Raw genomic sequence first — 261,237 nt, 5'->3', positions numbered from 1 at the left:
AGATGAATCTGTATAATAGTCAGAGAAGAATCTGTAAACTATAAAGAATCTTATAAAATAAGAAACTGAGTAATAGACTCTTTTCTCTTTATAATAACAAGGAATTTTTCCTTACTGAGATTTTTTATAGATGTGAAGAGTTTTTAGTGAGTATTACTACAGTACTGAGCTGATTCTATGAAGTCACTCAGTGAAAGACTTCACAGATGAAGTCTTAGAGAGAAGAGAATATGTAAGAAATCTCACTTCTCACAGATTCTTTACTTCTATTTCTATCTCTTATATAATCAATAGAGCTAGTGACTCTTGACTACACACAACTATATAGACTGAAGTTCACAAATACTATTTATAACTCAGCTTGAATACTATTATATATCTGATGTCTATATTTTATCTTTCTACTGTGAATACTTCTAGTAGTTAAGAGTACATATCACGCCAAGCTGCAAACACCCGAATAATCGCCTGTGAGCACTTATTCTTACACACTGCTGAGATATTACTTCAGCTATTCTCACTCATAGAATAAAAGAAGAGTATCTTCTTATTATCTATATAGATTAACTATATACTGACTCTCAATTAAAGAAGTCAGTGATAATAGTCAAATGAATCTTGAACTGATCTTAAACTCTGTTTTAAAAATTCAAAAGAGAAGAACATCAAAGCTGAGAATTCATCTGCACTGAGTTCCTGCTCATATGAATATTCATGACAATGAATTGGCTGATTCAGCTGTTAAAAAGGGTGCAGAATTAAGCAGATCTATTTAAAAAATTGTGTCCTGATCTTTTATAAAGAGAAAAATAAAAGAATCTTGTTTAGATAAGTGAAATGAAAGCTGGCAGAAACAAAAGAAGAGTATACATTATTCAAGATTTGAAACAAAACCCAAGTGGAAATCTTGTTCAATTAAATGTAAAAAGAAAATATTCTCATCTATAATACAGCTGAAACTAGGACATGGCTATTTCAAATCTTATATACAAAGATTTGATGATAGATTTGACTCAATAGAATGCTCATTCTGCAATACAAATGAGAATCCTGAGCATATTATAATGCACTGTGCATTATACAATAGTCTCAGAGCCAGATTGAAAGAGAAGTATAATCTAAATCAATTAAATATGAGATTCTTATTCTCAACTGAGACAGGAATTAAATACTTAATAGACTTTCTATCAGAAACTCAAGCAGCTACAAGAAAATGGCTAAATTCAGAATTATCTGAATATGAAGAGGAGGAAATCAATCAGATATAGTCTGTTAAAACAGCTATACACTCTCTTTTAATAATTTGTTTTGTTATAGTCTCTCTTTACTTTATCTTTTTCTGTATCTTTTTCTTTCAATTTCTTTCTATCTATCTATTTAATGTGTCTATCTTTGAGACTGTGTTCTTTCTCCCTTTTCTTTTGTCATGATATTGTCAAATGATTTCAAAGTATCAAAAGATGTTAAAACACTGCAATTTGTAAACAGTTTTTGTATTCTGAGCTGGAATTTTCTGATTTTGCATATCTGAAATTGATGAATGTACAATAGTTAACTTTACAGACATAGAAAAAACCCTGAGAACTAAAGTTCTCAGGTAGATGTCATAGTCTCTGACTGCATACATCTATAATTGAAGAATAATAATAATAATAATAATAAAGAAGTCAGTGATTTATTTTCTTCTACTGATAATATATACAAGAGTTACTGCATTTCTCATACAATCTTCTTAGTATACTAAGTACTATATCTGTGATATTCTCACAATAACTCTGTAGCTCATGAGCTTGCTATTCAAGCAAGATAGTCAAGTTCACTCATACAGCTTCTCAAACAACTACCTCTACGTGATGCTGTCAACTAGTCACCGCTTCGGTTCCGCCACGTTACATAATCACAGATTATAAGAATCTTAAACACTTCACTATCACTTACAAGCTTACTGAACAACAGATGCAATGATCTGAGCTATTAAGCTGTTTTCATTTCATAATACACTACTGCTCTGACAGTTAAAACTTAATAATAGATACTCTTTCATAATAAGAGTAAGATATATCATTCAATGTGATAGATACTCACTGAATAAATTAAGAGTATCAGCTCTTGAATCTGAAGATATTAATTAATTAAGATGAACTAACTTATAACACTATACACACTTCTCTAATTAGAACACTTTCTCTCTAAACTGTTACTGATATCTCAACTTCTTCTGAACCTACACTCAATGAATTGTGATATATAACAGCTCAAACTGATAAACTTCTTTAAGCACTTATTAAAGCAGTATATCAAGAAGAACTCTGATTTCTCTCAGAACTACATATAAGAACTGACATCTTAGAATACTTAATTAATGATAATAACACTCTATAATTCTGTGAATGATACTGAGTCTCTCACTTTAAACTCTTATATATCTGAATAATACAAGAGATGCATGATTTGTATATAACTGATTATTCAAATTGTGAATAACTGTATTAAATAATCTCTTCAGAGTTCTACTGATCTGAGATATTAAATAGCATGAGATATTTTATCTGAAACTGTAATTATTATTCTTTCATTATCTTATGAAAGAACTGTAGAAAAGGTCTACTAAAATCACTTAATATCTCTAATAGAATCTGATGAGATATAATAATTAACTTTGCTGTTAATCTTTCTAAGAGTAAGAATTGCAAGAATATTCTGATTATTATTGACTGATTGAGTAAAGATGTTATATTAGATTCTTATAAGAAGATGAATACTGAACAAGTTACTGAAGTCTTTCTATAAAGTCTGTTCTATCAGATGCATGAAATACTGAGATCTATAGTATCAGATTAAGACTGTCAATTTATAAGCACTGTCTGAATAAGAATCTGATAAGTTCTTAAGATTATATACTATTTATGAACTGTCTATCACTCTGAGACTGATGATGTATCAGAATAAATAATTCAAATTATAAAGAATTATCTTTATAAGTTCTGTAATTATTTATAAGATAATTGATATAATCTTCTTCTATATGCAGAGATTGCTATCAATGATCAAGATATTATTTCAACAGATACAAGTCTGTTCTTTCTTATACACAGTTATTATATGAAGATGTTAAATCTTCTAGAGATTATACATTTCACACTAAATCTCTACAGTCTGATTCAGATTACTTATAATATAGTAATGAAGCTCTGAGATGCTCATAACTAAGTAGAAGTCTTTATAACAAGTGCTAAACAAGATTAAGAGAATTAAACTAATGTTCACTGAGATCTTACTGAGTAATATAAGATAGAAGATCTGATATAATTGAATCTTAAGAATATACAGATCACACACTCATCTTGTAAATTGAATTACTACTATATTAAGTATAAAGTGATAGAAGTTCTAGACAGTTATAACTACTATCTTAATACATTATCAGAGATTCATGATATCTTTCATACAAGCTTGTTTTATCACACTGTCACTGATTCATTCTCTTCTTAACTGACTTCTGACTGACAGCTGTCAGAGATCATAGAAGAAGATAATGAACTTGAGTGAGAGATTGAAGATATTCTTAATAAGAGATCTCACAGCTGTAACTGATAATATTTTATAAAATGAGTTAATCATAATTATCTGATCTGAACTCTGAGCTCTGTGTTATTTAAAACAGCAGCTCTTGACTGATAAGAACTATGTATAATCTCACTTCTGAAAAGAGAGAACTAGACTGACCGTGTAACCGTGTCTGAGATCAGAATCAGAATATTTGATGATTTTATTATTAATTCAACTGATCTTATTACACTGTTTTAATATTAAATAGTAGTCTCATACTATCTCAGTGAAACTTACTGTCTACTCTTATCATATTTTTCAAATGAGATCATGATTTTCACTTCTCAATTTAAATTATTTTTATTGCTTTAAATGACTTTAAATCTCATTTGAGTGTTATCAAAAAGCATTACTTTTTAAAAAATTAAAAATAGTCTAAAAAAAACCTTAAAATGTCTAAAAATAGTAACTTTATGCTAAGAATGAGACTAAATGAGATCAAATGAGATCACTTTCTTATTTTTTCTAAGTCATAGTTTCATTTTAAGATCTGATATATAGTCACTTTACATGTTTTTTCAATGATTAGTCCCAGCGGGATTCACATCAAGAAATGTATGAGATCAGATTAAATAAGATTAAATGTGAAATTCATAATCTCAGTGATCAGTCTAGAGAGAATTAATATAATAAGCTGTATCTGATCAATTATATAGACTATTTTATTACACTTCATAGATTCTGCTGAAAGCTTTAATTCTCAGTCACTGATTCTCAGCTGAAAAACTTATAAAATTTCTATTCTTTCACTCTGAAGCTTTATTATATATACAGAATCTCTATTCTTTCACTCAGAAGCTTCATTACATATATATATAAATATTCACTTCAATCACTGATTTCCGCACTTTCTCTTTTTTCCTTCTTTAATATTTTTCACTTTTATATTATAAGATCTATAAATATTATACTTATCTATTCAGTGTAGACCTCTTATAATATTCTTTACTGAAAATAGTACTTAATTCTCTATTAAGAACTTTATTAAAAGATGTTTTTAATTATAGTATTCTATCTATTACTTCTAGATATAATGAATACTTTTCATTATCTTCTTATGAATTTTATTCAAAAGTTTTAATCTAGCTTTTACTTTTAATACTGAGAAGTACTCTGTTCTCTGTATCTGTTTAATATTCTAACTGTCTATTTCTCTCTTTGAAATATCATCTACAATGTCACTGAGTAATGAAGAATTATATTTATAATAAGTATAGAAAGAAGATACTTTTAAGATTGTATTCTTTGTATTATTATATATGAATTCAGTGATTAGAAGATGTTTGAGCTAATTATTCTGATAATATAAATAGAATACTTAAAGATACTATTCTAATATCTAGTTCTGATATTCAGTCTAATTATCTATCTGAGAATAAAATACAGTGCTGAGAAGATATCTTATTATAAGATAATAGTAAAAAGCTGATCAGTATTTACTGATAAAGAGGAATTCTTAATCTATTATCAATGATTTTGAAGCACTGTGATTATAAATAATAATATCTTGAAATAGATTAGTCAATTCAGAGGCTTTAATCTTCTTATGAGTAGAAATATATTTTATTATCTTCATGAAGTAGTTAATAATAATTAAAATTAAGTCATATTCTTTGACTCTTATTGACTTCAGTAGATTAACTATGAAATTCATTGATAAATTCTGTTATAAGCTCTTTAAAACAGACAGTGATATTAACTTGTTATATTACTTATACTACAGAATCTTTATTCTTTGACAGATATTATAAGTCTTAATATACTCTTTAACATCTGTCTGAAGCTTGTCTTAAATATATTTATATTTTAAAAGCTCTTCAGTCTTCTCTAATCTGAAGTACTCAGTGTACAAATTATTATCATGAATTCTCAATAACTTTTAACATATCATTCTGCTATAAGAAATGAAGACTGAATTATTTAATAGTAGAAGTTTATATTCTTCTAGTTATCAGTAGACTGACCGGTGAGATTATGAATTTCATATTTGATTTCATTTGATCTGATCTCATACATTTCTTGATGTGAGTCTCATCAGAATCAAGCATTAAAAAAATCTGAAAATGGATTATTTCTGAGAGAAATGACATGAAAAATGATCAGATTTAATACAAGAACAGTGAAGTAAGAGTAATTTCTTAAAATAAACTGTGAAAGATAATTATTCTTTCAAAATCAGAATAAGACTGAGACTGAAGATTAAATTCAGTCTCATTCAGTTTATTCAGTGATTGCTTATATAATAAGAATTTAATAATGATTATTGATAATACTTATGAAATAACTAAATACATTTTTGTATAAGTTTATTCTTTACTTTCTTATGAAAACTACACTTCTCTGATATACTGTGATCAGAGGTATTAAACTGTCTGATAATTTTATGTTTTATAATCATGAGTTTCTTGATTGTTTCTTCTTATAATTATTCTCAGTGACAGTAATAAATATCTTAGTTTGAGTTGAACTTTCACTTCATTCTTATCTCTGTCAATGAAATTGTTAGAATATTATATATCATTAGTATAACAGTTGAATATATACTTTCAACAATTTTTCATAACTCTAGAATTGATTTAGTGTGTAAATTTATTGAATTATCTTGAAGATAGCAGTCAAATTCAGTTTTATAAGTATGTAGTTTTATCTGATTTTTAATTATAATCAATGTATACAAGTTCTGTTTCAAAGTTAGTATTATAGTTCTATATAATATGAAGTATTATCAAAGATTGTTACTTACTAGAGAATTGTATTTCACTGTCTTTACATCTCTAATATCTGCTCATTCAAATCTCTGATAGTTGACATTGTAGTAATCTCAGACTAGTTTAGTATATAAGTCTCATTTCTTCTCTGTTCAATCTTGAGAAGTGTAGATATTAACTTAATAGAAGAAATCTAGTAGAGCTGCTATAGTATAGTACTCTGTAAAAGATTGTTTAGTTTTACTGTAATAATATATCAGTTTATTTCTTACAGCAATAATAGCCTGTGCTATAGTATTATCTCAGACTGAATTTCTTTTTAAGTGATTCAACTACTTCTTAAGATAAGTAAATAAACTGTTATACACTCATCTAGACTGGCCAGTGAGATCATGAATTTCACATTTGATCTCATTTGATCTGATTTCATACATTTCTTGATGTGAGTCTCACCGGGACTAAGTCTCAAAAAAATCTGAAAATGAACCATTTCTGAGAGAAATGATGTGAAAAATGATCAGATTTAATTCAAGAACAGTGAAATGAGAGTAATTTCTCAGAATAAACTATGAAAAATGATCATTCTTTCAAAATCAGAATGAGACTGAAACTGAAGATTAAAATCAGTCTCATTCAGTTCATTCAGTGATTGCTTATATAATCATAATTTGATAACAATTATTAATAATACTTATAAAATAACTAAATATATTCTTATGTAAGTTTATTCTTCACTTTCTTATGAAAACTACACTTCTCTGATATACTATGATCAGAGGTATTAAACTGTCTGATAATTTCATATTTTACAATCATGAGTTTCTTGATTATTTCTTCTTATAATTGTTCTCAGTGATAGTGATAAATATCTTAACTTGAGTTAAACTTTCACTTCATTCTCATCTCTATCAATGAAATTATTAGAATATCATATATCATCAGTACAACAGTTGAATATATACTCTTAACAATTTTTCATAACTCTAGAATTGATTTAATGTATAAATTCATCAGATTTTCTTGAAGATAGCAGTCAAATTCAGTTTTATAAATATATAGTTTTACCTGATTTTCAGTTGCAATCAATGTATGTAAGTTCTGTTTCAAAGTTAGTATTATAGTTCTATGTAATATAAAGTTTTATCAAAGATTATTACTTACTAGAGAATTATATTTCACTGTCTTCATATCTTGAATATTTGCTTATTCAAATCTCTGATAGTTGACATTGTAGTAGTCTCAGACTAATTTAATATATAAGTCTTATTTCTTCTCTGTTCAATCTTGAGAAGTATAGATATTAACTCAATGAGAGAGATCTAGTAGAGCTACTACAGTATAGTACTCTGTAAAAGACTGTTCAGTTTTACTGTAGTAATATGTAGACTGACCGCCGGGATCATGAATTTCACATTTGATTTCATTTGATCTGATCTCATACATTTCTTGGCGTGAATCCCACTCAGACTGGCTATCAAAAAAACATATAAAGTGACTATATATCAGATCTTAAAATGAAACCATGACTTGAAAAAAATTAGAAAGTGGTTTCATTTGGTCTCATTTAGTCTCATTCTTGGCATAAAGTTACTATTTTTAGACATTTTAAGGTTTTTTTTAAACTATTTTTAATTTTTTAAAAAGTAACACTTTTTGATAACACTCAAATGAGATTTAAAGTCATTTAAAGCAAGAACCCGCCGATAGATCCATCGAAAAGCCCTCAATCATACGAGTATTTTGACCCCATCACCGACCGCATACCCGTGTGGTGGTGGAGTTATCCAGCCAAACGTGAACCAGACGTCGTTCGGAACTCCTGCGTGGGATTATCCCCCATTCTCCCCTACCACACCACAACCCCGGGCCAAATTGCCATACAAATTGTAAGGTGAAGAGACCTAGCCGTATGCACCAATCTTCTCGATTTTGGAAGATCCCCGATCTGTAGTTGTGGAGATATCTGAGGAGCGACCTCCGCGAAAACCCTGTCCATCTTTGATGTTCCAAAACATCAACGCCAAGTCTCACCCTCGTACCGCCCTTCCCAATCTGGCCCATCCCCGGCAGAAAAATACAAAAAGATACCTCGGCGATAATATCAAGTACATAATCAACAGACAATGAGTCAACAGCACACCAACAACTATAAAATCAGTATACCCCAAGGTCTGACTGAGCCTTTAATCCCTGCACAGTGAGATATATTAAATCTAGTTTTAATATCTCAATATTCAATAGATTCTGTAAGAGATTGAGAACAGCAATACTAGATTTCTATTGAATTTGAGAATTAACTCTATATTGATATAATCATTGATAAAGTCTTCTATTTTAAGATATAAATAACCAGTTCCTCTACATCCTGCTGATAATATTTACATTATCATATAGAAACAGACTTATATTCTCTATAATATCAAGACTCTGAAGAGGGAAAGTCTTGATAGAGAGTATACAGTAGTGTATATCTTAGCAGTTTCTATCTCATTCTTCTGCAGCAGTTAATGCAAAAAAAAAAAAGATCTTAGAAATAGTTTTTTACTTCTCTTGAAAAAGTAAGGTGTTTTTCTCTGAGTTTTATACAATATTCTTACAAAGAATTAAAAACAGAGTTATTTTCTATCATAATTTCATATTCTTTTAAGTAAGAATTACTTTTTCAGTGACTGAAGAGCTTTCATTAATACTTAATTCTTTTTTATACTCTTTATTAACTGATTTGAGTTGCACACTTGTTGTGTGAGGAGAATTGAATAATTTAGAATAAAATTGAATAGTTTTAATCAATTTCTCTGTAAAAAATTGATTTATTTTTTGTCAGTTTTTCTCTCAAAAACTGTCATATCATCTGATTTACTATCAATTGATATCATACTTTTTCTCACTGTATCTCAAGAAAGAGATTGTAAAGATTTTATTGATTTATCTTAAAAATCAATTTTAGTTTATTAGATTCTCTTCAAAAATCTAACCTAGTTACTGAACTAGTGTGAAAAAAATCAGGTGTTTTATACATAAAAGTCTGCTATTCTTCTTTTGAAATAGTCTGATCAACTTTTCAATTGAAAACAGACTTAGAAACCTCTTAATTGAAACAGTCTGATCAACTTCTCAATTCAAAAGAGTTTAATAAATATCTCAATTGAATTAGTCTGATCAACTTTTCATTGAGTAAGAACAATGAGTTCAAAAGTACACTCAGTTGATGTGAAAAAAGATGCTTTCTCAAATACTATTCCTGAGATTGAAATTCTGAAGAGAAGAAAGAAAGAAGAAATAGAGAAACAACAAGTTCTTGAAATATAGAAACTTGAAAAAGTAAGTAAAATTCTTGAAAAGCAGTGTCTGAGTGAGATAAATGAAGAAGTTCTGTTAATTCTTCATGCTCAGGCTAGACAAGTACAGGAAGTGATCAAGTTCAAACTTAGAATTTTAAACACAGTTCAAAAAACTTTGAAAATTTCTAATACAATCACTGACTCTTCAGTTTGCTCTTCTTTCTTTTCTACTTCTTCTTCTTCTTCTTCTTTAAATCAGAAGAAAACATATACTCAAGCAGCTGAATCTGCTGTCTCTAAATCTGCTGTCTCTAAATCTACTATCTCAAAACCTGCTTAAAATTCTGAGAAAACTGAGAAGAATACTGCTCATACTTCTAGTGATAGAAGAGTAAAGAAAAAAATGCAAAAAGAGAAAAATCTTCAAATCTTCAGAAATAGAAGACTTATTCTCAAAGTCTCAAATCAGAACATATTGCAGAGAAATAAGCTAAACTCAAACCTTATTTTCAGAATTAGAAATGAAATCAATCAGCAGTTCTTTTCTCAGTTAATAACTGATATTGAAGTTCAAAAACCAGTTATAGCTTCAATTGAGTCATTCTTCTTTAAAAACTTCATCATTCTGACTACAATACCTAAATTCAGTGCTGAATTCCTTATTCAGAATGAGAATCTCTGAAAATTAACAGTAGAATCTTTGTTAAACATAATAATTCTATCTGAGAGAGATGAAAAGTGAGACAAATTCATTCTTCATAATATTTCAGTTGAAATTTTTGACTGTGAAGAAGAAATGCTACTTCTCAAAAATGAATTAGAAGAATACAACTCTATTCAACTGAGAAAGAAGCCTGTATGACTAAATTCATTTGAGTTCAGACAAAGTAGAAGAAATGTCTCTGTTCTAGTATATACAAAGATAATGAAACAGTCAAAAATCTCTGAAGTAAGAGTAGCAGATTTGAAAATGAGAGTTCATGAATACAAAGACTCAAGAATGAATCTCAAAGCTCAAACACAGTGTTCAAACTGTCAAAGATATGAACACTTTACAATCTCCTGTTTCAGAGACTCAAAATGTGCATTCTATGTCAGAGATCATAAAACTAGTGAGTATAAATGTGAAACATGCTCAAAAAGAGATGAAATATGTCAACACACTCTGCTTAAATGCTCTAATTATAAAGAAAAACATGCATCTAGTTCAAAAGAATGTATATTTGCTTCAAGAACTAGACTGACCGTGTGACCGTGTCTGGGACCAGGACCAGATTTTTTGATAGTCTCATTACCAATTCAACTGATCTCATTACACGGTTTGAACATTAGATAGTAGTCTCATACTGTCTCAGTGAGACTTACTGTCTACTCTTATCACATTTTTCAAATGAGACCATGATTTCCACTTCTCAATTTAAATTATTTTTATTGCTTTAAATGACTTTAAATCTCATTTGAGTGTTATCAAAAAGTGTTACTTTTTAAAAAATTAAAAATAGTCTAAAAAAACCTTAAAATGTCTAAAAATAGTAACTTTATGCCAAGAATGGGACTAAATGAGACCAAATGAGACCACTTTCTCATTTTTTTCAAGTCATGGTTTCATTTTAAGATCTGATATATAGTCACTTTACCTGTTTTTTTGATAGCCAGTCCCAGCGGGATTCACGCCAAGAAATGTATGGGACCAGACCAAATGGGACCAAACGTGAAATTCATGGTCCCGGCGGCCAGTCTATCAAGAACTCAAAAGAACTGAAGAAAAGATGAAGCTCAGAGTAAATCTAGAACTGAAGAGAATAGTCAAGTCAGTAAACTCACAACTGTAAGCTCAAAAAGAAGAAACTCTCAACTATCTAAGTCTTCAAACTTCAATTCTTCAGCTAAATGTAAACAGAATTTGAATTCTTAAACTTCTGTTAAGATTAGAGAATTGAGAAATGACTCTGATGATAAACTAGATATAATACAAGCAGTTGAGATTCCTACTTTTCAGAACAGTTATAATCTACTATCTGATGATAGTGATTAGATTCTACTCTACTCTCTTTTAGTATGAATATACAACAAAAACAATAAAAAAAGTTTAAAAACTCTTCAAAAATCACATTTATTTCAAATAATGTGAATAGAAACTCAAATTGTATTTATTCTTATCTTCAAATTGTATTTGAATAAAAAGTTGATTTTGTACTGCTTCAGAAGCTGAATTTTGATGCTGAGTAAAAATATATCATTTCTCATTCAAGCTACTACTGCTTTTTACCTCAAAAGTCTGAGATAAAGTCAAGAGTAGTGATCTATGAAAGAAAGAGATCAAGATATCAATTTAATCTAAGATTTGATATCATGTCTGACCCTGATATTCTGGTGAGTGACATTATAGATAAAGAAAATGAGTTTGATACTATACAGCTTATAAATATCTATAATGAAAAGTCATTGAAGAAATATAACAATATCTGAACAATTGATAGAGAATTTCTGAACATAACTTTATCAAGAAACTCTATAATTGTAGAAGACTTCAATGCACATCATCTCTGATGAAATTCAGAATGCAAGAGAGCAGTGAGAGCTGATAATCTGATTGAATAAACCTTTAAGCATTCAATAGATTTGGTTAATAAGTCTGATCAACAAATATTCTTTAGAAAAGGCATGAAACAGAAGTCTATTATAGATCTAATCTTTATATCATAAAATCTAATGAAAAGAAGACTTGTAAACTGCTTTATTGATTTAAATGAGACATCAGGATCAGGTCATGAGATTATTCAATTTGATATTGAACTGAGTGAAAAACAAATGAGTGAAAATCCTCTTCTCTCTAATCAGTATAACTTTGAAAAAGCTGATTGAAAAGCAGTTGAAGAAAGCATAAAACTGTTAAAATCTGAAAGATAGAATGAGCTATATTGAAATTCTGATCAAGATATCTCAAATGAAATGCTTAAGAATAAAGTGAAGCTTATTACATCTATTATTCTAACAAGTGTTAGAGATAATATTTCAAAGAGAAAATCTTCTGAGTATTCAAAACCTTGATGAAATGAGAATATCTCATCTAAAAGGAAAGAATTAGCTTCTGCTAGAAGAGATTGAAAGAATGATGTAATATCTGATGAAGAGTTCAAAGCTGTCAGAAATGAATATTTTTCAGATATTAAAAGAGCTAAAACAGACTGCTGGAATAAATTTCTTGAAGAAGTATAAGAAAAGGAAGTTTTTAAAATCTTTAACTATACTAAAATAAGAAGTGTAGCAAAACTTCCAGTCTTAGAATATGAGTTTCAGAATGAATTATATACAGCAAACTCTTTTGAGAAAAAATGTCAAGCTTTCATGAGAATTCTCTTTCAGAACTCATCAGATTCAGATTCAGATTCAGAGAAAGAGAATATATCACTTCTCAACTACATTGATGAAAATGACTGAGAATGGCCTGATCTTACACAAGATGAATTAGAGTCAGCTATCTTCTCAAGTTCTGTTAAAACTGCTGCAGATTCTGATTCAATTAATCACTTGATTATTCAGAATACATATTCCTACTTAAAGAATGAATATTTTGAGCTCTTTTTCAATCTCTTGAAAAATGAATATCATTCTGAATGCTGGAGAGAAGCCGCTGAAGTGATTCTTGTAAAACTTAATAGAAAAACTTCAATTTCTAAGTCATATAGAGTAATATCTCTATTGAACTGTCTAAGAAAGGTTTTAGAAAAGATAATAGCTACTCAACTATCTTTTATAAGCTCTATAGATGATTCTCTTTTATTCAGTGAATAAATAAGAGATAGAAAACAGTGTTCTGCAATTGACACTGTTCTCTCAGTTGTTCATGATATTCAAATAGCAAAGCATGAGGGTCTGGTCTCAACTGCAGTTTTTATTGATATAAAAGAAGCATTTGATCATGTTTCAAAGTCAAAGTTAATTCAGACATTGAAGATATTAAAACTGTCACTTTCTCTAATAAAATGAGTTAACTGTTTTATATCTAAAAGAAGTATACAACTCTTCTTTAATGAAATGAAATAAGACAAGACTGAGATAAAAATAGGAGTATCACAGAGATCTTCAATCTCACTCATTTTATTTGCAATATACACTGTATATATATTTAAAAATAGAAATATGAGAATAGTGCAATCTCTGAGTTATGTGAATGATATTGATCTAGTCTACAGCTCAAAAACTATCAAAGAGAATTTGAAAGTAATTGAAGAAGCTGTAAAGGAAATCTTTGTTAGAGCAGATATCAATCAAATTTAATTTGATATGAATAAAACTGAGTTAATTCACTTCTTTCTGAGATTCAATGAGAAAGAACTATCTCTAACTCTTTTAAATAGAGAGATTAAACCAAGTGTAAATATCAAATGATTAGAAGTATGATTAAACTCCAAGTTGAATTTTAAATATCACATTCAACAAAGAACTGTCAAGGCAGAAAGACTATTGAACAATATAATCAGACTATCAAATATAGAGAGAGATCTATTCTTTCAGACTATGAGACAGTTATATATAACCTGTATTACATCAGTAGCTGATTATGAAGTTTAAGTTTGATGGAATAATTAAGAGAATTTCACTGAACTCTTTCAAAGTCTGTAAAACAGAGCCTTGAGAAGAATTCTGAGAGCATTCAAATCATCTTCTATTAAAGTAATGGAAATTGAAGCTTCAATTCCTTCTTCTGCTATTAGATTTGAAAAGACCTGTATGAACTATGCTCTGAGAGTTGTAAAGATGAGCTCAAATCATATAATCAGAGAAAGAGTCTCTTCTTCATTTCTAGACTGACCGTGTGACCGTGTCTAGAACCAGGACCAGATTTTTTGATAGTTTCATTACCAATTCGACTGATTCCATTACACGGTTTTAACATTACTATGCTCTCTGATTAAAAATCAATTTTCTTCTTTAAATGTTGAAAAAGTTGATCATGAGAAGTTATTTCTCTGAAGAGAAAAGCTTGAATCTCTTATAGACTTATAAATAAGTGAACTATCTAAAGAGAAAGAATATGAACAGCATTTAAAGAGAATTTCTACAATCAATATAAAAGACTCTATTCTGATTTATTCAGATGACTCAAAAAATGAGAACTTGAATAGATTAGACGCAGGCATTGCTTATACTGAAGATAATATCAATTTTATCTCAGATTTCTGAAATCTAGGCTCTGAATGTGAAGTCTTTGATGCTGAACTATTTGTAATAGTGAAAGCTTTCAAACTCATTGAAATAAAATCTCATAAAAGAGGAAATTGTTTGAAAGAGACATGAATATTCTCTGATAGTCAAGCTGCTTTAAAAAGACTTAGAAATAGTCAGATTCATAATGATCAAATAAATCTTGAACTGATCTTAAACTCTATTTTGAAAATTCAAAAGAGAAGAATATCAAAGCTGATAATTCATCTGCACTGAGTTTCTGCTCATATGAATATTCATGGCAATGAATTGGCTGATTCAGCTGCAAAAAAGAGTGTAGAATTAAGCAGATCTATTCAAAAAATTGTGTTCTAGTCTTTTATAAAGAGAAAAATAAAAGAATCTTGTTTAGACAAGTGAAATGAAAGCTGGCAGAAATAAAAGAAGAATATACATTATTCAAGATTTGAAACAAAACCCAAGTGGAAATCTTGTTCAATTAAATATAAAAAGAAAATATTCTCATCTATAATACAGCTGAAACTAGGACATGGCTATTTCAAATCTTATATACAAAGATTTGATGATAGATTTGACTCAATAGAATGCTTATTCTGCCATACAAATGAGAATTCTGAGCATATTGTAATGCACTGTGCATTATACAATAGTCTCAGAGCCAGATTGAAAGAGAAGTATGATCTAAATCAATTAAATATGAGATTCTTATTCTCAACTGAGACAGGAATTAAATACTTAATAGACTTTCTATCAGAAACTCAAGCAGCTACAAGAAAATGGCTAAATTCAGAATTATCTGAATATGAAGAGAAGAAAATCAACCAGATATAGTCTGTTAAAACAGCTATATACTATCTTTTAATAATTTGTTTTGTTACAGTCTTTCTTTATTTTATCTTTTCCTTTCAATTTCTTTCTGTTTATCTATTTAATGTGTCTATCTTTAAGACTGTGTTCTCTTTTCCTTTGTCATGATATTGTCAAATGATTTCAAAGTATGAGATGATGTTAAAACACTGTAATTTGTAAACAGTTTTTGTATTCTGAGCTGGAATTTTCTGATTTTGCATATCTGAAATTGATGAATGTATAATAGTTAACTTTACAGATATAGGAAAAACCCTGAGAACTAAAAGTTCTCAGGTAGATGTTATAGTCTCTGACTGCATACATCTATAATTGAAGAATAATAATAATAATAATAAAGTCATTTAAAGCAATAAAAATAATTTAAATTGAGAAGTGAAAATCATGGTCTCATTTGAAAAATGTGATAAGAGTAGACAGTAAGTTTCACTGAAACAGTATGAAACTACTATCTAATGTTAAAACTGTGTAATGGGATCAGTCGAATTGATAATGAGACTATCAAAAAATCTGGTCCTGGTCCCAGACACGGTCACACGGTCAGTCTAGTAATATGTCAGTATATTTCTTATAGTAATAATAGCCTGTACTATAGCATCATTTCAGACTGAATTTCTTTTTAAGTGATTCAACTGCTTCTTAAAATGAGTAAATAAACTGTTATACACTCAGCAGACTGACTGCAGCATTGATGTACAAGTGATTGAGACTGTCTTTATTGTCTTATAAAACTGAAACAGTAAATCAATCATATATTTCAACTGAGTTCACTTTATATCAGAAAGTTTCAATATCTGAATCTTTTCTTAATCAGAGTATTGCATTCAATGATTAATTATCTAATACAATTGAAGAGTCTGAATAGTTATCTTATATATTAACCTTCATTATATTCTAATATTCTGTATCATATTCAGTGATGTGACTGATTTGTTTATTTATTGAATATTATGAAATTATTGTTATTATTTAAAGAAGATACAAATCATATTAACAATGTTTTGAATCTGTGATATTTAAATTATTAGTTAATCTATTCAAAATTAACAGTAGTGTTATTAAAAAGTATTATTAAAAAGCAATATTAAAAAGTATTATTAAAAAACATTATCTTTTACAAAGTGAATATAAAAGTTACTTAAGTAATCACTTTCATCTCATTCTCATCTCAAGAATCAGTCATCTTATTATTCTTCATCTCAATGTTAAAATTCTTTATCAGTGTTTACATTACAAGTTGAATTATATAAGTAATACAGAGAATATGATCTTATTTATCATTTTAGAATTGTAAAGTCAATTTTTACTTCAAGCTCTTTATCATAGTGTAGTTATTTACAGCATTATCAGTTATAATTATAAGAAGACTGAAACTAATATCTCAATAGTTATTTTTAATCACAGTTATTAATACCTCTATCATATAATTTCTCAGTATGACTACTGATTAATGATTTAAATTCAATTAATATCTCTTAATGAGTTTAGTTCTCATCAATGTAATAACATGTAACTCTCATAAATGTAAGATTGTTTATACTAGTTTATATATTCACTATAAGAGACACTCTTCAATGATTCTTCAACTCTGATTTTAGATATTATATATTAACTTTGTAGTGTATCTTGAGATTAGACTGAAGACAGAATTAATGTAGAATATGAAGATTTGAATTAAGTATTTGAAAAAGTGTTCAGAATTCAGAGTTTTCAATTGATTAAAGAGAAAGATTCAGAGATATATATATACAAAGTAATTATTCATAGAAGTTATCAGATAAGAGTTATAAAATCAAAGTACTAATATATAATTATTTTCACATAATTTTCTTCAAATTAGAAAGTTAGTGTTATTAAAAATCATTATCTAATAAAGTAACTTATCAGCTTAGTAGTAATTTTCTGATTATTTTTCTTTTCTTATCTGCATTCTGATAACTTCAGATGTCAGAAAAAATTTTCAGAGTTATAATCAGTTTATAATAAATATTTCTGAATGAAGTTGTAGTGATTATAGTAGAGAGATAACTCTTCAGTAATCTATAATATAATCTGTTGATAATTATTTTATAGTTCATCTCAGTATTTGTGTTGAGTTTTTTATAAATTTCATAACCTGAAATCAGATGTGAAGAATGAAGTAGTTATTTATTATAATTAAAAGAGAGCATTCTGTGTTGAATTATAAATAACATAGACTTTATAATTTATAGTGATTTCTTAAAGAGTTTATGAATCTTTAATAGAAGTAAAAGAAGTGAAAGAAGTGAATTCAGAAGATATAATAATAATTTAAGAAAGATAATAATTTATTTTTAATAACTGATAACTGATGTGTGTAAGAAGAATTAATATAAGAGAAAATAATCTTGTTTCTTAGCTTAGTTATAATTTTAGTACTAACTCAGATTGAATATCATCAATGTATAAAAGTAAATAAATAATCTTAATTAATCTCTATTATATTTCTTGAAATATGTTAATATTATGAAAGAGAGTGTTATTAAATTATATTATCAGATATTATTATTAAAAATATATTAATATTGTAAATATCAACATTGAAAAAATGTTAATACTTATACATTATAGTGATTTGTGAATCATGATAGTTAAATATATATATATATATATATTATTTCTGACTTGATTACAACTTATACAATAATTTTTAAAAACTCAAAATTAATTTCAATTATTAATAATTATGAACTTATAACTAACTAATATAAAAAGTAAAAAACTTTTTCTACTTATTATCTTTCTACTCTTTCTTATTCTTCTTATTATTCTTTATAATTCATTTCTTATTCTTCTTCTTCTTCTTCTTCTTCTTATCTGAGATAATAATCATTTTAAAATCTCTCTTCACTATCTTCTCAGAGAAGAGTTCTCACTGCTCTCTCTTAGTCAGATTAATCTGTATTTTAAAATCCTGTATTTTCTGATCTACTGTCTCAGATTTCATCTCAGCAGTAAGCAGATTAACATACTCAGAGAGCAGAGCTATCTTCTCAATATTCTGAATTATGAAGTGTATTCAAGATCTGAACAAGGTCTTAATTTTCTTCTTCTCTATCAGCTTCTACTAATTAATTAGAGAATAGAAGTATTATTAAAAATTATTATCTCTTAATAAATAAAAAACTTATCAGTTTTAACTTCTTTATCTCTTACTTCAATACTCTCTTAATCTTCTTCTACTATTACTTATTTATAGTAATACTTTTCTTCTCTCTCTCTCTCTTTATTTTAATCTTAAATTATTCTCAGAACTTCTTCTGATCTCATTACTACTGTATAAGACTCTTCACTGTCTTCTTCTTCAATCTCTTACAGATAGTGTTATCTGCATTATTTCTATACTTAGTTCAGTCTAAATCTATTAAAAGTGTTACTTAAAATCATTATTATTCTACTTTCTTACAGAGTCTCTTTAAGACATTATAACATGTCTTATAATCTGTCTCTTCTCACTTAAATATCTTCTTCTTCTCTCTCTTCAATCTGTGACAGTGCTTATATGCCTTGATGATTCACAGAACTGCAGAATATTTAAAGAGAAATGATATAATTAATTTCAGTGAGTATTAAAGAGAAATGAAGACAGAAGAGATGATTATAAATAATATAATAATAATAATGATAATAATGATAATAATGATAATAATGATGATAATAATGATGATAATGATAATAATAATAATAATAATAATAATAATAATAATAATAATAATAATAATAATAATAATGAAAGAAGAAGTGTATTAAAATATATTACTGACTTATCAAATATAAAGAGACTTAAAGAAAATATTACCAGCTTTCAGTGATGTATAGAAACAGTTACAGTGTTGTATAGTAATATCATCTTTATTCAATACATGCACTGTTAATATTCTTTGTATACAGTTATTATATAATCTGTATCAGAGATATATGCAGAAAACAGATCTTTATTACTAGAGTAAATAATTACAGCAATTCTCTGTTTTTATATTATAAAGATAAGTTAGTCTTATTTCTTTCTTCTCTCTTTTCTCTTCTTCAATCAATTACTAATTTCAAGCTGATATGAAAACTATTAAAACACTCTCAGAAACTCTCAAATTGAAGAGTATAAACTAATTAAATTTTAAATACAGAAGAAATTAAATTATCTTCTACAGATTCAATTATTTATTTCTTCTTAAATAAAACAGCAGTTACATTCTCTCTTTCTCTTAATTAAATGAAACATGATCTGTGAAAAGTGAGTATCATATCAGATTATAATAATTAACACAGTCTCAGTACACAGAGCTGTATATACACAGTGTGTACTAAACTGAGAGACTGTGTGAGTTGTAAATCAGTGACAGTATTTCAGAGAGAGCTGTGCAGTGTGAGAAAGCTGCAACTCTCAGTCATATACATAGAGAGTGAATTATTATAGTAAGTACATATATATTAAAGTAACACTTTTTAATAACACTCAGTCTCAGATATAATAAAAATAGAGTCTCTCTGTGAGATTCATTTTTATCAGAAGTTAGAGAATCTTATATTTCTCAAGATCATCTTCATATATCTTATCTGTGAAATTGATGAGAAGAATTATCAATTTCAGTGTTCTGCTCTTGATATTATTCAAGTGATAGCAGAGTTCATTCTGACTACACTTTTTAAGTGTATATTTTCTAATTATTCACATTTATATAGATATATACTCATTATTTATTAGATAATATTAAGATAATAACTTATTACAGCTGTGTTACTCTCACTGTGAGAAATACACAGTTGATAATAGATATTATAAAGACTCTAAGAAGTAAGTATTTTAGAGATACTGTAACTCTGTAATCTTGATTTTTTTTTATTTTTAATTTTTAATTTTTTCTTTTTCTTTTCTTTTTTTTTTCTTTCTCTTTCTTTCTCTTTTTTTCTTTCTCTTCTTTTTTTCTTTCTCTTTTTTTTTTATTGTGATTTTTTCTTGTTATTTTATTTTTTATTTTTTTGTTATTTTTTGTATTTTATATTTTTTTTTAATTAAAATAATATTAATTATAATCTGTGTTTAAAAAAGTAATAATATTTAGTAACACTCTCTGTTGAATTTTCAATAAATGAGCACTATGTTATAATATTATGTAAGTGAGAAATGATTTCATAATCTTATTTAATATCATTTTCAATAATGAGATCAGAATGAAAATATAACTAAGAATTTAAATATATTCTTTATCTGAGAGTAGATTTTTATTTGAAAAGTGAATCTAGAATCTTTAATATTTAAAATAACATGATTTGAAATCAATGTGATAAATATAAATCATGATCAGAAGTAATACTTTTAGATAATATAATAATTATAAAGTTTAATTCTGATCTCAGACACAGTTACACAGTTAGTCTATACTTATCAGACTGACTGCAGCATTAATATTCAAGTGATTAAAACTGTCTTTATTATCTTATAAAACTGAAATAATAAATCAATCACATATTTCAACTGAGTTTACTTCATATTAGAAAGTTTTAATATCTGAATCTTTTTCTAATCAGAGTGTTATACTTAATAATTAATTATCTAATACAATTGAAGAGTCTGAATAGTTATCTTATATATTGAACTTTACTGTGTTTTAATATTCTGTATCATATTCAGTGATGTGACTGATTTATTTATTTATTAAATATTATGAAATTGTTATTATTATTTAGAGAAGATATAAATTATATTAACAATGTTTTAAATCTGTGATATTTAAATTATTAGTCAATCTATTCAAAATTAATAGTAGTGTTATTAAAAAATGTTATTAAAAAGTAATATTAAAAAGTGTTATTAAAAAATATTATCTTTTATAAAGTGAATGTAAAAGTTACTTGAGTAATCACTTTTATCTTATTCTCATCTCAAGAATCAGTCATCTTATTATTTATTATCTTGATGTTAAGATTCTTTATCAGTGTTTATATTACAAGTTAAATCACATAAGTAATACAGAGAATATAACTTTATTTATTATTTCAGAAATACAAAGTCAATTTTTACTTCAAGCTCTTCATCATAGTATAGTTATTTACAGCATTATCAGTTGTAATTATAAGAAGACTGAGACTAATATCTTAATAGTTGTTTTTAATTACTGTTATTAATATCTCTGTTATATAATTCTCAGTATGACTACTAATTAATAATTCAAATTCAATTAATATCTCTTGATAAGTTCAGTTCTTATCAATAAAATAACATATAACTCTTATAAATGTAAGATTATTTGTACTAGTTTATACATTCACTGTGAGAGATACTCTTTAATGATTCTTCAACTTCTGATTCTAGATATTGTATATACTTTATAGTATAATCTAGATGAATCAAAGATATATGCTCCGGTGGCTGAATGGTTATGCGGCCACTGGTAGCGACTTGACGTGGGAAACCAGGCGTGTGAGTTCGAAAGCGCAGGTGATACATTAAATCCGGAACTCAAGCACCTCAGGTTTCTAATAAATACAGAGGTGTACAAATCGCTCCAATAAATCGCTCTATGTTCCTGGGCTGAGAAGTTATTATCGCATGTATCTAATTGTCACTCCTTTGTATTTCCTATGTTCTTGTTATCTTGGCATGGTCTCAACACCTGTATTTCCTCCTGTATAATCAACACTTGGCCTGTATTTAACATCATGCAAGGACTCATTATAAGCTCCGCTTGCATATGAGTATAATGAAAGAATAATAATAATAATAATAATCAAAGATATAATCAATGTGAAATATGAAGATTTAAATTAAGTATTTAAAGAAGTGTTTGAAATTCAGACCTCAGTGACTGAATGATTAATGCAGCCACTCAGTAGCATCTTAGCATGGGAAACCAAGGCACGTGAGTTCGAAACCCGCAGAGAAATATATTAAATCTGAAACTCAAGCACCTCAGGTTTCTAATAAGTACAGAGGTGTATAAATTACTTCAATGAATTGCTCTATATTTCTGAGCTGAGAAGTTATTATCACATGTATCTAATTGTCACTTCTTTGTATTTTCCTATGTTCTTGTTATCTTGACATGGTCTCAACACCTGTATTTTCTCCTGTATAATCAACACTTGACCTGTATTTAACATCACGCAAGAACTCATTATAAGCTCTGCTTGCATATAAGTATAATGAAAGAATAATAATAATAATAATAATGTTTGAAATTCAGAGTTTTCAATTAATTGAAGAGAAAGATTCAGAGATATATATATATAAAGTAATTATTCACAGAAGTTATCAGATAAGAGTTATAAAATCAGAGTACTAATATATAATTGTTTTCATATAATTTTCTTCAAATTAGAAAGTTAGTATTATTAAAAATTATTATCTGATAGAGTAACTTATCAGCTTAGTAGTAATTTTCTGATTATTTTTCTTTTATTATCTGTATTCTGATAACTTCAGATTTCAGAAAATTTCATCAGAGATATAATCAGTTTATAATGAATATTTCTGAATAAAGTTACAGTAATTATAGTAGAGAGATAACTCTTCAGTAATCTACAATATAATCTGATAACTTAGTGTTCACTTAACTGATTATTCATTTCTCTATTTCTTATACATTATTATATATTTGAATATCTCAGTGAGTAATTGTTTCTAATAAGAAGATTATGAACATTTTTCAAGTGTAAGAGACCTACACTGAATAGATTGATATAATATATAGGTCTTATAATACAAAGTGAAAAATATTAGAAAAGGAAAAAGAAGAGAAAGTGCAGGAATTGATGATCAGAGTGAATATTTATACATGTATACAGTAAAGCTTCAGAGCAGAAGAATAGAAATTTCATGAGTTTTCAGCTAAGAATCAGTGACTGAGAATTGAAGCTTCAGTAGAGAATCAGCAACTGAGAATCAGAGTTGTAGAAATCTGTAAAGTGTAATAAAATAGTCTATATAATTGATCAGACGCAGCCCGTCACATGCTATTATTTTATATACTCTTAAGCTTAATGAGACAGTTATTCAATATCTGAAGTTGTATACAGAAGCCTTTATAAGTCTGGTCTTTGTCTATACTTATAAGAACTTATAGAAGTTTAAAAGTTAGTATCTTCTTAAGCATACTAATCTTTATTCAATTCTCTCAGAATTGATCATCTGCTTTTAGAATCTTGATAATAAAGTCAGAAATAAATGTTATGAGAGAAGTATTTCTCTATTAAGTACTCTATAATTAATCTAATATCTTCTATTACATAGCAGTGTCTCTGAACTAGACTGGCTGCTGAGATCATAAATTTCATATTTGATCTTATTTAATCTAGTCTCATACATTTCTTGACATGAATTCCGCTGAGACTAATTATTAAAAAAACATGCAAAGTAACTATATATCAAATCTCAAAATGAGATCATGACTTAGAAAAAATAAGAAAGTAATCTCATTTAATCTCATTTAGTCTCATTCTTAGTATAAAGTTACTATTTTTAGATATTTTAAGGTTTTTTTAGCCTATTTTTAATTTTTTAAAAAGTAATGCTTTTTGATAATGCTTAAATAAGATTTAAAGTCATTTAAAGCAATAAAAATAATTTAAATTGAGAAGTGAAAATTATAATCTTATTTGAAAAATGTAATAAGAGTAGACAGTAAGTCTCACTGAGATAGTATGAAATCACTATATAATCTTAAAACTGTGTAATAAGATCAGTTAAATTAATAATAAGATTATTAAATATTCTAATTCTGATTTCAGACAAAGTTACATAATCAGTCTACTTTAAACAGAATACTGAGATGTCTAATAATATTATCAGATGTATATAATACTAGACCGACCGCTGAGATTATGAATTTCATGTTTAATTTCATTTGATCTGGTCTCATACATTTCTTGATGTGAAACTCACTGAGACTAATCATTAAAAAAACATGCAAAGTGACTATATATCAGATCTCAAAATGGGATCATGACTTAGAAAAAATAAGAAAGTGATCTCATTTGATCTCATTTAGTCTCATTCTTAGTATAAAGTTACTATTTTTAGACATTTTAAGGTTTTTTCTAGACTATTTTTAATTTTTTAAAAAGTAACACTTTTTGATAATGCTCAAATGAGATTTAAAGTCATTTAAAGCAATAAAAATAATTTAAATTGAGAAGTGAAAATCATGATCTCATTTGAAAAATGTGATAAGAGTAGACAGTAAGTCTCACTGAGACAGTATGACTGTATGAGACTACTATTTAATGTTAAAACAGTGTAATGAGATCAGTTAAATTGATAATAAAATCATCAAATATTCTGATTCTGATCTCAGACACAGTCACACGGTCAGTCTATATAATACTGATTTACATATTTTTATTTATAAATAAAACTTCTGTTTCATGCGATCTTTTAATTAATTATTGATATACTAACTTTAATTAGTTAATAAATTAATGACATCTTTATCTACACTTAGTTTCATAAGCATGTTCAATCTTTATAATGAATAGAGAGTGAGATTAGAAGTGTTAAAATATACAGAGATATCTAGACATTTCTTCAGCACTTGTATATTTATATCTGATTCAATCAGTATTGAAATTGTCTGTACAGAGATTTCTTATTAAGCTATCTGTTAAATTTTCTTATATTAACATTGTTGATTCACATGTATATTAGCTATCTATTGTTATTATAATTTCAACATTACTTAAAGTTACTGTGATACTGTGTCTATGCTTATATTTGAGAGTTCTCTCATATTATCAGTAGATATAGCTATATCATTTGTTAAATGTGTGATATCTGTGTTTAAGAGTTCTTCAGAATTAGATTCTTTAGTATCAGAAGAAATGTAATTATATAAATATCTTATATATCTAAGATGTCAGAACTCTCAGATCTTTTACTTATATTCTCTTTATAAGATCTTGTTACAGAGTCAGAGTAACTGATAAGTAAGCTTTTATCTATTTAACAGAGACTTAGTGTCTGCTTAACTAGTCTGTGATTATTTATTTTCTTATTTCTTATATATTGTTATGTGTTTGAATATCTCTTTTTAATAAATAATTGTTTCTAATGAGAAGACAATACATGTTTTTCAAGTGTAAGAGGTTTACACTGAATAGATCAGTATTAATATATAGATCTTATATAATAAAAGTGAAAAACATTAGAGAAGAAAAATAAAAGAGAAAGTATGAGAATCAGTGATTAGAGTGAATATTTATACATATATAAGATAAAGCTTTGAAGTGAAAGAATAGAAGCTTCAGAGTGAAAGAATAGAAACTCTGTAAGTTCTTCAGCTGAGAATCAGTGACTGAGAATCAGAGCTTTTAGACGGAAGAATAGAAATCTATGAAGTGTAATGAAATAGTCTTATAATCAGATACAGCTTATTATAATAAGTGATTTCATAAAATAATCAGATCACTCTAGTAAATAAAGAGTGATTATGAATCACAAATCTGAATCTTTCTATATAATTACAAAGAGTGATTGCAGATCACAGACATCTTAATTCTACAATTCTACAGAGTTAATAAAAGAATGAAAAATTCCTTATAACTTTACAGTGTCAAAGAATGATGATTTATAAGAATAAGTGAAAGATTAGCTTATAAATACTTCTTTTTAATGAGAATAATCTTATAGAAAGTAATTCACCTGTGAGATAAATCTGTATAACAGTTATACAAAAATCTTATAGAAAAATAATTAAAGATTAACTGAAATTCTTCAGATTAAAAGATGTGAAATAAATCTGTATAATAATTATATAAGAATATTATGAAAATAATTAAGAGTCAACTGAAACTCTTCTATATAAAAGATATGAGATAAATCTATATAACAGTCAGAGAAAGATTTACAGATTATAAATAATTTTATAGAATAAGAAACAGAGTAACAGACTCTTTTCTCTTTATAATAATAAGGAATTTTTTCCTCACTGAGATTTTTATAGATGTGAAGAGTTTTTAGTGAGTATCACTACAGTACTGAATCTGATTCTATGAAATCTCTCAGTGAAAGGCTTCACAGATGAAGTTTTAGAGAGGAAAAAGTATGTAAGAAATCTTACTTAGACTGACTATGTAATTATGTCTGAGATCAGAATCAGAATATTTAATAATCTTATTATTAATTAAACTGATCTTATTACATAATTTTAAGATTAGATAGTAGTTTCATACTATCTTAGTAAGACTTACTGTCTACTCTTATTATATTTTTTAGATCATAATTTCTACTTCTGAATTTAAATTCTTTTTATTACTTTAAATGACTTTAAATCTTATTTGAGTATTATCAAAAAGTGTTACTTTTTAAAAAATTAAAAATAGTCTAAAAAAAACCTTAAAATGTTTAAAAATAGTAACTTTATATCAAGAATAATACTAAATAAGATCAAATGTGATTACTTTCTTATTTTTTCTAAGTCATAATCTTATTTTGAGATCTGATGAATAGTTACTTTGCATGTTTTTTTAATGATTAGTCTCAGTGAGACTCATGCTAAGAAATGTATAAGACTAGATTAAATGAGACTAAACATGAAATTCATGATTCTAATAGTCAGTCTAATCTCACTTCTTATAAATTCTTTATCTCTATTTCTATCTCTTGTATAATCAATAGAGTTAGTAGATCTTGACTAGACTGACCGTGTGACCGTGTCTGAAACCAGGACCAGATTTTTTGATAGTCTCATTACCAATTTGACTGATCCCATTACACGGTTTTAACATTAGATAGTAGTTTCATACTGTCTCAGTGGAACTTACTGTCTACTCTTGTCACATTTTCCAAATGGAATCATGATTTTCACTTCTCAATTTAAATTATTTTTATTGCTTTAAATGACTTTAAATCTCATTTGAGTGTTATCAAAAAGTGTTACTTTTTAAAAAATTAAAAATAGTCTAAAAAAAACCTTAAAATGTCTAAAAATAGTAACTTTATGCTAAGAATGAGACTAAATGGAATCAAATGGGACCACTTTCTCATTTTTTTCAAGTCATGATTCCATTTTAAAATCTGATATATAGTCACTTTGCATGTTTTTTTGATAGCCAGTCCCAGCGGAATTCATGCCAAGAAATGTATGAGACCAGACCAAATGAGACCAAACGTGAAATTCATGATCCCGGCGGCCAGTCTAATCTTGACTACACATAACTATATAGACTGAAGTTTGTGAATACTATTCATAACTTATCTTGAATACTATTATATATTTAATCTCTATATTTATCTTTCTACTGTGAATACTTCTAGTAGCTATCAGTACATATTATATCAAGCTGCAAATATGTGAATAATCATCTGTAAATATCTATTCTTGTAAAAGCTCTGCAGGTATTCTAATATATGTAAGACTTAATCAGACTAATATCTATACACTAATTTTCTTTAATTCTTTAACTCTTGTTAATCTTTCATGAAATCTTTGATAAAAGACACTACTATTTTATATGTAATATTTCTTCTCTAGTTATAGAACTGCTCTGCTGAGTTGTAAATATTTACTCAGTAAAGTAGTAGTTAAGAGAAGTATTAAATTCTCTTTCTACAGACTAACTACTTTCATATAAGTGAGATGTTCATTAATTACTTAATAAATATCTATTATATATAAAAGACTGTATAATAGATAAATCTTGATAATATAATTAACTACTTTATTATATTATCTTCATTAAAAACTTAATTAATCTGAGTTTTCTTCTCTCTATTTTTCTTTCATTCAGATAACTTTTCTGAAAAATTAAAATAATAATACTGAGTATATTAGTAATAGACTCTGCAGATACAGTTTTAAAATATTATTAATAATAAGAATTACTGAAGTTTTTTATTAAAAATACTTATTTCTCTATATTATTTCTTAAAGTTTTTAACTTTATCAAAGATATAATATTTTTATTATATTAAATATTTTTAACTCAAGCTTGTATATAATCTACATTAATAATTAAATTTATATTTAAAAAGTCTTTTTTCAAATTGAACTATTCAGCTATATTTATCTTTAATATTATTTTTAATAAAAAATTAGTCATTTAATCATTTCTTTATATCTTTATTTTTCAGTATTTTGCAGAGATTGTAATATTAAGTTCTCATATTATTCTAATAATTTATAGTTATAAGAGAGAGTCAATTTTTTAATAAATAAATAGCCTCTTTCATATTATTATTCTTACTGTATATGTGTTATAACTCTGTAACATTCACTGTTTTTTATATAATATCTTATATTTTTATCAAACTTTTATTCATCTTCTTATATTTCATATATTTGATTTTTTATGCAGTGATTTTAATATTATATACTATTTTAATCTCTGTGATAACTTCTTCTAAATACTGTAAGAATAAGTGCTCGCAGGTGATTATTCGGGTGTTTGCAGCTTGGCGTGATATGTACTGTTAACTACTAGAAGTATTTGTGATAGAAAGATAAAATATAGAGATCAAATGTATAATAGTATTCAAGCTGAGTTATGAATAGTATTCACAAACTTCAGTCTATATAGTTATGTGTAGTCAAGGGCCGCTAGCTCTATTAATTATATGAGAGATAGAAATAGAGATAAAGAATTTATAAGAAGTGAGATTTCTTACATATCTCTCTCTCTCTAAGACTTTGTTTACAAAGCCTTTCACTGAGTGACTTCATAGAGTCAGCTCAGCACTGCAGTGATACTCACTAAAAATCCTTTATATCTATAAAAAATCTCAGTGAGGAAAAATCTCTTGTTACTATAAAGAGAAAAGAGTCTGTCACTTAGTTTCTTATTCTGTGAGATTCTTTGTAATCTACAGATTCTTCTCTGACTATCACACAGATTCATCTTGCACCTTTCATATAGAAGAGTTTCAGTTGACTCTCAATTATTTTTACAAGATTCTTATGTGATCATCACACAGATTCATCTCACATCTTTTATACAGAAGAGTTCTGATTGACTCTCAATCATTTTCATGAGATTCTTGTATAATCATTACACAGATTCATCTCACAGATGAATTACTCTCTGTGAGATCACTTCTATTAAAGAGAAGCATTCATGAGTTGATCTTTCACTCATTCTCATGAATTATTATTCTTTAACACTGTAGAATTGTGAGAAATTTTCCATTCTTTCATCAACTCTGTAGAATTGTAGAATCAAGATATTCATGATCTGTAATTACTCTTTATAGTCACATAGAAAGATTCAGGTCTGTGATTCACAATCACTCTTATTTACTAGAGTGATCTGACTGTTTCACAGAATCACTCACAGTGTAAGCAAATCTCTCTAGAGTAGTATAAATATCTCAGATCTGTTCATGAAATCTCATCTTTTTTTCTCTTTTTCTGTAACAGCTTTCATTCTCACAAACTGTGAGTATCTTCATTCATTCATGAAGTGTTTTCACTCAGATGATAGAGAGAGTGTGTTTCTGACAATATTCATGTATTGATTCAAGAACTTCTCAAGAATAAAAATTTTCTAATTTTAATATCTTTGCAAACAATGTCTGACTGCTGCTAAGCTTCTTATAAGTGTTCTCATAACTTCTCTGATCACTTTTTATCAGCTGATGAAGCAGAAGTATCATCACTTATAACTGTGTCTTTACTCTCTTCAGCTCTGTCATCACATCTGATCTTCAGGCCAGCAGTCAACTCTCTGTCTTCTTCAGATCAGTCTCTGACTTCAAGCAGTGCAGTCTTCTTCTTTACTGTAAGTCTTCTTATAAGTAATTTCTTACAGACTCTAGCTGACAGTTCTTGTGAAGCTCTCTGTATTATCAGTGTCTTCTGCAGCTCTGTGAGTCTATAATTACTTTCTCTCTGCTCACACAATCACTGATCAGATATATGTGAATATGTCTAGATTCTCTATTAATAATTCTCACACTGCAGTGCATTTCTGCAGTTTCATTGTCAATGAGAGATGAGTTTCTGAGTATCTGTAAAATTCAGATAATCAAGACAATGTGAATATCATGAATTTGTGATAGAAGTTAATCTGAGTAGATAAGCTCTCTTTTTATATCTTAATTATTTCTGAGCTGAATACTTCAGTATAACTGAGAAAGTGAACACAGCTTTGTAAAAAATATCTAATCATACATGTAGATAATCAGCTCTCAAGACTCTGCTGTAACTATATATACTCTGATATCTGACTTCTCTGAAGTCTGTGCATTTCTGATAATCTTCATATCAAATGTAACAATTATCTGTACTGCAGATATAATACTCTCTACTTCTTTAAAGAGAGAAATTGATAGTTGTGAGAGAATTAAGTGTTATGAGTGTGAAGAGTGTGAATATAAGTGTGAATTTTCTTTATTTTTTCTTTATTAATCTCTAAATTGTATTTACAGTTCTGTTTGTTTTCTTGTTTTTTAGCTTTAATAAGAATATGATTTCTTCTTTTCTTACATACATTGCAGACTGTTCATCTCAGTAGAAACTCATTATCTTATAGACTAGAATTTGTAAATAACAGTGTTAATATCTTTATTATAATCAGATTCTTAGTGAAGACTGTGTCATTCTAACTTATCAGAATTTATAATATAAAAGTCATATCTCAGCTTCTACAGATATCTTATCTATCTGAATAATTCTTAAGTGAACTTATTCATCTTATCAGAATATTCTTATCACTGAATCTTGAATCAGAGCTCATGATCTTGCTTCTCTGAGTTAATAATTTCTTTAATCTGATATTCTCTTTCACTCTCTAGTACTTTATAGATAGAGTGATAAGTCACAGAATTCTCTTCTGAGAATTTCTTATATTTATAGAGTAAAGAGATATGAAAAACATTGTATATCTATAACTCAGATAACAGTTTCAATCTGTAGAACTGTGAGTTAATTTTCTTTATAATCTTACAAGACTCTGTCTGTAAGAGATTCAGCTTCTTACTAGATCTCTATATAATAATATTTTCTAGACTCAGTCAGACTCTATCATCTTTCTTGAAACTTTTTATAATATACTTAAAGTTATAGTATCTCTTCTGATACTCTTGAGTCTTTCTCAAGAATTCACAGACTTTCTCTCAGATATTCTGAATTCTCTCAGCTTATTCATGAGTATTACTACTCTCTATAGTATACTCTCATAGATTTATTAAGATCATTTATGAATAAGTCTCAGTGAGCATCTCAAAAAGAGTTTTATCTGTGCTGATATACTTTGAGTTGTTATATATAAACTTTATAAGTAGTAATTAATACACTCAGTTATTCTGATTATAATTAATAAAGCACTGCAGATACTTTTTTAATATACTCATCAGATATTCTATCTGATTATCTGTCTGTTAATGAAAAGCTATACTTAGATCTCATAAGATCTTCAGTATAGTTATCAGATCAGATCAGAACTCTTCTATGAAGATTAATTCTCTATCTGAGATAATATTCACAGATAATTCATGCAACTGAATCACATCACAGATGAATATATGAGTCAAATTCTTTGATTTCAAGTTCTTACAGATGAGTATAAAGTGTGCTATCTTAGTAAAGTAATTCACTATTACTAGTACACTGTCAAAGCAGATATTATATATGTTCTTGCTTTTAGAGAGACTTATAAGAGCATTTATTTCTAGCTATTCTCAAGATTTCTGCAGAATGAATAGAGAAGTAAGTTCTTTATATAATCTGAATTATACTATCTATGAATTCTGATAAATAGTATAAGAATTCACTATCTTCTTCATAAGTTCTCACATCTTTGATTAGAAGTATTTTCTTATGAGTAACTTATAAGTTCTAGTGTCTGTAAAATAACCTGCTAGAGAAGAGTTATGATGCCTTTTAATGAGTTCTATATATAAAAACTTATTCATAGATACATAAATCTGACTCTCTCTTTGTAAGAGGTTATTTAAGTCTCTTCAATTCTTTATTTCTACAGAATTAATCCCTGCTGTGAGCAGTTTCTGAATATACTGAGCATATTTATTCTTCAGTTGTAGTTCAGACAATCTAGATAGAAGATCTTATAAAGACTTATACTCTGTTTTCTCTTATATCAGATCTTCTGTGATACTTCTCAAAGTCTGTAAACTCTTCAGATTATAGATACTCTCTTCAAGAATTCTCACAGAGATTCTCAGAGTATTAACTCTCAGTGTTATAGAGAGTAGTTATACAGACTTCTTTTCTTTCTTCTTCTTCTTCTCTTATAAGAGATTGAGAGACTCTTCAGTCAATCTCTTTATAACACTCAGTTTAAGTATTCTGTAAAGCTTTTCTGTCTTCTCTAGTCTCTCTGTATCTATCACTCTGATCTTCTTAATATAGTCTGATCTGTAAGAGAGTTCATCTGCTGAGTTCTTAGTTTTCTTAATATATTCTATCTTGAATCAGAACTCACTCAGTCTCTGAGCTCAGTGAATCTACTGCTGTAAGAGTTTCTTGATTAAAGTAAACTATTGTAAGCTGTTATAATCAGTTCTAATAGTAATTACTATTATAAGACTCTCAAAGTAGTGATATCAGTGATAGAAGAATTTCACTATTATAAGAAGCTTCTGATTATAAATGTCATAGTTAATCTCTGTAAGTTGCATCTTTCATAAGAAAAAGATCACTGAAACTCAGTTCTCATTTAACTGTAGTTATAAGACTATTTCTGAAATTATAAAGAAGAAGACATCTGTCTTCAATCTGATTAAGAGTAAGAGATCAAAGTGAAACAGTATTACTATATTCATGAATATCTGTTTCAATCTTATAAAGACTCTGTAAGCTTCTGAGATAAGAAAGTTCTCACAGTTCTCTCTTCTCAATAATCTTTTCATTCTTTATTTATGAGATGACTTCTTCTTATTTTCACTCTTCAGTATGTCTATAAGAGTCAAGAAGATTCTCATGAATGTAAAGATAAACTGTCTATAGAAATTCACAAAGCTCAGAAAGATCTGAATCTTATAAATACTAGTTAACTCTGATCATAATAGAATAGTCTTAATCTATGAAGATTTTATCTGAATATCATCTGCAGTGATTATATATTCTAGAAAATTAATTCAGTGAGTACTGAAGTTGTACTTTGTAAGCTTAATATACAGTTCTGTCTTATCTAAGATCTTCAATATATTTCATATATACTCAGTGTGTTCTTTCTTCTTTGTAAAGTACATCATCACATTATTCAGATATATTATTATGAAGATATTCAGATATGTATGAAGTATTTTATTAATAAAAGACTGAAATACTGCAGAGATATTAGTCAGATCAAAAGACATCACTAGATATTCAAATAACTTCAGTGCAGTTCTAAAGACAGTCTTTTATTTATTCTCAGACTGTATTCACAGTTATATATATATATTAATCATATTCAGTTGTGTGAATATGACAGCTTTTATAAGATAGTTAATCACATTCTCAATCAGAGATAGAAGATAGCAGCTCTTTATTATCTTGAAGTTCAGATTATAATAGTCTATATACAATTTGAAATCTTCATTCTTCTTCTTCATGAACATCACAGAGGCTTTCATGAAGAACTGTAAAGATTGAATAAAGTCATTCTTCAGATTCTTCTTCACATAGATTCATAAGATCTCTGTCTTATAATAAAAGAGCTTATAGATTAGTTCTCAGAAGAGTTTCTATTCTTCTATTAAATCTATTATCAGATTCTTCTTATAGTGAGAGAGAAGCTCAGCTGCCTTTACTGAGCTGAATATCTCTATAAGATCTTGATATTTCTCTGATATCTGAAGCTCAGTTTTCATAACTGTGAGATTCTCAGATACTTATAAAGTCATTACATAGATAAGCTTGTCTTCTTTAACTAACTCTACAGTATCAACTGATTCTATCTCTGTAAGTAAGTCTATCAACACTGATTGAAAGTATAAATCTGACTCATGAACAGTCATATGTGAATTATGTCTTTGAAGTTATATAAGTCTCAAGTACATATCATCTGTGATATCTGTAATAATCACAGTTTCTGCAAATCTTCTTCAGATTTCAGAGAGATCTTGTAATTCAAAGATAACTCTCATAAGTCTCTCAGCTCTCAGATCTGAGTTCTCACATTCTGCTTATTATAAGAGCAGATTCTCAGTCTTCATCTTTCAGCTCATTCACTCTATAAGCTTTAGAGACATTACAGTGATCTGAGATTCTGAGTTCATCAATACTTCTTATACTTATAGAGCAGTAGTACTGTGACATGATCTCTCTCTATAAGTAAGCATTTTTATTGAGAAAGTAACAGATTCAGGTGTCAGCTTCAAGACTCTTAAGAAGACTGTTACTGACTCTGTCTATAACTTCTTAAATTTCTATTTTAATTTGTCTGAACAGTTTGCACAGAGATATTCTAATTTAGAATAGATAAAGCAGAGTTTCTTTTTCTTAATCTTTCTGTTATATACTCTATTCATAGAAGCTTATAAAGCTCTCTCTCTCTACTTAACAGTCAGATATGAATCTCTCTATACTTTGTTATCTTTTTCTAATAAATCTGTTCTCTGTTTTTCTGGCTCTTGTGAGACTGATCAGTGATTCACTCTTCACAGATCTATGACTCTCACAGTGATCTGTAAGCAGTGAATAAGAGTCATCAGTTTCTTCAAAGTCAAGAGCTTAGAGTCTTACTTAATAAGCTTATTCTACATGTCTTTATTCAGTCTCTTTATAAATATCATTATTCAGGTCTTATTTCAGAGCTCTGTTTTCACAGATCTTAATTCATATCATAATTTTATAAAGCACTGTGAGTAGTCTTTATCAGATTTCTTATCTCTTTTTCTAATATTAATGATTGCAGCTCAGATATTCTCTGTTCAGCTTATAAAGTTCTTCAACTTATTCTCTAAATAGATCTTGAGAACAGATTAGTGAGATCTCTCATGATTATTCTCTAGATGATTCAGTCAGTTCTTGACTTCAGTGTAATAGAGGTCTGTCATTATTAGACTGACCGCTGAGATTTTAAATTTCATGTTTGATCTCATTTGATCTGATCTTATACATTTCTTGGTGTGAATTCCGCTGAGACTGACTATCAAAAAAACAGATAAAGTGACTATATATCAGATCTTAAAATGAAATCATGACTTGAAAAAAATGAGAAAGTGATTTCATTTAGTTTCATTTAGTTTCATTCTTGGCATAAAGTTACTATTTTTAGACATTTTAAGATTTTTTTTAGATTATTTTTAATTTTTTAAAAAGTAACACTTTTTAGTAATACTCAAATGAGATTTAAAGTCATTTAAAGCAATAAAAATAATTTAAATTGAGAAGTGAAAATCATGATCTCATTTGAAAAATGTGATAAGAGTAGATAGTAAGTCTCACTGAGACAGTATGAAACTACTATCTAATGTTAAAACTGTGTAATGAGATCAGTTAAATTGATAATGAAACTATTAAAAAATCTGGTTCTGATTTCAGACATGATCACATAGTCAGTCTAGTTATTATATAGATAACAGCTTCTTTATCTTTTATATTACACAGCTGAGCTTGTGAGTCAATTTTAAATACAAACTTGTAAAAGCTTTTATAAATTATGATTTAATAAGTGATCTTAAGTAATCATAGCTTAAGAAAGTTTCTTTTCAGTTTATAAGTATCTCTGAAGATTATGTCTAGAGACTCAGTTCAAGAGTGTTTACAGACAGTAAGTATTTCTTATAGAAAAATAGCTTAATTCTGTGAAAGATACTTAAGAATATTCTTCACTAAGATTGATTCATTTATGAATTTAAAGAGTTTCTCTGTCATAGATATAGAGAATAATATTCTGTAAGTAATTAATAAGTTCTCTGAGACTTCTTTTATAAGAGTTATTTATAATTCAGATAACTGCTTCTGAGTGTCTGCAGTAGAGTTTACAGAGATTAAAGTATATAAGTTTCTAGTTCTTTCAGTTATAATAGACAGTTACTGACTGACTGAGCTTGAAATATAAGAATAAGTGCTCACAGATGATTATTTAGGTGTTTGCAGCTTGACATGATATGTACTGTTAACTACTAGAAGTATTCATAATAAAAAGATAAAATATAGAGATTAAATGTATAATAGTATTCAAGCTGAGTTATGAATAGTATTCATGAACTCCAGTCTATATAGTTGTGTGTAGCCAAGGGCCGCTAGCTCCATTGATTACATGAGAGATAGGAATAGGGGTAAAGAATCCGCGAGGAGCGGGATTTCTTACAAATACTCATATTTCAGAGATTTTTCTAGTTCAGAGAAGATATCAGATTTATCAAGATTGATAAAGTTTAATATCTTCTTATTCTTTACATATTTTAACATATATCTATATCAAAGTTTTCAATCTTTAGAAACACTAAAGTGAATAGTTATACTAGTTATTATCTTATCTATTATATCAGCTTATATTGAATAAATTGAGAAATCAGTTCAAGTATTTTGAATAATAGATATGATTGAAATTCAAGGTACATAACAGTTAAGTATTTCAGAATGTATATGAGTGAGATTTAATCATCTCAGTTCAAATGATAGTTACCTATTTGAATGAGAATTGAGGTCAGTGTCGTGCTTCTATTCAGATACTGCTTGCCAGGATTTGATGTATAATAGTTGAGTAGTTCGGAATGTATACAAGTGAGGATCAATCATCTCAGTTTGAATGATAGTTATCTATTCAAATGAGGATTGAGATCAGTGTATCACGCTTCTATTCAGATGCTGCTTACCGGGCTCATAACTGTCAGAATGATATCTCAGATGAATATGTTAGAAATATATGAATCTTATGTGTATCAAGATCTGCTTCTTATATTATCTGTACACTATCTATTATATCTAATTCCATACAAAAGATAGAGCTATTTATAGTAAAACAAATGTGTGAGCCAAGAGAGCTAGCATTAGCCAGTAACTATTAGACGAGTTTTGTAGTAAGCTGATGATAAGAAAAATAGTAGTAATATGATGTTGGTGGCGTTCATTAGTGTATGACCTCTTATTTCCCGACAGTATGGCACACTCGCACTCACCAACCCTTCAAAAAAAGTTGATGCATAACGGCAGAACCAACTTCCTTTGACCCTTCTCCATCCCCCTTCTTTGAACCCGCATCTAACCCACATACATATATTTCCTTTGTAGTTTTCCCCAGCGGCTAGCAAGGACTAGCACTAAGGTATGCATAATGTTATAGGAGTTTATATGAGGAGAGAAGGACCGAAGAATTTGATCGAATATACATGAGTAAAGGCGGGAGATAAGCTTGTGGATTCGGAATTATGGATATTCTTTGCTCATTGTCAAAATAACAATGCCCAACGCGCGGTGGGTAACTGTCTAGAAAGCAAGGAAAGACACAAAAGGGCAAGGGGGAAGGGGGAAGGGGGAAGGGGGGGGGGGGGGGGGGTGGGGGGAATAGCAACAGATCTACATGGTGTTTTGGGAATTTTGCAACCGGCCGGCTGATGGATAGGAGAAATCGAGCAGCCGAACACGGATAGTAGAAAGAAACGAACACTACAGGGCGCGCAGAAGAAAATCACATATTCCTTACCCAATTTCAGAAGCGTGGGAGTGAGCATTATCCACCATCAATGATCGATGTATTATCAACGCACTTCCAGAGGAAGACACAGTTTGGCGCTTTTCATTGCCCTACTCTCGAATGGATAGCAAGGTCCCCACAGATGAGACGATATTTCATAGATAAGGGCTAGTTGGATGTAGATTGGTAGAAGAAAGTATGGTGCTGTTCGAAACTGCTGTGTCACGGATTTCTATTTTCTGGAGAACATTACTGGACTCCGGAATCGGATACGGGCCGGGGAGGTGGGAGGCGGGAGACGGGGAAGAATTGATCATATTAATCCGGCGAACCAATAAACCCGACAATTAGATTGTCTTATACAATGCACAATGGAAAGAATGAAAGAGGAGTGAGGCGGATTTTCTAGCGCATGGCATTTTGTGTCTGCGTGTTTGGAAATCACCGCCATATCTCTTCAATCAGAAGGTGTGTTAAATGCACCGCTGGCATCCATCCCATCCATCCCTCTGGGCAAACACATTTGATTCAGGTGGAAGGATATTTGATATCCGTCTCACACACGACAATCTTTTCGGAACCAGACGTGGAACGAGAGAGGGGAAACACGCAATTATCCATTTAAAGGGTCCCGCATCAGATATAGATTTGAGATACCACGCTGATAATAGTACAACCGCGTTTCGATTTTCAAAAATGGGAACAAAGAATAAGGGAGAACAGATTTTATCCCCTGCCGCGTTGCAAGTTTTTGAAGAGTCTCATGCCTTTCAATAGCGGCAGGGAAACTATACAACTATACAACTGGTAGTTGCGCAAACAATAAGGCGTCATGCAACGTACGCACATAGTCAATCTTGGAAATGGATAGGCCGGACGGAATGGAAGAAAAGTTTCCGATTAGGAAGCTTAGGAAGACTTGATCGATGAAACATCAAACCTCTCGAGTCGGGTTCGCTGAGAATAGTAATATCTGGAAACGTTTGAAATTAACTGGACGTGTGTGTAATATCCAAGGAACCAACATCCGCGTCATCAGGATGGGGAAATGGAGGAAAGGGGCCACAAAAAGTAGGCCCTAACAAAAACCAGGTTATTCAGTCCGGATCAGGTTGAATCCCTTCAACCTCGAATCACCTCCTGAAACTAAGACTGGGGATGTAAGCCATGAAAGTATCCGCCTAGGGAAAAATAGAAAAGCGTGAGCAAAACTTGCTGTTCGTCGCTCTGGAGAGGGGTCTAAATGTGTTCCCAGTCAGCAATAAACACACATTCTGTACTGAGGAGTTGCTCAGTGGTGAAAAGGAGACAGTCGTCAGTTACTGGCCAATAGACGATTCCACTGCAGTCATAACATCATAACCCTCTGGATGGTTGTGTGTAAAGCGATTGAAGCAAGTTCAGCGTTTGAGGTGTGACATCGGCAGATGACTAAGCCGGCTATCCACTCTTGGCACCCTCCACCGTTAGCCGGCTGCCGGCAGTGATCTCCGCAAGCGCGTCGTAGTTAATTCTGCGTGTTTACAAATTCAACGCGAGAGACGAAGGGGAGCCTAAGTTGGTATTCATTTTCTTTTCTGACGAATGGATTGGTAGTTAGCAGACTATCTTGTGTGGGTTTGTAGTCAATTGAGCCTGCGCAGGAAAAGTGTGAAAAGTCTTGGAAAGTTGCTCATAAAAGTATAAATATCGCCTTTACGTCAGTTACAGAAACTGAAACAGAAAATAATACCTTAATTTATTTACTAACGCAGTAGTCATCCAAATGATGCGAAGCGTGCCGACTGTTGCCCGACTCTCTGCATTAAAAACACAATTGAACCCATCCCGCAATTTTCAAGCCGTCGCGGGTTCCGTACTTGGCCAACAACTCCAACCCCGCACCCGCCCTCCTCAGCAACACACGCCATTGATATCCCAGTATCACATCCGCACCATGGCTACCACAGCACCGTCCATCCCAACAACCCAAAAGGGCGTCCTAGTGTCCAAAATCGGCGGGCCCGAAGTTCTCGAATACAAAACCGACCTCCCCGTCCCCACCCCGAAGGAAGGCGAGGTGCTGATCAAAAACAACCTCTCAGGCCTAAACTTCATCGACACCTACTTCCGCACAGGGCTCTACAAAGCCCCGAAACCAGAGATCCTAGGCCGTGAGGGCGTCGGCACCATTGTCGCCGTCGGCCCGGGCCCTAACCCGAAGGATTTTGCCGTGGGCGAGCGCGTGGTCTGGATGAAAAATTGCGGCTATGCGGAGTACACGGCCGTCCCAACTGAGGCGACCATTGCGCGCGTACCGGAGGGTTTATCGGATGAGGTTATCCTCGCGGGGTTCCTGAGTGGGCTTACCACCCTCACGTTTGTGAAAGAGGCGTATCCGGTCAAGAGGGGGGATTGGATTTTGATCCATGCGGCGGCGGGCGGGGCGGGTTTCCTTATGACGCAATTGGTCAAGTTGGCTGGGGCGAAAGTAATTGCGACGGCTGGGGGTCCGGAGAAGGTGGAGCTGGTGGAGGGGCTTGGAGCAGATGTGGTTATTGATTATAGGAGTGCGCAGGGAGCGAATTGGACGGAGAAGGTGATGGAGGTGACGGGAGGGGAGGGTGTGGATGCCGTGTTCGATTCCGTGGGGAAGGATACGTGGGAGGGAAGTTTGAAGGTTGCGAAGAGAAAAGGGACGGTGGTTTATTTTGGGAATGCCAGCGGGCCCGTACCGCCGTTGCAGATCCAGTGAGTGTTCTCCCGTTTTACTATCGCCTCTTTTTCTTCGTCTGGTTGTGTGCGTGTGTGTATGTTGCATGCTGAAAGACGATATATATTTAGGCTGCTGGCGTCGAAGAATATCAAAGTTCTCCGTCCAACTGTTTTCCCATACATCTACACGCAGGCTGAATTTGACCACTATACGGAAGAACTATTTGGTCTGCTGAAGTCCGGTCAACTGAAAGTTAGGATCCACAAGGTTTATCCACTGGAAGAAGTTGCGCAGGCTCACATTGTAAGTCTCGTAAAGGCCGTTCTTTGCTAACTTGGTTACTTGCTATACTTTTACGAAGATCTTTTTGACTGATAGTTTTGATGATAGGACCTCGAGGGTCGAAAGACTACTGGGAAGCTCCTCCTCAAGCCGTGAAAGCAACACTGGGCTACGGATTACACTGCGCTCTCCGATGGTATGTCTGTGTCTTCTGACGGGAGATGAAATGTTTGCAGATGGAAAACGCTGAATAGTCGTTCTTGTCTTTATGGGCGAACAATGAACACTCTCACTGAGCTACGACTAATTTTATAGTTGGAGAATGATAAAAGATCTATGAAGTACGAATAGTTCGATTGTTCACCAACGCGATATGATTCTCTTTCGTCTTTCCTTTCTAATTTTGTGATTTTGGACATCATTTACCTCTAACCTCCGGCGCCCTTTTGGTTGCATTCCTTAATCATCCCCGTCAACCTCCTCCGAAGCTCCAGCTGCACCATCATCCTCTCCTTTTGCAGCGCCTGGATTATACCATACTTCATCATCACCACGAAGATCCCTCGGTTCCTTCCACCCAATCATACTCTCATTCAGCAAGATGGTGTAAAAGGAGCAGTAAATGGCCATCACATTATCGAAGTAGTGCAAGCCACAATTCAATTCCCATACAGTGGTGTCAACCTTCATCCCCACAAAACAGAACTGCAGCATGCTCTCATCTACGAAGAACTCGTACTCATCCGCCACCGAAGGAGAAGAAGGCTCTGTCCCACAAACTTGGCCGGGGGGTAAATCCTCCTCCGACAAGCCAGGATTGCGCCACGGTTTCGCTCGAAGTTTGCCAATAGGCTGGAGATCCGGAGCATGCTGCTTGTAGAAATCCCGCACATTACCGTCCACAGGCGCGATGGCGGTAACTTCAAACCCATTCTCATCCACACAGGTAGCCTTTAGCTCATTGGAATTAGCCAGGTCACGGAAACGAACAGCCTGCTCGTAGCTTCCCGCACCCGCAAGGGCAAATTTCACTACTTTACGCGCAACACTGTCTTCCATGCCCTCTGCACCAACTTCGTTGCTCCATTCCTGGCCTCCGGTGTAGAAACCGTAGAAGTACCCCCCAAACAAGGTTGAACAGGCCATATTAAAGTGTCCCGGGGCCCAGCAGTTCGTTTGTTGGGCTTTCCAGAGTTCCACCTTTGCAGTGTCGCAGACCGCACGTGCGGCCAGGATATTCTCGGTATACTCCGGGCAGACATCATGTAGTAGAATGTAATTTAGAAAGTTTCTGATTGTCCCGGTGGCCATATCGACGAGTGCTTCGGTTTCTAGTCCAATATATAGAGGGAGGACGGATGACCTGTTGGAGAGAGCACGTCAGGAGGTATTGCATGAAATGGAAGGTTGGAATTGGCAAATCTGGACTTAAACGTACAGGAACCCTTTTGCAACAGCTTCGAAATCCACAGCCCAGCCAACACGGTTTTCCGGGACTGAGGCTTGCGCTGTGGCAGTCAGAATGTCCTCAGCATCTTTGTCCATGAGATCGCGTTGGTCGTTGCCTTCAAACATTTTCGGCCCTACGTCTACGCCTCCGTAAGACATGTACTTTGTGAATACGCTCCTGCGATCTGAATCCATGCTCCTTTTTGCTTGGAACCGCTGTATCGCTGTCTCAAGGCGCCTGTGAGAGAGTTAGCATGAACAAGCAGCGTAACCCAACATCAACATTCAGTAGCTTACTGTTTGGCAGGTAGGGATCTGATAAAAAAAAAACAAGACATTCAAGTCAGCTCATGAGAACGCGTGTCTCCCTGTGATTTAGAAGTCATGCTCACCTATCGTAGCGATTTTTGTTTTCTTCATATTCAGCAACAGTGATAGGGCCGTCGGCAACATATTCTTCGAATCCTGATCCCTAAATCCGCCATAAAAATCAGACGACATGTTATTATTACTCATTGAAGAGTCACATTAAGGACAAGAGGGTGATGCTCGCCTTATTTTTCCCCCTTGACTTCTTGTTCCTCTTCTTCTTTTTCTTTGCAACCGTGACCTCAGCTGTTCCCTCAAGCGTATCGGGTTCCTCTTCACCATTTTTCGTAGCAACACCCACATCTCCCTCTAGAGCGCCATTATTGTCACCGTTGGGACGAGCAGTCTGGGTATTTGTCGGGCCCCTAGCTTCAATATCCTGTTGGCAATCTGAACTCCCTTGAGTTTGTTTGTCCCGGACAGGCAGAGGTGCGATTGGCTTAGTCTCCATTGCACGAGACACGCTTGACGTAGTTTTAACGTAGAGCAAATGATATATAGCTACAAGAATAGCTGCAGATAGAGGAGAATGGTTGAGTTAGACCTGGTAGACCAGGTTGTTGGAGATTGTCAGACGAATGTGACGAGGAAGCTTGGGGGTGGTGAAGAAAGCAACGGGAGAGCTTATCAAGCATGCTGAATGCAAGTAAATGCACTCAAGTGTATGTACATGTACATGTACTTTGTAAAGTATCACTTCCTTAGTGTTAATGAAATATAATTTGAATAGGGTAGATGCAGGGCTGCCTTCAACCAGAAGTTATACAAGGCTGCCATGTAAATGGATAGATCTCCAACCTCGATGCTTCCCCCCCCCATGGTTTCCATAGTTTGGCACAGTAGTGAATATGAAAACGGAATATAGATAGGAAATAAAATAGGCTTCATTTCCAGAAATACTTAAATAGAAAACAACGTATTCATGCGTCTGGGAATTAGCACACCACCAGCAGCAGTTGTAACTAGTTAGTAGCAGCAACTGAAATCATAGTTACAGCAGCAGATACCCGATGCATACCATATTGTCACAAGTGAATTGAGTAACACTTTTCTACCTCAAATAGCCAATAGGACGAAGAAGCTAGACACTTCAGTCCTGGAAACAACATTTGATCTGTCCGGTTGGAAATACAGTAGAAGATAGATAGATGATGAATGGATAGCTATTTTGGCTCTCTGGTCTCTATCAATTCCCACAAGCAGCAGCGCCCATGTAACTAATTAGTTAATACGGTGAAATACCCGGATAAATTACAGCGTGCTTGTTTCCAGGCTCGGCAGTTACGAAACAATACCTGGCAATACCGACCGATGCGTCACAAGCTTGGAGCGACTTCTTACTTCTTTCGGCTTCACCGGTTGATTCCAATTAATGATTGCCATCAGCGATGCATCCATCCGCCCAACTCTCCATCCTCTCCTTTCCTGTCCTCTTCTCTCCTCTGCGTCCACGGCTGAGCCATCTCCTCCTTAAACCTCTTCCGCTCCTTATTTGTTTTTGAAAGCTTGCAATAGTTATCCTTCTCTCCTTTGTCAACTCTCCCCCCGCTATACTCGCTGTTGATTCCCCCTTTGTTGTCCGCTATCATAATGCGTTGATAGCCTTCTCATTCTGTGTCCTGTTTGAGCTCCCAACACCCTTGTTCTGCTAGTGTCAGATTGGTTACTGTGTCTTATCATGCCCTCCGCTTCGGCTCCGGAGAATCGCAAGGCCCAGAAACTCGAGGAGGACACTTTTGTTGCATTTGGTCACGCCGCTGCTGGACAGTAAGTTCCTATCCGTCAATGACTATATATGTATCTATCTATATATGTGTATCAAGAAGCTCAGTAGCTGACTAGAACTGTCTCTCTTTCGCAGTGATGGCGTGCTCTGCAATCCCTCCGGTTCACTAATCGCAAAACCATGTACTCTCCAAGAAATTGAATTCTACGAGTCTAGTCTCCACCACCCTAGCTTCCAGCAATTTATGCCCCAGTTCATTGGCACTCTATCCAACCCTACGCCCGCAAATGTCCTTGAAATCCCAACAAGCGAAAGCAGGACCTCTTTAGTTACTGCCGCTGTGGACCCGTCTGCGACTTCATCCTCCGGCACGGATTCACCTCTGACTCCGGAGCTTGGTAGAAAGCCCGATCTTGTTACCGTGCCAGTTGCCGTCGCCTCGCATAAAGAGCCCGCCGAATGGTTTCCGTCCCAGGGACAGAAGATCACCAGCAGCGTATCGATAGTGCTTGAGAATGTGACGGCAGGTTTTAAGCGACCAAACGTCTTGGACGTAAAGCTTGGCGCCAGACTCTGGGCGGACGATGCTGCTCCTGCTAAAAGGGCTAGGTTGGAGCAGGTATCTTTAGAAACTACGAGTTCTGTGTTAGGATTCCGCATCGCCGGGATGAAGATATGGGTTGGTGAGAATGCGGAAAAAGAGGAAAAGGTTCTCGGAACTACGCAAACGAAATCACATGACACCATTAAATCGAAACAAATCGTTGTCGAGACCGTGGATGGGTACAGGCGGTATGACAAGTGGTATGGTCGCTCATTCAACGTGGACAACGTTAAGGAAGGCTTCGAGACATTCCTCGATGGCGCCAAGGAGGGTAAAATCGATAGGTCGAAATTGATCGCCAAGAGAATAGCGGAAAGGTTACGCGCTATGCAGGCAGTTCTTGAGGCGGAGGAGAGCAGAATGTACTCCTCCAGCGTCCTGATTGTCTACGAAGGGGATCCAGAAGCGTTGGAGGAAGCTCTCGTCAGGGAAGGTAACGCCGAAACTCAAGGAAATAATGGTAATAAATTAGACGACGGATCGGAATCGGAGGCTGAATACGAGATAGAGATTCCTGGGGGCTCCTCAACCTTGCAGATCGTCGATATGAAGGTGGATGGGGAATCAATCACACCAGGCGGCATTAAGCTCGAGATCAACCCTAACAACCTCGGGGAAATTGATTTTGACATCGACGGAGTAGGAGAAGAAGAAGACGACGAAGACGCAGATGAAATACCGCACAAAGTCCAGGATATCCGCTTCATCGATTTTGCCCATGCAACATGGACGCCTGGGCAGGGACCGGATGAAAATGCACTGCTGGGGATTCGAAGCTTAGTGCGTATGATGGATGAGCTTGCGGAAGCCTAAAAAGAAAAAGAAAAAAAGCTGGTCACAGCCGTGGATTTCAATTGTGACTTGTGGCGCACCTAGAAGGAAAATGGAAAAGGAAAGAAAGAAAAAGGAAGAAAGATATGAACGTGCAATTGAATAAAACGAATACGAACTGATATTCCATCCGCTATTTTATGGCATGGCAAGGCGGGCAAATTTCTCACCCTTTTCATTGCTTGAAACCGCGATCCTCAACCTGCAAACAACACTCTCTTATCCCTCTCGATATCCTAATTCCCTAAGCCCAAAACTTGCATAGAGCGTTGATATTTCCTAGTGATTATAATGAGATAATGAAAACGAGCATGCGAACACCTCACCACTCTGAGGGCGGTTAGATGCTGGTTATTCTCACAACTAACGGAAAACAAAATAAAATAAAACCATAGTTACATGAAACAATTTCTTCATCGGCTCAAGGGACACAAGGACCATCCTGCTACAGTGAAGCCATATATTGTGTATTGTAGACCGACTAGTAACTAGACATCTGGGCAAGATGGTACAGCATATACATGTACATGTACGAGTTTACTCTGTACAAGTATTTGTAGGCTACTGGGGCAAAAGAGCTCAGTCACCACCAGCGCACTGCTGGTAGAAGGGCCGATCAACCCAGGACCCTCAACAGTATTATTTATTGAAGATCGGATGTCATGCCGCATTAGGCTAAGCGGCAAAATGCTGAAGCTCGATGATAATGGGATCGGATAAATATTATTTGCGACCCCGGCGGATTCTCCAGTGACAAAAGGCGGAATGAAGCAAGCGGTATACGACATACACGGGCAGGATACCAGGCAGTCAGCAAAGACGAGACTGATTCGAGATGTTCCCTACACGCGCATTATTGAAGCGATCGGTATGGAAGGGTAAGTTCGAGAAGCTCCCCCCCTTTTTTTTAACTACAACCCCATTGATCCTGCGCTTTTCTAACCACCGGCAACCCCCGTGTGACTAGGCCCGAATATTGTCCCGTACGTTTCTTCAATTCTTTTTTATTATATTTCCTTTATTATATAGCTTTGCGATTCGGAGGAGATAGAGGGCTATTTCCCTACAGTCATCGAAAATCCCCCCAATCGATCAATATCTCCTGAAAAGGGGTAAAAGAAAAAGAAAGAAAAAGAAAAGAAAAACAGGAAAAAAGCCCTGAATCAATGCTAAACAAAAGCTCCTACTACAAAACAGTCTCCCGCTACCAAAGACCATGCCTCCACCGCCCGGCACACCCGCGATAAAGACCCAAGCGCGCTCTGCGACGATCCTGCCCAATTTCGTCGGCTTGAAGTTTGCGGTGCATAATGGCAAGGTGTACAATGAGGTGTATATTACCGATGAGATGGTGGGGAGGAAGTTGGGGGAGTTTTCGCAGTATGTTGTTTTTTGCTTTCTTTTCGCTTTTTTTTTTTTTTTTTTTGGTTTGGCTTACTAACTCCTCGTGGTTTGGCGTTAGGACACGGAAGCGGTTCAGATATGAGCATTCCAAGAATTAAGTATATGTATACCTAGGAACGGGGGATGTGTGGCTGGTAGTATGTTCCACATGGGCGCTGAAGTCGTAGCGGTTTGGATATTGCTACTGTTGCTGGTCTCGTCGTGGGATTTTCGTGTTTGGAGCGGAAGGAATGGATGTTGAGCAATTTCTTCGACGAGGGATAGATAACACATCCTTTAATGTTCCCGGTGTGCCGTGTGCTGTTTCCCACGCAATAACAACAGCAACAACAACAATCGACCTATCTACCATGGAAATGGAGCGGCGGAAGGTTGGATAGAGGGGCAGGAATGAGATGTCGCGGCGATATCGAGCCCCGCCTGATCTCTTGTGAGCAGTATTGAATGAGATGTTTGCAAACGGCCCCAGGGAGGTGTAGGGGGGGCTTCAGATCGTGTAGCCCGGTAAAGTTTTTTCTATTTCCTACAAAAATTTAGAGCGGGCGTCCAGGATTGATTTTGGGAGAAAAATCAAAAGGTTCTTCTTTACTTGTTCCTGCTTTGTATATGTATATATATTTTATTGTATATTAGAAGTCCAATAAACTTTTCGTTGCTATCATACTCCTTTACCCTTACCCCCCAATGCGAAACAACAGGTGCCCATGGCCCAGTGCTTTTCTTATACCCTGTCGCTAATATTCAGCATAGTCTATCGACATATATCATTTGAACTTCATAACTAAACTGAAACATGCATGATATGAGGTGACATGGCCATGATATAACATGATAATGTATGATTTAAAAGTAAACCCCGCCATTTTCTCCCCAGCCTGAACCGCATCCCAAACGCCATCCCAGATTTGTGGACTTGATATATAAAGTAATAATATAATATCTGCACCTCCCGAAGCAATCCCCCAGTCAGCAACCTGGGATATTAAAAACAAAAGGGGAAAGGCAAAAACAAGAAAAAATGAGGAATCCCACTAAAAGTAAAACCACCTCCCATCAAAAACCCAAAACCATCACCGATAGAACTCCCCCCTCTTCACACTAACCCCATACTCCGCAACCGCCATTCCCAAATCCTCCATCGTCAACACAGTCCGCCCCTGCTGTCCCCCCTGCCCCCCACCTCCAAACCCAGGCCTCTGAACACCCAGATGCAATCCAGTCGCACTGCTCCCTTTCCCCTTTACCCCTTCATTCCCACCGCCACCGGCTGCAGCCGTCCCTCCACCCGCCCCTACCCCCGCAGCACCGCCGCCTACACCTCCGCCAGCGCCAGCTACCCCGTGCGCCAAGCCTGTCGAGAGGTTTATGGCGCCCATGGGATTATTTGAGGAGGAAGTATTGGAGCTGCGGATGCGGGAGTATTGGTAGGCATCTGCGGCGATGTCGGCGACGAATTTCTGCGTGGCGAGAGCGAGGAGGCGGGCGAGGTGTGGTGGGGTTTGGTTTGGGCCGTTGCCTGGCGGCGGGAGACCGGCGAGGGTGAGGTAGTGTGCTGTTACGGCGTCGGGGATCTATGGGGTTTTGGTTTTGTTAGTTGAAGAGGAATTATAGGCATGATGGGGTGAGATATATGTCTTTCTTTATTATTATTATTTTATTTCGCAGGGCAAGCGAGGGGATATATATTTTATCTTTTTCCATGAGGATAAATGTTCCAAATGGCAACAGGTTTGTAACAAAACAAGTTGGAAGCTGGCAGGAGAAGATGAGAAGGGGAACAGGAAGCAATAGGAATCTCACAATAGGCGCATATTCATCCATCTGTCCCAGAAACTCCCGTAGGCTCGTATCTTTCTTCGACGGCGGCAGCACTGGCGCAGCTGCCACAGGGTTCACTGCAGCATCTATTGGGATTCCCGGTGCAATGATTCCTCCCGGTGCTGCGGTCGTGCTTGTGCCAGTGCCCAGTACTGGTGCTGGTGCTGGTGCTGTCGTCATCGTCGTCGCAGCCGTGGACATAGACTGCTGGCTGGTAGCTGTAGTAGGCGCCGTTGTAGCTTCACTTGTCCCGCTCATCGTGATATCCGGATTCGTTGCCATGGAGGGGCTGCTGTTATTGGTGTTGGTATTGGTATTAGTATTATTCTTATTACTATTGCTCATTTCGGTATCAGGGTTGGTATCCGGGTTGGCAGCGTCATTATTGTTTGCGGGGATAGCCGAAGCCGACGGATTGTTATTGGGATCTGAAGGGTTTGAGGACTCAGGGTTTGCTGCGGTGGTTGGTGTAGGAGTAGCAGAGGCGGCGGTTGATGGTGTTGATTGTGCTGCTACTCGTGGTTGTGGTTGTGGTTGTGGTTGTGGTTGTGGCACAGTGTCTGACGGAGGCAGCTGGGAGTCGGCCATGACTGGCTGCGGCGTTTCTTTGTTTCTTGGTTTGGTGTCACGGATCGAGGTTATTTAGGGCGCGAGGTGTTTGGCGTTGGTTGGCTGTACTACGTAGGCGATCGATTTGGACTGGATGGGATGACGAGGAGGTGCAGATGGTGTGGCTGATAGTTGATTAACTAGTAACTTAGTTAACTTGTTGAAGAAGCGAAGAAGTTGAGGATGTTAACTAGCTACTTGCGCAACTTGCAACTCTACACTACAGAACGAGCTCCTTGCAACTGCTACTTTATTTATAGGGAAAAGATAAAATATTGTGAAATCTCTAGATGAGGAATTGGTATTCTGTTTCCACTTCTCACTTTAGACAAATTTTTTGTTTTCTTTTCGTTTCGGCGCTTCTAACTTACAGCCAGCAAAGCAATAAAAAAAATTAAAAAAATAGTTAAAATAGTTAAAACATCATCCTCAGGTGCAAAACGAATATATCTGTTAGCAGCAAAAACTCTCGTCGCGCCTAGAAAACAAATACCAGCCCTTCGACAACCGTTTAACAATCCTTTTAGTGTTTGACCATCTGGTAACAACCTTCCGTGAATACAAATGCAGAAAGAAAATATAATATTCCGGCCACTCCAACCAAAATAGAAATATCCCACCCAGTGTAACCAGACGAGTAAGAAAAAACCAGACTAGAGTAATACCAGTTTGTTTTTTACCCCATGTACCATGAAAACTAGTTCTTCATTGCTGGTTTTGAAGGGACGGGTCAACCATGCTCTGTGGCATATTTTGTTGCATATTCTGTGGTTGCTGCTCAAGATGCATTCCGTCATGCTTTGCGTCCTGCGCTAGGCTTTGGATCAACGTCTGCTCCATGCTTTGTTCCTGCGCATGTTGCACTTCCAGGTGTTCCTGCTGCTGCTGCTGCTGCTGCTGCTGCTGTTGCTGTTGCTGTTGCTGTTGCTGTTGCTGCTGCTGCTGCTGCTGTTGTTGTGGCTGTGGCTGTGGCTGATTTTGCTGGTGCATCAGCCCAGGGGAGCCAGCCATGCTACTATGAGCAGACTCAGGGGGCATATTTGATCCCGCGTGAGCGCCAGCAAGTGCCATCATCCCTTCAATGCCTTCTACATGCGCTTTATCTTCATCACCCATTCTACGCTGTCGCTCTCGCGCTTCGTGCTTGGCAGCCTGTGCTGGAGCGCGAGTTTTCAGTTCACCAGTAACAAATTTGAGATAGTAAGGTACCTCGATGCCGCTTTTGAGGAAGAATAACTTGAGGTTTCGTGCTTTGTCTTTAAGTTGTACTTGGTTGCGATCCTTGAGGGTTTCGTTAATCGTGCCACCAGGTCCGAACATCGCTAATATCTGGCTCCAGTGGGGCCCCTTGACCCTGTCCAGGCCGGCCATTAATGCATTTTCCTCCTCCGTTGTCCAGGGGCGACGTTGGCTTGGAAGTCCAGCACGACGGTTCGTGGGTGAGGACTTTGCTGTCGTCGCCATCCTGGCTCGTTCGTAGAGGATCTGTGTCGGCTGGGACTGAGAATAATGGGGAACTCCTGGCATGTAACCATAATTGGCGGCAGCTGCATGTGCCCTTGCCGTGACTGACGCATGTGCGGCGGCGGGGTTATATTGTTGAAAATGGAGCGGGGTTTGGTGGAATGTGATCTGGGCCGGTTGCGCTGGTGGCACCTGTGCTGGATGTGTCGGGTGTGCAGGGAATGTCGTTGTCATAGTGGCTTGATGATACATGTGCTGAGAAGCTGGCCGATGGGGACTTTGGGGAAGCCCATGCGCAGGACGGGCAGGCGCCTGCTGTGGAGGTTGGACAAACTGTAATTGTTTGGGCGGTTGTTGTTGGTGACTAGGTACTTGTTGGTGTTGCTGTAACTGCTGTTGCGGTACCTGGGGTGCAAGATACTGTGGCTGTTGTTGAACTCGAGGTACTTGCTGCTGTTGCTGTTGCGGTGGCGGTGGCGGCGGTGGTGGTTGAGATACAGCCTGGGCTGCTGTTGATTGAGCTTGTCGGCCCTGCTGGGCGGCCTTAGCAGCGTTTCGCGCCCCTCTGCCCTGACCTTGAAGGGCGATTTGAGCAGCGCGGGCGGCTCTTGCGACGAGGTCGCTATGGGCGGCACTACGGGAAACCTGGGCGGCTTCAGGTGGGTTGGGGACGACAGAAAATTGCCCTTCGAGGGGGGCGCTGCGAGATTCTTGCACCTCACCATTCGTTGATAACCGGCCTTTACTCGATTTTTTGGTCTGTAGAACAGTATACGTCAGTTAAACCTTCCCATACATAGAATGAGGGATGGAAGTTATATGATGCCATACCTGCTGATGACTAATAGCCTCGAAATTTTTGCTCACGTATGAGCTTAGATCCCTTAAGAAATCCTCCCAGCGATACTTTTCCGGTAATGCCGCAGCAGCCTCTGGGTTGTTCACTTCGTTGAGGAGGATGTCGCGTCGTGAGTAAGCACGTTTTACGAAGTCTGTCTCACTTGGTGCGAGTTGTTTTGTACCTGGCCTTCGGGAAAGTAATCGTTCTTCGAGATCATCGGGGAACAATTCGTACAAAAGTTCGGTTCGTGAGCGTTTCCCAGAGCTCATCGCTGCGATGTACGCCTGAGTTTTGAGCTCCAGGAACAGTGCACCTTGTACTTTCAGCAATCGATTTCCCTCGGGCACAAATATTTCCAGGAAGTATTGGTCGAGTTCAGAAAAGCCAATCTCCTGGCTACCGAAAATGCTTGAGACAAACGATGCCATATTGGCCTTCCTGATGATATCCACCTGGTTTGGTTCGGTGAGATCAAGCTCGCGTGGCGATAGAAAAGATCCTTTGGACGTATATACATTTTTTGTATGGTCGAATAGAGACCTCATAGTTGAGTAGGCTTGTCCGCTCTCGGAGGTGGGTTCGGACACAATTGATGTTAGGTCTTGGTAGGACGATTGGGCAAGCAAAGTAAGAATTTGGGTAGACTGGAAATTTAATTAACATGTAGAACTTCAAAACTGGCAACCCATTAGTAGCGACATACCAAGTTGTCTAATATCGGCAAGCTCTGGATCATCAGCTGCGAGTTGGCCTTGACGAACACTAAAGGCTGCGACCCTCCACCTGAGTTCTTAAGCTGCTGACTGAGGTTGTACTGTTCCTCCACTCGCTCTGAATAACTCATGATATTTGAAATGACCTCAGCAACGTCTGGTCCCAGTTGGTCCTGCGCAAATGCAGAAGTAGCAGCTCCTTGAATTGCAGTGGAATGACCGTTTGCTTTCTTTTCCTCAAGGACGTCGGGGCTCCCGTTGGGTTCAACTTTGGCGGCAGGCGAAATGGGGGGTCCCGCGGACTGCTCTGCAGAATTTTTGACTCCCTGCCCCACATTTTCTTTTGGCAGCGGCTGCTCCGTCATACTAGATGGTTCCGGACCCGTCTCGCCGTCAGAGCCCGTCCGCCGTTTCTTTGCGACATGGGCAGAGGCGTTGTTGGATTCATCGCTCTCTTCCAGTCCGTGTATTACCTTTGAGGATCCTATAAAAGCGAGAAGAATGGTTAGAACACAGATATTCATTCACAGTACTTTATAATAAGCAACCAACAAGCTATAGTAGCTTCATGAGCCTGGAGCTGGCGACCCTGGACAGCAAGACAAAGATGCAGAGAGATAAGAAGGGGGAGAAAAAAAAAGAAAACAGGGGGAGAGTCCAAAGAAGAGATCGAGATCGAATTAGAAACCCACCATTGTTGTCTACAGGAGCAGAGATAGAGGACTGTTGCTGAGCATCCTCTGGGATAGCGTCGGCTGGGTTGTCTGAAGCTGGAGGGTTGACCATGATAGGCGCGGCGGGCGGCGTGGCGTGTATGCACGATCGTCCAGGAGGACTTCCAGGAGAAGAAATGAGGGTTTAGGGATAGGGCGCAAAAGTAGGGCTTGGGGGCTCTTGTGGCAGAAAATTTTCCTTGACGTAGGAGCAGCGAGCAACGGAAACGGCCTCAGAGGAGCATCACAGCACGGATTAATCTTCAACACTGCATGCTGCTAGGACTGGCAACTCCTTTATTATGTTTGAAACAGTTGAATTATCGGAATTCACGCAATTGAAGCTGAAGAGTTCTCCATTGTCCAGCAATCGAGTAGTATGGAGACTTTGCCTGGTTATGTTAGCAAGGCTAGTTCAGAATAGGAATAGTCATTTCGTTCCGCCACTTAGGGCTTTCTAGCACATTGCCCTATATTGCGTCTGAATGCGGAAGTCGTTCAAACCAGCCCTCGAGGCGACATCAACTTCCACTCCCTAACAGCTTACAGTGACAGCGAACTGGCTGTTACCATCTCACCAGCATCATCAATAACATTATAGAGCCAGTGCATTTTGAGATTCAATTCTGGCAATCGAATCCGCCTTGCCAACATCCGCCTAGAAAAACAGAGTATCCCCGAACTACACACGCACTTTAATGTTGGTTGGTGGATTTGACTGGTCTATACGCAGCGTAATATTGAATAGACAAGGCCGAATTAATATTATGGGCTTACTATGTCGGATCTTATTATAGTAACTACCACTTCACCTGACTCCCTGGTCTTCACTGACGGAACTACATAACTAATTTATTATATAACCTTTCACCTGTCAACCTGGAACTCCGGAAACTTTGGAACCTATTTCCAAAGCCAATTCTCTGATGACAACTCCCTGCTACGTGGTAGTTAAATAACATAATACGGCTGAAGAAAAGAAAAATCAAGTTGGAGACTTTGTATACCGACAAATTACAATGCCGTCAGGGCTTGGCGAAATGCAGCCCATCGACGTTGGTTGCATGGCAAGGTTGATGGAGCCACCCCTCAATGCTCAACTTGCATCCAGGTGTGATGATCCCCCAGAGTATATTTGGTACATACAAATATAGCTTCCGTTATCCCGATTCCCTTTTGGTTCGCTCAGCCTCTAAGGTTATATATGACATCGTCGAAACCATAATTGACTGTCGCTCTGGTCCAGACCTTTCGCGCTCACCAAGCAATAATTAGGATCTTTGACCTCTGTCGAATCTTTGTCCTTGTCAAAAGACGCTGCCGGCTTAGTGTGGAATATAGCCTATGTGAAGTGATAGAGAGGACTTTGCAATCATCATGCGGCTCATTTCACCTTACATCGCACTCTCCGTCTATCTCGTTCCCCTTTCCCTAGCTCTCCAGGAGAAAATCTGGAGTTCCGTGGTCTACACATTCTATGGCGAACACAGTCCTCATGCACTGCCTTACCCCATAACATTAACTCCATTGGGCGCCCAGCAATTGGTAGAGGTGGGATCAACCTTCCGAGGTCGTTATCTGGACAACGTCGAGACGAGGATTGGAGGTTTATCACTCCATATGCTGGTGCCGGGTGAAATCACTGTCCTCGCAAGAACAGAGCCGGCCGCGGTTGCTTCAGCTGAGGCGTTCATGCAAGGATTCTATCCGCCGGTGCCAAACTCGTCCGGTAACACCACAAGTCGGGACCTAGCAGACATGGTGAATGGGACCGCCGTGGACTTCCCACTCAATGGATATCAGTATCCGCAAATCCTCACACTAGGCTTTAGGGACCCGAGTAGTGTTTACATTGCTGGCCAGGTCAACTGCGTAGCTTACGGTGCTGTGCTTTTGGAGTGGCTAACCAGCGACGAGGCCCGCTCGATGGATGCACAAAGTTCCGCGTTCTATTCTGATGTCTATTCCCGTGCTCTGCAGGGCGTGTTTGCAAGGGAGGACGTCAGTTTTCTCACTGCATTCCCGATTTATGAATATCTCAACTATCAACATATTCACAACTCGACTGCCCAGAGCGTAATTTCGCTAGACGACGTCAACAATGCACGCTATCTTGCAGATAAATGGGTGTCCGTAGCAAATGGCAACACTGAGGCAGGCGGAAGTGACGGTACTGAGGATCACAAGATCCTTTCTGTGGCCGGTCAAACGCTAGCGAGGTTCGTCGTCAGTGCCTTTGAGACGAATTACCGCACAGGCGGTACTGAGGGCAAGCTGTCGTTACTCTTCGGCAGTTTTGAACCCATGGTGGCCTTTGCGTTCCTGTCCAAATTGGCGTCTGACCGCCAGAGAAACTTTTACGGCCTTCCCAACCCGGGAGCTTCGATCGTCTTTGAGCTTTTCAGCATGGAATCCAACTCCTCCGCCGATGAATACCCTCTTTCAACTGATCTAATGGTCCGCTTCTTTCTCCGCAACGGAACGGATGCATCTGACGCCTCCACACCGTTGGTATCGTACCCTCTCTTCGGCCGTGGTCCCGAGCAACCCGGCATGCCATATCAAGAATTCAAGGATGAAATGGTGAATATCATGATGTCTGTCTCGGAATGGTGCCTTACCTGTGGCGGCGACACTAGCGTATTCTGCCCCGCCTACGCTCCGGACTCTAGAAATAATGGCCGCGCGGGCCCACGGTCTTTGCGACCCGCAGTTGCGGGAGTGATTGGTGCTGTGGTCGGTTTAATCGTGGCAGGGCTTATCGTCGCCTTTTCCTGCTGGGCTTTTGGGCTTCGTATACGTCGGACGGCCACGCGTCGCAGGTTTGACCTTGGCGGGTTCAAAGGCGGAAATAAACTCGCGAGCGACCTTGATCTGGTGGGTGGAAATGTCAAGAAAACGGGCCACCCGACCGCTGGTATTATTGTCCCGCAGGGGGGCGGTGATTGGACTAACTTAGGTCCGGCCGGTTCCCGTGGCGATGAGAGAGTTGGTAGCTGGGAAATGTGGAGCAAAATGACAGCTACTACAGGTTCTGATATTGACTCTAGTAATAGCGATGCGAATCCAAATATTGAAGATTCACGATCGCGGCGGAGTTGGGAAGATGATGATCCCGCAGTCACTGCCATCGCCGAACCTGTCAAAGTTCATGAACATGTTTGAGAGGCACAAGCACCGGCTTCAATGTTTCGCTGGATCGGTAATTAGGAGAAATGTTGTGCCTTTTGGCTTTTGTTCGTTCTTTTCTCACCCCTCTCCCTCTTTCGAAGAGGAGGCATCCTTCATTAATCCATAAAACACGCGCCCCTCAGAATTACAGCAGCATTCCCTCCCAATGTTGATCTCAGCTCACTTTGATACCCATCTCAGTCACTCGTTCCCATTTGGCGTTGGGCTATACAAAATCATTTGCAACAATCTTGAGCACAGAACTGCCATGATTAGGCATCATAATACTGCTTATTATTTTTGTCTTGCAGCTTACATATCCCTTCCAACATTGGCATCTGGCTAGATATACTTTACTCCTGCTGCCAGATTTCCATCAAAATAATGTACATGTATTTGTAAGATGCACAGGTTTTTTTTTTTTTTTTTTTTTTTTTTTTTTTTTTTTTTTTTTTTTTTTTTTTTTTTTTTTTTTGGTGTGTGTGAACTATATGAATGCAAACTGTCTATAAAAAGGTTTTGGGGCAAAAAAATCTCTGTCAATCTCTGTCAATCAATCTCTATGATAAGGAGTGAATCAACAACACAGGACAGTATAGTGAGAGTGTTCATTCTATACTATTATTATTCTCTTGTCTTTCTCTTCTTTGCATTTCAATATGATAACAACACAATAGATGTGTATATAAAAATCATACTGATAATCATGACTACTGCTTCTTTTGCTCATTTTTCATTCATTCATCATCAACATTATTGTCAATATCATCATCATCATCATCATCATCATCATCATCATCATCATCATGATCTTTCTCAACACTTCATCTCATGATGGCATTTGGACCAGGTGTGTGACACACCTGCCACATGGTTGATTGATTACACATCATATACAACTGTTGCTGTTGCTGTTGCAGTTGCAGTTGCAGTTTCAGTTTCCTCCTCCTCCTCCTCCTTCTTTTCTCCCCCTGGACTCTGTTGTTTTCTTTCTTTCTTCTTCTCCATCTCTCATCTCTCTCTTTGCTTGCCATCACAACAACAATCTTCCTCCTACTCTCACATTCTGCGTTTCTTCCCTAGAGAATCGCTTCTTTCTATCCGTTCATCCTCTACTTCATCCTCTTCTTCCATCTCTCTCTCCTTACTCTGCACTGAATCTTCCCTCGAAACCTGTGGCGTCATATCTTTTCTTTGCTCCCTATTCCACGCGTGTTTTTGGTTGATTCGTACATCCAAACCTCTCGCCCAACCAGACAAGGGGACAACAGCTCAGTTTTGGCTCGAAAAGCGACCGGTTCGAGGGGCTTAAAATCAATCGAGATTTTTCTTTTTTGTCCCTTTGTATCTTCTCGTACTCAATTCGACTTTTTTCGTGTATTCTTTGTAATATCCTTTCTATTTTCATTACCTATCTCCCTGTTCCCGCCCACTGCATTCCTTATCTCGTCTCCCAGTCTCGGAAGATCCGTTGGCGGGCACATACCCGCGTTAACTGCCAAGTTTGTTCTTTGTTACCCGAAGCTACTTGTCGTATAAGGAGAAGGCTAAAGTAAACGAAACTTTGTCTTTTTGTGTTTCTGGACATTGGATCGGTAGAGGACTACTCGAATTGGTATGTGTTTGGGTTCTACTTGCTTACCTTCTCATCGGTAGGGTATTTTTTCAGCGCGCCTGGCGTTGGATAAACGATCAATATCTTTTGTTTAGGTCCTTGTCTCACAGTTGGAATTGACCTTGGATAAAGTCGATGTGAATGAGATAATCATTTGTCAAGTCATATCGATCTCGTGTTTATTCCCATTGTCGTGGCATGGATGCCATCCATATTGAGCTTATTCGCTGTCACATACCACCATCGATTTCCTATCCTCAAGCTTTTCGTTATCATTCCTTGCTGAATTCTGGCGTTTACTGGCTGATTTGTAGTCAGGCATTTCAGGCGTTTTGACTAATTTCCGTTTAAGGCTTATACGATTTGTCCACCTTGCGGCGAATAACCTAAAGGGAAACGAAATTTATCCTTGGCCAAGGTAAGATGAGCCTCACGTTTATTTTTCTTCGTGTCGCAGCTACTGATAAAAAATTAGGAATTCTAGTTTATTCGAGGGAACTGCACAGGAGATATTAAACGCAAGTTCAACTCCTGTAGCGAACATGTCAGCCATGGAGGAAGGGCATTCATCTCGAAAAGGGGTTTCGGAGAACGGGCAAGAAAATGCTCAGGCAACGTGTCTTCGTCCATCGTTTAATGAAACCAAATCCAGGAGATATGAGATTCGTACATTGTTAGATATTGGACGTCGGCTTGGTGCAAGGAGCGATTCTTCCGCGTATAGTACCAAGACAATCGATGGTGCGTAATCCTACCTTTTACACCTCAAACACTTATTTCTTCCACGTGAAACTCACAAATATAACAGTCGCCACTTTGAGACACCGCAGAGAAGACTCTGGGAGTCGGGTGTTGACAGAAAAGCCGGTTAACCGCCACCGAATCTCCTCAAGCTTCTCTATGAGCAACGAGGACGGATTGTTGCTCACACAGTCCAACAATGTTCAGTATCCTCGTCGTCAACCATTAAATGCGCCCCAAGGCACCCTCGCCCAAAGTGATGCGGGTTTCGCCCGCTTTCTGAAGGAACACGCATCACCCAAACATCACAGGGTTACTGCAGGAGGTCGAATAGTTCCCATGAACCTCGCATCATCTCCTGCCCCTGAGTTCAAGCTACCGGTCAAAAGTTCCGAACAGGTCGAAATTAGGAAACCTAATAATAACTACTTGCAAAACCAGCCACTGAAGACGTGTGCCGACTTCAATCAGGAGAAAGAGGATATACAACACCCAAGCCTGCGCTGCGAACCAGATTCTAACAAACCTGTCGGCTTCAATTTCTTGGTTCCACGGGCGATATCCGGATCGGATTCAGGGGATACGAGGCAACCTCATCACACGGTTCCGAACTCCTCGACAAGGACAGCCTCAGGTCAACAAACCCAGCGGCAAGTGAATGAACCCCTCAACTCTCATCCCGTGAGAGGAGAAACTGTCCGGCAAATCACATCGGAAAGCACCTCCGTTTCCTCCGCTTATTCTGTCCCTAATGGAGGAGCTGATCAGGCTGGCTGGGTTCCTAACAACCCCCAACCGTATCATGCTTCCTCTTCGTCGGGCCAAATGTTCCCCATGGCATATACAACACAACACGGCGCAGTTTTCGGTATGTACCCTGTCGACCAATCAGGATTAATGATATCTGCTCCTCCGCAGCTATTCCCGGTCTCACCCATCCCGATAAATCAAGCGATGATTCAGAACGCGCAGGTTTCGAACCAGGTAATGTCATCAGCAGGCCTCTCAGAGCCGCTAAACCATAAGTCCCTCGAAAAGGCGACACAGGAGTACGATAAACTTACAGATCAGCTTGCAAATTTGGACAGATACCTTGCAATACACTCTTGGGATATTGACCCAGCTGCGAAGAAAATCCTTATTGATCAACGGGTAGAACTTGTCGTGAAACTTGACGCCGCAAGGTCAACAAAAGAACAGATTGAGGCAGCAATCCAATTCTTGACCTCCCGGCCCATGGGTGAGGAACAGTCTTTGGGCCATCAGCAATTCTCAAATGAGATTTGCGGCCTATCCCCTTGGCCGTCTAACATTGGACAGTACACTAATAATGTATTTCTGGGGGGCATGAATCCAATTGGGTGCTTGATTCCAGGGATGGGGCTACCGATGGCTGATTCATTCGACAATGCTTTTTTAGAACAAGCAAGGCTGCCCTTCACGTTTCCTGGTCCTGTGACCGGCTTTGAAGGCTGTCAGCCTTTAAATGGAGACAATCATGGCAACAGTACGGTATATGAGTGGGCCGGTAACAATGATTTGATGGCTGGCAACAATTATACCATCTCGTCAGATGAGCAGCTGAATATAATTCAACCGAGTGAGACGGGAAGCATGTTCGAGAGCACCAACGAAACCATTACGGAATGCGCTCCACCCGAGATTGCTCGAGTTTATCACGATATCGAAATAGCGGCCAGTCGAGGCGAACCGCTGGGGCCACTCATTGAGGAGCTGGCAATAGTAGCAAGAAAGCTCAATATTTCTGGCATTACGAAGAACCAAGGTCTGGCCATGCAACGTGAAAAGGATCCTCAGTGCACCGCTTCTGCAGGGAAGCAGCTCGCACTAGTTCCGTTCAACGGAGGGACCACAATTGCGAGTTCTAGTGATAAGTCAGACCGTACCCGCTCTGCAACGACTGATTCGCTAGGTACCTCTCAAGACAGCATGTAAGCTCTGTCAGCTAATGAAGAAGCAATCATAAAATGCTGACTTTGACAAAGTAGGAATCAAAACACGACCATCCGAACGCCTGGGAAGATCTGCAACGCCTCATCGCAAATAAATGAGGGAAAAGACAAGAATGGCGTTAAACGCAAAGGTGATGATGATAAGTGAGTATATAAATATGGCGTTCTGCTAGCACGATACAGTGGCTTGTACTAACTGTTCCCAGAAACATTCATTCCGGAGGAAATCTAAACATAACAAAGAACACTAGGTCAAATGAAGAGAAACGACAAACCTACGATGGGGCTAGCGGGGCGGGCAATGCTGACGTCCTTTGTGACAATAACGGTGGTAAGCACCATACCAAGCAGAAAATGAGAGCGCAGGATTCTCCCACGCCCGTTGGCAAAGCTGCTGGTGCAGTCGTTGTAGGCAAGCCAGCTAGCCAGACTGCTGCACGCAGCAATGAGATTCCATTCAGCCCTTGGAAGCAGGTGGGACAGGACACTGGTTCGCCACACAAAACAAATACTTCGACAGCATCTCATAAGGTGAATGCGTACGGCTTCGTACCCCGTTTTGATGGCGCAGGCGACGCGGATGACCGCAATCCCAAGGCAGCAAGTGCCGTTTTGAATTCTACAGTCGGCGGTGCTAGCACTACCAAAACCACGGGCGACAAATGGTACCGCAAGACACCTCGCAAAGCCCCCGACCCGCTAGACGTGCGAGCATTTTTCCAGCACTTGCGTGAAGAGGAGAGAGAATTGATGGATAAGTACCGGAAGGATAGTCGTCCCTTTGGATAGAGAAGTCAAAAAACTCATGCGAAACACCGATACTGGGAGAAAGGGGGTTGTTTGATAGGCGATTGACAGGAATTGGCAGGAATTGGCGCATTGGCGACCACTTGAATATGGCGCGCGGGGAGAGTGAAGGAGAACAAGGACAGGAATTGCGCTTGCATTTGATTGACGTATGATGTTTTGTTTGAGGGATTCGTCTGATTATTGCGTTAGTGATTGCTGACAGGTGGCTAATAATGACTGCATGATTAATGGCTGACATTTGATAACTTGGTTGCTTTTGTTGAAGAAAGAAAACTGGAGCTGAAGAAAAAAAAAAAAAAAAAACCTAAAAAAACTAAAAAAAGAAGTAACGACAGGAAAGTTGGGCAAATAGTTGAGGACCAAGCGATGATGGTTTTTATAGCAACAGACATTTCGAGTCCCAGGATTAGGAATCCATGACAATACAGTTTTGTTCCTGATATGTATGCATTATCGTGGCTCAATTAATAATAAATTTGCCTGTTGGATGAAGCCTCATCTGCACTTTTCGGTAGCGTCCGCCTGCGCATCCAGCACAAGGGCCGAGGCGGGCCCGACAGGAGTGACAAGCGCGGTACCCGAGCGGGCATGCCGATTCGCCGCTGGGCCGTGTTCACTCCCAAGTCACCCCAAATATTTCCCAATGCCTTACTGTGTAGTTAAGGCTGCTTACCCAATCACGCCCAGTTGAGCCTCCTCCAACGTCTTCCTGTCTCACCCATCCATCCAGCACCAACTACCACCACCACAGCCAACAACTCCTAAAGGTTCCCACGGAGACCTGTCAACTATCAAACAGACTTATTACCTCTCTCTTCCTCTCTGTGTGTCTTTATCCATGTTCGTGCTGCCCGTGGAATCTTCTTGTCCGGCTGCCCAGCCCTCATTGGATCCAGCGCTGCTATGAACCTTTGGGTCAGACATACCGTCCATACCTCCTACCCTTGCTAAACGCCCTTTTGAAAAGTAAAAAGAAAATTAAAAAAAATAAAAATAAAAATAAAGAAGGCCACCTTTGCGAAAAGAATCACCTCGTGGGACTGGTATACAAACACATACGCCAAGTTCGTTCAAATTCCAGAGTTTTTTTCGACCCTTCCCCAAGACCGGCTCCCCCCCACCATTCGCTGAATCCAGATTTCCTGCCGATCTCTTGAGACTTCCGGTTTGTCCGCCCCGTCCGCCGCTTTGTCTCGAATACCAGCTACTTTCAATTCAAGGAAAGCTCCCGGCCGTGTCTCACCCCTCCTCCACCCCCAATCCTCTCCCCACCCGACCTTCACAATCTTGTCCACTGGACTCGCCATTCTTGAGATTTAGCCGAACGAACCCAACTTCAGACTTTCGTTGTTTTTAATTGCTTTTTAAATTCAAGATAACAAAAGGAGGATTTGAACTCCTTGCGCTTTTGCTACGAGAAACGTCATTTATTTTATTTTACTTTTATTTATATATCTCCATATAGAAGGAGAGAGAGATAGGAGATGACACAGCTTTTCACCTCCTCCGGGTCGACCGGCGGCGTGAGACATGAGAAACGCAGCAATTTCCCCGGCATATCACTAGCCACCAAGAAACACTCCTCCTCCAACGACTCCTCCCATTTCCCTACGAAGCTGAAGAATTTCTTCCGCATCAACAGTTCGTCCTCCACCAATAGCAACACCAGCACCAGCGGCGGCAATAACAACAGCTCACATGGCGGTGCCGCCCAGAATGACGGCTCCTCCGGTCCGGGCAAATCGGAGACTAAGACCACTTTCCGGCAATCGCGTTTTCTCCCCACTATCACTAGAAATCGATCGACGACGGTTGCCAGCGAAGGAAACCCGTTAGACGAAGGCATGTCACCTACCGCCTATGCGAATCCGTACTTTGCTCACCAAGGATACCCGGCCTTAAGACATCGGAATGACGGTAGTGTGTCCTCGGTTAATGCTGATACCCCGGAGTTGCAGGTGGATGGTGTCGCGGCTAGCGAGCAGGCTACGACGGCGGGCAAGGAGGAGTTGGCGAGAAAGTTGAGAAGGGTGGCTTCCGCACCAAACGCGCAGGGCCTGTTTTCCGGTAATAAGTCGGATGATAGGCCGAGGACGGCGGAGCTGGGGAAAGAACCCCTTGTGGAACATGGTGCTACTACTGGTGGAGTTGGTGCTGGTGACGGTGCCAGGCTGAGTCTAGTTGATGCGACGACCAAGAGTAATTCGCTTACAGTACCTGGTGCTGACGAGTTGTCGAACCTTCCCCCGCCAAACCTGAATCGGAATCCCATTGCGTTTCGGAGGACATATAGCTCGAATTCCATCAAGGTGCGGAATGTTGAGGTTGGGCCGGGGAGCTTTGATAAGATCAAATTGATTGGGAAGGGTGATGTGGGCAAGGTATATTTGGTGAGGGAGAAGAAGTCGAGCCGGTTATATGCGATGAAGGGTGAGTGATTTGACGACATTTTTTAAACACCGGGCTTTGGTTATGACACCGTTTCGTGAGGAGGTCCATGTGCTGACTGAGGGTCGATTTTAACTTTCTTATAGTCCTGAGCAAGAAGGAGATGATCAAGCGGAATAAGATCAAAAGGGCCCTGGCCGAGCAGGAGATTCTCGCCACGAGCAACCATCCCTTTATCGTCACGTTATACCATTCATTCCAATCCGAGGATCACCTCTATCTCTGCATGGAGTATTGCAGTGGCGGCGAATTTTTCAGAGGTAAATTGTTAGCATCACACATGTGAAGGATGGCAATGGCTAAGCTCGAATACAGCTCTTCAAACGCGCCCTGGCAAATGTATTCCAGAAGACGACGCCCGCTTCTATGCTGCAGAAGTTACTGCTGCCTTGGAATACCTCCATCTCATGGGGTTCATTTACCGTGATTTAAAACCCGAGAGTAAGACCGCTCGCGTCCTCCTCATATACTCAAATCTTTTGTGCTGACCTTAATGTGTATTTTAGATATCCTATTACACCAGTCAGGACACATAATGCTCTCAGACTTCGACCTCTCGAAACAATCCGGACCCGGTGGAGCCCCAACTATGATCATAGGCCGCAATGGTGCTTCTCCCACGTCATTACCAACTATAGACACCAAGTCATGTATCGCCGATTTCCGGACAAATTCCTTTGTAGGAACGGAGGAATATATAGCACCAGAGGTTATCAAGGGCGATGGACATACGAGCGCTGTCGATTGGTGGACCCTGGGTATCTTGATATACGAGATGCTTTTTGGAACTACACCGTTCAAAGGCAAGAGTCGGAATAGCACTTTTGCCAACATCTTAAGGGATGAAGTACCGTTCCCGGAGAATTCTGGTTCGCCGCAGATATCGAAGTAAGTTGGATATATTAATGAATGTTGCTACTCCAATGTTTAAAATCAACCACTAACCACCCCTATTTTTTTCAAAAGTATTTGCAAATCTCTTATCCGCAAACTACTCATCAAGGACGAAACCCGCCGACTAGGAGCGCGCGCAGGCGCCTCAGACGTGAAAACCCACCCTTTCTTCCGCACCACACAGTGGGCACTAATCCGCCACATGAAACCGCCCATGATCCCCCACCAAGGCCGTGCCACCGATACGATCAACTTCCGGAACGTCAAGGAAAGTGGTAGTGTCGATATCGGCGGCTCGTCAAAAGCTAAAGGGGTGCCGATGGACTCTGGTCTTGCAACGCCATCTGGAGAAGCTATTGCAGATCCGTTCGAGGACTTCAATAGCGTCACGCTTCACCATGACGGGGAGGAGCATGGGCATCATATGATTGATGATCGTGTGCCGTCGTCGTCGAATGGGCGGTGAAACTGAATCCGAAGAAGTGTTTCTGCGCTGAATTCAGATGTTTGACAATTACATTCCCTGCTGGGCTTTGGTTCAGGATCGAATACCACGATCTAATACATATAGACATACCGGTATATTTTATTCGAACAATTAAACTCCCGAGAAGGACGATATACATCGACGCCGACGAGATGAAGAAGAACAAATATCGATCGCACGACTTCCATTGCTTTTATGAACAAAACTACATCCCGCATTTTTTTTGGTAGGTTGTTTTGTTCGCTTTCTTTTTGGAAGCAGATGAAATTCATAGTGGGGGTGTTTGGAGTGCATATGCTTGCTTTGGACTTGAGACAGTTTTCTTTTTTGCCTGCTCATTTTCACTTTTCGTGTTTCATAATTTACTTCCTGTCTTCTATCCTGTTTTGTTTCCATCTTTCTCTTTTTTGCTTTTTTTTTCTTTTTTTTCTTTTTTTTTCTTGCTTTTTGCCGTATGCATTAAGGATTTAGCTTCCTTACCTCAGCCATTTTCTCTTCGGCTTTTGCTGATGCTTGAGTCGTACATCACTTTTTCCAACATTTCTCCTTCGTTGGGATGCATCCGCTTCGACTGAAGGAAAACCACACGGTATCCCATGTTTATCCTTTTCATTCCCTCAATCTCTTCCCTTGCCTCATATCCCCTCTGTTCCCTGCTTTTCCCTGCTTTTCGCTGAGAAACAAAGGGAAAGGTTAAAACGCGATTGAGTTGAGAAGGAGACATGTAAGCTGACTGCTCCTCCATCTTGAGGGTTTTGCAATTCTCCTTCTACCCTTCTCGCTTCTCTCTCTATCTCCTACTTCCGATACCTATTATCCATCTCCAATCCATCCGGGAACTCCTCAACTGAGGGACCACAGATAACACGACCCCACTCCGCGGAGGCTCTTTATTCACCAGGAGGGCTATATACTTTCATTCCCTGCATGGTATGCTTCACTGCTTTCCTTTGAGGCCCCCGCCCCCTCCTTCCTCCGAATGATTATCTTCCCAGCTTCTATCTTTCGGTCTATCGGTTTTGATTATTCCTTCCGGACCCTCCTCGCCCTCCTTGATCCAATGAAGGCTATGAGAGAAAAAGTCGCGACTATGCTGTCTCTTCCGTCGTCAAAATATTTCCTTCTTATGAATGCCAGACTTATAGCTACACTGCGTGAGATTTCTTTTTCTTGTCCACTGACATTCTTGTTCCCTTTGGGCAGCCCAGCCTATGATATGCTCGGGGATATATGCGAATCGATTGCTCCGGTTCCGCATTATCTTACTTGCGCAAGCGGAAATGACAAAAAAAGAGGGAGAGGGAGAGAGAGAGAGATGACGAGAGATGAAGTGGTTTGAGTGCCGTCGATTTTTCTTTGCGATTCCGAGCATCTTTTATCCATGTCTGTAGATATTAGTTACAGCTGCTTATATATATCATCCTAATTTTAGATAATTCATTATATATTTTAGCTTTACCATAAATTCCATTTATTTCATTATTTACACATTTAATAATTTGCTTCATTTGTACGGAGTAAGGTTGATGAAAATGAATGTTGATGTCATTGGGCAGGGCTTGTGCTTGTGGTAGATTCCAATCATTATGCCCCGCAACAAACACAACCACCACAAACACATATTTAGCTACAAGCAGAGTGATCAAGTAATATTCGATTTGCCTACCGGATACCCTCGAACCATTTTCAGAGTCCTCTCACTCAAGTACTAACCCATTGAACCCATTGCGCGGTCGAAATCCAACGGTGTCAGCAAGGTTTGCACTACGCTGGGGCGTGTGTTCTTTTTTAAAACAACTGTCGAAACACAACGCAAGCCCTCTCACAGGCTTCAGGAGCCAGCATTCTATTCTCCAAATCGAAAATAACACGAGGAAACACCCATTGAGGAGAAGAGGGAAAAAAGAAGTCGAAAAACAAAACAGAAAAAAAAAAATGCCTCGCCCGGCATCCCCCCTCTCATCGCGCCCAATATCCTCCTCCGCCAATGACTACGATACCGATATCGATATCGACCCAACAGCCGCAGATAATAATGACAATGACGCACCCGCAACGATAACGACGGGGGCCACAACTGATCCGACGGCGACTAACCCGCTCCTCCGTGAAAACCCCCTCCTCACCCCGCTAGAACAAGAAGTGCTGGATGAGTATGTGCGGTTATTGGGGAATATGAATAAGGTTAATAATTACATATTTTACGTTTTTCCTTCATCGTGTTTTAAGTTTATATATGTTGAAAAAGAAAGGTCTAACACAGTTATATTAATATATATATATATATATAGCTCTCCGATTCCCTCGCGCACCTCTCCACCCGCCCTGCGGCGGAAACGCTCGATGCCCTGCGCCTACTGGAACGCAAGACGGCGACGGTGTGCACGCTGCTCAAGGCGAGTGTGTATAGTATTGTGTTGCAGCAGCAGATTTATAATGGGGAGGATGGGGATGGGCATAGGCATGATCATCAGCATCAGCATCAGCATCAGCATCATGGAGGTGAGGGGGGTTATGATGGGTATGGGGAGGGTGATTAATTGGAGGGATTGGGGTGATTTAAGTTGTATGTTGTGCGTGCGTGATATGGAGTGGGTGGGTTAATGGGCCATTTTATTTTCTTTCTGTCTTCTTTATACCCTCGTCGCTGGCTGGCTGGATAGATGGCGTTTTCGGTCTCCGATTCTCTTTTTTTATGCATGGATTTCAATGGATGATGAAGGAGACGGTCCGGATCTGTGGTTTTTTATAAAAGAAGATATAGATAATTAAGCAGGTCGTTGAAAACAGACAGAAGACAATATCTTTATTCTAATATAAAAAATAACACATACATACTAATACAAGTATATGCCATCACCGTCACCGTATAATAGCAGGAGTGGGTAGAGTACATGCAAAAAAAACTACGCAAGCAAGCGGTTAGGTAGGCAAGGTATAGCAGACAAAAGCATATCCCGCAACGCTATCTATCATGACACTGCTTCGCTATCCAATGTGTGACAGCAGAATTGCGTAGATAAATGGGAAGGATCTGCTTTAATAGCGGAAATTGTAAGGGACAAAAAGTAAAAAATAGGGGAGGCTAAACGCCAATTTTACTGAGCTCCGGCGTAATATACCCTTCTCACGTCGACCAATTTTCTGCCTCGGGCGCGGGCTATATCTTCTGGATCTTTCTGGCTCATTAGAGCCTCGTAGGTAGCTTTCACTGTGTTCATCTTGTTGCGGGATCGTGTGACTCTGGCGGCCAGATCACGAATACCGGCCGCACGACACATTTCCCAGATGCTTTGTTGGCAACGGAGACCGAAACCTTGGGAAGGGAAGGGATTTTATGTCAGCGTGACAAGATACAATTCAGCGTGGGTTTGGGGGGAGAAATATTTATCCATACCTGGCGGTCGATGCATCAATTGCAATTCTGTAGCGCCCACTTTCCCCCGTACATCTCCATAGATGGTTCGATCCTCATATCTCAGGACTGGTCGCATGTTTCGAATAGCTCGAGCGTGAGCCTGCATCAGCGCCTCTCCAAAGTCACGGGATTTTCCCTCCCCGATACCTAACAGACCCCTGCCGTTTCCTGCAACGGAAAGAATGGAGGTCTGGCGGATTTTGCCCAGACGGGTTTGGTTGGCGACCATTCTCTGGACCAGAGCTTTCACCTGTAAGCCCTTGAGTGTGCGTACAGGCCAACCCGTCGCACGGGAGACTTTCTCGTAATCTAGTTGAATTTCAGGGTCTTCAGCCTCCAAGATATTTGGATCCTGCGCTTGTCGCTTTAGATCTTCTTTTCTGAGCTGGAGGTTCGGGCCTCCGCCAATATTATCGATTGTTTCGTACGGCTGGGTAATATCTGGCACTAGAGAGGAAGATTCGTCGACGGGATCCTTCACAAGGCTCATCTCATCCATGAACTCAAAGATTTTTTCAGGCCTGTTTTCGGCATCCTCCTCAGGCATTTGTTCGAGATAGTTGGCGACCTCCATCATCAATTCCTGCTCAGATTTCATGCGTGGGATCGGGACGCCCTTGGTCATTGGGCGGCGGATATGGTGGTCGACGACAGGCTCAACGGTGGAGAAGTCGTCTAGGTACTTGAATGCCCATGGGTCATCTCTCTGGTGAAACTGGCGAGCCATATCTTCCGGGCTGATGCTCTTTTCACCAGCTTCAATTGCGGCGATCTGATCCGGTGTGTACTCCTCTCCAAGGCGCTTCTTCTCTTCTTCTGAATACGGCTTGAACATTTTTGGCTTAAGCTTCCTAGGGGGCTTAACGGAATGTGGATTTTTCATAGCATTTTTCTCCTCCTTCTCATATTGGGAAAGGGATTGGTGGAACTGTCGCCGGGGGATGGAGGTGAGAGGACCGCGCGATAGGGAGCAGAAGAGACAACGCGCGGGGCGTGCGAGGCTCATGGTGGTGGAAGTAGCTGGTGAGGCCAATACTGGCCTCACTCGCAAAGATCAATGGGGGACAGAGGACGTCGTGATGGATATTGGCGAAGCCTCGCCTTGTTGGGTGGTTTGATGCTGAAGTTGTGGTTTTTGGTTTTTCTATATTTTTGGTTTTCGGCGAGAAATTTGCTGGGCAGATTTTCCCGCAACGCTGATTGGTCCGAATGAAAAGCTTCGAACCAAGCACCAAAAAATTAAAAATTATTAAAAATAATATGTGCGCCGCAAATTTCAAACCTATTATTCCATACTTCATGCACCCCGATTCGCAGTGCATTCCATGATCCCATATCCTCATCGACATATGCTTAATTCAGCCCTTAGGTCGTTCCTATTTTCGGCGCGACATAGTTTTGAACTCTCGGGCTCATGCATATCGCGGGCGCAACACTCTATCTCCTCAAGACCATACCGTACTCACCATCAGTATCAGCCGCTGCTAGGGGTTCATAGCATGCCCCAAAACACACGCAGAACCCCAAATCAGCGAGGGAGTCCGCAGCATAAGAAGAAGAAGGTTGCAAAGGATGTTAAGGAAGGCGATACGGAAGAAGTGCTGCTGTTCGATGTGGAGGCGCTGTTGAAAAAACATGCTGAGAGCGCAGAGAGCGCAGAGCAGAACGACGTTGTAAAAGTGCCAACAGTTGTGCGTGAACACAAGAGCGAGGCCTTCCCAGAGACTGAAGTTACCGTACACGAGATATCCTCCACGGGAGACGGCCTAGCGCTTTCCCCTTCGTTCGATCATGTCTATGTCGTACCATTCACACTTGCGGGAGACAGGGCTCGAGTCAAGGTTGTTAGGACCATGCACAAGGAGTCTTACAGCGTCACAGATCTACTCGAAGTTATCACGCCATCCCCCCAGCGCGATGACTCTCTTATTAAGTGCCAGTACTTCGCCAAATGCGGAGGCTGCCAGCTCCAGATGCTTCCATATGAAGACCAACTGAAACACAAGAAAAGGATTCTAGAGAAGGCATACGCCAATTTTTCGGGGCTGCTACCTGAATTAATTCCCGCGATTCGGGATACGATGGGTTCGCCATTGCAATACGGCTATCGAACCAAATTGACCCCCCATTTCGTCATGTCGAGTCGCATCCGACGCGCCAGCGTGGACGGAGAGAAATCGGAGATTCCGCCCATTGGGTTCATGCTCAAGGGTAGACGAACCGTTATTGATATTGAAGACTGTCCTTTAGGAACGGATATTGTTAGACTTGGGTTGAAAAGTGAGCGCAAGAGAGTTGCTGAGAACCTGCATTCGTATAGCAAAGGCGCGACACTTTTATTGAGAGAAAGTACCACGCGCCGTTACAAGCGTGCGAGTACCAGTCCACAGCCGTCGGAAAACGGGTCGGAACGATCTTTCTCTGAAGAAAGAGAACTCGTGCACGAGCACGGGGAGCAGGTAATTCGAACAGAGTACCCAGACTTCATCGAGGAAAAGCGCTGCATTACAGATCAAAATGAAACCTCGATTGAGTACGTCGACAACTACAAGTTTATGAACAAGGCTGGCCAGTTCTTCCAAAACAACAACTCCATCCTGACCCCATTCACCCAATATATCCGCGACAATGCCCTTCTCCCTCCTTCAAGACTATCTACCGCGCAACCCGCCCCAAAATTAAAGTACCTACTCGATGCATATTCCGGCTCCGGTCTCTTCACCGTAACTCTCTCACCTCTCTTCCTCTCATCCCTCGGCATCGACATCTCTATCCCCTCCATCGCAGCAGCCCGCATGAACGCTCGCGCCAACAAGCTTCACAATACCGGCTTCGCTGCCGCGGACGCCGCCGCCATTTTCAAGGACGTTCCTTATCCGCCAGATCAGACCCTGCTCGTCATTGACCCACCTCGAAAGGGCTGCGACACCAACTTTTTAGAACAACTACTATCGTACGCGCCCGCGAGAGTCGTATACGTAAGCTGCAATGTCCATACCCAGGCGCGCGATGTCGGTGTGCTGGTTCAGGGAGGAAACATCAACGGAAGAGAAGTGAGGTATGAAATCGAGAGTATTAAGGGATTTGATTTCTTCCCACAAACGGGCCATGTCGAGGGAGTTGCGATTCTAAATAAGGTTGTTTCGCAACCTCAGGGTACGACTGTAGCAACGCCGGCGAGGACTCCGGTTCCTGCTGACATCGGCGCTGCGATTCCGCCCAGCTAAGGTTCGGATGAGGGGGCGCCCCGCCCTTGGCAGCCTCACTCCATGGGCATATAGCTGTAATATAATATTGAGGCCTATCCATGATCGTATCTCAAGTCAACCTTGGAAGGATACTGCAATCAAACATTAGAAAAATGGTGCCTTCCTTGACAAAGGGTAGACCGCGGGAAGATGACCGCTAGATCTGGCGGTAAAATTTCACCGGAAGGCAGAAGACTAGAGGATCATTTCAGTCACATTTCTCCCAAAATCCAGTTCGTTGAAGTCAAAAGATATAAGAATATAAATAAGCCATGTTTTAAACACTTGGCCGAGGAGTCGCTTCCACTGTCAAAAGCCAATCAGGAATCCCAATAACTTGTTAATAATGCTGCCACCAATCTCCCAAAGAATAATGGTCACTAATAAGGAGGCGAATATTTATGCCCGGAATAACCGTGCCAAGCGCCTTCACTCCTCCGCACATTATTCAACGACTCCGCGGCGCACCGCGCACTTGCTACTAGTTCATGTCCTCCTTGTTGCGTGCAGCGTGGGGCCAATATTAATAATAATGGCGCCCCCGTTTTCTAGAATGATACAAAGAACAACCAGTTCGTGAGTGAGTGGAGTGGGGAGCAAAATCGCTTAAATATTTACGACCCAAGTCCGAACGAACACTTGCGGCTCTTCGTCGATGGCGCTAGAGCTACAGACTTTTGATCGCGATTCCACCGTGCCAGGCTGTGCAGAACTCCATTCTTCCTCAAATGCTTCACATTCTGGAATTCCTACTTTAGCACCGTGAGGGTGACATGGGTCCTGTCCGAAAGAAATTCGCTTCTAGGGTTCAAACAAGAGGGGAGCCCCTTGATGCCGAGCTACCTACCTCAATGGCCGTGTACTGAAATCACATCCACTTAATTAATTTCATGATACACAAGATTCCCCATATAAAAGTCCTTCTGAACGTAGGAATTTCTGATATCTGAATTCTTGAGTCCAATCTTTCGTTTAAATTCCATTCGTGTCTGATTTTTGTCACAATGGCATCCCCCCCACCAGCGTATGAAAGCCATGACATGCCCCCAGACTACGTCGGGGGCCTTCCCATCTCCGCCCCCGCTGCTCAGTCTCAAACCAATCTCAATCTCAAATTATCTTCAAGAACGGACAAGAAACGAATGGAGGACGAGCCCCCGACTGCGGATGAATGCATAGTGCACCTAAAGCTTCTCGCTGCGATTGCAGATCTCCGCGACGAGGTATCGACGACTGATGGCCTTTTCGGACTCTCCGACGGTCTCATCGATAAATTCAGCTCCGAAGATGACAAGTACAGAGCTGCTGCTATTATAAGGGAAAAGAGATGGCAAATATATGTGACCAGGGCAGTAGATCGATTTGAAACTTGGTTCAACAGTTGCATTACCACCGATAGCGGGAATGGCTTGTTCAATGGCACCGTGACAGTCGACGATATTGAAAATGGTGAAAATTATCATAAGATTACGGATTGGGATACCGCGATCGTGCTCGCTGTTGATACTCTACCACCGCTAGGTTAGTATCGATCTAAAGACCTGTTGTGTACAAATCTATTACCATTGGGTAGACGGTTTCAGCGACTTTTTCTTTCTCTTTTCGGCGGACTAATACTTTTTTCTTGATAGATGTTATCATGGTGTGGCATTCGTATATGCTTAATCCACGAATATATTTGGAGGACTGTATTCGTCTTGGGAGGATGAGCTTTTGGGTGACAGGAATGCCCTGGGCAGCTGTCGATGCAGCTCTGGATAGGGATGACTTCAACTTCTTACCCGGAGATGATGCAAGGGAATACTTTGAACGGATGGCCGGGATTCCCTGGGACAATCTCTTGGACTCTCCAGTCAAGCTGATAAAATGTCCAAGTTGCCTAACAGCTATTGAGGTGGAATGGGAGAGCAGGGAATGGAAGCTGGACGCTCTGGAAACGCCCTTCGAACACAGTGACGGTTACGCAGATAAAGGTTTCCGCAGGATCTGTCCCAGTTGCTCCCTTGTTATCACGCACAGTACCCTTCAGGTCGCTCAGTTTCGGCAAGATATGGCACGGCTTCAATTGTATCAGACACCAATGCCGGGCACCCTTCTTTCTCTCAACGGACTCCCAGAAAACACCAAACATAAAGGCCATGAAAACATGCAACTACCTAACAAAATCATCTCAAAAGTCCTACATAACAATCTTTTAGATCGGACAGACTTCTACCACAATCCCGCTGCTACCATAGAAACAATCCGCGATTACTTCGAATTCGCTTTCAAAAAGGAACGCTACCTCTTTGCCCCAGCAAAAATGCCCTCCCTCCCCCAAACTCGCCAGGAGAAAATTGCCTTCCGCCGCCTCCTCTCCCGATACTGGGGCAACTCGTCAGTCTTCGGTCTCGACCTGGTCGGCGCTGTCGTCCGCCAGGGGACCTTCATTACAAAAATGGACACAATTGACTGGCTCCACTCCCCCACCCTCCAAGCCACCGTGGAGCATCTGTTAAGCAGATACACAGTTTTCATCCACATCATCTCCCAGCACAAGAAACTCGCCGTACCCACCCTCGATATCGATCTGGGCTGGCACACGCACCAACTCGCCCCGCAATCCTACTTCCGTTACTCCCTCCACAAAACGCACGACCGCTTCATCGATCATGATGATAAGGTCACGGAAGATCAGCTCACCATGGCCTTCGAGTGGACATCGAAGAAGTATATGGAGTATACCAACGGCGAACCCTATAGCGAGTGTATATGCTGGTACTGCGAGGCTACCCGTGAGGCGAACTATGGACCAGCTGTGAATATGTATTTGATATCGCGGGCGAAGAAGCTGGCGGAGTCGCTACACGCTGAGCTGGGAAACGGTCAGAATCCAACCGGTACGAATCCAACCGGTGCGAATCCGCACATTTCAACGCATAATGCGGTGCCGGTGGCGAAGATGCAGGAGCCATGGATGGTGGAGAGTAAGCATCATGGCGTGCGGCAGCGGCTCATGGACTATCATCAGAAGGCGATGAGGAGGGAGGAAAAGCGGGAGAGGGCGAGGTCGAAGGAGGAGATGAAGAAGAAAGAGATGCCGGACAAAGGAAAAGGGAGGCACCTGTGGACGGGGATGCAGGACACGGAGCAGAGTAGCGACGATTTAGCCGAAAAACCTACACGGCAGCAACACCTTCTTGCATCTGCATCTGCCTCTGCGTCCACATCTAGTCTGTCCCTATCCGTACACACCCCTGCTAAGGACCGCCGCTACGGCTACTACCCCATCATCTGGGGGTATCCCATCTTCATCCCGTTCTACGCGCCCTACGCTACCGATCTGTCCATCACGTCGGCCATATATCCTACGAACCCGTCGTGCATGAGTACGGACGTCCACGGAGCTGCGAACTGCATACCTGGCACTTGCGTTGCGGAGGTTGCGGCGGGGGTTTGTGGTGGTGATGGGGGTGTTGGGGCTTTTGGGGCTGGAGGTGTAGCTGGTGATGGGGGAGGCAGTGGCGGAGTGGGAAGCTGTGTTGGAGGGGGAGTGGTATAGTGAGTGGTATAGTGATTCAAAAGATTGAATAATGCATTTTTTTTTTTTTTTTTTTTTTTTTTTTTTTTTTTTTGGAGCACATGCCTTGCTTTGGTGAAGATGTGTGTGACTTGATTTCTTTATGTATATTTTTGAGTATGCTATACTTTTGGTAAGCGGAATGGGGCAAGGGGCAGCTGTTAAGTAAGGGTTTCTGTATTTCTGTATGTTGAGTTCATGGGTATACGATTCAATATTGTTCTGTTTTGTTTGGACATAACTAGAGGTCCCGCAGACGTTATCGTGCGACTCAAACAGTGTGAAAAGTTATCCGTGTGCCTCCTGAGATTCGCCTGGTGATGGACGCAAGAATTAGACGGGGAAAGGGCTAGATTCCATGTTCCGTTGGATAAGAATTGAGCTTTTGAACTTTGCTAAACATTCGACTCTAAGCTACAAAACGAGAGGGAAAAAAAAAAAAACGGAAAAAGTAGCGACGCGAAAAAAAGTCGGGAAAATCGCAAATGATATAAATTGAACGAACATGCTTAAGATGTAAGTAGTAGTAGCTTTCTATGTGCTTCCCGGTCCACCCAGCAGAGCAAATCTTCTGACGATGCTAGGTCCAATCTCGTCATATTCGGCCTAAACGAAGACGGAGGGAGGGAAAGGTTAGCTCTATTGAATATTATACTTCGTAATAATTAGAAATCAAAACTAACCTTAGTATGGCAGTAACTGCGGAATTCAGGCGTCTGGCCTAGCAAGCTGCCTCCGAACCACGGGCCATGTCGTTGCCGTTTATGTGTGATCACTTGGACCTCTAGGCCGCCACTACGCGCTCCACCACTCCTGGCTTCCGATGCGCGAATTCGGGCATCGACTAAGTGCTTAATATCACGCTGTAAACGGCGGCCGAAGTCCTTGTATAACGTCGAACCTCCAGAAAGCACGATATTCTTATACAAACCCCGCCGAACATCGATAGGGGAGGATTGGATTACGCCATCCACGACGGTGGGGAGGGGGGTAAGGAAATCTGACGAGTAAATTTCTGGGTTGAAGAAGATCTCGGGTGCAAGGAAACGCTCATATCCAATGTCGATGGTGACGCTTCGGCCGTTGGGCGATGTCACGGTGTGTTTCAGGAACCGGTCAGGTTCTCGATCGTAGCGGGCGAATTCCTTCACGATATCTGGGCATACGTAACAGTACTCCTCCTTGACTCTTTCTGCGGTCTTCATTGAGCTGTCTGCTTCTTGCCGCTCCCTAAGTAGGTTTTGCACAAAGTGTGTAATGTCTCGCCCAGCAATGGGTATACTTTTGATAGAGGACCCGATAACATATCCCTCCGCAACGGGAATTACATGGGTGACACCGTCACCGGAGTCAATTACGGTACCGGTGAGGGAACGGTCAGTCACCTTGGAAGACGTCCACGAGGCTGCGAGGGCTAGGACAGCCTGAACTGCGATATAAAGACCGGCGCAGTTGAACGATTCGAAAAAGATCTCTGCGGTATTTTCCCGGTTTTCTGGCGGATTTAATGGCTAATGTAGATGTGTTAGAATGTGAACCGTCCGCGCATCTGGATGGAGGTGGGGGAAGTAATGGGGATTAAATACAGGTTCGGTGAGAAGGAAATAGTGGTCCTCGGGCTCAACTCTGAGATATTTGAAGATGGAGTTCGACCAGAATCGCTCCATATGGTCCCAGTTCTCGATTTGGCCATGGCGAATTGGATAGTTGATACCATACCCGGGGCCACCCGATGCGTTAATAGCTTCATCTCCAATAAAGAAATCCAAATCTTCCGTCCCCCGTTTGCCTGATAGTTGTGAGCCGGGACCTGCACCACCAGTAAGGAATGAAGGCTTGTTTGCGACAGCAGGTCGACCAGATCCTGTTCCGCCTCCTACACCACCGGCAGACTTTGTAGCGATCGCTGTAGGGAACACGAAAGAAGGAGAATCATTGCCGGCGAACCCTTAGCAAAAACACAATGACGTTAGCCTAAAGTTGGGTATTGGCGGGGGAGAAGGCCGCGCAATTTGAAGAGCACCCACCAAGTTTCGAGAATCCGGTGCCGCTGAAGGAAGCAGAATATCATTAGTCGCAGAAGTAGAATGGAGCTTAATCATTCAATGGTAACATACTTGTCCATGACAACGGCGGGAGTCTGAGCCGCCATTGCGAGTAGGGGTGGGGAAGACGAGAGCGGCGGAGTTGTATGTAGTCAGAATGGAATGGCAATTTGTAGGGGCCTCTGCAGGCTTTTTGATTGCAGTTAATTAATGGTGTAGACACGAGTTACGAGCGTTAGACAGCGGGCAAACCAGCATGGTGCAGAGACGGACAGATCGCAAAAGGCTGTTGGTATAATCTGATGGCAGCTTACTCTGTGGACTCCCTCCCCCTCCGGCGATGTCACTGCAGTTGATGAGATAAGCGCAGTCACGTGGCGGCTGACCAAACCAACGAGAGCCGCATTGAAGCTCTCTCTACTCTACTCCGTATATAAAACTTCGACGAAAGATGAAATGTGCTCCGTACTCAAGACATTAAATTAAACTATTCTCATAGCCATTCTACTGCATCGTGGAGCTACATTGGTTTCTTTTTTGTTCCATTTCTTTGTTCAATTCTCCCAGCCTGCTACGCTTTCTCTTGCTCGCTCCCTTCTTCCATGAGTATAGTATGGGGAAACGGCATTCGGGCGGCTGTACTACTACTAGTTATACACCTCAAGCCGTCCACAATAAACAGTCGATTCCAGGCTGCGGCTTCTTCTAGGACTCTGATGCGTGTGTCTCCTTCTGCAGAAATGCGGCTGTAATGCGCACCTTTTTTGTCTCTGTTCTGTTTGTCTTATTTTTCCCCTTTTTTGTTGTTTCTTTGGAGCCATTTTCTCTCCATTCTCACTCTATACCTTATCCTCCCTCAGCCTACTATTCCTGTTCATTCGTTTATATCCTACTATTATCTTGTCGTCTGAGGGGTATTAGCCTTCTCTATACCTTTTACCTAGAAGCATACCTATATATTTTCCCTATTGCTGCCATTCATTCCTTTACCCGTGAGCCACGGGCTCAGTATCTCCTTAGTAGCCTAGCCCTGCCCGTCTGCATAGCAACGCGACCATACCCGCTCACTTGGATATCTCAATACCACTTTATTATGGTCAGCTAGTGTTTATCAACTTAATCCATTGCGCTGGTTGGCGCATCAAGGTACAAAGGGGGCAGCTCTTGTGTTGAACCTTTTCACAGCAGCTGTTTGACTGGAGGTGTTTGCTTCTAACCACCCAATGTGAATCTCAGGATTTTCACTGCGAAACAGAATATCTCCTCACTTGACTTTACTCCACGGCCTCACTTCGCTCATTAAACCCTGGTATTAGCCTTGAGAGTGTCAATTGTCCCATAGTTGACTTCTGATACCTATTCTAAAGAAACTTGATTCCACCGCAGCCATGGTTTTTTCTCATTCGAAGGAGGTACAGCCTCAGAGGGTCTCTGCCATTTTTATCCATGCCGGCGCGGGATTCCACAGCTACCAGGCTGAATCAACCCATCTTTGGGTATGCAATCAGTAAGCCCTCTTTTTACATTCCCCATGCTGTTGCATTTTTACAGAACTGATTTTGGAATCAGGGCGGCAACACTCGGAATGACTGTTTTGAGAGCTGGAGGACGCGCTGTGGACGCGGTCGAGGTCGCCATCAAATTCTTGGAGGATCATGAAATTACAAATGCAGGATACGGCAGCAATCTCTCTGCTCACGGCACGGTGGAATGCGACGCGACCATTGTGGACCACCTGGGTCGAAGCGGCGCCGTTGGCGCTGTGGAACGTGCGTGTAGAGAGTTCCCTGACTAATATCATTCTAGCTAATGAATCTTGCTTCGTAGATATTAAAAACCCGATTTCACTTGCGCGTCTCGTTCTAGATGTCTCAACGAAGCCACTGTCTTTGAACAGGGTGCCACCCAATCTTCTAGTTGGCTCAGGGGCAACAGATTTTGCATATGAAAACGGCATGCCAATCCTCCATGCTGACTTCCTTGTTTCTGGTGGTTCGCGCGAACGTTGGCTGCGGTGGAAACGGGATTTGGCACAAGTAGAAGCTGAGGAGGCCCAAGTGGAGGAGGCCCAAAAGGATCCTCAATATCAGCACCCTGGACACACTGCTTCAACTAGATCTCGTTTTTCCAGCCCTGGCCGCAATATTACCTCAAGGTCATGGTGGCGTTCGTCAAACCCTACAAATCCTCCGTCAAGTTCTAATAATGGATCTGATGGCGTGGCATCCCCTGATACCAGCATTCGACCTCTTACACATCTGCCCGATGCAAGTGTCCGTGAGTCTGAGGAGGATATGAACGCGGAATTCGTGGACATCTGTCTCAACCGGACAGAGCACGTTACGGAATCCCCAGGTGCAATCGATGGCTCCTTTCAATCAGCCGAAAACCGAAAGCGGAAAAGGGCCAGATTCCCCTTAGAGTTAGGAACTGCGGCATCAACCTCTCTTGGATATGCAGGAAATGCTATACCGCCGGAAATTTTTGGAGATCAGGCCCAAAACGACTCATTTGAGGAACCTCCTCGGAAAGGCTATATAATAGGCTCGGATGACAACATTATTGACACTGTCGGGGCCATCGCTGTTGATTGCCATGGAAATATCGCAGCAGGCTCTTCTTCTGGCGGTATTGGCATGAAACACAGCGGACGTACTGGCCCAGCGGCTCTTGTTGGTGTTGGAACCGCTGTTATTCCAGTGGATCCCGAAGACGAAGCCAAAACATGTGTTGCGGCTGTGACAAGTGGCACCGGTGAGCATATGGCTACAACGATGGCCTCCAATGTGTGCGCGGAGCGGATATATTCAAGTACTCGAAAGGTGGCAGGACAGCCGGGCGTTTTCGAGACCGTGAATGAAGACGAAGCACTAGAGGCTATGATCGATGTAGACTTTATGGGTACGGTGTTTGATTGGCTATTATTCCAACCCCTGAAATTATCCGCAACCGCTCCTACTCCCATGATTATTCTAACTTTACTCTCCTTAGGCCATCCTGGTGTTAGGAGTAGCCACTGCCATGCTGCTATTGGGGTGATGACCGTTAAAGTTACCAAGGAGGGAATTGCCTTTTACTTTGGACACAATACGGATTCATTCGTAAGTGCCAGATCCTATACATTATTTGCCAGGCGAACATTGTAGCTGACATGCATAGGCTCTTGCTTCTATGAACTCCGCCGATACGGAACCGAAATGTCTTATGTCTCGCAACAGAGGTCACGACAAAGTTGCCCAAGGAGGACGATTTATTAGGCTTAATAGGTATTTGACATGCCCGAAACCCTTTTTCATGATGTTGGTCAAATAATAGGGTCTCACTAGACACTTGGTCTGAGAAACGATGAGTAGCTGACTCGGTACTTTCTCTGTTCAGGTATTCGGCCTCCTAGCACCGAGTAAGGGGCATTTTGGAGATATCTACTCACCTACGCTCCTACCGAGTGTTTTCTATCAATACGTGACTCTAGCATTTAGACGAATCGAAGAAAGATACATCCTACTCCGTATCGCGTCCGGAGAGGGAAGTGTCCTTGCTGCCTAAGTCACGATCGATATCCCATTGTCAGGGCCTTTTTTGACTAGTTCTGTGTCGGATGGATTCAGGCGCAGATAGGAAAGCGAACATATACAGGGACAGCAACACATATTACGTTCTTTGCCCATACAGCGAATTTGGATCCTGTAAATTAATTTTCCCTTCTGCTGCTTTAACTTCAGCATTAGCAATCACCCCTGCAAGAGCATATTCAACTCGATGTCCGCATTGTCATCTCACCCTACCAGGTGAGATTTGAATTGTTTCCGCGCTCTCAGAAGAAAACTAACTAGGTAGCTGTACAAAGCAGGGAAGGCAGATAACACGACGAGACCATTTCATTGGATGGGATGCTGACGGTTCTAGATTGATGCGTTTTGATAATCCTGGGATGTCTTTTGAGGATGGCACAATGGCAGACAAGGGGAGACCTATCAACTTCCGGAGCTAGATGAGTCTGATGCTCCTCTATAGCCTTGGCTGTGTGTTCTGTCGGGAAGAACTGATTGGTTGGCATATCCTTTTTAGTAATTTCGTTACCGTTTTTTCTCTGTGCCACACCTTTACTCATCCTCCCTCCTCGCTTCTCACTCCTCCCTCTCACACCACTCCATGCTACTGGCGTTCCCTAATCTGCACTGCCAATCTTGTTTAATGTTTGCCTAGTCTCTGGTAGCGGAGGTGTGACGCTGTCAGACCATATAAAGAACCAAAAGGAAACCCTACTCGGTATATCTTACGCTTTTGATTCCTTGGGGTGAAACTTGCAACGTGTATTTGACTCGGCAGGGTTTGGATTTCGCAGGCCTCAGGGCTGGGCGTGATAAGCATCATCCATTTACTAGTTATAGTTAAAAAATAGAGCATCTGCGCAAGGTAGGTTGGTGGTATTTGGTGGGTTAGGTAGGGAAGGGAGGTACCACAGTCCTTGGCCGGGTTTTGTTACATACGGAGAGCCAAGGGGTTGTTGTGGGAGGGTAAGATTTGCTTTATGATGGTTGGGGGGAATTGTGCGGGTAGAATGAGGGTGGGACAAGTGCTGTGTATCTGATATACGAGAAGTAGATATAGGGCTACGATGCTGGGTGTAAGTTGGATGGATAACTAGGGTACCCGGTAGTAGGACGTGGGATAAATTTGGAAGGTAAATTGCGTCCCTTTTTGTTTTGTTCTCATCCGGATTCGAATTCACCACTGGGATGGATGGAGATATGATTTTAGAACACTTCCGAATTTGAGAAGGTAGATACGCCCCACTCTACATAAGTCGCTAGCTAGACAAGAAGAATGGAGAAAGATATCCTGTAGAAAATCTAAGATGGCTAATTATATTACAACCATGAAATGAGAATATGCCCTAAAATATATATATATATATATATATATATTGCTACCTACAGAGCTCCCGGCGTAGGAGTCGGCGTCGCTGACCCAGGCGATACACCCCCCTTCCCACCAACCCCTTTCTCCTTCTTCCTCTTCCTCTTCCTCCCCGCAACCACAACAGGCTTAACGGCATATTCCCCAACCCCCAACTGTGACCCGCACGTCAAACACTCCGCAACCCCATCAACCCCACCAAGCGGCTCGCAAAAGATACTCAGACAAATACTACACACAAACCCGACGTCGACAACGCGGCGGTGACAGAAGCACGCCGCGCGGAAATCGACGTCGACGCGGCTGGGCAGGACCAGGTGCGCGCGCGCGCGCTGGTCCGGGAGGAAGCCTAGCATCAGATACTGCAGGAAGCCGGCGGGGTGGGAGGTGACGGGGATGTAGATGCCGCGGGTGGCGTCGGAGGCTTGCTGGAGGAATGCGGCGTCGCCGGCTAGCTTGAGGATGTCGATGGGGATGTGCAGGCGCTGGCAGGCGAAGATGCTGTTCATGATGGGGATGTAGTGTTGGGCGGCGTGGGTGGTGCTGCTTAGGGAGATTATGAGGATGCGGGATTGGAGGGCTGTGGGGTTGGAAAGGTGAGGAGGGGTTGGGGAGGAGGTGGCGGGGGTGGTGCCTGGCGGGGGTGGGAGGCCGGATGCTGTGGTGCCTGTGGAGGTGGAGGTGGAGGCGGAGGTGCCGTCTGGTTTTGCGGTGCCGTGGGTTTCGGCGTGGGCGATTGTTTCGCGGTTTATGTGGCTGAGGGCGAGAGTGAGGGCGCCAGCGATCATGGTGGAGGTTGTGGAGGAGATGTCGGCAGAGGTGGTGGTGGAGAGGAGGGCGTGGAGGTTGCGGGTTAGTTGTTCTTCGACGAGGCGGAAGGGGCGGTATTTGTTTATAGGTTCATCATCATCATCATCATCTCTTTCTTCTTCTTTTCCTTTTCCTTGCTGATGATATTCTTCGGGGGAGGGTTGGCCGTTCATGATGACGTCCCGATCTGGCGGTGTGGTCTGCTGGTCTAACGACGAGGACGGGGGGGTGGAAGGGGTAGGGTAGAGCCAGGTAGCATGATGGCAGTGGGAGGCGACGACGGCAACCTTGTTTGCGTAGTTACAGGCCAGATGGGCGTTGATGAAGACGAGAAGGTTTGCGATGGCGGCGGAGAACGGGAGGGAGGGTTCAAGGCGGGCCCAGGCGTGGGGATTTGTATCGAGGATGACGGTGAGGAGGGAGGGGGCGGGGACTGAAGGGATGAATTTTAGTTTAGTTAGTTAGCTAGCTACTCTGAAAATATCTAATCTAAGGCTGGGTGAACAACAAGAGAAGAGAGCTGTTGTATACCGTTATTGGAGGAGGGGTCATAATGGGTTGCGCCGTCGACAGCGTTCATGGTGATGGTGGTGATGGTGGTGGTGATGGTGGTGACGGTGGATGGATGGATGGATGATGGATGGGGGTGGGTGGAGGAGAGAGGTAAAATGACTAGTTATAAAACTAGCTATGGTCGCATGGTGAGGACGCGACAGAGATGCAATGCAATGCTGTCTGTCTCTAGTAGTTACTGGATAGGACGGAGTATGTATGTATGGTTTGGGATATTTGAAGCTGTGTTGTTGTGCTGTTGAGTGTGTCTATATCAGTTGCACTGTACGTACTGTAGTTAGTTACTGTAGCTATGTCCATACCGAAACGGCGTCTTCAAGCTCAAATTTCAACTCCATCTTTCATCTTCATCTTTCATCTTTCATCTTCATCTTCATCTCCGTCTTCATTCATCTTCATCCTCAGCTCATTTTCCACTCAACGCTTGCATCCTTCGCCCAGCAGTCGCACACTGAAGGCAAGCATTGGCAGTACGAGCCAATATCTCAAGCTATTATTAGCGACTTACCTCGATCGCACACACTATAGATAGATATTATATTGACGTTATTTTTTTCTATAGTTATAGCTCTTGGTTCCGGCGTGCGTGCAGAAGCAGAAGAATCCGGTTGGATGGAGATTCATTCCTCCGCCGCGTCTTATCAATCATGATGTCGATGACTCGTTTCATTCGCATAAGCAAGCTGGTGCTACCCGGGCTGCTATCTCAGAAAAAGCAATTATCCCCACTGCAATTGACGCTAATCCTGGGGACGGACTGGGGACGGCGGGACTGCGGACTGGGGAGAAGAGAAGAGGAAGAGGGAGAGGGAGAGGGAGAGGGAGAGGGAGAGCTTGACCTCTCCAGTAGTAACTCACTCATAGTTATCTTATTTATTATTATTATTTTTAATTCCGCTTCCTGCAGGGCTTGTTGTAAATTATTTTTTATTATATTATTATTCTTCTTTTTTCTCTCTTGTGAGACTGTTATTATTATTACTTATTGCTTGTTACTCAACATATAAGTACTCCGCACATACATATATACTCATCATCCTTTTATATATTTCACATATATATATATATATATATCTCTCTCTCATCCTTCCCCGGACAGACAAAGAAAACACACATACATCTCTTTTTCTTTTTTCTTTTTTCTTTTCCGCACTTGTTTAACAGAATAGATAAGGGAAAAAGTATAATTAATTCTACATTTAGAACTCTTTCGCCGCCCAACTCAACTGCCCAAACCCTAAGAACCAACCCCCCAACACGCTTATTTTTATTTTTTTTTATTTTTTATTTATTTTCTCCGACTCCTTATTTATTTATCTATTTCCTCTCCTCTGTCTTTGCTTTGGTTGTTGCATCGTTGTTGCTGGTGTCTCCTTTCTGTTCTTCCTCCCTCCAAAACTGCGCTCTTCTTCTTCTTTGCCGGACTCCGATCGAGCCTCCGCCAACTCCGCCAACAACAATCTCGCCCTGAGTCAATCTGCCAAAACTTCTACCAAAACTTCTCCCAACCCCCAACCCCCAAAACCCTTCTCCCGTCGAGCTGCCTGACTCTCTTTCCCACGTCTTAAGCCCAGCGGTTATTCCTTCTAACAAGTTAGAGCGCTCTTGAGGCGATATCGCCGTCAATCGCGCTTCAGCCGATCCAGCCGATTCGAGAACCAACGTCTCCTCATCCAGAAACGAAACGAGCGGCCTCTTCAACAGATCGCCGCCTCCATGGTGCAGTCGGCCTCCGATGACCGCGCCGTCCAGCTGGCTAGAGAAGCCGTCGAATTAGTTGATGCAGGCCATCGAGAGGTAGTCCCTCTTTTCATTCTCTTTGCGCCGCAATCTTGTACTGGAGAACCGTGGTCTGACTCTTTCCTTTTTTTCAGGCCGCTTCAAGAAACCTCCGCGAGGCGATCTCCCTGGCTCCAGATAACGACGAAGTCAAAGCTGCCTTCAAGAAAATATCGGAGGACGAAGAGACAAACCACGTACTCGTAAACCTCTGCCGCCGGTATGTCACCCACAAAGACGAAAGCGCCGGTCGCGACGCCGCCGTACGCCTCCGCGTTGATGGCCTGCAGCCTCCCCCTGAAGCTGCCCTCGATACCCTTAACCTCATCCTCTCCTGCCCCGCCACGAGCCTCTCGAATATCCAGGACGAGATAATTACCGCCCTGGTGCGGAACAGCCCCCATATTCGCCGCCACTTTGCCGCCCAGCTCCAACTCTCCGTTACCCAATTCTTCGACGAGATCTACGACCGGGGAGATGGTGCTGTCGTATGTTTGGATACTGTGGTGCTGGATACGGCGCTCTGGCAGTCCGAACAAGTCCGCAACCACTGCAAAAGTGAGCTGTTCCAGCTCTTTATTGCCAAGCTCATGGAATCCGGACATGACCTAGACGGCCGCTCCCTTAAGGGGATTGCCCGACTTCTTGCAGTCGATGCGGAGAATCTGCAGCACTTGGTTGACGAGGAGTGCTTTGATGCCATTTTGTCTTCCCTGGACCTGAGGTTGCCCAGTGACGTCCGCAGCCAGGCCACATTGGCAACCGCCAAATACCTTGAAGCTGCGGGGGAGAACGGGCAGACACTTTTCTCCAAAATCCTTACGGCTCGTGTTGCGAGACAGCGGAATGACGACTATATCTTTGCTTTCTCTGCCGCCGCTGCTGTCTTTCCTATTATCCCCTCCATCACTGCAGCTCTCTTCTTGACTAAGGGATTTGTCCAATCTCTTGTTGCCTTGCTCGAACAGAAGCGTAAAGGTATCACCGTGGAACGCGCTGTACTGGAACTGTTTAACGCCTCCTGCATCGACAAGCAGTGCCGCGAAGCCATTGATAAGCATTGCGCAGACTGGCTCTCCCATACGCTCAGCAATGGAGCCGACGAACGCGCAGAGCTCGCTGCTGTTATCTTGGCCAAAATCAGGGCCTCTGAAAATGATGCCAATCCGAAACCCTCGACTGCTGCGTCGAGGATCCGGGCGGAGGAATCGTCAGGTAGTTCCCATGATCTAGTTGAAAGATTTAAAATCCTCCTAGCTAAGCGTCCGCAGAAAGGAGACTTCCATCATTTGGTTGAGGGCTTGGCATTTTCCTCCGTCAAGCCAGAGGTCAAGGAACAGCTGGTTTCCAAAGGGTCGACTTTCCAGTCAGACCTAGAAGCTATACTCAAAAACAATGTTACCGACGCATCTCTCGTTTACGGCGGACTCATGATCATCCATAATCTCACAAAATACCGTCCTAATTTATCTGAAGAACAGAAGAAAATCTCCCAGCTTAGATCGTACGCGAACGCATCTTCCCAACCTGCAGCGTCTAATCCCCTGGACGACGACAGCCATGTGAAGGAGCGCTGTACAACGGTCATCAATGCTGGTATCATGCCTCTACTCATCGACTGCAACAAAGCCAACACAGCCTCCAACTCCATCCAAGATCTGACCAGCAAGATCCTACTCTCCCTCTCCAAAGCCCCACAAACCCGTGGAAAACTCGCCCAACAAGGTGCCATCAAACTACTCCTATCCCTCATCTCCTCCCGCACAGAGAACAGCACCAACTACCGAGCAAACGACGAACCAACCCAAAACGCCGCCCACGCTCTCGCCCGCATCCTCATCTCCGTTAACCCAGCCCACGTCTTCTCCACCTCGGGCTTCCCCCAAATCACCACAGCAATCAGACCCCTTGTTCACCTCCTCCAACCATCCTCCTCCTCCTCCTCACCATCATCCTCCTCCTCCCCCACCCTCTCCACCGAAGCCCCACGCGACCTCCTCCCCACCTTCGAATCCCTCCTCGCGCTCACAAACCTCGCCTCGGCCCCCCCTTCCTCATCCTCCTCATCCTCATCCTCCTCGCCCCCTTCTGCCGCATCCCTAATAACCCGCCTCGCCTTCCCCACAGTCGAAGACCTCCTCCTCTCCTCAAACACCCACCTCCAACGCGCCGCCACAGAACTCACCTGCAACCTGACAACCTGCCCCGACGCCATCGCCAAATTCGCCGATGGAACCCCGCGCGCCGCCCAGCGGCTGCATATCCTCCTGGCCCTAGCTGATGCGCGGGATCTGCCCACGCGGAGGGCGGCGGGAGGTGCATTGGCGGTGCTAACGGAGTTTGAGGGCGTTGTAGAAGCAGTGTTGGCGAGGGAGGGGGGCGTGGAGGTTGTGTTGGGGATGTGTAAAGAGGGTGATGGGGATGGGGGGGTGGAGATGGTTCATCGAGGGCTTGTCTGTGTGAGGAATATGGGATGCTGTGAAGAGGAAGCGGGGAGAAAGGCGCGGAGGGTGTTGAAGGAGAAAGGCGCTGTGGATGTGTTGAGGGGTTGTTTGGTTGGGGGTATCGGTGGTGGAGGTGGGAAGGGAACTGCTGCTGGAGGGGAAGGGATGGGGGAGGAGGTGTTGAGGTGTGGAGTCGAGGGACTAAGGGTTTTGGTTGAAGGTTGAGATAGTTGATGCTCTAATTTGTTTTGTCGGTCTTCCCTCCTCTTTCCTTAATTTTGCGTATGGCTGTTGTCTATGTTTGATTGATTCAATTGCGGTGTATTTTTATTTGTTTGTTTGACCTGATCTGATTTCCTATATTTCTTGTTTTCTTTTTTTCTTTCTTTCTTTCTCTTTTTTTTTCCCCCGGTTTGTATGGGATCTGTTCATCTGTTTTCCCCCTCGTTTATTATTTGCTGGTTTATTCTTCATGGGTCTGTTCATTCTATCCCCCATTTTCTTATACCAGAATATATTGTTGTACTGCTAGTTCTTTCATATTTATTATTGTTTCTCTTTAGTTAAGGGGTTTAGATAGATAGGGCATGGATTTCTGCTGTTCATTTCTGGGATTTTCTCATTTTCTCGTTTTCATTTTCTATCTTTTTATTTTGTGTTTCTCTCTTCTCTGAGTTTTTCTCAAATTGGTTTTGTTCCCGTTTTAATTTCCCCTCTTAATATGTTATGGGATGGATTACTCACTCCACTTAATTCTTTTTTCCCCTTTTTAACGATGGCATTTTTACACCACGGAGCTCCACTTGGTTGACTACTTCAAAGTTCAAAAACTCTTCTTCCTTCATCATGCACGGTCTTGTTCCTTGTTATTTTTTGGTCGTTGCTCAATGTCAACAACCTAACGCGGCAGTCAGGAGTTTGTAGAAATTGAGAATATATATATACATGGCGCTGCAACAATTCACCTCGTTCTTACATTCATATATTCTCGAAATTGAAGTTAGATGAGCTTCTTCTTCCGCCCCCCCTCCTCCTCCTCCGCCCCTCCTCCTCCTTTCTTCTTGGTTGGAAACATTTTCACATATCCTAGTTGCCCGATGACTGGGAATAATAATAATGCATAATGCGTACATTCTGTCCTTGCCTTGGCAGAAGCCGGGGAAGGTGGGACAGTGGCTTAGGACTGGCTTAAATCTGTGCACCGTGACCACGCAGCACAGCATATCTGGGCATTCCAGGATGATATTGCTTAAGTTACAACCTTGTTCCGTAAAGGTCTTGCAAGATGTTGGAAGTTTGCTTGCTCTTTGTTTGCATGTGCTGTGCATATGTATGTAGTATTTCTCATCATGTTTATATATATATACATATATGACTGCCGGTACCCGGTGCATGCGGATGAATTGAGAGATAGATACAGATGCTCCTCTTCTTCTATGATAGGATGGACTAGGTTCCTTTATACCGTTGCACGTGTAGACTTATGTCTTTAGAAATAATGCTGTAATCCGTAACTAGACCTGCAACTGTTCCATGTCTTGATCGAGAAATAATAACCATCCTCGCCATGTCTCGCCCTGTCCCGACAACCAACTGTTCCACCAAACCATCCATGATCCCATCCCATCCCATCCCATCCTGTCCCATCCTGTCCCCAAATACAATACTGGCGTCAATAGATCGATGCCAAATATCAACACACGCCTTCCACCAGCCACTGGCCAATCAGAGCCAACATTCTCCTCACGCGCTGGCCCGCTGAGTCATCCTGGTCCAATAACTACAGTACATACGCTGTAACTGTCTGTACTGTCTGTATGTACTGTTTCTTTGTTTCTTCCAATAGTTAATCCCTTAACAACCTCCTTCCTGTCTTTCTTTCTTTCTTTCTTCCTTATTTCATCCTGCGTTGCCTTCCCTTCTCTTCTCAGCTGCTTGCTTGTTTGCGCTTCGAAACGCCACAGCGAACACACACCCACCTGATCTTTTCCTAGCTGCAGTCGGTAGTTAGCTTATTATAATTTAGTATATAACTAGTTCCGCCGCCCCACGGGAGGGCCCCCAATTTCTTCCCGCCCCAGCTCTCCACCATTCACAGCGCGCAGGGTCGATCCCTCACCGACTCCAGGGCAGAAAAATAGAGAAGAAAAGCTCTGTGGCCGGAACTGAACTAGGGCCAGCTAGCTGTTCGAGTCAGTCAGTCCAGTCTGCCCAATCTCCGGGACGCTCTCATCAGCTCGCTCCGTTGGCTGCTAGTTACTTCTCTTCGCGGTGATCGGAGTCCGTCCTGTGACCAACCACTCACTTGCTGATTTATCCTTCTGTTAGCTGGCGAAGAGGATAGGGGAAAAGAATGCAGTAGACCTAGGTATGTATGTACAGGTACAGGTACAGGGACAGGTACAAGGGACAGGCTCAGGGTACTCGTGCAACTTCTTTTTTGGAACGGCCTCTTTTTCCTTGCTGCAAGCCTTGTTTGCTTCATTTTGTCCAATCAATGTTGTCTAAAGAGTCAATTAAGCTAATTGGTGACGGTAACATTGATTTATTGTACAGAGGATATAGCAGATCAATAAACCTCCCCTCATTTACTCGAAACCCTCGATACGGAAAGGACGAGAGAAGCTGGATTAAAAAGCTGCACCAACGCCTCCATAAACAGATATCCAGGGAGAAACAGTACTCGAAAATATGTTTAAATAGAAGACATCTCCAGGATGGCATCCACGACTCCTATGGCCCACCTTTTCTTCCGTTTCTCTTGCTATTTCCCCTTTCCCTGTTTGTGACCATCTGGGAGGTTTCCCCTGCTGAATCTTCTTCCTCCGTTCATTTTTTTACTGTCTCAATTCTTTTTATTCCCTCTCCGGATAGCCTCTTTAATTCCTTCGATATATCGATATCCGTTTCTCATTTCCCCCGGAAGATTTTTGACACACTTCAATAACACAAATAGATCGGACATCTCCTGCATGCATCATTAACACGGGAGGTTGGGGGTCCGCATCCAGTTTTCGATTTATAGGAGATCAACGGGATACATCACGAAAGAAAGGAAAGAATAGACCATACCATACCATATACATCATGAAATTCGGCCGGAATCTTGCAAGGAATGTTGTGCCCGAGTGGGGTTCGTCATATATCAAGTATAAGAGCTTGAAAAAGCTGATCAAATCGGAAATCAATGCGCAGAGGGAGGGCCATGATCCAGACTTGGCTGGTGGGTTCATCTTGCTAAAATACACACTTGTGTGAGACCCCTTCAAGGTACTAAGATCTTTGTTTTGTTTTTTCGGTTTTATTCTACAGGATTTTTCTACTCCCTCGACCGTAACCTGGAAGATGTCGATCAGTTCTACAACAAAAAGTTCGCAGACTTCTCCCGCCGCCTGAAGCTGTTGGAAGACCGCTATGGACATTCAGTTATTGCCTCGCAGAGCCTTGATTCTGAAGACACTGAGGATCTCCTCGCGGCGCTTCTAGAACTGCGTGGCCAGCTTCGAAAGTTACAATGGTATGGCGAGGTCAATCGGCGCGGTTTCATCAAAATCACAAAGAAGCTTGACAAGAAACTTCCCGGTGCGCAAGCGCAGATGCGATATCTGCCAACCAAAGTCGACCCTGCCCCATTTGCTACGAATGCTGGCTTGCTGGAATCCCTAAAAACCATCAATGATTGGTTATCTGTTTTGGGAGATGAAAAGGGCTTCGATGATGCGAGCTCCACACATTCCTCCCTATCAGTGATGAAACCTAGCTCCCGACCAATTCTCAAGCTCCCACCAAGCCTACTTCTAGCTCTTGACGATGCATTGCGCAAAGACGATACCCACATTATGTTGGAGTTGCTACCCACGTTGAAGATTGCGGCGGAGGAGTTAGACTCAAGTCTCTATTCCAAGGCCGTGAAGGCCCTATTACAACGTTCCATTTTCTACCGTGCAAGGAATTCGGTCGTGTCTCTGCTAGGGAAGATCGACACCTTGGATGAAGATGACGACATCAATAGACGAAATTGCATCCACCGTCTTGTCATTTCCATTGGGCGCTCGCAGTCGACGAGCGACTCGGAGCTCTCTGCTGCTCAAGTGCTCGATTTTCCAACTGAAGCTTCAAATTACATCACGCCGGCTGCTGCACCGACCCTCCAGCACAGTCGCGTTGTCGTAAAGGAGTCCGACCGGACCCCCATGTTATGCAGGACGGACGATTCCGTCTCACTGTTGCAGCACCTCCTGGACAACCTCCGTCCGGAACAACGAGGTGCATTACTTGCCAAAGACATTTCCGGTCGAACCCCACTCCATTATGCTGCTCAGTATGGATTCCGTGTCGTATGCGAGGTTATCATTGAACATTTGCAGGCATGGAATATGTTCGACGTCTCCCAGGGTATTGATGGCCCAAACTGGCAGGATGACGAGGGTTGGGCACCTTTGCACCTAAGTGTCATTGGGGGCCATCTCCTGACCACTCGAGCATTGCTGAATGCGGAGAACTGGAGGGGAGCAAACGAGCACCAGGCTGCAATCCGGAAACATATATGCAAGTCGAGTGCCGTGCTTGCGCTTGCTACTAAATCCAATTTCGTTGATATTGTCCAGCTCCTGGTCGATGCTGGTGTAGATATCAATTATCAGGACGAGCAGGGAGAGACTGCTCTCCATGTTGCGGCACGGTTTGGCCATGATAGGTGCGCCAAGGCCCTTCTGGACGGGTCGCACGATCAAAAAGCCAATACTGAGCTCGCGGAGAATACATATTCTTGGACGCCATTGTTCATCGCCTGCGTCGACGGGAGTTTGGGTGTGGTGGAGTTATTGATCAATGCAGGCGCTGATCTGGAGCGTCCTGACTCCTCCGGCTGGACCGCCAAAGAACATGCTGCTCTTAGGGGTCATATGGATATCGCTCGACTGCTGGCACAGGCTACTCCACCAGTGGAGATCTCGAGCGATTCTGACAGCTCTACTCCGCGAGCCCGTTCTTTGTCTCCTCCCACACCAGCCTCGCTAGCAGATCGAAAATCCACAGGCCGAGCGGCAGAGCCGATCAAGACTTTTGGCCATCGCTATCTAACCGACGCCAGCATGGTTCTGGTCAGCCTTGGAACAATGGACATGCGGAAATCAGTACACGCTGTTAACCTCGATCGTATTCCCATGGCCAGCGCGTATCTGACGCAGCTGGACACCGCATTGTCCATCGTCGTTTCTGCCAGTGAGGCGCGTGGTGAACCCGAGATCATCGACCTACCCATCCAGGACAGCATTGCCACGGAGCCCATCGTCTTCCACGCGGCAGACGCCTCCAAGGTGAAAATTATCTTCGACTTAATACCCACTTACGCTGGCTCCAAGGAGAAAATCGTCGGCCGCGGCGTCGCATTGCTGTCCAGCATTAAACCCACCGTCGGCTCGAAGCGGATAAACCTCCAAGGAGACGTGACCGTGCCGATAATCGCAGCGAATACGCTCGATATCATTGGTACTGTCACGTTCAATTTCCTCATTATTACGCCGTTCAAACATCCAAATATGTCTATTACGGAAGACCAGACGTATTGGAAGAGCATGGCTTCGACAATGGTTATTGGGCATCGAGGTGATTCGATCTCCGACCTTCTTTCCTCTGTTTTCTCCATCCTCTCCTCTACCTCTGTCTTACGTCATCATATATGCGATGGTTCATTCCTAACTTGAACAAAAGGCCTTGGAAAGAACATAGCAGGTCGCAAGTCTTTACAGTTGGGCGAGAATACGATTCAGGTGTGTCGGGTTTGGAGGGTTTTTTCTTCCCTCGTTCTTTGACAAGTGTATCTAACATTCACAGTCCTTTATCGCGGCCGCGAACCTGGGAGCATCTTATGTTGAGGTGAGTTTAATAATTGTCTCATTGGCGAAGAGTGCATTATTATTACTTTGAAAGGTGGCTAACTAACAATTTTCGTGGTGATGCAGTTCGGTATATATATACCTTTCCCCTCCATTCGGCCCATTCGCTGTGTTAATCATTATGGGCTAACGGTTGTTAGATGTGCAACTGACGAAGGATCATGTGCCTGTGATATATCATGATTTCCTCGTTAGTGAAACTGGCATAGATGCACCAGTCCACACACTAACGTTAGAACAAGTGAGTTTCATTTCCATTCTGTCTTCTACTTTCTGCTCTTTTGGGCCTTCGTTTTGAGGATGTGAGCCCTTGTTCCGCGGATGCTGTGAACTGACCTCAATTTCTTTTTTCTTTTCTTTTCAAAAATACAGTTCTTACATCTCAGCGAAGCGCGTGGGCCACGCGAATCCGGCGGGCCAGGAGGATCATCCAAGGCTGTAGATCCTCATCTAGCTGACTTGAGAACGTCTGCTGCGCGACGCCAACGCTCGATGTCCGTTGGCGAAGAGTTTGTGTCGTCGGTTATGAGCGAGAAGATGAAACATACGCGCGACTTTAAGAAAAAGGGTTTCAAAGGGAACACGCGTGGCAGTCATATCCAAGCTCCATTTGCAACGTTGGAGGAATTGTTTAAAAAGCTGCCAAAGGAGGTTGGATTTAATATTGAGCTAAGTATGTTTAATCGAAAATTTACAGGACCCCCTACTTCTTCTCATATCAAAAACATGCATAGGCATAATAAGTAAGAGAAAAAGCTAACCAAGAATAAAACAGAATACCCCATGCTCCACGAATCCGAAGAAGAAGAAATGGACACCTATGCCGTCGAACTAAACTCCTTCGTCGACACGGTCCTCACAAAGGTCTACGACCTCGGGCAAGGTCGCAACATGATATTCTCCTCCTTCAACCCGGACATCTGCCTCCTCCTCTCCTTCAAACAGCCCTCGATCCCTGTCATGTTTCTGACGGACTCCGGCCTCACGGTCGTGGGCGACGTGCGTGCTAGTAGTCTGCAAGAGGCGATTCGATTTGCGTCGCGGTGGAACTTGTTGGGGGTGGTGACCGCGGCGGAGCCGTTGATTATTGCGCCTAGGCTTGTGAGGGTTGTGAAGGAGTCTGGTCTTGTTTGTGTCTCGTATGGAATTGCGAATAACGAGCCGGAGAATGTGAAGGTAATGGTCTTTTTTTTTTTTTTTTTTTCTTTTTTTTCTCGGGACGAGGGAGGAGACGCGGTAGAAGCTGTCCGCTTTGGCTTTGGATACGCTGACAAATCGTTTCGGAAAATATAGTTACAAGTCAAAGAAGGCATTGACGCTGTTATTGTCGATAGCGTACTTGCGATACGGAAGGGGCTTACCGAGGGCGAAAATCAGGACTTGAATGGGAGTGGTGGTGGGAATGGTCATACTAATGGCAATGGGACCGGGACTGGGACTGCGTCGATTACGGCAATGATACCACCGGGCTCTAGCGATGTGGATTGAAGGGGGGAAAAAAAGGAAAAGGAAGGGAAAGGAACTCACCGTGGTGGTGGTGACCTTGACCTTAAATGGTTTCTTGCTTTCCAGCACCGTTGGCCGAGCTTAATTCTTCAAAGTCGTATGGGATTTGTGAAGGTTGGGGGTATAGCAGATAGAGCCTTAAAGTGCGTGAACGTTTGTTAAGAGCATGGGTAGAAACGGGGGTGAGAAAGTTAGTCGTATTTTTAACTGAGCTTGATAGGGTGCTGGTGCTCGCTGGGAAGGGAGAAAGAGGGTAGTACGATAGTAGTTAGAGATTAGATATTTAGATTCATATTATTGCCTCGTCGATTGCTTCTGGCCCATTGTTGATTTTTGAATTTTTGTTCAAGATGACAGATGAGACGTACAGTATGTCGTGAGATGTTAATTCAGGGGTAGCCAGCCATCTGGATCAACTTAAGGCGCATAGATATAAATAGATGTGTTAACCATATATCAAAGAAAAAATATCCTATTTCCCCCTTTTCATATACCAACACAATTTCACATCAAACACCCATCCTTAATACTCGAATGCAACTCACTCATCGCAACACGAACCCTCTTCACCCCTCCGGGAGTTTTGCCCTTGTCGGAATCCACGCCTTTCCCGGCCGTGGATAGCGATGATGATGATGATAGGGAATAATCCTGCGGCGATGGCGATGAGGCACCGCTGCTCGACATGGCAGTGGTTGTTGCTGCGACCGATGATGAAGATGGCGATGACGGTGACGCCGATGTATCCAGCGCAAATACCTCGACGATCCATTCGTACCAGACCTTTCGGTTATCGGTTTGGCGGTACATTGTTACGACGATTTCGGAGTTGGAGGGGACGGTGAGGGGGGTCTGTTTTGTGGGTTTGGTTTTAGTTTGTTTGGCTTCTGAAGTGATGGGGCTTTCTTTTCGGAGTCGGGGAGGCCCGGGGGGGGAGGGGGAGGGGGGGAGGGGAGGGGAGGGGAGGAAACTAATTAAGATAATAAATAATAGTAGAAATATGTTTGACATACCTTGAGCGGAAAGTATATCGGGAACCAACTAATCATGCCAGCGCTCTTCGCGTCCATCGTCACTGGATTCGTCGATAGCTCAACACCCTCATATAGAACTGTCTCGAAGTAGCCGGCTAGGCCATGGCATGTGCCCCGTTCCCGGCAGGGAAATGTCAATCTGGTTCGTCGAACGTTGTGTTCGTTGGAAATTGTCGATGAAAGCGGGGAGTGGGGGGGAATATTGGCGTTGGGATGCGAGAACGACCAGGCTGATTGGATGATTGGCGTTGGTGGTTCAACGAGCGGTGATGGCGATGTGGTTCCACCACCTGGAGTACTCTGACCTCCTCCGGCTCCGCTTGTCGGTTTGCTGGCACCGGTGCTTTTCGTTGGTGCTGCGGGTTGTTGTTGGATAGTGGAGAGGAAATCGAACGCATGTAACATAACGACATAGGGAGTTTCTGGCGCTGCGGGATTGGTGATTGATTGGTTGGTAACGTCTGCATGGAGGCGTGGGGATGAAATGGGTGAAAGGTGTGCAGAGTATGACGCTGGGATCGAAATTCCATTAACAGGGTTGAGTAGATGGGTGACGCCGTCCAAACATTCCGGGGATAACTCATTGTCTCCAAACGACCCAAGTAGCTCTGAAACTAATATATCTATTGGTGTGTGGATAATTTTGGGTGGCTCGTTGGAATCTCCTGGAACCTTTTTTAGTCTCTGATGCATGTTTCCCACAATGGAGCTTGGGATGCTTACCAGACACGGGTGCTAAACGGTGCGGCCCCTTCCAACTGCGCATATCTGATTTCACCAAGTTCACACAGCCACCCCACAAGCTCTCGTTGTGTCTTTGTAATAAAACAAAGGCGTTAGGATTTTTCTCCACAACCCAAATTTCAATGGCAACGCCTGTTTCAACGCTCGCGCGAATAGCTCGGGTTACCAGAGGACCTCGACCAGCGCCAACTACAGCAACGACCACATGTCCCTCTGGGTGGCAAGTTGGTTTCCCCTGTTCCGCCCAATCCTTCAACGCCTTGGCAATTGCACGCTCATACCATTCATATTTAATGGGATCTTTCTCGAACACCTCATAAGTTATGCTTTCCAAGTTAACGGTAAGGGGTTGGAGAGGAGCCTGTAAATAATCTTGATACCCAATTCCAAATCGCTCCATAGGAGTCCGAGCAGGCTGTTTCTGTTGGAGATTCCTCATATAGGACAGGTGAGGGGTTGGGTCAAAATTCTTCTTGTTTGAGCCTGATTTGAAGTGTTGGTGCGCCTCCGCGGGAGTAGGAGCGTCTTTATCCGACTCAACTTTAGAACTGATTGTCCGGGTGGACTCTGTCTCTGAACCTGCTTGGCCAACCTCAAGACCAGCAATTGGGCCAACGTCGCACAAGATAATCCATGGCGGAGTACGGAGTCGCATCATCCGAGAAATCATGGCCTGGTGGGCTTTGGACAAGACTGGGTAGCCTTTCTGGTTCTTGATGAATGACGACCCTGCGATTGTGAGGATGTGGACCTGTTCAGAATGCCATCGTGACTGTACAGACATGGGAGGAAGATGCTTTGGGATTGATAACGCTGTTCCATCCAAATCAGTAAAAATTTCCCGCAAAGCAATTGCCTCATTTCACGGTCACACCACTGGGTTTAAAGTTGTGCTAAGGGACATATGAGAAATAGCAATAATATATATTTTTTTATTCTTACCTACAAAAAGTCTCGAATGATATCTACACAATTTCCTGATGACGTCCCAAGCTTCCCATGTACCGAATAAATCCAACTTAGGAGCCAGATCGTCTCTTGCGCTGAGATATTCCGCCCTAGCAAAGGGGGCGAGGTCACCAACATCGTTTGTTTCCAGGTCTGGATTATCTACCATACTAAACCAGATGTGCACTTGTATGTAGAGCCCAACGTTCAAAACATCCTGAACGGCGCGAGCATAGTACATCAGGCCTTCCCCATGCACGTTTCCATGGTGTAATCTTGGGCCGGGGATAATAACGAAACTGACGCCACAAAACGCTGCATAGGAAATCTCCAGGCTCAATATTTGGCGGGATATATCCGCTATCAACGGATCTGGCGAGCAGAGATCTATCCAAGAACTAGTGACACCAACCAACTGACTTGTGGACTCATTCGGGGTCAAGAAGGTATCTTCGGGCAAAAGTGGTGGTATCGTCACAGGGCTAGTATTATGCGACGTTCCCAAAGTTAAAGTAGCATCGCAAACCGGTGGACGGGAGTCGGATAGATGGGTAGAGAGCAATGTGAGGATACGGGAATGGAAAACCGGAGTTGTGATAGGGGTTGTGAGCAGATCGTACTGAGTAGGTAATTAGCAAATGGGAGTGCAAATGTGAAGTGCAAACACATAGGTTTACCAAAATACGTACATTACCCTCTTGCGCCAACTGGACTAGCTGAGGCGATACCGGCACAGTCCGTCGGGTTTCATGTTGTCCAATGCAAAAAGCCGGGGCCAAATCACCGTGAGGATCCATAGTGCAACAATCGAACGGCAGCAGGCTATCAGCTAGAAAGTTGTAGTAACTGGGCGGGAAGAGCGCATATATAGCTAGCCAGTGCGCAAAACTAGAAAACTTTTAAAAAAGAAATAACAAATACTGAAAATCAAAGCATTAAGGACTTGCAATTCAATTCTATTAGCTAGGAGGGGTTGTATAAAGCAAGGGAAAACATTAAAATAGGTCTGGGAAAAAGGAAGATTAGACAAAAATCAAGCATCCATTATGGTTCAATTGCGCTTCATCCCCTGGGTGAGAGCAGTATATTTCGATGGAAGCGAGGAAAGGAGCGACAACCCACAGGGTTCCGCCGTGGATGAAGATGTTGAAGCAGCCGAAGTTGAAGTTTTTCTCGGTTGTTTGGAAGTTTTTGTGAGGCTGTTTGTTGCGAGGCCAAAAGGGGAAGTTTAGGCGAAGCAGCTCTCGGTTAAACCTGCTCTTGTTGGCGTCTGGGTTTATCTTTTTTTTCCCGGTTGGCTCTCAGCATTCTCAGCATACAACACAACAACCGTCCAATTTCCATCTCGGTGCGTGCGCAATCCCGCAGACCCTCGAGAATCCGCCGCGTTGGAACTGATGACTATGGCCGACAATCGCCCCGACGGCGACAGTGCTGCCCGTGCGAAAAAGAGACAAAAGACGGAGCCCACAGACATGGATCCCCGACAGAATAAGTACCTTGCGCATTGGTATGAGAACGAGGCGGCTGGAAATAGCTATTCTACTGAGGGCTCGATCCTCGACGGATTCGAGCGACACAAAACAACAGCTGCTATGGCCAGGGAAGCGGAGGACTCTTTACTGAACCCTTTTAATGGTAAAGCGCTCTCAAATAAGTATTTCTCGATTTTGCAAACACGAAGGGATCTGCCCGTTCATGCTCAGAGGTACGTTTTGCACTCTATCATACAGGAGTTTCAGGCTGGCTAATGATGATGTCTACTGCAGAGATGAGTTCTTACGACTGTACCAGAAATCCCAGATCCTCGTCTTTGTCGGTGAGACCGGTTCGGGAAAAACCACACAGATCCCTCAGTTCGTACTCTTCGACGATTTACCCCATAAACGAGGGAAGCTTGTGGCGTGTACCCAACCCAGGCGAGTTGCAGCCATGTCCGTTGCAGAGCGAGTCGCAGCGGAGATGGACGTGAAACTTGGCGAGGAAGTCGGTTACAGCATTCGTTTCGAGGATATGACCAGTCAGAAAACCATTTTGAAGTACATGACGGACGGTATGTTGTTGAGGGAAGCGATGCACGATCACGATCTTAAACGCTACAGCACCATCATCTTGGACGAGGCCCACGAGAGAACAATGGCTACCGATGTGCTCATGGGTCTGCTTAAAGAAGTCGTTCAGCGCCGCCCAGATCTCAAATTGATTATCATGTCGGCCACTCTAGATGCCCAAAAATTCCAACGGTACTTTTGTGATGCGCCACTCCTCGCGGTCCCTGGACGGACCCACCCTGTCGAAATCTTTTATACACCGGAGCCAGAACAAGATTACGTCGAGGCTGCAATTCGTACCGTTTTGCAAATTCACGCCAACGAGCCAGAGGGTGATATCCTTCTGTTCCTGACTGGAGAGGAGGAGATCGAAGATTCCGTGCGGAAGATATCGCTTGAGGTAGATGAAATGATCCGAGAAGCCGATGCAGGACCTATGAGAGTATATCCCCTCTATGGAAGCCTCCCCCCCGCGCAACAGCAACGCATTTTTGACCCTGCGCCTCCACCTCGCAAGGAAGGAGGGCGACCCGGACGGAAGTGTATTGTGTCGACCAATATCGCTGAAACCTCCCTGACCATCGACGGTATCGTGTATGTCGTGGATCCTGGATTTTCAAAGCAGAAAGTTTACAACCCCCGCATCCGTGTCGAGTCACTTTTGGTATCGCCAATTTCCAAAGCTTCAGCGCAACAGCGTGCTGGTCGTGCTGGTCGTACACGTCCCGGAAAGTGTTTCAGACTGTATACCGAGAGCGCATTTAAGAAGGAACTTATCGAGCAGACGTACCCTGAAATTCTTCGCTCCAACTTGTCCTCCACAGTGTTGGATCTGAAGAAGCTTGGAATCGACGACCTTGTCCACTTCGATCTCATGGATCCCCCTGCCCCGGAAACCCTCATGCGCGCCCTAGAAGAATTAAACTATCTAGCTTGCTTGGATGACGAGGGAAATCTTACACCTCTAGGCCGTCTTGCATCTGAATTTCCACTAGACCCTGCTCTAGCCGTGATGCTGATCAGCTCCCCGGAATTCTACTGTTCCAACGAGATTCTCTCCATTACGTCTCTCCTTTCCGTCCCACAAATATTCGTCCGTCCCGCCTCCCAAAGGAAGCGCGCCGATGAAATGAAGAACCTCTTCGCACACCCTGACGGTGACCACCTTACGCTTTTGAACGCCTACCACGCGTTCAAGGGTCCCGAAGCCCAATCCAACCCACGACAATGGTGTCATGATCATTTCCTTTCCCTCCGTGCCCTCCAGTCCGCCGATAACGTTCGACAGCAGCTACAGCGTATCATGGAGCGGGAAGAAATCGAACTCGTGTCTACCCCATTCGAAGACAAAAAATATTACGAAAACATCCGTCGTGCCCTCGTGGCCGGTTTCTTCATGCAGGTCGCTAAGAAAGAGAGCCAGGGGAAGAATCTCTACCGGACTGTCAAGGACAACAATGAGCCAGTGCTGTTGCACCCTAGTAGTGTCCTGGGTCACGAAGCGGAGTGGATATTGTATAATGAATTTGTTCTTACGACAAAGAGCTATGTTAGGACGGTGACTGCAGTGAAGGGAGAGTGGCTTTTGGTAAGTTTTCCGGCCTGTTATACGATCCATGCGGACCACTTCCTTCACATATTCCCCACTCATTCTTTATCACCAATACTAATATCTTTCACTCGTAGGATATCGCCCCAATATACTACGATATATCCGGCTTCCCCAAAGGCGAGATTCGCTCCGCCTTGATCCGCGCGGCGGAACGGCTTTCTCGAAAGGAGAAGATGCGCGCCGACAAGGGAAAGAGATACTAACAAAATAAAACACGGATCTCGTTCATTTCTCCTCGCAAATCCTTTACATACTCCATTCCATACCTATTACAAAACATATGTTCGCTGATATGAGCGGCAGCCGCGCGTGGGTTATTTTCCTTATTTACCTGTTAAAATATGGACGAGAAGGAAAGAAAGGGTCTTAGAATTATGGGTATACATACTGCTTGTTTTCAAAAAGGCTTGTGTGTTTTGTTTTTTAAGTATCAGAAATACGGAGTCCATCTTCTTTTTTATTCTTCAATTTTGTGGTTTCCTGCCTTTATGAAGTTTCTCCTGGATCTCTACAAAGCTTTCTCGCTGTGGATTTTATCTTTTTTCTCTCCCGCAGGTCTTCACTCGGCGAATACCATTTCTAGATTACATATATAGAAGCCTTTTCATATTGAAAACGATTCCCTCCTACGTTCCTATACGTTGCGTTATAACATAGAAACGGAAAGCAAGAGAACTACGTCGATCGCCGTCTCTTCATGTAGCTCGCAAACCAGAGAAGGATGATCATTGAACTAGGGCGATTCAAACCTAAGAAGAGAAGAGAAAATATGGATAAAATTGGTTTAGTGAGATATAGATATACTCCTCCACCTATTGTACAGTACATGCATAGACCAACCACACAGAACTCCCTCCCTATATATCCAACAATCAGAGTGGCAGAAGATTACATTACCCTCTCTTCCCTATCATACTCCGTGTGAGATTTGCAACCGGTTCCGAGCTAAATCAAGTCTAGGAATGATAGATTGGTGTCAAAAATAGTGAAACGTAAAGAAAAAAAAGAAAAGAAAAAGGGTACGTCGAGTCAAGAAGTACTAGCACTATTATGCCCTTCAACCAGGTTAAAAAGGGAAGACCTGGTGGGTTAGGGGATGGTAGGGAATGAAATTGAGGATTTGGGAAAAAGCATATGTTCGTAAGGGTGCTTAGTGAGCTACGGAATGACCATGGCATGGCTGTTTTGATGGCGGTTTTTGAAACAAGACATCTCTTATCTTCACTCTTCAATCCAAGGTGATAAACTAGGATGTCGTGAAATCCATATCATGACTTCGAGCTTTTCGATTTCAGTCGTCGTTGCCGGACGTTGTCATCTGAACAAGGCTTTCTTCGTATGTATTTGTATTCGTGGATGTAGGATGATCGCATAAATGCGCAAAGTCTGGTGTTTCACGGATGTAAAAATCCAGTCATCAACTCTCCAGCAATTCAACCCTTCTCTCGATTGGCGCCCCTGAAGTGTGAATGTGAAGGCCAGATTCGTCCACTTCGCGCTGCAAGTCTCCAATAATTTTCTGAGAAAGCGCGAGCGAATAGAATAGTGAACCGCAAGCTTCCTCCGGGAGCAATCCTGTTTTGGATTCTGCAGCTGGTAATTCAGAAGCATGAACCCGAAGCTCGTGCTCATTTAGCTCCCGCTGGAAGTCAAGAATGGTCCTTTTAGAGACTCCCAGCGAATGGAACAATGACCGGTAGTCCTCCTGGAAACGTCTTCTTCTCATCTCTTCGGTAGATTGTGGAGCTTTTACACGTTCTTCTTCCGGTTTCCTCAGAAAGAATCTTACTATGTTCTTTTCAGCTGGTCCCTCATCGGGCTGGCTATTCTGGGCCTGGGGATGTTCGGCCTTACGGCGTGAACTTCGAGCCAAATCCCCTGCTTCTTTCGGCTTGGTCGATCGCAACTCATCGTTCGCAGGATAAGGTCTACTACCAGATGTTGGGTCACGATCCTGCGATTCAGAAATCTGGCCCGCATGCCGCACATCGAAACTCCTTTCGACCCGTTCCCGAGATTGTTGGAGATTATTCGACGGCGTTTGTTCACTGTACTCGATCGTCACTCGTATACTTTGCTCTATTTGTTTTGCGAAATCGTAGCATCGCTGCCCCAAAGGCCTACTGGCGGGAATATCTGTGGAAGCGTGCTCGGCAGCCGTGCTCCACTGTTTTAGAGCCGCTTTAACTGAGCTCCGAAGATCTCTCTTGTTGTAACTTGGTCTCCAATCTATTCCAGTCTCCACAGCAGCTTTGACGATAGCTTCAGAGAGTTCATTCTTTCCGCACGAGTTGCAGAAGGCCACCATGTAGAGGATTAATCGGTTAATGGCGTTTCCAAAATGAGCTTTTGTAGACATAATGAAAGCGACGGATCGTAACAGAATGTAGCCACCCTTTCGCCAGTTCGGTGATACCGTGTAAAATCGAAGGTAAGAACCCAAGACCTGAGCTCCTTCATTGTAGCCAGATTCTCGAAGGATATGGAGGTAGGCGTCAGCGTTTTGGGGCTGGTTGAAACTAAGACTAGCAGAGATGAGAGCACTCATCACAAATGGGTGACGAGGCTTTGGTGGAACGGCAACTTGAACGTCTCCAACACTGACTGTTTCCCATAACACGGGTATATTCACAGGAAAACTGTTCCCCTGGAGTAAGCGTAGGAGGCCGTCGAAACCGAAGAGATCCTTGGTTTTGTTGAAAAAGTTTATAGCGGAAACAATGACAGGAGGAGTCATCCTGATCCTGTTAGGAAATAGGGAGTCGATAACCATCTTTACAAGATCGTTATGTTTAGATCGTGTAAATTGCGTAATCATCAGTTCAACAGTCTGCGCCAAAATCGGTTCCTCCGATGCCAGTAAATTCTCAGAGGCTATTAAAAGTAACCTCTGGAGGGAAATATTTTTTCGATTATATGATTCAAAGGCGGCTTGGAGATTATTGTGTAATTCCTGGCGTTCTTGTTGAAGGGCTGACTGCTCTTGAATCGTTATATTTTTCACCAGATCATCGTATGATTCGTCCCTCCGAAACCTCAGGCGAGTGATCCGCCTTTTTAGCGCGTGCAATTCGATAAGATAGTCTTGGGTTTTAAATTTAGGGTGGTCAAACTCTTCCCCATAATCTGCAACCACTTCGCCGTATGAATGAGCGATGCTGGGTCGAAGGAGCAATTTTATGGCAAGTTGCCGTATTGCAAGGAGTTGAATCGCTCTTTCTCGAAGAACATCTTGCCCAGCTAAATCATACTGTCTCTGAAAACGTTCATTTTCGTCCGTTGGATCTCTCTTCTTGGCTGACCCCTTTTCAAAAACGTCTGTGATCATTTCCGGTCGGTCTTTAAATGCGGGCGGTTCCTGGTATTCAGAGCGCTCAATTGGGAAGGAGCCTACACCTTGATACTTTTCAATTGACGCAGAGCTCTTTGTCGCAGTAGCAGCAACTGTGCCGTATTGCCTTCGTTGCAATGGAAGAGGAAGCTGCCGCACTTTTCTCCGGACAGCAAGCCCATTCAGTATCCGAAGTTCCTCGATGCGCAATTGCTCCACCTCCTCTTTCACAGCTTCAATTTTCTTTTCCAATTCAGTCCGTCGTTTAGTTTTCGCATCTGCGTCGAACATCACGGCTGTTGCAAAGATAGCGGAATAAAGCAGTGTGACGGAGTTGCCGATGTAGAGCCTCCGCCGGCTGGCAGCAGTGCCAGATTGTCCAGCAACAGCATTGGAGCCGCTGCGCAGACAGGAGACACATCGACATGACCCAGTCGACAGGGCAGTTCTAGACCAGAGACTTTGCATTATATCTATATCGGCATCATTGAAGGGCGGGAATGGAGAGGAGGGGTTTTTGCGAGAAATTAGAGGGCAAGGTGGGTCACTCGAGAGTCGTTCTCCGGGTAGAGATTCCGCCGAATTGAATCCAGGAGACCTTTAAAGGTCGTTGCCTTTCGTAGTATCAGAGATAGCTGGCAGGAGCAAGGCGATTGAGCGGCATTGAAAGTCGCGTTGCGCGCTGTAAGGTGAGATAGTTAGACAGAAAGTTGGTATTTACATGCGGTGATGTCGGGATCGTGGGCGGATTGAGTTCCGGTTGACATTAATTGGTTTGGCGCTCGTGGGATAGGTGATGCAAACAATGCAAATACTTTGACATGCTGAGGACAAATACACCGGCAATACCATAGGGACCATACACATACATACAACACTCACCTGGTTATTCTATATGTTAGTTATATACTTGAAAATTTACCTTACTTACATGCAGATTCGCTTATATAGTAATCAACAAATGCTATAGTGAGTTATCTTTTTGATTGAGAGCTAAAATAGAACGCTTCTTACACACGAGGAACATTCCTATCGTGGCAATCGCTGCTTGTACAGTTAAATATGTACGGAGAATACTAGTACGTGGTATCAGCCAACACCTTTGCTGTTAACAACAACATATCATATGGAATAAGGAGACACAACACACCGTGAAATCTACGTCGCTATAACTACGCGGCTTTGGTTTGTGCTCACTACGGGATTCTGACATCTGCAACATGATTCGGTTTCTATTAGCATTCCTAGCAGTGACAAGGTTATGTCTCGCGCATGGATCTCACGACGATGCTGGTGATGTTACAGACTGGGCGACACGACACATGATAGGTAAGCGGGATCATATAACTATCGCTGTGGAATGCAGGGAGCTTAGTTGCTGATTGCGGAATAAATCTAGAGGAACATCACATCTCCAACTTTGACCCTGGTTCGTTTTTCATGCTTCACGACTACGACGACTCAGGAGTTTGGACAGTGGACGAAGTTCGCAGAACTTACGGACTTGACGACAAGTCGAACGCCCACCTGGCAGAAGAGCGCAAACAGCAGATCCTCAAGGAGATATTCAGCATCTTCGACCCCCAGAAAACGGGTGTTATATCGCAGCACGAATGGATGCGCCTGTCTCGCGAGGGAAAGAGGCTGCCAGACTTTGGCACGGGACCGGGACATCATGGCGACTTGGAATACGAATATGAGATACACCATTTTGAGAAATACCACGGCGACGGAGCAACGGAGGAAGACCTAACGCACCCCGAGGACATTGAACACTTTCGGCAACATGACCATGCCGAGGACGCTCAGATTCGACTAGCCAATCTCCAAAAAATGGTCATCGTGGAAACTAACATTCCTGCCAAGTTCCTTAAGAGCCCGTCGGCATAGTCGACATTCAGCGCCTATATTTTCCACTATATTTGTTGTATATTCTGGGTTTTCTTGTCTTTTTTGCTTTAGCGACACCGTTATTTACGGGGCCGCCATACTTGAAACGCATTAATGTCTTGTTTAGAAAGATACGAATGCACACGTTTGTGATATGGGTTTGAGTGAGATTTTCTGTAAACTATATTCCCATGCATTGTATGTTATTTTACGTTATCTCTTTTTTTCTTTCGTTGAATATACTCAGCATCAAAAAGAAGGGAATGGAGGTTTATAGATTTCATAATGTTGAATAGATATACTACGCATCAGGTTAATCTATTGCCCGATTCCAACCAGCCAGGGGAAGGTGGTATATAAACGTCAAAAACGCAATGCATCACGCCTGGGGCATATGTTTTAACTCTTTCCACATGGATACACTTCGCTGCTGGAATAGAAGAATGAGAGAACGATGATAGCTGTCCGCTACCTCGAGATGATCGGAGTAGAGAATTAATCTCTATAACAATATCCTCTTCCATCATCCTGATATCCTTCACATCCACATTTTCGTGAACATGTATCCAACCTCCCGCCTCCATATCCAGAACCCTCACAGCCCCATCCCATGCCGGCTTAGAAGTTGGTAATAGCCCAAGGTTAACATGCCGGATGCGCTTCCACATCTTCCTCTGCTGCAGTGCCTCTTTCAGCGCCCTCAACACATCCGCTGCAAACTTGTTATCGCCATGGAAAACTACCATACGATCTTCCTCTCTCAACTCCCTAACTAACCCGTCAATTCCCCCTTCTATCTCGCCCGTTTGCTTATCGACCTTGACCACCTTCACCCCCCATCCATTATCTTTACATCCCCTACATAACCCTTCAATCGACCACCCATTAATCTCCCAGCCCCATACCCTCCCGACCCCTCGCTTCAGGTACGAAAACACAAAGTAGCCAATGCCAGCATACATATCAACAACCGCAATATCCCCCACTCGCTGACCCAGTAGTCTCTTCCCCTCCACCTCCCCCTGTCCATCATCATCATCATCATCAAGCCCTGCAAACTGGGACTCAATCCCCAAAATCCTCGCCTTCTCCACAACATTCCCCCGACTAAACATGGAATGCAACGGCGCCCAAATCTGCACGATGCCACGATTCTGCACCGCACGAACCCACAACGCAGACTGCAACGCCGCCTCTGTTGGATAAGCTTCTTTTTCTTCAGCGTCTTCGCATTCTCCCCATACATCCTCATCACCATCATTACTCTCCGCCCCAAAATCCCCATACAAAGGCACCAACCCTGACGGGCTCCGAATACGATTCTCAACGCTAGGAGTGGCTGTCGTAGTCATAGTCGGAGCTATGGGCGCGTTCATCGCGATGTGCGTGATGCCCTTGGATGCAAAGGATGCAGCTATGCATGCATAAAGTTCCTGGCGCTGTATGTTGGATAGAGTACTGTAGAGCGCCGCCCACTCGGGTGGCGAGGAGAATGTGTTTGATGGTAGTAAAAGGAGAGGTGGGTAAATTGTGAATCTCTTTGGCAGGGGGATTGATAGTGAAACGAGATTAGGAGATGTATGTATATTGAGTTGGTGCCGGTGGTTCTTGAGATAGGTGAGTATTCCAGTTTGTAGAGGGTTGGAAATATTCTTTGGTTTAGGCGGGCGAGACGAGGATTTAGCAAGCTTGGTTGCTGGGGGGTAAGAGGTGGGAATATCTTCTTTTTGAATGTTCATAGCGTTCTCATTGACGTCGTCATTATCGTTCATAGTGGCATTTATCTGGACTATATCCTCATCTGGAGGTGTTCCGCTGGGGGACACCATTTGGCCAGGTGGGACAGTTGTTTCAACGTTTTTTATACATGTATGATCATGGCAGCCGTTCTGCACCGGAAAATTTTATACTAAGAAACGGGAGATAACGAAAACGAGTAAAATGTTAAATTACACTGGTACGGCGAAATTTGGTTTCCATCGAACTTTATCAAGGAGGAAAAATATATGTTCTGCGCCAAGAATATCTCAATGAAATATTTATCGCCTGTCAGGGGACAAACACATGAGGGCAAGATATATCTATGGTATGTAGGCCCCATTTCAAAACAAAAATCATAAAAACCAAAAGGAGAATAAAAAGATGTGAATAGAGACTCTTAGATTTCATCATCCAAAATTTGTTATGTATCCGTTGCATTTATACGCACAAACCCCAAAATTGTGAAAATCAACAAAAGCCAGCAAAAATAGGAGACGGCCAAATCACAAAGCATTAGTTAGTATATTTTCCATTATTGAGAATCAATTTTCGCAGGTTTCCTTCCGAGTTTCATTATCGTATTCCTGTCATCAATCCCATCACCCATTTTTAAAAAGTGAAAACCAAAAGATAACAGAACAGGTAACATGAGAGAAAAGAGGGAAATTTCGGATGTAAAGCTCAATGGCTTATGTTGAACCCTAACCGTGATTATATGAAAGCTTGCGATCAAAATGAATTCACTGATTTTTCTTTGATAAGCTGGGTAGGCACAGCCAAATTCCAGCATCAACAACAAGCATGGCTAGCACAATCGGCTGCAGGACTTGCACCCCTTTCACCTGAGCAATGGCACCGACCGCGAAGGGCAAGATTGTAGCGCCAGATGCACCGAGAGCGGCAGCGAATCCGATAGCACTGACATGTAAATGTTTCGGGAGCAACTTTGTCGCAGCTATAACCGCTGCCGGGAACAAGGGGCCTAGAAAGAACCCAAGAAAAGCGGCCATGACTGCAGAAACGACGAATTGGGGGATGAGCCAAAAGAGCAGCTCGAGAACCACAGTGGCTCCCAGATATACCGTCACGGCATGCTTTTCACTTGTAAATAGTCTGGGGGTTACGAAGCCTAGAACCACACGGCCAACAGTGATACCAGCCCAGAATCCCGTTGACGCCATGCCGGAAGCAAAATTTGAGGCGTGGCGAACGCGGATCATAAAGGTGACGATCCATCCGCCTAGAGCAACCTCGATTCCAACGTACGCGATCAGGAAGAATGCACATATCCAAGTTATTTTGTTCTTTGCAGCTTCGGCTGTGCGGCTGTTGCCGAAGATCTTGCTGAGGATAATATCTCGTTTGCTGACGTGCTGCTGTTGTTCTTCATCAGAGGGTATCATGGCGCTGTGGCTCACGTTATCGTTACGCTGGTGTGTCTCGCGGTACTGCGCCGCTGTCGCATTCCAGAACGAAGCCCCTAGAAAAACCAGTTCCAAGAAGGCGCTCCCAGCGACAAGGTAATAGAACTCATACCACTGCCAGCCTGCCTTTGTGATAAGAGACGTAGCAATTGTCGGAGCTAGTAGTGCTCCTAGGCCATATGATCCGTGCAACAGTCCTAGAAGTTCGTTGGCATTTGCCATTCCGCCCACCCATGCGTTCCATGCAGCGTCTGCTAGGCCGTTTGCGAAGCCGGCAATGATAAAGGCAATGACCAGGACCGGATATGGAGGGTGAAGGCAGACGATGACATAGGCAATGACGTGGGTGGCAGGCCCCAGGAGAGCAGGGCCGCGCTGCCCAAATCGCATGTGCAACATATTGTTCAGTATGGCCGATGTGATGTATCCCGCCAGAGGGGATAAAAAGACCAGCGATATGACCGTGTAGGAAACGTCGTAATAAGTTTCCAGCTAGAGGAAAAAATAGGGGGTAAGTCTGGTTTCCTTTTACCGGCTGCACTAGTGCATTATGGTTCACAATCTTACATATGGTATAAGGGCCTGTTTTTGGTTTAAAATTTAGCTTCTTTTCTCACGATGTCATATATGGTTTCGTATATAGTCTTATTACTTACACCGTAGGCTGCATCATTGATTCCCAATATGACAAAGCTGTAATTGGTCGCTATGAAACGGAAAAAGTTGCGCTTTGGATAGTTCCAACGCTCGGCGGAGCTGGTCGTTATTGAAGGAGTTGTGCTTTCGAATGTATTATGCGCTGAAATATGTGATGCGCTGTTGCACTTTGTATCCGCAGCCGCGCAAGGTAATTCAACGGTCTCCAGCTCCATCGCCATGGTTGAGCTTCCATTGGAGCGCTCAGCGAACCGTAAGGTCATTCCAGATGCAATCCCGCGACTGTATACCCAGGAAGGAATTCCCTGAAAAGATAGTATAAAAGGGGGAAAGAGCAGAGCAAAAGCCGAAGACTAGTTACCCTTGGCCCAAGCAATTGAGCGTAGAGCAGAACGCGGAGAGATTCCTTATATATAAAAACTCGTTTAACCTCTGTACTGTACTGTACATGACATGACCTCAACGTCAAGCTAGTCATAGCCATTATTAATCATCCTGCCAACCTGTTAGTTAGTTAACCAAGGTCCACCAAACCACACGGTCCACACCGCAGCCAATGTGGGGAGGGAGGTCGTAGCTTTTAGCTCTTCGCCTTCCGGCACAGAAAGCTCCACATTGTGACATCGGGAACCACATTTTTGTTATGTAGCATCTTTTTCCAGCACCAATAAGCCTCCAGGATAAACACCAATTGTCTGGCACATAGCCTGTTGAGCAGAGTTAATGGTATCAATAAGTTCTTTCCAGGCATCAAACTCCATGCGACGGATGCAAATGTCTCGGAAATGCCATGCTGTGTTGAAAGTGCGGTAGAGCACCATATCGTCTGGGGATCCCAACCGGCTCTCGGGCCGGATTCAACCTATCACATTCTACAGACATTGCCCGCCCGAGTCTGAATGCTGTGGGATAATGTGTGATCTAAGTGGCCAAGCAAGGAGTTGCATCAGCGTATTGTATTGGCGTATTTCGTAGTTATAGGCCTGGCCCGTCGACGCTATTTCTGATTTGGACAAACCCTAATTTGCCGCATTGAAAGCGGAATGACTAATCACGCTTGGTCATCAGGGCAAATAACCCCGGCGCAGAGTCCTCCGTCGCTAACTCTACATTATTACCCAATGAGGAAATTTAGACTTCATGGCAATCGTCTAGTTCTAGTTCTAGTCTACTCTGTATATGTAACAATGATATATCCTTATGTACGTGTTGATATCATCTGTACCATCCACTCTGTAGTCAACATTTGATGTGGCTGTTGTTTCATTGCATGCATGCATATTAACATTGTTGCATCTCTTCACTTGGGGGCTGATCCTGAACCATTTGACAAGAACGCCGAAGGGTTATCCAGTTGAATTGCGTTCGGCGGGTACACCGGCTCAAATCTGCCCTGCCTTTGCGCTGGGTTGGGTTGAGGCTGAATAAATGCCAACAGCCGCCGACGCCATTTATGCTTGATTCTTAGCTTGGAGGACGGGTGGTTTTCACCACCGCTGGTTCTTGGCTTCTGAGCTAAACCCAGCCCTGTAACATCCCCTGCCTGTGGCGAAGAGGCGCTCTTGAAGAACTCTACGTTTCTTCAGTATAAATGCCGGAGAGCTTCGTTTCTACCGGCGCAGGGTGGTGCCGTATCAATAATTTCTTATCCACGAAATACGCCTGAAACTAGTTAGTCCCCGCAAGTTACCATGCAGAGAAGAGTATCTCACAACAAGTCGCGCAGAGGGTGCCTGAATTGCAAGAAGAGGCATGTAAAGGTTTGTATGATTATTGCCTTCGCATCGAGACTACTTCCCTGCTATTTATATAGTGCAATCTTACGGAGTTTGTATAAAGAATAGCTAATCACGTATGGTCTGAACAGTGTGATGAGCAAGGGCCTCCTTGCGCGAACTGTGTTGTGCGGAAGAGTGACTGCGTGTATCAGTTGCCCGCGACTAAGCCAAAAGTCACCAGAAAGAAGAGGACAACAATTGCGCTAGCAACGCTCTCCAAAAACGATTCAAGCAATTCCCGGCAACAGTCTCCTGAGGAAAGGTCAGACTTACCGTCAGGACTGTCTTCGAGGACGGCCTCAAACTCCTCACTGGCCATCCACCCGTCTTCCTCCCCTGTGACTTTTTCCAGTACAATTGAATCTAACAGATTGTTGGAACTGGAGCTCTTGCATAGATGGACAACGAGGACCTGGATGGGATTATACAGCATCCCCGCAGATGAACCATACATGCAAATAATACTCCCCCGCGCAGCCTTGAAAGAAGGTTACGTCATGAATAGCCTTCTCGCCGCAGCCGCAGTTGACCTTGCTCTATCCTCCAACGAATCTGAGTCTGCCACCTACCTCTGCGCAGCCCTGGAGTACAGCAACAAAGCCAGCGCAGGCTTCCGCTCCCAGCTCGAAAATATCAACCAGGACAATCTCCACTTGCTCTATCACCTCGCAGCGCTGTCAGCCATCATGCAATTCGTCCTGCCAAACAGGCACCAGACCATCCTAGAGCGTGTAGAGATCTTCTTCAACCTGATGCTTGGCGCCTTCAGCATCGCAATGTTTAACATTAAGTGGTTAACAGACGCCCCATGCTCGTCCCGCGACATACTCAAGTACATGCCATTATCTCTGGATATCCTGGACTCAGACACCATCGCTGCACTGGAGAAACTCTCCACCGTCGCCCGCCAGATCCGCGTTCCCGCCTCAAGCCCCATGGCCATTTACGCCGGGGATGAAACATCGCTGGCTAGCGAGGAATATTTGCTTACCCTCGCCCAGCTTAAATATTCCTTCAGGGAAGACGCCTGCGGGCGCGTCAAGGGGTACTTTTTGTCAATGATCGGCATAGGTGGCCGGGAATTTTTAACGGCAATCAAGAAACGGGAGCCAATGGCTTTATTCATGCTTATGTATCTGGGTGTCCTAATGGATAGAGCTAGCAAGGACTACATGTCATGGTGGGTGGGGCTGGCTGGGAGAGAGCTCATCGAAGAGGTCTCGGGGCTTTTGGAACATTCTTCTATTTCTCAGATTCCAGAAGGGCGTGAGGGGATGTCATGGACCCGACAGCAGGTTGGCTTGGCCCCTTTGACGACGAATGATGCTATTGAGGAGCAAGCATGTTGCTCACTTTCAGAATTGTCGCTTGCATTCCCTGTTGCCATGTGAATTGCCCCCTATTTTCTCTAAAAGTCTTCCCGCCAGGTTTTCCTTTTCATTTTCTCGCTACGATTTGCCATAGCGTCCGGTTCCTCAAAGTGATTATTGGCCTCTCTCTTACCTCCTCTCAACCAAATCCGCGATGCCCGATGCCCTTTCCTGCACATATGGTTGACATTTAGTTCAAAAGCGTGTTTTGATAACACCTCTTTGCGCTTTGATTGGATACATGTGCACGAATAGGACTGCTATGCAATAGAGCATCATACACCCCGTTAATTTATGTCGTATAGAAATAAGCAGCATCCCTGTGAAATGCAATGTCCGTTCCTTGGTTTCTGAATTTAGTGTCTCTTTGGGCTCAGGTGTTCTTTAGAGATGGAGTGAAACATGACCAAACGTTCCAAGCGGTTGGGAGGGCCCTACTGCAACGGATCGCCGGCTAATTTTGGAGATGGGGTAACTGCCGGTCTGCAAGGCACGCCAAGAGATTCCGTAATGTACATTACATACATACATTTTATTCAGGTCGCCGGCAGGCTGCTCATGAGCGGTCAGCTGAAATGAATATTATGGCCCGTGTGGTGTGCAACCGCTTCAAGGACGCCTTGCTGCGCCACTAACTCCGGCAAGATAATCGAGTGGGGGCAACCAGAGAGATTGTAATAGCCCGAGGGGCTGGTCCTGATGATGACGCTGAAAATAATAAAATATTCTAATACGCATAGAAAGAAAAAATCGGGGTAGGGCGGTTTGATTACCATTGCAGATCAAACTGGTCATCACAGAGATCGCAACCACAATCGCCTCCTGAGGAGCAATAAATTCCCCCTTCTTCCGCCGCGTAAATACGCATCGTCATATAAGTTCTCCGCCTGGCACTCTCTGCGTTCTGGGTTGTTGCTGTCAGTGTTCACATAAATGACGTCCTGGCTGATGCGTTTGCGAGCCGGTCACCTAGCTAGGTATTTTCAGTTTAACAGGCTGGTCCTAGCCCGGAAAGAAATTCCATCTCTCCTTCCAATGGAGCTTTCTTCAAGGGTGCAGCTTGGACGTCCGCCGAATTAAACTGTGCTTTATGTATGTCAAAAAGACATGTAGGGTGTGTCACGATTGGTGGAGCTGCGCTGGAGTCGACAGTTTTCGCATAAAAAGGCTGGATATAAACACAGCCTTTCGTTTAAAAAAGAAAAAAAAAGAAGGGTTGCACTAGTAGAGATGTAGAGATTAAGCTCATGAATCGAGTTGTTGATGTGGTATCATCAATGATAGTCTTCCTCTACATTCTGCACTCTCCGAGACCGAAACCCAAGGGCGCTGGTCTAAGACAAGAGCCGACCTTAGCTTACAACGCTGACATACAAACACTATCGGCCCTAGGAGCGGTCTTGAATCGAGTCATGTTTTTCGGCGTTCACCGTCGTCGGTTGCACAATCAATTACTCGGGAGCCAATAAACTTGGCCCTGAGCTTTATATTTAGCAGCCCCCTCCAACTCCTCCCAATCCAGCTCCTACACCGTGCCATATGGCAGCTTCCCGAACATGTGTTTCTGCTCCACATGATTCAAGGATGATAGAGGCAGGAAGAGGGGTCGCATCGGACCTAGTACAGACAACGTGAAGGTGGGGAAACTGTCATATGGTCAGCTACAACTCCCAGTCGGTGTGAAAAGCACTCATGAAGACGCTTAGCATGCATGGACGGTTTGTACTCCGTACATACCTTGAAGAACAGGGAGACCCCTGACGACGCATGGAATCCACAAAGCCAAACTTCCCGCTGCTGGGCGAGGTGCAAAGATGATAGATGATGCGATGTTCCTGCTTGATAAAAAGCCGAATGCCAAGGCCCATTCAAAGTTTTCAAGCAGCACTGCGCCAGTCCTCCTTTGGGCTATGATCGACAATCCTATCCGAGTTGCTCTCTTGTTTCTCTTCTCTCTCGCACGAACGTTGTTTTGTTTTGCGTTTTCAATCCTTACTCCGAACAATTCTACAAATCAGAGTGAAATCAAAAAGGAGGTTACAATCTACGGTGTCATACACAGTGACAACAAAGGTATTGTTTCTCCTATCAAGATCCATGAGAAGCCCATGTCATGCTGACGGAGGGGGAAAGTAAAAAGAGACGACTGATGAACGACAGGGAGAGGCTAATGATATTATATATATTAGGATGGCATACCCGGGCCATTGCTGATATCTTTATGGTACTGTAAATATATGAAGGATATATACAGACGGTAAGAGATGGAGATGTTCTGATAATATATGCTATCTCTTCGCCCAATTTTGATCCTTGGAAAAAAAAAAAAAAAAAAAGAGTAGACCTGACTGGAATAGTGTGTAGAGAAGCAGAAATAGACAAGACAAACGGAGGTGGCGGAGGGATGGGAGCATGATGGCATTGGGAATGGGAGAGGAAAAGACACAAAGCAAAACCCCCGGTATCAAAGATGTAGACAGGGCTAAAGGAAATTAAAAAATGAAGATTAAAAAAATAAATAAAATAAAATAAAATGCAGAGCTTTGGGTAAATAGTTGAAACAGAGCCAAGACAGATACATGAACCAACATTGATAAACTCCAGCTTGTACGCTGCCTGTTCTGAATCCCTAAGCTCCCTCAGTTCAACATTTATATATCTTGTCAGATATGCCCGAACTGCTGATGGATGAAAAGCAAACTCCTCAAGCTCTCACTGGTCACCTGGTGGCGTATCCGGCTGTGAAACTGCAAGGTTAATCGTGCATGGCGAAACCAGTCCACGTATACACGCTAATAATTCATAAGAGTCATATAGATATAGGTAATATGGATTGTTTTGAGCATCATGAAGTCTTTTGCTCTAGCATATTTCACCACTTTCTTCGGACACCTTGTATCACCACGGCGTCTAGGATGGAAAGGTATGGTATGTGTTATGTTTGTCTTGTTTGTCTTGTTTGTCTTAATAAGTCCTTCTCATACTAAGTTGGTGTCAAGGTACACCGTGTTTGAGAAAGTACTCAAATATGCCAGAGCAAAAGACTTCATGTTGTTAAAAATAATCCATTCCAGCGGAACTGAGTTTGTCGCTGGAGTCGAGTACCCTGCACAGCGAAAAGAAGAGCACGCAGTTGTTAGTTGATGCTTAACCCCCCTAACGTCTCTATACTGAACCGAGAAGAAAACTTACGAGTACTGTTTGGTCAGCGTACCCTCTCCACCTTTAGACAAATCAACGTTGTACACATAAAAATTACCATCACTAGTAACAACCATAACCTGGGGCGTATTGCTGCTCATCGCCACTACGCTTCGCACGGGACCAGCGTTCGAACCCGGGGCACCTTGCCCTGCTGTCTTGGGAAGTTTAATCCACGCAAAATCCCGTGCCGGTTCCCACATCTCCGTCACCCCCTTTGGCAAATAACCACCAACAGTCGCCGCGAACGAATTGCCTACGCTTTGTGATGTCCGACGTATCATGCCCATAAATGTACCATTATGCTTTCGAGCGGTGATGTCGCTAGGATCATGATCCGTAGGTGAATCGTCCCCACCTGAAAACGCACTCGAACTCTGGCTGAATCCTCTTTGCCGGCTAGTTGGGCTCCGGGAACCACCGCCGATAGGAGAAGGAGGAAAATCTTCTGAAGTACCCTGGTGGAGTTTGAAAATATGAATAGTTTCGGTTGCTGAAGAAACGCAGAGAAGTGTGGATGTTATATTGAACGACATGCTAAAAATCCGAGAAGGCATCGAGCCCCTTCGGAACTGATATAGCTTTTGCGCGTCAGGAACGGAAAACACCCGGATAATTGTTCCCTTGTCGGAAGCTGTAGCCAACAGAGTGCCTTCCGTATTCATTGCGAGGCACGATAACGGAGACTTATGAGCCTCAACAACATTAATAGCTTCAAGCTTTAGCGTGTCGAAAATAAGAACTTCGCCGCTGGTGGGGGAGATGTGGGTACTACCGGGTGGAGCGTGCGAAGGTGGTGTGAAGGAAGAGGGAGGAGCCTTTTGCGGAAGAGGATAGGCAAGATAGCAGTTTTCCGATGAAGGGGAGAGTGCACAAATTGCTAGGACCAATAGTTAGTGACCAATTCTACTCCGACTCTGGCAAGAAGGATTCGGATGTCATATTCATTACGCACCGCTCGGATTTGGCGATGTCTCAATTGTGTACAAAAGTTTCATTGTTTGGATATCGTATAGGTAGATCTGGTCTTCCAGCACAATAACTAATCGTTTCCGGTTCAAACGGACAGCAAGGACAGTGGTAGGAAAGGTCAACTCGCATATTGTAGATTGCCTCTGATCCATCAGTTAATATCTGAATTTATATGACCTACAATGATATAGATGGAAGGGCAAGGAATACGGCAATTACCGACCTTGGTGTTTGTGATTTGTAACCGTCGCGGGGAAAGGATGAGGGCGACAAGGGAGGTTGAAAAAAGCATTTCTATAATCGCGATATTCCCTTCTTTCGTTTCGTAACTCTTTGCGAAAGGATCCGTGGTAAATATGCGGAAACCTTTCGAGGTACCTGCAGGTATGCAAAACCAGGCACCATCAGAAATGAGTAACTTAGTCAAGTGTAGTGCTTCGATAGAGAATTACACACCGACAGCTAAATAGCTGTAGTCCTGATTGAAGGTGACGAAATTCATCGCCATGTTGAAGAGCAAGGTAGCGTTGCTATCGCGCTAAAGAGAATGTACACGTTATCCCCCAGGCCATACAAAAGCTGACGCCGCGCGATGAAATTTATGTTTCTTCGTAAAATGTCTGTCACTGTCATTGACCTCCGTTGGGTTGACAGTCGGAAGAACTACGGCATCCGCATGCCATAGGCAGACCCAGACCCGGTTCGGAATCGAAAAACCCCACAAGGTGCAATGAAAGGGCAAATAGCAGCGGGAAGCGACGCCAACAAATGCGTAGAGAATGAAGTGAGAGAGAGAGAAGCGGGCGGGGGCTGTCTAGCTCGTTCGTTTGATGGTTGGTTTAGCAGGAGCTGGCGATGGTTAGGTTAGAGCGAGGTGAAGCAAACAAGACAAACACGGCAGTGACACCAACCTCGGCATCGCCGCATCGGGCGCTAGATCTACATTAGTCCTATTTTAGTTTAGTCCAATCGGGTTGGGACCTGATGATAGGCTCGACGCTAAACCTTACAGGGTAATTCCCCATGATAACTTACGGTATAACGGTATATACCTTGGTATCGTATCAGCGGGGGCGTCCCCAAAGGGCTGGCTGTACATATCTAAATGAGAGCAACATTGGAAGGGAGAAGTCGCTGGTACTTCCAGGAGGGCTACTCTTTGACACCATGGCACCAAAAATTACGAAGGCGGAGAGGGATGCGACGCTCGTGATGGAGGTAAGCCGTGCATTTACGTGGTTGGCATATTTTTGCAACTGAATTATCTGGCAAAACCGTGCTTACACTGGATAATTAGACCAATAGTGCCAGCACAGTTTCTAAACGCAGCGTCGAGCGCCTCTACTACCCTGAACCTCATTTTTTCCGCCATTTTGTGAAGAAGCCCTTGAGACGGTCACCATTGGTTAATCGCGGCTACTGGCTGCGCATGCGTGCTGTGGAGACCTCCGTGCGGAGGTTTCTCGAAGAACCTTCAGAACATCAGAAGGCGATAGTGAACCTGGGTTGTGGCTTGTAAGTAAACAAAGGCGATTGCAGAATACTCTCGAAGTTGATACTTATATGCTAATATGAGGTTGGGTTTATATGAAGCGATCCACTGCCCTTCCAGTTCCTGAGCCGAGACGCTGCTCTATGCCAAAATGCGATATTTGTTGATATTGACCACCACAAATTGATGCTTAAAAAACGGGACATCGTAACCCAATGCGCGGCATTAAGGGGCCTTCTTTCGGATGTACAATTGACGGCAGAAACCGGCAGTGTTCTAATGCGAAGCAAAGAGTATGTTGGTATTGGGTGCGATCTCGGGGATCTTCAAAAGCTAGAGGCCGCATTAAAAGATGTGGTAGGCTTAGATAAAGCCTCGATCCTTTGCATAGCCGAAGTGTCAATAACTTATATGGAAGTCAAACTAGCGGACGCCCTCATTCGGTTCATGCCGAAGCTAAGTAAGGGTAAGGACATCTCTAATCGTAGCCATCCAAAGTGCCCGGTGCCACTAACAGCTAGAAAGATGTAAATTTCTGTTTGCTGGAGCAGTACTTCCCAGAGGGGCCAGACCATCCATTTGCAGCTACAATGATGAAAGATTTTATAAAACTCCAATGCCCGTTACATTCAATCCATCAGTATCCCTCTCTCACGCAGCAGGAACAACGTTTTCGTGACTCCGGTTGGGCAAACGCGAAAGCAACGAATTTATGGGAATTCTGGAACGACCCTGCATGCCTCAGCGATGATGACAGGCTATCGCTCGATGCAGTAGAGGCATTTGACGAGTGGGAAGAGTTCGCCCTCTTCGCGTCGCACCATTTTCTGCTCTTTTCTACCACTCGTAGGACGGAGACCAAATCTATTCCCCCACGCGAGGCGGGAGAATCTCAGACAAAGCCAAAACCTTTGGCACTGACTCGTTTGTGTTCTCCAAAGCAGACCAGCAAACGGCGATTCGGCGCGGTAGTCCCTACAACCGCTCATACCTTCGGATTACACGGTGGCCTAGGTAAACATACTCGACTGTCCTCGACTGATGAATACGCGATATCTAAAACTAACACAGCGCCTGGTGAAATGCCACCACTTGACGTGGAGGCTAGGATGTGCCACACTATAACTCAATTTGATGGACAAGACTGCCTGCTTGTAGGAGGCAGAGCTGCTCCGAGCAAGGCTATGGCTGATTGTTGGCTAAGGTCTTCTGCGCAATGGCGTCGAACTGATAGCCTTCCAATTCCGATTTATAGGCACTGTGCAACTACGGTGAATTTTGGAGCGGACGATCCTTATGTACTCATTTGCGGTGGTAAGACCGGCAACGGTGATGTTTTGAGTACCTGGCTTCTATGGAATGTGTCCAAAGGTTGGCAGGAGGTCAACATTGCCAATCAGTCTCCCCCGGCCAGATTTGGGGCATCGACTGCAAATATCGATGGACAGTCGGGTGTGTTGTTTGGAGGCATATCACGATATGGTGTCATATTGGATGATTTCTGGACATGGAAACTGGTGAAATCCAGTGATGGGCAGATACACGTCGAGCTAGATGATATCACGGAGAGCATGCGTGCTTCAAACCATCTATATAAATGGCTAGGGCGGTTTGGAGCATCAATAACTACAACATCAAGGGGTTGCTTTATAATTGGAGGCATAACCAGCCACTGCTGTACCCCCCAGGACTATGAAATAATGTTTCTTGATATAAATTCGCTGAACACCCTGGATCTCAGTCCCAAGACCCCTCTGTTGGCAGCGAGTGGGTCGGGGGTTGAATGCAACGGACCTAGACCACTCTTTGTTGGCCACTCCTCTTGCAAAGTTGGTGATGACGATGTACTTATTGTTGGCGGCGGCGCTCTTTGTTTCTCGTTTGGGATCTATTGGAACGAATACACTTGGCTATTGCAAAGAGCAGGACCTAACGCAACCAACCGGTGGAGTCTCTGCGAACCGTCAACTAATGGAGAGGAAGCTAGCACGCCAGACGAGGTGTCTAAAGCGATGCATAGCCAGCCTAATGGACACGCTTCTGAGTTGGAGATAATTCCCCGCATCAGCATTTCGACGGCTCGAGAGTTTCAGATAATTGTTGAGAATGCGAAGCCCGTCATTCTTAGCGGCCTTGATATTGGCTCATGTACGAAATCTTGGACGAAGGAATACCTTGAGAAGGCTATAGGGCGCGATCGCAAGGTAGAGCTGCCCCTTTTGCTAAATGGATAATGAAGTACTAAAAATTTTGCTTAGGTGGTGGTGCACGAAGCATCGTCTGAAAATATGAATTTCCAGATTAAGAATTTCTCATACGTTACAAAAGAATTTGGGACATTCATAGACGAAATTTACGATGGCTCCCGGCAATACCTCCGCGCAATCTCTTCCATAAACCCGTCAGAGCGGCCTACAAACCTAGCCCAGGATTTTCCTGGCCTTCAAGGTGATTTCCATCTCCCTCCAGAACTTGTTTTAGTTTCCGAGAATGCGCACAGCTCTCCTCTGAGGTTATCCGGGCCAGTTATTTTATGGCTCCATTATGATGTGAGTTCCCCCAGTCCAGCCTGTCGAGGTCTACACACTAAATTCTTTTTGGTCCAGGTCATGGCAAATATTCTCTGCCAAGTACAGGGAGACAAAAGACTTATTCTATATCCACCATCGGACGCGCTACGTCTAGGTTTTGCACCTGGAGCGTCCAGTTCTTCAATCAATCTCTTCCAAAACATATCAGATACTTCCCCTAAGTCTCCACCAGATACCCATCCTCATGAAGCCCGCCTCAAGCCAGGGGATATTCTCTTTATTCCACCGCTTTGGCTCCATACCGCCAATCCAACCAATGGAGTGAGTGTAGCTGTCAATGTATTTTTCCGGAACATTAACAAAGGATACGCGGCGGGTCGAGACGTGTACGGAAATAGAGATCTCCAGGCGTATGAGAGGGGCCGGGTGGAGGTGGACAAAATCGCACGGTCGTTCGATGGTCTTCCTCGTGATATGGCTAGGTTCTATATTGAGCGGCTTGCTGATGAACTCAGACGTAAGGCACATTCATGATCTGCGTGTTCAGGATGGAAGACATCTCGCACTCAAGTCGCAGATAGCCCATACGTGTACATTTTGGCAAACAAGCCACGGAGACATTCAACTGAGTCAGAATCCTCGTCTGCAGCAAGGACCCTAGTGCCCATGATCTTTGCTACTACAGGCTCCGCGCCTTTCTATCTAACCAGACGGTCAATAAATAAAAACCTAATTAATTTAGCAACCTAATACACATCGTCGACATAGCCAGAGTGTCGTCTTCAGATGTGACACGATTATCCTGGGAGGGAGTTACTAACGGCTGGGTTGTTTGGTACGGATATTCATTGGAAGAGAAACGGCATAAAACAATCCATCAGTCCCTCTTCACCCTTTTTCACTGCTTTGACAATATGATCCAGAGGTATAACTAAACATAACCCCATGCTAAGCCTAGCCCACCTCCCACGTCTAAACTTTCAGTTGATTATGATTTGTGATTCTTGTGGTTCAAATGGGCATGATTTGGGCTGGAGATCCCATCTGCGGAGCACAGGAATCACTGTGGTGGTTGACTAGGGAAATCAGAGAGGGAGTCAAGGAGATTCTCGCATACCCCTTTGCTGCATGAAAAGGAGATAGCTATTGATGATATCTATGATGTACTATATATTTATAAATATAGAGATGGAGTTTTACAGATTTAATAACTCGCAAACAGACAGCGTCTATTCCTAATTTCACATGTGTGTCAAACACATGGGTCAATCTCTACGAAGTACTGTACAAAACACTGACTCAATGAAAGAATTTAGTGTTGGGGTAATCTAGAGATAAGGCTGGGTTCTGGATTTAACAGATGATATAAAAACATTGGGAATACTTGAGGATTACTACAGCAGCCTATAACAACATTTGAGCCAAAAGAGATTTGCATGCTAGTGTTACAGTGAGTACGGAGTACACATCAATCATAGCTCTTTTTATTGATAATTAAGCTCTTTCATGGAAGGCTATAGTGTAATAGTCTAGCTATTCAACTTATGTTTTAGAGATATCTAGAGATCTCTATAATGAGCACTCTATGTGTGTAAGAACAATCAATGTAACTAGATCTATCTAATGTGATTAACATTAGACTAATTTGAATTGATGTGTCTATAAATTGAATATTATGTGAAATTAAAACTTCACACTGAGAGAAGCATTTTGACTCAAATGCATTATAGACTGCTACGATGCTCTATTTACCTTTCTTTACACATCATTTCATTGTGCAGTGCAATTACATCTGCTTTGAGTTGATGTTCTGTTTGCCTGTTGCAGAGTGCTGTGTCAAGTTCAGAATTTATGTAAATTTAAAAGAGTTGTAACTAACTACTACACACTTGGTGATGAACAAATACATGCATTTCACTTCTTGTGATAGGAAGGCTTACAATGCTCTCTTCCATAGCAATCTTGTCATCCAGCTTCTGCTCAGCAGGGATTCAAGATTCATCCAATTGTGTTTCAGTTAAAACTTACTCATCCGAAGGTACGCTGGATGTTCCTTAAAAAAGACTGACTGAGTTAATGGCACTAACAGGTACTGATAATAAGTACGTACATACATAGGTTCTTCTGTTCTCATCTTCAGCCAGCACCGCGGTTCGTCAACTTGTTGTCTCAGCACGAGGTCGTCCGTATCGTTTACCTTCATATTGATGGCATTGCCCGCTGGATTCTATATTTATCCCAGCCATCCGACCCCCATCGCCAGGCAGACCCTGGCATCGGCTAACTAACCCTGGCGCTGCAAGGTGAAACTCTTTCATAAATACCAATTTAGGTTAGATGCCAGGCCGTTAGCTCGGCTGGTTGGTGACAAAGACCAACTCCATGCTGCTTGGGTTAGTTACGATGTAACTTATGTATGCTCTGCTCTTGTCCGCCAACACCCGGACACGAGACGTGTGTGTGGGAACACGCGGAGGCGTCAACACTTCTTTCAAGAGTGGTCTCTTGGATAAAATGAAGGCCAAGCACCCCGGTGATAACCAAATGGATACAGACCAACATGCAGACAAGCTCTCTGCGGAATCATGCCTGGGCTGTGCACAGACGGGTATCGTGAGACGAGCTTGCTGTTACGATTTGAGTTCGTCAATTTTGAGACGCCAATGATCAGCCACCCCTAGATCGTTAGTTTAAACTCAACCAAAGAGATGTGAGATTGGCGGCTGTGCTGATTCCCATGTTCCTGCAGGAGCTAGTATCCCGACTAAACGGGCCAGGCTTTTTCGGGGGTGTTTCCTGGGCTTCATCACCCGATTCGGCGCCCATGCTTGGGAAGGAAGCCTCGAACACTTGGGCACCACATCATGGTTATCGCATACAGCAGCTATGTACTACTGTACCTTGGTATCATGGTTTGGCGCATGGCCTCAAATGATCGGAACGCCGAGCAAATCGCGATCTTCGTAGGTTGACCGCCCTTGAACTTATCGTCGACGGAGAAAGTGGGAATGACAAGTCTATTACGATGAACCCGAGGAGGTTTGATACCTTTTTTCAATACTATTGAGGCCTAGCCAAACAGGCTAAACAAGCTCACAACCCATACATACACCGTAAACGAACAACGAGAAAGAATCATGATGATGCACCCACAAGGTCCGAGTTGCGACGGGGACACGAGGCGGGGCGGGCTGCGCTTGTTCAACAGCAAAGGGAGAATGATTTTTTTTCCTCGGAGAAGAACTCTGTCGCAGAAACTGCGACGGTAATGGGTTCTTATAAGTCAAAGGATCGCCGATCTCACCGACTCCTTGCAGACTGAAGGTCAGCGATTTACTGTTCCAGTGACACAGGAGCTCTGGGTTGGGTCTCCGGAAGGGAGATCCCTCATCCTTTTCTTTTCATGATTAAAAAACATTTTTCTCGGTGCCCTCCGTGGTTGAGCATTTTTATTTTCTGCTTTTGCTTCATGGCGTCGCTCGTGCCATTCATATGTCTACTATTATTCCTAAGTAATACTTTCCAATCGGCCCATGCCGTGGAGCCATTGGTTAACTTAGGTTATGTCGAATACAAGGGAGTGGAAAACCCTGGAGGGGTCACTCAATGGCTTGGAATGCGATATGCTGCACCTCCGCTGGGGAATCTTCGATTCTCAGCACCTGAGGATCCAGTGAAAGAAAAAAAGAAACAACGTGCAGATAAAGTAAAGCCTTTGATAACTTCCATCTCTATTCTTTCTCTGGTTGAAGTGGGTGGGAATGAATGAACGAGAAATAACTAACAACCATTTCATAGTTTGGCCATAGCTGCCTAGCAACTAGATCCGTGCCACGGAAACATACTTCAGAAGACTGCCTTTTTATCAATGTTTATGGTCCATCGAACTCTAAATCGGACTCTAAACTCCCTGTTTATTTTTATATTCAGGGTGGTGGCTTCAATGCTAACGCCGGTGCGCGTCTCAACGGTACCGGCCTCGTAGAGGCCTCGGGCATGAATATTATCGTTGTGACTTTCAACTATCGTGTTGGGCTTTATGGATTCCTTGCAAGCAAGGAGATCAGGGAAAAGGCCAGTCTTAACAATGGCCTGAAAGACCAAATGAAGGCTCTTGAATGGGTTAACAAACATATTAAACAGGTTTGGCCCCCCTTTGCCCTTCTATGCTTATATTGGTTTATTTTTTTATTTTTATTTTTATTTTTATTTTTTCTCTGGGCGAGCTTCAAAATTTTTAGACTAATTTTATTTTCAGTTCGGTGGAGATCCTGGCCATGTCACAATCGGCGGGGATAGTGCTGGTGCGGCTTCTGTATACTATTTGCTCAGTGCTTTCGGAGGTAGAGGGGTCAACACTTTCCACGCGGCAGCGGCAGGTTCCCCTTCATTTGGGACACAGCTTAATATCCGAGAAAGCCAGTATATGTATGACAATCTCGTCAAGAATACGAAATGCACAGGCAAAGATTCCCTTGCTTGTCTCCGCAAGGTTGATGTGAAGAGAATGCAAAAACTTGACCAGCGTTATCCGCTCCCTGGCGGCATTAGCCCACCACTGTTCATGTACAGTCCAACCGTCGACGGCTATTTAATTCAGGACTATACCTACAAGCTTTTCGCGAGAGGCCAGTTCAAAAAAGTCCCCATGATATTCGGCGCAGACAATAACGAAGGTACCGTTTTCGTCCCCAGAAACACAAGCAGCTTCAAAGAATCCGACACTTTCCTGAAAAACCAATTCCCAGCCATGAAGAAAAAGCACTTCCGTAAGATCCATGAACTTTACCCAAAGACCAACGACGTGTTTCCCGAAGCCAAAAGAAAATATGGCCCATACTGGCGCCAGGGAAGCAACGCCTACGGCGAAATGCGATACAACTGCCCCGCTATCATCCTCACCGTTGCAGGTAGCATGCACGGCGATCCGAGTAAAGTATGGAATTTTCACTATGACGTTGAGGACCCTCCGGCTATGAAAAACGGCATTGGAGTCCCTCACACGGCTCACATGGCGGCCATATGGGGCCCAAAGTACGCCTACGGACCCGGCTCATATAGGGGCAAAGGAGTTAATGCGCCTATTGTGCCCGTTGTGCAAGGGTACTGGACAAGTTTTATACGCAGCTATGATCCAAATATACATCGAGTCAAGGGCAGCCCTGTGTGGGGAACTGTTACGACGGCGAAGACTGGGAAAGCGCTGCACCAACTGTACGTCAAAACACGCAAGACGAAGACAAGGCTTATCGATAAGAAGCAAATAGAGAGATGCGAGTATCTGCTTCGTGTTGGGGCGGAGGAGCTTAAAATGTGACATATACCTGGAGGGTGACCTCTTCTTGTGTGTTTTATTAGCTTTGGTTTGTTTCATCTACATTTCTTGTTTTAGATTGCGGTGGCGCCGGGAGAATTGTGGTTCTTTTCTGCTTCATCTTATTCCATTGGCTTTTTGCGACATTTAGGGCCCGTTTTAGAGATGTCTGTCGCATCTGATTTGGTGTATAGATACCCAAGATCGACGGAGTTATGGAAAAGAATAACAGATGTTGTTTAGTTCATCACGTTTCAAACATTACAAACCTCGCGCCGTTTCATTTTTATATACGCCCCTTGAACTCTAAAATGGCCGTAGCCGCATCCACAACCGTAGTCCCTAAAACAGTACATTGAAGAAAGAAAATATATAGTTAGGTATATAGATGTAATCAAAAGTAAAAATGAACGAAAAAATTCCCCATCTACTTCCTCGCCGTCCTCGCCTTCTTCTCTCTCTCATACGCCTTCGCCTCTCTTCCCTCCTCACCCTGAATCTCCGCCACAAGCCTACGATACTTGCGCTCATACTCCGCATCCTTCTCGCGCTTCTCACGCAGGCTCTCGCGCGCAATGAAGTTCGCATCCTTGCGCAGCTCGCGCATGGCACCCTTGCGCTCGCGCTTATGCTCTGCTTTCAATTTGTTGAGCTCGGCGCGTTCGCGGTCAGGATCGTAGTGGCGGGACGGGTTGAAGGATTCTTCGAATTTAGGAATGGCCGTCTTGATTGCTAGGGGACGGTGGTTGTGGAGCAGGAGTGGTCGGCGGCCGAGGTCGGATTGCTTTAGGAGCGCTTGCAGCTTGTCGCAGGTCCTTTGCAGCTGGTCATAGAGGGTGCGGGGGGTTTTATTGTTGAGTGACTTGGTGAGGTATTTGAGGACACGGTTTGCTGGAGCGAAAATGTCGTAGAATGCAGATTTGGAGGACCAGAGGTCAGCGGCCTGGTCAAGAAGGGAGATAAATGTGCTGATAAGGGAAAGCTTGAGGGCTTCTTGTTCAGCTCCATCGGCGGGCGAGGTGGCGAGAATGTCCCAGAAGGTAGGTTTTTTGATGGTGGTTAACGGGAATTTCGATGGTGTTAGACACAGGGGTGTAGATTCCTGCCGAATAGGGAAGAAGCCGAGAGTATGCACGGGTTCGCTAGGCGCTAGAATGCAGAGGACGTTGACAACGTAATTCATGAATTCTGGTATATATCGTTTTGCTAATGCCTGATACTGAATGCAAAGGGTTGCGATATAAGCGCCAGTCGCGATATTTCCGAGGTTGGCGATATTGCTCTGGCCGAGATATCTAGCCATAGCAAGCATGGATGGCGTGACAACCGCATGGAAATGATCAGATGTAGGGAATATGGTTGCAACTCCCGTTAGAATAACGAGATCCCCTGGTAACAATTCCAATGGTCGACTCTCAGACATCTCTCGTAGATGATTCCTCATTGCACTGGCTACTGCCTCTGGTTGAGCCTTGGCCATCGAATGGATGTGACGTAGCAGGTTCTCGAGAACAGCGAACGGTGGGTGGTCTGGCTGGTTGGCTAGGTACACAGTATGCTGTACAAGCACTTTCGAAAAAGTCGCGAGCTTCGATTTATTGTCAATGTGGAGCCTGGGATGATGGAGAGCGCGAATTCTCTGGACTACAGTGGGCAGATCTTCAATTTTAGTATTCTCGACGATTTGCAAAAAGTGCTCATGGTTTTCCGGGCAGGGATATGTGAATGCAAGATTGTTGTTTGCCGTCGCCGTTGGAGTCTCCCCATTCGTGGTGGCGGGTCTCTTATCAGCTTCCGCGTCAGGAGGGAGAACCAAACCGCCAATGAATTCATCATCTTCTTCCTCGGACTCCTCTTCATCCGCAGAACTAGCCAGATCGCTCTCATCTAGAGAGAGCTCTGCTTCAGAGTCAGACTCGACAAGGTCGCTGTCGATAATGAAATCATCTTCATCCTCCACACCGAGCTCTGGCATGTTACTTGGTTGAGTCAGTCCAAAAGCCTTCGCATCGTCTGGCTCCGAATCATCATCCATGTCTTTGTCACCGCCGTTATCTTCCTCCTCTGACGAGTCAACCGTCGCCCCTTGCATTCTTCTCAACCGTTCTTTTTCTAGTTGTCTTAATCTCTCTGCTTCCTCTTCTGCTTTTTCCTCTTCCGTCTTGGTACGGTCTAACGGTTTAGCTCGCTTGTCGTAGGTCATTTGTTTCAGCCGTTGATCATACTCCTTATCAGCCTCGTCCCTATCCTTTCCATTCAAGAGAGCTGCACGGTCCGGATTCATCGTAGCAGTAAGATCGGGTTTCGGCAAAGGTTCAGGTTCTGGCTTTTTGACTCCTCTCATCATCTCAAAGATTTCAGGAAGGCCCTTGTCGAGAGACGCTCGCAAATCATCATCATCTTCTTTGGCCTTTTGGCGCTCATATTTGTGAAATTTTGACTTCGCAATAAGCTCCTTCATGACTTCGTTCTTTGATTTCTTCCGCTCCGGCTGCCCCTCTTCCTCTGAGTCCCCAGCTAGTCCCTCCATATCATCCTCCTCAGCGTTTCGCCTTCGCTTACGTGCTTTTTCTGACTCGCCGTCTTCATCCGAGGCATTCAGATCGTCCTCTTCGAAGTCATCCTTGTTCTCCTTGTCGAACGTGATAGTTTGCCCCAAATGGGTAAGTTGCATCTCTTCTTCGTCATCCTCAAGATTGAACATCGACTCCTTTTTGAGCTTCTTCTGGCTCTCTCTTGCAAACCGTTCCGCTGCTCGTTCTTCGGGCGTCATCGTAGGGTCATTTTCACCAAAACGTCGATCGAGCAATATTCCGACTTTACTCCGGCGTTGCATTTCCTTTAGGAGAGTTTCTTTCCTCTACATAATAATGAGCATCTAATATCGCCAAGCAAGAAACATAGACAGGAATAGAGAACTCACTCTCTGCTCTCCTAGGCTTTTTGTAACCCCTGGTCTGGACCGTGGTGCATCCTGGTCCGATCGCGAAGTAGAACTGAATTTCGCAGGCCTTGCAGGAGCCCTGATCTCGAAGGGATTGAACTGTTCCCGTATTCCCTGGAGCGCAGCATTGCGCTGTATTCGGTTTGCGGCGCCCGCACCGGACTTTGCATTTTTCTGTTTCTGCTTTTTGGATTGTTGGGGCCCTAAGATGCCACTTTCCCGTAGCGAGGCTTTCAGCTGCTTCAGCTGCGAAGGGGCCATTGTTGAGAAAATCTCTCGTAGCTGAAAATCGGAGGAAAGTGGCTAATAAACCTCTGGTTGTTTGGCTGCGTGCGATAAATAATTTTTTGTCAAGGCTGGAAAATCAAATGCTCACCGCCTTTGGGTGGGTTCAGATAAATAACTAAATGTTCTGCCACTCCAACCTCCCCTCAAGCTATTTCAGCTATTTCACCCGCAGACACGGGATCAATCTAGATAGTCCGCGAGAAAAGGGACACACGATGGCTATGGCTTCGCAAATTAATGATCGCGTCGTATGGCTATGTTTAGGTATGCTTTCCATGACTCTCAATCCTCGTGAAATGCCAATAACCGCTCTATGCAGGCGTCACTCTATTTTTTGCTGTGCGCGGAATCGCCGCTGAGCTACATCGCATACGGGAGCTCACTACAATCAGAAACGGAGACAAGGATGATCAGGTAATTGGTGAGGGGACGGAAGATGGTAACACTGTCTCTTCCGGTGTGGGAGAATTTGTAAACTAACAAGAGCGGTAGCTCTCAAACTAGAAACTCTACAAAAGCTATCAGAAAGCACGAGCTTCGATCTTCGAGCAGCGTAAGGGCTTGCTAGCAGCAGACGCTCTATCACCAAAAATTCTAACAATCGGATAGGGCATTGCGGATCATCTCCGAAAGATCAACGAAAGGATCTACGCGAGATCTACTTCTTGAAGACCTGTCAAGCAAGGATCCGGCTCTCCGAAACAAGGCTTTGAATGCTCTCTATTTCCTAGTCTCTAATCGAGCATGCAAGTATTCCCTTTCTTGTTTGGTCCCCTTTATTCACTTCATTTCGCTCTTTTCAATACATTCCCTACTATTCCTGCTAACTTTACACCTTTCCTCCAGTGTCCCGTTCTGCCGTTACCAACCGACTAAAAGACCTCCCTACCTACACTGCCCTCGTCGACTGCCTCTGCAACGTTCTCGCCGAACACAAAGAAGAAAACATTAAAACAGTCTCACCCATCCTTCCCAGAACCCGACCGCAAGGCGAAAAGAAGGCTCTAACCACTCTCGACATAATTCTCAGAGAAAACATCCCTGCTGCACTGGAGGCCGGCGTGATCAGTCGGTGGCTTTCTAAATACCCGTTCCCTTGCAGCACGCATGATGAATCCAAACGAGTAGACGTGGTTGTTTTAACCAAAACTTGGTATACAGATGACTCCGTCATGAGCTCCATCATCAGCACCCTCTCCTCCCACCCGGAGGGAGTCAGCCAATTACGGAAATATGGGCTGATGGGAAGTAGAATGGAGGAGCACACTCGCAATATATATGACAATGAAATTGGGGGAGACTATAACGGCGACGGAGACGACGATGATGAAACTGACGGTGATAGCGATGTCTGGATGGTTGGCGGGGAGGAAACTGCAGGTTTACCACTGTGGGCTGGCGGAAGGAGACGGCAGGAAGGCACTGCGGAAGAGCAAGCACTGCGTCGACGGCGGAGGGAAGCCATGGTTTTCAGCGAGGGTGGACGACCCCTGGGGAGAGATAATATTATCCATCCTGTTCGGAACAGGGAGGATGAGGAGCTGGATGCGGAGCTAGCACAGTTGGCAGATGAAGTTGACCGGGAGCTCCGTGAAGAAGAGTTAGAAGTTGAGAGACAGGAGCGGCCACGGCGCTCATGGTCTATGTGGCCATTTTCGTGAAACAGGATCGCGCTATGTTACGGGTACAAAAGGCGAAAAGGGATTTTATGTTGACCGGCGTTTTTGGAGAATTGGTGTACAAATACTCTATTATTTTTTAGTTATGGTGCTGCTGTAATAATGGGACAGAGCTGTTATGGCACTGGACGAGAACTATGATACCCCTATATCTTTCCTTTTCGTTCCGAAAAGTAGTTATCTATTGACACCCATGGTTTCTTATGGATGCATTGTGTACATCGTCGCTAGACACCTATAATATTACAAACCCATCCACGTTGACTTCGCCAAATGATCAATCTTCTTCTTGCTATGCTTGACCATTCCCATCATTTTCAATTCTGATAGAGCGCGGTAGAATACAGCCAACGTCTGTCGCTCATCTGGTTCCTCTCCATCATCACCGCCCGCCATTGTATAATAGGCACGCCACAGGTCATATACATTGACCAGGGAACCTGTTTCCGAATAGAGATTATAAAGAATCGAGATTGCTGGTTTGGAAGGCATCATTTCCTCGTCATCCGCAGAAAGCGCGCTTGTAGCCAGGTAGTCAAATGGAGTAGATAAAGCTCGCTCGATCGTGGAACGAGGTCGAGGGGTAAAAGCACCCTTTATGGGTGTTTTCAAGTCGTAGAGGAATGCCTCATGCATGAAAAGGTCGAGTGGAGATATGAGATTAATCGAGAAGTAATCCTGGAACGCAGCACTCAGATCATTGACAAAAGCAGTATATTCGATGTCTTGTTTGGATAATTTTGCTTTGGATTTTGTGAGTTTGACTCTCTGCCCAACAACCGTTGTTTTGTGGGTTGAATGATATTCATCGTATTCACTGCGGAGAGGGCCGGAGCCTTTTTTATTTTGTAATAATGATTGGAGCGTTCCCTGTACGTCCCTGGATGCATCAAACTCCACCATTCCTTGTGGGAGGGCGCCCAAAATAGTTTCGATGGTATTGGATGGCAATTTTTTTAGTCCCGCGAGCATGTCTTCAACAATTTTTGAACCCAGGAGCTCCCCAGCCAGTGCTTGAATGGTAAGTTCAGAGAGCGTGGGTGTTCTAGGGATCTTCAAAATACGTAGTACGGTTGATAGCGTCTCAACAGAATGTAACATAGCGTTGATTTTTTCCTGACCACTCCGAATGTTTGCTCGGGCATACCGTGCTAATAACTCGTCGTCTTCTAAAAGTGTTCGGGCTTTTCCCGCTTCACCCTCGTCTAGCAAACCATACACATGTCTAACAATGGTAGGTGAGTTATGCAGCAAGCTTTGAAGATATTCGGAAATTCAATACTGACCTGCGGAAGGAGGGTAAGTTTCGGATAGCCTGGCATAAATCTGATTGGAGGATATTTGCAGATTCAATTTTTGAAAGCAATGTACATAGTGGGTTGGCGAAAAAATGAGCCATATACACGTACTACTGTTGTCAGTGCTGTAACTCCGAAAGAGGGTACATTTGTGATATGTTTCAATATACATACCTTAATCCCATTCGCGAAGCCTTCTGGACTCTGAAAATGGTCCTTGGACCTCTCAAAAAGTATTCTGCTCACGTTATGACCCAACCATAGAGTTCCCTCCTGGCACATTTGGAGAGTAGTGTAGATTCGGTTTACGGAATCCCCAGAGTCCTGAATGTCAAATCGGCAGCCTTGCAGTAGATTTACCAAAGATCTCGGAAGTCTGGCCTCGAAAAGCTCGACAGAAGTTGCAATACCGAAGAGAAGAACGAAGGGGATTCGATCAACCCAAGAACTATATAAACGTTAGCTTTGGTCGGTTCGAATTCTTCGAGGTTTTCTTACCTGAATAATGATATTAGGTCTGCCAATAAGCCATGGTCAAAGGCTTCACTGTCTCGAAAGACAATTACCACTTTCCTAATCCCTTTCTGCTTTACGTGGTCATGCAAAATATCTAGGTCATAAGCAAGAGGTTTTGGGCCCTGTTTAAGTTTCAGCGCTGAAGCCCCGGACAAGAAACAGGAAGTTATACTACTCACTGCCCGATCAGTTGGTAAATCCTGATCCCCATCCACATCCCTTACCACACTTGTACCAGATCGAATGATATACTTTAGAACAGTTTTGAGATTGGATGCGTCTCCAGAATCTAGCGCAACCACCTGCCCAATAGCGGTAGATTGCATTTGTCGGTGCAATCGATCTAATAGCCGTCCTATCGATGAAAAATTTGAGCCCAAAGTAATCAATCCGGCGGGTATACGCCCATTGCCGCTACATATAGATTAGTTAACAACTCTCTCAGAAGAAGATATCAACCACGTACTTGTCATGGGAGGTTTGCTCTACGAACGTAGAAACATGGTCTAAAATCTCCGAATCTACGTCACGGAGTATCCCCTTTCTGAAAATTAGATTCACTTTATTTAATTTTTCACATCATCCTTAAAAATTCAACAAACCTGAATTTGCTGCTCCTGGGTCTCCCAGAATTCTTGGAATAAGCTATATCGCAGCTTGACGGATTCCATGTCCTCGTTGCCTTCCAATAGAGGTGCAAATAGCAAATCATTTTGTTTCTCATGTGCCAGGGCGCTGGACACTTTACGCCTCTTTGATGGACGCTCATTCTGTGAAGTATTTTTTTGGACAGGTTTGTATACGTATGTACTCTGCGCGATGTTAGAAAGTCCAAAGGAGCTTGATAAACATGAAGGGCAAAGACAAACTTGGTGCTCTAAGCCGTTGAGGCTTTCCAGTCCCCGATTCTCGTGGTGATAATCAACACTAGTCATTTTACTACTATTAAATAAATTCGATGACCGCAAAAGTGCTGTTCGATCAAATATTAAACGCGGTGTTGTTTTCTGCTCCCTAACATTGCGTGTTCATGGGGCTGATTACATAATACGCTATCGTAACGTATGGCTGTCATGCTACGTAATATTACACTTCGGCGTATAATTGCTTTCCATCTTTTTGACCTCCAATATATTTTTCGGAGCACAGGCAAGATATGATTTTTACTTCAGCTCCGATGGTCTGATTTTGCGCCTCTACATCCATGCGCCGCCTGAGTCTGTCCGGGGCTCAATGGCATCGTCATGGTGTTCAGAGTCGCCTTAACTCCTGCTGCCCTCCGCACCTGCAAACGCGCCGACCCTTCTCCTCGGGCATAACGGCGCTCTCTAACAGTGATGGCCAGAACAACAAATTTAAAGCCTCTATACGATGGTTTGAGCAACCTACGCGTTTGAGCAAGGAGAAAGTCGAGGTATACCCAGAGGAAGAAGAACGGGCCGAACAAGATGTTATTTGGGCCAAAATCCGAGAGCTACAGGAAGAGCTGAAAGAGATAAAACAAGGCCCTTTTGGGCCGAACAGCCCCTTGATGAAACAGTTGCCGGAAAAGCAAAGAGAAATAATCCGTGAAGCGGTTCGCAAATATGAAGAGGAGCATGTTGAGGAAGAAGCAAAGGATAAACAGCATTATGAAGACTTTTTTGCCGGGCTGGATGAAATGATTGCGGAGGAGGCTCAGGACCTGGAGAAGCGGAAAACAGCTGAATGGAACCCGAAAGAAATGCTCGAGCCGGTCAAACCATCCCCTAAAGAATCTTTCGAAGTCGAATTAAAAGTCCCGGACACCGCTCAAGCGCATGTTAACCGATTCAATCAGAATCTAAAGATTCTAATCAAAGATCCAACTAGGGCCAATAGGCAGGAATTGTGGAGGTCATATCAGCGATGTAAAGCCCTAATACCGGCCTTTATTGAATTATTGCCAGAAGAGACCTTGGCCATAATGTGGAACTCCCAAAGCCAGAGCGCCAGCCCCCAAGTCCCACAGCTGGGGCACTGGGAGGATTTGGCCGAAGATATTCTTTCAAATGGTCGAGATTTGATGCAACCCCAATGGCTGCGGTACATTACACTCCTTCTTGAAAATGGCCAGTCAAATAAGGCATTTACAATGTGGAAAAGTCGCGAGAAACATTTAGACTACGCATCGAGAACGGAGGTTGAGCAGTTTTGGAACTTGGGGGTTGAAATATTGATCGCAAATGGAGAATTGGAAAGTGCGCAAGATCTCGCACTGGCGTTTCTGGCAGATGACCATTCCCGCCCTCCACGCATTCTAATACCAATAATCGTTGCCTGGGCTAAAATCCCTGGCAATACAAACGGTGCTCGAGCTTGGACTTTGTATCTACGGCTCAAAACAATTCTTGGGCCTGATATAAATATGAATGACTACGATTCGATAAGCGTTGGGTTCCTAAAAGCTGGCCGAGTTGACATGGCCGTTGCAGTATTCAAGGATATGATGCTCACGGGACAATCCTCGCCGTCCGACTCAACTTCTCTCTACCACGCCTCCCTAGGCCTTGTTGACAATCTGCAAGCTTCAAGCATTACAGAAGCGGACGTGAATAAAGTATCCCTATCTGCCCTTACGATCATGCCCCGGAAGTTCCAAAACAAGTTCTTCTATGCGAGTTGGATGAAGAAGTTAATTGGCATGGGCGAGGTTGATTCTGCTGCTGCAGTTGTTGAATTGATGTACGAACGTGGGATTAACCCCGATGCAAAACATATGAATGGAGTCATAGGCGGCTGGCTCCGCAAAGAAAGTCTCACTGCCCGAGAGAAGGCCGAGAAACTCGGATGGGCGATGATTCAGGAACGGATTGATACTGTCTGGTCCCGCCAGAAGAACCCATTACCCGGATCGAGCAAGCCATCAGTTCGCGATGGCGGGGATGGCATCCGTATCCCCAAATTTGAACAAAGAACTGTTCCCCCTGCAAGCATTGAAACCTTCTCCCTCTTATTACTCTATTATACCCGGCGCGGCCAAGAACACATGGCCAACTACGTAATTGAATGCCTTGAAAAGGCCCAGATGCGGCCTAATGTGTTCTTTATGAACCACCTTCTCTTTGCAGAGTTGCGCAAACAGGACGTCCTTGGCGTCTGGACCCGCTATCAGCAAATGTCGGCGACTGTCCGCCCCGATCTAGAAACGTTCGCGTGCCTTTGGGACTGCGCCAAAATTCAATACGACCGTGCGCGACCATCCTTCGACTCAAACTTCCCCACTGCACGCGTCCTCTACCGCGAAATGATGGACTGGTACTTCAGCCTCACCCCACGCAGTCAGGCCAACGCCCGCAAATTCTTCACCAAAGACCTCTACGACCAAATCCTCCGTTGTTTCTCCTTCTCGCTCGACCCGCAAGGCACGATCGTCGCCCTGCATTCCATGCGGCATGTCTTCGGCTACATACCGGACGTCGTCACAGCGCGCATCCTAATGTTCGAAGTCGTCCGCCTCCTCCCACCACCACCGGAACTCGAAGACAACAAAAGGACTCGCCGCCACCGACGGCGCATCTCCACAAACCCACGCAGCAAGGAAAGTCTTCAACACGTGACGAAGCTGCTAGAAACGCTTCGTGATAGGAAAGTAGTCGAGTTGGGCAAACAGGGCTTGCTGATAGAGGATCTAGACATAAAAGCACGGAAGGATCATGAGGTTAACCTGTATTCGGATTTATTGCGGGTTGTGCTAAGTCGGTTGGCGGAAAATCCTCGCAAGAACGAGGATAAGATCCGCAAGGCAGCGCTCGAGATGGGAGAGAGCGAGGAGTTGTATTTGGGGGAACCAGTGCCAGAGGAGTTACTGCAGTGAGAATCAGTCTCACTGATCATATTTTCTCTTATCACCCATCTTCAACTACCTGGAAGATCCAGCCCTGACTTGTCCTGAGCAAATCTTTGTTAAAAAGATATACCTACCATTCCTCATGCTCTTGGTTTTCAACGCAGGGTCGCATGTATAATCTCTTTACCTTTTTTATTTCCCTCCTCACTTTTTCATACATATCGTCCGGGGAAAGGGGGCAAGGCATTTAGGGTAATTTGTTTGACCGTTATGTATCATAGAAAGTTCACTACTTCTCCTGGGCGGAGATGACAGGCGTATCTGGGATAAGTTTGGACAAAAGGGGGGCAACTATAATCGCATATTTTTTATTGTACCATAGCAAAAAGTAAATGATAATACATGCCTTTGGCAGACGTATTAACCGAGTATATGCGCTTTGATGCAATGCGAGCTTCTCGTGTCACCTCGCGGCACGCAAGATCCAGCAACAGCCGGAGGACAAGGTGTTGTTCGACAAAGCGGGGCCTTCATCCCCGCGCTCTCAAATATTTGCAATGCTGCTCTATTGCATACCTCTTGATTGATAATAACTATGAATAACAATCCATACACACAAGGATATAATAAAATATAATAATAATAAACTCCAGAAAGGAAAAGGATAAAACTGTCAGTCGGTAGGATATGCCAGCGCGATAATAAGCAGCGTATATACCACAGGAGATAAGGAAAACACCTGGTGCTACAGTAAAAAGAGGTTTGGTACAATAATAATTAGTGTTCAACCAGGGGCGCGGGAGAAAAGGAGACGTAGCAAAATAATAATAAAGGAGTAAAAAAAGTTTCCGAACCCCATTTTTCCGTATGTCTAAGGAAACAAAAACAACAAAACAGCAGGATCAATAAAATGTATATGGCGCACAAACCGTTTTCGAGAATTGGGCCATTCGGGCCAAAGTAAACGTCAAACATAGACCCAACGGTGCCTGAGTACCAACACCCATCCATGGACAAGTCACGAAAGTAGTGAGTGACCTTATCGTAAGTAGAGAAAGGAGAGGGAAAGGAAGGATATCAAAACATCAACCTCACTTCTTGCCCTTCTTCTTCTTGTTCTTACCACCACCGCCGCCACCAACAGCGGGTCCGCCACTCTCAACCAACACGGCATCATCATCACTACTATTCTGTCTAATTGGTGCAGAGCCCGAACCCGCACTGGTCTGTTTAGTAGAAGAATCGGTTATCAACTCCTTCATGAATTCTTCTTGGATGCTAGCCTTCTTCTTATCCCACCATTCCCTCTCCTCCTTAACGGTAGATTGGATCTCCTCGACTCGTTCGCGGAGAAGGTTGTTGACAACCATTTCATTGGCGGACTGGAAGATGGTGCTGCCCCAGTTGGGGACGAAGAGGTTGGCCTGGGCAATGGACAATTGTAAGCAAACAGGGCCAAAGGAGTGGACAAAAAGGGAAAACAAATGGAGAGCTAAACATACCTCCGCAACCACATCTCTGACCTCCTCCTCCATCTCTTTCTCCGCCCTCAGAAACCGCTGCCACAAATCATCACCAACACTGCCCTTCTGCAACAGACCCGCGAGCGCCGGCTTTTGGCTGCGCAACTCGATCAGACGGCGGATATCCTCTGCCGCACGTCGGAGGAGAGCTGCCTTTAGCACGGTCTCAGGTACCTTCTTCTCCTTTGTTGATGTCGTTGTTGGCGCTTTAGATGTGCTTGGCTCCTCGTGAAGGCAGGTGAGGGAGAGGTATATATCTCGTTGTAAATGTGGAGGGAACCATGGCGTTAAGGAGGTGGATTTAGCTAGTAGGGACAAAGATTATGAGTTAGAGAAAAATGGAAATAGGTAACCTGAAAAGATATCGTCACATCGGATCGACAGATAACTTGCAGCCGCAGCTACGAAGGCAGGCAGAAAGGCAGAAGGAAATAGTAAAGCAGAGAACTGTTTAAATAGAGTCACATCGAACGAGTTCAAACTTACCAGCTTTCCGTTTGCGATATAGGGAGGAGAAGGTCGCTAACGAGCCGACGAGGATGCCTATGTAGGCGATGGGAAAGGTTAAACTGAGCCAGTTCACCATCGTGTAAAAGGAGGGTATGTGAATGCGAATGCGAATATGAAAAAAAAAGGAGCGTCGAGCGAGAGAATTCGACCGCTCTATTTGTTTCCGTATGTATATCTTGCTCTCCCCGATGATTGTGCTGATTTTCCCTTGGGCTCTGTCGGCAACAATTGCAACGCTGTTCGCTGCTTGATATGTCCGTCACAACAGAAATACAGAATCGAATAGGCAGAGATGTGTCGTAAGTCAGTCCGTAAAGTGGTCGTTAGTTCTGTGGGTGATTAAAATTCGCAGAATAGGAGGTCGATGCTTCCCCAGGGTTTGATTGTCGCCCGTGTTGAAGGGGAAGGCTTTTTCGTTGCCCAAGTCGAGATAGGAACGTGTCGGCTTATACATTCGGCGAGACGACAAATATATGTAGAATAGGAGTCCTTGAGCTGCGCATGGCGGTAGCGTGGAGCCGTGGAGCTGGTCGTTGTATATCTGGCTCTATCTGGCCGCATGGAATGGATGCTGGAGGCCAACGCTTGCTTAGGTAAGATGACACCTGGGCAACTTCGGGGGCCGCGCCGCGCTAGTCTGTTTCTGGTAGTTACCCGGCAAATTTCCACGTTTGGCACGTGGGAATTCCTGATTGTGTATTGGTCTGGCAGACATGCAGTGCTCCCGTACTTATTCTATCTAACTCTCTGAAAAAGAAAATAGAAATAGAAATAAAATGGAAGGTTCATATAGATATAACTACCATAGAAACCAGTTCTATAACATAGGAGATGAGTTGGGGGAGAATAGGTGCATGAGCTAGACAAAAAAAATAAAAACACTACCTGATAAAACAAACCGCGAAAAGGGAATTATCGTACCCAAATACAAGAAAAGAAAACAAAAGGGATGAGGGAAGGGAGGAATTTTTTGCAAAAAGAGCTTAAATACACGGGACAGTGAAATCGATTCTCGCCCTGTTACCTATCATAGAAAGGTAATAAGCTTAATTGAAACAATAAGTAAAGCGTACAAAAACACCCAACCATACCGCCACCTGCACGCACACAAAAAAGGCTTTCATTTCAATCCTACCCCCTTCCCGCCCCTAAGATAAAAAGAAAAATGCTCAAGAAATCACCGAAAAGTCCTGCATAGACTGTATATCACTCAACACCTCTTCAAACGCCTGCTCCACCGCCTCCGCAACCTCTACCCGATTCCACTCCCCACGCATCCTCCACACGCAATCCATAAGGCTCGTATTAACCTGCTCCAGCTGTTCAACGGACAGCCCATTGGTCCTCTGCGTAAATGTCTGATGCAGTGCTTCGAGACGACGGTCATCTACAATCAACTTCCCAGCAGCAGGAGGGAAGGGAGCTGAAGAATGGTGATGTTCTTGTTGGGCACCCTCCCCGTGCAGAAGTTCCTGCACGCGCGCTTGGCGGGGCGTAGTTGTCGTCCTCGGTCCGGCACCGTCGAATGGTGGTATGGGAGGTTGTGCATCCCATTGTGAGAATTTGCTATTGTTGCTGTTGTTGATGTTGCGCTGCGATTGGCTGCCATTTGCAAGGCTAGGTTCCGAGTTCGCAAAGTCTACAATGCCCGTAAGGGGTGTGCCCCAGGCACCGCTCTCACCCTGCTGCGTATCGGGTAGAGGCTCATCTCCAGACAGGCGGTCAGGGTACAAATTCAGATCTGGGTACTCATGTCTCGCTGAACCACTTATTGAGCTTTGGGTGTTAATCTGGTGTGCATATGAAAGACCCGAGTGTTTTTTGTCTGAAGTTGTTTGCGTAGTAGAGGCATCGTTGGTGTAGTCACCTGGCTGTGAACCAGGGGCCATTGGCGTCAGTGTCCTCTTCTGCGACAAATTTGAGAGACCGGATTGTTGCCGGAGCTGTTGGGAAGGTGCGGTGTAAGAGTGTGGTGGTCGTGGTTGTGCCGATTGCCCAAAGGAACTATTCTGGGTATTGTCGCGCTCGCTGGGTTGAACATCATCTGAATTTGACATCTGAACATCGCCATCAGCACCAACAAATCCGTTGCTGGCTGGAGGTCGACTGCCGGTTTCATTCGCACCCACGCTAGTTTTACCCGGCCCGTGTCCATTCGTAACAGTACTGGCGTGAGAGATACGAGTCGGGGTGGTGGGTTCCCCATGGGTTGAGAGGTGACGACCTGCAAAAGGTTCGCCCAGGACAACCGGCCCCGATGATTGGTATGATGTTTCCGTATTTCCATGAGGAACATTCATTATTGGAGGAGGAGCCATGACACCGTCCGCGCCCGCCGCCCGCTTGGCTTTTTCGAGAGAAACCCTCTCACGTTCGACTTCACGAAGGTAGACTTGCTCGCACTCAGCCACAAGCAGGGGATCTGTGTGTTCAATATTACCGATATCAACTTCAACATTTGATAATAATTCGTTTGCCTTCAGCTGCCTATCCTGGTCTCCAAGCTGCCGTGCATCTTTCGCAATCCGCTTAATATCAGCCAAAAAGTCCTTCGGCCGCTTATAATATCCATTGGACAACCGTTTCTCGATTGTAACAATATCAAGGTTGTAATAAAACTTTCCGGATACAGTTTCGCGCAAACCAGGTACGCCGTGTTTGTCAACGTCCTTTTCGAAAGGGCGGAAGGTAGTGCGGTGCACTAAAGGTATATCACTTGTTACAATGTTCGGGTCCTCCTCTTCATACAGATACCCAATTTGCGCTTCGTCAATGACGCCAGCCCGGAATTTCTTATATTTCTTAATCTCGTCCATGATTGGTTGAATTCTGATCTTCAAAGCGTTCAGAGTATAGCGATCCCGTTTCTTCTGTGCCTTTATCTCTTGTCGTGTTGGGGGTACTGGTGGTGGTGGAGGAGCCGGAGGGGCGCGTTCTAGCGTTTCGAGCTTTCGCCTTTTCCTATTCTCTGGGTCGGGAAATTCGGGCGGAGCACTTTTAATATACTTGATTAAGTTACTAAAGAACTCGTATCGCCATAGACTTTCGGGTGCATGCAGATCAAATCGATTCTTTTTGGAAAAACCGAAGAAATCACGCATCATCGTGGTATCGATATTGTCACCATCATCCTCAAGTACCCCAAGAAGTAACACAGGATCCGTTGGGGGAAGCGAGCGTAGTAAACCAAGGAATGTTGAAATGACTGTTTGCCCGACTGTTTCGTACCAGGTTTGCACGTTGGGTATATAGATGACACTTGGTTTGTGCCGTTTCACCTCTGTAAAAAGTTGAACTACACTAGCTTCTGGTGACCTGGTAGAGTCGCTTATTAGCGTTGGAAGATCAAAAGCTTGTACATGCAGTCCCTCAAAGTGGTGCAGCAGTGCAGCCGCAAGATACTGCTGGCCCATTCCCGGATTGCCCCGAATCAGTAGCCTTGGCCTAAATATGCGGGAGGTCTCAAATTCTTGTTGCATCCGTTCTTTCTTGAATCCAGCAGAGTCCTCCGGCTCTTCAAACTGAGCCTCTTCCAAAGGCGTAAGCCGCTTCTTTTGCGGAAGAATCCCTGCGAGGATCTGCTTTATGTCGCGTAGTGGAGCTTTGAGGAGGGGTTCAACAATGGAAGGTAAAGGCGAAGCACCCGATGATGCAGACCTTTCCGATGAGGGAACAAGCTTTTTGATAGACATCATAAAGTCCTTTGGGGAAACTTCTATCTTCTTCGGGTCAATCAGGAGCTTCTCGTTCGATCTGTAGATTTGTGGATACTTTCGCTGGACTGCAGTTAAGGCTGCTTCTGTACATAGAGCCCGTAGATCCGCACCGCCATACCCCTTGGTCAGCTCTGCTAATTCATCCTTGATTTCGTCTGGAAGAGGAGGATCCCAGCCCCGAGTATGAATATCCAAAATCGCGCGTCGGGCTTCAGTATTAGGTAGAGGGAAGTAGAATTCGCGATCGAACCGCCCAGGGCGTCGCAGGGCCGGATCAATGGAATCCGGCCGATTCGTTGCCCCGATGACAATAACCTGGCCTCGACCGTCCATACCATCCATCAATGCAAGGAGAGTGGAAACAATAGACGCATGAATCTGTTCCTGTTTACTCGATCGAACTGGTGCTAAGCCTATATTTCAATTCCATCAGCTAAAGATCCTCTTGATAAGGGTAGTAGGATATACAAGGGAAGTAAAACACATAAAGCCTTACCATCAATTTCATCGAAAAAGATAATGCTAGGTTGGGTCTTTCGAGCTTCATCGAAAAGTAAACGGAGTTGCCTCTCCGCTTCACCCACCCATTTGCTGAGAGCATCTGCTCCCTTTCTCATATAGAAGGTTACCTTACGGCCCTCTGAACTCACGCTAGAGGCGAGAGCCCTAGCAAGAAGCGTTTTTCCGGTACCAGGAGGTCCATGAAACAAAACACCTCGTGGTGGAACGATATGAAACCGTTGGAAAATCTCCGGATAGAGCAGAGGAAGCGCAACCATTTCCTTGAGCTGGTCGATATGACCTTGTAGACCCCCAACGCTGTCGAAATTGACATTGGGATCGATTCCCAGCGGGTCAGAGTCAGCCAGAGCTTGCTTATCCTTCACCTTTCCGAAATTTGCTGGAGTGCCTGAGAGACCAGGGGCGGTATCAGGTGCGAATGCATGGCCAGGAGCAATATTGAACCCGGGTGCAAATCCTGCCGTAGGGGTCATCCCTGACATTCCACCAATCATTGGCCTTTGGCCGGAATCATCATCGCTACTGTCGCTGTCTGCTCCACCTGCTGCGCCCGTCCCCGGACCCCCTAGGAGCGGCGGAAGGCCACCTGCACCTCCAAAGGGGCCATAGGTTGAAAATAAGGTTCTCTGCCAGCCACTGCCTCCACCTCGACCACGCCGCGAAGGAGACCCGGAAGGTACGTTGTCTTCATCTTCAATAGGCAAAGTAATCTCAGGTCGGATGATTCTATAGTCCACAGACTTTCGAGTGCGCCGCGGTTTATCTTCATAGACTATTTCATTTTGTGCTCTCCGGCGGCGCCGACCAGGTCTCAGCTCTGCCAGTTCTTCTGCAAGTTCACCTGCCTCCGATTCAACACGCCCTTGGGATTGAGATTGTCGCTTTCTAAGCCTGGATCGACGGTCATTACTACTCTCATAAGCCTCGTCGATATTTTGTTGGCTGTCTTTGCGCGGCGAGGCCTGAGATGCTTCCGATTCAGATAAATCTTCATCATTGGCCTCGTCATCATTCGGCTCAAAATCGCTGCCATCCTCTTCTGGTTGGCGCGAACTTCGAGCGGCAGATTTGCGCGTGGAACGGCGAGTGGGTGGGTTTGCCTCTTCCACAGTCTCAGCTGGCATATTCTGCTTCCGACTCGCCCGGGGGTTTCTACTCGACCGTGGGGCCTCATCCTCATCTTCTTCCTCTTCGTTTTCCCCACCTTGGTCCGATTCAGGTACAAAGCCCTCTCCACCCATTTCAACATCCTTATCTTGAGAGTTCTCTTCTGCTTCAGGTGGAGGATTAATATTATCTGACGCAGCCACAGCTGGTGCGTCTTCCTCAAAATCTCCATGTTGGTCACTTTCCATTATTTCAATCTGCGACGCCACCGGGTCAGCAGGCACTGTATCACCTTCGTCTTGCAACTCCTGGTTGGAGACTTCCTCTTCCTCGTCGATGGTACTTTTGGAGGGAACATGAGCAGGCGCGGCAGCGCCCCTACGTGTCCGTGGCAAGGACTCAGGACTGCGTGTGGCTTTACGTACTGTCTGGACGTGGCGTCCGGAACCAGTGAGTGCAACAATATCCTCAGTCTCATCGTAGGTTCGGCGAGTAATTCGCCTGGTCCCTTGATACTCGGTGGGTGTCGGATTTTCCTTGCTGGCGCTTCGACCCCGGGTATTCCTGGTAGGACGGGTCGTGCTTGACTGGGCCGCGATGGGGAACTTCACTAATAATCGTCTTGTTGTTCTACCTTTGTCGGTATTTCGTGATTTCCCCTTCACCTCCCGCTTATCTTCCTCTTCCTCGTCTTCCTCCTCCTCCAGCTCATTCTCATCCTCATCGCTAGTAGACGAAACCTGATAGTTGGCTTTTTTTGCAGCCCTCCTCTTTATCGATCCTCGCGCGTTTCTTTCTAGGGTGGGATCGTCTTCATCAAACTCAGATTCAATCGAGATGTCGTCCTCACTGGTAAGGATGTCGGACTCGTCATCATCGTCATCCATCGAGTTTCTTCTCCGCCGTTTAGTAGGTCGTTTCTTCGATTTGGATTTGGAGGTAGTGGACTTCCGTGCAGGTCGCGGCTTGCTATCGCTGTAGTCGCCATCGTCGGAATCTGACTTCAGCACGATCTCCTCCAGCGTGCGTTTTGAAGTACGAGGCATGGTGTCCCACGCGTTCGGATATGGTAATGGAGGCCTTTTTTTCGAGGTCTAATATTAGCAAAAATAAATGCAGCCCAACGGATTCCTTGTATTCTTCCTATTTCTATATGACTCCCCAGATAGGGAAATATTCTTCTAATGATAATCAAAGAAAAAATCCGGAGTCGAAAGGCGCACGTACGGGCAGCGTTGTATAGTATAGGGCTGGAGTGAGTAGGAGAGAAGGGATGGGATGGAGTGTAGTAGGAGAGCGACGGGCTGAGTTGGATCAAACAAACATTTACACTCCTCCTAATACTCGAACACTAAAACGGGGTTCATCGATCGCTGCCAGGGATATCGCTCGAGGAAGCGGAGCAATTGGGATATGCGGGTCAGTTTCGATATGTGGTTTGGGGTCTCTGTCTGTCTGTCTGCCTCCGTTGTCACCGCGCTTGGAGCCTCCCTGGTGTTTTTGGCCGCTTTGCTTCAGCCACCGCGCTAGTCCTCCTTAGGTCTAGTTCAGATATGACTAATGGCGCGCTATATCCAAACTAGGCTTAGTGGAATCTAACCGACTGCAAAGCTCCTGGGCGTTGAGGCCAAACAAACGCGCAAAACTTCTGTGTTAACGCTTTCCATGGCTGTTTGGCCCCTCGATATCGCTTCGCTTGTGCGTTTGTCAAGCATTAGATGCCACATACCACCGCGAACGCTGCGGAATTGCTGCCAAACACATCTTCTTAGCGAATTCGTTCCCGCGAACAGAGTTTTGGTCATTTTGAACCGGAATTCGACGTCCCCATACCTCGCCAACGGCACCCCGAATTTTCATCTCGAAAGATATCAACATGGAAAAGCTTTGATGATCGACGTCAGAGTCCCTTGCGGCTCAAGACAAGCTTATCGGTCCTTAAATTCGCCGGCAGCTTGCCGCATGCTGCAGAATCGGCCCGTTTTGGGCCCCGTGTTATCACGTGACTTGATAAGTCAGCCATGATTTATCTTGTAGATAATTGTTGGGGGTCCCGAGTTGATCGGCCCTTCTACCAGCAGTGCGCTGGTGGTGACTGAGCTCTTTTGCCCCAGTAGCCTACAATAATTGAAGACAGGCCCTGGAACTAAATTATGTCTCCTTAAAGCTAATGGTAGCCAAGGAAAAGCAGGCCCACTTCAAAATTATCAAGTACGATGCTTTTCCTCTTCCCTACCCCCGCCTGCTTGGTATCGGAAGATGCCCCTATCCCAGTTGAGGCTGCAGAGTTCAATGTCCGCCTTACGGAGTACTACTTCCAACACTATTATTACTGTGGGCTGCTCGTCAATATTGAAATGAGCGGGGCCCTTCTTACATTTTGGTCGCGTGGCTCTGTGGTTCCACAGTCCCAGTTTATGAGATTGAAGCTTTCCCTATATTAACGAACTACCTTATATTTCCTCCAAGCAAGAAATTTTGCTTGCCCCCCAAGGATGTGCAATTTCAGAGTGCGAGTCCATAATGGCGATCGCTATTAAACACTCAGGGAACCACGCAGGGACGTGAAAAGCCAAAGAACTAAGTGTGAAACTGAGAACACGCAAGACTCCAGCATGGGATCACTCCAATGCAGCTGGCAACAAAAACCAAGCTGCATCATGATGGTCTAGATAATCAGCCTGTCATTCGTTGCTAAATCTCCTGGCAAGTTCAAAAATTATTGGCGGATTTTGAAATATACATACGGTATCGATTGGGGTGATTATCTACTGGGTGATATGTGGAGCGCTGTTAAGGGTGGTGGTATCATCTTGCTGGTCTCTCGCGGTCTCCATTTGAGTTATAAGATCGCTCTCGCTACACTCATGCAGTTGCGAGGGGCATCTCTCTTTAACAACACGTAATTGGCTTCTCTACTTGCCCAGGCTAGTGTTTGGCCATGATCAGGAGAATCGTGAATTCTTGATAAACCATTCCAGGATAGTTAATCAATTCTTCAGGCACGAAGAATTTCATAAGTCTGAGTGCAACTACAATGATATGCGTGAATATATTTACAGACTATGTTTATGCAGACGAAGGGCTTCTCCTTGAACACATAGTTAAGGGTAAATCACGACAAAGGCTGTATTGCATACTTTTACGTATAGACAGCGAAATCTTCGGAAAATCTGTTATCACGTGAGTAAATTCTTGGCGCTTCCGCGCTGTTTTTCCGCCAGCGCTCTTTCCGCCCCCTACCTATGTAATCTACAATCTACATCCAACTCCGAGCGGATTCCCCGTACATATTTTTTATCCACCATTCATCCCTCCTAAAAACAAATAGCAACAATGTTTCGCTCTTTGATACCAAAATCCACTCGAACTCCTCTCCCCCCATCATCATATCTTAGACAAAACCCCTTAAAATATACCTTCGCATCACCACTAACCCGACGAACGCTCACCTCAACGCCTCCACGACTCAATGATAATAGCACGCAGCATTCCACAACTACCAATGCACCTTCCGCGCATGTAAGTCCCTCAATTATCTACTTCTTTTTCAATTTTTTTGCACTTCCGTACGGCCTTACTGTTTCCGTTTTCTATTTCGCTATTTTATTTTATTTTTTTTTTTTTATCTAACATGAAGTGATAAACGCGCTGGCGCGTTCGTAATACAATTGGTTTTGACAGACAAGTATATACAAAAACTTCGGCGGGGCCTTTGCAAAAGTTTTCCTAGGCGGCGTACTCACATACCAAATTATCTATTGGGCATGGGTGAGGCTGGAGGTTGATGAGGAGAAGGTTATCAGGAATAGTAAGTTTTAAAAACTCTCTCAACTTGCTATTGCGTTTTTATTTTCTCAAAATTTATGCCTTTGAAATTTTGTATTTCAAATATAACCCTTCCTTTTCTTTAGGAAGTATTTAAAAGAGAGCTGTAGAAAAAGACCAAGTTGCTGATGATGCTTATCTTTTCCCCCTTCCTCTTTGTTTTCTCAATAGAGGAAATAGCTGAGCTAGAAACTAAGGCGCGGGAGTTGTCGGCGACGCTAAAGACGAAGAAGAATGATTGATTTGCCAAGGTGATGGATGGAGCTTTAATAATGTGTTAAAATTTCCAGGAACGGATATCACTGCGGCTGGAAGCTAAGGCGGCTTGTATATTATATTACTTTTTCTCTTTCGTGTTTTTCTTCTTCACTTGTTGAATATTATCCATGGATATGATCGGGTATCACGAGATGCTGATTGGGTTTGTAGGCGATGGTGATGTTGAGATACCAATGCACCGACCCTTTGCTATCTATTGTATATTCTGCTTTTGGGGATCGATGATTACGACACAGACTAAACATCTAAGGCTACTTTGCATTGATACAATGGTGAAGTCCTGATTCCATGACTTCTGTATTATATTCTCCTGCAAATAACCCGCACAAATACATGTATGTGCCCATATACCCAACGAAACACACGACCTAAGCAGCATCAATCCATTGAAGGGGTAAGAAACTTAGAGCATATTCACAAGTATCCCAATCCTCCCTTCCCAATTGCCTCCAGGTCAGCACGAATCTCCCATATATCTGCACCGACCCGATGCGCAATCTCCGCCTTTCGCTGCGTGCCCAAATCAAGCCATCTATGTAGCAGGTCACCATCAACCATACCCCGTCCACCAATGCCATCGCTCTCAATAGCTCGGAACGCACGGGGGTTGAGCCCACAAGGGTGCTCGAGCGTATTGATCAACTGAGATTGCAAGGCGGAGAGTCTTCGGTATGCAGTTTCAGAAAGTGGAGTGATGAGTGCGATCGACCCGGTTTCCGATGTTACAAGGACGTGATAGAGCGGCCCGGAGGAATCGAGTTCCATCATGTCTGGGTTGGCGTCTGGTCCCTGAGCTGATGGAATTATTGTTCGGGGGAGTAAGGTCATGGTTGAGGCAAAATGGCCCGTGTGAAAGGTGCTGCGGTGCAGTAATCTGTCACCCTTGGAAGACCCAGGGTCTTTTGGGAGGTTTTGTCAGAATAACTTTCATCAAATTAGCGAAAAGGAACTGTTTTTGTCTCACCTTCAGGATCATACTGCAGAACATGTATGTTGCAGTCATCATCAGCGACCAATATGTATAGACGTTTTCCATCAGGAAGGAAGTCGGCGGCCATCACTTGGAGCGTGCCGTCATCCTTACTGAAAAGAGATAGCTTGTATGGCTCCTCCTATAAATTTGCGGTTAGACATTTATGCTGCATCGGGGTATAGCAGCGGATAAACTTACCGAATACCCTGCAAACCAAATGCCCTTCAAAGCGTCTCCCATGATGCACATCCCCGTACCCTTGAGCTCTTTAAGAACATTAACGTAGCATTGCATATCCATGAACGCCACCGGTAAAAGACTACCATCCTCTTTGAGGCCTCTGACTATGCACTTCTGGCCCTGGGCAGCAATCAAAAACCCTTGACCACCAATTCCTGAGAGAGATGTCACAGCGCCCTTAACCTCTTCCTTGGCGATTAACTTGAGCTTCCGGTTGGTCTCTGGTCTGTCAACCTCAGGAACGACTTCAATGACTTCGAAAATGTAAATGCAACCACGTGCAGCAATGTCCTCTCCTCGCGTGACTGCTGTACCTACTGCAATCATATCCCTACGTTCATGCGTAATTTCCGATACCTCAAGGTCCAGGCATTTAACACACATTATACGCTCCGCAGTTCGCAAAGTATGACTAGAACGGGTGTTAAAATATTATATTGACGAATCGAATATATGCTCCAAATTTCCTTACCTATCGATAATCGACCACGTCCTCGGGCTTAATAGTTTAACACTCCCCTGATCGATTTGGGGGAGGAAGGATATCACTATATTTGTTTTTTGGATTAGCAATAGCTGCCTTCACGTGAACATGATTGCGATCATACCTTCGTTTCGCCATTCAGGATGGATTTCATCATCTTCAGGCAGGTTGAAGTCGACTTTTTGGCTGGTTCCGATAACGTATGTTTCTGACGAGGAGGAATACTCAACAATATCTACCTGTTCGCCGAGGCCAATTTTTCGTGTGGCCCACGAGCCATCAAAATGAGTGTTTCTGGGAAATCGACACATCCGCACAACATTCTAGGTGATGAACATAAGTTACTTGTTCATACGCTTGGACGGAAGACAGAAGAAAGAAAGAGACTTACATCAGCATCGACATAGACAAACCCTCTCTCACATGCGGGTATATTAAAACTGCTCAACGAATGGACTGTCTTGCCCCGGAGGTTCAGAACATGTGGAATGCTTGTGGATGATTTTATTACGAAGCAAGGAGAATTTCCGGGCATAAACACAGTTCGATAGCCGCAAACATCCCCTAAAACGCGGAGTGGTTTCGGCAGCGCACCGATGTGGGAACTATCTTCCACGTTTGATCCGGCATGGAATTTCGGGAAATGATGATTGATGGTTTTCAGAAAGCGCAAATCAGACGATTTCTTTTCAGTGGAATGGGTAGTATGGTATGGCTCATACAATATGAGGTCGTTGTTGCTGGATCGCAGCTAATTTTGTGAGGTTGGTAAGTTTTAAGGTTGGATAAAATCTCACGTCTCGAGAATGAGATAACTCACGATTAGGTACGGGGTTCGGCTAACAGAGTCCCCAATATCTGCGACCAGTATTTCCGTTAAGCTCTCACGATATGTTGCTCGTTTTGGAGGTGGCTCTGTTGAAAGTATTTGCGGCAATAGGTCAACACATTCCGCAGTGAACACAGGCTCCTTTGCATTTGGGAGGTGGAATATCTTCAAGCTTAGTTAGTTTATTTTAATCCTAGGCAATTCAATACGAGCAATCCTTACATGAAGTTTGGATTCAGAGCTAAGGAGGAACAAAAGGACGTTGTCGGATAGCTTTCTGCTGGGCGCTGTTTCATAAGACATGAACGACCGATACTTATCTTGGTAAAGCGATCCTGAAATCCATGTTGTTGAATTAATGATGCCATCAGCTTCTATCTCATCTAAGTCGCCAGACCCATCCGCTTGAAGAAGCAGTACCGATTGGTCGTCGCGGATAATAAGGACGTATGGATCGGCGAAACTCGCATGCACGACATATTTTTCCTCGCTCATATCTTCGTCCCACACCGGGAATATTTGAGCAAGACCAAGACCTAGCTACCAGTCAGTGATATCATATTTAAAGCTAACGATATTGATCGTGAGATAAGGAGGGGGAAAAGTTTGACATCAATAACAAAAAAAGTCCGTGAACTTACCACTATCGTAACTCCGTACTTCACCTTTAAGAACTTGTACCACTCTAGTTCCGCCTGCGAGTGTTCCAATGTCAATAGTGCGATCTTCGTTAGGGTTAAACTCGGACGCTTTAGTCTCTTCTAGCCCTCCACTGCTCATTGTGTACACAACTGATTTCTCCTTGTCCGAGCCTTTGGACTTGGATAGCAGAAGGTAATGGTCATAGTTGCTGCTAGCATTCAGCGGAAGCGACCCGCTTTGCGAAGGCAATTTGGGGTCTTTAACATGCACAGACCATGCCCCATCTGTGTCCTTGATCATCAACGAATCGATGACGTAAGGATCTATTTCACGCCTGAGTATTGTAAGGCCGCCAGCTTTGCCATATCCCTGAGTTGCAACAAGCTCTAAATTCGTTGATAGGCTGGAGACAGGCTGGCGTTTGTCCTTATCTCGGGAGCCAGCGGGCCTACCGAGGGTCAAGTCTCTCATTGGGCCTAAATTCCACAGACGATCATGGATTCGAAAAGTATAGTCATTGAGGTTAGTACCTTTCACGGATAAAGAGCCGCGGGCTTTAGCTCCTGTTGGAACTGGTGTTGCATATAGGTCATCTTCATATATATCCTCATCATCTTCTTCCTCATCAGAGGAGAGCTCGGCGATGTTATCGTCGCCCGCTCCTTGTACCGGTGGATCCTTTGGTCTAGTAGATGGCCTTGACCATCCGATAAGAACCGAATCGCTTTCCTCGCTGCCGAAAAATATCTTGCCTCTACCGAGTGGAACCGAACAAGACGGCCTCGCTTTTAAAAGAGAGCCTCCCGCCAGGTCGGGGACTAGCCGTAGAGATATTCCAGATACCGATCGTCCGTCAAGTTTGAAACTAAGTACCGCCATTTTACCATTGAGTAATACCAGTAACATGTCGCCATTTTCCGTTCCCAGTTGTTCCACAATAGAGCCCTCCAGGCGCATTTCCAAATCAGATTGATCGGCCATGGAGAAACTAGATGCTTCCCTAGCGAACTCATTGACACCCACAGCGTTGGTCTTGCCTGCTTGGTCGATATGGACGAGTTCGTTGGTCCCGATTAATAACGCTCCTCCAACAGGCGGAGGGAGCGCAACAACCTTGAATAAATCGTTTGGGAGGCGGGAAACTGAGAGTAAGGTGGTAGACGCGCGCTGTTCTAGATCTAGCGTGAAAACCGAGTAAAAGACTACGTCTTTTCGATCATGTAATAGAGCAGAAGATGTAGCCACTTGTGAATATAGTATTCCAAAGGTAGGTTCCCGATATTCGTATAAAAATGCTAGACTTATCGGGTGAAGCATTGCGGGTTCTAGTGCTGCTATCGGGAGAACAAAGGAGGATGCATAAGGAGTGTGGAACGCTAGTCCATTGGACTTTTTTGCCTCGTCTTGTCCTTCTGCCGTATGGTTCGTATCCCTGGGGGGTTCTTCAACGTCCGAATCAAAGTCATCCATAACCAGGTCATCGCCCACCTGGTGGAAGGGCAAAATAGCCAAGTTCTTTTTCCCAAAGTTGAGTACCGCGCACCTGCTGCTCGGATCAACTGTCAAATGGCTGGGACAGTTCGCAAGATTCGGAGTCCAAGGGCTAATGTGCACATCATCCCTCTCGTAATAATGAATGGATGTTGTAGCAATTTTGTGACGTTCAGGATCCCATTCAATGAGACTAAGTTTGGCGTTCCGGGTTCCAACAAGAACAGCTTCTCCACCGCTTTTAGAGTTGAGTATTTTCACACGACCCAGATCGGTAATAGTACCCGAGAGAGCATATTCAGCCACCAGCACTAATTTGGTGTACTGTGATCTGGTTTTCTCATCTGACTGGCCAGGAGCAGATCCGTAGACGACGTTAACAAGGTTAAACACCTGGAGAAGGGTAGATTTTGCCACTATCAAATTGTTGGACGTTCCCGAAAGAAAGGGGACGGACAAAGCATGCGTTACCCCTGAAGGGGCCAGCAGCTCCGTATAACATTGCATGTTTAGTGGGCATTGGAGTGGACTTCGAACTAAAATGTTAAACTCGCATTGCGAAGTCCAGGCAGAAAATATGCTATCGCACCATGAGAGTTATTGAAACGGGGCAAGCGGAAGAAACACAATCATATATCAAACAAGATGCAATGGGTGAGGTAGGTCGTAGAGCCGCAGGTTGTTCTCTGGCGTTGAATATTTGAAGCTTCCATTTTCGTCCAGCTCTCGGCCAAGACGGGAAATTCCCCAATTCGGCTTAGCATCATCCAGGAACCTCTCTTCAGTTATTTGAGTTTCACGCTAAACTATTTTTATGCCAAATCAGAATATTGGCACGTGATATCGCGTTTTATGACGACAGCCATCTTGATATCAAGTTCCGAAAAAACGAACACCACCCTAGATTTTATGGGATATTCATGGTCCATAAACATGCGGAATATTGAATTGTTGGAAATTTAGAGATATGATTGCTTTCATGCTCTCTCTACCTTCGATGAATCTCTATTTGGATTACTCTTCCTAACAGAGCACTACTCCGCGCCAGTCACTTTTAACTGGGCCTACTTGCCTAGGTCGCGAGTCCATATATATCCGCCCTCGAATTTTTGTACAACTTTTCGATATGGCATTACTACAGTCTTCTTTGATATGGATAGTATATGCGATCGTTGTTGTCATACTCATCGCCGTGGCGTCCATTTTCTTTTACACCTACCAGACCCCTCGTGAAAGGTCGGCATCTGTCACGACGGCATGCATATTCACCCTCACAGCTTTACTAGCAACAGTTCTTTTACTACCAGTCGATGTGGCTTTGGTGTCTTCTACCAACTTGCCCAAGGAAGGGAGACGAAAGTCCTGGGCGACGCAGGATGAGGTCGACAAGATTACCTTTTCCTTAACAGTTACTTATTACTTCCTTTACTCTCTCGACGCGGTGCTTTGTCTAGTGGTGGTGCCTTTCACATACTTCTGGTATGAAGAATATGATGAAGTAGCAACTGAAGAGGGTTTGCAGAGTTGGAGGAAAAGATTCTGGGGTGCTTTCAAATACACTATAGCTTTTATTCTGCTAACAGTTATCCTATTTCTGGTTGGATTCTTCGTACCTGTGGCACGAAACAGGGACGCGCCAAATTTTGATCTCGACTACTTCAAAAAATTGCTCACAGAAAATCGTACGTTCTCTCAAGATTTCTGTGAAAATAATGGATATGAGCATAATTGGAGCCATACTAACATATCAATTTTAGATGGAGAACGAGCATTAACCTTTGCGCTTGGTTTGCTCATCACAATCGGGATTTTGGTGTACGTCTTGTATACATCTGCCGGCCTGGCCTTGCTCCCCGTCACTTTTATCAAGTCGGCTCCAGCCATTTCCAGTCCAACTCTCAGTGCCAACACAGCGTCACGCCTGGAGGAGAATATAGAACGCCAGCGCCAGCTGGAAGGCCGCTGCGGTGGAGATCCAGATCGACTACCTTCGAAACAGCGAAGAGAACTCGATTCCTTGGTGCGCGAAGAGCGGACCTTACGACGAAGGCAGCGCTTATCAGAGGAAGCTCGCCGGGAAAGGGGAAGTTGGCTCCTGAAAGCATGGTTTAAGATTTCGGCCGTCTTCCGCCCACTTAAACTTCTGGGTGGCCTTCTTTTACTTGCTATTGCTATGTTGGTGTGGGTCTCTATGCTCCTAACCAGTATCGATAAGGTGATGAATTCTGTATGCAAACAGCATTGTGGCTATATCCTCGGGAAAAACAACATCTTCAATCCGGTGAACTGGGTATTTGTCCAGTCTGCCAAGGTTTTTCCGGTTGACTACATCCTCTTCATCCTCCTGGTCCTCCTCTTCTTCTGCAGTTCTGTCGTTGGAATTGCCACCATAGGAGTACGCTTTTTATGGGTCAGAATATTTCAGGTCCGAAAAGGCCACACGTCTCCGCAGGCGCTCCTTATCGCGACGGTGATGCTGACCCTGATCGCACTTGCACTCAATTACTCCATCTCGATGGTTGTCGCTCCACAATATGCAACGTACGGCCCGCAGACCTTCTGTGACCACCCACCTAAGCACCCCGGGGAACAGCCAGACTGTACTGACCTTGAACCCCTAATCAAGCCCTGCTCAGAACTAGCGGAGAACCCCTCCGCCAAGGAAATCTGTACACCCACGGTCGTCACTACATTTTTGAACCGTATCACGTTGAATTTCCCGGTTTTCGGTATCGTCTATTTCTGGGCGCAATTCGTCTTTCTCGGTAAGTGAATACATTCCTTAACCCTAATATATGCTTCCCGGACGGCCGCTATATTTTCACAAAATTTAGAAGCCCAGTGAAATACTAGTTGACTAACCACACCACACCTCGTCCGCTTTACATAGGATTCTCTCTCCTTATCTTCCTTACCACGATAATCCGGACTCCAAAGTTGGATGAGCAGCAACTCGATGAGGACATGGAAGAAGCAGAGGAAGAAGGCTTGTTGGCAAGTACAGGGAGGAGGTTTGGAGCCACATGGGAAGATATAACAGGGCGAGCGAGCCGATCGCCCCAAGTTTCCGGCTCCGCCGGTCGAGGAACCCGTGAATGAATGGAAACGGTGGTAGAAAAGGAGAATATTGAATATGCCGAGCATTTCTTGCACTTCTGTTCTCGGATAAATCTCGTTTGTATTTGTATTGTTGGCGACTAGTTCAAACTTTGGAGATGTGATAGTACGCTAGAAATCATCTCATGTGGTTTCCCATACCTGAGTAACAATACAGCTTTGGATGGTTTGGTCAAGGACAGTTTAAGGTTGGGTTGGATGGTAAATTATGCGGCGGAAGACATGTAAATTTTCTCACTAGTACGGTTATGGGTTATTTCACTTGGTTGGCTGGGAAGTTATTTATTAGGCAGAGTTTTAGGCTTGGGTTTCCCAAGGTATTTTCAGGCTAGGATCAGAAGTGCGGTACAGAAACACGCAGATATTTGACTCATTGTTTAGCTCTAGAGCTCAAAAGGGTGGTCTACATTATTTCGTACGTTAGGTTTTCGTTGGATATCGACATGAATCAGATACTGAACCTAGCAAGAAAAAAATTGTACAACGTAGTGAAAGAAAGCAACAAATCGCAGAGAAAAATCAAACATGAAACCCCAAAACTCTACTCAGCCAACGTCAGGAAATAGAAAACGAAACATCATGATTTATCCCTCTCAAACTTAACCTTCCTATGAGCTCTCTCCTCCGAATCTCCCTCTTCAACATGCACCTCTCGCCAACAACGAGCGCAATACAACAATTCCAGCTCGCAGTCAATGCATTTTATGCTAGCATCATCGCTGCAGATACAACACCAAAATGGCTTCAGGTTATCACTGATGTCCTTCCAGCGCCGACTGCGTTGGCTGCTAGTGATGTGGATAGGGTTTTCCGCAGGCACGAATGTAGGCGCAGAGGGGAGCTCTGGTGAATTAGGGTCGGGATTGGGCTGAGGTTCCTGAGGTGGTGGGGAGCGGAGTGCTGATGGGGTTGAAGGAAGATCAAGGATTGATGTTAGGAAGGTTGAGTGTGGTGGTTTAGTTGTCTCAGTGTCCGATTCCGTATTTAATACGGCTTGTTTTATGTTCCCTGCCGCATACCGAGTTGATAGGTCTTCTGTCTCTGTCCCCGGCGAGTCCGCCATTTTTAGTTCATCAAGAACCCTTTGGAGATAATCATCAGCGTCTTTATCTTCCGAACTGTGGTCGGTATCAATTGCTTTGATGGCCCCCGACTGCGATGGACGACGCTCACGATGAGTTTTTAGGTCCCTATACTGAGAAGAAGAATCCAAAAACTGTTTGGATTTCTTGATTAAATTTTCAACATCCTCCCCGTTGTCCACCTCCCGGGACTGCTCCCAGATCTTGCTCTGGAGGTCTGAAAGTAAACCTTCTATTTCATCCCCGGAGTTGATAAAGGAATCCAGATCGCCTTGCTGGAGCTCAGATTTTCCAAACGAAGTGGATGTACCAAGGCCAATGAATCGTGCAGACAAATCAACGCTTGGTTGATCGTCCACGTCTGTGTCCGATAGTTCAAATGGAAGGCTATACAGCGTCAATCAGAACCATTATTCTGTACAACTAGATTAAACTGCTAGAGTGTTTACGAACGTTGTTCGTCCCAGCTGGACGGTGGAAGGTTTTAGAGCGTTTAAGCGCTCCAAAAGCGCAGCATCATCTTTGGATGGTTTACTCTCCATAATTCATATATGGTATCCACAGTATATAGTATAGCAGGCCGAACAGCAAGCAGAAGCAATTGCAGAGTCAGGATAGCACAAGACAAGTCGACTGGCAGAATAACTCAAGGCGGTGAGCCGCCACCTTGGGCAAAGTCTTGGCGGAACAAGCCAATCGAACCCTGTGTACTCCGTACTGTACTATGCTCGAGTAGAGTAGCTACGGATATCCAGGATACTGCTTTTAATCCACCCGGAGGAGTGCAAGAGCATCTTCAAAAGCTCTCACAACATTCGCATCTGCAGGGCAGGGTGTCAGTATGTATTGTATTGTTTTCCGGCGGCCCATGACCATACAGTGTTTCTTTTTTTCTTCCAATTTAGCTTCAGAATTCTGGGCAAACCCCATTCGTGTTTTGAACCTTGCCAAATAGATGGGTTAGCTTCTTCATGTCTTCGCGGGAGGTATCTTAGGACAGAACCTACCTCTTGTATGCTCTATCTTCATCACGGTAGGCTGTCGTTTGTGACCAGGCGATGAACATCTGCCGTATATCGTTAATGTCTACTGTGTCTCTGGAGAAGAAAATATACAGCACCAACCTCAAGTAATTCGGCAGTTTCTCTCTGTAGAACCATTTCTGCCTGGGATCTTTCATCCATCGCATCTGTAAACTTTTTCTGCAGCTGTTCCCAGTCACAATCGCGAAGGGAGAGCGCCAATTTCTCATATCCATTGACTACTCCATCCTCGGTTTTAGGGCCGATATCCTTACGGAGATGTTCTGTGCTTGTTTCAGGATTTTGAGTATTAGAGCCCGCATCTAGGCTTTCTTTCCTGGGCACTGAATTTACAGCAACCGGGCGAGGTATAAGCGATGGTGAGCTGCAGTGGTCATTCGACATGGCGATATGATATCCCTGTGTTAAAAAGCACACCGCTTTATGCCTAGATGGTCACGATGACTTCAAAGCTTGCTCAGACTAAGCCACGCCCGTACCGTACCATACACCTAGGCAATATATATCAGCGAGAACTAATAACCACTTATACTGATATAACTTCCACTGTTTGTCGTCTTTTGAACTGTCGACATGATCTCCCAATGTGACTTGCAAGGCGGCGTTGCCCACGAGGAAGGAGAGTTTGCAGGAAGCAAATATAGGTGCAAACAGTGCAAACAGTCTTTAGCTATCAGGTGACATCATCCAGAGCGGTTCCAGCACGCTTTAGGCACCTTCACCTTCGTCGATTTCGAGTCACCAAATAACATCTAAATGTACGGTCTACGGCCGGCCTGCTTCTTGTTTTTTCTATGGATTTAGTTGGAAATATATGGATATTTTTAAGTAGCATATATGTTGAGCCACTGGCTACTTCTTTCTTGTCCACCCAAGTTATGAAAATTGCCCATGATCTCAACAGCCGTGGCCTTTCTAGCGGTCATTTTGAACCAACTGCGGTTCTAGCTTATTGAGGAATACTGGAGGGAGAATGGGAGGTTGGCCATTTTTGTTGGACAGTTGATCAAGAGACTTTAGTGAAATCCCCGGTTATGAACTGCCACGTATGCGATCGTGGGCCTAACTCCCAGCTTCATCTTCTGTGCCCGACGTGTTCCCGTAACCGGCTCTACTCTCTTCGCTTCGATCATGCCAGGGTTTTATTGGAAAAGGAAGCCATTGGGAAGGAAATCGAAGCTGCAGTGGTGACTAAGAAGACACATAATGCTGAACCTATGGAGGATGGGCGCCCGGGCGACCTGGGATCTCGGCAACGCTCGTCTCGCTGGGCCATCCAAGCAGCCAAAAGTCGTGCTTCGCAGTCGACCGCGAGGACATCGGCGATTTTCGACCAGATAGCTACATTAAGGGAAGAAATAAGAGAAGGGAGAGAAGACATCGCCCATCGCAGATCTTTACTCAAGAAGCGACGATCAGATGTAGAATCCGCTACATATCAACTGACAGACCGACGAGCTTCAAGTTTGGCTACGGTGCAAAATAACACCAAGAGAACCGAGCACTTATGGAATAATCTGCATAATAAAACTGCACAGTCTAGGGTTTTCCTGTGTCGCGAGGCTGCCAATCTTTATCGTTTGCGCCAGAGAACGAGGCGGAGAAATGGCGAGCTCGTTGCAGTTTACACCATTGGAGGGGTCAGTATTGTTGATCTCAGGGACCTGAACGGTAAGTGTATCGTAGAATGATATCCTGTTGACCTCAATTGCTAAGCCAAATGTACAGGTGCAAGTCACGTCCACATTACCACGTCCCTTACCTACATCGCCCATCTCTTGGTTCTCGTTTCGCATTACCTCTCCCTCAGGCTACCTGCAGAGATAACACTGCCCCATCGAAATTACCCACTACCCACTATATTTCCGCCATCATCCTCATATTTGTCACAAGAAGCAATATTCCCCGGCACATCGCTTTCTCAATCATCCCCGTCGAGTCCTACAGCTTCTCGGACTACGGACACCAGACCGCCTCCTCGTCCAAGGCCACTCTATATCAACAAATCTTTACCGAAGCTTGCACAAGAAGACCCTGCGGCTTATGGGTTGTTCCTCGAGGGAGTTGGGCTCCTAGCTTGGAACATTTGTTGGGTTTGTCGTACTCAAGGACTGCATGTTGTTGTTGACTCCTGGGAGGATGTTTATGATATGGGCCGTAACTTGTGGACGTTACTTGTTGCACAGCCATCCCAATCGTCAGCCTTCACTAGAGTGTTATCAAACCGGGATAACCACGCAAAACTTCAGGGCTCTGATAAGGATTCCCCCAAACCAACTATCCAGCGAACCAGGTCCTTGTCAATGCTTGGCCATTATTCTCATGGAACGGCACATTCATTCCTTGGAGGCGCGGAAGGAACTGAATTTATGAGAAAATGGAAGCAGCCTTCCACAGCTAAGGTCGTTGACAAGCTGAAATCTGTTCTCCTAGGAGAAATGGCGAGTGCAGAATGGGAGTTGCTCGACAAAACAGAATGGGAGGACGAAGATTCCCAAAAGCATATTCTCCGGGAAGGAGAAGAACCTGCTCCGATGGCTATTAAATCCCCTTCAGCTGTGACGGACGGCGTCCTAAGCGATACCGCGAGCATTGCCACTGCTAAAACACTGGATGAAAACAACCTTGCCGATGACAGCATGACAAACAACCATAAACCAAAGGGGACACGGGGGTGGACCAAGTTAAAGAGTAGATGAAATTACGCTCTCTGTTTTGTCAAGAAGTTAATGTCGCCCTACATCAGCAATGAGTTCGAGCCTATCTGAGCATTTGGGCTAATCCTCGTGAGAGGATTTCCCACCAGGATATTCCTGGATGACATGTGCAAGCCATACATACCTATGGCAGATGTCCTTTGTATGGATTGGTGTAACGAACTCTCGAAACCATTTCTTAAGCACCTGCCCCTTCGACCTATACAGGATTCGAACTTGATATGACACAATGAAATGATAACAAGGTTATCATTTCAACCCCTCTCTGTATTCCAAAATGGTCTAATAGCTCGCCTTCTTGTCACCAACCCCACCATACTCCCCACCCATTTTGAGAGGAGACATTCAGTTCCACGACACTAGCGTTTCAGTTACACCTGCCCACCTCGATAGTAGCAATATTGGCAGCTGGAATTAGCAGCGGGAGGAGAAGATGCAGTATGTAGGATCCGAGGAGATAGCCACAGAGCACCCATTTCTTCGGGAAAATTTTGACAGGGGGGCCACGCTGGGATCTACAATAGCATCTAAGCATTTATGCTATTAAGGAAATTGGGGGGGGGAGCGGGGGGGGGGGGGGGGTTCCTTATCTATCAGCGGACACAAACAGTTTCCAAATATGATACCAAGGCGCCTCCGAATCAACAGGATCTTTTTTTTACTTTGGTTTTCAGACTTGTTTAGCAGTTCCTTTAGATGAGGTTTGCTGAGTTGGCCACGTCTGGAATGGGTATGGATGTATGTATAATATTAATGAACCATAATAACAAACTATCCAATTATATTGATTTCAATTCAGTTAAGAGAGGGAATAGATGTGTTGAATTCAAGATAAGACCAGCTATTGGCAGAAAAGTGCTTAGTAATTAATAATTATTCATTCTTTTACTGGTGAATAGATATAGAAATGAGATATGTACTGTACTTCTAAGATAGTTAGATGATCATGATCATTTCTCTCACAGAATCTCTCAGATGAGTGAGAAACTCTTGGGTTAAATCACATACAAATCAGTCACTCAGTCACAGCCTGGTTTTTCTGCATTGTCCGCGCTGTGCAAGTTCTTCAGATTTCAGTATATAGTTGTCAGTAAGTATATATATATTTAACAATAAAATTGACAGAGAGAGCATGGAGTGATTCTGATCATCAGAGAGAATTACTCAAACAGAAAAACAAAATATCACTATATCTACATGCTCTACTCTGTACATGTATAAAGATCAGAGTGACTCTTCATAGAACTAACAATGACTCCAGAATACTGCATATTCACATAACTATCTCTTATTAATATGATGAAAATAATGTGCTCTGATGAATCTATAACTACAGGATAGTAAGGCTGCCTGCCATACTGCCAATTGAACCTGCACACAGAGAAGCAATGGCAGATAAAACAGAAGTTGAGGGTTAAGTTATGACAGGATTTGTCAGAGTGCGGTAACTCAAACTATCGTAACTATGGTAAATGGATAACTTCAGCCAGAGTTTGGGTTGGGTTTGCTAAAAGAAGCTTGATCTATCCTGGTAATGGGCTCCGAGAATTCCTAATGAACCACTCAAGCCTCGTGCTTGAAATAGACGCGGAGGCCCCATGCATGTGCTTGTTCCCCTTCTGACATGGATTTCGTCATATCGAACAAACAACGGAAGAATCCAAGTGGTAGTTAACATGAGGCTCTTGTGGATTCATTATTGCATTGCTAACTGGTGCTTGTCAAGGGGGTGTGTTTTTTGTGATGATGATCGGCCGGCTACGCAGCGCAATTGGATAAAGCCCAGGTCGGTCCGGTCCAGAATACAACGCATCATGCAAGGGGGCTGAGCATTATTGTGGTGCAGTGGTGCTGCGGTGCGGTGCTGATTTGGCGAGGCTGTCAAGCCAGTTGAAGCGAAACACATCCCTCTAGCGCGCCTAGCCTAGTGCCTTGCTGTTCCTGGCTAGAGGGTCCAAGATTTCGCCAGCTGGGCCGTTGGAACTTGGAAGACATGAAAGTTGCTGATCTTGGTTTTGCTGGCTTGAACACAAGTCGGCTCGCATGATATCCAACCCAGGAATAACTAACTACCCTACGAATAGCAAAAGTGCAGAAAGAAAAGTCAGAATTTCCTCACCATCAGTCAGCCTTCATTTTACAGTTTCGACTGCTAAATGGCCGGATTCTCAAGCATGAGTGCCTTGAATGTACATACATGTACAGTACATTATTACAGTATTATTATTATGTGAAGGTAAAAATAAGAAACGAGAGCACGAGAAAAAAATCCGCGGTTTCGAGAACAAAAAAATCAGGAATAATAGAAACAGGAAATCCCCACCAAGCAGATAAGAGAAGAGCGTATAACCTCAGCCGGACATGAAACATGTCATGCGAACTGGCAGCCGTTATCGATTATTGATATCAATTGGAACAAAAGACATAACTACTGCGTAACGTACATGTAGGCGGCAAAACTATCATGGATCCCATAGGGCTCACACCGCATCACATCCCCTCATTCCTACGGAGCAATATTTGTTGCCTGGGTCTGCTGGTGGATAACTAGCTGGTGCCTTCTCCGTGGTTACGTCCCGCTCCCGGCCGTCGAGTTCCACGAAGCAACTCCTGAGCAACCGCCCAATAACCAGGAACAAAGCAGCCGAAGTAAGTTCAACTCCAACCAGCAACCCGCGACTCCGCGGTGGCAGATCCGATCCAAGGCCCCATAACTTATAAGGTTCCACAAGAGTGTTTGTTGTTGTCCTGGGCTCCTCCCTGATGACAAGCAAGGAAAAGGCAGAGAACTTCCAGGAGCATCAGTTTGCAAAGAAAATCGGTTGGAAATAAGGTTAGGATGGTCTCTGGGATGAGTCTCGGCCCTGCGCAATTCGTCGTTATCACCCTGCCTAGTCCAGCTTGTGGGATGTTAGCGGGCTTAGTTGGGTGTTAATTTTGCAGGAGTCGAACTTTCGCGGCTCGTGGAGTCGTTGGTCGTAGTCGTTGGCCGCTATCCTCATCCGTTCCCGATCGGAGAGGCGCTTGTATATCTCCCTATCCCATCCCATACTAAAAAAGGGTGCACTGCGAGAGTGGGAATAATGGGCGGATGGATGGGAAAAGGGGGTCAAGCAAGCCGCTATTATTATTATTCCCCTCTTCCCCTTGCTTGGCCCTGTGTCCTGCCAGAGTCAAATTTCCTCCTGGATTTCCAGAATAAAACCCGGCGTGGGCCCTCAACCCGGCCGGCTTCGATCTCCCTCTCTTCCTCCTCTCCTTTCTCTCTCTGTTATCCTGTCTGTCCTACCAAATCCCTCTCTCATTCTTCGTCGCTCATTTTCGGTCGTTGTTTTCCTCACGGATTCAACCCCAGCCATTCTTTATATTGTTTTTAATTTATATTCATTACTTTTTATTATTTTTTATATTTTTTTTTTTTTCGGAATCGAGAATTGGTTTGATTTGACCTGGTTTCTTTCATTTTCGAACAGATCTACAATATCAAAAGGTAGAAAAAAGGTATGTGCGACATCGAGAACACGAGACACAATAGTATACTGTACATATTCACAACTTGCCATATTCACTCACAATCTTCAACAATCAATGCTCTTTTTTTGGTCTTTCTATTTCGGCCTTAAACTTGTGTTACTCCTATCACTCCTTTTCCTTTCTTGCCAACTATTACTTCGGCTGGGTTCCCATTCATGGCTTGAGCGAATCCAAATCCATGTTTTATTTATCCTGTCCCTAGGTGGCGCTTATCCAGCGTATCACAACCCAACCATTCGACCCTTCTTGGACCATTCACTCTATTTCACACCCAACGACCCACCAGAACTATATACAAATACCTACAATCCCCTTCCTGATACACAAAAATGATGTTTCCCATTCTGTTCAATCCCTATAATATAAACAACTGTGTCGTACTTTACCATGAAAAAGATCCAATCTCCAATCTCCATTCTCTTAAAGACCTGTCCCGCCCGCAAACCCTGGATGACCTTGTTTTTAACAAGCAAGAAACAAAGACACCTAGAGCTAATTAAAACCATCCAGTGTATAAAACTTATACAAACACTCCGCATCACGTTTCCTTGAAACAACTGGAACAGGAACCGCACATATTTATAAATAAATTATGCGCACCACGTTCGCCGTCGGAGCCGTGCTGGCTGCCACTGTTTCCACCGTCGCTGCCAACGCATGTGCCCCCGGCACCGCCCACGTGCTAGGTGGGAACTGGTACTGTTCTGCTGTCAAGGCCATCACCTATACCAACTTCGGCTCCTCGGGCACCTACAATGAGGTCGTCAGTATGGATGGTGGCGCTTGCTCATCCAGGCCAAAGGGGTATAGCGGATCACTCGCGCCATTGAATGAGGAGGTATGACTGCTTTTCAAAAATCCGGCGGAAAGGGAAATGGGGCGGAACATATACTATATACATATATGTATTTAGTATATTACTCCAAAAACAAAACTGACATTGACCAAAAAAAAAAAAAAAAAAAAAAAAACAGGTCTCCTGGCACTTCCGTGGCCCAGTCAGCCTAAAGCAATTTGCTTTCTATAGCCCCGGTTCCGGTGCACCACCAGAGGGCCGCTACAAGCGTGAAATGAAACCCAGCATCCACGAGCGACGCCACCAGGGCCACCAGCACCTGCACAAGCGGGCCAACGAGAAGCGTGCCGTTGGTGACATGGTCACTGCCACCATCAACGGCCAAGTAGTCTCCTGGGTCAACCAGTATGCTGGTGGGGCCGCCCCTGCCGCCCCGACTCAGGCTCCCGCTTCACCACCAGCTGGAGGAAATAAGTACCCGACCAAGAAGCCCGCCCCGGTCGTCAACCCGGGTGCTGGTAACTGGGGCCGCCAGGGTTATTACAATGCTGAAGCCGGTGTCGCCGATGGACTTACGTTCTTGAACCATCGTGGAGGTGACGGATCTGGTGTTTTTGATTAGTATGTTCATTGTCCAGCTTAATCCCACTCACTGGTGTGGTTACTTTCCCCCCTTAGTTCTTTCTGTTTGGTACTGACTGATTTGCACAGCGATCTTGGGAACTCTCTCTCTTATGCCTCCGAGGACGGCTGCACGGGTTCCGACAGCCCTAAGGTCCTTAGCAACAAGATGATCCCAGACAACGAGGAAATCGTCATCATGACGGACAAGCCGTGCAATGGTGACTGCGGCACCGTCCGTCCCGGCACTGTTGCCTATCGTAAGTTCTCTCGATATTTATGGCCCCCAAGCCCCAAATAATATGTCATAACTGACATGAAAAAAACCCCTCCCAGATGGCTTCGACGGCGACAACAAAATCTTCCTTGCCGAATTCGACATGCCCGTCACCGGCAAAACCGGCTGGAACGAAGACATGCCCGCCGCCTGGATCCTGAACGCCGCTATCCCCCGTACCCTCCAATACGGCAAAGCCGAGTGCTCTTGCTGGAAAACTGGCTGCGGCGAGTTCGACGTCTTCGAGATTCTCGACGCGGGTAACATGCGCGCCAAGTCGACCCTGCACGGCAACATCTCCGGCGGCGACAGCCATTTCTTCGAGAGACCCTCTGGGAAGACCGTGAAGCTTGCTGTTGTGTTTAATGCTGCGGGTAGCTCGGTGCATATTAAGATTCTGGATGATTCCTTTGAGTTTAAGCCGACGCTTGATGGGGAGGAGGTTGAGGCTATGTTGCAAGAGGAGGTGGCGGCTGCGTCGACGTTTGTGTTGTCGTAGATTTCTCTCTGCCTCTTTTTTTTAAACTAATATATTACTTTTGGGTTTGGACATAGTGTTTTTCTCCGCTTCATTAATTTTTTCCCCCTCTTTTTCTCTTTTTTCTATCTCTCCCTTTTTTTGGTTCTCCTGGAAAAGGAGGTGTGTTTATTCCTGCTTTGGGTATATGCAGCCTTGCGGGAGGTCAGCGCGCGAGCTCCCGTCACCCAAGAAATAAAGCTGTGAGAAATTAGGAAACGATTGATTGCTGGATACCCCGTCAAACGTCCGTTGGAAAAACATTGACCTGCATGTCTTTGGATCGGAAAAAAGCGACGCTCAACCACATGGGCAGGGATTTTGAATAGAGCCTAGTTCATTGTCAATGTTGGTCTCTCGTCCGTTATCCCTGTATCTCCTCTATCCATCCACCCTCTCAACTTCAACTGCTCTCAAACAGGACACCATTTTAGCAACCTTCCTCCTACATGTAAACCAAGCGCTGGATATTTCGCCCATCTTTCCATCCCGCCCACATACATACATGTGCAAAGAAGTCGAAAAATGAATGGAAAAGAAGGAAGAAAAGGATGAAGGGAAGAAACACGTACGAAATAGCGAGAGAAGACCCGCTGTTCCGACCCAGATCTGATATGTCTGTATACTTTTTTTTTTTTCTTCTTCCTCTCTTCAAATGCGTTAGCCGCCCCACCTTTTATGCTATATTCAAAATCTCTCCGATATTTCTGCTCCTTATTTCTTGGTCATAATAGCCACTAGTGTATATACATTCACGATACATGGGAATAGTTTTTCTTCTTCAGAGGTCCTCACTGGTCTTGAACAGTGGAATGGGTTGGGTTGGTAATATGGTCCTCACATCGTTCATTGGTTCAGGGTTGCTGCGAGATAGATAGAGTGAGGGGCACTTAGAAATGTGTATAACCCCAAGTATTCAGACAATAAAAGATAGTGCTGCGCTGCATTCCATTTATCTGCTCTTCATGTATGTGCATTATCACCATGTTTGTAGTTCGCAGAAATGAGAGATGAAGATGTTTCAAACGACTCCGAGAGTTTTTCCGGCCGAAAACTGGAACACGGTTAGGTATATTGCAACTTACTCCGCACGGTGTCCTCTTCCATGGGTGCGTCTGCTTGGTTTGACACCACCAGGATTAATTGTTTATAGATATATATATGTATATATTTATATATATATATTTTCTCTATTCCACGCGGAGCACCGTACTCTGAGCTTATATATCGTTATTCCTACGGAGTTATATTGCGTCTTCGTCTCGCGCAACTGGGAGAGCGACCTCATTGATCGTACCGCTACCTGGACGATACGACGCCGCAGCCAAGCCGGGCGGAGCCAGTGACCTGCGCAAATAAATACACGGATTGCGGGTGGAGGCAAAATCGAGAGGAGGGCAGGGCAGGGGACCAACCCTGAAACAAGAATCCAACAGGCGATCCTCTGTTTACGTCCGCTTTTCGCTCTGTGCGCAAAGGAGGGGGATGCAACACGAATGACGAGAGACGGCTGAACAAGATATCTTACCTTTTCCTGTTATATTTCTTCGACGGAGTATTACCACCTCTACGTCTACGTACGCCCATCCGGCTAGCGGACAAAGGATACAAGGCACCGGAAATCCTTGGAGGAAGACAGAGGAAGGGCACAAGTGTCGAACGGGTTTCTCAATTTCGTATTTTGTGGCCTCGACGGCGCGAATCGGCAGAGTACTTCATACTTAAGTGCAATGGAAATTGGCGGAATGAACAGTTTGGGATTTTTGGTTGCAATAACGATAACAACATCTCTTTAGCTTGTAATTATGTTGGCAGCGGGTGATCGTGGTGATGGCAAGGGTCCCGGGGTTTCGATCGGAGGTAGGTTCGGCATTTTCTATAAGATTGGACTACTATAGATGTCCATGGCATAATTGCTATATAGATAGCGATGTGGGAAAGGAACCTTTGACTAAACTATCGACTTCACCTAGGCCCTTCATTAACGAATATTCCCCTTGCGATTCTAAGGGCGGAGCTGGAACGGCGGGGATATGTTGGCATTGACACCAGAGCGGGCGGCGACAGCGCAGACGGAAACGCACCAGACGGTTCAACATGCGGCAGCGGTGAAAGGACCGGCACATATAACACTCCGCTGCACGTTGCGGCATTAGTACTTATTTTGGTGCTCAGTACCTTTGGTTAGTTTGTCACGTTATCGTTACAATTGCTCGTTCTACATGCTTCTAATATTTACACTGCTCTATGTCCAGCATGCTCATTCCCGATTATTGCGCGTCGCTTCCCACGCCTGCCGATCCCCCGACACTTCCTCTTTTTATCTAGACACTTCGGCACAGGCGTGTTGATTGCTACCGCCTTCGTCCATCTCCTCCCTACCGCTTTCATCTCCCTAACCCACCCATGTTTACCAAGATTCTGGAACAAGGGATACCCAGCTACCGCTGGCCTAGTCGCAATGGTCGCTGTCATGATCGTTGTGACCATCGAGATGTTCTTTGCTTTAAGGGGTGCAAAACATGTCCATGGCAGTGAATACGATACCCTAATTGATGAGGGGCCCCAATACCATGAGACCAGCTCGATGCCTCTGGTAAATGGCGATAGTCGCGGGGGCGTACATTTAGGAAAAATCCGTAGTACTCCTCACCCACACGAGGATTCTCCCTCCAACCCAGGCTCTTCATCGCCGCACGGTTTGGCTTTGGAGGAAGGGAGCAGTGAGCCAATGCTCCCTAAAACTAGAGGCAGCGAAACACAAGCCGGAGACGATGAAGATCTTGACCTTGAAGAGCTAGACCCTTTCCCAGATACATCCTCCACCTACAACGAGTCCCGCTCCCACCACTACCCCCGCCATAACCACAACCACCACCACCCGTCCTCCCAAACCATAAGCGCCCACGCCGCGCAAAAGCAGCTCCTACAATGCCTACTCCTCGAAGCGGGCATCCTCTTCCACAGCGTCTTCATCGGCATGGCCCTCAGCGTTGCCACTGGCACCTCCTTCCTCGTCCTCCTCGTCGCTATCTCTTTCCACCAGACCTTCGAAGGCTTCGCGCTGGGCGCGCGCATCGCCTCTCTAATTCCCGCCCTGTTCCCCGCATCGTCTCCCAAACCGTGGCTTATGGCGTTTGCCTACGGTGCCACCACGCCCATTGGGCAGGCTATTGGCTTGGGTCTACATAACCTATACGACCCGGCCAGTACAGCGGGATTGTTGATGGTGGGAATGACGAATGCGTTCAGTAGTGGGTTACTACTATTTGCAGGCCTGGTGGAGTTGTTGGCGGAGGACTTTTTGAGTGATAAGAGTTATGAGACTCTGAGGGGGAGGAGTAGGGTTGAGGCGTGTATGGCGGCTGCGGCTGGGGCGTTGCTCATGGCTCTTGTTGGGGCATTTGCTTGAAAGCAGACAAGAAAATTGGGGTGTCCCTATTTTTGGTGTTATTTGTCATTTTCATTTTCGTTTCTATTTTTTTGTTTTGATATAAACCGTTCATTCTTATTTTTGAACAATATTCCGCACCACTGGTTGACTTTTGACGGCTGGTTCTCGCTGTACCACATATATATCTTACATATAGACCTCTGAGAGATATATACATATATATGACATATTTTATCCTTTTGTTTTCTGCCCTACATATTGACTTGCTCAATTGGATAATGATTTGCCCCTCTTTCGGTCTCCTTTTTTATACTTCTACTCCCTACAAATTTCTCAGAAGTCCCGCGATAACCCGTGGCTTTCGTTGGCAAGGATGGATCACAGCAAATTGCTTAGGACCGTTTCCTAAATTAATTTCCTGTTGTCGCATACCTCTCGGCATGCTGTATTACCCAGCCAACCCCATCTCTTACCAGGAGTTCGGAATCGAAGTCCGATCCCCCCCTAAGGATTTTGGGGTCCGGTTTCCTGATGGCTTGATCAATCCCGGCGGCATCTGATATCTTGTTGGGACTTCACACACAATGAGCTTTTGTTGAGCAGGTGAGTATCAACGCATGTCTTTTCAACCATGTAGTACCAGTACCAATTTACATTCCAGTCATAAAGTTCTCACTAATGGCCCCTTTCCAAAACAAGGAGTCCAACTTCGAGGCAGATTAAACTATAGCACCCCTTGATATTCCTTCGGATGGCTCCTTGGCAGGCTCACCGCTCCAGCCCTATGTTAAAATAGTAAATAATCTTCCGCCAGGCGAAAAATGGCGGGCCTCATACCCAGTTCAATCCACCGGCAAAATGCCCCTATGTTGCCGGCAGTTGAAACTCTAGGTTCTCCACGCTGTGGATTCTTCAACGCCACGGGGATATACCCCAAGCTCCGCGGACCTTTTATCCCAATAATCATGGGCCCCTATCCTAAAAACCTGAACTGAATAGTGAATCTGCTCACCAACATAATATGCGTCTCGACAATTAGAGCCCAACTAGTAAGTGGTTCAAGAAAGAAGAATTTGTGCTTTGGCTTGTCAGCATGCCACTTTCGGAGCGCCAGGATGCTCACGAGCCGGCTCACTCGTGAAAAAGACATGAAGACCATCTCATCTATATACCCTCGCCTGCCTGCAATATAAGGTTGCTTGCTAGGATTGATGTGATATAGTGATATATGGTTCATATGTTGAGGATTGATCATTGCTGGTCAAGAGTTCACCCTGAGGCTCGGTTCTACATCCATTGGATTGAGACTACAACTCCGACTTTGCTCATCCTGTGCACCACCCATCGGTATCAAAAGTTAGTGATGTATCTGGCATTCGGCTGACAGCAAAGAAAAAGCTTAATTTTCACCCTTTCCTGTAACTACGGATTAAGCATAAACCCCGCGTTTCGTTGCAGCTCGAGTCAGCAGCGGAGGACAATCAAGACTGTTGGCCAGCGTCATCACTGTCATGATCCTTCACCCCAGCAATATTTAACGCGGGCTAGTACACCAGCTAGAATATTCGATTAACTACCAATGCCATGAATGAGGGGACCGGGCTGGAAGCCAGAAGCTGAACAGGGCGTTTTTAGTAGTTATCTTTTGAAAACCCAGCTAGCTGTGCAGGTCAGAACTTTGACTCTCCTCCGCGACCCCCAGGCAGAGAGGAGCTTGTCTGGGAGTGGACAGGTTACAAAGCCCCATAAGGTCCACTTATCCATGGCGTGGAGATACCGCTCAGACTATTTAAATGCTGACATGGCAATGGAAAATGGCCCCGAAGCCAGCCCCTGTCTTTTTTTTTTTTTTTCAGTCAGAACAAATACGCTAAGTTCTGCATATATCGGAGGGGGGCGGGAAAGGAAAGCAGCATCTAATATAACATGCCATAACGCACTCAGTTGATGGGCATGAGTAGAACCAACAGCTTTTTCCTCGATAACTACCATGGCAAATGTCGCAAATGAGTAAAGGTATGCGAATATCCATCCCTACAGGACAGGACATATTTCTACAATTTTCAACCATTTTCTTATTGAATGTATATCTTACCTTTTCTATCTATACAAAAGTGCCCCGAAACACGACCAGCATGCGACAATTGCATGTTAAGGCAGCTCGATTGCGTTTATCCCTCGCTGTTCAAATCACAATCACACCAATCACACCAACCCCACCGTCGTCTGCAATCAAATTATAACGACAAGAATTATGTCCCTGTTATGCACTATACAAGGCCGCCAATGCTGCCTCCACTAGCTATCAGGCCAGCTCCCGCGCCGCCGCAGTTTCCCCCTTTTTCACAATGGACGATATGCGCTTCTTCCACCATTATTTGACTGCGGGCTATCCGTATTTGCCAGATGGCTGTGATACAGTGTGGATTACTGAGATACCCCTTCTCGCCCACCAGGTAAATATGTGCAGTACACACATATGTGTGTATTTATATACATGTGTCCATAACTTCTCGCATCCCTCCCATACATGACTATCCAAGCTGACTTCTCAAAAGCACGAATTCCTTATGCACGCCATCATCTCCTTGGGCGCCTCGCACCTCTCCCTTGTCGCCATCATCTCCTTGGGCGCCTCGCACCTCTCCCTTGTCGCCATGGCCGGTTCAGGCCTTGAGGAAATGCACGGTTACTCAACCATGCTATCCCATCGCGGCCTCGCTCTCCGCGGTCTCCAACAATCAATAGACGAGCACGCACATGCCGGCCTTCCCACCGCGTCCACCATGCCAAACATCCCCAAACTCAACGCCATGTTTGCAACCTGCTACGCTCTGATGACGCAATCATCCCACCTGCGTGACGGCTTTACTGACTTCCTCATTCTAATCCGCGGCTCCGGACCCCTAACGGGCCACATCGCAGCCATAACAGGCCTCGACCGCAACGCCCTACTCCTAAGCCTGAAAGAGGGCTTCGACCCGCGCACGCGCTTCTCACACCTGACCCTCACCGGCAACGACGACGCTGAGGATCTCGACGATGACCCTGGCGACGCTATCGACATGGGCATTAATATGTGCGTTGTCAAGCGCTTTGCGGATGCATTGAGGGCATTGATTCCACTCCTACAGCACGAATGTCACCAGAACTATTACGCAGCCATCCTCGATGCTGCCGAGGCATTGCAGCGACGAGCGTGGGTCGATGCATTCAATTCGTTCCACAAGACGTATGTGGTCCTGTGCACCATTGACGAGGTCAGTTTCCAAAATTACATCATCTCGCCATCCGTGAGAGGCGCGGGGGCGGGAACCGGGCGGAGGCCAAAGTGGGAGGGGGAGGTGGAGAAGAATGCGATGTTCCTGCTTTTGTTCATGTACCTCACGGCATTGAAGGTGGCGATGTGTCCGATCATTTGGCGCGTGATACCTGAGCGGGCACTGTTTCCGCAGATGATATTGCCGCAGGTGAGCTGGTTGATAGACATTAGTGCGCGGATTTCGCCGGTGCTACGTGGGCATGTGGTGCTGCCGTTGGAGGTTATCACGAGGGTTGGAGCTGAGTATGGGGTGTTCAAATCGGTATTTGGGGAGCGGGTGAGAGAGGAGTTGACTGTGAGAGCGGAGGAGATGGGGTAGGCTGGGCTGTATGATGGGAAATATATGGATATACCTAGGTAGATAGATCCATGTTTATATGTGGAGTGTATAAATGTAACTTGTCGCCTAGTTCATACTCTTCCCCCTTTCAAATTTGTACCTTGATATATATACATACATACTTTCTTGTAGGCGGAAATCTGTCAGTTAATTTTTTAGTGATGAATGGTTATATCCATCATTTTATTTCGGAAATTTTTAGTTTGCATAACAAGTGATATGAGTCCCACGCATACGTACAGTTTTCCCCATATGAGAGAAACTATGCAAAACAATACATAGGAATCATTTATTTCAAATTGATTGGTCTGTGAAATGTTCTTTTCCACGAGTGAAAAAAAGGGGGCTTATATATATATATAGAGAGAGAGAGAGAGAGAGATATGCGTGTGCCACAAAAATAAAAGTAAGTCAGTGTACTTACTTTGTGGGGACGGCTATCAGGGAATTTGTGCTTTGAAAAAGAGGGACATAATTCTCCATCATCCCCACCCTCAACAAACCCATCTGCAAACCTACTGCAAAGACTCAACAACCAATGCACTAGCACCACCCCCTCCATTGCAGATACCTACACATCCCAATTTCCCCTTCTTCTCCTTCAACACACCCAACAGGGTCGCTACAATACGCGCACCGCTGGCACCGAGCGGGTGTCCTAGCGCAACCGCGCCGCCATGCATATTAACCTTGTCTTCGCTCAGACCCAGGAGTTTAAGATTAGCCAGCGCAACCACGCTAAACGCCTCGTTGATCTCGAAGGCGTCGATGGCGTCCTGCGCGACGCCGGCGTGCTTGAGCGCCTTGGGGATGGCGAGGGAGGGGGCAGTGGTGAATTTGCTAGTTGCTTTGGCGGCGTCACCCCAGCCGAGAATCTTGGCTAGGGGTTTGATGTTGAGCTCCTTTAGCTTGGCTTCGGAGACGAGAACGACGGCTGCGGCACCGTCGTTTAGTGGGGAGGAGTTGGGGGCAGTTACAGTGCCGGTGCCGGGGATGAAGGCGGGTTTAATGGCGCGGAGCTTTTCAGGGTGGAGCTGTGAGGTGGAAGAGAGGGTTAGTATATATTTTTTCTTAGTGATGGGTTATATTCTGAAGTTAAGGCTTCCTGAAAACGTACGTTCTTTGGTTCCTCGTCTTTATCAACAACAACACCGGGCTTGCCTCTGAAACCGGGGATTTCAATAGGGGCAATCTCCCCAGCCAAGAATCCAGCTTTTTGAGCAGCTTGGGCACGCTCATATGATCTGATGGCATAGTCATCTTGTTGTTCTCTGGTGATGCCATGATCAGCAGCACATTCTTCAGCTTGTAGGCCCATGATCTCATTCTTTGACGCATCAGTGAGGCCGTCCCTCATGATACCGTCCACCATGTTTTGGTGACCGTATTTCGCACCGGTGCGCATGTTGGTGATGTAATGGGGGGCGTTGGACATGGATTCGGTGCCTCCAGCAACAACGATATCGGCGTTGCCAGTCATGATGGTCTGCGCCCCTAGGATAATGGCTTTGAGGCCTGAGGCGCACACTTTGTTGACTGTTGTGCAGACGGTGGACTCAGCGAGTCCTGCGCCGAGAGCGCATTGTCTTGCAGGGTTTTGTCCCACACTGTGAGATATGAAATTAGTATATGATATACATATACATCCAATTGAAGGTAATAATAATATGTGAAGGATATATGGGATTGAGTGGGGGTTTGTTTACTTTGCGGAGAGGACGTTTCCGAAGAAGACTTCCTGGACATCACTGGGCTTGATCGCAGGCACCCTCTGAACGGCAGCTGCGCGGGGTCCAAAGTCAGCTTTGGTTATACAATCTGGACCAAGAATAGTAGATTAACTTGCCCTTGATGGCGTGAGAGCCGAGTTGAGGTGCTGTTAAGCTAGAGAGAGACCTAGATGGAGGGGCAACGAAACGTCAGCATGTTGCACCATACCCCACATATTGAGATAGCTAAGAAACAGTCGAATTGTTCGATGACCATTGCAATGCATGCTGCAACTATTTAGAAACTCTCTACTTACCCTAGAAAAGAACCCACGGGGGTTCTCGCGGAGGCGACGATATAGACAGGAGGGAGAGAAGACATGGTTTAGACTATATCGGCGGCGGGGGTTGCTCTGGGAAGCGATGTATTACAGCACGATGGATCCACGGAATGGAGCGATTGGTAGAGGAAGCAGAAGAACGAAGCTGATAGAGAACAACACGAAGGCACAAGAGAAGAAAATTCACAGATTGGCAGCAAGTAAGATGTAAAAGAAGCGTTGCCTGTTGGCGGTAAAATAGGTGGGGGAGAGCGACAAAGTTAAGTTACATAAGTTACATGCAATATTTAACGCCGAGAACAGTGTTTACATACATATATATTGCGGAACAATAGGGGTTAAGTAGGCAGCAACGTTTCTCCTTTTTATTTTTTGCTTTTATCTTTGTATTCCATTTTCAATTAAGCTATTTGATTTATTATTTTGTCCGTATCAAGTTAGCAGCTGTATGGAGTATGGAGTAGTCTGTCCTTGATCCGCTGCCACTAAAAAGTAACTAGCTGTGTATTTTTTTCTGTTGGTGCCTGAGGCTATTTAATATTAACGTAGTTACATAGTAAATATCCAGCTAAGAAACTTTCTGTCCACCGCAAGCTTCCACGCCAAAACCCAGTCAAAGCACCAACCTCTGCTTTCCCCGCCAACCCCATTGCTGCGATTTATAAAAGCAATATTGTGAGATATTGTATTACACTTCTTCTACAAAGCAACCGGTGCTCGCGAAATGATTCATTCCCTCAAGTAATCAGACCGCGCGCTTCTTTGCATCAATCTGCTGCAGCCATCATGGATGATCTTTACGACGAGTAGGTGCTTTTTACTTTCAAGGCAGCAGCGTTTCAGCAGCTCCTCTACCAGGGTCGCGCTAACGGTTTTGTGTTGCGCAGGTTCGGGAACTATATTGGGGAGGCTGAGGAATCGGAAGATGAGCTTAGGCATGGTGAAGCTCGTCCAGACGCTTACGCCTATGACCTCGAGTCGGAGGAAGGTGAAGAGGCCGGAGAAGGAGTCGCTCATGACCAGCAATTGATGGAAATAGATGGTAATGATCACATATATGCATACGGAATTGAACACATCCTTGTTGTCAGTTTTATCGGACATTGTATAATTGGATTTTTGAGCGCTGACATGGATATCGCAAAATCAATACAGAACAAGGTCCTTCGAATGCGGTCATCCTACATGAAGATAAACAATATTACCCAACGGCCCAGCAGGTGTATGGTGAAGGCGTGGAAACACTTGTCGAGGAGGAAGATGCGCAACCGCTCACCCAGCCCATCATCGCGCCCGTCCAGCAGAAGAAATTCGCGGTCCAGGAGGCGGATCTGCCGTCCGTTTTCTATTCTCGCGAATTTATGACCGACCTCCTAAATTTCCCTGACCAAACCCGAAACATCGCCCTTGCCGGTCATTTGCATCATGGAAAAACCGCGTTTATGGATACCCTGGTAATGCAGACGCACGATCTGTCAGAACGGCTGGATAAAAGGATTGGGAAGCGGAAGGATGAGCAACTACGATATACGGATGTCCATTTTGTCGAGCGGGAACGGGGCTTATCTATGAAATCTGCGCCCATGAGCTTGGTATTACAAGGCACCCGCGGGAAATCGCATCTATTCAATATTATTGACACACCCGGGCACGTAAATTTCGTCGACGAGGTTGCCGCTGCGTTCAGATTGGTCGATGGTGTTGTCCTGATAGTTGACGTGGTTGAAGGGGTCCAGATCAATACGGAGCAGATAATCAAGTATGCTGTGCTAGAGGATTTACCTCTCACGCTGGTTGTGAACAAGATGGATCGGCTCATCCTCGAACTGAAACTTCCACCTACAGACGCTTATTTCAAATTGAAACATGTCGTCGAAGAAGTGAACACTATAATTGAGCGGACTCTACCAGGCCAAGGTGAAAAGAGAAGATTGAGCCCAGAGAAAGGGAATGTCGCTTTCGCCTGCACTAGCATGAACTGGTGCTTCACGCTGCAATCTTTTGCCAAGATGTATGCCGACACCTACCCGGGCATCGATATTGCAGAATTTGGCGCCCGCCTCTGGGGTGATATCTTCTTTAATCCTAAGAGCAGGAAGTTCACCCGCAAGGGCGTTGAAGAACAGTCGAAACGGACTTTTGTCTACTTCGTTTTGGAAACTATCTACAAGCTTTTTTCTCACACCATTTCCGAGAGCCCGGAGGACCTTAAAGAGACTCTAGCAACCCTGGGAATCTTCCTAAAGCCTTCCCAGCTGAAATCGGATGCAAAGGTCCTACTAAAGCTCGTTTGCGAACAATTCTTTGGACCTGTTGACGGGTTCGTTGACATGGTGGTCCAGCACATCCCCTCGCCTAAAGAGGGGGCACAGAAGATGCTCGAAAAATACTACACTGGGCCTCTGGATACGAAAGTTGCGGCATCAATGTCAGCATGTGACCAGGACGGACCTTTGGTAATCCAGGTCACAAAACTATACAGTACACCGGATGCATCAAAGTTCGACGCCTTTGGTAGAGTCATGAGTGGTATTGCTCGACCGGGTCAGCAAGTACGAGTTTTGGGCGAGGGATACACCATTGACGACGAGGAGGATATGGTCATTGCCACAATAGCGGATACGTGGATCGCAGAGACCAGATACAACATCCCTACGAGCGGTGTCCCTGCCGGAAACTGGGTACTTCTATCTGGGGTTGATAACTCCATAGTGAAGACCGCTACGCTGGTTCCCTTGAAACTTGAAGATGATGAGGACGCTTATATCTTCAAGCCAATAAAACACATGACCGAATCCGTTTTCAAAGTTGCAGTTGAGCCCATCAATCCTTCTGAACTCCCCAAGATGCTCGAGGGCCTTCGAAAAATCAACAAGAGCTATCCATTAATATCTACGAAGGTCGAGGAATCTGGTGAGCACATTGTGCTAGGAACGGGAGAACTTTACATGGACTGCGTCCTCCATGACCTCCGCCGCCTCTACGCAGAGATGGAACTTAAGGTCTCAGACCCCGTCACCCGTTTCTGCGAGACCGTCGTCGAAACATCAGCCATTATGTGCTACGCCATGACCCCCAACAAGAAAAACAAAATCACAATGATCGCAGAGCCTCTAGATGATGGGATTGCAGAAGACATCGAAAGCGGACGGGTCAGCATACGCGACCCTATTCGCAGAGTCGCCCAGTTTTTCGAACAAAATTACGACTGGGATAAGTTGGCTGCGCGGAGTATTTGGGCATTTGGCCCTGAGGAAATGGGTCCTAATATCCTCCAGGATGACACTTTGCCGTCTCAAGTAGATAAGAAGCTATTAGGGACGGTGCGAGATTCCATACGGCAGGGTTTCAGCTGGGGAACTCGAGAAGGACCCCTATGCGAAGAACGTAAGTCAAGGACTATGTTTCCACTCCCATCCCTAAATAATAAGAAAAACAAACCTACCATTCTAGCGCAAAATCTAACCAATCTCCCCTACCCTAGCAATCCGCAACACCAAATTCAAACTGACCGACATCTCCCTCGCCGACCAAGCCATTTTCCGCGGTGGTGGCCAAATAATCCCCACAGCCCGCCGCGCCGTCTACTCCTCCTTCCTCATGGCCTCCCCACGCCTCATGGAACCCATCTACACCTGCGCCATGACAGGTCCCGCCGATTCCGTCGCTGCCATCTACACCGTCCTCTCCCGACGGCGCGGCCACGTACTCTCCGACGGCCCCATCGCCGGTACACCACTGTACGCCGTCCGCGGTCTAGTCCCTGTCATCGACTCATTTGGCTTCGAGACGGATCTGCGCATACACACGCAGGGCCAGGCGACGGTAAGCCTTGTCTTTGATAAGTGGAGTGTCGTGCCGGGGGATCCGTTGGATAGGGAAGTGAAGCTGCGGCCATTGGATATGGCGAGTGCGATGGCGACGGCGAGGGATTTTGTGCTTAAGACTAGGAGGCGCAAAGGTTTAGCGGAGGATGTGAGTGTTAGTAAGTTTTTGGAGCCGGAGCTTTGGAAGGGGTTGAGGGAGAGTGGGGTTTTGGGGGAGGGGTAGTGGTTAACTGATTTTTCTTTTCTTTCTTTCTTTTTTTTTTTTCGATCTTTTTGGCCCGGGGTTACTATTTTCTTGTTTGCTTCAAGGTAGCTTTGATATGTTAAGAAATATTTCATTTTGGTTGGGTTGCAGGTATTTATGTATAATTAAGGTAGGGGTTGATTTATATTTGTGGGCAAGAAAAGAAAAGCATTGAATGAAACCCAAATGATATAATGTATAGAATTTTAGATATGAAATAAATAATCCCGGTCTCTGTCAAAACACATCCGGGCATGGGAGATACTATACTATGTCATATCATTCATCTCATTCTCCCTCTCCCAATCGAAAGCATGCAATCCAAATTCCTTCCCATAGCAACAAAGCAAATAGATAAGAAATGAAGAAACCCCAACGCCATCCCATCTCTATATGAAAGAGCCGATAACACAACGCCCTCCCTCGGGAAGTAAGAAAATAACCCCTATGCCCAACAGAAAAGAAAACAAAACCCCCAATCCTCACTCACTGACACGTCTCCAACATCTTCCCAATAACCCCCATAAGCGTCCCATTCTCCAACGCAGCCGCAACCCGCTCCTTATCCGCAAGCTGCTTATTCACCTCGTCCGCCGTACTATGCGTGCCCTCCTTGATGCGCACATCGACGCGGAAGCGCGGGGGCAACGACTGCTCCAGCCGCACACGCACACCTAGCCCGATCACCGTGGCAAGGGAGCAGTGGGTTATTGTAGGCGTTATGAGGACGGAGACGGTGCGGAGGGGGGAGTCGGGGTTGCTGGGGAGGGAGGGCTTGATGGAGATGTCCGGGAGGGAGACGACGGCAAGGGCGCCGAGGGATATGGGGTGTTCTGGGTCGGCGATGGTGGCTATTAGGTCTGTGGGAGGGGGAGGGTTGTGTTTGGTTAGTTTTGGGAGTTGGGTGTATTATTATACAGTATGGGTGGGGAAATTCGGGGAGGGGGGAGGGGGGAGGGGGGAGGGGGGAGGTGTAGGTACCGTATATTTCCTGCTCGTCGATGGGCTCTTCCATTAAATCATCACTGTCGCTTTCGGATTCAGAGGAGCTGCCGTTAATGTAGCTTGTAGCAAAGGGATCGTGGAGAAGAGTTGAGGTGGGTTGGAGTTCATGGGCAAAGATTCCGCCGTTATACTGTGACTCTGCTTTTGCGGCGGAGTGGCGGGATTTTTGTTGGCGGGTTGGGAGGTCCGCTGCACTGAGGATTGTGGGGTTTGAATTTTGCATGGCCATTTTTGTAGTCGTTTGGAACTCCTTTCCTTTCGTAGTCTCTTCTGTGCTTTTTGTGTAGGTGATGTAGTGATGTAAACTGGGACGATCTGGGTTCCGGATATGTTGCGGGGCGGAATATTAGTGATTGAGAGAGTCGGGAAGTGTTCTCAGCCAATAGGAGATCCGGGACCATCATGCTGCTTCACGTGACTACTCTGCGGAATTGTTAACTACGGATTAAGTTAAATATACCTGAAACATCACTGTATGAAACGGATTTCTATGCGACCCGCCATTGAGTTTACTAAAACATCGCAAATTTCTAGAGAGGGAATAATGATAGAAGAGAACTTCAGCTCCTGCCATCGAAATCATGCATGTCTCAGCAGGCCGATTGAGCATCTACTATTATTGCCCCTGAATGAAGTGCGCTTCAACTCTTGTTGGATCATGGGGCAAAATGATGAACACCCCACCGCAGCTCTCCATGGACATACCTAGGAATCGGCAAATGCTACTAAACAGTTCCCTCCCCTTTTTTCAAGAGGAACATCCAGGGCTGTCAAAAAGCCATTCTTTTTTATGCCAGTTGTTCCACCACCTCAAGCATCCCACTCTTGGAATCCATCTGAAGACCAGGCTTCCCTTCAGAGCAGCCTGTCCAGCCAGCGCATCCCTCTTCACATTGTCTGAAAGGGCCTCTGCAAGATATCAGGGATGGCCCCTTAACGTCCGTCCCTACTAGGATATAAGCTCATATTCCTAGCCCCCACCACTGATAGACCACATTAATAGCTAACAATGAGCCTAGAGAGCGAGGCGTCGGCATGAGGGGCACGGATGATTCAGTTAGTGAGCATTCATCATGCTGGGCTGGGCAAGACGGTCCATGGATTGTTAAGGTTTTGCAAAGACTGGACGACTGTGTGGAATATTGCTATCCTAGCTCACCAAATTTCGCTTTTGCTTCTGAAGTAAATGTGCGGGCCTTTTAAACAAAATGGAAGGCCGTGGCGGACGTGCTACTGAAGTTAGAAAACTAATGGACATTTCGTCTGGCTCGGCCCTTACATGTTTCATCGCATTGTGCAGACTCAGAAGTGTAGGCCCCCCTCCCTCGACACCCAGTAAGCACTAATAGAAGTTTAGATTAACAAAATTATGAGAGTCCGCGAGCTCTGCGATTCCTTCACGTCAGGCACCTTGTTTAAGAAGTGGGTTCCTGTCTGTGTACGACGGGAGCGTTGTTCCAAGGTTTCTATCCTTGAGCAAGTGGCAGTAGTTAGCCGGAAACTAGGATACCCTCTGATCCAGTGATCCACCGGAGTTCTTCCCCTATTACGGGAGCATGGGAGCTAGTTAGTTAGCTTTGTGAAGGTGTTTCAGGTTGGCTTCGGCATTGTGTGTAACGGCTGTGATGGGATTACTCTTTTTCCATTGAGGGAAAGTGAAATAAGCCCCTCATCTTTGGCTGAAAATGGGGCGGCAAAACTTGGAGGCAACTAGGATATAACATTTGGTAATGGCAGACCGAACTTTGATGTTTTAATCTCACACGGGTATAAAACCAAGGCACGCTTTTGTGTGCAGGTGAAACTTTGGAGATTCGTATAACTTCGCAAGTTTCCTTTTTGGGTGCAGCCGACCCTCGGCCTGCACGCTGACATACAGACATTCTTAGGCAAATCTTAACTAACTAGCGCGCCCTAAATGATGACAGCAGGCGGAGACAAGGGGGAAAATCTCTATAGGAGAAAATTAGAACGCTTCTGAGAGTGGCGGTAATGGATTCTGGCGATGTTCTTGGTGAGACTGAACCTAATTCAGGGAAGCTCTACAGCGACGAACATTACTCATTAAGCAGAAACACGGAGCTGTTCGGGAGCAGGGGATAGATAGGAGGAAGGCATGGTGATATAAATATGGATTGAAGATGCCAACCTCAAAAAGATGAGTCGGAAATGACTAAGGACTTATAATTTAATCATCTCCTGGTTTCTCCATAATTTCCCTGATCCCATATGAATATGTCCCTTTAGCATCATGATATTCTATGCAAGAGGAGTGCTATCGAGCCTTTGACTGGCAAAGGGTCCCCGGTGTTTCGGAAGAAAGCTTTTGAGCTTGAATCGAGACCTCATCAGATTATTTCTGCGGCCAGGATGCTCAGGGTTGAGACTATATAATATTCCACATTCGGAGATGCTCACTAAAGGGGACCAGCGCTGCATAGGTCATGTTTGTTCAACATTGATAGAGCAAACGTCTATGGAGCCTCGTGAAAATATGCCGTACGGTGAGGATTAAAGTAATGGTCAAATCAAACAGGAATTGTTTCATAGGTCAGTGATGAATTTTTGTTTATTTCCTTTTTAGCTCGAGTCTGTTTTTCAGAAAGCTGCTTGGGAGAGATTCCTAGTTGGCTCAGGGAATTGCTGAAACACCTATCTACTACCATAACGTATTTCAAGCGCCAAGTGTGCATTGACATAAAAATAGCGACAGCGACAGCAACGGAAGGTTGTAGAGAGAGAATTGTCGATATGAGGTTCAATAACACCTACACGTAACCGTGATTTGTTCCAAAAATTCCCGACAATTTGGATTAGGGTAGGGGCATATCTTTGTGGATGGAGTTAGAGTAACGCAGCAAAACGTTACACTTTTGTGTATGGAGCTGATGTAGCGGAGCAAAGGTTACACTTTCCTTGTGGGAAAGCAATGATAAATAAACCGCTGCAGTGGCTATTTCACCTTGGCATTGTCGCACTTTAAGCGAAAAGTGCTAAGTGATGTTTGTAAAGCATTCCTGCACATGACATGGGTATTATTGTCTCCATTGATTTGAAAGCCGGATTGAAGGGTGAGATACCGAGCGTCAGGTGCAAACCCTAATTCTCCTCAGAGGCCAAAGATTATAGAACAAGTTGATAGCGTAGCGGGTAACTAGAGGTTATTTTACTTACCCTGGCTGCATCAATCGTTGAAAGGGTGGGAAGAGGCTAGACTGTAGAGGGAATGTATACTTCTCAGATTTCAAGGAATAGTGCCTGTTTGCGAGTGTCGCTTGTTATTTTTATCCCTTGGTGTTTCTTGGGTACCATATTTGATGGAGAAAGATGGTAGATGATACGGCAACAGACGGGGCAAGGCCAGACTTTTTTCAGGGTTTCTGCGTGGTTAAGGGTAGCCCTGTAAAGCACCCATGCTCGACTTTGTGGCCATGAATTCTTGTTGAAAGAATTTGAATTTTGTCTTTCCATTTTTGGGATTGCATTTTGTTGGAGTATGAGGAATTTAAAAGTAGACGTTGTCCAGTGAAATAGCGAGGCCTCTGAATTCTGGCAGAGAAAAAAAAAATTATTAGGATGTTGTTCCAGAAATCATGATCGACTAGAAAAAAAAAGAGTATCGGGGGTGAAATTGGCCTTTAGCATTCCGATTTTCAAATATTGGACATGGTCGGCCGTTATGTATAAGTACCAGATTTTGGATTCTTTGCCATACTCGGTTGGTTGTCCATATGGACGTTGTGAGGTCCGACTTCTAATTCTCTTGTCTCTGGTTTTCTTCACGATTTAAAAAGTGATTGAAGGGGTAGTTTTCAGAGCCCTGCGCTGGCATTCCTGTTCATCCTTTTCACCAAAATAAAAAGCATTATCATTCATACTTTTCGGCAACGCAAGATTTCCATCGGCCGCCTCTGAGAGATTAGGGGCTCGGCCAACCATTGTTGAACCCCGTATCATGGCGTTGAAGATTCTTGCTAATATCTTCCAAATTATTTGCGGTTTCGAATTCATATTTCAAAAGGGCTGGCCTGAGATCTTTGAAAATTGCATCTTGGGTTGGTTGAGCAAGTTCATGAATCCTCTTAGATCAATTAATTTTCTTGTCCCGTCAACCAATGGAGATGGAATTGCTGGATCATCCGCCGCGTGTCATCCGTGCATAGCGTCCTGAGTAGCGGAGCCATGGGGTGGCATATATGCATGGGCTGCACTTGATGAACCGGGCAAATGGTAGAGAAGGCTCCTTGCTTGCCACGGTGTTTATGGGGTTGCACGTCAGGAATGCTCTGATGTGCCATCCTCTTGTGTCTGCCAGTGCTTTTTACACAAGGCATCCTTCCATCCTTCCACAAAAGCAACTAAGGGGAATTTCAGGAAGTATAAAGTGCAGGCCACTAACAAGCCAAGTCATGCAAGCGAGTAATGAATGGGGGAAGCTGCATTAAGCCGTCCATTCAGAGAATGAATAAATAGCCGGGAGTCGGGGATTAGATGGACGAGGTACCCGTGAAGAATTTTAATTGTCGAAGTCTGGAGAGAAAGGTCAAGGACAAGGGATCTGAAAGGCCAATTAGCTACAGTAGCCCCTAATGATGTCTGCTCTGGGTTGTGTCGGGATGTAGTCAACACACATGGAAGAAGCCAGGATAACGACAGATGGAAGGTTGCAGTTGCGGCTGACGTCAGTGGCTGCGAAGTGATGATTATCTAATGACTCACGTGATCAAGAGCCCTCCATCCATCCAGCCCGCCAAACGTCACGTACTCCGCCGCAACCATAATCATAACGTCGCACAGCATGGCATGCGGACAATAATAATGCTGGTGGAACTCTCAGTTTAGTCGACCGTGCATCTTCAACGAAGATGGGAAAAGGGCTTTTTCCGACATCACCAACATACCACACTTGATACTGATGGATCGCAAATAATATTGGAATCGACACCCGGGGTAGCCGAAATGGATATCCCCAAGAGCCGGACAATAATGGCGGGATTGCAGCGCCATCAATAGATATTCTGCAGAGAAGGTTTCATGTTGGCCATGGCCACTTTCAGGATCGACGCCTTTCATCCGTTCTTCATGAGCTGTTTTTGTGGACCAGACATGGATAATAATTCTAGTCAAAGAAGCCCTTCGCGCAGAGAATGAGCCTAAAATTGATCCCTGGCCAGGCATTGGCGTGTGGGGCTCTTGGGTTGAAAATCTCGGCACATCTCTTCGTCTCCAGCTTGACCCGCATCGCTTATTGGCACCCCCATCTCCTCCCCACGTAAGTTTCAAGAATAATGATCTTCTTGAACATTTTCCAGGGGAATGTAGCAGGGTTCCCACGCCGAGTGTTGCAAATAAATATCACCAGTGCTTGCGTGCACCGTTTTCGCGGAATGTCAATGGGTGACAATCAAAAGGCGCAGCAGGTTTGTCCTCTGCCTGGAACATCCATTTCTTTATCCTTCTAAGCCACGCCTCGTGACAGGTTGCAAGGCAGGGGAGGGAGGTCATGGAAGAATAGGCTATTCTGGAAGCTGGGGCTGAGAACTTTTCTGAAGCCTTTTCTTTGGCTTTGTTTTATGCTCGCGGAAATCTGCCAAAGGTTGCGGATATCATATCTGCAATTGGAATCCATGCTTGGATTGTTTTTATTTTATTGAGAGATTTATTTCTTTTAATTCTTTATGTACTTTATGTATTTTATGTATTTTTATATTCTATTTCAAAATAGGGGGTTCAATTCCGTGCGGCCTAGCCAGTTCCGGTTTCTTCATGGCTGCTTATTTTTTCAAACGACCCCCACCCCCAAATTACGCCGTGCTCCTTCGCAGTCTTTCCCCACTTTCTCACTCCGCTCATGGTGAAGATCCCGGATTTGTAGTGTTTGGTTGTGGGAGGGGGGGAGGGAGGGAGTGAGTGTCCGTGAGGAGTCGGCAACCTTGAGAAGATCTGGTCACAGAGCCTCCTGACTTGAAACCATGCAGCTTCTTTCCCATATTTTCTAGAGCCTGGAGCTGCGTGGGGCAATTCAATCATTATTGTAAGCAAAAATAAACCAGTTGGCAGCAGATGAGCGCGGGAAAATGGAGGGGCAACTGCAACACAAACTTCCCAAATCACAGGGTCACTCCTGCACCTGTACTCCGTACAAGCAGCGATGTGCCGCCCGTCCAGCCACCATCATTTATGCAGCACGTAATTATTAGTTATGGATGGACCCATGGATGCCGTCGCTTCCATATGTTTAGCTGACTAGAGAGCCACAGATACCCACCCACCCATGGGATTACCGGTGGACGCAGCCGGACACCCTTGGGCATCGATGCCTGCCTTCAATCTGCCTGGAAGGGAAGGCTAACTCTTCAGCAAACCCTATAGCGAACCGATCCGCCTCTGAGATACGTTGCTTCCCATTCTCCTCACTGCACTTCAATTAAGATCCCTTTTGTTAGTTCCTGATTCTCCCCATCCTCGAGTGACAGCACGCTACCTGCTGGGTAGAGAGGTATCGAGATAGATGTCGTAGCAAACAGCCATGCGCTCCGTAACATAAAAAGGAAATAAAATCTGTTGGGCCCGAAGCTTCTCGAAATCCCCTTTCGATGACTTGGTCCGCACCACCGTAATATGTAGTCTACTAGCCATGCCACTGTCTCATCAATCGCCTCCAACATAAACTTCCACTTAGAAGTGCTTTCTCCTGCCTGCTTGGCCGCCGTACTAAAATAGCGCCGCTTTCCCTTGATCAGTTGTGGCAAAGCAAAATGAATAATATTAAGGATTGGAAGGCTCTTGCTGTTCACCTGGACCGTGGGGATTTCCGCCGAGACGTCCGATTGTATCTCCAACCGGGGGATCATCTTATCATCCCTATCCCACCAGCACACGCCTTTGGCGCTGTCCGGTATATCTGCTGAAACCCTGCTAGAGGTTATTGCCTGTAGGGGATCAAACGCTCTAGCGGAGGCCCACTGACGACGCACAGTCTTAATATTATAGTCAGACAGACGGAGCGCAGTACGATCTCTTGAGTTCTCTGGAGTGACTTGGAGAGACGAAACGCTTGCCGCCGTTGTTTCTTTCCCGCTCCTCTCTCTCTGCCCCTCTCTCCCATTGTTAGCCGCCTCATCTTCTCTCGTCCTTTTCACCCACCCACCCCTTTATTTAGTTTTTTAAGACTTACTCTTCACATCTCTCACCCACAGTCAGTCACACCATCCCCTCTCCCTCCCCTCCTCCGCACAAAAGTGTCAACATCCCTGGTGTCATAGATAAAGTATGTGGCGTCAATGATTAGCTCCGCTTCCCGCACACTCTGCCGACTGAATCACCCGCCTTGGTGCTTTTCCGGCTCCACGGATCGATCCGCTGCTCGCGTGTCTGGCTGACCGATTGCTGGTTGCGTTGACTGAAGAAGCTGGAGTCTACGCACAACAACCCAACCCAATTAATAATCCCGTGACCGGGCGCTTCACATGTTTCCGGATTAGTTAGTTAGCAAAGCTGCCATTTTGCATTTCGCCTCCTCCCTCCACCCCCCTCAGTCAGGCTCCTCGACTCTACCCCATCCCCCCTCCCCACAATCCTCATTCCGCTCGGACTCTGCGAAATAATGCGGCCAATAATGACTGTGTTGAGTACTGACTGCCAATGCCTTATTCCTCGTGTTTAGGATAAGCCCCGTGCTCCTGTCTCATCGACCCGCTCTTTGTTCACCGCGTTCCTGGCGCCCTCGGTTTGCGCCCTCGGTCTGCCCCAGAACCTTCCAAACTGTGGATTCACCTTGGGAGCCGCGCATAACTTCCCCTACCTACCATGAACCTGGGGAAGCGGGTAAATAACACACCGTTGAAAATCCCCGGTGTATGGTTTTTCGCTCTACGATCCCATCTCAATAACCTCCTCCGATTACTCCTAGGCGCTAGAACATCAGTATCCGTGTTTGCACGATCGCACGCCTGTCCCACTCTGTCTACATTTATCGTTGAAACCCCACACGCGTGTCAGATACAGTGGCACTTGCACAGCGGCTGCAGGCTCAGCTGTCCATAGCCCAGGCCTGACTTCTACCACCTTTGCAATACTTTCGCACTGCCCGCCACAGCAAGTCCCATTTACTTGTGGCCTCGGTCAGCGCTCCGCTCCCGATTGTGCCGATGCAGGCGTTCTCATTTGTTCCCCCTAGCATGGGCCCCGCCGAGGGCCAGAAGAGTAAGCTCTCGTTGCTCTTACGCATTGTAGAGAAACTCGCGTTACTGCAGGGATATATTTGTCCTGCTGGTATCCGTGGTGTTAATGCGCCTAGTGTTTTGATTCTGACGTGAATTGCATACGTAGACTATGTTTTTGTGGACGAACACAACAGACACAAGCGTCTCAAGGGTATGCTTTACACCTTGACTTTTCGCGCGCTCGGGGAATATTTTTGGACTAATATTTGGATAGTTATGAGAGCTTGCAATGGCTGTCGCAAACGAAAGATTAAATGCGATGCTGCAACCACCAATACCTGGCCCTGCTCCGCGTGTACTCGATTGAAACTTGTTTGCATCCCCCCAACCATCGGCCAGGATGGCGATTTTTCATCCCATGGCCAAATGCCTGAGTCGAGTCAGCAGCCGCCGCCAACGAATCTTCTTCATTCCGCAGATTTAGACCTTTCCTCCCAGAACATATCTCACCAACCGCTTTTTCTTGATAGGACACATGCTCAGAGTATTGGAGGCGGCCGAAGCTATAGTGAGGAATCCCGGTTGTATCAAGCGCAAGCATATACAGAACATGCGCAAAGCCCCCGGCATATATATCACGCCCTCTCTCCACCGCATCTTGTTCCTATGCAACATAACCAAACATTTCAACATAACCCGAACCTATACACTACGTCACCACCTCATCAACTCCTAACGAGAGTGGACACTACATCGTATGCGAAATCTGAACATTCAAATGCAGAAGATCTGAGCGATGCACTTGGCGATCTTAAAATTGACGAAACTGGTGTTGGTATGTCATTAGAATTACAGCTGGTGACTTTGTTTGCCAGTTCTTTTCGTATCCAAAGCTATTTATGGCTTTCCCATCCACACTTAATATCTATATTTTCTCTTCTGCATATAAACCAAATTATTGTTAACGCTTCTTTTCCAAAGCCGCTTATATCCGGCAACCTCGAAAAGGAGACAAAGATCCGGAAGTTCCGACCGCAGAGGAAGGTGACGCGAAGCTCCCACCCTTTATTTCGACCTCTGGCGCAACTATTCGTATACCCCCTGAACTGATGCCATCAGACGACGACGCTATGAAATATTTCGATATTTACTTTACCCATATCCACCCTTATGTACCTGTCGTGCATCGAGGCCACTTATATCAGCAATGGCAATCCGATAAAACATCCATATCGCCCCTTCTTTTAGAGGGCATATTTGCTTGTGCCGGGAGGATGTCGGATGATCCCGCGCAAGGAGCACAGTGGCTTGCGCTGGGCAATCGTGAGTCTTCTTGAAGAGAAAAATAATCGTAGTTCTTACCATTAACTTTTACAAGGGCACGAAGCGGCATTTATGGAAGCTCCTCGACTGAGTACGATCCAGGCCTTATTACTTTTCCTAAAAGCTAGAGAGGGCTCCCCGAAAAAAGGTTACTTCTACCGCTCTTGGCAGACGGTGAAGACTATGGTTTCCATGGCGAAGGACCTCGATCTTCATGAACACCACAGCTATCATGCTGAAGGACAACCTTGTGGGCTTGATACAGTTGAATGCCTCGTCCAAACCAGAGTATGGCAAGCCCTTTTGGTGGTCGAAACAATGATCGGTGGTCCTCAAGGTACGAAAACATATCTCCATATTCATGACGAAGTTCTAATTTCAAAATATAGGGCGCTCGGATTTTGGAGTTGATCCAGATTCTGTTGAATACGGGACTTCATTGAATATTCCCAATTTAGACGCTTTTGAAATCGAAAGGTCACGATTATTTGCTTATTTTATACGCAATGTCCGCAGCATTCGACTGATCACAGATTCATATCATAAGCTCAAGAGACAACCGGACTGGGGAGCCGATCCTCGATTTATAGAAAACAACACCCTAATCCCAGACTGGCTCGCCAACCTTCCGCCCGACTTGCAGGTCACATATCCGCCAGATGGGTCTCCGCCATGGCTTCCATCCCACCTTGTGGGAAATATGCATTCTCATTTCCACCTTTCCACCATAATCCTACACCGTCCTCAACTTCTGGCATCGAAATCTTTCGCCGCTGGCGGGAAATGGAGAACTCATATGCTTCTCTGTTATAATTCAGCAAAAAAGCTCTGTCGCCTACAGGAAGCGATTATACGATCCTTTGGTTTGAACGGCTTGTTTTACATGCAGCGCGGTATCAGCTTTACTGTATATGGTATCTTGACATGTACGATGTTGCATCTCGTGAGTACAACCGAATGTCGTGCACCCCGCATTATGTTGTCTTCTGACCTTGTAACCGGTAGATTGCGATCACCTCCCCTGACCCCGAGCTTAACTCCGATGCAAGGATATATTTCACCCGCCACATGCGTCTCCTCGAACAATGTGCAACTACATGGCCTGTTCCCGATTTACAAGAGTCGATCAACCAACTTCGATTAGCGTTTTCGGCCGATATTAACAAGCCATTTGAGCTAAAACGGAGCTTTCCCTATGGTAGTCCATCAGATCAACATCACCCCAGTCCTCCAATGGACTCTCACTACTTATCCTCGTCCTTTGCTGCAAGTTGCCCAGAACAGAATCAACTCGCATATGGAACCCACGCACTCACGCCTCCTATATCTGCTGAGGTTAATGATAAGGCAGGCGGCCCTACACTACAAGAGATAATGCAGAGTCATGACCAAAACCAAGACCTGCTCAACATCCCATTGGCCGATAGTAACACCTGGGATCCCACTCGAATTATCAAGTAAGTACCTGGGAAATAACAGAAACCATGCTATAATAAACGATACATATGAAACATGGAACCTTTTGACTAACCCTCCCCCCCCCTTTTCACTTTGATAGCCAATGGGACCTTGCCTTCTCTGGCGGTGGATCCAATGCTTCCAGCACGAATTCTCCTCCACTCTCAGCAACCAACCCCTCGCAGGACGGCCAGAGCCTCCCAGCCCAATACCGCATGCACTATTCCCAAACGCCCAAGATGTCCTCCATGCCTGTCCCGCAACCTATGGCCCAGCCCACTTATAGCAACATGCAGTCGGTGATTAGCGCGCGAGACTGGCAACGCAGTGTCGCTAGTGTATACGACCCACAAGGCTTGAAAAGGAGGTGGGATCATCAGGTAAATTTGGACCAGGACCGCGGATGAATGTGAGAAGAGCGCTCCATTCTCACCATTACGCACCCGTGAAATACCATGGGACGACTACCCGCCTTCCGGACCATATGGTAGATGCATGTGCTAGTATTCAAGAGATTGTGCTGTTGCGCCAAGCTTGATGCGGGAACTTGTTCCCGTTTCCAATGCATTTCCATATCCAAACACATTTTGCATCGATAGTGGTGACTATCTAAGGTGATTTTAGATATAATGCTTGTCATTCATGACAATCATAGTCCAGGGGTGCAACCAAGTCGTTTTCGGACTCGAGGCATCACATCGTGACATCATACCGGTCCTGCAACTCCCCAATCATGTTAATCCGATTACCATTTATATACTCATACCAACATTTACCCATGCTTGATCAACGAACAAAAAAGAAAAAAGATAAAGATAAAAACAACATACAGATTTTTTCCCATATATACCCCGATATTTAACGCCCCCATTTGCTTCTTTCGAAGAACGAGAACACATCGATGCGTTTTATGTTAATTTTTCTCTGCTATGATGGGACGAATGTGTGCGATTTTTGCGTTTGTTCTTACTGCTCTGCTTAATTACTATTCTTGTTTAGCATACACACACACACACATATATATATATATTTCTGGCCCTTTCGGTTTCTTAACCAGGCCTGGGTATCCATTACAAGTTACTATCTAGTATTTGGGAACGGCTGCCCGCATCTGTTAGAGGATGATGGACACCCGTGTCTAAATGTTGTATGTGGTCGCTAGACCCATTTTTCTTTTCACACCTTTTCCTCTCATCTCACCTTTTCCCTTCCTTCTTCCATCTATTTCAACTTTTATTTCATATCCCTTTTTATTTTGTTATTGGAAAGGAGGCCCATGGTTTGGATGGGAGGCTATTTGTTACTTGTCATGTTCCTGTTTCGTATGTGCCTGTACATTAGACAATTGATTCCATTGAGGATTCAGGCGATTGGGCTTTGAATTTCTTTTTTTTCTTTTTCTTTTCTTTTTCTTTTTATTTTTCTTTTCTTTTATTTTATATTTTATTTTTATCTTTTGCTATAATTTTATTCTATTAATTGGTTTACGAGGGATGTGAGGATTTGGCCAACTGGCATTTCCCTACGTCCCCTTTCCTCTGAGTCGATTCGATTTGGCTCAGTTGCTGAAAATCCGATCTTGAGATAGGAGGGAAAGCGGCGACCTAGCGTAGCCAAAAAAAAAAAAAAAAAAAAAAAAAAAAAAAAAAAAAAAAAAAAAAAAAAAAACAGAATAAAGGAAAGAGAACAAAAAGATGTGTACATTGCGTGATTGTGTATAGATAGATATTGTTATCTCCATCTATTGTAGCTATTTCCTCCGCCCCCTTTTCCCCTTTGCGATTTTGAGTTTATAACTGAAGGGAGTACAGGTGCGGTGTTCACGGATGGTTTCGAAAGGTAAATTCAAAAGAGATGAGGCATCAAACAATGAGAAAGGCTATTTTAACATGACCTGGCAATTACACGTATAGATGCAACACCTTGCTCATGCAGCCAGCTATCCGTGCGAGAAAGTAGGTGTCATCATTCCTCCCCTCACTATGTCCTGCCTCCATATCCTTCAAACCAGGCAGACCGTTCGGCATTAGCGTTGATGGGATAGAAGGCCCGCCCACGCACGTGTCGATGGCGAGCGCGTAACAGCATGCATGCTTGCTCCGCGGTTTTGCGAATGGGGGCAGGGGGGTATTTGTGTATGGAACATCTGTAACTGAACTTCTTAACCCTCGAGCTCTCATTGCCAACACAGATCATACCCTTTGTAACCATGTAACCACCATCTTCCCAAATCACATTTAAAGCTCGTCGGATAAAGTTGAAAAACCGGAAATGGCGTAACTTGAATATTCTGCCTTCTTCAACTTTTTAATGGATTTTTGTTTTATTTTAGGTCGCTCATTGCAATGGGGCAAAATGCCCTGGGGCTGTCGCTAGTCCGTATAATTCCAGGTTGGCAGGAGTTTGAAGGGAAATGGAAGCAATTATTCGGTCTTCAGCCGGAAACAAAGGTTGGACCGTGCGCTATACCCAGTTTTTGTGAGACGGGTGGTAAAGAGCAACTCCCAACTGGTAGTATGAGCTAGTGGTGGGTAGAAGCCATCGGCTTAAAACAAGCTCCGTGTTTCTTTAGTCCAGTCTTCGCAATGAGTGAATTCAAATGAGAATGTGGACGATGGGACCGATCGTTCACCCTCAGGGAGTGGTGAAGACCTCACACAACCTCACCCCGATTCCACTTCCACTTTCACCTCGAAACCTCTTGTCTCGTTCACTCCCCGCAAGCTCCTCTCTGAATAGGTAGCTCACAAAGGAACTTGCCGCCCACAAAGAAAGATGGATCCATCCGAGTGCGGCACATAAGAGTGTTAAGTAAAGCCAAGGAGAGAAACACCCTCTATTCAAACCAGCTCTAGCTCATCCCACTCGATCACTTCAACCAACCAAGGTGGAGAAGACAGAAAAAGGTAAAGTAGCGCTTTCACCCTGCTCTCCCCAAGCCAATCCTTTCATCTCGCGTGCGCACAATCCGCGCCTTATCACCAGGCAGCGGCTTCAACTCATCATTAGGATCGTACGTCGCAGAACTGGATTGAAAGGGCCCGCCGATTCCACTGCTGCCCGTGCTGCTTGAGAAGTTGATTTGTTGCTGGTTGTTGTTCTCTTTGAGTTGTTGCTGGCGTAGGCGCGCTTTTTCGAAGGCGGCTATGTCTTCGGTGGTGATGGTTATGGCTGTGGGTTTCCGGCGAAGCATTCCGTATATATATTCTTTTCTCGTTTGTTTTGGTTTTGGTTGGTTTGGTTGGGCTGGATTTTGGGAGGGCGGATGGAGCTGCCCCGGAAAGGTTGAAATTGGTGGTGATGATGGGTTTTGTACTAGCGTTGCGGTGGACCCCTATAGAGATCTGGTAATTTAAAAACTAAGATAAATAATGATAAGGAGTCTGTAGATCCAGAGGAGGAAATTCAGCGAGTTGAGAGTAGAATAGAACCGTTGATCAATATTGCAAAGGATGTTATGCGCCTTCAATGCAGAGGCAACGGCACAAACTGCTGAGGATGTCTAAACGTCACGTGATGACTAAAATTCTCCCTGCTCCATCTTCATCTTTCACCAAAATGTCTCGATGCACTTTACCACGGCACCCGCATCCATGCATTGACGAGCCCCGGTCTCTTTACTCAACTATTTGGTGAAGGGGACTAGTTTTACGTTCGTCGTGAACCTTGCGGGGCGATAGTGCCCAATTTACAAATATGCTCAAGCCGCAAGGCGGGCGCCCGTGGGTTGCCATCGTCGACTCAGCGGCCAGCAAATGGAGTCAGGGAGCAGTAGCGGCTAGATCTGGCCGACACTTTTCTTCGTCGTCGGTCAGAGCAGCGGAGAATGATGCAGACTCAAAAGGTATGGTTTGGCGACGTTGAAGATAGTTCCAATGGACTGGGGTTTTCGCCTGGTTGTTCTAAGCTGAACGAAAGAACCTCATACTAACCCTCATTTCTCTAACTAGAAAAACAAAACCGTCTACACTCTCTTCACGAGACGGCTAAAAAGAAAGTTGACACCACATTTTCACGATCCTCCTCCACCCCCCTCATTCGCCGTGTCTCCGACGACTCCCAACCCCCTCCCCGTCAACGACAATTTCAGCAGCGTCGACCTCTCGATGCCCGCTCCCCTAGCTCTCTAGCTCGCCCCCAACCGCAACGTCGACCACTCGATGCTCGTGCACTCGGTTCCAGACTCAACCAAACGGGCGCAAAACCCACTAATATCCTCCGCGCGCCCGCTACTCTGAGAAAACCCGGAAGTGGCCCTCTCGGGGCCAGAAACCCTAAGCGTCCCGCAACGACCCGGCCGGCCCGCCGCAAGAAACAGGACAAGTCGTCCAAAAGTGACGGCAGTGGCGGGTGGTCTGGACAACGCGAGATGTCCAAGGAAGAGCAGGAAGCGGACGAGAAGGCTTTTCTTGAACAGTGGGAGCGCGACCGCCCCAAGCCAGTCCGCTATAATCCGCACGGTTATAATATCGATAATCTACAGCGGACGTGGCCGGCCTTGCCAATGGGTACGACTGGCCCTAAGGAAGCGCTGCATGAACGGCTAGCATGGATGAGTGAGCGGTACCCCAACGGTTTCGAGCCTACAGATCTACTAGCCCAACGCATCCATAAAGGTAAATGGACATATTTCTATAACGAGGAGGAGAAAAACGAGGCAGTAGAGTTGGCACAGAAAATGGCGGCGGAGCGCGCGGATAAATTGACGGATCGCAAGGGTTCGCTGGTTCAGCCGGAGGACATGTCATTTCAGCCTATTGATGAGACGCAGAAGATGCAGCTGGTTTCGCGACTTGTTTCGGGCGAGTACAAATCCGAGCAAGCGCAGTGGGTGAAAGAGCACGGAGCAAGACACCCAGTTATGAAAGATGTTTTGAGGAATTTGGCGAATAATTCAACATGGCAGTCATCCCATAAAACACAATTTTTGGAGGCATTGTCGAAGTCGTTGCCGAAGCCTAAGGCTGTGCGGGCCAAAGCGTAGGGTAGGTCATTTCTAAAATAAACAGGGCTTGTTTCCTACTAGGTTATTTTGTGTATTTTGTTCGAATAAGATTCATAAATTGTATACTATTGTTATCATATCGACCACAGGTTTTTGCATATCTCTTTTAGATACGTGTTTCTTCAGATAATGTGCGCAGCTCTTTATATAAACCTGTATATCCCAACTACTCCCAAAAAAAAAAAAAAAAAAAAAAAAAAAAAAAAAAAAAAAAGAAAGAAAGAAAGAAAGAAAATGGCAAAAACCCGTGTATGTATCCTACAGCACCCTGAATTCCTCCGTTATACAGCAATCTACCTACCCCTGCGATCAATCGACCGTTTTCACGCCCCCTGGTACAAATAAACAAGAAGTTACAAAACTAGGCCTCCAGGGCCTTTTTCGCCGCCTCAAAAACATCTTTAACCTCCTTTTGCCCTTTCTCTGCAATCTTCTCCATCTTCTCTACCTGCTTATGCAAATCGTCCGGTCTCACAAGTTTCTTGACGCCCATGTTCTTCAGCTTCTTGTTTATGGCGCCGCGGGCGTTACGCACGGCAGTAGATGCCTTATCCATGGCGGCCTTCGCATCCTTAACCGATTGATCGCGTGACTCCTTGGTTGGTGGCGGGATGGGGACGTTGAGCTGTAGGCTGTTGTGTGGGTCTGGTTGAGGGTTTAGGGATAGGCTGGAGGAGAGAAGGGAGGAGGTTATGGGTTTTATATACTAGAAGGGAAGGATTAGTATATGAAAGAAAGACTTCTGCGGGAGCAATGGCAGGGCAATTAGATATTCAAGGATCTTTCGAACAGAATTGTGAGGCATGATTTGAAATGTTTCTCGGTCCCCCCGTCCCCCCCCCCCCGGCGCGGGTAAAAAGTAGATGCACAAAAAATGAACAGAAAACGGTATATTTACATACCTCCTCCTCTCCTACCAAAATAGTCAGCATTCTCCCTCCCTTGGGAATAACCTGTGCCAACTCTCCTAGCTTCACTGTCTCCTTGCTCCCTTTACCGTCCCCCTTGCTCACAGCCACGCGCAATGTCTCAATCGCTTCCGGGTTAAACCTGCCGCCCGCCCTCAGCTTCGAAATATCATCTTTCAACCTCTGTACGGCCCCGGCTATGTCATTTTCCAGCTGTGAAAATCCAAATGGATCATCGCCATCTAACCCAGCTGCCTCTGCCGCGCCACTGCCCGACCCACCGTCTGAGTTTCGGGAGGCCTTGTTGCCCTTGTCCTTTTTCTTGGAGAGGTGGGAGGTTGTAGAGAATGGTTGTACACGGAAACTGGGCGCAGTTGTACGAGGGAGTGTAAGTGGGTTGCTGTTGTAAAAGGATGATTGGAAAGTGGATTTCTCGCTGGTGATGACGGAGCTGCGGGAGCTCATCGGGACGATGAGCGCGCGCAACGAGCCATTGGTGCTTGTGGTTCTAAAAGAGAGAAGAGAGAAAACCTCTGAACTGAGAGAGCGAATAACGGGAGGCATGGCTAGTGTGTAGGGGGTAGGGGGTGTAAGGTGAGGGGGGTGTTAAGAGTTGTAATTTTATCTCCAAAGGTTGCTGGAGGCAAAGAGTTTAATGTAAATAGTTACGAAAATGAAATATTTATTTAAATATTTATTTATTTATTTATTTAGCTTAAATATTTAGCCTCCATTAAATATGATTCTTTGACCGAAATCTTGTATTAATAAATAGAGCAATCAACCATGCAGAGAATACGAACTGGAATTTTGAAAATGGCATTTTCGCCGTCAAAACCTATGTCTAGAAATATATCTCTAACATGTCGTGGTGTTTAAATATTTAAATAGGCCCATGTTTGTCATATCCGAGCCTTCTGTACTAACTTACTGTTGGGGGTCCCGCGGTTGGTCGGCCCTTCTACCAGCAGGCGCTGGTGGTGATCGAGCTCTTTTGCCCCAGTAGCCTACACTTACAGCCCATACTATTAATAACATGCGTATTTATTTATCTGGATCGATAGGGGTCGAGCCTTTCAGACCTTAGCCTTGCATTGGCTAAATTAATCGTGGCCTTACGCATGTATAATAAATACAACACTCGACAATTGTTCCAACATATTCATGTTTTGGAAACTGCTATGGAGATATAATAAATAAATAATAAATAATACCGAGATTATTTAGCGGCTCATGCTAGTTAGTTAAATACCCTCCAACGCTTCTCTAGACCAGCCCTATCTATCCTATGGCAATGGGGACTTTCATTTGGGCAATATATTTGTTTGCAACCAAGACCCCAACAACTATCGTCGGCATAATAGATTGGCAATTTGTATCAATAATAAATGCCCGCGTTTATTTATGCAAGTCCAGTGGCCGTCTTTTCTTACTTAGCCCACCCGAAAATTACGAAGTTGGGATTGTCTAGCCGGAGCTACCACCAAACTTTGACCAAATGGATTCTGATGAGAAGGCTTTCGCGATAACAGAGAGAAACAAAGCTTTGCTATCAAAATGCTACGAGGCGGCTCTTGTTAAGAGTCACCTTGAATCATACTTAGCTTTGACTCGAGTCGACTCAGCGATACAGGACTTGCTCTCATGCCCTGAAAACATGTGGAAGGAAGGGATAAGTCCCGCTCTTGACACAGATCTCAGAAAATTGGCACAAATTAGGGCTTTCTGAACCTTGACCTTACAGCAACGATTTATCAAGGTACAGACTTCAGCTTTCTCAGTACAAGGATTGGCATAAAGTAAAAGAATACACACAGGAGCTGCTGCATTCAGATGATGCCGGCTGGGTACCGCCCCAACTTGACTTTGAGAAAGTTCAAGCAAGGCATAATGAACTATTCCAACTTTTATTTAGAGAAAATCAGAAGTCTTGCCAGAAGAGGAAGCAAAGAAGCTCTGGTTTTATATTGGCAAGTCAGATGCGAGAAAATAGGGATTATAGCTGCATTACAGAGGAATCCACTCGACTGCTGGAACAATAGAAGCGACCTCGTATCATGTTAAAGGTACCCCTATTAGACAGGCCAATCGTTTGGTCAACTACCCTTTAATCCAGGTTATCCTTGGTTTGCTTTTCAACACCTTGCCAAAAGTCGTCGAAAGCGTCCGAAATTTTGTCGTTGGGCTCATTGATATCGATATCCCCAAAAGCTAAATTTGCATGGCTTGTATTATTCTTCAGCCACTTCTGGAGTGACTGATTGATTGAAAAAAGCTTGAGGTAAAGCAAAGATAGGTATAGACATACAGAATACCAGCTGCTCCTAGTAGAGGGAAATTAGCTGGATTGCCTCTGAACAGCTATGCTCTGGCGAATGTCATACGGCCGGCAATGTTTACAACACAGTGAATTATAATTATAACACACTCTCTATATAGAGCTGCCTGCTGCTTTGGGCTTCGCGGAACCCTCTGATGGCATGTAGAGTAGGAGAAACAGACCTGGCCCGCCCAAATTGCAGTGTGAGCCATCTTATCGTGTATATATCCCATCGGCTATTAAGGGGAAATGGTTGGATAGCATTGAGTTGGAGAAGATTGACGATGTTGGGGTGGTGGTCGGTCATATTTTATATATATCGGCTGCAGAGATGGCTGTAAAAATACATCAGCATGGGATTTCACCCTGGATCATGACATCTGCATACATGAGCTGAGAACATAGAACATATCTGGGTTTAGTTCCGAAAGATCAGTAATCAAGAAGGTTGTTTGGTTTGATCTTAGCATTTAATGTATGAAGAACTGGCAGGAGATATAAGATGATTTGATTTCAAATTGAGCAAGTTCTTTATTCATTGGTTTTATTCTCGAGAAAGAAAATCCACCCCATACGAGTGGCATTGTCTGTAACACCCTTAGGTAGAACTTTGTCAAGTCAAGTCATCGGGCAGCGTCCGGCCGGCTATATCGATGTGGATCGCCCGCGCAGGGGTTATGTTCTTATAGACTTCTCCTTCTGCTTTGCCTTCGTGCATACTAAACAAAAAGATAAAATCTTGGGATCGGATATGGTGACACCGGACCGGGAGTCTCGAGCCAATTCGACAATCGTGTCAGCCGCAAGATGGCCAAGGCGTATGTATCAGGCAGGCAAGCTCATCGATTTTAGGACAGCTTTGCGATTGTTGCGAGGGGATACCATAAAAATATCATCATCGGGATTGTTTTGTTCCATGAGTTTCTTAATCTGAACCTCGAAGAAGCTCGGGATAGACAGCATGGATTTCGGAGCCGCTGCGTAGGCTTGTGATCTTGCGTCAATAACCATCGCGAAATTGGGCGACGAGATCGCGAAAAACCTAACCAGCAGACAGCACTGGTGGGGCTCTAAGCGAAGAATAAAATTCAGAAATGGCTCTGCTTCAAAAGTGGAGGGTCTACGGGATCCAAAACCCCCGCTCCATGTCGTGCGCAGCCTCAGCCGTCAAGCTTGTAATGTCTCTGAATCGCTGTGTAGGAGCCATGGCCTTTCGGAAATAAGTTTCCCGATCCGGTTAAATATCAGGTATTCAAATGACAGAAAAATGTGCAATGAAAGTATTTGAAAACGAGAGGCTTTAAGATGCCTGGTTTTAAGCCGCAAACATGGGTGAAAGGAAGTTTCCTTCAGGTGACTGCATACAGCAAGTCAAGGGTCAGATTTGACGACGGGAACTTCCCCATCTCTCATGTAAAGGCCAATCGATATACAGTACACACCGTGCCGGTTTTCTGAACAAAGGGGGTTGGAATCAACCAACTACTGTGAACGTAAGCCCAAGCGACACTCTTTTCTGACTCCCATGTGGCCGCAGCCGCCAACCACATGCACGTTGCGAAATCCACAGTTCGACGGTTGGAGCCCTTCTCTAGCTGAATATGTTACCACCCTCAAGCCCGAAGGGCTTATCCCTATTTATAATTGAGGTATTCATGCTGCGTGGGATATCCCGGCAGGATCGTGTTGTAGTGCAGTGTCAAACAGCTAGCTGCTCAAATCCTTGCCTTTGCTGATTGCAGTGGAAAAATTGACAGGACGGTTTCATGAAAGTCAGCTGTGCAGCTGTTGAGCAGCCAGGCTTTCTTCCATTGTTATCAGTATTGGATTTCCCGCCTACTAGCCAACATCAGAAGTTCGAGATGGAATCCAGGTCAGCAGAGTTTGTTTACTTCACGAAGTCACAAGATCAATGGAGGTGAGTTCCGCCATCGGCAAGCCGAGTCGGCTCCATATCTCGGGTCGGGCTTGGCGCGGATCCAGAACGACGGGGTGGAAAACTTTCCAGTGGAGACCATACGAAAATCATCATTCCAATCGGCTAATTTCGCAAATTTGAAATAATCATAAGCGCAGAAACAGGCACGAGATTCAGTTATGGAGAATTGGAGCGGTGATTTTATCTAGCATGCATTTATCTACTCGTAAGACGATTTAGGCCAGTGGAAGTACGGGAGAAGTACGGGAGATTTGTTTCGCATAGAAGGGTCAAGTTGCTATTCTTGGTGCAATGTTCTCCACACTTGGAAAACTGCTGGCGGCGGAAATGCTTCAGTGAAGCCTTACATCGCCAGGATTGCAACTGTCTATGCTACCCAAAACCCATTGTTCTCGGATGATTGTGTATTTCAAGGCGCTGTCTTCATCAACGCGCAATTTTGGAAAATTCATGCTTCGACCGAAAGGGTTCAACATTATAATTGATATCGGTAGGCTAAGTATGGGGAGCCTTTGTACATGTACATGTACTAAAACTAGACAGCCTGCAGGAAATCTAATTCACAATTTTATAGATGGGGAACCAGGATGAACATATATGTATATATGTCTTTCATTCGTTTCAGAGTTCATTCTGATAAGACGCTTCTTAGTAAAACAGATATAAAGTAAGCAAAAACTTTTTCTAACAGCTGTAAAAAGTACTGCGAAGGTGATAAGAAAGTGCGTGAGAGGCGTAAAAGGGAGAGAAGAGAGCATCAATTTGAAGAAAGACAAGCCCTCTAGTTCATGACATCACACACGTCTTAGTAGCTGGCGGTTTAAAACGAAACACAAACACACAACAAAACAAAAAAAAAAAAAAAAAAAAAAAACTAGAGATCTTAGGAAACAGGAGAAAAAGGGAAAGATGAAAAAGGAATATAATTCGTCTTATCTTCATCATGGCGTGGGATCGATCAAAGTATGTAGATAGGAAAAGATCATTCTCATTATAACACAGCAACAAGGCATGAAGGATAGCCAGCTATAGGGGAACAGGCACAGCGCAAACCCGAACGGCGCGGCCCCCCATTGCCCCACTCTCCCCTGCGCACGCGCAGGGCACAAAAATGGTAACATGCGAAAAAAAGCGCTTTCTATCATTTCCTTTCTCCCCTTTTCTTTAGATAATAAAAAAGAAACATAAACAAATTAAATAAACAAACACCCGGGAAAACGTGTATTGACAAACACAAAACGGGAGGGAAAAAGCGGACATGAAAAACGGATGGGGGGAAAATAATGAAAAGGGAACAAGTTTATCGGGTAGCCATCGCCTTGGTGATCAATCGCTTGAGCGCCAGTTCCTTCTTCTTGAGGTCCTCGGGGGAGGAGTCCTCGATCTCGAGCTGGGCCATAGCATCGCTGAGGGCGGACTCGATCTTGTCCTTGTTACCACGCTTGATCTTCAGCGACATGGTTGGGTCGGAGATGATCTCCTCGACACGAGAGATGTAGGACTCGAGCTGCTGGCGCGACTCGAAGCGCTTGCTGAAGGCCTCGTCGCTAGACTTAAACTTGGCGGCGTCTGGAGAATATGCGCGTTAGTGAATGGGATTTTTAAACCTGTTTATTTGGACAAGGGGAATTGGATGTCTTACCATTGATCATGTTTTCGATCTCAGTACTAGAAAGCTTGCCGACGGCGTTGGAGATGGTGATGTTGGCGCTGCGGCCAGTGGACTTTTCAGTGGCGGTAACCTTCAGGATACCGTTGACGTCAACCTCGAAGACAACTTCCAAAGCGGCTTCTCCGGCTCTCATGGGTGGCAGAGGGGATAAGGTAAACTCTCCCAGCGAAGTGTTATCATCGCAGTTAGTGCGCTCTCCTTGGAAGACGGGGAAGTTCACTGTCTGCTGGTTATCTACAACAGTGGTGAAAGTCCTAGAAATGGCAGATATACGTTAGTAATCGCAGTTGGTATGATACTTCGAAAAGGATTGCTCACTTTTTGCAAATTGTAGGAACGGTACGTCCACGCGGGACAACTGGAGCAAAGATATTGCCCTCTATAAAAAATGTTAGTAAGTTATTTTTGAAAAAGGGGATATTGAAAAAGGGGAACATGCCCATTGCAACACCAAGAGATAGAGGAATCACGTCGAGAAGGAGCAGATCGCTGGTATCGGCGGAGGTGGCCTGGCCAGACAAGATGCCGGCCTAGATAACAGTTAGTAAGGTTAGGGGCTAAGGGATTTTTTTTTTCTTAAATACCTGAACAGCGGCACCGTAAGCCACGGCTTCGTCGGGGTTGATGCTCTATGTGATTGATTAGTTTATCTAGAACGAATGAGACGAAAAAGAGGGGGTATATGTATATGTAAACATCTCCCATACCTTTTCGAGCTTCTTGCCATCAAAGAAGTCGCTGAGGAGCTTCTGGATACGGGGGATACGAGTGGAGCCACCGACAAGGACGATCTCGTCAACCTTGCTCTTGTCCATGTTGGCGTCCTTGAGGACCTGTTGGATCGGGTCCAAGGTGCCAGAGAAGGCCTTGGCGTTCAAATCCTCAAAGCGAGCACGGGTAATTTGGGCGTTGAAATCCTCGCCATCGAAGAGAGAATCGATCTCAACGGTGGTTTGGGTTGCGCTGGAGAGGGTACGCTTAGCACGCTCGCAAGCAGTGCGCAGACGCCGGAGGGCTCTTGGGTCGCCGGAGAGATCCTTCTTGGTTTTGCGCTGGAACTCCTTCTTGAAGTGGTCGAGGAGGTTGGTGTCAAAGTCCTGTCCTCCCAAATGGGTATCACCGGCAGTAGCCTTGACGGTGAAAACACCGCCCTGGATGTTAAGAAGCGAAACGTCGAAAGTTCCTCCACCGAGATCGTAGATGAGGACGTTTCGCTCCTTCTCGGAGCGGCCAGCGCCAAGACCGTAGGCAATGGCAGCAGCAGTAGGCTCGTTGATGATACGGAGGACGTTCAAGCCCGCAATAGCACCGGCATCCTTGGTTGCCTGTCTTTGGTTGTCGTTGAAGTATGCTGGGACGGTAACGACAGCCTTTGAGATCTTCTTGGCGAGTTTGGTCTCAGCAACCTCTTTCATCTATATGGACACCAAGTTAGTTTTTCGATCACGATTCTGAATATTGATACATAACCATGTATATAAAAACACAGGTTTCATGTTACGCACCTTCATCAGGACCATAGACGAAATTTCCTGGGGAGAGAAAGCCTTGGTCTCGCCCAAATACTGAACCTGGACAATGGGGTTTCCACCCTGGTCGATGACCTTGAAGGGCCACGACTCGACATCCTTCTTGACAATCGGGTCGTCGAATCTCCGTCCAATCAGACGCCTGTTATTGCAGCTGGGTTAGTAGCTATTCCTTTATTTAAAAGAAAATAAAAATGAAAATGAAATAAATAAAAACCAAGAGCACAATTCTGGAAAGAAAACAAACTTACTTGATATCGAAAACAGTGTTTTCAGGGTTCATCGCAGCCTGGTTCTTGGCCGCCTCACCGATCAAACGCTCATCATCAGTGAAGGAGACGAACGACGGGGTTGTAAAGCTACCCTGCTCGTTGGCAACTGTGTGGCGCGAAAAGAAGATCCCACTGTTAGCACACTAATGCTCCAAATTATCCCGATGTCGAAGGTGCTAGCAGTTGGTGCAGGAGGGGTAGTGCATATGTGTATCTCTGTGTGCGCGGAGTGTTGCCTGGCTGGATGCAAGATTGGTGGTGGGGATAACACATACTAATTTCAACATTGTTGCCCTCATAGTTAGCAACACAAGAGTAGGTGGTACCTGTAGCGTAGAAGAGTAATATTAGCTATTATGTTCAATCGATACCCGGTGATTCTGTTATTCTATTATATATGATATCCAATATATCATTTTGTTTTTGTGTCCAGGAAAATAGGCAGTGTGGAGGGGTTAAAAGGGCATGGGTAAAGAAAAAAAAAAAAAAAAAACATTAACAAAAAAAACATACCAAGGTCAATGCCAATGGCACCCTCATAAACTTCGTCAGACATGATGAAAGATGTGCTGTGTTTTTATTATGTTTTTTAAGACGTATTTCTCTGAATCGTCAAATGAGAGAAGAGGAGAATAACGAAGGGAGGAGGATGAGAGGGAGAAGAAGAAGACTGATGAGGGGCGGAGGAGGAAGAACAAGCAAAGACAGCGAGGAATCCTGTCAAGGGTTTTGAGATTTTTTTTTTTTTTTTTTGTTTTGGAGGTTTTTTATTTATGCGAACCACAAGGTTTTGGAGAAAAAATTAAAAAGAGAAAATTAAAAAAATTAAAAAAGAAAATAGCGTTGAAAAAAAAATGAATTTTTTCGGTGTCGGGCTGGGACTAGCCTGTTTGGGACTAGCCTGTTTGGAACATTGTGCGAGGCAATTGCCGCTGAGTCAGCAACATCTCCTTGCACGCCTTTCCCTCGGCATTTCACATTGCACATTGCCATTTAATGTTGAACTGCGCTTGAGTAGTAGAGTAGGAAGAAATAAATAAAAATAAAATAATTAGCTGTAAATTTATTCCCTAGCGAACTAGATAACTATATGAACCTATATTAATACAAAGAAAAAGAAAAGCGCCTGCTGAGAAATGACAGCTGATTGAGAAGCACATAAACTCCGGGAATTGGCCGCCCCTTGATTGAATCTGCCACACGCCACTCGAAGACCCATACGCGCCTGATATCGCCGCCAAAACCATATATCAGAAAAACAAATATATGAGAACAAAGAAAAGAAGGAAGATAGAGGGAGTGTAGGAAAGAACGAAAGGGGAAAAAAGGAAGGAAAAAAAAAAAAGGAAAAAAAAAAAAAAGAAAAAAAGAACTAAGAATATGTGCAAGGATAGTTCGCAGCTTCATCGAATCCAACGAGCTCTGTGTCCGTGAGGATACCGCAAACAAGATAACAACTTCCCAACCCCGCTCCGAATTGGCACTTAAATCTCACACTCTCATCAGGTTAGCATAGACTGTCAATCGCTCATACTCCGCATCTTGTCCGGGAAATGATTTCAGCCCATTCCCTCCGCGGGTGGCACTGCTACTAGCATTCATTTCAATATCAATCTTGGTAATGCCGATGCCCAGCCGGACCTCATAATAGGGTTTGGTCGGGTCCATGGTTCGCGACGGTGACAGCATCGGGGATAACCGTTGACTGTTGCCGACGGTAACGGTGAGCTGCGTCTGGCGTTGTACCGAGCTTGGGATAATCGTTGGGGTGATGCAGAGAATGTGGGATTTCGCGGGGAGGTTGATAGTTATGGACTGTTGCGTTTGGGTCGATGAGGGTGGGATATCTAGAAGGAATGATTGTCGTAGGTTGAGGTTTGGATGGCTGAATAGCCTGACATGGGATATTAAGGGGCCTAGGATAATATTTGAACATTTTAGTTTTGGACTTTCTCTATGAAGGGATATGCTTTCATCTAATACACATTCTTACCTTTGCCGGATTGCCTTGCTCTCAAGTCCATCGGGGACACCGCCGGGACAGGAGATGGGTATGGGTATGAACGGGAGCCGAACTGTTGTAATACTTCTTGGGTGTTGTTAGGTTGCATGGGGACAGCACCTGCCGAGGGGGTCATCAATTTTGATGGCTCAGCAGAGCCGGAAGCAACTCGACGATGCGCATCGTGGAGCGGCTTTATGGATTCTTGGCTTGCCAGGCTTCTTAGATTTGGCGTCGATGGCCCTGTACTTTCAACTTTGACAGCAGAAGAGGGCCGAACAGGCGATGCTCCTTGTGCATTTCGCTGCTCTCTCTCTTGCTCCTGCGAGCGCGTGCTTCGCGTCGATACAGCCCTTGTTCCAGACCCCGACCGATCTCTTAGGGTTCTTCTTGGAGGTGTTGGTCGATCTGGAACTTCGAGGCCGTTTGAACTTGCCTTAACGTGCTCCTGTTGCCTCCGTAGGGCTTCAGTATCTATAGAAACTCCGCCTTGGCGATGTTCCATGTCCGTCGATTGGTCACCAACTTTTCCCGGAAGTCGCAAAGTCAGTTTCTGCGGCGCTGGTTCTGGAGTCTTCGTGGTTCCCATGCGGAGTTTAATACGAGGACCCGGGGTATCGCCGTTCGTGGTGGGTGGAGGTTCAGGAACCTGCTTTCGTGCCTCCGCAAGAAGTCGACGGAAATATTCCTAGCACTTCGATTAGCAAAAAAAAAAAAAAAAGAAAAAAAAAAAAAGAAAAATAACAGGAGTAAAAAAAAGCATGCATTGCAATAGCAAATACCTCAAGCGAGCCCGCAAGCGCGACTATTTCGCTCCCGTCCTCATTGAATTCCCTGGCATTGCGCCAGATATAGCTGACTTCCTCCTCGAACGCGTCCCACGTTTTAAACGGCGTGGTTTTCGTAGAATTCTTCCGTCCGTCTGTGCCTCGAACGCGTTTTAGGATAGCTCTTAGAGACACAGGGTGCTTTATTATTTCATAGTACTCCTTGTACAAGTTCCGATCTGGCATACTGAGGAAGGGAAAAAAAACTTCTTCGCCGCTGAAGGAACGTCAGTACTCGCCTAGAGTCGAAGCATAGCCACGGTGTCACAAAGGTTAACTCACTCTGAATCTTTCAATCGAATCATTCCGGTGATTATCTTTTCCTGGGCACTTTCATACGTTTCCCCCTCGAAGTTGAAGTTTTCGTTATCGTTCTGGTTGACCACCTGATCCAAGGCTGGTGTCTCGGTTGTGGATTTCTTTTCTTCTTCATCTCCAGCATCAGCCCCATTTCCGGTTTCAGGAGACACCTTTTCGTCATCCGCGTCTTCCTCCTCTGGTATAGGGGTAGCAAACGGGGCGTAGTTTGGATCGTTATATGCTGGGTTTATGATGGACATTTTATTTGCTATTAATTTCCGTATGCGCTCCGCGTTCGAAAAAATCATTGAGCCTTTATCATTGTAGTATTTAGCGTTGCTGACCATCCTGCGGAGATCGCTTTCCACGGGAGTCAAACAGGGGTATTGGTGCTTCTTCAGTTTGTTCTAGACACCATTAAATACACGCATCAGTGACCAAATTACGCACTATTGGTTTAACGGAAAGGATATCGTGAGAAATCGCTTAAAGACAAATTTAAACTTACCTCCACTGTATCTAGGGCAATGGGAAGCCGAATGGCTTGGTAATAATGCGGGTTTTCTTTCTATATACGGACAAGGGTCAGTTGGGGTTTCTTTAGAGGGAGGAAGCTGTCTCGAAGCTCACCCAGTTAGGAAGATGAATGAATTCAGTTGCAACGAGTTGTCCACTGCCATGAAGGAACAGATGTATAGGTTAGCCTCTCTCCATCTTAGCCAAGCAAGCAAAGCTCCACTAGAGCTCCAAGCACATACTGCTTATCAGTAGCCTGTTTGATTTGCGCGATTAGTTCTAGACCAGCTTCTGTAGTTTTCTCGGGAGTTTCGTCGGTTTCGGGGACAAAAGTCTGGTCGCATCGGCCCGTTAGTTCATATATTTAGACCAAAGCACATATATAACACAAGCGACGGGTGGGGACGCGGAGGAACATGGTATCTAGCGGGCGTCGGGCAACAGATCGCACTTCGCACTCTCTACCCCTAAAACAATCCCCACCAGCTTCGGGAAATCAATGGTAGAAAATCACAGAATGACAGACTTACTGAGGTCCTGCGACGTTTCTGGCCCTTTGTTGGACCCTCTGGAGACCCCGCGACGGTCCCCCGCCGTTTAGTTGTCATGCTTGCGGAAGTTCTCTGGGAATAGGTGCGGCACGAGCTCGGGGAAGATTGAGGAGACAGGTTCGCAATCGTGTGGTGAGTGGATGGACGGCGGGATTCGGACATAAAGCGGGGCGGATAATAGCAGCGCTCGTTCAGCTAGGGAAGACAAGCGAGCAGATGACGGTGGTGAAGAATGTCAGGAGCTGGATCTATCAGCGCAACCAGCGGCGGTCGAACTGGCGATGATGCTAGAACGCGCTGATCACGAGATGTCTCGATCGATCGCTCGCTACGGGAGGCTGGACAGCCACAGCGGCCAGAACAGGCCGATACGGTACGGTATGGTACGACACCACGTCTGGGGGGGTGTAATTTACGTATTAACGGCGTATCCACTAAGTAAACAAAACGCCGGACTCGAACCATACGCCTGCGATACAGCTCGATTCGTTATTTCCTTGCCCCAAGTTGCAAGTCAGTAATAAGTAGAGTGAGTAGTCCGTAGTCAGTCTCTTGTGGACTCTTCCTGTTCATCCACTCGCTACTCGAAGTTGCCAACTCCAACTCCAACTCCAACGCGATATCTTTCTGACGCTCCATTGCTCTGCCGCCGCCGCCGCTGCTGCTGCTGGACACGCTTGAACTCTCTCTCCAGTGACAGCCTGTAAGGTTAGAAACAAAGCAAACCCCGCACCTTTGTGCAGTTCCAACAGAAAAAAGGTGCAGCTTTGCTTCCCTTCCTCTTCGTGGTGCCGCAGTCAGTGTCCTTCATTCGCATTCCGCACGCCTTCTCCTCCTTTTCTGCTAGAACTGAAGGCATCTTATATCCCAGTCCGTTAGACCTCACTCTTTCTCGTTGACAGCAACACTTCTTGCGCTCTCGTATCTACGTTCCGGGTTTTCGTGTCCCGGTCAACCAACGTCTTCCCCGCCTGCGGATTTGGCCCTGACGACCGCGACCTCTACGGCAAAGAAGGCTACCAACCTAGATACCTAGTCGTTTTCATCTTTCTTTCATTTTTTCTCGCGCGCGCGCGTGTGTGTGTGTGAGAGAGAAAACAGCTACGTTGGTAATCATGAACATCGACTACTCGCGAAGGAATAAGAAGCCCCGGCTACTTCTGGAGCCGGAGAGGCAGGAACTAGAGGAGTTTATCGATTCCATACACTATTCTTCAAGGTATGTGCGCGTGTGCGGTGTTTCTATACTGGACAAAGCGACTGCCCTGTTCATCCTATGTTTGCGCGCGCGTGGGGAGACAGACTACATTGACTACCAGGAAAGGGAAAAAAAAATAAAAACAAATGGAAGAAACCTCTGAGAAACCCCTCCAGTCTAACACCATTTGTATAGATATTCAGACAATGAATTCGAATATCGCCATGTCCAGCTCCCCAAACATATGCTTAAAAAGATACCCGCCGACTATTTCGACACCTCCAAAGGGACGCTGAAGCTACTGTGGGAGGAAGAGTGGAGAGGTCTGGGAATTACGCAGGTATTTTGATCCTGTCTGGTACATGTACAAATAATGTACATCCCCTATCGTGGAACAAGCTGACAGGCCATATCTCTCTTCTTTTAGAGCTTGGGTTGGGAACATTATGAAGTGCACGAGCCAGAGCCACACATTTTGCTCTTCAAGTGAGTTGTTTCGTCTCCATTCGTTGCACCATCCTAATTGGCGTTGCGCTCTTGTGCTTTCTCTTATCGTCTCACATAACTCTGACTGAACTAACATGATACAGGCGACCGATTAACTACCAACCACCCACCAATTAGTTAACCTTATCGTCTCTCCTCGCTCCAAAAGGAACACAAAAAAACTAATGATATACGCCGGGGCGTTCTTGCATTTGTCCACAATAATAAAAGCCAGTTTTCTAAAGAGCAATGTAGATCTCACAAGCGATCCATTCACGCTGTTCGAAATTGGCTTCAAAACCGACTTTGGGAGTCCAGGCATTGTTTTCCCGAAATTCCTTATATCGATCTGTTTAATTTGACTCTCCTTGTTATTTTCCAACTCCCATATAGATATTTCATTTCACTTTTCTCTTTGCTATTATTTTCCGCCATTGCTGAAAGACCGAGATATCTCACTTGAGCACGCTCCAACACACCCCTTTCACCCCTTTGTTTTATCATTACTTTTAGGTAATACATGGATGTGTCTTCCATAGCCTCTCTCCCGTCCACTCCCCATTGCTCTTCTCTTCCTATCTTTTATCATCAGAAGTTCCAACCATCGTTTCTTTTTCCCCCTTCATTCTGACATGTTTGTCTCAAATCCCTGACCGTACCAATAATGAATCAAACGACATTCTTCTGCAACCATTCTTCCCATTGTTCGCGGGTGAAGCTGCTACTAATGGATCTCTCCTCGACGCCCTTTTTGTTTTGTTTAAAAACAACGAATCATCCACTGGTTAGTACGATACGTGCTTTTCAAAATAAGGCAGCATTACCTGCGCGCATCCATTCCTGCGAATGGTCTCCAAGCAAAGCAAATAAAAGAACTTACATCGAAGTACACTGTAGGCGTAAAATGCGCCCCAATCAACCGCGCGGCCTTTTGAATAATGTCCAGGTTAGTACCCATCGCCATATACGTATATGTCTCTCTCTCTTGGGTGAGTAATAAAACACACCTTGACCATCACTTTCAAATCATTCGTAACACCATTTCCTATATTCAATCCCCCATCCTTATCCGGCTGATCACTAACCGCCAACAACTGCAACATCGCCCCCTCATCAACGCCGACCTCAGCCCCGATTTTCGCCAGGCGCACATACGTGTCGTTCCTCTTCTCATTGACGACGTTCACATCGAAGAACTCCGCCTGCTTCGCGAACAGCGCGGCGCTAAAGGGCCAGAATTTCTCCGGCGCGAGCTTGAGGACGGCCACGCCCGCTTCGTGTGTGAGGGTTGAAGACGGATGCCAGGGCTGGATTAGCTGGCGGAATATGACCTGGAGGTTTTTATGGTAGGTGGAGTTGGGGTTGTTGAGGAGCGGGGTTATGGTTGGGTAAAAGGTTTTGAATAGTTTGGCGGAGTACTGGGGGGGTTGTTTAGTTTTTAGCGTGATTTGATTATATTGCATGTGAACGGAGGGGGAAGGTTGGATGGTCGTACGGGGCAAACATAATCCAAGTCTGTTGTGGGAGGTTAGTAGTCAAGTTTTTGTGTAGTTTATATATGTTACCAGGCAAATAATATTTATGAATTGGATTGGGAAACGAGGAGATTAGGACGCCAACTAACAAATTTCCAGTGTATGCTTAGTCTCCAGGATGCCTCCGGATGAGAGCTTCTGGCCGGCAAATTTGGGTGCGAGTGTCATTTTGCGTGTTCTTATTTTATTGAGATGGTTTGTTAGAATTTGCTTCTTCAATGTATGAAGCCAGTGGCAGAATTGAAAAGATATGGAGGATTTTCTGTAGATGGAAAGTGGGTTGAAATGGAAAGCGGAAGGGTTGCTGGTTATAAAAACATGGATGACATCACGTTCATTTTGGATCTAGCTTTAGCTCCCCGCTCGGCGAAACTCACAACGATGACAACACCTTCATAATAATAATAATAATAATAATAATAATAATACTAATAGAGGGAGTCTAGCCCTTTTGCTCTGCGGCCCCTATGACGCCTTCTGGCTAAAAAGCCCAGCTTAAATTTTTCCTCGGAGGCTCTTCAGAAGCCATCAGTGGCAGATAACCTTGGAATAATCGCACCCTCCCTAAAAGAGGGCCCATGCTTATCCAATTGTTGTCCACTTAGTTACAAGCTTTCGGTCCTTTGCGAGAATAGATGGACAGGGTCCTCAGTGATGACGTGCTTCATCGTCTCCAATAATTAATCAAAGCCTGATTATCTGGGCAGATTTTTCGTGACATATATATATATATCGCATATATTTAAGGGGACAAGTTTATTCATCCCCATCCTAAAAACAACTACCTAATATTTCCCGTGCAAAACATCTTAGACGCCGCCACCCACCAATCGAGATAAACACGGATGCAAAAAAGATATATATAAAAAGTGGCGTGAGCAAGAAAGTGCCAGTGCGTGGAAGCAAATGTCTAGAGAAAACCAAAACCGCTGGGAAAAAAAAAGAAGAAAATGTTAGTATGACAAATGACAGGAACCACCTGACGTGAGGAACCTTGTCATATAGGAAGGAAAAAGCAATGATAATAATAAATGTACAAGTTCGTCCTGTGTACTCTAATCTAGGCCATGAGAATTTCAAGAATCCGACGCCTTCGATTCCAGTACCGCTTTTCGAGGCGGTAGCCTGTTAGCGGCGTTCGATTTGTAGGAAAATGTGTGAAGTATCTCCACTTCTATCGCATACCAGTTCTTTGTCGCTGGTTCGTAGATTCCCACAATATGTGCTTCGCAGCCGCCTTTAGGGCCTCTAAACCGGGCAACGCCATTCAGCTTGAAAGCCCCCTTTTGCGGGGTTTTATTTGTGTTTTTTTGCCGGGTTAATAGTAGGAATAATGTAAATATCTTCATAGCATCGCGGATGTCGGAGGTAGACTCGCCTAGTAAGCTGGGTTGGTTCCGTAAAGCGGAACTGGGCTTTTGAGGCTGAAAGTCGTTGGAGGTCCCCTGTCTTGGAATTTCTCCTGGCGTTGTGTTAGGTATTAAGGGGTAGTTCCGAGGGGACTGAGAAACGTTGGGCGGACCACTAGGACCCGCGCGGGGTCTGCTATCCTGATTGTTGGCGGTATTTTCCCCTACCAGATCTGTGGGCTCAAACCCCAATAATTTTCGAAGTTTTGCTAGCTTTACTGTAACCAAATACTCCCCAGCTGCCCAAGATGCAATCACAAGTGGCCATGGTTCGAATACACTGCGAATCCAGTCGCCACGGTTTGTTGGTATTGGGCGGGTGGTCCAAAATATCTCGTCATCCCTAAGCTCGAAGCTACACGATTTACCGTTAGCACATACGAATGATTCAACCGTTATTCTACTCTAGGGAGTTACTCACCCAGGTTGAACATAGGTCGACGGTTTCACGACCGGAAATGAGGGCTTAATTGTGGTTCGGTGGACTGGCTTAAGCGGCGAACCAGTCACATGGACAATAGCTGGCAGAGCGGGCTTTCGATTCACGATCGCGGTAGCCTGGACTAATAACTCTTCTGGAAGTAGGTGAGCAACCGTAGACGTAATAAAAGTGATTAAATGGCAATGGGTGGTCCCTACCTCTTAATTTTTTAAATTGTGCTGTTTCAATTCCAAATGACCTGAACGTTTTCCATTCAGGATCATCTTCAGTATATGGTCCGCCAGGTACGGAATAGGGAAGTCCAATAGGGATGAATGATACGGCGTCTTCGTCGCGCTGCCTCTCTTTCTCGGCGCGAATTTTTGCTTGTAAGGCGGTGTCTTTACTAATGGTTTCGTCTACGTCTTCCAGCCGATCCAGCGAAGGTCCAATGAGCGCGAAATACACTTGGGTCGCAACGACTGCGGTGAGGATCGTGGATATGCCTCTTCTTGTATGGCCGGTCAGTTTATTTTACGAATAGGCGGAATTAAACTTGGGATATCATACCTTAACCAGGGCCTCTTGAACCTCACCCGCTGAACTTTTACTAGTCCGTCATACCTGCTAAAAGATCGCTGTGTACTCCTAGGCACTAGGAGGTGACAAGCTGGAGTGGCCCGTCTAAAATTCCGAAACATTTGGATCACTTCTTCTGCCACAAAACTCCCATTCTGCGGGGAATATACGACCAGGTTGTGGGGAGTCACCAGACCATTTGAGCAATTGAAAGTCCCTGGAATCGAGCGTAAAACCTAGTTTTGACCAGTATATATCGTTAAGAACCGCTGAAGGAGTATGCAATAAGGATAGTAGCTGTTAGCGCGGTACGGATATGGATATCGAGTGACTGATGAGTGGGAGTTGCGCGATCAAAATTGAATGCCCTGTAACAACTCAAGATGCCAAGAATTCGATTCACGTGATTTTAAGCGGACCCGCCATCTGATTCATGGAGCTTACGCGCTGGTTAAGATTCTTGACTCGCCAGAGACATATTCGCACTGACACAGGACATCACAGCAGCTAAAAATTTTCTTCCACCATCGGGCATCTGATGTGGGTGCCTTCTACATGTCTACCTCTCTGGCGTATGCACCACGCATTCTAATTGATTAGGGGCGAAATATACAAACCATATGAAGATTGACTGGGAAAAAGATGCAGCTGACTTCTCACTCATACCATCCATTTTAACCATTGCTTTTCGGCGAGCAATTATTCCATTCCCCTCAAATAATAGCTTAACGGGGGATGAGCTGAGAGCTAAATTCTTGTGTGGCCGGACTTGGAGCTATTGCATCTTTCAGAATGGTAGGTATCGTTTATTTCAATAACCAAAAGTCTCAATGAAGCATGGCCTGCAAACTGTCGATGAGCCTTTTTTCTGCATACAAAAGGAGTGATCTAAGGCGATGTGTATCTTCCCGCTAGCTGTGGGAATCCAGGGGATGCTGGCTTTAAGATCCTGGAAGGGTTGAAATATGAAAGTTTTCTATTTTTGAGCAAACCGAAACTGAAAACAGATATGCATACATTAACTAGTGTGAGATGATTTCATGGCGGGTGATCGTGTTTAAAAGCCAATAGCCGATTGGATGGGTTTTATCAGAGAAATGCCCTTAAAGCCCATGCCCTCAATGCACCCGATCCCTGTATGATTACTGCATGAGAAGTGAGCCATGAAAGGATGGTGCAAATTGCAAATACGCCTAGAAATAATATTCAGGGTCTGGCAGGAATGCAGCAGAAAATATTAGCAATGTTTATCCATGAACAAATGCGTCACCAGCGGCTGAGTCTTCCTACAGCGTAATAGAGCTTCGTCAGAGCGATTTCAGAGTACGTAGCGTAGGGCTGAGGAGGTTGATGCGAAGGATGCGCGCTAATTCTATTTAAGGCTAGCATGTGGCTCCACGAGACCGCGGCCGGTTCATGTTTCCGAGATCTGCGGCTTACAACTTTAATCTGACGGTGCGTGGAACTTTTTTCTCTTGCAATCGGGCGGTTTCCATCCACTAACTCAGAATATTGCAAGGGACCTGTACGATCTGGCAGGCTAAAATCTGAATGTCCGTTATGTAGTCGAGTCGAACCTAATAATTCCGATTAATTGGCCACTCGCTCCTATCACTAGAGCCATTGTTTGGACCTTTGCGAGCAATGCAACTGCGACTTGAAGCCAGGTATACACATTACACCCATATCTTCAGGAGGCTAAAGTATTTATTTTGTTAAGTTGTGTGTAGCCGTGGCAGTTAATCTCCCAGGTTTCAACCGAAATTTACTACAGACGAAATGATGAAGGAAATAAAATTGCGCAGTGCGAGTGATTCTATTTTAAGGAAAGAATTTTCCGAAGCCAACTAACATTTGTGTGTGAATTACGGGATTCGATCCAACACACCTGCAGCCTTGATGATAACATTGGTGACTCTCTTTGGCATGCTCAACATACAAAAATGACCCGCGTCGCATATCTCGGTTCGCATTGACCCATACGCTTAGCAGACAATGGCCTTCCGAACCTTGAAAGGTAGAGCCTAGTTCTGGGTGTAGAGGAGGTAGGTTGCCGGCAAATTTTTTTGACCAGCATAGGCCAACGGGTGGGTGTATATGGACGCAGCGTGTGGGAGCAACTTCGCTGCAAGCTCATCGGCCATCGAGGCTGGAAGGTCGTTGTAGAATATATCCCGTGCATTCTCAACGGTTGTCCACACGCCCTGTTCAATCATATTAGCTTTCATGGAACGCGATGAACTGTCTGAGGAAAGGACCTCACGTCCATATTTCTGTTCGACATCGCTGAAGCGGAAGAACTCACCTGGAATTTGACCCATTCTGGAACATTCTCAACAAGAATCTCGCCTTCCGTGCCCAGGAGTCCGGCGAGATATACCAAATGACCGATCCCGTCTTGCTCACTCTGTGCTAACCTGTCCGTTTTTAACAAACCTTTTGCACTCTCGGACCCGACAAACCCTCCATACGAATGCATAACCAGAATGTCTTTTACCTCATCAGCCAGCGCGCGCGTTGTTTTCTGAAAAGTGATATGTCGTCCACTGGTGTGCTTTTTGGGTCCAGGCCGGCAGTAGGGAGGTGAAGAGCGTGAAGTTCATATCCACGCTCCTTTAATTGAGCGATCACGGCGCCGAAATACTCCGGCCCATTCCAAGCCCCTGGGAGAAAAATGATGCTTTGTTTTTCCTTCCTCATTTTCATTCTCACTTTCTTCACTGTTCTGGGCTTTAAGTGGTGTTTAGGGAATCTCGGATATGCATTGGAATTGAGCAAGTGTTCATTCAGTACATTAAAGGTAACACTCTTAACAAGGTTTTTTTCGAGGGGGAAGATTTGGGTCTGCTTTATGGCCATCGCTATCACTTAAATAGCCTACCTCCCGACCTCGCCTCGGCTTTATCATTTCGCCCATCTCTGAATCTCACGCAAAATACACCAAGGGCTTTAAGGGCTTGTAGACAACCAACAAAAGCAATAAAATATGGGTCAATGCTAACTCCTTGCGAACGGTTCGTCAGCTTACCATTTCAGCTAGGCTATATTGCGACCCGCAGGAAAGTGTTCCAGATGCAATCGGCCAACGAATTCGAATCGAAGCTATCATGGTTACGACAACCATCAAAATGAGGGGGCACCCTCCAAGGTACACTGATGCGTCGTGGAATACTCTATTACTAGTTTAACACGATCGGTATGTTTCCTTTATCTTGCATTTCGAGCATGACGTAGTTATTGTAGTAGTAAGAATGCGAACCCCTGTTGATTGTAGTAGCATGGAAATCTTTCCTCACGCGATGATTAACAGCCGCTTGATGGATGACACGGATAGCAATGATATAGAATAATTCAAATAAATTTTCAATAAGCTATATACTTTTCATCAAGAGAAGAGTAGAAGCGCAATCAAGCGAAACATTAATATCGACCAGGCCCTGGGGCTCTTACTTGCCAGTCTTCCTCTTTTTGTTGCTATGCTCAGGCACAAACTCATCTCTGTATGTCTTAAAAAAAAGCCGGAGGCTCCTGAGGATGGCTTCCTGTCACGTCGTGGAACGCAGTGGTAGAGATATAGTTCGTTTTTCCCTCACAAACCAAAGAATAATATTCGAGCAGATATTCAAGTTCAGACTCGTTGCTTTCTGCTTGCGCGCGTAACATTTTCTTGGCTTCCTCCCTGCTCAAGCAAATACTAAATTAGGATCTTGCTTTTAAACTTGGCATTTTTACTCGAAGGTGCTAAACTTCAATGGTGTGCCTAGCGCTTGACTGGCTGCTGTGGCAAGCTCCTCTCCCGCAGCAAGGATTGGCGGATGTTAATATCGGCAATATATGTTAAACTTCTGGGCAATGGGAACATGATATGTACCTGTGAGAACATGGGCGACAACTTGAGCTAGATCCTGTGGCAATGTTAGACTAATGCATATCAAAATCAATAACGGCAGCTTAGTCCTAAGGTCGTTGGAGCAAACTTATTCTGCTTCCCAATAGGGAGTGGTAGTGTAACCCTCCTTCGCTTGAGGGGAATAGAGCAAGAGGTTTTCTGCATAGAAACCAGCGCTGTATTTTCTTATTGACATAGCAATCCTTTCTCTGAGAGAGTATATTCGGGCTTAACCGAATTACCACTGGGCTATGTCCTGTTGAAGTTGAAGGGTCTCCTTTGCACGACATAAAGGGCACTCCAAATCAATGAATTGACGAGGGCTAGGTAGCTTATATCTCTCAGCAAGGTCTGCACCGACGGAGCTAATAAAGTACGTGTTTGGCACATTGGCCATCTTTGTAGCTTCGATCAATTCACAAGTAATATTGTACTTATCTTTTATGCGCTGGCGGAATAACGCATACAGTATCTGCACCTGTCTCTTCCAGCGTCCTAGTTAGCTTCTGCGCCTTTCCTAGCATGTGCGGAATGATTTTCGCACCCAGCTTTTCCAGTTCTTTTCCAGTTCTTTGCAACGGCTGGCATCAGGATGAAGCGAAAGCCCGCTGAGTCAAACTGCTTTTGAAATTGGCGTCTGTGAGAAGCAGTTCGGTGATGAGATGGCCAGTATGGCCCATCTACAGCGGTAACGCAGATATTCCGTGACATTGCGAATAAGATTTTCTAGTCAGCAGGATAAAGCATCCCCTATTAACTAGCACTGTTGTTATAGCTATTTATATATTGTAGTCTTCTCAGCAGCCTGGGATGTAGCGCAGAGACATGAAATGTGGGCTCATAATGACATCAATTAGTCACGCCCAGCCAAGCGATACACTTGGAGCAATATGTTCGTCATGCCTACGAATCATCTCTGGTCCCTGATTCAAACAGCAAGAAATTCACTTAAATCGTCGCAGCCAAGCTTTGAAAAGCTAGTCAGTCCTATCTCAACCATGCAGAAGAGGAACGAAAGAAAAAAAAAACATATAAAAAAAGAGGTGGTATAATAGCTTAAATCTGAATTGGAATCGGATATATCATTGAGAAATAGATAATTCTATATGCTAGAAGGAGGAATCCCCAGAATTCTTGTTGACAGCAATCAAATATCAAACCTTACTTGTGTAAGTTGCGCTCCGACATGCCAAGAGACCAGTGGGCGCTAAGTCTAAATAGGTAATTCAGGCGCTTGGCCGGATCGGGACTCGGGGTTCAACCGCACGCCGCCGACGACGAGGGCGATATCAAATCGACACAACACCACTATTGCAACTTCTTTACTACGAGGCCAAAACTCTATAGATCTCCCAGCTCCAGGGATTGGCTGGGTCTTCCACTCGTCGCCTTGTTTTTCTCCTTCCGTAGGTCGTGCTGTCAACCAGCCATATTGCAGCATGAGGCGCCTGCTATCATTTCTCCCCCTCTCGCTCGCTGCGATCACCGGTGTAGCCGCCTACGATGCCAGAGCTTACACATTTGATACACGGCAACAGTCTGTGCCACCGGTCAACCGAGTAGTGACTCCAGAGACAGCGAGGCTAATATTAGCCAGCCGATTAGATCTCGCAGATGGTTCAACGTTAGGCCAAGTCGACGAGATCCTTATCCGGGATCTCAATACGTTTGGAGGAGCACAAACACCTATTATGGGCGATACATCGGTTGGCGATTGTTCAACGAAGATGGCACTTGTTTGGGAGGGCGTTGATGTCCCTGATCGTATGTCGTCGACAGAAATTGTTTGACACCCAGGTCGAGAATACTAACCCAAGCGTCAATAGTTGCGTCTGTTTCAAAATATTCGACCGATTCTTTCACTATTCCCTCTGCGCCTGCTGACCTAGTCTCGGAATCTTTTGTTGAAAACCTACTCACTCACTCCTCCGCTATGCTGACTACGTCAAAACCATGTCTATACGATTTTGAGGTAGATGGTCGACTTCAGGGCACGTTAATTCTGGTGGGAGCCACTCAAAAATTTGAAAACCCTTACGCTCAAGTCACTAATAGTAGATTTTATATTCAGAATGCAAACCAATGCCCCTCAAAGAAAGATGTCTTCTCGGCAACGAGCTCGATATTGGAGGAAGCGGCATTCCGCCAGTTTCTGGCCCGAGGTGCCAAGGGCTGGGGAGGTGAATGCGCAACCGCTATTCTGCGGCTTTCATCTACGGTAAGTTACGCATTATCTAACTACAGAATCCTATATATTTGGACCGAACACAGCTAATCTCCCTTTTTGCAGTCAAACACGCCCGCAGTACGGAAAACCGTCTTTGCAACCATTGCAGAACTTAGTATTCTGGCAAAGGACTCCAAACAGGACTCTGTCATGATATTTACTTCTCCTTCGCCATCGTACCACACGCTTAAGTACCGATCTGAAGAAACGAAGCCCGGCTTGCCGAATACTATACAGGCAAGATCCTCAAGAAACGTCCGACGAGGCCACAAATTTCCTTCAACTATGATGCCCGTGTGCTATAGCAGCAACGAGACCTGCACAGAAGCGACAAATAATTGCTCTGGCCACGGATCGTGCTACCGAAAGTTTGCATCCAAAGAGAACGCCAAGGGAGACTGCTTCGCCTGCAAGTGCCACCGGACTGTTGTGCGGACGAACGACGATGGTACCGTCAAAACTGTCCAATGGGGTGGAGCTGCATGCCAGAAGAAGGACGTCAGCATTCCATTTTTTATTATTGCTAGCCTTACGATCCTAATGGTTATTGCGGTTACGGGAGGTATCCGGTTGCTCTTTAGTGTTGGGATGGAAGAGTTGCCTAGCGTTATTGGTGCTGGGGTTGCTGTGCCAAAACCGCAAAAATGAACGGTTTATTTCTTACTTCTCCATTTTATTTTATTTTCTTCTGCTCCTATCGGTCTCATATTGGCGTGTGGGTATTTGCCTGAGTTACATTTTCGTATCTATTTTCTCGCTTCTTGCTTTCATTTTGTTTCAGCTGCATCTATTTTGCCAACTCAAGATCTCTTTTATACGGGGTTTTCTCTCTTTTCCAAATTTGGCTTCCATTTTTAGTTTTTGGTTTGTGTCTCCTGTAGTATATATCACCATCCTTGGATACCTCTGTGCTAACTAACTCCATATTAAACATACATAACGATAATGGTTCAAGCGACCGGTGTTTTGCTGCTTTTTCTTCATTTCGCCAGTTTCTCACTTTTCCCATCACGATAAACCCATTGTTATTTGAGGTCACTACGATCACCCACCCAGCACAAGGACCATCTGACCGAATTTACATGCCGCTCAGTTGGCAAATATGCAATTTATTTACACGCTCGCTACAAACCACATACAGTGACACCGCCTCGAACTAGAACCCCCCTGCCAACGCCAAAGCACACTGAGAATCTCCTAATCATCCTGCTTTGCAATCCGCACTCTACACAGGCATTAGCTATTAGCCCATGCCACCGCCTACACACATACCATACACGCCCTTCCCCAATGTCTCACATATTCCCCTCGAGTAAACGTAAATAATAACCGTTCGTTCCCCACACTCAATAAAACCACAGCGCCATGCTCCAACAGGGGGCAGTGCATGTATTAAACCGGTGGGCCTGGGTCTTTTACACTGACCCTCGTCTCTGTAAACCGGTTCCGGGCATCGAGGCACTGTCGCCGTAGCCGCCCATTAAAATTATGTACAAGTACATGTATACAATACACACACATGTACCCCCATACCACCGGTGTACATGTATGTATGTTATGTGCTTAATGTTTTCTAGGCATGGTCGATCCTGCTCTCTCAAATAAACAGGAAACTTGAGTGAAATTTTTGCCTGGCCGGATATGCCTGTAGGAACGGGTCAGGTGTCAGCCCGCCACCGGGAGCGGTAATCAGAAAACAGATAGATATTGGATAGGGGAAATAATATCAATTATACCATATTGAGCAAAGAGCTTAGCTTACATAAAAAAATCAAAATATTTACTCTGGTTCCCTTTCCATGGTCTGACGAGTCCCCCGTGACTCCGTTTTTTTTATTTTTTTTTTTTTTAAAAAAAAAGACAAAGAAAGATAACTAAGTTATTTATTGTATGTGACCTGGCATCGGCTATATCTGGCTGGCTAAAGAAAACACGTAATAGGAAAATTCTCAAATAAATACAGTTCGCTCGATTTGATTGATAAAAAATAAAAAAAGTAAAAAAATAAAGAACCAACGTGGACGAAGAGGGGCAAAGGGGCTACACACACACAAAAGACTACACAAGGCAATAATAGGGTCCGCATAACAAAGCATGATAGTGGGGAAAAATACACATAGGTTTCTAGTCTTAAAGGAACCATTTGTCGACTGAGGAGAGTGGGATTGGGGTATACTGCGTTAAAAGTCTTGGGAATGATGTATGTTCGGTCGTGATAAATTTATGGTGGTGATGCGAATAGATCAACCACCTTGGACGTGACAGATATGACTGGAGACGTGAAACGAAATACAGACACGATAGGCCAGGATGGGTGAACATATGTCGCTAGGTGGGAGTCTGTGCAATATGTGGTGTGTACAGATGGAAACGTAACATCTCAAACGGCTATTTTCTGCGCGTTGCGTATATATAATATTGTGCGTTGTGGCGTGTGAGCGCGGTAGCCTTCTCTCGTGGACTGAGGAAATTATTCTTCGAAAACGGAAATGAAGTACTCCTGCCAAAACCTCGATAATACCTAAATCCAACCGGGGAACTTGATCTTACTCTTGGAATGCCTAGAGCAATGCGAATAGCGAGTGAAATATCTAGCTAGTGGAAGGTGGTCAGTCCGTTAGAAAGGCGCCAGTCCGTTGCTTCATCAGAATACAGAGTGTAGGATGTAGGAATGCACCAAAAATAGGCGTGAGATGATTGAAAGCGGTAATCGTTGAGTGTTCGCCGGGATATATGTCCATATGAGATTTAAAGGTAAGGTGGTGCATTGCTAAGATATGAGAAAAGAAAAATCGGCTTCCTCAATTATACACTGGGATTGGCAAGTCATTACGGCATTTACGCACGTCTGGTTGCATGAATCTGGCTTGCGAAGCACAAGAAGATTCAGGTAAGCCCCGATTCAAGTTGCCGTGGCGATGGTTCATTAGGGGTGGTGGAAGCCTGTTCCGTTGCGTTCTGGTTCCTCCTACCTGGAAGCCGGAATCGAGAAAAGGTTACAGGTGGGAAATTAATGGAAGGGAGTCGTGATCTCCATGTCGTTGAGCCATCTGCCGCGTTATTTGAAGAATTGGACCGCCCTCGACGAGATGAGTTTCGCAGTTCGTAAACAGGTCTCGGGAAACCGGGATATCGTTCATCGGGAGGAACTATGGTGATGAAGCGTCCTGGAAGTACGAGGCGCGACACGAACGGGTTGGCCCGGCCAGCGAAGAAAGCGCGCTCTGGTTCTGTAGGGTCATTATTTCGATTCAAATTGCGCCTGCTGCGACCAGAAGAGCTAGTCTGGTTTCCTTCCGCACCCTCCGGGCGCGGTTTCGGAACGTAAAAATCAGCTTTGCATAGAGGGCAACATGCGCGTCGGCTTGTCAACCAAGGGTCCAAGCAGGATGCATGGAACGCATGACCACAGCTGAGACCACGGACGTCGTCGTCGTCTTCAATCGTATCAAGACAGATGGCGCAGGTATCCCCAGGGTTCGCAAGTAGTTCGGCAGGGACAGCGTTACGGATGTGTTCATCGGCGTCATCGTCGTCCTCCATGAATCCTGATGTTTCTTTTAAATGTTCGGTTGAGGGCCTGCTTTCCACCCTAGAAGCAATGGTTTCCTTCTGCACAGCAGGCAGAATTACGCCTTCCGGCTCTGTTTGTGGATTTGGCTCATTTGATGATTCGGCATTTGTGGTCGGATAACTCTGGACGATAGTTTCTTGGTTTTCAGCGGATGAGAGTATGATGCTTCCCCCTTCATTCTTCAAACTCTGCGGTCTACTAGTTGGCGCCTGTATGCCCCCAGCAGTTGGAAGCCCTTCATCCGCACGGGTTGCCCGCCAGGTTTTGTACTTCATCAAAGGAAAGCGGGCATTGACATCGTCCATGCTCATAAGCTTCTTTTCGCGCCGTCTCCGATGGGTTCTTGGAACGGTAACCAGATCAATGGGGTCGCCATTCTCTTCGTTTCGTATTTGTCTGTTGCGCTGATTGTACCTGAAGCAGTATTTTACGCCAACGATAATCCTACCAAGACATTCCGAATTAGACTTAACAATATCGCTTCTAGCACCGCCATGATTGATGAAGTCTTACCAGAGATTGGTGAAAACCACACCAAACCCCAACGCTACAAAGAATAGCAAAGGTGAACTCGTAGGACCCCCGGAACTGTTGTCCGAGGAACTGGTATTTGTCGGCTGTATGGGGAGGGTCCCCGCTTGAGTGCTTGTAGCCATGACTGCTGTGCCGATTACTGGGCGCGAGTATAGGCGAAATCAGATTCTGACTCCACACGGCGCATTACCATTCCTTGATCTCAGCAAACGTAGACAGCCATCCAACGGTATCTGTATGTTAACGCCAGTCCTTAACGAAGTAGAAGGTGCGGTCAAAGTTGTGCAGGTATGTAACCAAGCCAGATAATAAATAAATTTCAAGAGGGGATAGGGGAGACAGGCATATGTAGGCGGATCTCGCAGGAAGGTTCAAACGGAACCAGCCGTCAGAGGACAGCCAATTCCAGGTTACCTAGAACCAGATTTTATCAGCCCTATATATTTGTGGGTGTGTTGGGTGTGTGGAATCTAATGAGTGGCGTTGGGTTGAGGGCGGACGGCAGGCAAAGTTTGCAGAGTTGGGCGGTTCGTAATCGGGCGTACGGGGCAAGTCCAACGGAGGCGAACGACAGACGCAGACAGAGAAAAGGATAGAAAGACAGCGACAGTGATCAGACTGTCAAGGACGACAAGGATAGGGAGAGAAAGAGGATCTAAATCGAAAACAGTCGACGGCCGTGGGTGAGATAGTGTGGGATGAGATGGGATAGAGAGTTGGAGTGGAGGAGATGAAAGGTTGGTGGTTGGATGTGGATGTGGCCAGGTTAGGCTAGTATGAGTTGGCTCGTGCTGGGGTACGGTACATCGCCCATCTCCCACCACCCATACAAATGCATGTACTACGCTTTTTCATAGTTAGTGAGGCTGAAGTGCCGCCGCCGGACCCAACGGAGACTTGCCCCAGTATTATTATTAAGTTAATTACCCCAGTTGAACAACGGTTGGGATATCCGAGACTTCCCCCCGCAAGACACGGAGAGGTATGTACGGAGTACGGAGTATATCTATGTAACTATGTCTACGCAGTATGCTCAACCACCACTAGTTCTACCGAAACCGATCTCCAAGGGATGATGTCCTTACATTGTGATTATTGTTGACGGCCACGGCAACGTTCTCCTTCCCATTCATCCATTCGTACAGCCATTTCTGTTTTACTTCAGGCTGACTATGATGAACTACTTCGCACCATGACAACTCAGAACTGTCTCAGCTCTGCCCTCCATCGTATTTTCAAAAAAAAGAGCTAGGTTGTCTTCCAGGACCGGCGGTATTTCACTTAACGAGTAAGGATTGCCTGAGTCAAACAATATTTCGAATCATTTGCCGTGAACAACAATCAGCTGCAAATGCACTGCACATACCAGCCGGCACTCTTCGCATATATCCTGTTTGACTCTGAATCCAAAAGCAAAGTTCATGGAAAACTGGCGGAATGGGTCCATTATTGTCCGGGAACTGTGCCGGCCGCGTATGCCTTAGCCCGGAATAGTGGTTGGTCACTGGTTAGAGACCCTGAAAAGGAGGGGTATTTTGCCTCTTCTTTGGCATCAGGCTGATCTGGCTTTTTAGGGGGGGCTGGTGTCCATAATCTTGGGAGGAGCAAGGCCCAGCCAAAAAATGGCGCAAAATGCGACTGCCAATAAATAATAATACGATGATCCTTGGTCGTTATCATGATCGCTGCTAAATATTTGGTTGTCTGTTCACGAGAAATTTCCTCCTTCTGGCGGGAAAAAAATAATACAGAAAGAAGAACTGTGTGATATTTATCAGGTATGGCACAGCCGTAGTTCCAAACTTCGAAGGCCGCTTCGCCTTCTCCCATAATAAAATGGTTCAGCTTTTCCACAGCCAAATGTTTGCCCTTCTTTGGTCGAACAAGCTGTTTGAAAGAAGTCAAACAATTCGTCAAGCTTCGTCCGAGCCACAAAGTAACAACATCATCGTCCGAGTTTAGCCTTTTTGATCTCAAATTCGGTTCATCATCCTTATTCATCGGAGCTCCATTTGTCTGTTGTGAGGGAGAAGTTCAAAGGTTTCTTTTAAGTTACCTAATCCCTCGGGGAGAGTCGGTGTAACTGAGAACGCCGTTGAATGCCATCAACTCCCCACCGGCCACAGCTCCGTTCGTTCCACCGCATACCGCTCTGTCGTCAAAGGTTATCTGCATCTTATGAATGAATGGAAGGACTAAAACAGGAAACAACAGCTAGGCTTTGATTAACCTTTTGCTGCATTTCACCTGACATTTCATGTAGTTATGGACAGGTAGGTTACCTGCCTTGGGAGCGGCAGATAGGAAAAGCTGTGAATTACCTGGCTGTAGCTGTCCGTCCGTTTGTCTGGTAACTAGTGAAGGAGAATCAAAAGCAAAGTTCTGCAAAGCTACAAGTACACAAATAATACAGTTCCTAGTACGGAGTAGTACGGAGTAGATGGAATCTAGTACGCGCCGCCTTCCTATCTAGGTTTAATCAGCAGAATTGTGGCATGACGCTAAGAAGATAGGGGCTTCTCTGTAATTTTGATTGTTGTATTATTGATTCTGTATACGGAGTACAATTATATATATTTGTCTAACTAATCAATTCATATTGTGTATGTAATATAAAGATTTAGTTAGGATCTAACCATATAAGGAAGGCCTTACGGCGCTAAAGCTTTCCGGATACTACGCAAGTAGGTTGTGGATCGGTGTGAAAACATCGCAGGAACAGACCCACTGCACTGCAGTGATAGTGGCTTATAGTGGCTTGCACTAAATACGCCCCAAAACGCCATTCTTACAAGATGCTAAACTGTATAGGGAAGGCCATGACTGACTGCGATTAGTTATGGGGGTGTCTACGCAGTAAGCCCGTGAACTCCGTAGACCGAGAAGGGGAATATGGGTGCAGATTATTATTGAGAATCAAGCATCAAAGCGAGAGGCCGCGAAACATATAACGGTAAGTTAGCATTTAAAGGACAAAGCAGGGCAAACCGTCAAGCAAGAGGGGCTGGTTGCACCCAACTCTGAAATCGATATCTGGTGATTAGCCTACCAAGGGTCTCTTCACAAGTTACCCTCGAAATTCGATATAAATTTAGCAAAGTTCGGGATAAAATGCAGACCCAATCTCGAAATTTCCTGAGTATTTATTAGTGTTCTAACTCGCCACTTTCGTTGATATTTTTGGAGAACACATCTCAACCGTGGTTTTGCCTCGAGGCTCCTTCCCCCATGCGAAAGCTTCGAGGGGAAAAATATCAAAAAGTTTCTCGGTCCGATCCCTTCTGCATTTCACGTCTATTCGATTTTATATTACGAAGAGAGTCCGTCCTAAATACAAATATTAAGTACGCGGATTTGCTCACGGTTCTGACATACAACTACATACAACCTACATACACAGATCGCACGATACCATTCACTTAAAGTACTATTCACCTATGTAGTTGCTAGGGTGCTAACACAAAACAAGGAGAACAACGATGGTATATCAATTTGAAATGTCGAAGGGCCCAGGCATCACCCCAGATGCCGCATGGCTTAGATCCCATACTGGAGTACCATTTTCCTCCGGCGACATGTCCCTCCGCTCGACTGGCTGACATCAACGGAAGTTGACGTTTCATTGAATCCCTTCTTCTCTGCTAGGCATTTTCGGTGACAGGCCTGGAAGAAACCCATCAATCGTTCGTCAATGGTGCTGACTGCGTTTACCTAGCTTCCCGCGCAGCTAGGGGTACGCGGAGGTTCAGTTTTAAAAGATGCCCACGCCACTGTGGTGTGGATTGTAGCACTAGCGCAAAAATGCATGATTCCATGACCGAATGGTATGGTGATGGGATGATGGGAGATTTCCCGCAGCGCTCGAGAAGTCGAGACGGAAGTTGAAGGACCCCCAGTAAGTTTGCAGTTCGTTTCGACGAAGGTGTGGTCGTCCGGCCGGCTTCGTCGGATCCCTTAGCTGCCAAATTCCGCGCGATGGGATTTAGACTTGGTTTGCGCCAAGCCATTACTTTAAGGAATACGAATTGGAGGAGTTCAAGCGCTTTGTGCTCGCAGTTTCGGTGCCAAATGATCTCGAAGGGTACTTGGTGCCTACACTACAACATTTTTTGCATAAGGTTGGTTTCGACATGGGGTAGTTCTCCTCCGCCGCTTCAAGGTTCATATAAAGGAAGAGGGAAAGAAATTTGTTAAAGATCACAGGTAAATCTAGATAGGATAGGTTATGAATGGTGTGAATATAGGAATAGATTCATAGTAATAACTATTGAACTTTTGTTATGTACTTGACTCCCGATGAAGAGAGCAACCCCGCGCCCTTTCCCGCGCAGTATCACACCGTGATACCATTCTCAGCTTAAATTGGAAGAGCACTGATCCTTAGTGCGTGGAAAAAACCTTCCATCGCAGAAAGGCCATCTGGTATGTAGCAGTGCAAGCTGCACAGCATCACAAAACTTATAAAAGAACACAGCTCAGACTTGCCTTTTAATGTTGCATCAAGCAAATTCACCGCAGAAAACACTATGTCTCAGCAAAGGCATGGGCCAAGCAGAGATATGGTTTTCTGTCCGCGAATAACTAGCCATCAGAAGTATCTGTTTATTGTCATCATCGCTGCGTTCATTTCCTGGTAGCCTCAATGTTGGAAGGCTTGTCAGAGGGACATGCGGCTTGGAGACAAATGGGTATAGATTTTCGGCACCCAATGATATGCTTTGGACTCGAACCACAAATGAGTACGGAATACTTCACGCTAGGATCTGAGTTCCCTTGCTTCGCCCGCTTTCCATCTTCGCGGTTCGAGATCCGAATTGTATCGCTCTCTTCTTTTCACGGGCAACATTTTCCATACCAAGTTTCCATGCGAGGAGCCGGAGAGATCTTTTCCCGGGCTCTAAGGACTGCTCCGCTCCTCCTAATTCTTCCATATTGCTAGGAACGCTAGCTAGACTTAAGGGCAACGCTCCAAATCCACATTTCTCCCAAACGGGGCAGGCAAGAGCCCAAGCTAAGAAGTCCTCGTCGAGATACGGATATCTGGCCTCACGGCCCCAGTGACAGATAACACGATCATCCCGTCCCAGATTTCGTTTGCCCAGACGTCCAACATCCAAAGCAATTTCGTCCACAAGCCCCTGGAAGCCACGCCGGTTGAACGCAGTTGCATGTCTTGTATAACCCGCGAAAACCTCGTCGGCACCCAGTCCGGAGAGCAGAACCCGTGCAGTTGTTGTATACAGTATGCTAGCATGTTCGTCCGTATCGCTTGTGATTTCCCCTATCCCACGCGATGCAAAATAGAGGGCACAGGCAATGGAGAGATCCATCTCAGTGTTGTGGGGTCGCATCAAGCGTCTGATCTTTTCTCGATGATTTAACGTTTCTGCATACGGAATGTTGATGGCAACAAACCGCCAGATCCTATCGGGGCAGATATTTTGCAGCTCCATGTGGGATGATCGCCCCGTTATTCGATCTGGGCAGGCTTCATATATGGACAGTGATGCAGTTGTTGGATTGGAAGATAAGGAAGTAGCCGCAGCTGTAACTCTAGGATTTTCAAATGCTACATTAAGAAGATCAATTGGCTCATCTATGGGAAGGATATCGTGTGCTAGTCTTGCGAGTATGGTGCAATCAAGGCCTCCCGAGAAAAGAACAGCTACTTTAGACCTATAATGTGATGAGTAAAGGGGAGGCTTTGGAATATTGCTTAGTCGAAGCTTTAGTGATTCACGAAGCTTGAGCTCCAATTTCTCTATGGATGGTGAGTTTGTTTGAAGCAGTGGAGGAATCCCGTTTATAAAGACAGATTTGTTCATGTGAGGTAAATGGTATACCTACACAAGGATTAGTTGGTAAGAGTTTAGAGACCATTGTGGGGGGTAAACATACAATAAAATCCCCTTCTGAATCGGGAGTTATTTCGTTTCTCCAATTCAAAGTTTTTATGGTGAATATTGAACGCAATGCATCGGATGGGGTTTCGTTACAGCCAGTAGTTTGGAAAAGGGCAGCAAGGTCGATCATATGAATGCCATCAGCTTCGACTTCTTCGAAATGTTTGGACGAGGTCCCATCACAAATACTAGCAATTTTGAAACTTCCGGAACTGTCCCATCCACTCAGTAGTGCCCGTCTTCCTAGACGATCTCTTCCATAGAAGATCCTCTGGTGATATCCGTCGTAGAATACAAACGAAAATGGACCTGAAATGGCACCCACGGTGTGAGTTACCTTAATTAAACATTGACTCTCCGCGGTTTGAGACGGCAGTAAGCCATCTGGATATTTGGATGGCTGTATGGCCTTTAACAGCAATTGAAAAACAAACTGTGCATCATTCCCCTGAACTGGATTGTTATGGATTTTCCAAGCCTCCCCGTTCCAGCATAAGACCGACCGGCTGGCGGAGTCTACAAGGGGTTGAACCTGGAGATGATCCCCCCGAAGAGCCAGTACTGTTGAAATATAAGTTAGGTAGAGGGATGTAGGAACGTCTTCGAAGTCCTGCCCAGCTTCCTTCGGACGGTGTAAGTGAATAGTGTGCCTCTTAAAACTATCGGGACCTCTATTTTGCAGGAGCTGAGTCGTTTCCTCGTCAGGCGGTACGTATTCCCTTGCGCTCAAGGAGAAGAATATGCCGCACATCGCGCTCTGAGCTGCTTCCTGCGCCGTTGAGATATGATTTTTGCAACAGCAATATATATATATATGGTTTCTGGATGCCGATTTTTGCGGACGCTTGAATATAATCATGTGACCACTTAGCTAATATATTCTGGTCGGTGCAACAATATTCCGAATTGAGGGACAAATCCGCATGACAGCATCAGAACCTCCCCGAGTCGGACAATATTATATATATATATACCTTGACTATCCGTAGACATAGAGGCTGTTCCAGAAATCCTGAGGCTAATAGGAACCGTGTCGAATATTCTCAGTCGAGAATACCTATCTCTCTACGAGAGCCACCTCAGCATGGGCGCTGCACCTTGAATTCACCCCTACGACTTGACCCAGCCAGGCTCCATGTGCAGCTTATGTCCTCCCCCGAGCCCCGAGAGTGCCTACCAGGAGGTAACGCCCCACGACAGCCAGAGAGTCAGCAACCTGGCTCTGATGTCGTAAGGGCGCAGACAGACCATTCAAAGGCAGACGGCTCAGAACCTAAGACACGTCCGTTTTCCGGCAGCTATGAACATACTCCCCCTGGATTCTCGGCCAGCACGATGAATGAAGCAGAACAGAAGGAAACTAATGATAACGACACTGAAATTGTCGGAATGGCACAGAGCTCAGCTACGCCTGACCCGCCTGGGGCTCAGGACGACCGTGTTGATATAAATATCCCCGTCCAAGAAATAGAGAGGCTGGCGGTTTCTTCTCGAGAAGCTGAGCGCACACGGCCATCGGCCCTAAAGACAGACATCGATTCGACTTCACCATCGCCCACTCAAGATGAAAAACCTTATCTAGACCCTACCCCGAAGACGCCACAGGTGCCACAATCACCTCTAGAAATATCAGCTGATTATACAGAAAAAGACCTGCCACAGGTGCCAGGAGGTGGTCCCTGCGACGAAGGCGTTGCCAAGCAGGCGCAAACCGAAGTACAGAAGGACGAAGATTCACAGTCAGAAATACAAAGTATTATGGACCAGTTTACAGATGACACGAAACATCTGGGACAAGGGGAACTTATGTCGCCTCGACTTGAATTGGCCGAACACTTCCTCCCTGGACAGGCACACTTCCCACCGCGCAAGTCAAGCTTGGAGCCCCTCGCTGCGCCAGGTGGTTCTGTTGAAACTTGTGTTTCCAATTCATGGAAATCGCGCCCAGGGTCCATCCAAAGCATTGGCTCCCACATAATCTCCGCACCCGCTGTACCTCCGAAGTCCCCCACAACCAACTCCCAAAGTCCTGCTGGGGCGGAGTTGGCTCCCTCTTCAAATTCCGCATCGCGCCCGCCTCCTCTTGAGCCAGAACCGGACCAGCCCTTCGATTTCCATCGTTTCCTTGAGCAACTCCGCCATCGGACTGCAGATCCTGTAGCAAAGTTCCTTCGGTCTTTTCTAACTGAGTTTGGAAAAAAGCAATGGATGGTTCATGAACAAGTGAAAATAATCAGCGATTTTCTCGCGTTCATTACAAACAAGATGGCGCAGTGTGAAGTTTGGAGGGAGGTATCTGACGTTGAATTTGACAACGCCAAAGAAGGAATGGAAAAGCTTGTTATGAACAGGTTGTATTCGCAAACGTTTTCGCCTGCCATACCACCGCCCCCTACTTCTTCTCGAAGTAGAAGCAGAGGTAGGAAGAAGGATTTGGATAGATACCTAGGGCCTGGGCGAAGGGGGCAACATCAGGAGGATGTTGAGCGCGATGAGATATTAGCCCAGAAAGTCCGTATTTATAGTTGGATACGAGAAGAGCACCTTGATATTCCTCCGGTTGGCCCTAACGGACGACGCTTCTTGGCTCTTGCGCAACAAGGTATGTACGGCACGGAACGTTGTTGGATAAGACTGTCCCTAACCGAATTTGATAGAGCTTTTGAAGATCAAGGGTTATCGTGCTCCCCGAGACAAGGTCATATGTGTTTTGAACTGCTGCAAAGTGATATTTGGTACGACACCGTGAATGCATTCGGCTCCTATTTCATCTCAAGCTGACAGTCCATAGGCTTGCTCCGGAACGCGCAAAGTGGAGATACATCGGCGGACTCGTTTGTTCCTCTCTTAATCTATGTCGTCTTAAAGGCAAATCCAGAACATCTAGTTTCAAATATACAATATATTCTTCGGTTCCGAAACCAAGATAAACTGGCTGGCGAAGCAGGCTATTACTTATCTTCATTGGTATGATTGGGTGGTATTTATTCCCAATACTATAATTTTTACTAACTATTCTATTCTTGTAGTCTGGTGCTATCCAGTTCATTGAAACACTTGATCGAACTAGCCTTACGATTAGCGACGAGGAATTTGAACGAAATGTTGAGGCTGCTGTATCCGCAATAGCAGAGCGGAATGAGGAAGCTGCAGGCCCTCCCGTCATGCAGCCAGAAAAATCAACACTAAGTGAACCTGAAGTGACACCACGGAATTCTACGGAAGGAGAGTCCTATTCGAGACGGAAAGACACCCATCAGTTTGGTAGCAGCGAAGAGAACGTAGCTGTAGCAGGGCTGTTACGCACAATCCAGAAACCTCTTACCACTATTGGGCGAATATTCTCTGAAGAATCACCACAGCCAGTCGCTCAACAACCGGTCCCCCCACCGAATCTTTTAAACACACAACGAACAAATGAAGCGCGGCGTTCAACCGAGAGACAGCGTGGGAGAGAAGACATCGCCCCACAGCAAAATAGCAAGCTCGATGCTCAAGAAGCCGCCGCTCGCCAGGCAAGCGCGGAGGCGGCTGAGGCGCGCCGGATACAGCGAGCAGAACATAACAATGTAGTCGAGTAAGTTGAAATATCTCGATGCATCTTTATTGCTCCCTACGTCTGCTAATGCGAATAAAAAGAACTTTATCGGGAATGTTCCCAAATCTGGACAAGGATCTCATCGACGATGTCGTGAGGATGAAAGAAGGCAGGTGAGTAGGAATCAACTCCTTGCTGGTTTCTGTGAGCGGAACTGACCTGTATGTTGTCTTGCTTTTAGAGTTGGTCTTGCTGTAGACGCTTGTCTGGCCCTGAGTGCGGAATAGATACCCCGGACGTTAAATATATTTATTATACAAACCCGACATTCTATTTGGTGTGTATCAACTTCAAAGTACGAAAGCACTGCGTTTTGCTTCCTATTTAGAGCAGCGGAGGCTGTTTAATTGAGAAATTAAAGAAGTTATGAATCATGTGCTCGACACTGGTTTTGCGCAACAAAGGAACATTCAGAAAGGGAACACCCCGATGGAATCAATACATATAAATTATAGGCAAAACTTTGAAAGATCCCGGGACAAGAATTCGCGCATTCCTTTTGTCCGCCACCACATTCCTGAACTTCCAAGCCCTGCTGAGATCTACACGCATGTTATGCCTTATCTGTAATATTCCGTTTATGGATGTCTCCACCGTTATTCGTAAGCAGTAAAATAATTTGTAGAAGTAACTTTTCCTACACCTGTTGTGGTAGCTACTTGGTAAATATCAGCGGTCGCCAACATTTGACGAAGACGTGATGTCAGATATCAAAGCTAGAAGTATTTTTTTCGGCCAAACCCAAAAAAAAGTCAATATTGTTCCACTCCAACCAGGACGACCCATTGAATCGCCAGTCACCAGGTCTACGAGAAGACTTGGGCCAGCTTGCAAGTTGCACCGGCATGACTAGGAAAAAGAAGTCGCAGAATGGCTTGAGTGCGAAGGAAGAACTGGCTGGGAGCCCAAGGGACGACCACCCTGTCTCAACAGCGCCGTCACCACTACCAATTAATTCTGCAGCATCGAAGTCGCCGCCAGAACCATCTTCAAAAGACTCCAAGACAAAGACCACTAAACAGTCAACCTCCGCTCTGATAATATGCCGCAACAAGTATGCCGATTTCCCTGCTGAGTGTATTTTCTTTACCAATGTCCAATTCGCTTTGTAACCCATCTACTAAACTCCGCATAACTCTCCAAACCAGGCACTGGCGGTACATTTCCTCCTTTCACGGACCGTGGCTTCAGTTACCCCCAGAAGTCTTGGAGAGCCTTGCATATAGCAATTATGCATCCCCTCGCCCCCAGCCCATTGACCCCGCTGTGTTCTTTGACCTCGTAAAGATTCGCCGCTTGATTGAGGAAGCTACCGATCTGGCTGTCCGCGCAGCTAACGGAACTACATCGTCCGCCCTCAGCAACTCACTGAATGCTAGCAATGGGTTATTAAGTGGCGGAAGTAGCGCGGTGTTAGGTCTAGGCTTAGGAGGAGGTGTTGGGACTGCCAAATTGAGCAAGGAGCGGAGACACCGGATGCGGGAGCACGCTACCCAGAAGCTCTCCCGAGCATACCATCTGGATGAAATTGCTGCCAGCGTCGCTACCATGCAGTCTGCTTCCGCGCTGGAAGAGGTGGCGAAGATGGTTCTCCAGCGCAATGAACATGACTCAGACGCTAAATACGTTCACTTTTTCCATGAGAAGATCCCTTCTCGATCTCTTGCACAGTGTACCACTCTACAACCCTTGGACGAGGTGATTGCAAGCAGGCCCCGTGAGGGAGCTGTTTACCGAACTAGAGCGGTTACGAGAGTTTTTAAGGATGATTTTGTGGGTGCTGCCAGAGACTTGACAGAAGGGCTAGGTGTTTGCCGACTCTACGCAACACAGCATGGGACCAGACAGGATCAGATGGAGCTTGCAAGCGAGAGCAGGAGGAGACTACCATTGCCCAGAGATTTCAGGTATGGCTTGAAGGTGGATGAGAAGGATCAACCAAGTAGCTTGGAACCTCAGCTCTTATTTCATCGTGGAGGGGTGTATCTAACGATCGCCTGCCAAAATATCAATTCTGCACTTGATGCATTAAAAAATTATCAAAAGGAACAAGCTTCAAACACAAATTCGGACGGAGAAGGTAGCAACACGCCCGCATTATCCCCTGTTGGGAAAGAAGCCTATCGACGATGGCTCGAAGCGCGGAAAATTGTCAAGACTAATGCTAGTCGTGCGCTGCGTGATTACGTGAAGTTTCTTTCCCACTTCGACTATACCCCCGGTTTACCGGCTGAAATTGCTGAAGAATTTCTCCGCAAAGTTAACATTACACCTGGGGGACACGACAGGTCAAGAGGCTCTCTTGCGCAAGCCAGCCACTTCCAAGAGACTGCGCACACGCCGGGTGTCGACACTAGTCCTCCGCTATCTCCGAGTTCTGAAGGCGGTGGGGGTGCTCAAGACCAGTATCTGCTTCCTCCTACGGACGTATACCCGCTATCCGTTCTGTTCTCCGAACAACCCCCGCTTAATCTTCCATCTTACCCCCCGGACTCTCAAGAATTGGTGCCTGCCCGAAGAAATGGGTTGGGAATATCGTCCGCCTACGATGATGCAGCTCTTCTCGCGAACTACGATTGTCATGAAGCTGTAACCTATCACCCATTGCTGACCGATGCACTCCATTCCCTCCTTCTCTGCCATGCTCTCGTTCAAACATCCCCCAAGGAACTTCTCCGTCACGCCCACATGGTTGCGCGTCTAGCCCGCGTCTGTGACGGCTACCCAATTTTCCTCGCACCTCGATCCCCAGCCCGAGCAGATTGGATCGAAGTACTTCACCGTGTCGACAACTGGATAGGTCTCAAGCAATCGTGGGAAGCGCTTTGCGCTCCCGCCCCACTTCCCGGCCACCCGGGCTCTGAAAAGAAGGAGGTGACCTCGGAGGAAGTGCGGGATCGTCGCAAACACGATGTGATCATTGAAGCGCTCGCGGACGACCGTGTTGAAGACGAAGAAAGCTTTCGTGCAGCGGTGCGGGCACGCGAGAAGAGAGCTGAGAGCTACCGGAGGGAAGGCGGCGGCATTAACCCGCAATTGGGACCAGCCATTAAACGCTGGGCACAGGAAGATGGTAAAGAGTATCCCATTAGTACTGAGCGGGCGGAGTGTATCTCACGCTGGATAAGGGAGGCACCGATATCCACAGGTGATGGGAAAGGAAAGGGCAAGAGACGCAAGGGTCGCGCTCCGATGGGTAAAGTCGTTGAGAGTCCCTCTCTTGAGGATAGTGTATATGAAATGAGCGTTGGAGAACATGGCGGTGTTGAATAGGGAATTTGTAGATGTCTAAAATTGGTTAACGGCAATTCTACTTGTCTGCAGTGCAAGAGTTTACAGACCGTTGTTTCCCATAATATACTGCCTCTATTTGGGATTCTGGACAATTCCATATTGATGTGCTAGGAGTAGAAGAAAAGTTATCAGCACTCAATAGGGGATGAATTCATATTAACCCGTGCTACCTGTTAAATGCCTTCTTCGAGTACCATTTGCCGCATGTGCTAGCCGATTAATTGTCTATCCTTTGTGAGATTTTGTTTAATAGGCCATCCCGGAGACTTCATCCCTTAAAGCTGTTCACGTGATTGGCTCGAAATAAGATTTCCAAGGCTGAGGTATAAAATCCAGCGGCCCTGCAAGGTAACTAAAGCATTGGCCGAGTTTCCCGATGACGTTGACCAAAACTCCACACCTAAATAACCAACAACAAGGGCTGCTAAACTCCTTAGAGGATCCTTGTAAGACTGGACAGGCAACTTTTCGAAGGCCATCCTCTGTGAATTGCCACAGAAAGCCACTATAAAAGACCACAATCTGCCACCTATCCTGTTGCGAAGGGAACCATTTTACCCTACATATTTTTCCAAACATAGAGAACTCAACCCAAATTTGCAATCTATCAAATAAAAACACAAACACTCCCACTACTCGCACCAATATGCCCATCCCGCTCAATACCTCGTCTTTAGGGGCTGGCACCAGATCCACGTCCTCTACCTCGCACCAGCAGCAGCAGCAATCGCAATCGCAATCGCCCCCACAACCGCAACAAGCACAGCCGGGTTCCACAACCACTGCAGATCCATCATCGCATACGACTGGACAATCAGGAAACGGACAACTGAGCAAGGAGGAAGCAGACCGATTGTTTGAGGAGCGCATGGAGGAGGAGTATGCGAAGCGAGAAGGAGGTGCCTGAAACGAACCTGGAAGAACAAGAAATATATTTGAATGTACAGCACATACATACATAGTGAGATGCACTTGGCACAGTTGATAACATCTTCTACACTCTGTTAGAAATTGAGTAAGCTCAGATTATGTGATATCACTTTCTAATCTAGTTAGTGTAGAAATGGTAGAAATGATTTAATGCCGCTATAAGTTGAATGCTGCTTTTTGAGCGGGGGACTCTTGAGTTTTACTGAGATAAAACTAGACTTTGATTCGTTTGAATATTCCTGACGCATAAAATCAAATGACTTACATTTATCGCTGTGCTGATTGGCTGGGGCTCTAACAAGGTTTGGAATTGGAAATTCTATGGAAGCTCAACCGAAGCTTTTGACGTTGGAGGATGGGACCACACGGGGAGGTGGCAAGGTATAAATGGCAGGGTAGACAAAGATAAAATGATGTTGAACGGGGGTAAGGAAGAAAAAACTCAAACTTGACACATCATCCAACCGCTCGTTGGCCGTCTCTTTTACTTAAGGCATCCTATACAATTCATCTCCTGATATCGTCCTTAGCTCTACGATATCGATAGTGCGCCACGCCCTCTTGATATAGACTTCCCACGCCTATTCTTCGACCCGATCTGCCTGCTCTCCGGTGATATGCCCTAAGGCGCCATCAATAACTTTAAGAGAGAACGTGCATGGCCCTTCTGCGCAACATATTTTCGTGGATGGCACCAAACAATGGTAGAACCACGTCGGGCGACGATCAGTTTTCGAAACACCGATCTTCAAGCCAGGATGCGAGTAAGTACCCCGTTATCCCCGTCCCCTCGTGCGCATGCCTTGATAACTCATGCGAGAATGAACGAATTTGTTTAGGAGAACCTCTGCTTCCCCGTACGCACGGAAGGTGTCAGCGACGCGCTGCAGGCGATCCCGACCCCGAGGCGCAAGACTGGCTGCAGTACCGAACTGTCCCCTGCACACGTACCAGAAGCAATGATTCGGACGAGAGTCAGGCTTCACGTAGCAGGGTAAATCCTAGAGTAATATCAGATGCAATATTGGGCTTATCAGATGGCCTTACGGTGCCTTTCGCTTTGAGTGCTGGACTGTCAGCTTTCGGCAATACGAAAGTTGTAGTCCTGGGCAGCCTGGCAGAGCTCGTTGCTGGGGCCATCTCGATGGGGCTGGGCGGTTATGTGGGTGCGAGAAGCGAAATGTGAGCGTTTTTCAAATCAAAGGTTCCAGGTTCACGACTCGAAGCTGACCCGTTACCTTTCCTTTATTAGAGAATCATACGAGACAGCCAAGCGCGAGGTAACCGATCTTGTCTCTTCATGCTCTTGCGAGACAACGTCAATGGTTAGAGAAGTGTTTGCTCCCTATAGTCTTCCCGATCATCCGGTTTCAGAGATGAGTTCGACATTGCACAGCTCCCCCAAGCAGCTGATGGAATTCCTGCTGGCATTTTACCATAAACAACCTGAACCAGATCGCAACCAAGCTTATATCTCTGCAATCACACTTGCTATAGGGTACTTCGTTGGAGGATTTATACCGCTCATCCCATACATTATCTGCAATCAGGTTTTGACAGCGCTCAAGTATAGCGTAGGAGTTATGGCTATTACGCTGTTGGTGTTTGGCTATATCAAAACGGGCATTGTGCGAGGGTGGAAGGGAAGAGACAATGTCGTAGCCGGTTTAAAGGGTGGAGTTCAGATGGTTTTGGTCGGAGGAGTGGCTGCGGGGGCAGCAGTTGCTTTGGTTCGACTGATTGATAATACAGAACATGGTGGATAGGTCAAAAGCCCCAGATGTTATTTTGGTTCCCCGACTGTCGTTACTCGTACTTGGATCTACCTACCTAGATACAGTTTCGAATTCACATTAGGACCAAAACCCGTGTCCATAGTGTGGGCTTATTTCGCATCCGTTTTGATTGATTGAAATTTTAGTATATTGGCGTCACTTGCAGTTTCTGTTGCACGGTTCTTGGTTCTTGGTAGTGGGCCTGCAAATGAACAATGCAGCATCTGTGCCCGAATCCAAATTCACAGAGATAGAGCTTTCGTAATGAGCTCCTTTGCGCGGTCCGACATTTCAATCTGCAAGGCTAATCCATGTCCCTTCGCTGACATTTTCGCCCAAGTTTTCCTTAGAATGCTCACAATCTTCTCCTCGTCATGTTCTTTCTCGAACTTCTCCAATTGGTCATCCAAAAATACGAGACATGCTACATCTTCCAAGGCCTGGCACTCCTCATCCTGCTTCATATTTTCTTTGCGAACCAATGAGGCAACGCGCCCCGCCTCCGCTGCATCATACCCGCAATCGAGGCAAATATCTTTGACAATATCAGCCTGCTGATTCTTCAGTGCATTCCTCCAAGCGAAGTAGCCCGGTCTGGTCATTGGGTAGGACGATCTGGGGACTTCCCAGCGGCGGAGATGCTGCGCGCGTACAGCCAGCTTGAGCATTTCGGACGCAGAAGAGGCGCGCTTTTCGAGGTACTTCGTCATTTTATTCGCATAGTGGAGCTCGTATGCGACTTCAGAACCGTCCACGGTGACGATTTTCGGATCCTCTCGATGAGCGTCATCAATGCGCGCAAGCGCCTGGTTAAATCTGGAGCTCATTGGAGGGTGATAACCGCTGGCTGGGAGGGAGAGAGAAAACACCGTTGAATGAGGTACACAATGCAATCAGGCTTCCCAATTCGTGCGCAATTTTTGTAGTTAAGAATAGCTTAGGTTGTGAGGGTAGGGTAGGATTGGTTCTGAAAGGTGACAGGAAAAATGCAATATCCTTTAGCTCGCTCCTAGGCAATCACTGTAGCAAGACAGAGAGCAAGCCAGGCAGAATGTTTCTCAAGTCTTCACTCGCACCCTCTTCTCAGTTTCTTCTCCTCCTCCGCCGCTTGTTTCATAGTAGATATTTGTAGGATAGTTGAAGGTTGTATTGATAGATCTATCTACAGGAACATAATATAGTGGTGGTGGTGGGTCACGTGATCTAGTGGGATCGCTAACCGCAACGGCCGTAAGGGCCAACACCCCCCCTCAAGATAACAAGAATCACATACAAAAACACTCAAACCACCAAGATAGTCTGTCAAAATCAATACAAATGTAAAATTAAACATTCCCAACTTTTATATCTGTAAGACCTAGCAAAATCATGAATCATGTAAATATTATATTATCTAAGAGTTTAATGAGTTCATTCATTATTATCTGAGTAGTGAGAATATATTCTAAATCAATGATTCTCTGATTTAACTGTCAACATGAAAAATGAAAATGTGTGTAATATGCTTGCTTCAGATTATAATAACTATCATCTTTATAAAATCTATAATACTCTTATTATCAGTGAGAATCTGTATTAAAGATGTAGTGATGAAGTTAAGTTCAATTATAAGATTTCAGATTCATATTATCTTATAAATTATCTTACTAAGAGTTACATATTCAGTCTTATTAAAGCTTAGAGATATACAAGATTGCTTTATCAAATATTATAAAATTGAGTTATCTATAAGCTTAAAAATATAGCTGAATATTGATTTTCTATTATTATTTAAGAGATCAGCTCAATCAGAATCTGAGTAGCTGAAGAGTAGATAGAAATCATTGAGAAAATCAGAGATAATGAAAAGATTAGTAGAAATGAATCTCTTATACAGACTGTATTCATAGAAAATGCTCAGATTTATAATCTCTTTTAAATAATATATAATATATAATAGAGTCTTTCAACATTGAGATATTAAATCAATGTTTCATTGAGTGAGTAGTGAGACAGTGTGAGTGATATCAGAATATATTTTAACTGTAAGATATTATAAGTAACTTATATTATATTAATATCACTGAATTATGAAATTAGTCTCTTTCTCAGATATAGAGAAATTATTAATATAGAATTTATTCTTTATTAATATTCTAATAATAGCTGTATTATCAAGATAGAAATCTTCAATAAGATATTTAATATATTAATAATATATTAAATTAATTCTCTTGTCTGAATAATTAATCTTTATATTCAAATACTTAATTAACTAGTGTAGATTCTTGACTTTCAATTTCTTACTAAGTATACTCACTAGTTAATCAGCATTCTCAGAAGCTTTAAATATAATATTAAGATTATTAATATAGATTATTATATAGAGATAATATCTGAATATATAATATTAGAGTACTGAATTATGAGCACTGACTATAAATTCAAGATTACTTAATAGAGTTATTAAGTAATTATATTAGATCTTTATCACAGAATTTAGATTATATAAACTACTCTCAATTATACAGATAAGTGTTTTCAGTGAATCTGTTTTAAATCTGATAAGTTGTCTTATATAGATCTTCTTAGTGAGATGTTTATAAAGATATATTATCACTATATTTACTTAACAGAGTATTTAATTATATAGTACTGCTATTATAAAAAGAATATAATTAACAGTATCAGTGATAACAGAAGTATAGATCTCTTCTCTAGAACTCTTCTTAAATCAGTTATTATAAATCACTTAATATAATTTTCTAAGAATATTATCAGAATTGATATTCAGATTCATGAGTCTATCTTTCTTAAGAAACACTTAACAGTCTGAAGTAATCAGTTCATCTCTCAGAATATCAGATCTAGAAATCAAACTTTATATATTATATCTCTTCAGATTAGTAATCTTGTATTATATGAATTTCTTTTAATAATCTTCTATTCTCTCTGACTGAGATGTGATATTTTTATAGAACTTCAGAAGATTATCTGTAATAAGATTTAAAGTATAAGTAGTCAGTGATTTCATAAGCTGCAATTATATAGAATTTAAATTATTAATATCAGAGACATCTTTATTATTAATCAGATAAATATCAGACTCTGATTTAATAATATAATTAATAAGTTTTATAGATGTAGTAACTGGTTTTTCAGTGATTAGAAATCTCATATTACTACTAATAATAATCTTATCAGATTTGAAATATTATAGATAATATATCAATATATCACTGAATTTAATAATATAATAGAAATTAGTATATAAAGAAAGCTTATTCACAGACTGCTGAGATTCATATAAGTGAATAAAAATCTCTGTACTTAAGCAATGAAAATGCCTTATATTCAGTGAGATATTCATAAGTGTATATTATAAAATCTTATATAGACTTGAAATCACAGAAGTCTCTGCAGTAGAGAATCAAAATCTCAAGTTGTAAAGAACTGTAGATATAAGAGTATTATTAGTTATTATAATCACTGTCTCTAGAACATCTGCTCAGAACTTCTTAAAGAGATTATCTTTCAAAAGAGCAGCTCTAATCTATTTTATAATAGTATGAATTTCATGTTCAGAAATATCATTCTGATGTGATGAATATAATACTGTTAATTCTCATTTAATATCATATAAATCTATGACTGTGTATATACATATGAATTGAAAAATATCATCAATATCAGTTCATAGAAAAGCAGAGACTGTATATCTGAGATTACTCATGAATCTGAGTCATAACTCAAAGTATTGAACAGTCTCATTCTTGAACTTTAAAAAATACACTTAATAATAGTGAGTTATATCATAGATAATAAGTATTCAGTATTTGATTCTCTGATAAGATTTTAAGAAATAATTAGAAAGATCTTTCAATATATATCTATTATTTATAAGATTAATATAAATCTTCTTAATAAGTCAGATAGATCTAAGTATTAGTGTTTTTAAATAATCTCATATTATATCTGTCTTAATACATTTCTTATAAAAGAACTTAGTTTTAGAATTCTTAATTATAACTTCAGTATGAGAATTCTTGATCATAGTAATTATAGTATCAGTGTGAATATGACTAAGATTATAATATCAATTCAAAAGAGTCTTTGATATCTTTGATATCTGTGTTTTTATATCTGCAGAATTAACATTATTAACAGTAGTAATAGCAGTCACAGAAAGATCAGCTTTTCAATTAAAATTATACTTATAAAACATTATTACAATATACTTAACTACTCTATTCAGATAATTGAGATTCTTATTAAACTCTTATTTATTAATCTTATATATATTGTTCTGAGCAGTCTGAACTGTATAAAAAATAACACTGTTCAGAGCTCTATAAATGAAAAATGAGAGAATAGTGAAAGATAATATAAATTGAAATCTCTAATCTTCAAGCTTCATAAATAAGAGTAGATTAACTGTAATATTAGAGATATAGTAAATATTCTGTAAGTTAACATTATTACTTTCAATCTTCAAGATAATAGTTTTAATCTTCTTAATAAACTCAGTTCTTTCAGTTGCAGAATTGACAGAGATATTATTATTAAAAGATTTAATATTTAAAAAAGAATGAAGCTTATCTATCATATTCAGACTTATATATATATTCAAATATCAAGATCTAGAGAATGATTTTTCAGTGACTGTGAAAGAGAAATAGAACTTAATCTTTATAATTACTATATTTACTGCTGATTAAGAACTTATTAAGTCATTCTTCTTCTCTTTCTTCTTATCATTCTTCTTATCATTCTTCTTTTTCTTTTTATCAAAGTGTAAGATGAAACATCTATTAATAGTATATTCATATCTTCTACAGTGAGTGTACTTTTATACAGATGTGTTTTTATTCTTATCTTTATTCTTATTCTTTTTCACAGTTACAGAATCAGTCTGAGACTGCTTTTTTCAGTCAGTGATAATCTTCTTAAATATATAATTGATCAGTTACTTTATTAAATTATTGATATTAATGTTAATAATGAGTTTCTGATTAGTGAAGAAAAACTTATTTAAATATATCTTAATAAATGATCTTTAATAATCTTATAGATTATTAAGAAAAAGATTATAATATATATTCTCAATACTCTGACAGAGCTTCTTATAATAAGTAATAAAATAGTGAAAATATCTCTGAAAAGTAAGATAATCATTTTTCTTAACTTATAATTTTATCAATTTCTTAAAGATATTAACTTATTCTTCTATCAGTGATATTATATATTTTATATTAATTTTATCTTATAGAGCTGTAGTATTATCAGCTTTCAAGATTTTAATAGTGATTCAAATGTTTTTAATAAGACTTAATAGTATACATTTATATAGAGACTTAAAACAGATTTTTCACTTTTTAAAGTTAATATAATATATAAAAGAGAATTCTTATTAAGTTTTTAACAGAATATCAGTTTTATTAATAACTTCTATATAGACTGGCCGCCGGGACCATGAATTTCACATTTGATCCCATTTGGTCTGGTCCCATACATTTCTTGGCGTGAATCCCGCTGGGACTGGCTATCAAAAAAACATGCAAAGTGACTATATATCAGATTTTAAAATGAGACCATGACTTGAAAAAAATGAGAAAGTGGTCCCATTTGGTCCCATTTAGTCCCATTCTTGGCATAAAGTTACTATTTTTAGACATTTTAAGGTTTTTTTTAGACTATTTTTAATTTTTTAAAAAGTAACACTTTTTGGTAACACTCAAATGAGATTTAAAGTCATTTAAAGCAATAAAAATAATTTAAATTGAGAAGTGAAAATCATGGTCTCATTTGAAAAATGTGACAAGAGTAGACAGTAAGTCTCACTGAGACAGTATAAGACTACTATCTAATGTTAAAACTGTGTAATGGGATCAGTCGAATTGGTAATGAGACTATCAAAAAATCTGGTCCTGGTCTCAGACACAGTCACACGGTCAGTCTACTTCTATATCAGTTAATATATTAATATATCAGATCTTATAATTAAAGCTATTAAATATAATCACTGATTTAATATCTAGTGTATATTTAACTTTCTTCTAATATTTCTACAACTCATTTCTTATAGTGTCTCTTTATACAGAAATAGATATAGTAAGATATTAAGTAATTTCAGCTGCAGCTATTTAATTCTGTAGTATTATTTATATAAGATTTATAAGATTGTCTGCAGTGTAATAGATAGATTAATTCAGATTATTATTAAAAATCAGTATTTCAGAGATAAGAAATAGTGAAGAATTTAAAAAGTTAAAATAAACAGATTCTATAGATAAATATTAACTCTGTTTTTCTTTATTTTAAAGTTTCTTCATTATCTTATTATTATTAAATTTCATACTCTGATGAAAACTGATTTTAATTTTATCTTATAAGTTAGAAGCTTTCTTATAATAAGTAATTATTCTATTAATGAGTTATTTAATAAAGTATGTAATTCTAAGTCTTGAGCTGAACTCTGAAGTAATAGATATATTATTTATATTAAGATAACTCTACTTCTTCTAGATATATATAAAAAAAATAATATTCTTTATAATGAAGAATATACTTTCTTAAAAAAAAAATAAAGTATATGAATCTGCTGACTAGCAGATTCAGAGAAAATGAAATATCTCTAATAAAGAGTAAGAGTCTTTTCAAAAAAGATAAACTATTCATATTAAAAATATTAATGCAAATGTTCTAAAAAGAAAAACATGTCATTCAGGCTATAACCTGTAGAATAGTTGAAGGTTGTATTGATAGATCTATCTACAGGAACATAATATAGTGGTGGTGGTGGGTCACGTGATCTAGTGGGATCGCTAACCGCAACGGCCGTAAGGGCCAACAATATTTTCATCTAGTCTCCACGATCGGAGCCACCTTGGCGGGAATTATGCTTAGTCATGGAGAAAAAAAAAGTGTCATCCAAGTTCCAAGTTAAGGTTTGGTTGCTTCGCGAAGAAATGACAAGAACAGGTTCAATCACTGGGTTGTCAATTATTTCTTGTTCGCTGATTGACATCCCTTCTGGCTATCTTTGTATATATCTGACTTCTGTTTCGCAATTATCCACTGAGCCAAAAATATGTCGGGGACGGATTCCCAAAGGTATCTGAGTACGCGGGGTTCCTCGTGCGGAGTGAGTAAAGCCCCAATTGTTGCAACCATTCTTCGTTTGTATTTACATTTCGATGATGCGTTCCGGTCCTTAGACTGACACGGAATTCCGCTTCCCACTAGCTATCGTTTGAAGATGTTGTCCTGAAAGGCCTTGCGTCAGATGGTGGATTGTTCATTCCAGAGGCCATCCCCCAACTGCCAGATGGCTGGGAGGAGAAATGGCGGGATTACACATTTCAGGAGCTGGCATTTGAGATTATGTCTCTATATATCTCCCCTTCGGAGATCCCTCCTGAAGACTTGAAGAATATCGTCAGCCGTAGCTATTCAACTTTCCGATCACCAGATATTACACCCCTCGTTACCCTCGATAAGCCGAAACAACTCTACCTTCTTGAACTGTTTTGCGGTCCGACTTTTGCATTCAAGGACGTTGCTCTGCAGTTCCTCGGAAACCTCTTCGAGTATTTCCTTGTACGGCGAAACCAGGGTAAGACTGGTAAGGACCGACATCACCTCGTCGTGATCGGAGCTACGAGTGGAGATACTGGTTCTGCCGCTATATACGGTCTGAGAGGAAAGGAAGATGCCTCTATATTCATTCTACACCCCAGGGGGAAAGTTTCCCCTATCCAAGAGGCTCAAATGACGACCGTCCTTGACCCCAATGTCCATAACCTTAGTGTAGAAGGTTCCTTCGATGACTGCCAAGATATGGTCAAGTCAATGTTTGCCGATCCAGAGATGAACGAGAAGTACAAGTTGGCGAGTGTGAATTCGATAAACTGGGCACGCATCCTCGCTCAAATGACTTATTACGTCCACTCCTATTTCTCCCTCGTCCGAAGTCCAACATATGTCAAAGGAAAGCCCGTACGGTTTGTCGTACCGTCAGGCAACTTCGGTGATATTCTTGTAAGCAGATTCCAAGAGTTTTTGAGGTCGATATATTATAGGTGTACATTTACTGTGAGGCTAACGAAGCACAGGCTGGCTGGTTTGCAAAACAAATGGGCCTTCCCGCAGAGAAACTAGTCATCGCGACAAACGAAAACGACATCCTGGACCGATTCTGGAAGACGGGCAAATACACCAAGAAGCCAGCCAAAAACGAGGCCACAGGCGCAGAGCCAAGCGGTGTTAAAGAAACCCTCAGCCCGGCCATGGATATCCTCGTTTCAAGCAATTTCGAACGACTCCTCTGGTTCCTTGCCCTTAAAGTTCATGGCGGAGACGGAGATATTCATCAACAGCGGCAAAAAGCTAGCGATATTGTTCGGGGATGGCTTGGCGATCTCAAAACTAAAGGTGGCTTCAGCGTTGAACCAACTGTTCTCGATGCCGCCAAAGACCATCTTGAATCAGAACGTGTCTCCGACTCAGACACCATCCAAACTATTCGCAACATCTACTCGTCCTGTTTCCCTTCGACTCCCGTCAGCAACGGAACGAGAGGTAAAGCTGGTGGATACATCCTTGACCCACACTCTGCCGTTGGAGTTGCTGCTTCACTTCGATCTATTGATCGCAACCCTGGCACACATCATATTTCCCTATCGACGGCACACCCAGCGAAGTTTGCTCATGCTGTTGATTTGGCACTAGCAGGCCAGGAGGGCTATCAGTTTGAGGACGTTCTTCCGCCGGAGTTTGTGGGGCTGGAGCAGAAAGAGCGCCGTGTGATTGAGGTCCCGGCCGGAGAAGGATGGAAGGCTGCGAGCAAAATCATCGACGCAATTGTTTCGGTGTAGATATTTGAGACACAACAACAGGCGAAGTGACTAGAGTAATCAATGCATGAGTGGGATGTACAGATCTTTTTTACTACATATACTAGTATTTACATAATAAATGTAGACCTTGCCATGACCTTTTAATGAGCAATCTATCCAACAACCCGAGAGAGTTTCACATAGCGCGTTTCGTGTCAGTTTTCAACCCTCCCTCCAAACCCTAGGTAAGATTGATAGCGGCTTAACTAATTCGAGGTAAAACATATTGGTGGTCTAAAAAAGAATTGGTCTGAGCGCAAGCCAGGGCACAGCCGCCGGATAGGCGCTTATCTAACCTTATCAACATAACTAGTTAAGTCACAAATCGTTCGATGCGCAGGTGCGGGTGTCGAGACCCGCCTCGAATGTGGTTTAAGAAAGGCTTGGATTGGTTAACGGCAGTCTATAGTGACGAATGTGTCAAATAGCTTTTTTCAAAGTTTTTTCAGTGTAAAGGCTTAATTTCACATGTGACATAATATTGATTTTATAATCACGCACCAATTGCACTAGTTCTAATGTAGTATATTTCTATATATAGTTTAGTTAGTCTTGGCTTTCTGACTATGAGTCATCTCTTAATATATAATGTAGGCTACTGGGGCAAAAGAGCTCAATCACCACCAGCGCCTGCTGGTAGAAGGGCCGACCAACCGCGGGACCCCCAACACCCCCCCTCAGACCAGCTACCACAGAGTACAGTACTTCCTCTCAGTGACTCCTCTCAGTGGCTCCTCTTAGTGGCTCCTCTCAGTGAACTCACTCCTAGAGCTCATTCTTTCAAGGGCTCACTCCTAGGGCACACTTCTAGAATGTCTCTTGACACTGTTAAAATGTCCAGGGTATTTGTTAGGAATTTTTAAGTCCATTCTGGGATCAAACCCATGCATGTTGACCACAGCGGGGCTCACGCTCAACAGTCTCATAACCTGTAGGCTACTGGGGCAAAAGAGCTCAATCACCACCAGCGCCTGCTGGTAGAAGGGCCGACCAACCGCGGGACCCCCAACATATAACTCTGTAATTCTCTTAAACACTGTTACTGTAGAGCCTTCTCTCACTATAGTAATGAAGGCTCTCAGGTATATAACTAGATATAAATTTTCTCTGTGTATAGAGACTCTCTGAGTAGAGGCTCTCTGTGTATAAAGCTCTCAAGTATAGAAGCTCTCTGAGTAGAAGCTCTCTGTATATAGAACTAGACTGACCGTGTGACTGTGTCTGAAACCAGGACCAGAATTTTTGATAGTCTCATTGTCAATTCGACAGATCTCATTACACAGTTCTAACATTAGATAGTAGTCTCATACTGTTCTAGTGAGACTTACTGTCTACTCTTATCACATTTTTCAAATGAGACCATGATTTTCACTTCTCAATTTAAATTATTTTTATTGCTTTAAATGACTTTAAATCTCATTTAAGTGTTATCAAAAAGCATTACTTTTTAAAAAATTAAAAATAGTCTAAAAAAAACCTTAAAATGTCTAAAAATAGTAACTTTATATCAAGAATGAAACTAAATGAGATCAAATGAAATCACTTTCTTATTTTTTTCAAGTCATGATTTCATTTTGAGATCTGATATATAGTTACTTTGCATGTTTATTTAATAATTAGTCTCAGCAGAATTCACATTAAGAAATGTATGAGATCAGATCAAATGAAATCAAATGTGAAATTCATGATTCTGACGGCCAGTCTATATAGAACTCTCAAGTATAGAGTATAGAGACTCTTAAATATAGATTTCTCTGAAGACTCTGAGTATATACACAGTATACACTGTGTAGAGACTGTTTTAAGTCAAGAGCTCTTCACTGATGTAGATTATTATTATAGAATAGTTTAAGATTGTATTAATAGATCTATCTACAAGAACATAATATAGTGATGAGTCATGTAATCTAGTGAGATCACTAATTACAACAGCTGTAAGAGCTAATATTCTCTCTTGAGATAACAAGAATCACATACAAAAACACTCAAATTATCAAGATAGTCTGTCAAAACCAAATATAAATGTAAAATTAAACATTTTCAACTTTTATATCTGTAAGACCTAGTAAAATCATGAATTATGCAAATATTACAGTATTTAGAGATTTAGTGAGTTCATTCACTATTATCTAAGTGATGAGAATGTATTCTAAATTAATAATTCTCTAATTCAACTGTCAATATGAAAAATGAAAACATGTATTAATGTACTTACTTCAGGTTATAATAACTGTCATCTTTATAAGATCTATAATACTCTTATTATCAGTGAGAATCTGTATCAGAGATGTAGTAATGAAGTCAAGCTCAATTATGAGGTTTTGAATTTATATTACTTTATGAACTGTCTTACTAAGAGTTATATATTCAGTCTTATTAAAACTTAGAGATATACAAGATTACTTCACTGAATATCATGAAATCAGATCATCTATGAGCTTAAAAACATAGCTAAATATTGATTTTCTATTATTATTCAAGAGACTGACTCAATTGAAATCTGAGTAGCTGAAGAGTAGATAGAAATAGACTGACTGTGTAACTATGTCTGAGATCAGAATTAAACTTTACAGTTATTATATTGTCTAAAAGTATTACTTCTGATCATGATTTGTGTTCATTACATTGATTTCAAATCATATTATTTCAAATATTAAAGGTCTCAGATTCACTTTTTAAATAAAAATCTAGTTCTGAATAAAGAATATATTTAAATTCTTAGTCACATTTTCATTCTGATCTCATTATTGAGAATAGTATTAAATAAGACTATGAAATCACTTCTCACTTACATAATATTATAATATAGTACTCATTTATTGAAAATTCAATAGAGAGTATTATTAAATATTATTACTTTTCTGAACACAGATTATAATTTATATAATTTTAATTATGAAAAAAATATAAAATATAAAAAAAAAACAAAAAACAAAAAATAAAATAAAAACAAGAAAAAATCAGAATGAACAAAAAAAAAAAAAAAGAAAAAGAAAAAAATAAAAAATAAAAATAAAAAAAATTAAGATTACAGAGCTGTAGCACTCTTAAAATACTTACTTCTCAGAGTCTTTATAATGTTCATTATTAACTGTGTATCTCTCACAGTGAGAGTAACACAGCTGTAATAAGTCATTATCTTAATATTATCTAATAAATAATCAGTATATATCTGTATAAATGTGAATATTTAGAAAATATACACTTAAAAAGTATGGCTAGGATGAACTCTGCTGCTACTTGAATGATATTAAGAGTAGAATACTGAAATTGATAATTTCTCTTATCAATTTCATAGATAAGACAGATGAAGATAATCTTGAGAAATATAAGATTCTCTGACTTTTGATAAAAATGAATCTCACAGAGAGACTCTATTTTCATGATATCAGAGACTGAGTGTTATTAAAAAGTATTACTTTTATATAATATACATGTACTTACTGCAACAATTCATTCTCTACATATATAGTTAAGAATTGTGACTTTCTCACACTACACAGCTCTCTCTAAGATGCTGATATCAGTTTACAACTTATGCAGTCTCTCAGTTCAGTACATACTGTGTATATACAGCTCTGTATACTGAGACTGTGTTGATCACTATAGTCTGATGTGATACTCACTTTTCACAGACTATGTTTTGTTTGAAGAGAGAGGGAAAGACATAACTGTGATTTTATTAAGAGAGAATGAATAATTAGTAATGTTAAATATAATTTAATTCTTCTATATTTAAAATTTGATTAGTCTATACTCTTCAATTTAAGAATTTCTAAGAGTGTTTTAATAGTTTTCATACTGGCTTGAACTTAGTGATGAATTGAAGAAGAAGAGAAAAGAAAGAAGAAAGAAATGAGAATAACTTATCTTTATAATATAAAAATAGAGAATTGCTGTAATTATTCTCTCTAGTAATAAAGATCTGTTTTCTGCATGTATCTCTGATATAGATTATATAATAACTGTATACAAAGAATATCAATATTATATGTATTAAATGAAGATAATATTACTATATAACACTGTAGCTATTTCTGTATATCTCTGAAAGCTGTTAATATTTTCTTTATCTCTTTATATTTAATAAGTCAGTAATATATTTCAATGCACTCTCTCTTTCATTATTATTATTATCATCATCATCACTATTATTATTATTATTACTATTATCATCATTATCAACATTATCACTATTATTATTATTATTATTATTATTATTATTATTATATCATTTCTGACTGTCTCTTCTATCTTCATCTCTCTTCAACACTCACTGAAATTAATTATGTTATTTCTCTTTAAATATTCTGCAGTTCTGTGAATCATCAAGACATGTAAGTGCTGTCACAGATTGAAGAAAGAGAAGAAGAAGATATTTAAGTAAGAAGAGATAGATTACAAGACATGTTATAATATCTTGAAGAGACTTTATAAGAGAGTAGAATAATAATAATTTTAAGTAACACTTCTGATAGATTTAGACTGAATTAAGTATAGAAATAATGTAAATAATACTGTCTATGAGAGATTGAAGAAGAAGATAGTGAAAAGTCTTATACAGTAACAGTAAAATCAGAAGAAGTTCTGAGAATGATTTGAGTTCAAGATGAAGAGAGAGAGAGAGAAGAAGAGTATAACTGTAAATAAGTAACAGTAGAAGAAGATTAAGAGAGTATTAAAGTAGAAGATAAAGAAGTTAAAACTAGTAAGTTTTTTACTTATTAAGAGATAATAATTTTTGATAATACTTCTATTCTCTAATTGATTAGCAGAAGCTGGCAGAGAAAAAGAGAATTAAGACCTTGTTCAGATCTTGAATGTGCTTCATGATTCAGAATATTGAGAAGACAGCTCTACTCTCTGAGCATGTCAATCTGCTTACTGCTGAGATGAAACCTGAGACAGCAGATCAGAAAATACGGGATTTTGAGACACAGATTAATCTGGCTGAGAGAAAGCAGTGAGAACTCTTCTCTGAGAAGACAGTGAATAGAGATTTTGAGATAGTTATCATCTCAGATGAGAAGAAGAAGAAGAAGAAGAAGAAGAATGAGAAATGAATTATAAAGAATGATAAGAAGAATGAGAAAGAGAAGAAGTAGATTTTTTTCTTTTTATATTAATTAGTTATAAGTTTAAGTTTTTAATTATTAATAATTAAAATTGATTTTGAGTTTTCAAAAATTATTGTACAAGTTGTAATCAAGTCAGAAATGATATATATATATATATATATTTAACTATCATGATTCACAAAACACTATAATGTATAAGTATCAATATTTTTTCAATATTGATATTTATAATATTAATATATTTTTAATAATATCATCTGATAATGTAATTTGATAATACTCTCTTTTATAATATTAATATATTTCAAGAAATATAACAGAGATTAATCAAGATTATTTATTTACTTTTATATATTAATGATATTCAATCTGAGTTAGTACTAAAATTATAACTAAGCTAAGAAACAAGATTATTTTCTTTTATATTAATTCTTCTTACACATATCAGTGATTAGTTATTGAAAATAAGTTATTATCTTTCTTAAATTATTATTATATCTTCTGAATTCACTTCTTTCACTTCTTTTACTTTTATTGAAGATTCATAAACTCTTCAAGAAATCACTGTAAATCACAAAGTCTATATTATTTACAATTTAACACAGAATACTCTCTTTCAATTATAATGAATAATCACTTCATTCTTCACATCTGATTCCAGGTCATGAAATTTATGAAAAACTCAACACAAATATTGAGATGAACTATGAAATAATTATTAACAGATTGTATTGCAGATTATCAGAGAGTTATCTCTCTGCTATAATCACTGTAACTTTATTCAGAAACATTCATTATGAACTGATTATAGCTCTGAAGAAATTTCTCAACATCTGAAGTTATTAGAATACAGATAATAAAAGAAAAATAATCAGAAAATTACTACTGAACTGATAAGTTACTGTATTAAATAATGATTTTTAATAATACTAACTTTCTAATTTGAAGAAAATTATGTGAAAATGATTATATATCAGTACTCTGATTTTATAACTCTTATCTGATAACTTTTGTGAATAATTACTTTGCATGTGTATATCTCTGAATCTTTTTCTTCAATTAATTGAAAACTCTGAATTCTGAACACTTCTTCAAATGCTTAATTTAAATCTTCATATTTTATATCAATTCTGTCTTCAGTTCAATCTTGAGATATACTACAAAGTTAATATACAATATCTAGAATCAGAGTTAAAGAATCATCAAAGAGTGTCTTTCACAGTGAATATATGAACTAGTATAAATAATCTTACATTTATAAGAGTTATATGTTATTACATTGATGAGAACTGAACTTATCAAGAGATATTAATTGAATTTAAATCATTGATCAGTAGTTATACTGAGAATTATATAGCAGAGATATTAATAACTGTGATTAAAAATAACTATTGAGATATTAGTTTCAGTCTTCTTACAATTATAACTGATAATGCTGTGAATAACTACACTATAATGAAGAGCTTGAAGCAAAAATTAGCTTTGTATTTCTGAAATAATAAACAAGGTCATATTCTCTACATTGCTCATGTGATTTAACTTGTGATGTAAACACTGATAAAGAATCTTAATATTGAGATGAAGAATAATGAGATAACTGATTCTTGAGATGAGAATGAGATGAAAGTGATTACTTAAGTAACTTTTGCATTCACTTTGTAAAAGATAATATTTTTTAATAATACTTTTTAATATTGCTTTTTGATAACACTTTTTGATAATGCTTTTTGATAATGCTACTGTTAATTTTGAATAGATTGACTAATAATTTAAATATCACAGATTTAAAACATTGCTAATGTGATTTGTATCTTCTCTAAATAATAACAATAATTTCATAATATTCAATAAATAAATAAATCAGTCACATCACTGAATATAATACAGAATATTAAAATATGATGAAGTTCAATATATAAGATAACTATTCAGACTCTTCAATTGCATCAGACAATTAATCATTGAGTGCAATACTCTGATTAAGAAAAGATTCAGATATTAAAACTTTCTGATATGAAGTGAACTCAGTTGAAATATGTGATTGATTTACTGTTTCAGTTTTATAAGATAATAAAGACAGTCTCAATCACTTGTACATCAATACTGCAGTCAGTCTGATAAGTGTATAATAGTTTATTTACTTATCTTGAGAAGCAGTTGAATCACTCAAAAAGAAATTCAGTCTGAAATAATACTATAGTACAGGCTATTATTGCTGCAAGGAATAAACTGGCATATTACTACAGCAAAACTGAATAATCTTTTACAGAGTACTATGCTATAGCAGCTCTACTAGATTTCTCTCATTGAGTTAATATCTACACTTCTCAAGATTGAATAGAGAAGAAATGAGACTTATATATTAAATTAGTCTGAGACTATTACAATGCTAACTATCAGAGATTTGAATAAGCAGATATTCAAGATGTGAAGATAGTGAAATACAATTCTCTAGTAAGTAATAATCTTTGATAACACTTCATATTTCATAGAACTATAATACTAACTTTGAAACAGAACTTACATACATTGATTATAACTGAAAATCAGATAAAACTATATGCTTATAAAACTGAATTTAACTGCTATCTTCAAGATAATCTGATGAATTTATGCAACAAATCAATTCTAGAGTTATAAAAAATTGTTAAGAGTATATATTCAACTGTTGTACTGATGACATGTGATATTCTGATAATTCTATTAACAGAGATGAGAATGAAGTAAAAGTTCAACTCAAGTCAAGATATTTATCACTATTACTGAGAACAATTATAAGAAGAAACAATTAAGAAACTCATGATTGTAAAACATGAAATTATCAGACAGTTTAATATCTCTGATTACAGTATATCAGAGAAGTATAGTTTTCATAAGAAAGTGAAGAATAAACTTACATAAGAATGTATTTAATTATTTCATGAGTGTTATCAATAATTATTACTAAATTCTGATTATATAAGCAATCACTGAATGAACTGAATAAGACTGATTTTAATCTTCAGTCTCAGTCTTATTCTGATTTTGAAAGAATGATCATCTTTCATAGTTTATTCTGAGAAATTACTTTCATTTCACTGTTCTTGAATTAAATCTGATCATTTTTCATGCCATTTCTCTCAGAAATGATTCATTTTCAGATTTTTTTGAGGCTTGGTTCTAGTGAAACTCACGCTAAGAAATGTATGAGATCAGATCAAATGAGATCAAATGTGAAATTTATAATCCCGCCGGCCAGTCTAGATAGAAATCATCAGAGAAATCAGAGATAATAAAAAGATTAGTAGAAACAGATCTCTTATACAGACTGTGTTCATAGAAAATACTCAGATTTATAATCTCTTTTAAATAACATATAATATATAATAGAGTCTTTCAATATTAAGATATTGAATCAATATTCTGTTAAGTAAGTAGTAAGATAGTATAAGTAATATCAGAATATATTTTAACTGTAAGATATTATAAGTAACTCACATTATATTAATATCACTGAATTATGAAATCAGTCTCTTTCTCAGATATAGAGAAATTATCAATATAAAATTCATTCTTTATTGATATTCTGACAACAGCTGTATTATCAAGATAGAAATCTTCAACAAGATATTTAATATATTAATAATGTATTAAATCAATTCTCTTGTCTGAACAATTGATCTTCATACTTAAATACTTAATTAACTGATATAGATTCTTGACTTTCAATTTCTTACTGAGTATACTCACTAGTTAATCAGCATTCTCAGAAGCTTCAGATATGATGTTAAGATCATCAACATAGATTATTATATAGAGATGATATCTGAATGTATGATATCAGAGTACTGAATTATGAGTACTGACTGTAAATTTAAGATTGCTTAACAGAGCTGTTAAGTAATTATATCAGATCTTTACTGCAGAGTTCAGACTATATAGACTACTCTTAACTATGCAGATAAGTGATTTCAGTGAATCTGTTTTAAATTCAGTGAGTTGTCTTATATAGATCTTCTTAGTGAGATGCTTATGAAGATATATTATCACTATATTCACTTAACAGAGTATTTAACTGTGTAGTACTGCTATTATAAAAAGAATATAATTAGCAGTATCAGTGATAATAGAAGTATAGATCTCTTCTCTAAAATTCTTCTTAAGCTAGTTATTATAAATCACTCAACATGATTTTCTAAGAATATTATCAGAATTAGTATTCAAGTTCACAGATCTATCTTTCTCAAGAAATACTTAACAGCTCAGAGTAGTCAGTTCATCTCTCAGAATATCAGATTTAGAGATCAAACTTTATATATTACATCTCTTCAGATCAGTAATCTTATATTATATGAACTTCTTTTAATAATCTTCTACTCTCTCTGACTGAGATGTGATATTCTTGTAGAACTTTAAAAGATTATCTGTAATAAAACTTAAAATAT

At 43.4% G+C, this 261,237-nt stretch overlaps 72 protein-coding genes across 86 annotated transcripts; 36 read left to right on the top strand and 36 right to left on the bottom strand.

Moving 5' to 3' along the window:
• Positions 1-8,028: 8,028 nt before the first annotated feature.
• On the bottom strand, positions 8,029-8,411 carry BDCG_16829 (uncharacterized protein). Its single transcript, XM_045426024.1, has one exon. The coding sequence runs from the start codon at positions 8,376-8,378 to the stop codon at positions 8,067-8,069; it is 312 nt and encodes a 103-aa protein (XP_045280724.1). The 5' UTR covers positions 8,379-8,411; the 3' UTR covers positions 8,029-8,066.
• Positions 8,412-39,451: 31,040 nt separating this feature from the next.
• BDCG_04043 lies at positions 39,452-43,606 on the top strand. Of its 2 annotated transcripts, XM_045419719.1 has the most exons (4): positions 39,452-39,871; positions 39,968-40,921; positions 41,015-41,189; positions 41,277-42,998. In XM_045419719.1, exons 2-4 carry the CDS (start codon positions 40,128-40,130, stop codon positions 41,322-41,324), a joined length of 1,017 nt encoding a protein of 338 aa, XP_045275954.1. In that variant the 5' UTR covers positions 39,452-39,871; positions 39,968-40,127; the 3' UTR covers positions 41,325-42,998. The 2 variants fall into 2 exon arrangements, with proteins under 2 accessions (XP_045275954.1, XP_045280723.1); XM_045419718.1 differs by having other exon boundaries at positions 39,452-40,921; positions 41,277-43,606.
• On the bottom strand, positions 41,370-44,159 carry BDCG_04042. 2 transcript variants are annotated; one of them, XM_045419717.1, is made up of 6 exons: positions 44,005-44,150; positions 43,171-43,914; positions 43,010-43,089; positions 42,915-42,932; positions 42,607-42,855; positions 41,415-42,531 (listed from the first exon to the last, which is right to left on the bottom strand). In XM_045419717.1, the coding sequence occupies exons 2-6, from the start codon at positions 43,435-43,437 to the stop codon at positions 41,628-41,630; spliced, it is 1,518 nt and encodes a 505-aa protein (XP_045280722.1). In that variant the 5' UTR covers positions 43,438-43,914; positions 44,005-44,150; the 3' UTR covers positions 41,415-41,627. The 2 variants fall into 2 exon arrangements, with proteins under 2 accessions (XP_045280721.1, XP_045280722.1); XM_045419716.1 differs by having other exon boundaries at positions 41,370-42,531; positions 43,171-44,159.
• Positions 44,160-44,316: 157 nt separating this feature from the next.
• Positions 44,317-46,712, top strand: BDCG_04041 (arginine metabolism regulation protein III). Its single transcript, XM_045419715.1, has 2 exons — positions 44,317-44,753; positions 44,848-46,712. Exons 1-2 carry the CDS (start codon positions 44,665-44,667, stop codon positions 46,127-46,129), a joined length of 1,371 nt encoding a protein of 456 aa, XP_045275953.1. The 5' UTR covers positions 44,317-44,664; the 3' UTR covers positions 46,130-46,712.
• A 27-nt stretch (positions 46,713-46,739) lies between these two features.
• BDCG_04040 (30S ribosomal protein S19) lies at positions 46,740-48,214 on the top strand. Its single transcript, XM_045419714.1, has 4 exons — positions 46,740-47,025; positions 47,115-47,130; positions 47,345-47,527; positions 47,610-48,214. The coding sequence occupies exons 1-4, from the start codon at positions 46,983-46,985 to the stop codon at positions 47,647-47,649; spliced, it is 282 nt and encodes a 93-aa protein (XP_045275952.1). The 5' UTR covers positions 46,740-46,982; the 3' UTR covers positions 47,650-48,214.
• On the bottom strand, positions 48,124-50,248 carry BDCG_04039 (uncharacterized protein). Its single transcript, XM_045419713.1, has 2 exons — positions 49,352-50,248; positions 48,124-49,122 (listed from the first exon to the last, which is right to left on the bottom strand). Exons 1-2 carry the CDS (start codon positions 49,955-49,957, stop codon positions 48,622-48,624), a joined length of 1,107 nt encoding a protein of 368 aa, XP_045275951.1. The 5' UTR covers positions 49,958-50,248; the 3' UTR covers positions 48,124-48,621.
• A 3-nt stretch (positions 50,249-50,251) lies between these two features.
• BDCG_04038 (MYB DNA binding protein) lies at positions 50,252-54,510 on the bottom strand. The gene is made up of 4 exons (XM_045419712.1): positions 53,689-54,510; positions 52,987-53,480; positions 52,274-52,927; positions 50,252-52,201 (listed from the first exon to the last, which is right to left on the bottom strand). The coding sequence occupies exons 1-4, from the start codon at positions 53,780-53,782 to the stop codon at positions 50,684-50,686; spliced, it is 2,760 nt and encodes a 919-aa protein (XP_045275950.1). The 5' UTR covers positions 53,783-54,510; the 3' UTR covers positions 50,252-50,683.
• BDCG_04037 (uncharacterized protein) lies at positions 54,252-57,300 on the top strand. The gene has a single exon (XM_045419711.1). It carries the CDS (start codon positions 55,087-55,089, stop codon positions 56,872-56,874), a length of 1,788 nt encoding a protein of 595 aa, XP_045275949.1. The 5' UTR covers positions 54,252-55,086; the 3' UTR covers positions 56,875-57,300.
• A 2-nt stretch (positions 57,301-57,302) lies between these two features.
• BDCG_04036 (uncharacterized protein) lies at positions 57,303-62,459 on the top strand. The gene is made up of 5 exons (XM_045419710.1): positions 57,303-58,913; positions 58,971-59,236; positions 59,304-61,188; positions 61,243-61,353; positions 61,416-62,459. Exons 2-5 carry the CDS (start codon positions 59,038-59,040, stop codon positions 61,996-61,998), a joined length of 2,778 nt encoding a protein of 925 aa, XP_045275948.1. The 5' UTR covers positions 57,303-58,913; positions 58,971-59,037; the 3' UTR covers positions 61,999-62,459.
• A 52-nt stretch (positions 62,460-62,511) lies between these two features.
• BDCG_04034 (AGC/RSK/RSK-UNCLASSIFIED protein kinase) lies at positions 62,512-67,358 on the top strand. Of its 3 annotated transcripts, none has more exons than XM_045419709.1 (6): positions 62,512-64,449; positions 64,554-64,727; positions 64,783-64,908; positions 64,974-65,355; positions 65,434-66,074; positions 66,600-67,358. In XM_045419709.1, exons 1-5 carry the CDS (start codon positions 63,504-63,506, stop codon positions 65,825-65,827), a joined length of 2,022 nt encoding a protein of 673 aa, XP_045280720.1. In that variant the 5' UTR covers positions 62,512-63,503; the 3' UTR covers positions 65,828-66,074; positions 66,600-67,358. The 3 variants fall into 3 exon arrangements, with proteins under 3 accessions (XP_045280720.1, XP_045275947.1, XP_045280719.1); XM_045419708.1 differs by having other exon boundaries at positions 62,543-64,449; positions 65,434-66,778; positions 67,052-67,312; XM_045419707.1 differs by having other exon boundaries at positions 65,434-67,358.
• A 51-nt stretch (positions 67,359-67,409) lies between these two features.
• On the top strand, positions 67,410-68,739 carry BDCG_04033 (uncharacterized protein). Its single transcript, XM_045419706.1, has 2 exons — positions 67,410-68,032; positions 68,140-68,739. The coding sequence occupies exons 1-2, from the start codon at positions 67,784-67,786 to the stop codon at positions 68,386-68,388; spliced, it is 498 nt and encodes a 165-aa protein (XP_045275946.1). The 5' UTR covers positions 67,410-67,783; the 3' UTR covers positions 68,389-68,739.
• BDCG_04032 (37S ribosomal protein S5) lies at positions 68,128-70,514 on the bottom strand. The gene is made up of 2 exons (XM_045419705.1): positions 69,246-70,514; positions 68,128-69,164 (listed from the first exon to the last, which is right to left on the bottom strand). The coding sequence occupies exons 1-2, from the start codon at positions 70,270-70,272 to the stop codon at positions 68,947-68,949; spliced, it is 1,245 nt and encodes a 414-aa protein (XP_045275945.1). The 5' UTR covers positions 70,273-70,514; the 3' UTR covers positions 68,128-68,946.
• A 251-nt stretch (positions 70,515-70,765) lies between these two features.
• Positions 70,766-72,493, top strand: BDCG_04031 (tRNA(m5U54)methyltransferase; the record flags this gene model as incomplete). Its single annotated transcript, XM_045419704.1, has 1 exon — positions 70,766-72,493. The coding sequence occupies one exon, from the start codon at positions 70,766-70,768 to the stop codon at positions 72,491-72,493; it is 1,728 nt and encodes a 575-aa protein (XP_045275944.1).
• Positions 72,494-73,518: 1,025 nt separating this feature from the next.
• On the top strand, positions 73,519-76,055 carry BDCG_04030 (uncharacterized protein; the record flags this gene model as incomplete). Its single annotated transcript, XM_045419703.1, has 2 exons — positions 73,519-74,035; positions 74,146-76,055. The coding sequence occupies 2 exons, from the start codon at positions 73,519-73,521 to the stop codon at positions 76,053-76,055; spliced, it is 2,427 nt and encodes an 808-aa protein (XP_045275943.1).
• On the bottom strand, positions 73,804-78,421 carry BDCG_04029 (actin-like protein 3). Its single transcript, XM_045419702.1, has 5 exons — positions 78,191-78,421; positions 78,101-78,123; positions 77,660-78,021; positions 76,757-77,584; positions 73,804-76,679 (listed from the first exon to the last, which is right to left on the bottom strand). The coding sequence occupies exons 1-5, from the start codon at positions 78,223-78,225 to the stop codon at positions 76,608-76,610; spliced, it is 1,320 nt and encodes a 439-aa protein (XP_045275942.1). The 5' UTR covers positions 78,226-78,421; the 3' UTR covers positions 73,804-76,607.
• Positions 78,422-78,443: 22 nt separating this feature from the next.
• Positions 78,444-84,252, top strand: BDCG_04028. Of its 2 annotated transcripts, none has more exons than XM_045419700.1 (7): positions 78,444-79,625; positions 79,688-79,887; positions 79,946-81,019; positions 81,110-81,219; positions 81,278-81,384; positions 81,497-81,804; positions 81,966-84,252. In XM_045419700.1, exons 1-6 carry the CDS (start codon positions 79,507-79,509, stop codon positions 81,510-81,512), a joined length of 1,626 nt encoding a protein of 541 aa, XP_045280717.1. In that variant the 5' UTR covers positions 78,444-79,506; the 3' UTR covers positions 81,513-81,804; positions 81,966-84,252. The 2 variants fall into 2 exon arrangements, with proteins under 2 accessions (XP_045280717.1, XP_045280718.1); XM_045419701.1 differs by having other exon boundaries at positions 78,444-79,264; positions 79,355-79,625; positions 81,497-83,015.
• Positions 78,561-85,254, bottom strand: BDCG_04027. Of its 2 annotated transcripts, none has more exons than XM_045419698.1 (3): positions 84,724-85,254; positions 84,380-84,656; positions 78,561-84,281 (listed from the first exon to the last, which is right to left on the bottom strand). In XM_045419698.1, the coding sequence occupies exons 2-3, from the start codon at positions 84,426-84,428 to the stop codon at positions 83,053-83,055; spliced, it is 1,278 nt and encodes a 425-aa protein (XP_045275941.1). In that variant the 5' UTR covers positions 84,429-84,656; positions 84,724-85,254; the 3' UTR covers positions 78,561-83,052. The 2 variants fall into 2 exon arrangements, with proteins under 2 accessions (XP_045275941.1, XP_045280716.1); XM_045419699.1 differs by having other exon boundaries at positions 82,753-84,281; positions 84,380-84,683; positions 84,930-85,254.
• On the top strand, positions 84,654-89,909 carry BDCG_04026 (actin cytoskeleton organization protein). Its single transcript, XM_045419697.1, has 2 exons — positions 84,654-86,218; positions 86,296-89,909. The coding sequence occupies exons 1-2, from the start codon at positions 86,138-86,140 to the stop codon at positions 88,867-88,869; spliced, it is 2,655 nt and encodes an 884-aa protein (XP_045275940.1). The 5' UTR covers positions 84,654-86,137; the 3' UTR covers positions 88,870-89,909.
• Positions 89,910-89,915: 6 nt separating this feature from the next.
• BDCG_04025 (glycerophosphocholine phosphodiesterase Gde1) lies at positions 89,916-96,546 on the top strand. 3 transcript variants are annotated; one of them, XM_045419695.1, is made up of 11 exons: positions 89,916-90,836; positions 90,973-91,012; positions 91,201-91,867; positions 91,957-94,251; positions 94,357-94,415; positions 94,480-94,521; positions 94,608-94,611; positions 94,682-94,782; positions 94,914-95,214; positions 95,317-95,717; positions 95,835-96,546. In XM_045419695.1, the coding sequence occupies exons 3-11, from the start codon at positions 91,732-91,734 to the stop codon at positions 96,027-96,029; spliced, it is 3,534 nt and encodes a 1,177-aa protein (XP_045280714.1). In that variant the 5' UTR covers positions 89,916-90,836; positions 90,973-91,012; positions 91,201-91,731; the 3' UTR covers positions 96,030-96,546. The 3 variants fall into 3 exon arrangements, with proteins under 3 accessions (XP_045280714.1, XP_045280713.1, XP_045280715.1); XM_045419696.1 differs by having other exon boundaries at positions 90,182-90,459; positions 90,671-91,012; XM_045419694.1 differs by having other exon boundaries at positions 90,042-91,012.
• Positions 95,118-100,115, bottom strand: BDCG_04024 (protein arginine N-methyltransferase 5). Its single transcript, XM_045419693.1, has 5 exons — positions 99,463-100,115; positions 98,768-99,392; positions 97,805-98,638; positions 97,061-97,746; positions 95,118-96,899 (listed from the first exon to the last, which is right to left on the bottom strand). The coding sequence occupies exons 1-5, from the start codon at positions 99,568-99,570 to the stop codon at positions 96,552-96,554; spliced, it is 2,601 nt and encodes an 866-aa protein (XP_045275939.1). The 5' UTR covers positions 99,571-100,115; the 3' UTR covers positions 95,118-96,551.
• Positions 100,116-100,147: 32 nt separating this feature from the next.
• BDCG_04023 (pre-mRNA-splicing factor ATP-dependent RNA helicase PRP43) lies at positions 100,148-103,976 on the top strand. The gene is made up of 3 exons (XM_045419692.1): positions 100,148-100,481; positions 100,543-102,412; positions 102,511-103,976. The coding sequence occupies exons 1-3, from the start codon at positions 100,171-100,173 to the stop codon at positions 102,637-102,639; spliced, it is 2,310 nt and encodes a 769-aa protein (XP_045275938.1). The 5' UTR covers positions 100,148-100,170; the 3' UTR covers positions 102,640-103,976.
• Positions 103,066-106,556, bottom strand: BDCG_04022 (uncharacterized protein). The gene has a single exon (XM_045419691.1). It carries the CDS (start codon positions 106,233-106,235, stop codon positions 103,854-103,856), a length of 2,382 nt encoding a protein of 793 aa, XP_045275937.1. The 5' UTR covers positions 106,236-106,556; the 3' UTR covers positions 103,066-103,853.
• BDCG_04021 lies at positions 106,549-109,327 on the top strand. 2 transcript variants are annotated; one of them, XM_045419690.1, is made up of 3 exons: positions 106,630-106,846; positions 107,007-107,096; positions 107,167-108,495. In XM_045419690.1, exons 2-3 carry the CDS (start codon positions 107,090-107,092, stop codon positions 107,655-107,657), a joined length of 498 nt encoding a protein of 165 aa, XP_045280712.1. In that variant the 5' UTR covers positions 106,630-106,846; positions 107,007-107,089; the 3' UTR covers positions 107,658-108,495. The 2 variants fall into 2 exon arrangements, with proteins under 2 accessions (XP_045275936.1, XP_045280712.1); XM_045419689.1 differs by having other exon boundaries at positions 106,549-107,096; positions 107,167-109,327.
• On the bottom strand, positions 107,966-109,486 carry BDCG_04020 (tRNA wybutosine-synthesizing protein 2; the record flags this gene model as incomplete). Its single annotated transcript, XM_045419688.1, has 1 exon — positions 107,966-109,486. One exon carries the CDS (start codon positions 109,484-109,486, stop codon positions 107,966-107,968), a length of 1,521 nt encoding a protein of 506 aa, XP_045275935.1.
• Positions 109,487-110,158: 672 nt separating this feature from the next.
• BDCG_04019 (MFS transporter) lies at positions 110,159-111,720 on the bottom strand (the record flags this gene model as incomplete). Its single annotated transcript, XM_045419687.1, has 3 exons — positions 110,159-111,334; positions 111,410-111,424; positions 111,499-111,720. 3 exons carry the CDS (start codon positions 111,718-111,720, stop codon positions 110,159-110,161), a joined length of 1,413 nt encoding a protein of 470 aa, XP_045275934.1.
• Positions 111,721-112,140: 420 nt separating this feature from the next.
• BDCG_16828 (uncharacterized protein) lies at positions 112,141-112,320 on the bottom strand (the record flags this gene model as incomplete). Its single annotated transcript, XM_045426023.1, has 1 exon — positions 112,141-112,320. The coding sequence occupies one exon, from the start codon at positions 112,318-112,320 to the stop codon at positions 112,141-112,143; it is 180 nt and encodes a 59-aa protein (XP_045280711.1).
• A 309-nt stretch (positions 112,321-112,629) lies between these two features.
• Positions 112,630-116,036, top strand: BDCG_04018. 2 transcript variants are annotated; one of them, XM_045419686.1, is made up of 3 exons: positions 112,641-113,170; positions 113,226-113,259; positions 113,367-115,877. In XM_045419686.1, the coding sequence occupies exon 3, from the start codon at positions 113,694-113,696 to the stop codon at positions 114,666-114,668; it is 975 nt and encodes a 324-aa protein (XP_045280710.1). In that variant the 5' UTR covers positions 112,641-113,170; positions 113,226-113,259; positions 113,367-113,693; the 3' UTR covers positions 114,669-115,877. The 2 variants fall into 2 exon arrangements, with proteins under 2 accessions (XP_045275933.1, XP_045280710.1); XM_045419685.1 differs by having other exon boundaries at positions 112,630-113,259; positions 113,367-116,036.
• A 761-nt stretch (positions 116,037-116,797) lies between these two features.
• On the bottom strand, positions 116,798-119,670 carry BDCG_04016 (autophagy-like protein 18). Its single transcript, XM_045419684.1, has 5 exons — positions 119,277-119,670; positions 119,044-119,198; positions 118,804-118,963; positions 117,840-118,728; positions 116,798-117,753 (listed from the first exon to the last, which is right to left on the bottom strand). Exons 1-5 carry the CDS (start codon positions 119,326-119,328, stop codon positions 117,702-117,704), a joined length of 1,308 nt encoding a protein of 435 aa, XP_045280709.1. The 5' UTR covers positions 119,329-119,670; the 3' UTR covers positions 116,798-117,701.
• Positions 119,671-119,867: 197 nt separating this feature from the next.
• Positions 119,868-124,279, top strand: BDCG_04015 (leucine carboxyl methyltransferase 2). The gene is made up of 6 exons (XM_045419683.1): positions 119,868-120,038; positions 120,118-120,335; positions 120,414-120,778; positions 120,838-122,516; positions 122,571-122,861; positions 122,919-124,279. Exons 1-6 carry the CDS (start codon positions 119,988-119,990, stop codon positions 123,375-123,377), a joined length of 3,063 nt encoding a protein of 1,020 aa, XP_045275932.1. The 5' UTR covers positions 119,868-119,987; the 3' UTR covers positions 123,378-124,279.
• A 298-nt stretch (positions 124,280-124,577) lies between these two features.
• BDCG_04014 (cholinesterase) lies at positions 124,578-128,575 on the top strand. Its single transcript, XM_045419682.1, has 5 exons — positions 124,578-124,881; positions 124,962-125,527; positions 125,593-126,549; positions 126,642-126,986; positions 127,102-128,575. The coding sequence occupies exons 3-5, from the start codon at positions 126,247-126,249 to the stop codon at positions 128,158-128,160; spliced, it is 1,707 nt and encodes a 568-aa protein (XP_045275931.1). The 5' UTR covers positions 124,578-124,881; positions 124,962-125,527; positions 125,593-126,246; the 3' UTR covers positions 128,161-128,575.
• Positions 127,074-131,698, bottom strand: BDCG_04013 (rRNA maturation protein). Its single transcript, XM_045419681.1, has 2 exons — positions 131,081-131,698; positions 127,074-131,017 (listed from the first exon to the last, which is right to left on the bottom strand). Exons 1-2 carry the CDS (start codon positions 131,360-131,362, stop codon positions 128,585-128,587), a joined length of 2,715 nt encoding a protein of 904 aa, XP_045275930.1. The 5' UTR covers positions 131,363-131,698; the 3' UTR covers positions 127,074-128,584.
• Positions 131,487-133,540, top strand: BDCG_04012 (uncharacterized protein). The gene is made up of 5 exons (XM_045419680.1): positions 131,487-131,653; positions 131,709-131,828; positions 131,882-131,942; positions 131,999-132,135; positions 132,236-133,540. Exons 1-5 carry the CDS (start codon positions 131,509-131,511, stop codon positions 133,048-133,050), a joined length of 1,278 nt encoding a protein of 425 aa, XP_045275929.1. The 5' UTR covers positions 131,487-131,508; the 3' UTR covers positions 133,051-133,540.
• BDCG_04011 lies at positions 132,087-135,913 on the bottom strand. Of its 2 annotated transcripts, none has more exons than XM_045419678.1 (8): positions 135,752-135,913; positions 135,485-135,694; positions 135,349-135,422; positions 135,062-135,296; positions 134,865-135,004; positions 134,541-134,814; positions 134,355-134,476; positions 132,087-134,293 (listed from the first exon to the last, which is right to left on the bottom strand). In XM_045419678.1, the coding sequence occupies exons 1-8, from the start codon at positions 135,815-135,817 to the stop codon at positions 133,312-133,314; spliced, it is 2,103 nt and encodes a 700-aa protein (XP_045275928.1). In that variant the 5' UTR covers positions 135,818-135,913; the 3' UTR covers positions 132,087-133,311. The 2 variants fall into 2 exon arrangements, with proteins under 2 accessions (XP_045275928.1, XP_045280708.1); XM_045419679.1 differs by having other exon boundaries at positions 133,110-134,293; positions 135,349-135,426; positions 135,752-135,864.
• A 66-nt stretch (positions 135,914-135,979) lies between these two features.
• BDCG_04010 (pentatricopeptide repeat protein) lies at positions 135,980-139,310 on the top strand. The gene has a single exon (XM_045419677.1). The coding sequence runs from the start codon at positions 136,087-136,089 to the stop codon at positions 138,715-138,717; it is 2,631 nt and encodes an 876-aa protein (XP_045275927.1). The 5' UTR covers positions 135,980-136,086; the 3' UTR covers positions 138,718-139,310.
• On the bottom strand, positions 138,950-141,298 carry BDCG_04009 (translocation protein). Its single transcript, XM_045419676.1, has 3 exons — positions 140,700-141,298; positions 140,193-140,518; positions 138,950-140,114 (listed from the first exon to the last, which is right to left on the bottom strand). The coding sequence occupies exons 1-3, from the start codon at positions 140,797-140,799 to the stop codon at positions 139,782-139,784; spliced, it is 759 nt and encodes a 252-aa protein (XP_045275926.1). The 5' UTR covers positions 140,800-141,298; the 3' UTR covers positions 138,950-139,781.
• A 119-nt stretch (positions 141,299-141,417) lies between these two features.
• BDCG_04008 (AAA family ATPase) lies at positions 141,418-147,974 on the bottom strand. Its single transcript, XM_045419675.1, has 3 exons — positions 147,296-147,974; positions 144,936-147,148; positions 141,418-144,852 (listed from the first exon to the last, which is right to left on the bottom strand). Exons 2-3 carry the CDS (start codon positions 147,112-147,114, stop codon positions 141,893-141,895), a joined length of 5,139 nt encoding a protein of 1,712 aa, XP_045275925.1. The 5' UTR covers positions 147,115-147,148; positions 147,296-147,974; the 3' UTR covers positions 141,418-141,892.
• Positions 147,678-152,179, top strand: BDCG_04006 (uncharacterized protein). Its single transcript, XM_045419674.1, has 3 exons — positions 147,678-149,590; positions 149,753-149,879; positions 150,068-152,179. The coding sequence occupies exons 1-3, from the start codon at positions 149,405-149,407 to the stop codon at positions 150,136-150,138; spliced, it is 384 nt and encodes a 127-aa protein (XP_045275924.1). The 5' UTR covers positions 147,678-149,404; the 3' UTR covers positions 150,139-152,179.
• BDCG_04005 (protein CFT1) lies at positions 150,590-155,341 on the bottom strand (the record flags this gene model as incomplete). Its single annotated transcript, XM_045419673.1, has 9 exons — positions 150,590-151,074; positions 151,140-151,287; positions 151,347-151,800; positions 151,861-151,936; positions 151,997-152,195; positions 152,264-152,623; positions 152,693-152,866; positions 152,924-153,237; positions 153,343-155,341. The coding sequence occupies 9 exons, from the start codon at positions 155,339-155,341 to the stop codon at positions 150,590-150,592; spliced, it is 4,209 nt and encodes a 1,402-aa protein (XP_045275923.1).
• Positions 155,342-155,716: 375 nt separating this feature from the next.
• Positions 155,717-160,144, top strand: BDCG_04004. Of its 2 annotated transcripts, XM_045419672.1 has the most exons (5): positions 155,717-156,516; positions 156,592-157,375; positions 157,461-157,599; positions 157,725-159,074; positions 159,138-160,144. In XM_045419672.1, exons 1-3 carry the CDS (start codon positions 155,961-155,963, stop codon positions 157,474-157,476), a joined length of 1,356 nt encoding a protein of 451 aa, XP_045280707.1. In that variant the 5' UTR covers positions 155,717-155,960; the 3' UTR covers positions 157,477-157,599; positions 157,725-159,074; positions 159,138-160,144. The 2 variants fall into 2 exon arrangements, with proteins under 2 accessions (XP_045280707.1, XP_045275922.1); XM_045419671.1 differs by having other exon boundaries at positions 156,592-157,599.
• Positions 158,529-159,575, bottom strand: BDCG_04003 (uncharacterized protein; the record flags this gene model as incomplete). The annotated part of the gene is made up of 2 exons (XM_045419670.1): positions 158,529-159,420; positions 159,487-159,575. The coding sequence occupies 2 exons, from the start codon at positions 159,573-159,575 to the stop codon at positions 158,529-158,531; spliced, it is 981 nt and encodes a 326-aa protein (XP_045275921.1).
• BDCG_04002 (uncharacterized protein) lies at positions 159,799-160,460 on the bottom strand (the record flags this gene model as incomplete). The annotated part of the gene is made up of 4 exons (XM_045419669.1): positions 159,799-159,854; positions 159,912-159,976; positions 160,041-160,099; positions 160,158-160,460. 4 exons carry the CDS (start codon positions 160,458-160,460, stop codon positions 159,799-159,801), a joined length of 483 nt encoding a protein of 160 aa, XP_045275920.1.
• BDCG_04001 (uncharacterized protein) lies at positions 160,321-163,807 on the top strand. Its single transcript, XM_045419668.1, has 2 exons — positions 160,321-161,747; positions 161,805-163,807. The coding sequence occupies exons 1-2, from the start codon at positions 161,111-161,113 to the stop codon at positions 162,773-162,775; spliced, it is 1,608 nt and encodes a 535-aa protein (XP_045275919.1). The 5' UTR covers positions 160,321-161,110; the 3' UTR covers positions 162,776-163,807.
• A 1,232-nt stretch (positions 163,808-165,039) lies between these two features.
• On the top strand, positions 165,040-169,482 carry BDCG_04000 (uncharacterized protein). The gene is made up of 5 exons (XM_045419667.1): positions 165,040-166,294; positions 166,838-167,165; positions 167,302-167,744; positions 167,835-168,004; positions 168,081-169,482. The coding sequence occupies exons 2-5, from the start codon at positions 166,920-166,922 to the stop codon at positions 168,518-168,520; spliced, it is 1,299 nt and encodes a 432-aa protein (XP_045275918.1). The 5' UTR covers positions 165,040-166,294; positions 166,838-166,919; the 3' UTR covers positions 168,521-169,482.
• Positions 169,483-170,343: 861 nt separating this feature from the next.
• On the top strand, positions 170,344-171,950 carry BDCG_03999 (ZIP family zinc transporter; the record flags this gene model as incomplete). The annotated part of the gene is made up of 3 exons (XM_045419666.1): positions 170,344-170,398; positions 170,512-170,721; positions 170,794-171,950. The coding sequence occupies 3 exons, from the start codon at positions 170,344-170,346 to the stop codon at positions 171,948-171,950; spliced, it is 1,422 nt and encodes a 473-aa protein (XP_045275917.1).
• Positions 171,951-172,747: 797 nt separating this feature from the next.
• BDCG_03998 (C6 zinc finger domain-containing protein) lies at positions 172,748-175,822 on the top strand. Its single transcript, XM_045419665.1, has 4 exons — positions 172,748-172,981; positions 173,331-173,948; positions 174,048-174,388; positions 174,491-175,822. Exons 3-4 carry the CDS (start codon positions 174,281-174,283, stop codon positions 175,571-175,573), a joined length of 1,191 nt encoding a protein of 396 aa, XP_045275916.1. The 5' UTR covers positions 172,748-172,981; positions 173,331-173,948; positions 174,048-174,280; the 3' UTR covers positions 175,574-175,822.
• On the bottom strand, positions 174,985-178,118 carry BDCG_03997 (acetyl-CoA C-acetyltransferase). The gene is made up of 5 exons (XM_045419664.1): positions 177,621-178,118; positions 177,441-177,490; positions 177,301-177,376; positions 176,712-177,201; positions 174,985-176,628 (listed from the first exon to the last, which is right to left on the bottom strand). The coding sequence occupies exons 1-5, from the start codon at positions 177,683-177,685 to the stop codon at positions 176,110-176,112; spliced, it is 1,200 nt and encodes a 399-aa protein (XP_045275915.1). The 5' UTR covers positions 177,686-178,118; the 3' UTR covers positions 174,985-176,109.
• An 83-nt stretch (positions 178,119-178,201) lies between these two features.
• BDCG_03996 (elongation factor 2) lies at positions 178,202-182,052 on the top strand. The gene is made up of 4 exons (XM_045419663.1): positions 178,202-178,450; positions 178,532-178,686; positions 178,800-181,031; positions 181,129-182,052. The coding sequence occupies exons 1-4, from the start codon at positions 178,431-178,433 to the stop codon at positions 181,692-181,694; spliced, it is 2,973 nt and encodes a 990-aa protein (XP_045275914.1). The 5' UTR covers positions 178,202-178,430; the 3' UTR covers positions 181,695-182,052.
• On the bottom strand, positions 181,775-188,216 carry BDCG_03995 (FAM96B protein). Its single transcript, XM_045419662.1, has 4 exons — positions 187,622-188,216; positions 183,426-187,541; positions 182,697-183,143; positions 181,775-182,575 (listed from the first exon to the last, which is right to left on the bottom strand). The coding sequence occupies exons 3-4, from the start codon at positions 182,947-182,949 to the stop codon at positions 182,202-182,204; spliced, it is 627 nt and encodes a 208-aa protein (XP_045275913.1). The 5' UTR covers positions 182,950-183,143; positions 183,426-187,541; positions 187,622-188,216; the 3' UTR covers positions 181,775-182,201.
• A 143-nt stretch (positions 188,217-188,359) lies between these two features.
• On the bottom strand, positions 188,360-190,721 carry BDCG_03994. 2 transcript variants are annotated; one of them, XM_045419660.1, is made up of 2 exons: positions 189,898-190,721; positions 188,360-189,811 (listed from the first exon to the last, which is right to left on the bottom strand). In XM_045419660.1, exon 2 carries the CDS (start codon positions 189,572-189,574, stop codon positions 189,134-189,136), a length of 441 nt encoding a protein of 146 aa, XP_045280705.1. In that variant the 5' UTR covers positions 189,575-189,811; positions 189,898-190,721; the 3' UTR covers positions 188,360-189,133. The 2 variants fall into 2 exon arrangements, with proteins under 2 accessions (XP_045280705.1, XP_045280706.1); XM_045419661.1 differs by having other exon boundaries at positions 188,360-189,819; positions 189,898-190,572.
• Positions 188,628-195,101, top strand: BDCG_03993. 2 transcript variants are annotated; one of them, XM_045419659.1, is made up of 10 exons: positions 188,733-188,754; positions 188,981-190,203; positions 190,387-190,925; positions 191,052-191,096; positions 191,160-191,720; positions 191,867-192,208; positions 192,264-192,545; positions 192,598-193,151; positions 193,214-193,665; positions 193,767-195,101. In XM_045419659.1, exons 3-10 carry the CDS (start codon positions 190,871-190,873, stop codon positions 194,071-194,073), a joined length of 2,598 nt encoding a protein of 865 aa, XP_045280704.1. In that variant the 5' UTR covers positions 188,733-188,754; positions 188,981-190,203; positions 190,387-190,870; the 3' UTR covers positions 194,074-195,101. The 2 variants fall into 2 exon arrangements, with proteins under 2 accessions (XP_045280703.1, XP_045280704.1); XM_045419658.1 differs by having other exon boundaries at positions 188,628-188,754; positions 188,981-190,925.
• Positions 195,102-196,118: 1,017 nt separating this feature from the next.
• Positions 196,119-199,732, top strand: BDCG_03991 (uncharacterized protein). The gene is made up of 2 exons (XM_045419656.1): positions 196,119-197,510; positions 197,617-199,732. Exons 1-2 carry the CDS (start codon positions 197,363-197,365, stop codon positions 198,648-198,650), a joined length of 1,182 nt encoding a protein of 393 aa, XP_045275911.1. The 5' UTR covers positions 196,119-197,362; the 3' UTR covers positions 198,651-199,732.
• Positions 196,587-196,859, bottom strand: BDCG_03992 (uncharacterized protein; the record flags this gene model as incomplete). The annotated part of the gene is made up of 1 exon (XM_045419657.1): positions 196,587-196,859. The coding sequence occupies one exon, from the start codon at positions 196,857-196,859 to the stop codon at positions 196,587-196,589; it is 273 nt and encodes a 90-aa protein (XP_045275912.1).
• On the bottom strand, positions 198,875-200,497 carry BDCG_03990 (ribosome recycling factor). The gene is made up of 2 exons (XM_045419655.1): positions 199,574-200,497; positions 198,875-199,377 (listed from the first exon to the last, which is right to left on the bottom strand). Exons 1-2 carry the CDS (start codon positions 200,141-200,143, stop codon positions 199,033-199,035), a joined length of 915 nt encoding a protein of 304 aa, XP_045275910.1. The 5' UTR covers positions 200,144-200,497; the 3' UTR covers positions 198,875-199,032.
• A 580-nt stretch (positions 200,498-201,077) lies between these two features.
• On the top strand, positions 201,078-201,308 carry BDCG_16827 (uncharacterized protein; the record flags this gene model as incomplete). Its single annotated transcript, XM_045426022.1, has 1 exon — positions 201,078-201,308. One exon carries the CDS (start codon positions 201,078-201,080, stop codon positions 201,306-201,308), a length of 231 nt encoding a protein of 76 aa, XP_045280702.1.
• A 378-nt stretch (positions 201,309-201,686) lies between these two features.
• On the bottom strand, positions 201,687-202,206 carry BDCG_03989 (uncharacterized protein; the record flags this gene model as incomplete). Its single annotated transcript, XM_045419654.1, has 2 exons — positions 201,687-201,903; positions 202,082-202,206. The coding sequence occupies 2 exons, from the start codon at positions 202,204-202,206 to the stop codon at positions 201,687-201,689; spliced, it is 342 nt and encodes a 113-aa protein (XP_045275909.1).
• A 1,785-nt stretch (positions 202,207-203,991) lies between these two features.
• On the bottom strand, positions 203,992-208,102 carry BDCG_03987 (heat shock protein SSB1). The gene is made up of 10 exons (XM_045419653.1): positions 207,825-208,102; positions 207,587-207,637; positions 207,291-207,417; positions 207,016-207,181; positions 206,218-206,925; positions 206,095-206,139; positions 205,950-206,040; positions 205,829-205,889; positions 205,481-205,764; positions 203,992-205,407 (listed from the first exon to the last, which is right to left on the bottom strand). Exons 1-10 carry the CDS (start codon positions 207,865-207,867, stop codon positions 205,139-205,141), a joined length of 1,845 nt encoding a protein of 614 aa, XP_045275908.1. The 5' UTR covers positions 207,868-208,102; the 3' UTR covers positions 203,992-205,138.
• Positions 208,103-208,364: 262 nt separating this feature from the next.
• Positions 208,365-211,858, bottom strand: BDCG_03986 (uncharacterized protein). Its single transcript, XM_045419652.1, has 8 exons — positions 211,487-211,858; positions 211,199-211,290; positions 211,071-211,113; positions 210,949-211,008; positions 210,423-210,847; positions 210,096-210,357; positions 209,305-210,001; positions 208,365-209,227 (listed from the first exon to the last, which is right to left on the bottom strand). The coding sequence occupies exons 1-8, from the start codon at positions 211,667-211,669 to the stop codon at positions 208,803-208,805; spliced, it is 2,187 nt and encodes a 728-aa protein (XP_045275907.1). The 5' UTR covers positions 211,670-211,858; the 3' UTR covers positions 208,365-208,802.
• A 138-nt stretch (positions 211,859-211,996) lies between these two features.
• On the bottom strand, positions 211,997-212,510 carry BDCG_03985 (uncharacterized protein; the record flags this gene model as incomplete). Its single annotated transcript, XM_045419651.1, has 2 exons — positions 212,234-212,510; positions 211,997-212,208 (listed from the first exon to the last, which is right to left on the bottom strand). Exons 1-2 carry the CDS (start codon positions 212,364-212,366, stop codon positions 211,997-211,999), a joined length of 345 nt encoding a protein of 114 aa, XP_045275905.1. The 5' UTR covers positions 212,367-212,510.
• BDCG_03984 (cyclin-dependent kinase regulatory subunit CKS1) lies at positions 212,042-214,137 on the top strand. The gene is made up of 4 exons (XM_045419650.1): positions 212,042-212,726; positions 212,901-213,045; positions 213,133-213,191; positions 213,296-214,137. Exons 1-4 carry the CDS (start codon positions 212,623-212,625, stop codon positions 213,327-213,329), a joined length of 342 nt encoding a protein of 113 aa, XP_045275906.1. The 5' UTR covers positions 212,042-212,622; the 3' UTR covers positions 213,330-214,137.
• On the bottom strand, positions 213,119-215,127 carry BDCG_03983 (uncharacterized protein). Its single transcript, XM_045419649.1, has 5 exons — positions 214,816-215,127; positions 214,687-214,706; positions 214,199-214,609; positions 214,072-214,119; positions 213,119-213,938 (listed from the first exon to the last, which is right to left on the bottom strand). Exons 1-5 carry the CDS (start codon positions 214,892-214,894, stop codon positions 213,861-213,863), a joined length of 636 nt encoding a protein of 211 aa, XP_045275904.1. The 5' UTR covers positions 214,895-215,127; the 3' UTR covers positions 213,119-213,860.
• A 34-nt stretch (positions 215,128-215,161) lies between these two features.
• BDCG_03982 (uncharacterized protein) lies at positions 215,162-217,494 on the bottom strand. The gene is made up of 4 exons (XM_045419648.1): positions 217,127-217,494; positions 216,775-217,067; positions 216,557-216,710; positions 215,162-216,490 (listed from the first exon to the last, which is right to left on the bottom strand). Exons 1-4 carry the CDS (start codon positions 217,255-217,257, stop codon positions 215,803-215,805), a joined length of 1,266 nt encoding a protein of 421 aa, XP_045275903.1. The 5' UTR covers positions 217,258-217,494; the 3' UTR covers positions 215,162-215,802.
• A 1,665-nt stretch (positions 217,495-219,159) lies between these two features.
• On the bottom strand, positions 219,160-220,086 carry BDCG_03981 (uncharacterized protein; the record flags this gene model as incomplete). The annotated part of the gene is made up of 3 exons (XM_045419647.1): positions 219,633-220,086; positions 219,441-219,552; positions 219,160-219,339 (listed from the first exon to the last, which is right to left on the bottom strand). The coding sequence occupies exons 1-3, from the start codon at positions 219,992-219,994 to the stop codon at positions 219,160-219,162; spliced, it is 654 nt and encodes a 217-aa protein (XP_045275902.1). The 5' UTR covers positions 219,995-220,086.
• A 1,948-nt stretch (positions 220,087-222,034) lies between these two features.
• Positions 222,035-224,788, top strand: BDCG_03980 (uncharacterized protein). The gene is made up of 5 exons (XM_045419646.1): positions 222,035-222,193; positions 222,246-222,788; positions 222,851-223,029; positions 223,096-223,242; positions 223,315-224,788. The coding sequence occupies exons 2-5, from the start codon at positions 222,464-222,466 to the stop codon at positions 223,897-223,899; spliced, it is 1,236 nt and encodes a 411-aa protein (XP_045275901.1). The 5' UTR covers positions 222,035-222,193; positions 222,246-222,463; the 3' UTR covers positions 223,900-224,788.
• On the bottom strand, positions 224,135-228,207 carry BDCG_03979 (RING finger domain-containing protein). The gene is made up of 2 exons (XM_045419645.1): positions 227,339-228,207; positions 224,135-227,269 (listed from the first exon to the last, which is right to left on the bottom strand). Exons 1-2 carry the CDS (start codon positions 227,479-227,481, stop codon positions 226,138-226,140), a joined length of 1,275 nt encoding a protein of 424 aa, XP_045275900.1. The 5' UTR covers positions 227,482-228,207; the 3' UTR covers positions 224,135-226,137.
• A 2,422-nt stretch (positions 228,208-230,629) lies between these two features.
• On the bottom strand, positions 230,630-231,366 carry BDCG_03977 (uncharacterized protein; the record flags this gene model as incomplete). Its single annotated transcript, XM_045419644.1, has 1 exon — positions 230,630-231,366. The coding sequence occupies one exon, from the start codon at positions 231,364-231,366 to the stop codon at positions 231,067-231,069; it is 300 nt and encodes a 99-aa protein (XP_045275899.1). The 3' UTR covers positions 230,630-231,066.
• Positions 231,367-231,538: 172 nt separating this feature from the next.
• On the bottom strand, positions 231,539-234,100 carry BDCG_03976 (asparagine synthase (glutamine-hydrolyzing)). Its single transcript, XM_045419643.1, has 2 exons — positions 233,258-234,100; positions 231,539-233,202 (listed from the first exon to the last, which is right to left on the bottom strand). The coding sequence occupies exons 1-2, from the start codon at positions 234,011-234,013 to the stop codon at positions 232,111-232,113; spliced, it is 1,848 nt and encodes a 615-aa protein (XP_045275898.1). The 5' UTR covers positions 234,014-234,100; the 3' UTR covers positions 231,539-232,110.
• On the top strand, positions 233,606-237,551 carry BDCG_03975 (guanine nucleotide exchange factor Vps9). Its single transcript, XM_045419642.1, has 6 exons — positions 233,606-235,864; positions 235,920-235,997; positions 236,054-236,229; positions 236,292-236,839; positions 236,902-236,973; positions 237,042-237,551. The coding sequence occupies exons 1-6, from the start codon at positions 234,409-234,411 to the stop codon at positions 237,085-237,087; spliced, it is 2,376 nt and encodes a 791-aa protein (XP_045275897.1). The 5' UTR covers positions 233,606-234,408; the 3' UTR covers positions 237,088-237,551.
• Positions 237,552-237,626: 75 nt separating this feature from the next.
• BDCG_03974 (uncharacterized protein) lies at positions 237,627-240,446 on the top strand. Its single transcript, XM_045419641.1, has 2 exons — positions 237,627-237,914; positions 238,009-240,446. Exons 1-2 carry the CDS (start codon positions 237,706-237,708, stop codon positions 240,131-240,133), a joined length of 2,334 nt encoding a protein of 777 aa, XP_045275896.1. The 5' UTR covers positions 237,627-237,705; the 3' UTR covers positions 240,134-240,446.
• Positions 240,447-240,587: 141 nt separating this feature from the next.
• BDCG_03971 (glutamyl-tRNA synthetase) lies at positions 240,588-243,976 on the bottom strand. The gene has a single exon (XM_045419638.1). It carries the CDS (start codon positions 243,684-243,686, stop codon positions 243,102-243,104), a length of 585 nt encoding a protein of 194 aa, XP_045275893.1. The 5' UTR covers positions 243,687-243,976; the 3' UTR covers positions 240,588-243,101.
• Positions 240,801-241,061, top strand: BDCG_03973 (uncharacterized protein; the record flags this gene model as incomplete). The annotated part of the gene is made up of 1 exon (XM_045419640.1): positions 240,801-241,061. One exon carries the CDS (start codon positions 240,801-240,803, stop codon positions 241,059-241,061), a length of 261 nt encoding a protein of 86 aa, XP_045275895.1.
• On the top strand, positions 241,743-242,850 carry BDCG_03972 (vacuolar iron transporter Ccc1; the record flags this gene model as incomplete). Its single annotated transcript, XM_045419639.1, has 2 exons — positions 241,743-242,266; positions 242,337-242,850. 2 exons carry the CDS (start codon positions 241,743-241,745, stop codon positions 242,848-242,850), a joined length of 1,038 nt encoding a protein of 345 aa, XP_045275894.1.
• A 5,952-nt stretch (positions 243,977-249,928) lies between the features above and the next one.
• BDCG_03970 (threonine synthase) lies at positions 249,929-251,714 on the top strand (the record flags this gene model as incomplete). The annotated part of the gene is made up of 3 exons (XM_045419637.1): positions 249,929-249,982; positions 250,084-250,878; positions 250,953-251,714. The coding sequence occupies 3 exons, from the start codon at positions 249,929-249,931 to the stop codon at positions 251,712-251,714; spliced, it is 1,611 nt and encodes a 536-aa protein (XP_045275892.1).
• Between the last annotated feature and the right edge of the window lie 9,523 nt (positions 251,715-261,237).

Source organism: Blastomyces dermatitidis (genome assembly GCF_000003525.1).
Source record: "Blastomyces dermatitidis ER-3 genomic scaffold supercont1.4, whole genome shotgun sequence".
Taxonomy (NCBI): Eukaryota; Fungi; Ascomycota; class Eurotiomycetes; order Onygenales; family Ajellomycetaceae; genus Blastomyces; species Blastomyces dermatitidis.
This window is presented reverse-complemented; position numbering and strand designations above follow the sequence as displayed.

Bases quoted from the DNA above. Each gene is read 5' to 3' on its own strand.
- BDCG_04012 (XM_045419680.1), top strand. From the start codon at position 131,509: ATGTTCTGCCACTCCAACCTCCCCTCAAGCTATTTCAGCTATTTCACC. The intron at 131,829-131,881 runs GTAACACTGTCT...CAAGAGCGGTAG, and splicing joins TGGTGAGGGGACGGAAGATG to CTCTCAAACTAGAAACTCTA. The intron at 131,943-131,998 runs GTAAGGGCTTGC...ACAATCGGATAG, and splicing joins AGCTTCGATCTTCGAGCAGC to GGCATTGCGGATCATCTCCG.
- BDCG_04021 (XM_045419689.1), top strand. From the start codon at position 106,988: ATGATTCGGTTTCTATTAGCATTCCTAGCAGTGACAAGGTTATGTCTC. The intron at 107,097-107,166 runs GTAAGCGGGATC...GAATAAATCTAG, and splicing joins GGCGACACGACACATGATAG to AGGAACATCACATCTCCAAC.
- BDCG_04041 (XM_045419715.1), top strand. From the start codon at position 44,665: ATGCCCTCCGCTTCGGCTCCGGAGAATCGCAAGGCCCAGAAACTCGAG. The intron at 44,754-44,847 runs GTAAGTTCCTAT...TCTCTTTCGCAG, and splicing joins GGTCACGCCGCTGCTGGACA to TGATGGCGTGCTCTGCAATC.
- BDCG_03996 (XM_045419663.1), top strand. From the start codon at position 178,431: ATGGATGATCTTTACGACGA. The intron at 178,451-178,531 runs GTAGGTGCTTTT...TGTGTTGCGCAG, and splicing joins ATGGATGATCTTTACGACGA to GTTCGGGAACTATATTGGGG. The intron at 181,032-181,128 runs GTAAGTCAAGGA...CCCCTACCCTAG, and splicing joins AGGACCCCTATGCGAAGAAC to CAATCCGCAACACCAAATTC.
- BDCG_03991 (XM_045419656.1), top strand. From the start codon at position 197,363: ATGCTCAAGCCGCAAGGCGGGCGCCCGTGGGTTGCCATCGTCGACTCA. The intron at 197,511-197,616 runs GTATGGTTTGGC...TTCTCTAACTAG, and splicing joins GAATGATGCAGACTCAAAAG to AAAAACAAAACCGTCTACAC.
- BDCG_04015 (XM_045419683.1), top strand. From the start codon at position 119,988: ATGGCACCAAAAATTACGAAGGCGGAGAGGGATGCGACGCTCGTGATG. The intron at 120,779-120,837 runs GTAAGGACATCT...ACAGCTAGAAAG, and splicing joins CATGCCGAAGCTAAGTAAGG to ATGTAAATTTCTGTTTGCTG. The intron at 122,862-122,918 runs GTGAGTTCCCCC...TTTTTGGTCCAG, and splicing joins TTTTATGGCTCCATTATGAT to GTCATGGCAAATATTCTCTG.
- BDCG_04000 (XM_045419667.1), top strand. From the start codon at position 166,920: ATGCGCACCACGTTCGCCGTCGGAGCCGTGCTGGCTGCCACTGTTTCC. The intron at 167,745-167,834 runs GTATGTTCATTG...TGATTTGCACAG, and splicing joins GGATCTGGTGTTTTTGATTA to CGATCTTGGGAACTCTCTCT. The intron at 168,005-168,080 runs GTAAGTTCTCTC...AACCCCTCCCAG, and splicing joins TCCCGGCACTGTTGCCTATC to ATGGCTTCGACGGCGACAAC.
- BDCG_04022 (XM_045419691.1), bottom strand. From the start codon at position 106,235: ATGCAAAGTCTCTGGTCTAGAACTGCCCTGTCGACTGGGTCATGTCGA.
- BDCG_04001 (XM_045419668.1), top strand. From the start codon at position 161,111: ATGAACTGCCACGTATGCGATCGTGGGCCTAACTCCCAGCTTCATCTT. The intron at 161,748-161,804 runs GTAAGTGTATCG...CCAAATGTACAG, and splicing joins TGATCTCAGGGACCTGAACG to GTGCAAGTCACGTCCACATT.
- BDCG_03994 (XM_045419660.1), bottom strand. From the start codon at position 189,574: ATGATCCCCCGGTTGGAGATACAATCGGACGTCTCGGCGGAAATCCCC.
- BDCG_03983 (XM_045419649.1), bottom strand. From the start codon at position 214,894: ATGACACTCGCACCCAAATTTGCCGGCCAGAAGCTCTCATCCGGAGGC. The intron at 214,707-214,815 runs GTTAGTTGGCGT...CTCCCACAACAG, and splicing joins TAAGCATACACTGGAAATTT to ACTTGGATTATGTTTGCCCC. The intron at 213,939-214,071 runs GTAAGTTCTTTT...CAAAACAAAAAG, and splicing joins CGCCTACAGTGTACTTCGAT to GGCGTCGAGGAGAGATCCAT.
- BDCG_03979 (XM_045419645.1), bottom strand. From the start codon at position 227,481: ATGGCTACAAGCACTCAAGCGGGGACCCTCCCCATACAGCCGACAAAT. The intron at 227,270-227,338 runs GTAAGACTTCAT...ATGTCTTGGTAG, and splicing joins GTGGTTTTCACCAATCTCTG to GATTATCGTTGGCGTAAAAT.
- BDCG_04033 (XM_045419706.1), top strand. From the start codon at position 67,784: ATGCCTCGCCCGGCATCCCCCCTCTCATCGCGCCCAATATCCTCCTCC. The intron at 68,033-68,139 runs GTTAATAATTAC...ATATATATATAG, and splicing joins TATTGGGGAATATGAATAAG to CTCTCCGATTCCCTCGCGCA.
- BDCG_04028 (XM_045419700.1), top strand. From the start codon at position 79,507: ATGGTTTTTTCTCATTCGAAGGAGGTACAGCCTCAGAGGGTCTCTGCC. The intron at 81,020-81,109 runs GTACGGTGTTTG...TACTCTCCTTAG, and splicing joins GATCGATGTAGACTTTATGG to GCCATCCTGGTGTTAGGAGT. The intron at 81,220-81,277 runs GTAAGTGCCAGA...TGACATGCATAG, and splicing joins GACACAATACGGATTCATTC to GCTCTTGCTTCTATGAACTC.
- BDCG_03987 (XM_045419653.1), bottom strand. From the start codon at position 207,867: ATGTCTGACGAAGTTTATGAGGGTGCCATTGGCATTGACCTTG. The intron at 207,418-207,586 runs GTATGTGTTATC...CGCGCCACACAG, and splicing joins GGGCAACAATGTTGAAATTA to TTGCCAACGAGCAGGGTAGC. The intron at 205,408-205,480 runs GTAAGACATCCA...CATATTCTCCAG, and splicing joins GATCGAAAACATGATCAATG to ACGCCGCCAAGTTTAAGTCT.
- BDCG_04023 (XM_045419692.1), top strand. From the start codon at position 100,171: ATGACTATGGCCGACAATCGCCCCGACGGCGACAGTGCTGCCCGTGCG. The intron at 100,482-100,542 runs GTACGTTTTGCA...TGTCTACTGCAG, and splicing joins CTGCCCGTTCATGCTCAGAG to AGATGAGTTCTTACGACTGT. The intron at 102,413-102,510 runs GTAAGTTTTCCG...TTTCACTCGTAG, and splicing joins TGAAGGGAGAGTGGCTTTTG to GATATCGCCCCAATATACTA.
- BDCG_04013 (XM_045419681.1), bottom strand. From the start codon at position 131,362: ATGGCCCCTTCGCAGCTGAAGCAGCTGAAAGCCTCGCTACGGGAAAGT. The intron at 131,018-131,080 runs GTGAGTTCTCTA...ATTATTATGTAG, and splicing joins AAAGCCTAGGAGAGCAGAGA to AGGAAAGAAACTCTCCTAAA.
- BDCG_03982 (XM_045419648.1), bottom strand. From the start codon at position 217,257: ATGTTTCGGAATTTTAGACGGGCCACTCCAGCTTGTCACCTCCTAGTG. The intron at 217,068-217,126 runs GTATGATATCCC...CGGCCATACAAG, and splicing joins TTCAAGAGGCCCTGGTTAAG to AAGAGGCATATCCACGATCC. The intron at 216,711-216,774 runs GTAGGGACCACC...ACCTACTTCCAG, and splicing joins ACAATTTAAAAAATTAAGAG to AAGAGTTATTAGTCCAGGCT.
- BDCG_03980 (XM_045419646.1), top strand. From the start codon at position 222,464: ATGAGGCGCCTGCTATCATTTCTCCCCCTCTCGCTCGCTGCGATCACC. The intron at 222,789-222,850 runs GTATGTCGTCGA...AAGCGTCAATAG, and splicing joins GGGCGTTGATGTCCCTGATC to TTGCGTCTGTTTCAAAATAT. The intron at 223,030-223,095 runs GTGGGAGCCACT...TTTTATATTCAG, and splicing joins TTCAGGGCACGTTAATTCTG to AATGCAAACCAATGCCCCTC.
- BDCG_03986 (XM_045419652.1), bottom strand. From the start codon at position 211,669: ATGTCCGAATCCCGCCGTCCATCCACTCACCACACGATTGCGAACCTG. The intron at 211,291-211,486 runs GTAAGTCTGTCA...CGATGCGACCAG, and splicing joins AGAAACGTCGCAGGACCTCA to ACTTTTGTCCCCGAAACCGA. The intron at 211,009-211,070 runs GTGAGCTTCGAG...GTCCGTATATAG, and splicing joins TCATTCATCTTCCTAACTGG to AAAGAAAACCCGCATTATTA.
- BDCG_03990 (XM_045419655.1), bottom strand. From the start codon at position 200,143: ATGCCTCCCGTTATTCGCTCTCTCAGTTCAGAGGTTTTCTCTCTTCTC. The intron at 199,378-199,573 runs GTATGTAAATAT...CTTCCCTTCTAG, and splicing joins TTTTGGTAGGAGAGGAGGAG to TATATAAAACCCATAACCTC.
- BDCG_04016 (XM_045419684.1), bottom strand. From the start codon at position 119,328: ATGGCGATGAATTTCGTCACCTTCAATCAGGACTACAGCTATTTAGCT. The intron at 118,729-118,803 runs GTGCGTAATGAA...TATTGGTCCTAG, and splicing joins GACATCGCCAAATCCGAGCG to CAATTTGTGCACTCTCCCCT. The intron at 117,754-117,839 runs GTAAGTTTTCTT...TTCGCTGTGCAG, and splicing joins ACGCTGACCAAACAGTACTC to GGTACTCGACTCCAGCGACA.
- BDCG_03997 (XM_045419664.1), bottom strand. From the start codon at position 177,685: ATGTCTTCTCTCCCTCCTGTCTATATCGTCGCCTCCGCGAGAACCCCC. The intron at 177,377-177,440 runs GCAAGTTAATCT...GACCCCGCGCAG, and splicing joins CGGCTCTCACGCCATCAAGG to CTGCCGTTCAGAGGGTGCCT. The intron at 177,202-177,300 runs GTAAACAAACCC...CATATCTCACAG, and splicing joins GGAAACGTCCTCTCCGCAAA to TGTGGGACAAAACCCTGCAA.
- BDCG_04038 (XM_045419712.1), bottom strand. From the start codon at position 53,782: ATGGTCAACCCTCCAGCTTCAGACAACCCAGCCGACGCTATCCCAGAG. The intron at 52,928-52,986 runs GTATGTCGCTAC...TTAAATTTCCAG, and splicing joins TGCCGATATTAGACAACTTG to TCTACCCAAATTCTTACTTT. The intron at 52,202-52,273 runs GTATGGCATCAT...ACTGTTCTACAG, and splicing joins AGGCTATTAGTCATCAGCAG to ACCAAAAAATCGAGTAAAGG.
- BDCG_03998 (XM_045419665.1), top strand. From the start codon at position 174,281: ATGGACGATATGCGCTTCTTCCACCATTATTTGACTGCGGGCTATCCG. The intron at 174,389-174,490 runs GTAAATATGTGC...ACTTCTCAAAAG, and splicing joins TACCCCTTCTCGCCCACCAG to CACGAATTCCTTATGCACGC.
- BDCG_04014 (XM_045419682.1), top strand. From the start codon at position 126,247: ATGATTAAAAAACATTTTTCTCGGTGCCCTCCGTGGTTGAGCATTTTT. The intron at 126,550-126,641 runs GTAAAGCCTTTG...ACCATTTCATAG, and splicing joins AGAAACAACGTGCAGATAAA to TTTGGCCATAGCTGCCTAGC. The intron at 126,987-127,101 runs GTTTGGCCCCCC...TTTTATTTTCAG, and splicing joins TTAACAAACATATTAAACAG to TTCGGTGGAGATCCTGGCCA.
- BDCG_04011 (XM_045419678.1), bottom strand. From the start codon at position 135,817: ATGACTAGTGTTGATTATCACCACGAGAATCGGGGACTGGAAAGCCTC. The intron at 135,423-135,484 runs GTTTGTTGAATT...ATTTTCAGAAAG, and splicing joins CCCAGGAGCAGCAAATTCAG to GGGATACTCCGTGACGTAGA. The intron at 134,815-134,864 runs GTAAGAAAACCT...ACGTTTATATAG, and splicing joins GACCTAATATCATTATTCAG to TTCTTGGGTTGATCGAATCC.
- BDCG_04009 (XM_045419676.1), bottom strand. From the start codon at position 140,799: ATGGTGAACTGGCTCAGTTTAACCTTTCCCATCGCCTACATAGGCATC. The intron at 140,519-140,699 runs GTAAGTTTGAAC...TGTCCCTACTAG, and splicing joins ATATCGCAAACGGAAAGCTG to CTAAATCCACCTCCTTAACG. The intron at 140,115-140,192 runs GTATGTTTAGCT...TCCATTGCCCAG, and splicing joins TCAGAGATGTGGTTGCGGAG to GCCAACCTCTTCGTCCCCAA.
- BDCG_04025 (XM_045419695.1), top strand. From the start codon at position 91,732: ATGAAATTCGGCCGGAATCTTGCAAGGAATGTTGTGCCCGAGTGGGGT. The intron at 94,783-94,913 runs GTGAGTTTCATT...TCAAAAATACAG, and splicing joins ACACACTAACGTTAGAACAA to TTCTTACATCTCAGCGAAGC. The intron at 95,215-95,316 runs GTATGTTTAATC...AGAATAAAACAG, and splicing joins TGGATTTAATATTGAGCTAA to AATACCCCATGCTCCACGAA.
- BDCG_04026 (XM_045419697.1), top strand. From the start codon at position 86,138: ATGGTGCAGTCGGCCTCCGATGACCGCGCCGTCCAGCTGGCTAGAGAA. The intron at 86,219-86,295 runs GTAGTCCCTCTT...CCTTTTTTTCAG, and splicing joins TTGATGCAGGCCATCGAGAG to GCCGCTTCAAGAAACCTCCG.
- BDCG_03993 (XM_045419658.1), top strand. From the start codon at position 190,871: ATGCAGGCGTTCTCATTTGTTCCCCCTAGCATGGGCCCCGCCGAGGGC. The intron at 190,926-191,051 runs GTAAGCTCTCGT...TTGCATACGTAG, and splicing joins CCCCGCCGAGGGCCAGAAGA to ACTATGTTTTTGTGGACGAA. The intron at 193,152-193,213 runs GTGAGTACAACC...TGTAACCGGTAG, and splicing joins CATGTACGATGTTGCATCTC to ATTGCGATCACCTCCCCTGA.
- BDCG_03976 (XM_045419643.1), bottom strand. From the start codon at position 234,013: ATGTGCGGCATATTCTTCTCCTTGAGCGCAAGGGAATACGTACCGCCT. The intron at 233,203-233,257 runs GTATGTTTACCC...ATCCTTGTGTAG, and splicing joins ATTCAGAAGGGGATTTTATT to GTATACCATTTACCTCACAT.
- BDCG_04032 (XM_045419705.1), bottom strand. From the start codon at position 70,272: ATGAGCCTCGCACGCCCCGCGCGTTGTCTCTTCTGCTCCCTATCGCGC. The intron at 69,165-69,245 runs GTATGGATAAAT...TCCCTTCCCAAG, and splicing joins ATTGATGCATCGACCGCCAG to GTTTCGGTCTCCGTTGCCAA.
- BDCG_03971 (XM_045419638.1), bottom strand. From the start codon at position 243,686: ATGAGCTCCAGATTTAACCAGGCGCTTGCGCGCATTGATGACGCTCAT.
- BDCG_04018 (XM_045419685.1), top strand. From the start codon at position 113,191: ATGCAGAGAAGAGTATCTCACAACAAGTCGCGCAGAGGGTGCCTGAAT. The intron at 113,260-113,366 runs GTTTGTATGATT...TGGTCTGAACAG, and splicing joins GCAAGAAGAGGCATGTAAAG to TGTGATGAGCAAGGGCCTCC.
- BDCG_03975 (XM_045419642.1), top strand. From the start codon at position 234,409: ATGTCCTCCCCCGAGCCCCGAGAGTGCCTACCAGGAGGTAACGCCCCA. The intron at 235,865-235,919 runs GTATGTACGGCA...CGAATTTGATAG, and splicing joins CTTGGCTCTTGCGCAACAAG to AGCTTTTGAAGATCAAGGGT. The intron at 236,840-236,901 runs GTAAGTTGAAAT...GCGAATAAAAAG, and splicing joins GAACATAACAATGTAGTCGA to AACTTTATCGGGAATGTTCC.
- BDCG_04027 (XM_045419698.1), bottom strand. From the start codon at position 84,428: ATGAACGCTGTCGACGGCGCAACCCATTATGACCCCTCCTCCAATAAC. The intron at 84,282-84,379 runs GTATACAACAGC...TCATCCCTTCAG, and splicing joins TGACCCCTCCTCCAATAACG to TCCCCGCCCCCTCCCTCCTC.
- BDCG_04004 (XM_045419671.1), top strand. From the start codon at position 155,961: ATGGCATTACTACAGTCTTCTTTGATATGGATAGTATATGCGATCGTT. The intron at 156,517-156,591 runs GTACGTTCTCTC...TATCAATTTTAG, and splicing joins AAAATTGCTCACAGAAAATC to ATGGAGAACGAGCATTAACC. The intron at 157,600-157,724 runs GTAAGTGAATAC...CGCTTTACATAG, and splicing joins GGCGCAATTCGTCTTTCTCG to GATTCTCTCTCCTTATCTTC.
- BDCG_04040 (XM_045419714.1), top strand. From the start codon at position 46,983: ATGTTCCCTACACGCGCATTATTGAAGCGATCGGTATGGAAGG. The intron at 47,528-47,609 runs GTATGTTGTTTT...GTTTGGCGTTAG, and splicing joins AAGTTGGGGGAGTTTTCGCA to GACACGGAAGCGGTTCAGAT.
- BDCG_04006 (XM_045419674.1), top strand. From the start codon at position 149,405: ATGTTTCGCTCTTTGATACCAAAATCCACTCGAACTCCTCTCCCCCCA. The intron at 149,591-149,752 runs GTAAGTCCCTCA...TGGTTTTGACAG, and splicing joins CCAATGCACCTTCCGCGCAT to ACAAGTATATACAAAAACTT. The intron at 149,880-150,067 runs GTAAGTTTTAAA...TTTTCTCAATAG, and splicing joins GGAGAAGGTTATCAGGAATA to AGGAAATAGCTGAGCTAGAA.
- BDCG_04039 (XM_045419713.1), bottom strand. From the start codon at position 49,957: ATGGCCGACTCCCAGCTGCCTCCGTCAGACACTGTGCCACAACCACAA. The intron at 49,123-49,351 runs GTGAGATTCCTA...AAAACCCCATAG, and splicing joins TGGATGAATATGCGCCTATT to ATCCCCGACGCCGTAACAGC.
- BDCG_04042 (XM_045419716.1), bottom strand. From the start codon at position 43,437: ATGGAGACTAAGCCAATCGCACCTCTGCCTGTCCGGGACAAACAAACT. The intron at 43,090-43,170 runs GCGAGCATCACC...TGGCGGATTTAG, and splicing joins AGTCAAGGGGGAAAAATAAG to GGATCAGGATTCGAAGAATA. The intron at 42,532-42,606 runs GTACGTTTAAGT...TCTCTCCAACAG, and splicing joins GCTGTTGCAAAAGGGTTCCT to GTCATCCGTCCTCCCTCTAT.
- BDCG_16829 (XM_045426024.1), bottom strand. From the start codon at position 8,378: ATGGGCCAGATTGGGAAGGGCGGTACGAGGGTGAGACTTGGCGTTGAT.
- BDCG_04008 (XM_045419675.1), bottom strand. From the start codon at position 147,114: ATGCCTCGTACTTCAAAACGCACGCTGGAGGAGATCGTGCTGAAGTCA. The intron at 144,853-144,935 runs GTAAGGCTTTAT...ATTGAAATATAG, and splicing joins CTTTTTCGATGAAATTGATG to GCTTAGCACCAGTTCGATCG.
- BDCG_04043 (XM_045419718.1), top strand. From the start codon at position 39,957: ATGATGCGAAGCGTGCCGACTGTTGCCCGACTCTCTGCATTAAAAACA. The intron at 40,922-41,014 runs GTGAGTGTTCTC...ATATATATTTAG, and splicing joins GTACCGCCGTTGCAGATCCA to GCTGCTGGCGTCGAAGAATA. The intron at 41,190-41,276 runs GTAAGTCTCGTA...TTTTGATGATAG, and splicing joins AAGTTGCGCAGGCTCACATT to GACCTCGAGGGTCGAAAGAC.
- BDCG_03995 (XM_045419662.1), bottom strand. From the start codon at position 182,949: ATGGCCATGCAAAATTCAAACCCCACAATCCTCAGTGCAGCGGACCTC. The intron at 182,576-182,696 runs GTACCTACACCT...CCCCTCCCACAG, and splicing joins CGACGAGCAGGAAATATACG to ACCTAATAGCCACCATCGCC.
- BDCG_03984 (XM_045419650.1), top strand. From the start codon at position 212,623: ATGAACATCGACTACTCGCGAAGGAATAAGAAGCCCCGGCTACTTCTG. The intron at 213,046-213,132 runs GTATTTTGATCC...CTCTTCTTTTAG, and splicing joins GAGGTCTGGGAATTACGCAG to AGCTTGGGTTGGGAACATTA. The intron at 213,192-213,295 runs GTGAGTTGTTTC...AACATGATACAG, and splicing joins CCACACATTTTGCTCTTCAA to GCGACCGATTAACTACCAAC.
- BDCG_04029 (XM_045419702.1), bottom strand. From the start codon at position 78,225: ATGGCGGCTCAGACTCCCGCCGTTGTCATGGACAA. The intron at 78,124-78,190 runs GTATGTTACCAT...TGCTTCCTTCAG, and splicing joins CCCGCCGTTGTCATGGACAA to CGGCACCGGATTCTCGAAAC. The intron at 77,585-77,659 runs GTATTTAATCCC...CATCTACATTAG, and splicing joins ATTTCCTTCTCACCGAACCT to CCATTAAATCCGCCAGAAAA.
- BDCG_04034 (XM_045419709.1), top strand. From the start codon at position 63,504: ATGACACAGCTTTTCACCTCCTCCGGGTCGACCGGCGGCGTGAGACAT. The intron at 64,728-64,782 runs GTAAATTGTTAG...GCTCGAATACAG, and splicing joins TGGCGGCGAATTTTTCAGAG to CTCTTCAAACGCGCCCTGGC. The intron at 65,356-65,433 runs GTAAGTTGGATA...TTTTTTCAAAAG, and splicing joins GGTTCGCCGCAGATATCGAA to TATTTGCAAATCTCTTATCC.
- BDCG_03974 (XM_045419641.1), top strand. From the start codon at position 237,706: ATGACTAGGAAAAAGAAGTCGCAGAATGGCTTGAGTGCGAAGGAAGAA. The intron at 237,915-238,008 runs GTATGCCGATTT...TCTCCAAACCAG, and splicing joins CTGATAATATGCCGCAACAA to GCACTGGCGGTACATTTCCT.
- BDCG_04010 (XM_045419677.1), top strand. From the start codon at position 136,087: ATGCGCCGCCTGAGTCTGTCCGGGGCTCAATGGCATCGTCATGGTGTT.
- BDCG_04036 (XM_045419710.1), top strand. From the start codon at position 59,038: ATGTCAGCCATGGAGGAAGGGCATTCATCTCGAAAAGGGGTTTCGGAG. The intron at 59,237-59,303 runs GTGCGTAATCCT...CAAATATAACAG, and splicing joins TAGTACCAAGACAATCGATG to TCGCCACTTTGAGACACCGC. The intron at 61,354-61,415 runs GTGAGTATATAA...AACTGTTCCCAG, and splicing joins CGCAAAGGTGATGATGATAA to AAACATTCATTCCGGAGGAA.
- BDCG_04024 (XM_045419693.1), bottom strand. From the start codon at position 99,570: ATGGATCCTCACGGTGATTTGGCCCCGGCTTTTTGCATTGGACAACAT. The intron at 99,393-99,462 runs GTACGTATTTTG...TTACCTACTCAG, and splicing joins AGTTGGCGCAAGAGGGTAAT to TACGATCTGCTCACAACCCC. The intron at 98,639-98,767 runs GTAAGAATAAAA...TGGATGGAACAG, and splicing joins TCATTCGAGACTTTTTGTAG to CGTTATCAATCCCAAAGCAT.
- BDCG_04037 (XM_045419711.1), top strand. From the start codon at position 55,087: ATGCGGCTCATTTCACCTTACATCGCACTCTCCGTCTATCTCGTTCCC.